This window comes from Bufo gargarizans, chromosome 7 (genome assembly GCF_014858855.1).
Source record: "Bufo gargarizans isolate SCDJY-AF-19 chromosome 7, ASM1485885v1, whole genome shotgun sequence".
NCBI lineage: Eukaryota > Metazoa > Chordata > Amphibia > Anura > Bufonidae > Bufo > Bufo gargarizans.
The window spans coordinates 84,546,336-84,834,693 of NC_058086.1; the positions used below are offsets into that span (position 1 = coordinate 84,546,336).

Sequence of the window (288,358 nt, forward strand, 5' to 3'; positions counted from 1 at the left end):
AGGCAGTTCCGAGAACAGCCTCCGGGAGCTGTTTGCGGAACTGCCTGCTCCCGGAGACCGCATATGATTTCAGACCGGCTCGCGTAAGGACTTACCTGTGCCTCGCCGGACTTGTCAGCTAAGATGGCAGATCGCATGTGTTTGCTGGCGAACACTGCGAACTGGCCATCACTGGACACAAACACGGTCACACCCATATAAACAATCGCACGATATCCTAAAATAAGGTAAATACTCCACTTAGCAGAAAGGAACGGTCTTACCAGTGGGTGGAAGTCGTCTTGTAGTTCCAGGAATGAATCTTACGTGCAAACCGGGTCCAGTTAAACCTCACTGCCTCTAGAAATCCCTGTTAGGCCTAGAATTCTTTATGGCCTGACCAGAACCTTAACCTACACTATTAGAGGCCCTGGGCGTCCCTGCCTAAGGGTACTAACCAAATGAGACCCCCTAAGGCAGAAAAGTTCCCAAATAAAATAGTGACAGAAATGCTGATTTCAGCGGTGTGTCACTCTCGAGCTAAAACTAAGCGGTTGCTGAGAACCAGCCTCATAATCATTGCAGCCCAGGCCTTGAAAACAGTCAAATCTACTTGAGAAGAGTCATGGCTATTCATAATCTCCTGCTCTCTCACCCGTCTGCTGACGATTGGCAGTTCTCTCCTAGAGAGAAAGGGAAAAAACTAGGTAGAAGCCTGTCAGTCATCAGCAGGTGGGCAGGGAGAGCAGGAATTCATGAATAACCATGACTCTTCTCAGGTGGCCGTGACTCTTTTCCAGGCCCAGTCTGCAATGATTGTGATGTTCGTTCTCGGCAACCACTTAGTTTTAACCTATAAATGACAGACCGCTGAAATCAACTCACGTTTCTCTACTTTATTCTGCCGTTAGTATGGGCAGCACAAAGTTGATGTCAGGTTCCCTTTAACCGCCTCCGGACCGCCTAACGCAGGATCGCGGTCCGGAGGCGGAAGCTGCAGGCAGAGTCACGCGCGGATGCGTAATCTCGCGAGACGCGAGATGACACGATTAGCCGGCCCGCACATGCGCATCGCGGGCCGGCATTTGTTCGAGGGGGGTCACGTCATCAGCTTGCCAGCCAATGATCGTAGCTGGCAAGCTGATGATTTTTTAAAAATCCAATCAGAAGCCATCTAACACATCATATTAGTAAATATGATGTGTTAAATGGCTTCCCAGGGGCGATCAAGGGGTGATCAAAGGGTTAATTGGGGTGCAGGGGGGTGATCTGGGGCTAAAGTGTAGTGTTTGGTGTACTCACTGTGAAGCCTGCTCCTCTGCTGGAACCAACCGACCAAAAGGACCAGCAGAGGAGCAGGCTTCACAGTGAGTACACCAAACACTACACTTTAGCCCCAGATCACCCCCCTGCACCCCAATTAACCCTTTGATCGCCCCTGTCAATCACTAGTGAAAGGAAAAAAGTGATCAGTGTAAACTGTCACTTTTTTTTTCCACTGGTATTGACTGTTAGGTTTTAGGATAGTTTAGGCCCCTTGGTTAGGTCGTTTAGCGATCGGTTAGCACCCAGCCCACCGCACCGCAGTCACTGATTCGCTGATTAGCGTATCGCTAATCAGCATTTGTACTTTTATAGTATCTGTAAGTGATCAGAACTGATCACAGTCAGATCTATAATAGTATTAGTGTCACCTTAGCTCGCCCTCCACCCAAAACGCAGTGTTTGCCCGATCAGGCCTGATCGGTCGCCCACACGTGCGTTCACCCACGCCCGCCCCGCCGCAGTGACAAAAAATATATATTTTTTGATCACTGCACATTCACTTTACACGTGCTGCGGCGATAAAAAAATCAGTTTTGATATTTTTTATCAACCGCAGCGGCCTCCGGTACTTCGCTAGCCTCCCATTTGTAAGACAGGCTTGCTTTTTTTCTCGGGTAGTCTCAGGGAATACCCTTAAATTTAGTTGCCCAAATGTCAAACAAGGGGTATTCTTCTGAAGAGGCCTACAGGCTTCTGACCCAGTCGGATGAGGAATGGGAAACCTCATCTGACAAATCCAGCGGGTCAGAATATGAACCTGTAGAAAGCAGTGGCAGTCTGACCCAAAGTTCGGACGAGGAGGTTGAGGTCCCTGATAGCACCAGGCGTACCCGGTCCCTTGTCGCTAGACCACAGGTTGCGCAGGATCCGCTTCAAGGGCAGCAGAGTGGGGCTGGCGCTTTCGGATTACGTGGTGAGGCATACACCAGCAGCGCAGCCCTCCCTGGACCTAGTACCAGCACTGCCATACAACATGGTGAAGTGGCGAGCACCAGAAGGGCAGTTGAAGCTGGTACGGTGGCACGTGCAGTAGTTACCCCGTCGCAGCCACCGCACAGACAGGCCCGTAGACCCCCTAGAATCCCTGAGGTGCTGGCAAATCCTGATTGGCAGTCCCCAACTTCAGCCGCACCATTAGTTCCCCCTTTCACCGCCCAGTCTGGAGTTCGGGTTGAGACAGCTCAGATCGGTTCAGCCCTGGGATTTTTTGAGCTGTTCTTGACTGCGGAGCTCTGGGACATAGTCGTGGCAGAAACAAACCGGTATGCCACACAATTTATAACCGCCAACCCGGGAAGCTATTATGCCCAGCCTTTCCGGTGGAAACCAGTCCAAGTTTCCGAAATTAAAACTTTTCTGGGCCTTCTCCTCAACATGGGTCTAACCAAAAAGCATGAATTGCAGTCATATTGGTCCACTAACCCAATTCATCACATGCCCATGTTCTCTGCTGCCATGTCCAGGGCACGATTTGAGGCCATCCTGCGTTTCCTGCACTTTAGCGACAACACTACCTCCCGTCCCAGAGGCCACCCAGCTTTTGACCGGCTCCACAAAATTCGGCCCCTCATAGACCACTTCAACCTGAAATTTGCAGATTTGTATACCCCAGAGCAAAACATCTGCGTAGACGAGTCCCTAATACATTTTACCGGGCGCCTTGGCTTCAAACAATACATCCCAAGCAAGCGCGCCCGGTATGGGGTCAAATTGTATAAGCTCTGTGAAAGGGCCACAGGCTATACTCACAAATTTCGGATCTATGAGGGAAAAGATCAGACCCTGGAGCCGGTCGGTTGCCCTGACTACCTGGGGAGCAGTGGGAAGACAGTCTGGGACTTGGTGTCACCCTTATTTGGCAAGGGGTACCATCTTTATGTGGACAATTTCTACACAAGTGTGGCCATCTTCAGGCATTTGTTTCTAGAACAGATTGGCTGCTGTGGCACCGCGCGAACTAGTCACGCGGGCTTCCCCCAACGGCTCGTTACCACCCGTCTTGCAAGGGGGGAGAGGGCTGCCTTGTGTAACCAAGAACTGCTCGCGGTGAAATGAAGATACAAGCGTGACGTTTACATGCTCTCCTCCATTCATGCAGACACGACAATACAAATTGAGCGAGCAACCCGTGTCATTGAAAAGCCCCTCTCAGTCCACGACTATAACCTTCACATGGGAGGGGTGGACTTCAATGACCAGATATTGTCTCCGTATTTAGTTTCCAGACGCACCAGACGCTGGTATAAGAAGGTGTCTGTATATTTAATTCAATTGGCTCTGTATAATAGTTTTGTTCTCTACAGTAAGGCTGGGAGAACACGATCCTTTCTCAAATTTCAGGAAGAGCTCAATGAGAACCAGGAGGTTCCGTGGCCCCATCCACCAGTGTAGTTAGCCTTCTACACGAGCGACATTTCCCCAATGTCGTTGCTGGTACCTCAACCCTACCGTCACCCCGAAAGATATGTTGTGTCTGTAGCAGGAGTGGAATAAGGCATGACACCCGCTATTTCTGTCCTGACTGCCCTGACCACCCTCCTTAGGGGAGTGTTTCCGGAAGTACCACACACAGGTACACCTAGCATAGGGATCACATCTCACCAGGACAGGCACACAGGGCTATTAGGGCCCATTCACACAGAGCTGCTGCAAACCTCTCCTTTCACCTGGGACAAAGTGCATAACGCACTTCACCACATCTTTAGGCGATTTGCGCTTTGCACATTGTCCCATGGGGAAGGAGAGGTTTGTCCTATAAAGGTAAAAAAAAAAAAAAAAAATCACCAGTAAGCAAAAAGGTTAACGTTCAGTTCAAAAAGTTAAAGTTTATATGTTCTGTTCAAAAGTTATTATAAAGTTAATAAAATTATTGCGTTGCAGCCTGTTTTTTTCTTTTTTTTTTTTTTTTTTACCTTCCAGGTGGACCAACCGATCGACTAGCTGCAGCACTGATGTGCATTCTGACAGAAGCATTGCGCTGCTGTCAGATTACACACAAGTCGGTGTATGCGGCGCTGCAAGACGAGATTTCTCCTCTGCAGTAAAAGATACGTTTGCCGAGGCATATAGATGAGGAGGTGGCGGTTTTCATATGCTTTGGCAAACACTTTGTATATAAAAATAAATAAAAAATCCCGGCAATGATTTATTCATCCACATCGATTGATGTGAATGGAGAAATCTGGTTTGCCAGGGCATACGAGCTAAGTGGGTATGGATGTTGGGCGGAGCCTTTTTTTTGGCAGAGATTTTTTCATCCACATTGATCGATGCGAATGAAGAAATCTGTGCCGTTCATTTTTTTCTTTCAGCCCGGAGGCTGAACGGAAAAAAAATATTTCATTACCTGTATGCTCAATATAAGGAGAATAGCAGAAACTCCTAATGCTTGCCATACATGTAATGATTGCGGAGAACCTCAAATGCCAGGGCAGTACAAACACCCCACAAATGACCCCATTTTGGAAAGAAGACTCCCCAAGGTATTCGCTGAGGGGCATATTGAGTCCATGAAAGATTGAAATTTGTGTCCCAAGTTAGCGGAAAGTGAGACTTATGCCAAAAAAAAATAATTTCTATGAACTCGCCAGGCCCCTCATTGAATACCTTGGGGTGTCTTCTTTCCAAAGTAGGGTCACATGTGGGGTATTTATACTACCCTGGCCTTTTAGGGGCCCTAAAGCGTGAGAAGAAGTCTGGGATACAAATGTCTAAAAATGCCCTCCTAAAAGGAATTTGGGCACCTTTGCGCATCTAGGCTGCAAAAAAAGTGTCACACATGTGGTATCGCTGTACTCAGGAGAAGTTGGGGAATGTGTTTTGGGGTGTCATTTTACATATACCCATGCTGGGTGAGATAAATATCTTGGTCAAGTGCCAACTTTGTATAAGAAAATGGGAAAAGTTGTCTTTTGCCGAGATATTTCTCTCACCCAGCATGGGTAGATGTAAAATGACACCCCAAAACACATTCCCCAACTTCTCCTGAGTACGGCGATACCAGATGTGTGACACTTTATTGCAGCCTAGGTGGGCAAATGGGCACACATTCCAAAGAGCACCTTTCGGATTTCACCGGTAATTTTTATAGATTTTGATTGCAAACTACTTCTCACGCATATGGGCCCCTAAAATGCCAGGGCAGTATAACTACCCCACAAGTGACCCCATTTTGGAAAGAAGACACCCCAAGGTATTCTGTGAGGGGCATGGCGAGTTCCTAGAATTTTGTATTTTTTGTCACAAGTTAGCGGAAAATGATGTTTTTTTTTTTTTCCTTACAAAGTCTCATATTCCACTAACTTGCGACAAAAATAAATACATTCTAGGAACTCACCATGCCCCTCACGGAATACCTTGGGGTGTCTTCTTTCCAAATTGGGGTCACTTGTGGGGTAGTTATACTGTCCTGGCATTTTAGGGGCCCATATGCGTGAGAAGTAGTTTGCAATCAAAATGTGTAAAAAATGGCCTGTGAAATCCGAAAGGTGCTCTTTGGAATGTGTGCCCCTTTGCCCACCTTGGCTGCGAAAAACTGCACCTTTCGGATTTCACTGGTCATTTTTTACAGATTTTGATTTCAAACTTCTTCTCACGCATCTGGGCCCCTAAAATGCCAGGGCAGTATAACTACCCCACAAGTGACCCCATTTTGGAAAGAAGACACCCCAAGGTATTTTGTGATGGGCATAGTGAGTTCATGGAAGTTTTTATTTTTTGTCACAAGTTAGTGGAATATGAGACTTTGTACGAAAAAAAAATCATCATTTTCCGCTAACTTGTGACAAAAAATAAAAAGTTCTATGAACTCACTATGCCCATCAGCGAATACCTTAGGGTGTCTACTTTCCGAAATGGGGTCATTTGTGGGGTGTTTGTACTGTCTGGGCATTGTAGAACCTCAGGAAACATGACAGGTGCTCAGAAAGTCAGAGCTGCTTCAAAAAGCGGAAATTCACATTTTTGTACCATAGTTTGTAAACGCTATAACTTTTACCCAAACCATTTTTTTTTTTGCCCAAACTTTTTTTTTTATAAAAAACATGTAGAACAATAAATTTAGCGAAAAATGTATATATGGATGTCGTTTTTTTGCACAATTTTTCTACTGAAAGTGAAAAATGTCATTTTTTTTAAAACAAATCGTTAAATTTCGATTAATAACAAAAAAAGTAAAAATGTCAGCAGCAATGAAATACCACCAAATGAAAGCTCTATTAGTGAGAAGAAAAGGAGGCAAAATTCATTTGGGTGGTAAGTTGCATGACCGAGCAATAAACAGTGAAAGTAGTGTAGTGCAGAAGTGTAAAAAGTGGCCTGGTCATTAAGGGGGTTTCAGCTAGGGGGGTTGAAGTGGTTAAAGGGGCTTTACGATCACATACAATGGGGGCATATCACTAGGATATGCCCCTATTGTCTTATAGAAGCGGGACCCACACCTACAACAAGAATGGAGCAGGGAAATGAGTGGAGGGCACACTGCGCAGCTGCCCTCCTTTAATTTAAATGGGATCGTCTATTTCCCTCTGCCCCATAGAAGTGAATGGGAGCAGGGGCCGCACATGCGCTCCCATTCACTTGTATGGGAGCAGCGCTTGGTGGTGGACGGACCCCGGGAAACCAGCGGTCCCACAGCCACAGCTCTCCCCGCTCCGTTTTCCTTGTAGGTGCAGGTCCCAGATGTGAGACCTACACCTATCAGACAATTCGGGCATATCCTAGCAATATGCCCCCATTGTACAGTCGTGGCCAAAAGTTTTGAGAATGACACAAATATTAGTTTTTAAAGAGTTTGCTGCTAAACTGCTTTTAGATCTTTGTTTCAGTTGTTTCTGTGATGTAGTGAAATATAATTACACGCACTTCATACGTTTCAAAGGCTTTTATCGACAATTACATGACATTTATGCAAAGAGGCAGTATTTGCAGTGTTGGCCCTTCTTTTTCAGGACCTCTGCAATTCGACTGGGCATGCTCTCAATCAACTTCCGGGCCAATTTCTGACTGATAGCAACCCATTCTTTCATAATCACTTCTTGGAGTTTGTCAGAATTAGTGGGCTTTTGTTTGTCGACCCGCCTCTTGGGGATTGACCATAAGGTCTCAATGGGATTAAGATCTGGGGAGTTTCCAGGCCATGGACCCAAAATGTCAACGTTTTGGTCCTCGAGCCACTAAGTTATTACTTTTGCCTTATGGCACGGTGCTCCATTGTGCTGGAAAATGCATTGTACTTCACCAAACTGTTGTTGGATTGTTGGAAGAAGTTGCTGTTGGAGGGTGTTTTGGTACCATTCTTTATTCATGGCTGTGTTTTTGGGCAAAATTGTGAGTGAGCCCACTCCCTTGGATGAGAAGCAACCCCACACATGAATGGTCTCAGGATGCTTTACTGTTGGCATGACACAGGACTGATGGTAGCGCTCACCTTTTCTTCTCCGGACAAGCCTTTTTCCTGATGCCCCAAACAATCGGAAAGAGGCTTCATCGGAGAATATGATTTTGCTCTAGTCCTCAGCAGTTAATTCACCATATTTTCTGCAGAAGATCAATCTGTCCCTGATGTTTTTTTTGGAGAGAAGTGGCTTCTTTGCTGCCCTTCTTGACACCAGGCCATCTTCCAAAAGTCTTCGCCTCACTATGCGTGCAGATGCGCTCACACCTGCCTGCTGCCATTCCTGAGCAAGCTCTGCACTGGTGGCACTCCGATCCCGCAGCTGAATCCTCTTTAGGAGACGATCCTGGTGCTTGCTGGACTTTCTTGGACGCCCTGAAGCCTTCTTGACAAGAATTGAACCTCTTTCCTTGAAGTTCTTGATGATCCTATAAATTGTTGATTGAGGTGCAATCTTAGTAGCCACAATATCCTTGCCTGTGAAGCCATTTTTATGCAACAAAATTATGGCTGCACGCGTTTCTTTGCAGGTCACTATGGTTAACAATGGAAGAATCGTTAATTTCTAACGATAATTTGTTTTCCCTTAGTCCTAACAGCAGCACAGATGGGGTTAACTGCCCCTGTGGACTGGTAGGACCGGCGGAATTTTAATGAGCCCAAGAACCAATAAACGATGTTCAGCTCCCTGAAAGGGAGGAGATCACCCCCCAGCCCACCGTGTTTTTAACAAGTATAATGTATTTAGGGTGGGATATTTGTGTGCTGCTGTTAGGACTAAGGGAAAACAAATTATCGTTAGAAATTAACGATTCCCTTACGTCCTACCAGCAGCACAGATGGGGAGATAGCAAGATGAAAACCCCTAGGGAGGGTCCTTATGCCTGGCAGAACTAAGAACTGTCTGCCCAAAAGCCGAAAACTCTGCCATCCTAGCATCTATCCTATAATGGGAGATGAAGGTTGACTCAGAGCTCCAGGAGGCCGCCTTACAGATCAACTCTAAGGGGAGAAGGCTTCTTTCCGCAACCGAGGTGGAGACCGCCCTAGTAGAATGGGCTCTCACAAACTCGGGAGGATCTAAGGATTGGGAGACAAAGGCTTCCCTAATGGCCTCCTTGATCCAGCGACTAATGGTGGCTTTAGACGCTTTACGGCCTTTAGACTTACCGGCAAACAGGATAAGGAGATTCTCATCTATCCTGAACTCTCTGGATCTATCCACATAGATCTGGAGGCATCTTGAAATATCCAGCGGGTCTCTAGCTGGAGTATCAGAGGAGGAGACTGTAAACAAAACTGGTAAAGAGATTACCTGGTTGATGTTTTGAAAGGTAGGCACCTTAGGCCTGAAGTATGGTAAAAACTTCAGGAGCACTCTATCCTGTAAGAAAATAATGTATGGATGAATTGCAGAGAAAGCCTGCAATTCAGAGATTCTTTTGGCTGAAGCTATAGCCAGAAGAAAGACCATCTTTAAAGTAAAACATTTGAAGTCTACCTCCTCCAAAGGCTCGAAGGGGGGAGATGCTAGCCCCCTGAGCACTACTGAAAGATCCCACTGGGGGATAGGTTTCAGTATAGTAGGCTTTAGTCTCTCAGCTCCCTTCAGGAAGCGTTTAATGAGTGGGTCCCGAGAATGTGGCCTGTTGAGACAGGCCGAGATGGCACAAATCTGTACCTTCAAGGTAGCTGGAGATAGGCCTCTGTCTAATCCATCTTGAAGGAATTGTAGTATCGCAGGAAGGGGCGGATCTGCGGACGCCACCTGTTTGGAATCACACCATGCCACGAAGATTCTCATGATCCTGGAGTAGGCCTTCTTTGTAGACTCTGCTCGGGAATGCGACAAAGTTCTCAGGACCGACTCGGAAAGCCCTTCTATGTTGGGAAGGGACTGATCAACCTCCAGGCTGTCAGGTTGAACCTGTGCAGATCTGGGCAGAGGTGAGTGTCCCACGACACCAGGGTCTGCTCCGGGGGAGTCTCCAATATTGTCCCCGACTCATCTGAATGAGCTGGGTAAACCAGGATCTCCTGGGCCAAAACGGTATGATGGCTATTACCGAGGCCTGATCCTGACGGATTTTCATCAATACCCTCGGTATCATGGAAAACGGAGGGAAGATGTAATACAGCCTGAACCTCCACGCTATCGACAGAGCATCTATCGCCAGGGGGTTGTCTTCCCTGTACAGGGAACAGAACGTCAGCACCTTGGCATTGAACCTGGTTGCCATGAGATCCACCTCTGGCATACCCCAACTGTGAACTAGCTGCCTGAAGATCTCCGGATGCAGAGACCACTCCATGGTCGGTAATCCTCGACTTAAGCGGTCCGCTATCATATTGAGGGAGCCTTGAATATGAATGGCAGATAAATGGGAAAGGTTCAACTCTGCCCACCGAAGGATCACCCCGATCTCTGATAGAAGGGGCAATGACCTTGTGCCTCCCTGCTTGTTTATATAGAGATCCGCAGTCATATTGTCTGACTGGACTTTCACCGCTTTGCCCCGAATCTGAGGGGCGAAGTGAAGGAAGGCTAGCCGGATAGCTCGCATCTCGCGAAGATTGGAAGAAAGACGCCGCTCCAGGGGGGACCAGGATCCCTGTACTGGGGATTCGTCCAGGTGAGCGCCCCAGCCTACAAGGGACGCGTCTGTAGTCAATATGACCCAAGCTGGTTGGGTCATAGACTTCCCTGCTGGCAGTCGAAACCACCATCTGAGGGAATTCCGGGTTTGACCGGACAGGGAGCACAGGGAATCTAGCCCCGCTGGGCTGCCGTTCCATAGGTGTAAAACCTCCGACTGAAGAGGACGGAGGTGCCATAGCGCCCAAGGGACTGCGTCCGCAGCCGCTGACATGAGCCCCAGCATCTTCATGAGAGTCCGGATAGAGACTCGATGAGGGACGTAAAGGACTTTTGCCACGTCCTGGATCCGTGCTCTCCTTTCTAAAGTCAACCAGAGGGACATCACCACAGAGTCGACCACATAGAAACATAGAAACATAGAATGTGTCGGCAGATAAGAACCATTTGGCCCATCTAGTCTGCCCAATATATCTGAATCCTATGAATAGTCCCTGGCCCTATCTTATATGAAGGATAGCCTTATGCCTATCCCATGCATGCTTAAACTCCTTCACTGTATTTGCCGCTACCACTTCTGTAGGACCACGAATCCTAAATAGTGGATTGAAGTCGATGGGCTCACATTCGACTTCTGCCAGTTGATAATCCAGCCCAGGCGGAGGAGAAAGGAGATTGTGATCTGAAGATGGTGGGTAAGGATCGGAACTGAAGAGGCTATGAAAAGCCAATCGTCCAGATAAGGAATAATAGTCAGTCCTTGCAGTCTCAAAGCTGCCACCACCGACACCACCACCTTGGTGAAGATAAGGGGGGCAGAAGAGATTCCGAAGGGAAGCGCGGTGAACTGAAAGTGCCTGCGAACCCCTGAAATCTGGACCGCGATCCTGAGGAGTTTCCGGGAAGCGGAATGGATCGGAATATGAAGATACGCGTCTTTGAGGTCCAGAGTAGCCATGACATCCCCGAGGTTGAGGATATGGGCGACTGACCTTATGGTTTCCATGTGAAACCTTGTTTTCCTTATAAATCGATTGAGATATCTCAAGTCGATGATCATCCGGAGATCTCCCGTCTTCTTGGGAACCAGAAACACTGGTGAATAAATGCCTAGGCCTCTCTCCCCTGCCGGCACCTCCTCTAGGGCTCCCTTGGAGATATAGTCCTGAATGTAAGATTCTAGGACCACTTGTTTGGCCGACCCAAAGTTTCGTGTGGCGATGAATCTCTCTGGGGGGAGAGAGATAAGGTCTACCCGGTACCCGACGGAGACTATGTCCAGAACCCAGGGGTCTGTAATCAACCGACTCCAAGAGTCTTTGAAATGGGAGAGATGGTCCCCCACGGGAATCTGGGGGAGGGGTACGGGAAAATCTAGAGGAGACACTGCAGGGGCAGCAGGGCTTATCAAAGAGCCTCGAAGAGGCCCATAGTCAGGAGGGTTTTGCCTCCCTGGTGGGTTTACGGGAGCGCCTCGAATATTTACAAGACGGGCCCCCCCCCAATCTCTGCGCCTAGACTGCTGCCCAGGACGACCTCCGTCTTTCTTCTCTTGTCTGGGGCGTCCCCGAAAGGGCTGCTGAGGGAGGCTCTTCCCCTTTTTATCGGAGAGCCCCTCCATTATCTTGTCCAATTCGGACCCGAATAGCCTGTCCGGTTTGAAGGGGAGCCCACAAAGATTAAACTTGGACGCGTTGTCCGCGATCCAAGGTTTCAGCCAAAGTGGTCTGCGGGCAGCCGAAACTAGGGCCATAGTTTTGGCGGCCAGCTTCAGCTGCATCTGGGTGGAATCAACTAGAAAGTCCATAGCCAGATTGGCTGATTTGAAGGCTGCCAGGATATCATCTCTGGACACGCTCTGGTCCACGTCCGTCTGGATCTGGTTGAGCTTAGAGCGTAAATAGGTGGCTACCTCAGTGGCCGCAATTGAAGATGATGCGGAGGCAGCGGCCGCCGCATAACTCCTTCTAAGGGTGCACTCTGCCCTCCGGTCTAGAGGGTCCTGCAGACTAGACCCATCGTCTGCAGGAACTAGAGTGCGCTGGGACAACTTGGCTATAGCCATGTCCACCTTGGGAACGGAACCCCATGATTCCACCAAGGGTTTAGCCATCGGGTACATGAGTTTGAATTTTCTGGTGAGAACTGGACCTTTCTCAGGCTTTCGCCACTCTGTGTGCATCACAGAGAGAAGGGTCTCATCCGCTCTAAAGACACACTGTGTCCGTCCGGCGGGATCGGAGGACTCCCCCATGTCAACATCCTGGTCCCCCGACCTGATGGACTTAAGTAACTTCTGCATCTTTTCTGGAGGGAAAAAGCAAGAAGTAATTTCTTCTTCCTCAGAAGAAGACCCCACCGAACAGGGGGTAGGTCTTTCGACTGGTGCGACTGGTGCGACCACATCCATGGGAGTCTGAGAGGGTCCTGGTAACCTCTCATTAAGTAGTCGCACCACTCCCTTAATGGAATCATCCACGTATGTCTTCGTCCACTGAAACATTTCTTGCATCGTGGGTTCCGTGGATGCCGTGCGACAACTCTCACATCTAGAGTAGGGACAGCCGTCGTCTAAGGGCGTGTTGCATTCAAAACACGCCAAATGCTTCCTCTTGGCCCCAGCCTTTCGCTGATCCAGATCCATAGGGGAAGCCATAGTCTGTAATTAGAAAGAAAACAGGTCATAACACCTACGATAATTGGAGGTGGTGAAACAAGACCTTAAGGGGGCCCACCAGCACTAGAAGAAATAGAGCTGCTGAAAAAGGAACAACAAACCCAAGCCAAGCAATACTACAAGAATATCTCAAGGCACAGGGAACTCTGGAGCTAGCTTGTCAAAGCGATGCAACCAGAGCACTGACTGACAGGCTCTGGGCGCTTAGAAGGAGAAAGCCCCGCCCCCTGGGCGGGTCCTCGATCGTAACTAGCCCAGAGATATAAGAGAGCCTATACAGGATCAGCTTGCTGTAAGTGGCTCCCCCAGTTAATCCTGGATCCCAGGATGTTTATAGGGGAACAGTTTAAATAAAGGAGGTGAGGTTAGAACCTTACACCGCGCTACGAAAAAACCGGAAGTGACATAGCGCACCCAGTGCGCGTCACTTCCGGAAGATGGCGGCGCCCATAACGCCGCACGCATGTGGCGATAGTTAGAAACGGGACACCGCACTGTACTGAAAGAAGAGGGGAGGGGGACACCCCACTCCCCGACGGTACCCCAGGTACAAAAATCGCCGCAATCAGCCTAAAATAAAGGCAATGAGAGCCAAAAAAACGGGGCGATCCTTTCTAAGGAAAAAAAGAGAGCCCCTAGCACTCTCAGCTCCCTGAGGGGGAGCGATACGCCAGTCCACCTGTCCAGAGGACAGAAAAAAACACGGTGGGCTGGGGGGTGATCTCCTCCCTTTCAGGGAGCTGAAGATCGTTTATTGGTTCTTGGGCTCATTAAAATTCCGCCGGTCCTACCAGTCCACCGGGGCAGTTAACCCCATCTGTGCTGCTGGTAGGACGTAAGGGAACAATGATTTCAAGCATCACCCTCCTTTTAACAGGTCAAGTCTGCCATTTTAACCCCAATCAGCCTGACTTAATGATCTCCAGCCTTGTGCTCGTCAACATTCTCACCTGAGTTAACAAGACGATTACTGAAATGATCTCAGCAGGTCCTTTAATGACAGCAATGAAATGCAGTGGAAAGGTTTTTGGGGGATTAAGTTAATTTTCATGGCAAAGAAGGACTATGCAATTCATCTGATCACTCTTCATAACATTCTGGAGTATATGCAAATTGCTATTATAAAAACTTTTCCAATATTTATGTAATTCTCAAAACTTTTGGCCACGACTGTATGTGATGGGAATACCCCTTTAATGCCTTAAGGACACAGCCTTATTTCACCTTAAGGACCAGGCCATTTTTTGCAAATCTGACCACTGTCACTTTAAGTGGTGATAACTTTAAAACGCTTTGACTTATCTAGGCCATTCTGAGACTGTTTTTTCGTCACATATTGTACTTTATGACACTGGTAAAATGGAGTTAAAAAAAAATAATTTTTATTTATAAAAAATACCAAATTTGCCCAAAACTTGGAAATATTAGCAAATTTCCAAGTTAAAATTTCTCTACTTCTATAATACATAGTAATACCTACAAAAATAGTTATTACTTTACATTCAAAAAACTGAAAATTGGTGTAATAGGTATGCGTCCTTTAACACAATCAAAAAAATGTATGTGAGGGTAGGACGCTAAAACAAAATAACAAATACTTTATTAAATTGTCTTGTTAAAATATAGGGGTATCTACCCAGCACTGCAAAAGCAGCAACTAAATCTTCACAAATTTATGGGACCACTCTCATAATGGCCACATAGATGGCAGTGGAGCCAACTCGGGATAAATGAAGGGTGGATCCCACAAACTGAAACCCACCAACACTTAGGGGGCTGAGACACCACAGGATCCTATGTGTGTGACCTGGGTATTACTTTACATTCCCCATATGTCTACTTCATGTTAGGATCATTTTGGGAATAACATTTTATTTTTGGGGGACGTTACAAGGCTTAGAGGTTTAGAAGTAAATCTTGAAATTTCTCTGCCGAAATCCCGCGCCTGCGCCGTTCACTTCTGTATTCCACGCAGGCGCAGTGAGTGAATGATGCGCACCTGGTGCCGGATTCCTCACTGCGCCTGCGCCTACTACTACTACGTCACAGTGAAGAAGCCGGCATCAGGAGAGCGGCCTTCACTCACTGCGCCTGCGCCGAATACAGAAGTAAACGGCGCAGGCGCGGGATTTCGGCAGCGATGCAGGGAACAGTGACATCAATCAAGAGGAGCAGGGCGGGCAGAACCAAGAGCTGGGCGGAATAAAGGGTGAGTGGACGGAGCCTCTAGGTGCTGATTTTACACCCACATAGCACCTAGAGGCTCATTAACATATTATAAAAGTGGTTATTTTACAAAAACGACTGCAGGGACAAATGTCAGAAACATACTGTTATGTAGTGCTGACATTAGCGCATCGCTATATCAGTCAGCTACGTAACAGTATTTCTGGTGGTGGAAACCCTTTAAAGGGCTTCTGTCACCCCATTAAACCGTTTTTTTTTTTTTTCTTTACTAATAATCCCTACACTGCGATCTCATCATACATAAGCTAATTAATGATTTTCGTTCAGTAGAATTTGTTAAAAATCGATTTTTGAAATATGTAAATTACCTTGCTACCAGCAAGTAGGGCGGCTACTTGCTGGTAGCAGCCGCGTCCTCCGATGGTAATGATGCCCCCTCTGCTTGTTGATTGACAGATCCTGTCCGCTGGCCCTTTCTCTGCTGGCCCTGCCTGTTTTGATTTAATATCTGGCGCCTGCGCTGCGGCCGTACCTCTCTTCAATCTGCGCAGGCGCACTGAGAGGCGGCCTCTCGCTCGGCCGCTCGCTCCTCAATGCGCCTGCGCCAGGTGTAGATGTGACGTCATCGGCGCAGGCGCATTGAGGATGGAGCGGCCGAGCGAGTGGCCGCCTCTCAGTGCGCCTGCGCAGATTAAAGAGAGGTACGGCCGCGGCGCAGGCGCCAGATATTGAATCAAAACAGGCAGGGCCAGCAGAGAAAGGGCCAGCGGATGGGATCTGTCAATCAACAAGCAGAGGGGGCGTCATTACCATCGGAGGACGCGGCTGCTACCAGCAAGTAGCCGCCCTACTTGCTGGTAGCAAGGTAATTTACATATTTCAAAAATCGATTTTTAACAAATTCTACTGAACGAAAATCATTAATTAGCTTATGTATGATGAGATCGCAGTGTAGGGATTATTAGTAAAGAAAAAAAAAAAACGGTTTAATGGGGTGACAGAAGCCCTTTAAGGATCAGTTCAGGACTGAAGTCAATTTGTGAGGCTTACATAATAGAAACTACCCGAAAATGACCTCATTCTAGAAACTACACCCCTCAAGGTATTCAAAACTGATTTTACAAACGAAGTTAACCCTTTAGGTGTTCCACAAGAATTAATGGAAAATAGAGATACAATTTCAAAATTTAACTTTTTGGGCAGATTTTCAATTTTAATAATTTTTTTCCAGTTACAAAGCAAGAGTTAACAGCCAAACAAAACTCAATATTTATGGCCCTGATTCTGTAGGTTACAGAAACACCCCATATGTGGTCGTAAACTGCTGCACGGGCACACGGCAGTGCGCAGAAGGAAAAGAATGCCATACGGTTTTTGGAAGGCAGATTTTGCTGGACTGTTTTTTTTACACCATTTCCCATTTGAAGCCCCCCTGATGCACCCCTAGAGTAGAAACTCCCAAAAAGTGACACCATTTTAGAAACTACGGGATAGGGTGGAAGTTTTGTTGGTACTAGTTTAGGGTACATATGATTTTTGGTTGCTCTATATTACACTTTTTGTGAGGCAAGGTAACAAGAAATAGCTGTTTTGGCACCATTTTTTTTTTTTGTTATTTACAACATTCATCTAATCAAGGTTTGTAACCGCGCTGCTTGTAATTTCGTCTTTCGGTACACAGGTGAATGAACCAGGGTATTCCCCTTCGTCCTCCTCCCTCAAAGGGTTTGATCTTCCTCAGACCGCCTCCTCTGTAAGGTTAAATGACCGGCATATAGTGAAGTACCCTCTTAGTTGTTATAAAAACAGTTTTATTCTACTCACAAACAAGGGTAGATAACAGGCATATCACAATGTTAAAATCAAATATTCTGCCCGACCTGGGTTTCGCTCTCTGGCTTCCTCAGGGGCGACAACTGCGCATGTCCACAGCATGGCCCTTTAAATAGCCCAACCTCCCATTTTCACGCTATGGGAGTCATAATCCAATCAGGTCACATTAAGACATATAATAAAGTACAATACTTATTTGAATATACTTATCTCACAACGGACAACATAAATTCAAGACAAGATACAAGAAAAATGTCTTCCATATATCACCCGTATTCCAAAAATACCTGACAGAAAAATCTATTGAATAGTAAAATTATGTTACTCAAAACTTGTGTTTTCCACTTTCATTCTACCGCAGCCTTACATATGGACTTCATTAGTGTGTTCTATTTCCCTTTTATCCCGATCATATTTGCATATTACCCCCATTCTTTATTTCTTTTTCCTTATACAGCCATTAATCCCTATATCACCAATTGTGATATTCTAATCCGTTCGTCATCCAGTCACCTCCTTCCCTCTCCACCCACTACTGGTCACGCTACTCAGCCCCTCCCCTTTATTCGAAACTTCCCTCCATTTTTATTGGATGTAATACAGTTCACTGTTTTCATTCTTTGAGTTACGATTTTTACACCCGGAGCAGAACCCACACCATGTAAATTTCCCACCCTCCTTACCCCGCTTTTCACCTGCCGGGGGGATGGCACTATGCACCAGCTTAGTTCTAACATTTGTAGCCTTCCTAAAAATAAATCAAGGATTCTCAGGTATAGCCTTCCCTAATATTAGGTCATTTTTGAGCGTTCCCCAGTTCTTTCTGACTGCTTTTTTAATGGTATCTGACATTGAGCAATATTTTGTGATGAAGGAGAACCTATAGTCTTTCTCATTCTTTTTTTCTTTTCCACTCCCCTTTTCTACCTTTTTCTCTTCTTCTACAGTCTGAATGCATGCATCCAGTCTGTCTTCTTCATACCCCCTTTCAAGAAAACGCTCTTTCAACACCTTACATTGTGTTCTATAGTCTTCCACCATAGTACAATTACGGGCCATTCTTTTAAATTGCCCCTTCGGTATGTTATCGAGCCATGGTTTATGACAGCTCTTCATGTCTATATACGAGTTAACGTCCGTCTCTTTAAAAAAAGAGCTGGTCTTAAAGCTACCCTCCTCTATCCTAATGCACAGGTCCAAAAAATTGATGGAGACATTGCTGATCTCTCCCACAAATCGCAGGTTCCATTTGTTATCATTAAGCTGGTGAATAAATGACTCAAGTCCCTCCTTCTCTCCTTCCCACACTAGGAGGCAGTCATCGATATATCTCCTCCAGAGGATTAACCTACCCCTGGAGGTGTCTGTCCCTAGTGTGGGAAGGATGGTGACCTCCTCCCATGCCCCCATAAAAATATTGGCCAATGCACTGCACATAATGGGAATCCTTAAACCAGAAGTAATTATGTTCGAGACAGTAGGCCAGGCACTTCAAGATAAAACCCCCCTGTAGCTCACCTATTTTGGGATCACTTTCAATTCTGCTTTTGACCGCTTCCATACCAAGTTCTTTGGGGATTACTGTATACAGGGATGCCACATCAACTGTGGCCATCCATGTATTCAGTGTGGGCGGACTCATTTTTTCATCAACTGTATTACTGCCTCTGTGTCCTTCAAATGTTTTGTGTTACATATCCCTGCAGGGGTTTTGTGTTACATATCCCTGCAGGTAGAAATCAATATACTCTGTGATTCTACACGTCAGGGAATTCAACCCCGAAATTATCGGCCTCCCTGGGGGATCGATGAGGCTTTTGTGCACCTTTGGCAGATGATATATCACTGGCACGATGGGGTGTGGGACAGTCAGATATTCAAACTCCTTTCTGTTTAATACTCCTTTTTTGAGGCCATCAGCTAATAGCCCATCCAGAATTTTTTTATATTCAAAAGTGGGGCTACTTTTTAACTTCTTATATGTGGCCTCATCGGATACCAGCCTTAACATTTCACACTCATATTTGTCTTTGTTCATCACGACCACCCCCCCCCCCTTATCAGCGGGCTTTATTATTAAATCAGGGTTCTGCTCTAGGTCTTTTAGTGCCTTCCTTTCGCCAAGGGTTAAATTGTATGAAATTTTGCTAATGTCCATTTCTTCGAGTTCTTTCAATAGACCTGTTTTGAATGCTTCCACACATTCATTATTGCGATTCTTTGGGAAAAATTTAGATTTCTCCTTCAGATTTGTGTGTACAATCCCCTCCCTTTCCTCTACCTTTTTATTTAATGGGGCCGGATTGCTCATCCAGTATTTTGCCATGTTGATTTTTCGAATATACTTATGTATATCCAGAAACATCTCAAATTTATTAGCTTTCTGACTAGGTGCATATTTCAAACCCTTATTGAGAACCCTCTTTTCATCATCCGTTAATGTGTGACTGCTCAGGTTAAAGATCCCTCTTATGTTTCCTTGCTCTTCTTTGTCTTTGGGCTTGTTCTTCCCCTTTCCCCGTCTTCCTCTGCCAGACCTCTTTTTTGTGGTGTTCTCACCGCTTGTTCTTTTATTTCCCCCTCCCTCTGTACCCCTTTTATACTCTGTGGGTAAAATTTGCTCACCTTGCTGTTTCGACCTTGGTCTCCCTCCTCCATTGTTTCCTCTTATACCACTCTCTATATCACTGTTCCCCTCATGGTTAACCCTTTCTATATTTCCTCTATTCTCATGTTGACTCAGGCCATACCTATCTTGCGGTCTCCATTTCGGTTTCCCATTATATCCTCCTCCTTGATATGGCTGTCTGTATTGTTGTCCTCTATAGCCACTATTTTGTCGATAACATACCGAAGGGGCAATTTAAAAGAATGGCCCATAATTGTACTATGGTGGAAGACTATAGAACACAATGTGGTGTTGAAAGAGCGTTTTCTTGAAAGGGGGTATGAAGAAGACAGACTGGATGCATGCATTCAGACTGTAGAAGAAGAGAAAAAGGAAGAAAAGGGGAGTGGAAAAGAAAAAAAGAATGAGACTATAGGTTCTCCTTCATCACAAAATATTGCTCAATGTCAGATACCATTAAAAAAGCAGTCAGAAAGAACTGGGGAACGCTCAAAAATGACCTAATATTAGGGAAGGCTATACCTGAGAATCCTTCATTTATTTTTAGGAAGGCTGCAAATGTTAGAACTAAGCTGGTGCATAGTGCCACCCCCCCCCCCCCCCGGCAGGTGAAAAGCGGGGTAAGGAGGGTGGGAAATTTACATGGTGTGGGTTCTGCTTCAGGTGTAAAAATCGAAACTCAAAGGAAAGAATGAGAACAGTGAACTGTATTACATCCAATAAAAATGGAGGGGGACTTCCGGTTCCGGCGCCGCCATGTGAAGCAGCTCCGTGCAGGAGCTCCCTGACTACCAGCCACAAACCGAGACACACTGCCCGTGTGACTGCCTTTCTGAAGTAGGGAGCAGGACCGCAGGGTGCTACCACGTTGTATGGATCGCTACCTTGTAAGCATGGGCAAGAAACTCAAGAGCAGAGTGCTACCATCGCCGCTGCAGGAGGACGAGATGTCAGCCAACATGGCGCCGAATCCAGACGCGGTAGACTTTCACGCGTCCCAGAGCCGATAACAGAGAGAAAAGAGGCACAGAATATCATGCCGGACTCCCTGATTAAATACATTGATTACAAGGTGCTTGCAGTGGAAGTCGCTGCCCACCTGGCTCCTGACCTGCGGGAAACCCTGGCCTCTTCCGTCACCCATGTAATGCAACAGCTGCAGGACACTGTGCAACAACACTATGCCCGATTAGATGTGGCTGAATCCCGAATACAGGTGATGGAAGACACGGCAGAATCGATCCTCCACAAACTGCATAAGGTGCTCACGGAAAACAAGAGATTGTGTGAGAAGGTGGAGGACTTAGAAAATCGCTCCAGATGCAATAACTTAAGACTGGTGGGGCTGAAGGAGGTGATACCGGCGGGGGAGCTACTGGCTATCTGTGAAAACGAGCTACCCGGAGCCCTGGGGATTTTGCGCCATTGTAAGATGGAGCGCGCACACAGAGTGGGCCCGAACAATCGCAGTGATGACCGGCAACCAGCCAGGCCTAGACAGGTCATAATGCGGTACTTAGATTACTCCGACAAGGAGGCCATCCTTAGAGCTTACAAAGCGCATAAAGGCCCTGTCATGCTAAGAGGGGCGAAATTTTTTTTTTTGGGGGACTATTCTGCGGAGGTCTCTAGAAGGAAGGCTTTCTCGCCGATTTGTACGCAATTATACAACAGGAAAGTCAGATTTGCACTGGTATACCCAGCCTCTCTTCGAATTTACCGTCTGGATGGCTCCTCTACGTTATACCACTCGCCGGATGAGGCTTCCAACTCCTTGGAAAGAAACACGTCACCCCGTCGGGAAATGTCGGGGACGCCGAGTCATCGTGATCGGGACTGGGGCTTGAATGGCCCTACGGAAGATCCGCTGATAGCGGGACCACACGAGCGACCCACTGTGGATCGAGTCGGCGCGAGTTCGAGCCAACGTCGGGAGACAAGATGAACTAACCACAGAGTCTGGCGAAGTACTTCATTGCCCAGGTCCAGGGGACAATATGGACTTCAGAGCGTTTAGGCGGTATGTGGTGGGTTTGGCCTGTTGGATGCGGGTGGCTGGGGGCAGTTTTGCTCCCGTAGGGATGTCAAGGTTTCACTCAATCCCTGGGGCCCAGGCTTTCCTGAGTCCGAGAGGCGGACCCAATGATTCAGTATGTCCTGCCATTATGTCATGTTATTTTTAATGTTATGTGCCAGAAAGGCTGAGTGTGGTAGGGGTTGGCCTTTTCCTTTCGGGTTGGGAAAATCGGGGGCACAAGTTTGCTCCTGCAGGGAAATCGTTCTACTCACCGATCCCTGGGGCCCCGGTTTTCTTGATCCGGAGGGGTGGGCTTATGGTCGGGACACACTACACCGCATTCTCACCGCTGATATGCTCTGCTCGGTTAAAGTTAAAGTTGGAAATGTGCTCTCACCAGGAGGGTAGTTGGGGAGCGTGGCGATCATAACATCTTGATTGTGCGCTTACACATGGGGAAAAAAGCGAAGTCGCTAAAAGACCAAAAATGGCCTTTAAGGTCATATTTAGGGCCAAATATATTCAGGCTGTGCATTTATTGTTGTTGTTTTTGTTACATTCTAGGGATTTTGGGAAACTATTGGATGTCTGCCTCTCCTCATCTCCGCATGCGAACCGACACGCAGCGGAAACCACCATGAAAATAGTATCCTGGAATGTTAAGGGGTTGCGCTCCCCTCAGAAGCGTAACAAAATACTCTGGCATCTTAAAAATCTTCATGCTGACGTAGCCCTATTACAGGAGACACACTAAACAGACGAGGATTATGTCAGGATGAGGAAGCTGTGGGTAGGTACCGTGGTGGGTTCCGCTGCGGTCAATCGCAAAGTGGGAGTGCTGATCTTGATACATAAGAATTTGTCCTCCACTGTTCAAGATCAGTCGTGCGATGACGAGGGGAGATGGTGTATGTCGGGGATCTCGTTGGGATCGGATGAATTCACGATATACAATGTTTATGCCCCCAATGGAGACAATAGGCCCTTTCTATCTAAATTAGCCAGGATTGTGGCCAAAGATGGGTCCCCCAACAAAGTGGTGGGGGGAGACTTTAATGCTGTGCGCTCCTCGAGGGAAGACAGGAAATCTACACGGAAGCATGAGGAGCGCCTAGCCGTAGTAGAGGGGGGACTGGTAAAATTTATGGATGACACAGCATTGATAGACTCCTGGTGGCTCTTAAACCCTGATAGTAGGGAGTTCACTTTCTATTCCAACCCCCATGACTCTTGGTCGCGAATCGACTACCTTCTTACCTCCAGCGGTCTAACAAACAGGATCTTAGGAACCAAGATTCATGATTTGATTATATCTGATCATGCCCCCATCTCCTTAAACGTAGCAGAACAACAGCCCAGGGGTTCAGACATCATATGGCGCTTCCCAACCTTCTTATACCACGATGAGAACTTTGCGGATCTACTTAGGGGTTGGTATTGGGAATATAAGGGGGATAATAGCTTGCACCAAGACTCACCATCTATTTACTGGGATGCTGCTAAAGCGGTGCTGAGAGGTCGCATAATGGCATATACACAGGGACTCAAGAGGAAAGTGGCTCAAGAATTGACGAAGCATAGTCAAATGCTTAGTTCGGCTTATACTGAGCATTTGACCAGGCCCTCAGAACAAACTAAGATACAATGGAGGGTAGCCAGGAAAAACTATGAACTATGGTACGAAAGAAGGGCGAAGATGGATATGTCAATTTCCACAGCCAAATTTTTTAGGGAAGGTAACAAGTCAGGTAGACTCTTAGCGTCACTACTGAAAAATGCTAGGCGACAGCATCACATCACGTCCATAGCGGACCCTCGAGGTGAGGTACACAAAAAAACTGAGAAAATTGTATCCGTTTTACGTGACTTCTATGCTAAGCTATATGAAGATCCGGGCCCGATTGACCCAATGTCCGAGTTTTTTCTGAAATGTACCACCCTCCCCTCACCGTCGCAGGCCCAGCTTCAGGCCTTAAACTCGCCAATCACGGATTCGGAAGTTCTGAGGGCAATCAAAAACTCAAAACTACACAAGGCACCGGGACCTGATGGGTACTCCATAGAATTTTATAAGATGTTGGCGGGGGAAATAGTGGAGCCACTTACTAAGGTTTTTAATGGTATCCTCATGGGCTCACCTTTATCCTCCTCAGATAATGTGGCTTATATTAAATTAATTCCCAAGCCAGGGAGGGAGGAGCTGCTTCCTTCGTCGTACCGTCCCATCTCACTTATCAATGTCGATCTAAAACTAGCAGCGAAAATAATGGCGGATAGACTTTCTTTGGTAATGCCTGATCTAGTATCCCCTTCCCAGTCGGGATTTATCAGGAATAGAGCAGCAGTTTCGAACATTCGCAAAGTCCTCACGGTATTAGATGCAGTGAAAGGGAATCTTGATAGATCTGTCATGCCCTCGTTAGTTGCATTTGACGTGGAAAAGGCATTTGATAACGTGAGATGGGACTGGTTAGACAGGGTTTTGGATGAAATGCAGATATCTGGTCCCTTCAGGGTATTTGTATCAGCACTTTATAGCGATCCCAGAGCCAGAATCTCGACACCCGGATTCCTGTGACTACCCTTTAAGCTAGCCAGAGGAACGCGCCAGGGCTGCCCCCTCTCGCCATTATTATTTAATATAGCCTTGGAGCCATTGATTAGGCTGCTGGAGGAGGGAGATTTTTTTCAGGGTATATAAATAGGGAAGGAAGAGGTGAGGACCTCGTTATTTTCTGACGACCTTCTCATTTTTCTTTCCGACCCGTTGTCTGACCTAGAGAAAGTTTTGCGACTGCTGGCCTCATTTGGCCCAGTCTCAGGCTTTAAAATAAACTTAGACAAATGTATGCTACTCACACTGAGAACTCCCTCGCCAAAACTCAAACTGCCAGAGTCATGCAATCAGATAGTAGTAGAAACCTACATCAAATATCTGGGCATCAAAATAGGGCGATCTCCAGAATCACTTTATGCTTTGAATTATATCCCCTTATTTAAAGCAATAAAGAAAGATCTTGATAGGTGGAAAAATCTCCCATTGTCCCTGACTGGTAGAGGACACCTTATCAAGATGATCTGCTTCCCGGAACTCCTATATCCTATGCAAACACTGCCATTGCTATTGAAACACTCTGATGTTAGGGGTCTCCAATCCATGTTTAAATCTTTCCTGTGGTCAGGGAAAAAACCTAGGGTGGCCCTATCTAAGCTAATGCTGCCCAGGTGTCAGGGAGGTTTGAACATCCCAAACATACGACTGTATAACCTGGCTTGTCTATTCAGACATTGCCTGGATTGGACGTACAGGACTCACTTCTACCCCAACCCTATTCTGGAACAGCAATTGGCGGGTGACTGGCCATTGGTAAACCTACTGCACACTAGGAGACAGGCGCTTCCACCCCATCTAAAACACTCTCTGATATTACGAGATACCATGGTCACCTGGAAGGAGGTGCATAAATTAGCCAAGAGACCATTTCTGGCTTCCAGAAATTTGGAACTATGGAGGCACCCCGAATTCCCCTTAGGTGCGCAAAACAAAATGTTTACATCCTGGAGATCTAGAGGAATACGCACATTTTTAGATGTGCTTCACATATCTGAGAAAAGATATTTGACGTTCTCAGAATTGTGTGACAAATATGGTCTTGATAGTTCCCAGTTTCTTGCCTACCAGCAACTTATATACTTCTGTAAACAGAGATTGTGTGATGTCTCTAGCGAATGTACAAACCAATCTTTGGCATTCTCATTGACACGTGGCGACGCTAGATACTCTATCTCTCATATATACCTTGTAATGAGAGAATCAGCGGACAAGAAGATAGAGGCTGGCCTTTTCAAAAAATGGGGGAGAAAACTGAAGGTGACACTGCCAGTAGAGGAAGTTTTGATGGGGTGGATGAGAGTTTGTAAGGCGGTGCCTTGTGAAGGATGGAGAGAGTCACATTTCCGCCTCATGCACTCAGCGATTTATGCATTCAACATATCAAGAAGGAGCCCAAAAGAAGGCTACTTAACAAAGTGCCCGAAATGCGGTGCAGAGCAGGCAGACCTACTACACTGTATATGGGAATGTACATCTGTTCAGACTTTCTGGAAGCTGGTGTCTGGTTGGATCAAGAGCACATGGGGGGAATCACTAGCTCACAGCCCTGGCACATTACTTTTCCACATCTTTGAAGGTACCGCAAAACCCAGGATGATTGTTGACGTAGCCCTGCTGATATCTCTCCGTGGCCTTTTAAATTGTTGGCTCAAACCTAACACCCCTCAAATTAGTGAACTGGTTTCCCAAATGTCTCACTTCATGTATATAGACAAACTTGATACGGAGCATCAGAAAGAGAAAAAAACTAATGGATTCTTCCGTAAATGGCAGACCTTCATTGAAAAACATCTCCCACGGAGAGATATCACGGCATTAATGGCATCCTTTAGGTATACAGAGTGGTACTCAAAGGCAGTGTTGACTGGGAGCATTGGGAGACTAGCAGGCGATACCCGGGAGCCGGGCCCGGTGTCACAACCCACGTAACTAAATCTCGGCTGTGTGAGGGGGAAGTAGGAACAGACATCCTCTAGGGTGGGGTGGGAGGGTTAGGGAGGGAGGGGGGTTATTGTTTAATTAGTGCTTACTTATATATTCCTTTTTGCATGTGCTCAGCATTGATCACCCTATCTCGATATATATGCAACATGTCTAGATTCTTGTAATATGTGATTTATTACTTTTTTTCTGCTTACCAATATGTGACGTGCAGTGAAATTGTCATGTAAGTGGATTTATGATAAATGAAATAAAAAAAATATGTTTAAAAAAAAAAAATTGAGGGGAGTTTCGAATAAAGGGAAACTGCTCTTGTGAAAATGAGGGTGTAGTATACGTATTGGAGTGCCCTTGTGGACTCCAATACGTTGGCAGGACAGTGAGGAAGTTGAAAGTGGGGATACAGGAGCATATAGGGAACATTAAGAGAGGGCTGATGAGCCATAGTGTGTCAGCTCACTTCCAGCTCATGCATAGTAAGAACCCACGGGGCTTGAAGTTTGCTGGGGTGGAAATTGTTAAACCGCACTGGTGAGGCGGCGATTCACTGCTACAAATAAATCGGAAAGAAGTACAATGGATTTACCAACTAGGGACCTTGCAACCAAGCGGCCTGAATATTGAGTTTGACCTTAAGCCGTGTCTAGTATAAAATATAAAATAAGAACTGTTCCAATTGGGGGATTAAACTAGGAAGACTCTTACCATGCGTTGAGGACCTTCTGAAGAGCGTCATAAGTAGTGACTGCTGATTGGGTGGTGGAGTCATGTGACACGAACTTCATGAATGGGAAAGAGGAGGGGCTGATTAGCGTGACCAGTAGTGGGTGGAGAGGGAAGGAGGTGACTGGATGACGAACGGATTAGAATATCACGATTGGTGTACAAATTGAGAGGTCCTCTGAGAATAGGGATTAATGGCTGTATAAGGAAAAAGAAATAAAGAATGGGGGTAATATCGGAATATGATCGGGATAAAAGGGAAATAGAACACAATAATGAAGTCCATATGTAAGGCTGCGGTAGAATGAAAGTGGAAAACACAAGTTTTGAGTAACATAATTTTACTATTCAATTGATTTTTCTGTCAGGTATTTTTGGAATACGGGTGATATATGGAAGACATTTTTCTTGTATCTTGTCTTGAATTTATGTTGTCCGTTGTGAGATAAGTATATTCAAATAAGTATTGTACTTTATTATATGTCTTAATGTGACCTGATTGGATTATGACTCCCATAGCGTGAAAATGGGAGTGTCACGGACGGTGTACAGGAAACAAGACAAAGCAACATGCATATATGACTCACTGGATCCAAAGCTAAGGAACCAAAAGGGAGACCCCTGCACAAGACCTAGCACTTTCCCTGGCTGCTCAGCCTATGCAAAGATCCCAAAGGTGGATGGTTGCATATCCACGTACCTCGACTATATAACCCTTGAACACCCTACAATAGTGAGGAGACACGACCACCGGCTCCCTACACCAGACACGGAGGGAGGCAGGGTCACCTGGGATCCAGCAAACAGAAAATAACAGATAAATGTACAGCACTTAACTTTGTAGCAGACTGGGAAACAGGATCAGCATGCACACACACTCCAGGAAAAAGTATAAGCCGTCCAGTAAAGCATTATGGGGAGGAATTTAAAGGGAAGCAATCAGTCCAACTACATGACAGCTGAGAGAGGCTAACGAGATGAGGAACTGAATACCACAACAAAGAAAACTCAAGGAGGAGGTTCTGAAAGGCCTCTGTCAGAGCTTCTCAGCTGTCTGGTTGTGACAGGGAGGTTGGGCTATTTAAAGGGCCATGCTGTGGACATGCGCAGTTGTCGCCCCTGAGGAAGCCAGAGAGCGAAACCCAGGTCGGGCAGAATATTTGATTTTAACATTGTGATATGCCTGTTATCTACCCTTGTTTGTGAGTAGAATAAAATTGTTTTTATAACAACTAAGAGGGTACTTCACTATATGCCGGTCATTTAACCTTACTGAGGAGGCGGTCTGAGGAGGATCGAACCCTTTGAGGGAGGAGGACGAAGGCGAATATCCTGGTTCATTCACCTGTGTACCGTACGACGAAATTACAAGCAGCGCGGTTCCAAACCTTGATTATATGACTTTTCCAGTGTGATATACCCACCACACTACATCGGAACCAGCAGCGCAAGTAACTGTCAGTGTCTTGGGATACAGGACTGACACTCTTTATTTTCATTTCATACAACATTCATCTGACAGGTTAGATCATGTGTATACAACAGGTTGTCACGGATGTGTAGATACCTAATATGTATGAAAAAAAAATATTTATGTAAGTTTTACATAATGATTTCATTTTTTAAACAAAAAAAATCATATTTTAGTGTCTCCATAGTCTGAGGCCCATAGTTTTTGGGCGATTATCTTGGGTAGGGTATGATTTTTGCGCCCTGGTGACTTCTTCCTGGCCAGTATAGTATACTTGCCAGGAAGAAATCACCATAGCGCATGCGCGAACTCGGCACGTGCGGCCACCGCGATTCATGAGAAGAGTGGTGGCCGTAACCAGGGGAGACGGAAGACAACAGTCAGGTAAGTATAGGTTTATTTTTTTCTAAGGTTGTGGGGATTTGTTAATAAAATAAATTTAGAAAATTGATCACTGTTAAATCATTAAGAGATTTAACAGTGATCATTAAGATGATAATACCCCTTTAAGGACCGGGAAATCAGGGCGTATCGGTACGCCCTATGTCCTAAACAGGTAAAACCATAATACAACCGGATCCGTTCATAACTAATGCAGATGGTTGTATTATCAGTAACTTCAGAGTTTTTGCTGAGCCCTGCAAGATCCAGCAAAAATGCTAGTGTGAAAGTAGCCTTAGTAAATGTGCCCCACTGAGTTTTTTGGTGGCGATTTTGGATTTTATACCAGATGTGTCACACTTTTTTGCAGCCAAGGTGGGCAAAGGGGCACATATTCCAAAGTGCACCTTTCGGGTTTCGCAGGCCATTTTTTACACATTTTGATTGCAAAGTACTTCTCACGCATATGGGCCCCTAAATTGCCAGGGCAGTATAACTACGCCACAAGTGACCCCATTTTGGAAAGAAGACACCCCAAGGTATTCCGTGAGGGGCATGGCGAGTTCCTATAATTTTTTGTCACAAGTTAGCGGAAAATGATGATTTATTTTATTTTATTTTTTTTCCTTACAAAGTCTCATATTCCACTAACTTGCGACAAAAAAAAAAAAAATCTAGGAACTCGCCATGCCCCTCACGGAATACCTTGGGGTGTCTTCTTTCCAAAATGGGGTCACTTGTGGCGTAGTTATACTGCCCTGACAAATTTTCTAATTTTTTTGTACAAAGTTGGCATTTGACCAAGATGTTTATCTCACCCAGCATGGGTATATCTAAAATGACACCCCAAAACACATTCCCCAACTTCTCCTGAGTACGGCGATACCAGATGTGTGACACTTTTTTGCAGCCTAGATGCGCAAAGTGGCCCAAATTCCTTTTAGGAGGGCATTTTTAGACATTTGGATCCCAGACTTCTTCTCACGCTTTCGGGCCCCTAACATGCCAGGGCAGTATAAATACCCCACATGTGACCCCATTTTGGAAAGAAGACACCCCAAGGTATTCCGTGAGGGGCATGGCGAGTTCCTAGAATTCTTTCCGCTAACTTGGGACAAAAATTTCAATCTTTCATGGACTCAATATGCCCTTCACGGAATACCTTGGGGTATCTTCTTTCCGAAATGGGGTCACATGTGGGGTATTTATACTGCCCTGGCATTTTAGGGGCCCTAAAGCGTGAGAAGTCTGGATCATAAATGTCTAAAAAATGTTACGCATTTGGATTCCGTGAGGGGTATGGTGAGTTCATGTGAGATTTTATTTTTTGACACAAGTTAGTGGAATATGAGACTTAGTAAGAAAAAACTAAAACAAAAACAAACAAAAAATTTCCGCTAACTTGTGCCCAAAAAAATGTCTGAATGGAGCCTTACAGGGGGTGATCAATGACAGGGGGGTGATCAGGGAGTCTATATGGGGTGATCACCCCCCTGTCATTGATCACCCCCCTGTAAGGCTCCAGTCAGACGTCCGTATGATTTTTTACGGATCCACGGATACATGGATCGGATCCGCAAAACACATGCGGACGTCTGAATGGAGCCTTACAGGGGGGTGATCAATGATGAAGGTGATCAGGGAGTCTATATGGGTGATCACCCCTCTGTCATTGATCACCCCCCTGTAAGGCTCCATTCAGACGGATCCATGTATCACTATGCTCGCCAGTTTTCTGAAAGTGGGCGTGTTTTCGTATGTAAATGAATCTCTAGACAGATTTACTATTGGGACTTTTTTAAAAAGTCGCAAAAAAGTCGCAACTTCACTCCAGTGAGGACCATGCTTATCTTATGAGACTTTTTAATAGAACATGCGACTTTTTCATAAAGATGTGCGACTTTTGTAAAGCTGCTTACTGACGGATAAACTGCTACTGTCAAACCACATTTATTACAGTCTTAAAGGGGCGATCATAAATCTGACTTGGCTAAAACTGACTTTAGCCATATGTGAAAGTGGAGTGAGCTGTCAGAGTCGTGATAAATCTGGCCCTATGTGTGGAGAAAAAGAGGCACAGCACACCAACATCAAAACCTCATCCCAACTGTGAAGTATGGTGGTGGGGGCATCATGGTTTGGGGCTGCTTTGCTGCGTCAGGGCCTGGACGGATTGCTATCATCGAAGGAAAAATGAATTCCCAAGTTTATCAAGACATTTTGCAGGAGAACTTAAGGCCATCTATCCACCAGCTGAAGCTCAACAGAAGATGGGTGTTTCAACAGGACAACGACCCAAAGCATAGAAGTAAATAAACATCAGAATGGCTTAAACAGAAGAAAATACGCCTTCTGGAGTGGCCCAGTCAGAGTCCTGACCTCAACCCGATTGAGATGCTATGGCATGACCTCAAGAAAGCGATTCACACCAGACATCCCAAGAATATTGCTGAACTGAAACAGTTCTGTAAAGAGGAATGGTCAAGAATTACTCCTGACCGTTGTGCATGTCTGATCTGCAACTACAGGAAACGTTTGGTTGAAGTTATTGCTGCCAAAGGAGGTTCAACCAGTTATTAAATCCAAGGGTTCACATACTTTTTCTACCTGCACTGTAAATGTTTACATGGTGTGTTCAATAAAAACACGGTAACATTTAATTATTTGTGTGTTATTAGTTTAACCTCCTCCCGTCTCGCTAACGCCGAAAGGCGTCAATGCTGCGGCGCTGCCAGGTCACACTAACGCCGATTGGCGTCATCTCGCGTGAGCCGAGATTTCCTGTGAACGCGCGCACACAGGCGCGCGCGCTCACAGGAACGGAAGGTAAGCGAGTGGCTCTCCAGCATGCCAGCGGCGATCGCTCGCTGGCAGGCTGGAGATCCGAATTTTTTAACCCCTAACAGGTATATTAGACGCTGTTTTCATAACAGCGTCTAATATACCTCCTACCTGGTCCTCTGGTGGTCCCTTTTGTTAGGATCGACCACCAGAGGACTCAGGTAGGTCAGTACAGTCGCACCAAACACTACACTACACCCCCCCCCCCCGTCACTTATTAACCCCTTATAAACCCCTGATCACCCCATATAAACTCCCTGATCACCCCCCTGTCATTGATCACCGCCCTGTCATTGATCACCCCCCCTGTCAGGCTCCGTTCAGACGTCCGTATGATTTTTACGGATCCACGGATACATGGATCGGATCCGCAAAAAGCATACGGACGTCTGAATGGAGCCTTACAGGGGGGTGATCAATGACAGGCGGGTGATCACCCATATACACTCCCTGATCACCCCCTGTCATTGATCACTTCCCTGTAAGGCTCCATTCAGACGTCCGCATGATTTTTACGGATCCATGGATACATGGATCGGATCCGCAAAACACATGCGGACGTCTGAATGGAGCCTTACAGGGGGTGATCAATGACAGGCGGGTGATCACCCATATACACTCCCTGATCACCCCCCTGTCATTGATAACCCCCCTGTAAGGCTCCATTCAGACGTCCGCATGCGTTTTGTGGATCCGATCCATGGATCCGTAAAAAATCATGCGGATGTCTGAATGGAGCCTTACAGGGGGGGTGATCAGTGACAGGGGGGTGATCACCCTGATTACCCTGATCACCCCCTGTCATTGATAACCCCCCTGTAAGGCTCCATTCAGACGTCAGCATGCGTTTTGTGGATCCGATCCATGTATCCATGGATCCGTAAAAAATCATGCGGATGTCTGAATGGAGCCTTACAGGGGGGGTGATCAGTGACAGGGGGGTGATCACCCTGATTACCCTGATCACCCCCTGTCATTGATAACCCCCCTGTAAGGCTCCATTCAGACGTCAGCATGCGTTTTGTGGATCCGATCCATGTATCCATGGATCCGTAAAAAATCATGCGGATGTCTGAATGGAGCCTTACAGGGGGGTGATCAATGACAGGGGGGTGATCAATGACAGGCGGGTGATCACCCATATACACTCCCTGATCACCCCCTGTCACTGATCACCCCCCCTGTAAGGCTCCATTCAGACATCCGCATGATTTTTTACGGATCCATGGATACATGGATCGGATCCACAAAACACATGCGGATGTCTGAATGGAGCCTTACAGGGGGGGTGATCAGTGACAGGGGGGTGATCACCCTGATTACCCTGATCACCCCCTGTCATTGATAACCCCCCTGTAAGGCTCCATTCAGACGTCCGCATGCGTTTTGTGGATCCGATACATGTATCCATGGATCCGTAAAAAATCATGCGGATGTCTGAATGGAGCCTTACAGGGGGGGTGATCAGTGACAGGGGGGTGATCACCCTGATTACCCTGATCACCCCCTGTCATTGATAACCCCCCTGTAAGGCTCCATTCAGACGTCCGCATGCGTTCTGTGGATCCGATACATGTATCCATGGATCCGTAAAAAATCATGCGGATGTCTGAATGGAGCTTTACAGGGGGGGTGATCAGTGACAGGGGGGTGATTACCCTGATCACCCCCTGTCATTGATAACCCCCCTGTAAGGCTCCATTCAGACGTCCGCATGCGTTTTGTGGATCCGATACATGTATCCATGGATCCGTAAAAAATCATGCGGATGTCTGAATGGAGCCTTACAGGGGGGGTGATCAGTGACAGGGGGGTGATCACCCTGATTACCCTGATCACCCCCTGTCATTGATAACCCCCCTGTAAGGCTCCATTCAGACGTCCGCATGCGTTCTGTGGATCCGATACATGTATCCATGGATCCGTAAAAAATCATGCGGATGTCTGAATGGAGCTTTACAGGGGGGGTGATCAGTGACAGGGGGGTGATCACCCTGATTACCCTGATCACCCCCTGTCATTGATAACCCCCCTGTAAGGCTCCATTCAGACGTCCGCATGCGTTCTGTGGATCCGATACATGTATCCATGGATCCGTAAAAAATCATGCGGATGTCTGAATGGAGCCTTACAGGGGGGGTGATCAGTGACAGGGGGGTGATCAGGGAGTCTATATGGGTGATCACCCCCCTGTCATTGATCACCCCCCTGTCATTGATCACCCCCCCCCCCCCCCCTGGTAAGGCTCCATTCAGACATTTTTTTTGGCACAAGTTAGCGGAAATTTTTTGTTTGTTTTTGTTTTTTCTTACAAAGTCTCATATTCCACTAACTTGTGTCAAAAAATAAAATCTCACATGGACGCACCATACCCCTCACGGAATCCAAATGAGTAAACATTTTTAGACATTTATATTCCAGACTTCTTCTCACGCTTTAGGGCCCCTAAAAAGCCAGAGCAGTATAAATACCCCACATGTGACCCCATTTCGGAAAGAAGACACCCCAAGGTATTCCGTGAGGGGCATATTGAGTCCATGAAAGATTGAAATTTTTGTCCTAAGTTAGCGGAAAGTGAGACTTTGTGAGGAAAAAAACAAAAAAAAATCAATATCCGCTAACTTATGCAAAAAAAAAAAAAATTCTAGGAACTCGCCAGGCCCCTCATTGAATACCTTGGGGTGTCTTCTTTCCAAAGTGGGGTCACATGTGGGGTATTTATACTGCCCTGGCTTTTTAGGGGCCCGAAAGTGTGAGAAGAAGTCTGGGATCCAAATGTCTAAAAATGCCCTCCTAAAAGGAATTTGGGCCCCTTTGCGCATCTAGGCTGCAAAAAAGTGTCACACATGTGGTATCGCCGTACTCAGGAGAAGTTGGGGAATGTGTTTTGGGGTGTCATTTTACATATACCCATGCTGGGTGAGAAAAATATCTTGGTCAAATGCCAACTTTGTATAAAAAAATGGGAAAAGTTGTCTTTTGCCAAGATATTTCTCTCACCCAGCATGGGTATATGTAAAATGACACCCCAAAACACATTCCCCAACTTCTCCTGAGTACGGCGATACCACATGTGTGACACTTTTTTGCTGCCAAGGTGGGCAAAGGGGCACATATTGCAAAGTGCACCTTTCGGATTTCACCGGCCATTTTTTACAGATTTTGATTGCAAGGTACTTCTTACACATTTGGGCCCCTAAATTGCCAGGGCAGTATAACTACGCCACAAGTGACCCCATTTTGGAAAGAAGACACCCCAAGGTATTCCGTGAGGGGCACGGCGAGTTCCTAGAATTTTTTATTTTTTGTCACAAGTTAGCGGAAAATGATGATTTTTCTTTTTTTTTTCTTTTTTCCTTACAAAGTCTCATATTCCACTAACTTGCGACAAAAAATAAAAAATTCTAGGAACTCGCCATGCCCCTCACGGAATACCTTGGGGTGTCTTCTTTCCAAAATGGGGTCACTTGTGGCGTAGTTATACTGCCCTGGCAATTTAGGGGCCCAAATGTGTGAGAAGAACTTTGCAATCAAAATGTGTAAAAAATGCCCTGCAAAATCCGAAAGGTGCACTTTGGAATATGTGCCCCTTTGCCCACCTTGGCAGCAAAAAAGTGTGACACATCTGGTATCGCCGTACTCAGGAGAAGTTGGGGAATGTGTTTTGGGGTGTCATTTTACATATACCCATGCTGGGTGACAAAAATATCTTGGTCAAATGCCAACTTTGTATAAAAAAATGGGAAAAGTTGTCTTTTGCCAAGATATTTCTCTCACCCAGCATGGGTATATGTAAAATGATACCCCAAAACACATTCCCCAACTTCTCCTGAGTACGGCGATACCAGATGTGTGACACTTTTTTGATGCCAAGGTGGGCAAAGGGGCACATATTCCAAAGTGCACCTTTCGGATTTCACCGGCCATTTTTTACACATTTTGATTGCAAAGTACTTCTCACACATTTGGGCCCCTAAATTGCCAGGGCAGTATAACTACGCCACAAGTGACCCCATTTTGGAAAGAAGACACCCCAAGGTATTCCGTGAGGGGCATGGCGAGTTCCTAGAATTTTTTATTTTTTGTCGCAAGTTAGTGGAATATGAGACTTTGTAAGGAAAAAAGATAAAAAATAAAAAATCATCATTTTCCGCTAACTTGTGACAAAAAATAAAAAATTCTAGGAACTCGCCATGCCCCTCACGGAATACCTTGGGGTGTCTTCTTTCCAAAATGGGGTCACTTGTGGCGTAGTTATACTGCCCTGGCAATTTAGGGGCCCAAATGTGTGAGAAGTACCTTGCAATCAAAATGTGTAAAAAATGGCCTGCAAAATCTGAAAGGTGCACTTTGGAATATGTGCCCCTTTGCCCACCTTGGCAGCAAAAAAGTGTCACACATGTGGTATCGCCGTACTCAGGAGAAGTTGGGGAATGTGTTTTGGGGTGTCATTTTACATATACCCATGCTGGGTGAGAGAAATATCTTGGCAAAAGACAACTTTTCCCATTTTTTTATACAAAGTTGGCATTTGACCAAGATATTTTTCTCACCCAGCATGGGTATATGTAAAATGACACCCCAAAACACATTCCCCAACTTCTCCTGAGTACGGCGATACCAGATGTGTGACACTTTTTTGCAGCCAAGGTGGGCAAAGGGGCACATATTCCAAAGTGCACCTTTTGGATTTCACCGGTCATTTTTTACACATTTTGATTGCAAAGTTCTTCTCACACATTTGGGCCCCTAAATTGCCAGGGCAGTATAACTACCCCACAAGTGACCCCATTTTGGAAAGAAGACACCCCAAGGTATTCCGTGAGGGGCATGGCAAGTTTTTAGAATTTTTTATTTTTTGTCGCAAGTTAGTGGAATATGAGACTTTGTAAGAAAAAAAAAAAAAAAAAAATCATCATCATTTTCCGCTAACTTGTGACAAAAAATAAAAAGTTCTATGAACTCACTATGCCCATCAGCGAATACCTTAGGGTGTCTACTTTCCGAAATGGGGTCATTTGTGGGGGTTTTCTACTGTTTGGGCATTGTAGAACCTCAGGAAACATGACAGGTGCTCAGAAAGTCAGAGCTGTTTCAAAAAGCGGAAATTCACATTTTTGTACCATAGTTTGCAAATGCTATAACTTTTACCCAAACCATTTTTTTTTTGCCCAAACATTTTTTTTTTATCAAAGACATGTAGAACAATAAATTTGGCGAAAAATGTATATATGGATGTCGTTTTTTTTGCAAAATTTTACAGCTGAAAGTGAAAAATGTCATTTTTTTGCAAAAAAATCGTTAAATTTCGATTAATAACAAAAAAAGTAAAAATGTCAGCGGCAATAAAATACCACCAAATGAAAGCTCCATTAGTGAGAAGAAAAGGAGGTAAAATTCATTTGGGTGGTAAGTTGCATGACCGAGCAATAAACCGCTAAAGTTGTGGAGTGCCGATTTGTAAAAAAGGGCCTGGTCACTAGGGGGGTATAAACCTGTGGTCCTTAAGTGGTTAAGCAGACTGTGATTGTCTATTGTTGTGACTTAGATGAAGATCAGATTACATTTTATGATCAATTTGTGCAGAAATCCATATCATTCCAAAGGGTTCACATACTTTTTCTTGCAACTGTATATGGGTGATCACCCCTCTGTCATTGATCACGCCCCTGTAAGGCTCCATTCAGACGTCCGCATGTGTTTTGCGGATCCGATCCATGTATCAGTGGATCCGTAAAAATCATACGGACGTCTGAATGGAGCCTTACAGGAGGGTGATCAATGACAGGGTGGTGATCAATGACAGGGAAGTGATCAGGAAGTCTATATGCGTGATCACCCCCTTGTCATTGATCACCCCCCTGTAAGGCTCCATTCAGACATCCGCATGTGTTTTGCGGATCCGATCCATGTATCAGTGGATCCGTAAAAATCATACGGACGTCTGAATGGAGCCTTACAGGGGGGTGATCAATGACGGAGGTGATCAGGGAGTCTATATGGGTGATCACCCCTCTGTCATTGATCACCCCCCTGTAAGGCTCTATTCAGACGTCCGCATGTGTTTTGCGGATCCGATCCATGTATCAGTGGATCCGTAAAAATCATACGGACCTCTGACTGGAGCCTTACAGGGGGGTGATCAATGACAGGGGGGTGATCAGGGAGTCTATATGGGGTGATCAGTGGTTCATAAGGGGTTAATAAGTGACAGGGGGGGGGGGTAGTGTAGTGTAGTGTTTTGTGGTACTTTACACAGCTACCTGTGTCCTCTGGTGGTCGATCCAAACAAGCATCTAATATACCTGTTAGGGGTTAAAAAAATCACATCTCCAGCCTGCCAGCGAGCGATCGCCGCTGGCAGGCTGGAGATCCACTCGCTTACCTCCCGTTCCTGTGAGCGCGCGCTCACAGGAAATCTCGGCCCTCGCGAGATGACACGTATATGCGTCACTTTGCGCAGGGCTGCCACCTCCGGACCGCACATCTGCGTTAGGCGGTCCGGAGGCGGTTAAATTGCAGTCTACAATAGACTTGCAACGACCAGAGGGCTGCTGTATGCAGATGCGGACCCATTCACTTAAATGGGGTCTGCGATCCGCATCCGATGGTGCAAACCGCAAAAAAGTAGTGCATGCGGTGTGGAGGCACGGACAAAAACCCCACAGAAGCGCTCCGTAGGGCTTCCATGCCTCTGTTCTGCACCGACCTTCCGGACTGCTCACCAATTCAAGTGAAAGAGTCCGTATCTGTGATGCGGGGTGCACACGGCCAGTACCCGTGTATTGCGGACCGGGCTACCGCTGTGTGCATAATTGTGTTTTTTGTTGGAAAAGGTGGCAACCCTAGGTTCTTCTGGGTCCCTATGAATTCAAGTTATGTTCCTGCCTAGTGAAATAAAGCCGTGCTGAACATGTTCATCCTCACAGATGTGTGCTGCAGCGCTACGGTTACCATCCACCCACGTAGACCATAGGCCTCATGTACACAAAACCATGTGCCAATCGCGCCCGTGCTGCGGACTGCAAATTGTGGTCCACAATGCATGGGCATCAACCTTGCGCCCGCCGTCTGCGGACCCATTAACTTGAATGGGCTCCATGATATGGAGGCAGGGACAGAAAACCCACAGAGGCTCTCCCTAGTACTTCTGATCCATGCCTCCGTTCTGCACTGTAGGGTATCTCCCGGGCACACAGCTGGTGCCCCTATACCGCGGACCCGCTGTTTGCACGCTCCTGTGGAGGCCATATAGTACTGGACATAACAAGATTTGGCAATGCAATGCCACCGCTTTGAATCACATAGCTGCCAGCAGGAGGCGCTCTCCTGTCGTCTCCGGTAATTTTTGAGATGATCGGTTTCTCTACCCTCTACTACAGGAATGTGAGAACGGGCGAAGTCTGCGAAGGAGCCGCTGCAGGAGTCGCGGCATTCCCGGCCAGTAAGTGCGGCGGTTCTGCTTGCGTCTTCTGGCGGAGTTTTGTCTGTTGTGAGGTGAGGTTAGTAAGTGGCGGGAGTCCTGCTCACCCCACAACTTCTTCCGTCAGCCGGGCAGCTGGTTCCTGATGTAGCTGAGTGGGTAAGTCCGTCCTCCGGGAGTGGGTAGAACTTTTCCAGTGTGGCCCGGATGAGTGGAGACCTGCCCGGACATTTTGCCGCACGGATATTACTAGCGCCTTTGTTCTAATGCTGTAGTGCCGGGTGGCAGTCCCTGTGATGGACAGGAGGGTCTCTCCACAGGTTTCTTACAAGAAGCACATTTCCTCTCCCCAACCTCTTGAATCCTATGTCCGTACTTATTAACACAAGACAAAATGTCTGGCAAAAACATAAGGAAAATATTTTTAAGACTTTTTCTACTTCCAAAATAATTCTATATATATGTTTTCCCCCAAAGACACCTTCCCCCGTTTGTCCGCTGTTGGCCCCGTTGATTTTGGCGCCTTATATTATAATGAGCAGACTCAGTTATACTAGGCGGAGACTCGCAGTTTCATTGGGGGCGGTTCTCTTCTCCCTGGCTAAGAGCGGTGCGCTCTGATTGGATGCGCTCACAGAGGTGCTCATTCTCCATGGCTAATGGCCCATTCACACATCCGCAAATGGATCCGCATCCTTTCCGCAATATCGGGAACGGGTGCGGACCCATTCATTCTCTATGGGGCCGGAAGAGATGTGCTCTCCACATCTCCAGAGCACGGCCCCGAACTTCCGGGCCGCGGCTCCATAAAAAAATTAAACATGTCCTATTCTTGTCCGCTATTGCGGACAAGAATAGGCAGTTCTATTGAGGGATGCCGACCGGGTGTATTGTGGATCCAGAATACACCACGGACGTGTGAATGGACCATTAGAGCGGTCTGATTAGATGTGCTCACAGCCAGGGAGAAGAGAACCGCCCCCAGCAAAACTGCGAGTCTCCGCCTAGTATAACCGAGTTGGCTCATTTTAATATAAGGCGCCGAAATCAACGGGGCCAACAGCGGACGAATGGGGGGGGGTCTTTGGAAAAAAAAAAGTGCCATGGCATCAGTGGGGGCCGCCCTATAAGGTAGGACCATAATTAGACTAGGGCTAAACTAATGAAAGGTCCTCTGTAAGACACACAGAGGCCGTGCCCCACAGACGGAGCTGGTGTTGATTTCTGGTGACGTTTTTCACCAGTTTCCTGGCCCAGCTAAGATTAAATTTGTTGGTACACGTAGTCCGTAATCCAGCAAATTTGTGTGCAGAAGAAAAAGGGCTTGTGCAAAATTATTTTGACTTTTTGGCACAATTTTGTAGTGCAAAGGGGACAAATTCCCCAATAATAGCTGGGGAGGAGGGACACTATTCATTTCACTGAACTTGTACTTTCACACTTGCGTTGTTGGATTCCGGCATGCAGTTCCATCACCGGAATTGCCTGCCGCATCTGGCAATCTGTATGCAAATGGACAGCATTTGTAGATGGATCCGGATGCAGATCCGTCTCACGAATGCATTGCAATACCAGATCCGTCTCTCCGGTTGTCACCAGGATAAACAGATCCGGTATTTTCACATTTTTAATGGTCTGCAAAACCGGATCCTCTTTTCCGGAACAAAGTTTAACTCAAATGTGAAAATACCTGTAAATTTATCTTACAAGTTGTTGTGGTTAGGGATTAGCGAAAGTCTGTTTTCAAGTTCAGCGAACAAGGTTCGGGTTATCCAAGAATTCTGTTATGGATTCCACTACCACGGACCATAGCGTTTGGTCCGTGGCAGCGGAATCCATAACAGAATTCTTAGATAACCCGAACCTTGTACGCTGAACTTGAAAACAGAAGTTTGCTCATCCCTAGTTGTAGTTAAAATGAATCCAAACCAGTGTGAATACGACCTGGTGCTCCTGGGCCAGGATACATTTCGGCCTTTGGGCCGGCAGCAGTGTGATTAGGACCTGGTGCTCCTGGGCCAGGATACATTTCGGCCTTTGGGCCGGCAGCAGTGTGAATACGACCTGGTGCTCCTGGGGCAGGATACATTTCGGCCTTTGGGCCGGCAGCAGTGTGATTACGACCTGGTGCTCCTGGGCCAGGATACATTTCGGCCTTTGGGCCGGCAGCAGTGTGATTAGGACCTGGTGCTCCTGGGGCAGGATACATTTCGGCCTTTGGGCCGGCAGCAGTGTGAATACGACCTGGTGCTCCTGGGGCAGGATACATTTCGGCCTTTGGGCCGGCAGCAGTGTGATTACGACCTGGTGCTCCTGGGCCAGGATACATTTCGGCCTTTGGGCCGGCAGCAGTATGAATATGACCTGGTGCTCCTGGGGCAGGATACTTTTCGGCCTTTGGGCCGGCAGCAGTGTGATTACGACCTGGTGCTCCTGGGCCAGGATACATTTCGGCCTTTGGGCCGGCAGCAGTTTGAATACGACCTTGTGCTCCTGGGCCAAGATACATTTCGGCCTTTGGGCCGGCAGCAGTGGGAATATGACTTGGTGCTCCTGGGGCGTGATACGTTTCGGCCATTGGGCCGGCAGCTGTGTGAATATGACTTGGTTCTCCTAGGCCGGGATACGTTTCGGCCTTTGGGCCCGGCAGCAGCTGCTGACAGCTGTTTGTGTGCATTTACAGTGGCATTATTTGCTGTGCCGTTTGCTTGGCTTTCTTTGTCGGCCCCATAGACATGTAATGGAGTAACATTGTATAAACTCAGTCGCTGCTTCGTTCATACTCCTCACCGCGGTTATGTGGCGGTAGTGATAATGGGGTTTGTGATTGTACGCTCATTATCTGTCCAGTGGACTGCAGTCATCTTCTTGGCCTTATTCATAGGTCCGTGTCACTTACGATGTCCGTGACGAGATAGAAAAGACCAGGTTGTGAAGAATGCAGGGGAGATCATTGGACCTGAATTTATTTTATCTGAGGTCTGATACAGGGGTCTTGCATAGAAGTTGGATGGAGGTCAGCTCTGAGGTCTGATGGGGGTCTAACATGAAGGTCTGATATGAGGTGTGATGGGGGTCTGGCATGGAGGTGTGATAGAGGTCTGACGGGGGTCTGATATGAGGTCCTGATCTGGGGATCTGATATGGGTGTCTTATCTGAGGATCTGATTTGGGGGTCTTATCTGAGGATCTGTCTGATTTGGGGGTCTTATCTGAGGTTCTGATATTGGAGTCTGATCTGAGGTTCTGATATTGGGGTCTGATCTGAGGTTCTGATATGGGGGTCTGATCTGAGGTTCTGATATGGGGGTCTGATCTGAGGTTCTGATCTGGGGATCTGATCTGGGGATCTGATCTGTGGGTCTGATCTGGGGATCTGATCTGAGGATCTGATATGTGGGTCTGATATGTGGGTCTGATATGTGGGTCTGATATGTGGGTCTGATATGTGGGTCTGATATGTGGGTCTGATATGTGGGTCTGATCTGGGGGTCTGATATAGGGGTCTTATCTGAGATTCTGATATGGGGGTCTGATATGAGGTTCTGATATGGGGGTCTGATATGAGGTTCTGATATGGGGGTCTGATCTGAGGTTCTGATATGAATGAATGCGATTTTCACGCAGCCCCATTCACTTCTATGGGGCCTGCGTTGCGTGAAAAATAGAGCTTGCTGCGATTTTCACGCAACGCACAAGTGATGCATGAAAATCACCGCTCATGTGCACAGCCCCATAGAAATGAATGGGTCCTGATTCAGTGCGGGTGCACCCGCGCGGAAAACTTGCCCGTGTGAAAGGGGCCATAGTCTGATTTCCCTATCAGTATGTGTTTGGAGTGTGGGAGAAAGCCCATGCAAACACGGGGAGAACCTACAAACCTCATGCCGATGTTGTCTTTGATCAGATTCGAACCTAGAACCCCAGGGCTGCAAGGCCATCATGCTGCCCATGTAGTATACTGGCATAATGATGATAAATATGCTGGGGGCGATTGCCCCACTACGCTCCCTTTCCAGTAAGTGCTGAGGGCCGTGTAGAAGTACCATTTATGCCTAAATTTAGGAGCAATGTTTTTGACAGGCACCTGGTTTCAACTCGCATTCCCTGAATGAAATTACTGACCAAACATTGCCGTGCCAGTCCTAAAATCCCCTCCATCGCTGGAGGGTGCGCTTAGTTTATGATCGGGCACAAGCCTCGTCATCCATTAAAGTGTAATTGTTGTTTCAGAGTTTTCTTAGCAAAGCTGTAACTGATCGTCGTTGCTGAGGAGAGTCTGTCTTCTGTCTTCACTTCTACTGAAGACGTCTGTGTGTAAGGCTACTTTCACACGGGCTTTTTGGTTTCCATTTGTAAAATCCGTCATGGGATCTCACAAGCAGTCCAAATCGGATCAGTTTTGCCCTATTGCATTCTGAATGGAAAAGGATCCGCTCAGAATGCATCCTTTTCCCTCCGATCAGTCTTCATTCCGCTCTGGAGGCTGCCTGCAGCGTTTTTTGCTGTCTGCTTGACGAAACTGAGCCAAACGGATCCGTCCTGGCACACAATGTGAGTCAATGGGAACGGATCCGTTTTCTCCGACACAATAGAAAACAGATCCGTCCCCCATTAACTTTCAATGGTTTTCATGACTGATCAGTCATGGTTATAGAAGACATAATACAACCAAATCCATTCATGACGGATGCATGCAGTTGTATTACTGTAACGGAAGCGTTTTTGAAGATCCATGACAGATCTGCAAAAAACGCTAATGTGAAAGTAGCCTCACACACAGACGTCTTCAGCACTCGGTTAGGCTAGGGCTACACGACTACATGTGTCGTGCATCATTTTGTCGCACCAATGTCACACGACAATTTTTATAATGATAGTCAATGGTGTCGCACTGCGACATGCAACTGCGACGCGACAGTAGCAAAAAATTCATCCAAGATAGACACCATAGACTATCATTATAAAAATTGTTATGCGACACATGTTGCAGTGTGGTTGTGCCCTATGTGTTGCGCGACGCGTGTCAACGTGTAGCCCTAGCCTAAGGCCTCATGCACACGACCGTGCCGTTATTTCAGACTGCAAACCGCGGATCCGCAAAAAACGTAAGGCGCCCGTGTTGCCTTCCGCAATTTACGGAACGGGCACCGGCAATATAAATGCCTATTCTTGTCTGCAAATCGCAGACAAGAATAGGACATGTTATATTTTTTTTGCGGGAACACGGAACGGAGCCACGGATGCGGACAGCACACGGAGTGCTGTCTGCATCTTTTGCGACTCCATTGAAATGAATGGGTCCGCATCCGAGCCGCCAAAACGGCGGCTTGGATGCGGACCCAAACATCGGTCGTGTGCATGAGGCCTAAGGCTGAAGACAGACTCTCCTTCGCAGTGCTCAGTTACATACTAAGACTTACACCCATCACTAACATGTTCACTATCCCTGTCCCTGCACTATATTAGGAATACACTGAAAACAGTTACACTTTATGTGCTCATGCACGCAACTGTATGTATTTTACAGTCCGCAAAACACGGCTCCTAACCTGAAAAATTTAGGAGCCAAATTAAATTTTTTGTCGCCAAATTTAAAATCCATATAATATAACTGGGATACTAAGGAACATGGGGTTTTTTAAGCTACAGCCAACTCAGTTTCCCACCTATCTCTAGAACAGGGCCCCCAAAATTAAGAAGAGAGCACCACGCATGTGCGGCAGGAGCTCTCGGGTATTTCCAGAACTCCCATAAAAGTGAATGGACAGTTAACTACGCAAGCATGATCACCTCTTCATTCACCTCTATGGAAGTTCCAGGAAGTTTCGGCACTCCCATAAAAGTCAATACAGGGTAGGCGTGCATACCTGGTGCTCCCTCGTTCACTATCCTATGCCACCAAAGTGCGAGATGGGCCAACCCCTTTAAAAGGGTAATCTGATAATCCACAGGCTAGTTTTATGTTTCTGACCACTGGGACTGCCCCATACCCCAAAATGAATGGAGAGGCTGGTGGAGCATGCGCCTTGATGCTACATTTATTCTCTATGTGACCGCCAGAAATAGCCAAGCACTGTCCTCAGCTATCCCCAGCAGTCCACTAGAGAATGAATGGGGCGGCTGCATTTATTTCAGGGAGCGCCATAGGGTATGGGGCCACTTTTTCATTATTGGAGGGGTTCCCAGACACCTAGCAGTCTATACATGAAGATATCTTCACCGGTTCTTCAATGACCTGGAGCATAACTACCGTGAAAGGAACGGCACAAGTGGGGTGGAGGGGGGTGGGACCAGGCAGTATGTGACTGGCAGGAGCCCCTCTACTAGGCACATTACCCCCATGGCTTCTCTGCAATAAGGTATACAGTAGTTAGTGACGGCAAATCTGTACAGACATGGAGGCTCTCCACACAAGCCCAGGGCAATGTGACTCACTCCCTGAGATAGTGCACATGATGGTACTGAGCTTTCCTCCCTACCTGCTTGTCCAGGACTCTTCCTCCACAAGTCACACTGAGGCAGAGGACTGGCCACTGCTGCAGCCTCAGAGCCTGGTCACACAGATACAAAGAATTAAAGATCCTTCCCCCAGCATGCCATGAAAGTGCCAGGTGAATGCCTTGATATTAGGGATCGACCGATATTGATTTTTTAGGGCCGATACCGATAATTTGTGAGCTTTCAGGCCGATAGCCGATAATTTCTACCGATATTCTGGGAATTTTCATTTTTGAAAAAAAAAAAAAAAATTCCCACAAATCTGCTGAAAATTAATGTTTATTGTTAATGTGTATTTTTAATTTTTTGTAAATCTTTCTTTTTCATTTATATTTAATATTTTGGTGTTTTTATTTTTGTAACTTTTTTTTTTTTTTAACTAACTTTTAGCCCCCCTTAGGGACTAGAACCCTTGTCCTATTCACCCTGATAGAGATCTATCAGGGTGAATAGGAGCTCACACTGTCCCTGCTGCTCTGTGCTTTGTGCACACAGCAGCATGGAGCTTACTATGACAGTCAGGGCTTCAATAGCGTCCTGGCTGCCATGGTAACCGATCGGAGCCCCAGCATTACACCGCTGGGGCTCCGATCGGAGGAGCAGGGGAGGAGGGGATCCTGTGGGGGGGCACACTGCGACTGGGGTGGGGGGGCCCTATGCACCACCACTGCTTAATACTGGGGGGGAGGGGGGGCGCACTGTGCCACCAATGCTTAATACTGGGGGGGCTTGGGGGGGGAGGCACACTGCGCCACCAATGCTTAATACTGGGGGGGGAGGGGGGGCGCACTGCGCCACCAATGTCTAATACTGGGGGGCTTGGGGGGGGAGCTTACTCTCTAATTTATTCATATACAGGAGACGGGAGCTGGCTGCAGGATCACATAGCCGGCTCCCGACCTCTATGACAAGTAGCTGCGATCCGCGGCACCTGAGGAGTTAACTACCGCAGATCGCAGCTACAGCTCATAGAGGCCGGGGGCCGGCTATGTGATACTGCGCAGCCAGCTCCCGCCTCCTGTATATGAATAAATGAGAGATTAAGCTTCATTGGTGGCGCAGTGGCCATAGCTCCTCCCCTCCTCTTGTCCCCTGTCCTTTCATTGGCGGCAGCGGCAGGAGCAGCACAGGGGGAGGAGACACTGCTCCTTCTCCCCTGTGCTGCTGCTGAGGGAACACTGAGAGCGCTGTCAGCAGCGCGATCTGTGTTCCCCATACGCTATCGGAATATCGGCAAAATAAATGCCGATACCGATAGCGTTTAAAATCCTGAATATCGGCCGATAATATCGGTAAATCCGATAATCGGTCGATCCCTACTTGATATACCCTTCAATGAGCCCTGCCATGGTGACTGGGCAGACATATGCTGCCACTACAGCCCTGCTCCCCACCCCCTGCACAGGGCACTGCCCAGGAGAACACTACCTGTACCTGCACCAGCCACCGGCTGCCTTAGGAAGTTTCAGCATGGGATCAGCACTGTGCTCCGTCTAAACCTGCCCACTCCAGGCACTGAGAGCCCAGGAACTGTGACCGCCCCGGTTCCCTCACCTTCACACAAGCACCCTGATAGTGACCGGATACTGCAGCCTATTTGTGCTGTCCATCAAAACACCCGCCAGACAGCCTATCACAATGCAGGAGTGCCAGATTAGCCAATCAGTGAGCAGAATCCAAAGTCTTTCACCTGCATGTGACTGGACACCTGATTGGAGGATGAGGTTTGTTGCTATTCGAGATGGGCTGGCGATGGAGATTCGATGTGTGAAGCTCAATCTTTGATGAAAGAGCAGCGGAAGGTCTAGGCGCAAATGGCGACAAGACTACAAGGTCTTGTCCCCATTTTGCAATTCTAAGTCGCATTGGTGACCATTTTGGTCGCCATCTGGAGCTTTGTATTGCCTCCATTTTTTGGCGGATCAATTGTAACAATGCCTGTCCTTGTCTGCAAAATGGAACGGACATATGGAAATGGAATGCACATAATTTTAGTTTTTTTTGCGGACCCATTGAAATGAATGGTTCCACATATGGATCTGTAAAACAACGGAACAGAAATGGCAAAAAAATAAGTTTGCGTGCATGAGCCCTAAGAGGGAGATTTATCAAAAGTGGAGTAAAGGAAAACTGTCTTAGTTGTCCATAGCAGCCAAGCAGATTTCACCTTTCATTTTTCAGGGCTCCTTTGGATATTAAAAGGTGGAATCTGATTGGTTGTAATGGACAACTAAGACCCCACTTTTGATAAATCTCCCCCTAAGTGCATCCTCTGCAGTTTGTGCGCCTAGAACGTTACGCTCCATTTCCAGAAAGTGGTGAGGGTGGTGAAGAAATAAAATTTGCTCTTTGCGTAAAAGAAAAAAAAAAAGGCAAACTTGTGATTTGTGACTTTTTTGTGCAAATGTTTGGCATGTGGTCATAGTAAATGAGGCCCTGTGTGAATTAGGCTTAGTGTACGTTGTTTAAGTTTGGACCTATTCACTGAGATATGTTTACCCAGAAGACAGGAAGAGAGAAGCTTGTGACTGAATTTCTAAGAAATCCTTTCTTGACTTTAACTGTTACTTCTCATTCCCCTTCACACTGAGAAATCTTATCATCAGAAAGTTACGGATTATTTTAACCCCTTCAGGACCAAGCCATTTTTCACCTTAACCCTTTCATGACCAAGGGTCATTGATGCCCCAGTGTCCAGGTCAAAATTTACAAATCTGACGTCACTTTATGTTGTAATTGCTTTGGAACACTTTTATTTATCCAAGCCATTCTGAGATTGTTTTCTCGTGACATATTGTACTTCATGATAGTAAAAAATTTGAGTCAATATATTTCACCTTTATTTATGAAAAAAATCCCAAATTTACCAAAAATTTTCTAAATTTCAATTTCTCTGCTTCTAAAACAGAAAGTCATACCTAGTAAAATATTTATTACTTAACATTTCCCATAGGTCTAACTTTATGTTGGCATCATTTTGGAAATGTAATTTAATTTTTTTAGGATGTTAGAAGGTTTAGAAGTTTAGAAGCAATTCTTAAAATTTTAAAGAAAATTTCCAGTAGTGATTGCGGCTGGGTCAATGAGGGGAGCAATCTCCATGGTGTATCAGGCCCTATTAGAGGATTTCCTTAAGGGATATCCGTTAATGAGTAGACGTCAGTGGGAAAGAAATCTGGGTGAACTCACGGATGAGCAGTGGACGGAAGTGGTGGAACTTACCCCTACTCTATCCCTTAGTGAGGCGGCTCGTTTATCACATCTGTATTTAATACATAGGGTGTACAAGACCCCAGTATTTTTGCATAAAATAGGCTATAGAGATAGCCCGGCCTGTCCGAAGTGTGGAAGTATGGAGGCTGATCTATTGCACATGCTGTGGACTTGCTCATCACTGACGTCTTATTGGAAAGCAGTACTACACCTGGTGAACAAGGTGTACAGTGCTAATCTTAAGTTGGATCCCAAACTGTGTGTATTAGGCTTGGTACCGGATAATAATTTACAATCTGTTATAACTACTGGTATAGGAAGAATGCTATATCAAGCTAGGAAAACATTGGCAGCAAAGTGGATCCAATCCATACCTCCTGACATATCAGAATATATTGCTAGATTAAATATAGTAATTCGCTTAGAAAGAGGAGTATATCAGAAAAGGAAATGTCTATCCAAATTTGAAGCAATCTGGGGCAGCTGGATCGATAATTCTGGGTGTTGCAGCTCCTGGTTGGCGCTTACAAGGAGTTTTTCTATATAAGGTTAATGCAGCGAGGATGGAGGATACATAGGATATTGGGTGGTAGCAGGTGTGTGGTGTATATACAGATGCTTGTTGGTGAATGGGTTACCTGACATTGAAGTGAGGCTGTATGGGAAGATGGCTGCTGGATTGTGATGTCTTGTGAAATATCGGGGATTGGAACTTGATGGTGGAAGATGGTTTACTGAGGGGTATTGTGGTGCCGACACCCCGGGAATGTTGGAATAACAGAGGTGACTATATATGTGTCCTGCCTTATTGGGAATGGGAGGGGGGTGGGTTATGGGTCTTTTTGTTCATGGAAAATATTAGTATTCGTGCTAGATATGTTTTGATACCTGTGTTTCTTTGACGATTTATGTCATGTCTTTCGTGGATATGCGTAATATAATGTGTATGGTATATATATTTTCTTCTTCGTCCTACAGCAGCACAGAAGGGATATTTCCCGTCCCAGTCACTCTATCATAGGACCGCCCACCTAGAAAAATCTAACAATCAAACAATTAACAATTAACACAATTGACAATACCCTAGGTACTCTATATAACACGCCAAGGCACTGCATCCATTGTGTTTTTTCTAGTCCTTACTCTAGCAGGTGATTGTCTCACCTTGCTGCCCACCTGGAAAGGACTCGAGCCTTGCGTTGTTCAGGCTCCGTCGGTCTGGCTAGTGGTTTCCTAGCCCAGACCTGTTATAGTGTATTGTGGCTGTTGCCTACCGGTGCGTTTGCCTGGTAATACCTGTAGCAGGTCGCCGGTCTGTGTCCAGTGCGTTTGCCTGGCTGACCTGATTCCCGGTGTACAGACGTTTGCAGCCGGGTAAGTATTAGGCTGTCTGCCGGCGATGCCTGGCTCTGGTCTGATGGTGTTACCCTGGGTAAGTTCAGGAAGGGTTAATTACCTTTCTCTATGCGCTGCGGTCTCTGTTTGTTTAGACACGCGCACTCAGTTCCCTTATCTCTAGCCACATTCCTCTCCTGTGCGGCGTCCAGGTCCTGTGACGTCATCACGTTGGGGGCGTGTTTTGGGCGGCAATTTCAAACTCTGGTGCCTATTTAGAGACTCAGAAGCTGTGTGCACATTCCTGCTGTGCGGGGCAGCCGAGTTCTGAGTCTCTGAAGGTATTACCATAGGGTACTGCTGCTCTGTCTGCCTCCCTTATGCTCTATATTTTTGCATCTAATACATTTATTTTTTTCTTAGATGTCGAGCCGGAAGAGCCACAAAAAGACAAAGCACCGTGTTTGTGCAGGTTGTAGATTGCCGCTTCCTGATGATTTACATGATGACATCTGTGATATCTGTGCAGAGAAGTTACGCACGCCTGATCCGCAGCCCGCAAGATCTAAGCTATGCATCACTTGTCTACAGCCTTTATCTCCAGAAGCGACATCCAATATCTGTTTGGATTGTACCCCACAGGACCCGTTAGCAGAAGAAGCAAAAAAATTTTTTTCCTGGTTCAGAGAAAATATGCAGAATTTGGCGTCTACTTCTGGCAGTAAGAAGGAAAGAAGCCATCATCATCATCATCATTCAGATGACATGTCTCAATCATCAGCTATTGTATCTCAATCTGACCTATCCTCGGATTCAGATTCAGGTAGTGAAGAATTTTTTCTTTATTGAAAAAGGATTCAGCAGAAAAACTCATCAGACGCGTAAAGCGTTGTCTGGAAACTAATGATGAAGAAGATTTAGTACAGGATAAGGGTAACCTGTATTACTTCCCTAAGAAGAAATCCAGAGTCCTCCCTGCTCATCCGGTTCTAAAGACCATCATGGAAAGGGAATGGAAAAGACCCGATAAACGCCTGGACTTAGGACCTCGCTTCAAGTCTTTATACAAGTTAGACCCGGCTGCATCAGAGGAATGGGAAGTACCGTCTAAAGTTGATCCAGCCATTGCACGTCTGTCCAAAAGATCTTTTTTTCCATCAGACGATTCTTCTCTATTAAAGGATCCTATGGATCGGAAAGCTGACACTTTCCTAAAGAGATCTCATTGCAACCTGGCTTCTCTACAGAAGGCAGCTATGTCCTCAGTGCCTGTGGCAAGAGCGAACTAACCAGAGACATCCAAGAGGGGGTACCAAGGCATGAACTGCTGGACCAAGTATCGACCCTTAAGACGGCTGCGGAATTCCTTTGTGATTTTCCGCTTGATGTCATAAAGATCTCAGCCAAGAACATGGCCTTAGCGAATTCCACAAGAAGATCGATTTGGTTAAAACCTTGGACGGGTGATGCTTCCTCTAAATCCAACTTTTGCGCTCTCCCATTTGAACCGGGAAAGTTAATAGGATCCCAGTTGGATAAGATCCTGGAAGAAAATAAAAAAGAGAAGGCTTTAGCCTTTCCGCAAACTTTCAGGCCCAAATCTACCAGATTTCGTACGCAGAGAGGAAGATTTTCTTTTCAGGGTCGTAATAGACAGGAGCAAGGGAAGAAGTTTCGCTCCCGCTACCAGGACAAGGGAAAGAAGAAACCCTCTGAAACCCCTGCCTCCAATTCAAAATTCTGACATCAAGCCTGCCCTCACTGTAGGCGCAAGGTTAAGAAACTTTTATATGAAATGGGAGAGTGTCACTTCAGACAGCTGGGTTCGGAATATCATCAAAGACGGTTATTCACTCGAATTCGTTCATCTTCCAAGGGAAAGGTTCCTGTTAAACAACACGGAGGATCCAAGAATCATGCCCCTTCTTCGGGAGTTCCTACAGATGAATGTTCTGGAGAGAGTTCCAGAAGAGGAGGTGTATTCGGGGGTCTATTCAAGAGTGTTTCCCGTTCCAAAACCAGACGGCAGGTGGCGCCTCATCATAGATTTAAGGTTTCTAAACAACCATTTAAAGAAGATAAAATTCAAGATGGACAACATAAGATCTGTCCTGAGCATCCTGCAACCTGGGGAGGTGATGGCATCTATAGATCTAAAAGATGCATACCTTCATATACCTATCCACAAAGAATCGAGGAGATTTCTCAGGGTGGCGGTCAAGACTCTAGGTCGGATTTGGCACTATCAATTCAGGGCTCTTCCCTTCGGGCTATCTCCGGCACCTCGTATCTTTACGAAGGTAGTGGTCGTCCTTATTGCAGCTCTGAGGGTTCAAGGTCTAAGGATAGTGCCATATCTGGACGACTGGTTGCTTATTGCAGCTTCCGAGGAGGTTCTGAGATCGGATCTTCACACTGCTATGAATCTACTTCAGCAAGTTGGGTTCATTGTCAACCAAAAGAAGTCGCAGCTGGTCCCCACTACGAGAATCCAGTTCCTGGGTCTTTTGTTAGACTCAGAAGTAATGAAGGTATTTCTTCCTCCTCTCAAAGTGGCTCAGATCATTCGCAGAATTCAGTCGCTGATCTCTACAACGAAGATATCCATCCGTTCGGCGATGAGTACCCTCGGGTTGTTGACAGCGGCTATAGAGGCGGTGCCATGGGCGAAGGCTCATATGAGAGACCTGCAAAGAGAAATTCTTCACTGTTGGGACAAGAATCCCAAATCACTGACTACTATGATGAAGATATCATATGCAACACGCAGGGGGCTGCTTTGGTGGACAAGAGAAGAAAATCTGGAAAAAGGAAAAGATTTCCGAGTCATTCAAAGAGTAGTGATAACCACAGATGCTTCCCGCAAGGGTTGGGGTGCGCACATGGGAGATCGGTGGATTCAAGGGGAATGGCCTTCAACCACAATGAGGCGATCCTCAAACTTCAGGGAATTGAAAGCCATTCAACTAGCCCTGCAGCATTTCGAACCTCATCTCTACCACAGATCAGTTCTCCTGCAGACGGACAACGCAACGGCGGCATATTATGTGAACAAACAAGGGGGAACGCGTTGTCTCTCTCTTCAGTCCATTTGCGACAAAATAATGTCTTGGGCAGAGCCAGTCCTACACAGCCTAGTGGCAGTTCACATCAAGGGCTCCGAGAATATCAGAGCAGATCGACTCAGTCGACAGAAGGTGTGCCCAGGAGAATGGGAATTGAACCCGAAATATTTCGCCCAGATAGTGGAGAAATGGGGTCGTCCAGAATGGGATCTGTTTTCAACGAGGAAGAACAAGAAAACCCTGAAGTTTTGTTCTCTCAGGAGAACGGACAGACCCGACTGTCTGGATGCCTTCTCTCTGAATTGGAGCCACAAGTTTGTCTACCTGTTTCCTCCCATACCAATGTTACCTCAGATCATACCGAAACTCCTCTCAGAAGCACCGGAAGCAATTCTAATAGCTCCATATTGGCCCCGCAGGGCTTGGTTTTCTGCCGTATCTCAACTTTCGAAAAACGATCACTGGACTTTGCCTCTGTACCCGGATCTTCTTCTACAGGAAGACCTTTACCATCCTCAACTGAACAAGTTGCATTTAACCGTGTGGCACCTGAAAGGGAAAGATTAAAAGAGAAGGGCCTTTCAGATGAGGTCATTTCTACTTTACTGTCCTCCAGAAAGCAGTCCACTATTGCAGTTTACAACAGATTATGGAGAAAGTTTTCTTCCTGGTTGCAGGAAAAAGAGTTACTAGTCTCCACCAACTCCATTTTGCAATTCCTGCAAGAAGGGCACGAAAAAGGCCTAAAGCCTAATACATTAAGAGTCCACATGACAGCCATTAATGCTTGGACAGATGGACAATATGCAGGTGACGCTTTAATAGCTAGATATTTCAGAGCATTGAAAAAGTTGAGGCCTTCTGTGAGACCGCCTATGCCCATCTGGGATTTATCACTGGTTCTAAATAGACTTACAGGTCCTCCCTTTGAACCTATTGCCGAAGTGGATCTTAGCTGGTTATCCTGCAAGATCCTTTTTCTCATTGCCATCACTTGCGCAAAGAGACTAGGGGAATTGCAGGCTTTGTCCTCCAGAGAGCCATATTTGAAAATTTTGCCAAATGGTGTCAGACTAAGAACCATGCCTTCATTTAGACCAAAAGTTGCGTCTTCAACTAACATCAATAGAGAATCTGTTCTTCCTGTATTCTACCCTGACCCTAAGTCAGATGAGGAAATAAGACTCCATACTCTGGACATTCGTAGAGCATTAATTTGCTATCTTGAAAGGCTGAGAGATTTCCGAAAGGAAGAAAATTTGTTCATTTTATTTTCTGGTCCGAGGAAGGGTATGAAAGCTTCAAAAGACACTCTGGGTCGTTGGATTAAAACAACCATCTCGGAGTCCTACATCTTAGATGGTAAAGAACCGCCTCGGCCGTTAAGAGCCCACTCCACGAGGGCAACCTCTACATCTTGGGCTGAAAGACAGCAAGTTGATCTCCTAGACATCTGCAATGCAGCTTCCTGGACTTCATCCTCTACGTTTGTGCATCACTACAGGCTCAGCAATGGACCCGAGAACTCAGCCTTCAGCACAGCAGTTTTGTCAGCAGTAAAACAGAGCTTTCCCCCCCTTTAATTTCTATGTTATATCCCTTCTGTGCTGCTGTAGGACGAAGAAGAAAGTTGGAATTTTACTTACGTAATTATACTTTCTTCGAGTCCGAAGGCAGCACACTAACCCTCCCAATAAATTTTACTTGCATGAGCTGGTCTACGTTATTACACAATGGATGCAGTGCCTTGGCGTGTTATATAGAGTACCTAGGGTATTGTCAATTGTGTTAATTGTTAATTGTTTGATTGTTAGATTTTTCTAGGTGGGCGGTCCTATGATAGAGTGACTGGGACGGGAAATATCCCTTCTGTGCTGCCTTCGGACTCGAAGAAAGTATAATTACGTAAGTAAAATTCCAACTATATGCGATAGATACGGTATAGGTCTGCGACCTGAAAGAACTGTCATGTTGATGTGATAGAACATGTCTAAAAAAAAAAATGTTAATAAAGAAACATCTGATTTAAAAAAAAAAGAAAATTTCCAAAACCCACTTTTTAAGGACCAGTTCAGGTCTAAAGTCACTTTGTGGGGCTTACAAAGTGGAAACCCCCCATAAATGACCCCATTGTAGAAACTACACCCCTCAAGTTAGTCAAAACTGATTTTTACAAACTTTGTTAACCCTTTAGGTGTTCCACAAGAATTAAAGGAAAATGGAGATGAAATTTCTAAATTTCACTTTTTTGGCAAATTTTCCATTTTATTAAAAATTTTTCTTTAACACATTGAGGGTTAACAGCCAAATAAAACTCAATATTTATTACCCTGATTTCCTACGGTTTACAGAAACACCCCACATGTGGTCGTAAACTAATGTAAGGGCGCACGGCAGGGCGCAGAAGGAAAAGAACGCTGTATGGTTTTTGGAAGGCAGATTTTGCTGGACTGGTTTCAGATGCCTTGTCCCATTTAAAGCCCCCCTAATGCACCCATACAGTAGAAACTCCCAAAAAGTGACACTATTTTGGAAACTAGGGGATAAGGTGCCAGTTTTATTGGTACTATTTTGGGGTACATATGATTTCTAATTGCTCTATATTAAGTTATTTTGTTAGGCCAGGTAACCGAAAAATGGCTGTTTTGGCAGCGTTTTTTTTTTTACAAGATTCATCTGACAGGGTAGATCATGTGCTATTTTTATAGAGCAGGTTGTTACGGACGCAATGATATCAAATATGTCTACTTTCTTTGTTTGTTTCAGTTTTACATTATGAAGCATTTTTGAAAAAGAAATTATGTTTTTGTGTGTCCATTTTCTAAACGCCATATGTTTTTTTATATTTCTGCCGATCGTCTTGTGCAGGGGCTCGTTTTTTGCAGAAAGAGTTGAGGTTGGTACCATTTTTGGGTACATAGGATTTTTTGATCATTCATTATTACACTTTATGGGGCAAGGTGACCAAACAATTGGCTGTTTTGGAACAGTTTTTATTTATTTATTTATTTTCACAGTGTTTATCTGAGGGGTTGGGTCATGTGACAGTTTTATAAAGCAGATTGTAACAGGCGTGGCAATACCTAATATGTATACTATTTTTTTATTTATTTGTTTTACACAATAATAGCATTTCTGAAACCCCAAAAATGATGTTTTAGTGTCTCCATAGTCTGAGAGCCATATCTTTTTTTATTTTTTGGGCGATTGTCTTAAATAGGGTATTCATTTTTTGCGGGATGAGGTGACGGTTTGATTGGTACTATTTTGGGGGTCATAAGCCTTTTTGATCGCTTGCTGTTGCACTTTTTGTGATGTAAGGTGACAAAAAAGGCTTTTTGTTTTACATTTTTTTTTTACTGTGTGATTAGTAAAGGTGATTAGGTCATGTGATATTTTTATTGAGCAGGTTAATGAGCAGGTTATTACGGATGCGGCGATACCTAATATGTACACTTTTTATTTATTTATTTATTTATTTATTTCACTTTAAAGGGCTTCTGTCACCCCACTAAAGTGATATTTTTTTTTTGGGCTGGTGAAATTAGTTATATATTGTGTCACTTGTGTCACTTACTTTGATCCAGCAGTTTCTTCAAAAAACGAAGTTTTATCATATGTAAATTCGGTCTCTAACAGCAAGTAGGGCGGCTACTTGCTGCTAGCTGCTGCAGAAATCCGCCCCCTCGTCGTGTTGATTGACAGGGCCAGCCGGGATCTCCTCCTCCGGCCAGCCCTGTCGGCATTTCAAAAATCGCGCGCCTCTGTGGATTCGGCGCAGGCGCTCTGAGATGAGGAGGCTCGTCTCCTCAGAACTCCCTCAGTGCGCCTGCGCCGATGACATCACCGAAATAGAAGACGTCATCGGCGCAGGCGCACTGAGGGAGTGCTGAGGAGACGAGCCTCCTCATCTCAGAGCGCCTGCGCCGAATCCACAGAGGCGCGCGATTTTTGAAATGCCGACAGGGCTGGCCGGAGGAGGAGATCCCGGCTGGCCCTGTCAATCAACACGACGAGAGGGCGGATTTCTGCAGCAGCTAGCAGCAAGTAGCCGCCCTACTTGCTGTTAGAGACCGAATTTACATATGATAAAACTTCGTTTTTTGAAGAAACTGCTGGATCAAAGTAAGTGACACAATTATATTGTGATATATCGCAATATAACTAATTTCACCAGCCCAAAAAAAAAATATCACTTTAGTGGGGTGACAGAAGCCCTTTAACACAATAATAGCATATTTGAAATAAAAAAATTATGTTTTAGTGTCTCAATGTTCTAAGAACTATAGTTTTTTTTTTTTTAGCGATTTTCTCATGTAGGGTCTCATTTTTTGCATGATGAGGTGACGGTTTTATTGGTAACATTTTGTTTGATATACACCTTTTTGATCGCTTGCTGTTGCACTTTTTGTGATGTAAGGTGACAAAAATGGCTTTTTTTACAGTTTTAATTTTTTTATTTTTTTATGGTGCTTATCGGACGGGGTCTATCATGTGACATATTTATAGGGACGGTCGTTATGGACGCGGTGATACCTAATATGTGTATTTTTATTTTAAATTTTTTTATAGGAAAAGGCAATTTATTTTTTTAATTTTACATTTTTATTTATTTTTACTTTTATTATTTTCACTTTTTTATTTAGCAAGTCCCTCTTGGATCTTGAAGATCCAGTGGGGCTGATGGCTGTACTATACGTTGCAATGCTCTTGCATTGCAAAGTATAATACTATAAGATGCCCTGTAGGTGGCAACAGTGGACGCTTTTGCAAAGCGTCCGGTTGCCATGGCAACCATTGGGCGCTGCCATCGCAGTGTGGCAGCCTCGATGGTGGAGTGAGGGAGCCCCCTCCCTCTATTAACCCTATGGATGCCGCGGCATCTATGGGGTTACAGCAGAGTGTCAGCATAGAGCTGACACTCTCTGCTGATGGCGGCTCAGGAATGGAGCCGCCGCCATCACACACAGCAGGGGGGCCAGGGGCAGCGCTGGAAAGGGGGGGGGGTACGGCCACCAACATTGAGGGAGGCTGGGGCAGGAGGAATGTATGGGGCGGGGAGGGGGCGGACCGCACCGCATCAGGGCAGGAGGCAGGAGATGAGCGCAGGAGGCAGGAAATGAGCATAAGCGGCAGGCGGACACAAGGGGGGCTTGGAGGGGCACAGATCGGGGGGCACAAGGAACACTACCTGATTTCAGGCTCTGATCTGCAGAGCGCAAATCAGAGCCAGAAACCAGCATTTTTTCACTGCCACGATCCGATTGGTTAGTCTGCATAGACTAACCAATCAGATCGATTGCCGGCAAGGGGCCACTCTGATTGGTCCCTTGCCGGCATTACTGCACTGTATGCTGTCCATGACAGCAGCAGGACAGGGGCAGAAGCTTTAATCCAAGCGCTTTGCAGCGCTTGGATTAAAGAACTGGCTTGACGTTTATAGATGTGATAGCTGCACGGGGCATGTGCAAATATCACGTATATAAACGGATTGCAGTTGGGAAGGGGTTAAGGACCAGGCCATTTTTGGCAAATCTGACATGTGTCCATTTATGTGGTGATAACTTTAAAACTCTTTTACTTATCCAGGTCATTCTGAGATTGTTTTCTCATCACATATTGTACTTCATGACAGTGGTAAATTTGAGTCAAAATATTTAATTTTTATCTTTAAAAAAATACCAAATTAAATGTTGAAAAATTAGCAAATTTCAATTTATCTACTTTTATAATAGATAGTGATACCTCCAAAAATAGTTATTACCGTATTTTTCGCCGTATAAGACGCACTTTTTCCCCCCCAAAAGTGGGGGGGAAATAGCAGTGCGTCTTATACGGCGAATGTAGCCGATTTTGCTTAGTTTTCAATGATACACCCGCCGCGATGCCGTGCGGCGGGTATATCAGCTGTGAGGGAGGAGGGGCTGGGGGCGGCATCTGCATTTATAATGACAGCAGGGCCCGTGCAGTGACTGTATTCTACTACACGGGCCCCGCTTACTGTACAATCATATCCCTAATACTGTAGTTAATTGTTGTGTGCACTGCATGTAAAAGCATAATGAGCGATGATGATGAGCGCTATTACTTACAATTAGAAGCGCTTGCCGTTCGGAGCAGAGAGGAGGGAGGAGGCAGGCCGGGAGGACGGGCGCTGGCAGTGTGAGTCATACGTCACGCGCCTGCGCCGCCTGCTTCATGAATGAAGCAGGCGGCGTGGGCGCATGACGAATGACTCACACTGCCAGCGCCCGTCCTCCCGGCCTGCCTCCTGCCTCCTCCCTCCTCCCTGCTCCGAACGGCAAGCGCTTCTAATTGTAAGTAATAGCGCTCATCATCATCGCTCATTATGCTTTTACATGCAGTGCACACAACAATTAACTACGGTATTAGGGATATGATTGTACAGTAAGCGGGGCCCGTGTAGTAGAATACAGTCACTGCACGGGCCCCGCTGTCATTATAAATGCAGATGCGACCCCCACCCCCATTATAAAAGCAAATGCGACCCCCACACTTATGGAGGGGATCTGTGGATGACACATAGCATAAGATGCTATATATGTGTCATCCACAGATCCCCCCCATAACTGTCATACACAGATCCTCATAACAGCGCCATCCAGAGAGGATCCCCTATAAGTGTCACCCACAGATCCCCCATAACAGTGCGTCATCCACAGATCCCCATAACAGTGCATCACCCACAGACCACAATTAGTTCAAAATATTTTTTTTCTTATTTTCCTCCCCAAAAACCTAGGTGCGTCTTATACGCCGGTGCGTCTTATACGGCGAAAAATACGGTACTTTACATCCCCCATATGTCTACTTCATGTTTGGATCATTTTGAAAATTACATTTTATTTTTTTGGGACGTTAGAAGGCTTAGAAGTTTCTACAAGAATCTTAAGATTTTTAAGAAAATTTCCAAAGCCCATTTATTTTTAGGACCAGTTCAGATATAAAGTCACTTTGCGAGGCTTACATAATAGAAACCACCCATAAATCACCTCATTTTATAAACTACACCCCTCAAGCTATTAAAAACTGATTTTACAAACTTTGTTAACCCTTTAGGTGCCCCACAAGAATTAAAGGAAAATTGGAATGAAATTTCAATTTATTTTTAGCAATAAAGTGTTAACAGTCAATCAAAAATCTATTACCCTGAATCTGGAGTTTATAAAAACACCCCATATGTGCTCCAAAAATGATGTATGGCTGCACAGCATGCTTCAGAGTGGAAGGAGCACCATATGGCTTTAGGAGAGAGGAATTAGCTGGAATGGTAATTGGGAGCTATGTCGCATGTGAAGACACCCTGAGGTGGCCCTACGGTAGAAACCCCCAAAAAGTGACTCCATTTTGGAAACTACATTCCTCAAGTAATCTATCAAGGTGTATAGTGAGCATTTTGACCTCAAAGGTGTTTCCCAGAATTAGGAAACACTTGGTGAAAATGAAAAATTTCATTTTTTTCACAAACAAGATGGTTTACACCCACATTTTTCACCCACATTTGAGGGAGGCTGGGGGCAGGAGGAATGTATGGGGCGGGGAGGGGGCGGGGGGGCGGACCGCACCGCATCAGGGCAGGAGGCAGGAGATGAGCGCAGGAGGCAGGAAATGAGGGCAGGACCGCATCAGGGCAGGAGGCAGGAGATGAGCGCAGGAGGCAGGAAATGAGCATAAGCGGCAGGCGGACACAAGGGGGGCTTGGAGGGGCACAGATCGGGGGGCACAAGGAACACTACCTGATTTCAGGCTGATCTGCAGAGCGCAAATCAGAGCCAGAAACCAGCATTTTTTCACTGCCACGATCCGATTGGTTAGTCTGCATAGACTAACCAATCAGATCGATTGCCGGCAAGGGGCCACTCTGATTGGTCCCTTGCCGGCATTACTGCACTGTATGCTGTCCGTGACAGCAGCAGGACAGGGGCAGAAGCTTTAATCCAAGCGCTTTGCAGCGCTTGGATTAAAGAACTGGCTTGACGTTTATAGATGTGATAGCTGCACGGGGCATGTGCAAATATCACGTATATAAACGGATTGCAGTTGGGAAGGGGTTAAGGACCAGGCCATTTTTGGCAAATCTGACATGTGTCCATTTACAGTGGCGGAAATAATTATTTGACCCCTCACTGATTTTGTAAGTTTGTCCAATGACAAAGAAATGAAAAGTCTCAGAACAGTATCATTTCAATGGTAGGTTTATTGTAACAGTGGCAGATAGCACATCAAAAGGAAAATCGAAAAAATAACTTTAAATAAAAGATAGCAACTGATTTGCATTTCATTGAGTGAAATAAGTATTTGAACCCCTACCAACCATTAAGAGTTCTGGCTCCCACAGAGTGGTTAGACACTTCTACTCAATTAGTCACCCTCATTAAGGACACCTGTCTTAACTAGTCACCTGTATAAAAGACACCTGTCCACAGAATCAATCAATCAAGCAGACTCCAAACTCTCCAACATGGGAAAGACCAAAGAGCTGTCCAAGGATGTCAGATCCAAAATTGTAGACCTGCACAAGGCTGGAATGGGCTACAAAACCATTAGCAAGAAGCTGGGAGAGAAGGTGACAACTGTTGGTGCGATTGTTCGAAAATGGAAGGAGCACAAAATGACCATCAATCGACCTCGCTCTGGGGCTCCACGCAAGATCTCACCTTGTGGGGTGTCAATGGTTCTGAGAAAGGTGAAAAAGCATCCTAGAACTACACGGGAGGAGTTAGTTAATGACCTCAAATTAGCAGGGACCACAGTCACCAAGAAAACCATTGGAAACACATTACACCGCAATGGATTAAAATCCTGCAGGGCTCGCAAGGTCCCCCTGCTCAGGAAGGCACATGTGCAGGCCCGTCTGAAGTTTGCCAATGAACACCTGAATGATTCAGAGAGTGACTGGGAGAAGGTGCTGTGGTCTGATGAGACCAAAATAGAGCTCTTTGGCATTAACTCAACTCGCTGTGTTTGGAGGAAGAAAAATGCTGCCTATGACCCCCAAAACACCGTCCCCACCGTCAAGCATGGGGGTGGAAACATTTTGCTTTGGGGGTGTTTTTCTGCTAAGGGCACAGGACAACTTATTCGCATAAACGGGAAAATGGACGGAGCCATGTATCGTGAAATCCTGAGCGACAACCTCCTTCCCTCTGCCAGGAAACTGAAAATGGGTCGTGGATGGGTGTTCCAGCACGACAATGACCCAAAACATACAGCAAAGGCAACAAAGGAGTGGCTCAAGAAGAAGCACATTAAGGTCATGGAGTGGCCTAGTCAGTCTCCGGACCTTAATCCAATCGAAAACCTATGGAGGGAGCTCAAGCTCAGAGTTGCACAGAGACAGCCTCGAAACCTTAGGGATTTAGAGATGATCTGCAAAGAGGAGTGGACCAACATTCCTCCTAAAATGTGCGCAAACTTGGTCATCAATTACAAGAAACGTTTGACCTCTGTGCTTGCAAACAAGGGTTTTTCCACCAAGTATTAAGTCTTTTTTTGTTAGAGGGTTCAAATACTTATTTCACTCAATGAAATGCAAATCAGTTGCTATCTTTTATTTAAAGTTATTTTTTCGATTTTCCTTTTGATGTGCTATCTGCCACTGTTACAATAAACCTACCATTGAAATGATACTGTTCTGAGACTTTTCATTTCTTTGTCATTGGACAAACTTACAAAATCAGTGAGGGGTCAAATAATTATTTCCTCCACTGTATGTGGTGATAACTTTAAAACTCTTTTACTTATCCAGGTCATTCTGAGATCGTTTTCTCATCACATATTGTACTTCATGACAGTGGTAAATTTGAGTCAAAATATTTAATTTTTATCTTTAAAAAAATACCAAATTAAATGTTGAAAAATTAGCAAATTTCAATTTATCTACTTTTATAATAGATAGTGATACCTCCAAAAATAGTTATTACTTTACATCCCCCATATGTCTACTTCATGTTTGGATCATTTTGAAAATTACATTTTATTTTTTTTGGGACGTTAGAAGGCTTAGAAGTTTCTACAAGAATCTTAAGATTTTTAAGAAAATTTCCAAAGCCCATTTATTTTTAGGACCAGTTCAGATATAAAGTCACTTTGTGGGGCTTACATAATAGAAACCACCCATAAATCACCTCATTTTATAAACTACACCCCTCAAGCTATTAAAAACTGATTTTACAAACTTTGTTAACCCTTTAGGTGCCCCACAAGAATTAAAGGAAAATTGGAATGAAATTTCAATTTATTTTTAGCAATAAAGTGTTAACAGTCAATCAAAAATCTATTACCCTGAATCTGGAGTTTATAAAAACACCCCATATGTGCTCCAAAAATGATGTATGGCTGCACAGCATGCTTCAGAGTGGAAGGAGCACCATATGGCTTTAGGAGAGAGGAATTAGCTGGAATGGTAATTGGGAGCTATGTCGCATGTGAAGACACCCTGAGGTGGCCCTACGGTAGAAACCCCCAAAAAGTGACTCCATTTTGGAAACTACATTCCTCAAGTAATCTATCAAGGTGTATAGTGAGCATTTTGACCTCAAAGGTGTTTCCTAGAATTAGGAAACACTTGGTGAAAATGAAAAATTTCATTTTTTTCACAAACAAGATGGTTTACACCCACATTTTTCACGTTCCAAAGGGGTAACAAGACAAAGTGCACCCCACATTTTGTACCCATTTCCCCCAAATACGGCAACACCCCATATGTGCTCAAAAAATGATGTATGGCTCACGGCAGGGAACTAGAGTCAAATAGCAAAATATGGATTTTGCTGACCTCAATTGGCAGACATTGATTTTAGGTGCCATGTCGCATTAAAAAAATTCCTGAGGTCCCGAGAAATTATGTGATCCCATTTTGGAAAGAGCACCCCCGTACAAACATTTTAAAGGGATTCTGTCACCAGGTTTCACCCCCTCCAGATAAATATATGGTTATGTTCAGGGAGCTTTAACCATTCCTAATGTGGTCTTATAAATGTAATCTGTAGGCTCATTTTGCTAAAAATACGCTATTACTAACCTGTCATTCATCAAAATATGGTGCCCAAGGGGATGTAAATGGCTCCAAGCTGCCGCCCGCACCCGCCGCCGTTCGTGCCCAGCGTCGCCTCATAATCTTCTGTGACGCCTCCTGCTCTCTCTCCCTCCCCCCGCCTCCTGCTGTAAGATTGCTGTGATGCCTCCCGCTCTCCCTCCCTCCCCCCTCCTCCTGCTGTAAGATTGCTGGGACGCCTCCCGCTCTCCCTCCCTCCCCCCTCCTCCTGCTGTAACATCGCAATGTTACAGCAGGAGGAGGGGGGAGGGAGGGAGAGCGGGAGGCGTCACAGCAATCTTACAGCAGGAGGAGGGGGGAGGGAGGGAGAGCAGGAGGCATCACAGCAATCTTACAGCAGGAGGAGGGGGGAGGGAGGGAGAGCGGGAGGCGTCACAGCAATCTTACAGCAGGAGGAGGGGAGAGGCGTCACAGCAATCTTACAGCAGGAGGAGGGGGGGGAGGGAGGGAGAGCAGGAGGCGCCACAGAAGATTATGAGGCGGCGCTGGGCACGAACGGCAGCGGGTGCGGGTGGCAGCTTGGAGCCATTTACTTCCCCTTGGGCACCTTATTTTTATGAATGACAGGTTAGTAATAGCGTATTTTTAGCAGAATGAGCCTACAGATTACATTTATAAGACCACATTAGGAATGGTTAAAGCTCCCTGAACATAACCATATTTTTATCTGGAGGGTAGGATAACTAGTGACAGAATCCTTTTAAGTGGTGGAAAGGGTCTCACAAAAGGCAGAAACAGTTGATTTGAAAGCACACATTTGTGAAAAAGAAAAATTACTAGCAGACCCCACTTTTTCACTTTCATAAGGGGTTAAAGGAGAAAATGCAACCCAGTATGTGTTTCCCATTTTCTTCCCATTCAGGAAACACCCCATATGTGCTTGTAGCCTGCTGTATGGGCGCACAACAGGGCTCTATATTCAAACTAGTCAAGCAGCAAAATATGGATTTTGCTGACTTGAATTGGCAGACATTGATTTTAGGTGCCATGTCGCATTAAAAAAATTCCTGAGGTCCCCAGAAATTAAAAACCTCAAGACCCCATTTTGGAAAAAGCACCCCCGTACGAACAATTTAAGGGGTAGAAAGGGCACTTTTGACCTAACGGGTGTTTCACAGAATGAATATGTAGTGGTTGGTGAAAAGTGGATATGTAAGCTCAGGGGTGTGGAAATTTAAAAAAAAACTACTTGTCGAAGGACTAAAGCGGGGTCTCAATCTACTTGTCCCTCATGACAATCTACTTGTCCTGATACAAAAAGTAATTTAAAATCAAAACCATATTTAAGTGAATCCCTTTAATGTACATGCCATACTGGGGCAGTGAATCCCTTTAATATACATGCCATACTGGGCCAGTGAATCCCTTTAATGTACATGCCATACTGGGCCAGTGAATCCCTTTAATGTACATGCCATACTGGGCCAGTGAATCCCTTTAATGTACATGCCATACTGGGCCAGTGAATCCCTTTAATGTACATGCCATACTGGGCCAGTGAATCCCTTTAATGTACATGCCATACTGGGCCAGTGAATCCCTTTAATGTACATGCCATACTGGGGCAGTGAATCCCTTTAATGTACATGCCATACTGGGGCAGTGAATCCCTTTAATGTACATGCCATACTGGGCAGTGAATCCCTTTAATGTACATGCCATACTGGGCCAGTGAATCCCTTTAATGTACATGCCATACTGGGCCAGTGAATCCCTTTAATGTACATGCCATACTGGGCCAGTGAATCCCTTTAATGTACATGCCATACTGGGCCAGTGAATCCCTTTAATGTACATGCCATACTGGGCCAGTGAATCCCTTTAATGTACATGCCATACTGGGCCAGTGAATCCCTTTAATGTACATGCCATACTGGGCCAGTGAATCCCTTTAATGTACATGCCATACTGGGCCAGTGAATCCCTTTAATGTACATGCCATACTGGGCCAGTGAATCCCTTTAATGTACATGCCATACTGGGCCAGTGAATCCCTTTAATGTACATGCCATACTGGGCCAGTGAATCCCTTTAATGTACATGCCATACTGGGCCAGTGAATCCCTTTAATGTACATGCCATACTGGGCCAGTGAATCCCTTTAATGTACATGCCATACTGGGCCAGTGAATCCCTTTAATGTACATGCCATACTGGGCCAGTGAATCCCTTTAATGTACATGCCATACTGGGCCAGTGAATCCCTTTAATGTACATGCCATACTGGGCCAGTGAATCCCTTTAATGTACATGCCATACTGGGCCAGTGAATCCCTTTAATGTACATGCCATACTGGGCCAGTGAATCCCTTTAATGTACATGCCATACTGGGGCAGTGAATCCCTTTAATGTACATGCCATACTGGGCCAGTGAATCCCTTTAATGTACATGCCATACTGGGCCAGTGAATCCCTTTAATGTACATGCCATACTGGGCCAGTGAATCCCTTTAATGTACATGCCATACTGGGCCAGTGAATCCCTTTAATGTACATGCCATACTGGGCCAGTGAATCCCTTTAATGTACATGCCATACTGGGCCAGTGAATCCCTTTAATGTACATGCCATACTGGGCCAGTGAATCCCTTTAATGTACATGCCATACTGGGCCAGTGAATCCCTTTAATGTACATGCCATACTGGGCCAGTGAATCCCTTTAATGTACATGCCATACTGGGCCAGTGAATCCCCTTGATGTACATGCCAGTATGGGGAAGTCCCAGTTCCCCCCCCCCCCCCCTATTCATGGAGGGTGAGTGGCTGGAAGTTGGAACCTGACAGCACTCCTATTGACACTTCAATGCCAGGGAGAAGAAGCAGAGCGGCAGCCTGACAGCAGAGCATAGCTGACCCAGAGCAGTCACCACACACACTACCTGCTGGGCTATCTATCACGGCACGGGCTGCCACCATGACAGGAGCTCCTACTACAGCCGCTGACTAACGTGTGCCTCCGCTGGGAGCTGACTTCCGGCCCGTGGCGCCCGACTTCCGGCCTGCACAGGAGCGCTGATAACTAGTGATGGGAAGTTCGGATCTTTTAGGTGAATCGGTTCATTTGAATCAGCTCATTCAAATGAACCGATTCATGAATCGGATCTTCGGTTCACTTGCTGAGTCACTGACTGCTGAGCTGACTCGCAAGTGAACCGAAGACTCCAGGTGCCGATGCGCATGCGCAGATGCTATGCAGTCGATTCACAATCACTTGCTGCTGCTGCTGACTCAGTGCAGTCGGCTCTTCAGCTCTCTAATTAGTAATGAGTGAGTCAGGATCAGGAAGAGTGATTTATTATAGGGATAGTGAAGGGAAGCTGAGGCTGACGCTGGACAGGAGGACTCAGGACAGGAGTCAGAAGCTGTCACTGTGGTGTGCAATGTGCATTGTTACCCACAGTGACAACAGTCTGACACTGAAATTTGTACAATGAACCAAGTGAAGTGATGTGAACCCACCCTTAGCTATATAGCTACTTAACTGAATGAGATGCCTTTAACATATATATCTCCTGACAAGCCAATTTGATCCTAAAGGGTTAATTTAATTCAACCTGTAATCTAAACTCTTGTGTCATCTGTCACTTCTCCTATCCCTTAACCTCCTCCCGTCACACTAACGCCGAAAGGCGTCAATGCTGCGGCGCTCCCAGGTCACACTAACGCCAATAGGCGTCATCTCGCGAGACGCGAGATTTCCTGTGAACGCGCGCACACAGGCGCGCGCGCTCACAGGAACGGAAGGTAAGCGAGTGGATCTCCAGCCTGCCAGCGGCGATCGCTCGCTGGCAGGCTGGAGATCCGAATTTTTTAACCCCTAACAGGTATATTAGACGCTGTTTTCATAACAGCGTCTAATATACCTCCTACCTGGTCCTCTGGTGGTCCTTTTTGTTAGGATCGACCACCAGAGGACTCAGGTAGGTCAGTACAGTCGCACCAAACACCACACTACACTACACTACACCCCCCCCCCCCGTCACTTATTAACCCCTTATAAACCCCTGATCACCCATGATCACCCCATATAAACTCCCTGATCACCCCCCTGTCATTGATCACCGCCCTGTCATTGATCACCCCCCTGTCAGGCTCCGTTCAGACGTCCGTATGATTTTTACGGATCCACGGATACATGGATCGGATCCGCAAAAAGCATACGGACGTCTGAATGGAGCCTTACAGGGGGGTGATCAATGACAGGCGGGTGATCACCCATATACACTCCCTGATCACCCCCTGTCATTGATCACTCCCCTGTAAGGCTCCATTCAGACGTCCGCATGATTTTTACGGATACATGGATCGGATCCGCAAAACACATGCGGACGTCTGAATGGAGCCTTACAGGGGGTGATCAATGACAGGCGGGTGATCACCCATATACACTCCCTGATCACCCCCTTGTCATTGATAACCCCCCTGCAAGGCTCCATTCAGACGTCCGCATGCGTTTTGTGGATCCGATCCATGTATCCATGGATCCGTAAAAAATCATGCGCATGTCTGATTGGAGCCTTACAGGGGGGGTGATCAGTGACAGGGGGGTGATCACCCTGATTACCCTGATCACCCCCTGTCATTGATAACCCCCCTGTAAGGATCCATTCAGACGTCCGCATGCGTTCTGTGGATCCGATCCATGTATCCATGGATCCGTAAAAAATCATGCGGATGTCTGAATGGAGCCTTACAGGGGGGGTGATCAGTGACAGGGGGGTGATCACCCTGATCACCCCTGTCATTGATAACCCCCCTGTAAGGCTCCATTCAGACGTCCGCATGCGTTTTGTGGATCCGATCCATGTATCCATGGATCCGTAAAAAATCATGCGGATGTCTGAATGGAGCCTTACAGGGGGGGTGATCAGTGACAGGGGGGTGATTACCCTGATCACCCCCTGTCATTGATAACCCCCCTGTAAGGCTCCATTCAGACGTCCGCATGCGTTTTGTGGATCCGATCCATGTATCCATGGATCCGTAAAAAATCATGCGGATGTCTGAATGGAGCCTTACAGGGGGGGTGATCAGTGACAGGGGGGTGATTACCCTGATCACCCCCTGTCATTGATAACCCCCCTGTAAGGCTCCATTCAGACGTCCGCATGCGTTTTGTGGATCCGATCCATGTATCCATGGATCCGTAAAAAATCATGCGGATGTCTCAATGAAGCCTTACAGGGGGGGTGATCAGTGACAGGGGGGTGATTACCCTGATCACCCCCTGTCATTGATAACCCCCCTGTAAGGCTCCATTCAGACGTCCGCATGCGTTTTGTGGATCCGATACATGTATCCATGGATCCGTAAAAAATCATGCGGATGTCTGAATGGAGCCTTACAGGGGGGGTGATCAGTGACAGGGGGGTGATCACCCTGATTACCCTGATCACCCCCTGTCATTGATAACCCCCCTGTAAGGCTCCATTCAGACGTCCGCATGCGTTCTGTGGATCCGATACATGTATCCATGGATCCGTAAAAAATCATGCGGATGTCTGAATGGAGCCTTACAGGGGGGGTGATCAGTGACAGGGGGGTGATCACCCTGATTACCCTGATCACCCCCTGTCATTGATAACCCCCCTGTAAGGCTCCATTCAGACGTCCGCATGCGTTCTGTGGATCCGATACATGGATCCGTAAAAAATCATGCGGATGTCTGAATGGAGCCTTACAGGGGGGGTGATCAGTGACAGGGGGTGATCACCCTGATTACCCTGATCACCCCCTGTCATTGATAACCCCCCTGTAAGGCTCCATTCAGACGTCCGCATGCGTTTTGTGGATCCGATACATGTATCCATGGATCCGTAAAATATCATGCGGATGTCTGAATGGAGCCTTACAGGGGGGGTGATCAGTGACAGGGGGGTGATCAGGGAGTCTATATGGGTGATCACCCCCCTGTCATTGATCACCAGGTAAGGCTCCATTCAGACATTTTTTTTGGCACAAGTTAGCGGAAATTTTTTGTTTTGTTTTTGTTTTTGTTTTTTCTTACTAAGTCTCATACTCCACTAACTTGTGTCAAAAAATAAAATCTCACATGGACGCACCATACCCCTCACGGAATCCAAATGCGTAAACATTTTTAGACATTTATATTCCAGACTTCTTCTCACGCTTTAGGGCCCCTAAAAAGCCAGGGCAGTATAAATACCCCACATGTGACCCCATTTCGGAAAGAAGACACCTCAAGGTATTCCGTGAGGGGCATATTGAGTCCATGAAAGATTGAAATTTTTGTCCTAAGTTAGAGGAAAGTGAGACTTTGTGAGAAAAAAACAAAAAAAAATCAATATCCGCTAACTTATGCAAAAAAAAAAAAAAATTCTAGGAACTCGCCATGCCCCTCATTGAATACCTTGGGGTGTCTTCTTTCCAAAGTGGGGTCACATGTGGGGTATTTATACTGCCCTGGCTTTTTAGGGGCCCGAAAGTGTGAGAAGAAGTCTGGGATCCAAATGTCTAAAAATGCCCTCCTAAAAGGAATTTGGGCCCCTTTGCGCATCTAGGCTGCAAAAAAGTGTCACACATGTGGTATCGCCGTACTCAGGAGAAGTTGGGCAATGTGTTTTGGGGTGTCATTTTACATATACCCATGCTGGGTGAGAAAAATATCTTGGTCAAATGCCAACTTTGTATAAAAAAATGGGAAAAGTTGTCTTTTGCCAAGATATTTCTCTCACCCAGCATGGGTATATGTAAAATGACACCCCAAAACACATTGCCCAACTTCTCCTGAGTACGGCGATACCAGATGTGTCACACTTTTTTGATGCCAAGGTGGGCAAAGGGGCGCATATTCCAAAGTGCACCTTTCGGATTTTACCGGCCATTTTTTACACATTTTGATTGCAAGGTACTTCTTACACATTTGGGCCCCTAAATTGCCAGGGCAGTATAACTACGCCACAAGTGACCCCATTTTGGAAAGAAGACACCCCAAGGTATTCCGTGAGGGGCATGGCGAGTTCCTAGAATTTTTTATTTTTTGTCGCAAGTTAGTGGAATATGAGACTTTGTAAGGAAAAAAGATAAAAATAAAAAAAATCATCATTTTCCGCTAACTTGTGACAAAAAATAAAAAATTCTAGGAACTCGCCATGCCCCTCACGGAATACCTTGGGGTGTCTTCTTTCCAAAATGGGGTCACTTGTGGGGTAGTTATACTGCCCTGGCAATTTAGGGGCCCAAATGTGTGAGAAGTACCTTGCAATCAAAATGTGTAAAAAATGGCCTGCAAAATCTGAAAGGTGCACTTTGGAATATGTGCCCCTTTGCCCACCTTGGCAGCAAAAAAGTGTGACACATCTGGTATCGCCGTACTCAGGAGAAGTTGGGGAATGTGTTTTGGGGTGTCATTTTACATATACCCATGCTGGGTGAGAGAAATATCTTGGCAAAAGACAACTTTTCCCATTTTTTTATACAAAGTTGGCATTTGACCAAGATATTTTTCTCACCCAGCATGGGTATATGTAAAATGACACCCCAAAACACATTCCCCAACTTCTCCTGAGTACGGCGATACCAGATGTGTCACACTTTTTTGCTGCCAAGGTGGGCAAAGGGGCACATATTCCAAAGTGCACCTTTTGGATTTCACCGGTCATTTTTTACACATTTTGATTGCAAAGTTCTTCTCACACATTTGGGCCCCTAAATTGCCAGGGCAGTATAACTACCGCACAAGTGACCCCATTTTGGAAAGAAGACACCCCAAGGTATTCCGTGAGGGGCATGGCAAGTTTTTAGAATTTTTTATTTTTTGTCGCAAGTTAGTGGAATATGAGACTTTGTAAGAAAAAATAAAAAAATAAAATCATCATCATTTTCCGCTAACTTGTGACAAAAAATAAAAAGTTCTATGAACTCACTATGCCCATCAGCGAATACCTTAGGGTGTCTACTTTCCGAAATGGGGTCATTTGTGGGGGTTTTCTACTGTTTGGGCATTGTAGAACCTCAGGAATCATGACAGGTGCTCAGAAAGTCAGAGCTGTTTCAAAAAGCGGAAATTCACATTTTTGTACCATAGTTTGCAAATGCTATAACTTTTACCCAAACCATTTTTTTTTTTGCCCAAACATTTTTTTTTTATCAAAGACATGTAGAACAATAAATTTGGCGAAAAATGTATATATGGATGTCGTTTTTTTTGCAAAATTTTACAGCTGAAAGTGAAAAATGTCATTTTTTTGCAAAAAAATCGTTAAATTTCGATTAATAACAAAAAAAGTAAAAATGTCAGCGGCAATGAAATACCACCAAATGAAAGCTCTATTAGTGAGAAGAAAAGGAGGTAAAATTCATTTGGGTGGTAAGTTGCATGACCGAGCAATAAACCGCTAAAGTTGTGGAGTGCCGATTTGTAAAAAAGGGCCTGGTCACTAGGGGGGTATAAACCTGTGGTCCTTAAGTGGTTAATCTTATCACTGCTGCAACAAAAGCAGCCAGACAGCCTCAGTGTAAACTGTTCTACACTCTGACTCATGGCTCTTGGCTCTTTTAACTCAATGAATCGAATGAGTCACAAACTAAGTCGGATCTTTAGATTCTTTTAACTAGTGACTCATTTCTATTCTTAGACTCCCTGTACTGTGTGACTCAGACGACTCAGAGCTGCTAGTGTGCTTGCCCTGCCCCCTCAGCTCTGGTCGGGGATTGGTTGGTGGGCGGGGAGGGGAGGGGCTGGCAGAAGCCAGCTTCCACTCTAAGATCATATTACGCTCCTCCCCGTCCCTCCCTCAGGCTCCCTGCTGCCAGCGTCTCTGCATTGTCTGTGTGACTGAGCTGAGCCGTTTCAGTCAGTCAGCCCTGCTACTTGCCGCTAAGCTGCCTGCACAAACTACCTGCCCGGCGCCCGGAACTGCATGTCCCGGGCGTCGGGCGATAGGAATTCCACACCCCTGAAGCTATGCCGACTAAATCAGAGATATAAGGTGGTAAAACTACAGGGTACATCAAGGGTAAAATTACATTAATACTCCATAGATGAGTGGTAGATTTTAAAACACTCCTGCATGCACAGGCCAGGTTTTTCAGGGCAGGTTTCGCAGTGGTAAATGGTGTCTTTCCTTATCCTCCTTTTGGAACACACCCTGCATCTTTTTTGGGTCCTTCCCTTCTTTGCTGTCTGGGGGCTTGACCTGGAAAATGTTGCTCTGGTACGACACGGGCAACATGACGTCCTGAAATACTCTGGCAACATGACGTCCTGAAATACTCTGACCCTCCCCGGCCTGGATTTGAAAAATTAGGACCTTGATAACCACTTCTTGGAACTGAAGGTAAGTTTCTGTGTGGCCTGCAGACTAAAATAGCACGTACGCATTGCACATTGCCATCTGTACAATGTGTACGGCCAGCTTTTTGCACCACACTTTCATTTTCCATGTAGCACTGTAGGGCTTCATAAATTGATCTGAAAGATCCACCCCTCCCATATGCCTGTTGTAGTCCAGGATACAAACTGGTTTGGGGGTAGTGGTTGTGGTACCTCTTACAGGAGCAGGGGAGCTAGTGTTAGTGTGAATGTTGGTCAGTACAAGGACGTCCCTCTTGTCCTTGTACTTAACCACCAGCGTGTTATCATGGAGGAGAGCCCTACTTTCACCCATTCTCTAGAGAGGCCTCTCAGATTTTTGTGCACTGTGCCGCAAGCCACAGTACCTCTTGCAGTTAGGGACCTGAATAGGGGTATGCTGGTATAATAGTTATCCACATAGAGGTGGTAACCCTTCTCCAGCAGTGGGTGCAGTACAATCCCACACAATCTTCCCACTAACTCCTAGGATGGGGGGGCATTCTGGGGGTTCTATCCTGGAATCTTTCCCTTCGTAAATGCGGAACTTGTGGGTGTACCCGGAGCTACTCTCACAAAGTTTGTATATTTTTATGCAATACCTTGCCCATTTGCTAGGCAGGTACTGGCGGAATATAATCCTCCTTTTGAAAAGTAATAGGGACTCATCTACACTGACATTTTTATCTGGGTTGTACACCTCAGCAAACTTGGTGTTAATGTGGTCAATGACAGGCCTAACATTGAACAGACGGTCAAATGTTGGGTCATTTTGGGGTGGGCACTGTGCATTTTAGTGTAGGAATTCCCTAATTGACTCAAATCGCTTTTGGGTCATGGTCTTACTGTAAATTGGAGTCTGGAAGAAAATGGCAGAACTCAGATATTGTCTAACGTTTGGCTTCTTTACAACGCCCATATGCAGCATTATCCCCAAAACGTTATCATCTCTGCTGCACTTACTTCGGTCCAACCTTGCGGCCTAGTGTATGGCGATGTAGGGTTCTGATCAATGAATTGGTCGGTGTATTAATCGGTTTGGGTCACCATTAAATTTACAAAATCTTCATAGATGAAGATTTTGAAAAAATCTAGTTCAGTGACGCCCGCACTATGTATCTGTATTCCGGACCTGCCCTCAAAATCTGGAATTTGGGGCTGATAATTGTCAGGGGGTGGGGTCCATGTGGGCTCACTCTGGGGGGCTGCCTCCATTGTTGTTCTGGGGCGCCTTCTAGGGATCTGGAACAGCTGCAAATAAAAATAAATCAGTGCAGCAATTCCAGATCTTCTTCTTGCAGTCACCAGCTAAAATGGCTGCATGCAGGGAGGTTCAGCCTAGGGTTGAGCAGTGTAACGGATCTCCTGGCACCCCGACTGGGTACCTCCGTTGATGGATGCACCTAGCACTTCCCGAGGACTCCAAGCACTCCGCTCTACACCAAATCCACCACAGGAACAGCTCTTGCAAGAGCTAGTAGTTATAGCCAGGGGAGTATAGCAAATCTTCAGCGTATAGCAATCCCCAGTGTCGATCAGTTACCCAAACACCAGCCTCAACATGATGAAGGGTAACAGGAACTCTTTATTGAACACACAAGCATTGACTTATATACACATTTTCCAACAAGGATACCACTCCCGTGGACCTGGTTGGGAACTGAGGACATAACATAGCAGCAAATCTTTTACAGTTTAAACACAAAAACGATACATTCAATAAACACAATGGCATTGTCTGTGACGCAATTAACAAACAATGGCATTGCCTGTGACGCACTCAATAACAGAATAGGCATTATCTTTGACGCAATAAACAAAATACAATTACCAAAACACACTGGGCTATGACTGTGATAGAATTACCAAACATAATGGGCTAACTTAATCACTCACAGGCATAAAACACATTTTTGCCCAACACACAGAAACCACCTCAAAACCCATAATGTATACATCCATGGATAGCTCTGATCTGGGTGAACAACATATCCAAAAATCGCCCAGATCCGAGCAAGGGTTCCCGAATTCCATGGAAGTCACATTTGGCCGACCGCAAGCATGGCTTTACTGCCCAAAACTTTTCCACAGATTTAGGCTGTGCGGCCGGTCGGTCTTCTCCTTCAAAGTTAGTATATGGGCCATAATACTGAGGCAAGAGGCTGGCAAACAGGCCCCTCCAAAACCCAGTGGCAAGGTTATTTTCACCACAAGCGGTTAACCGCTGTCAGCGATATACTGTGGTATTAAGAAACAGCGATATGGCTATATTGCTGTTTCCTAATAAACGCTGTATTTTGTGACGTCATAGAAGCAGTCACATGTGCGCTGACAGCTTCTAAATCTGTGTCCACCCGCCCCTGCATCCTGCATAACAGTACTCACAACCACATTACTGCCTGCAGCGGCTGCCCCCTGCTCCTCCTAGCTGCCCATATTCATGTCTCCACCCACCGATGTCGGAATCTAATAATAGCAGAGGCAAGCCCAATAGCCAGGCGGGAAAAGTCTCTCCAATTCCCACACACAGACTTTGGCCTGCGAAGAGTGAGCGGGACAAGAACCGGCCCGGATGTCATACATAAAGGTGCTTATTATACTGGGGGGGGGGGGTCCAAAACTTGTTCATACAGTATAATATCACCTTGTGGCTACCACCATACAGTATAATGTCTCCTTGTGGCTGCCCCATACAGTATAACATCTCCTTGTGGCTTCCCCATACAGTATAACGTCTCCTTGTGGCTGCCCCATACAGTATAACCTCCTTGTGGCTGCCCCCATACTGTATAACGTCCCCTTGTGGCTGCCCCCATACAGTATAACGTCTTCTCGTGGCTGCCCCCATACAGTATAACGTCTTCTTGTGGCTGCCCCCATACAGTATAACGTCTTCTTGTGGCTGCCCCCATGCAGTATAACGTCTCCTTGTGGCTGCCCCCATGCAGTATAACGTCTCCTTGTGGCTGCCCCCATACAGTATAACGTCTCCTTGTGTTTGCCCCAAACATTATAACCTCTCCTTGTGGCTGCTTCACACAGTATAATGTGTCCTTGTGGCTGCCTCTGTCCCCATACAGTATAACGTGTCCTTGTGTCTGCCCCCATACAGTATAACGTCTCCTTGTGTCTGCCCCATACAGTTTAACGTCTCATTGTGGCTGCCCCACACGGTATAACGTCTCCTTGTGGCTGCCCCACACGGTATAACGTCTCCTTGTGGCTGCCCCTGTTCCCTTACAGTATAACGACTCCTTGTGGCTTCCCCCATACAGTATAACGTCTCCTGTGGCTGCCCCATTCAGTATAACGTCTCCTTGTGGCTGCCTCCATACAGTATAATGTCTCATTGTGGCTGCCCATACAGTATAATGTCTCCTTGTGGCTTTCCCCATACAGTATAACGTCTCCTTGTGGCTTCCCCCATACAGTATAACGTTTCCTTGTGGCTGCCCCCACACAGTATAACGTTTCCTTGTGGCTGCACCCACACAGTATAACGGTTCCTTGTGGCTGCACCCACACAGTATAACGTTTCCTTGTGGCTGCCCCCACACAGTATAACGTTTCATTGTGCTGCCGCCCCCACACAGTATAACGTTTCCTTGTGGCTGCCCCCACACAGTATAATGTTTTCTTGTGGCTGCCCATACAGTATAACGTCTCCTTGTGGCTGCCCCTCTTCCCATACAGTATAACGTCTCCTTGTGGCTGCCCCCTACAGTATAATGTCTTCTTGTGGCTGCCTCATACAGTATAATGTCTCCTTGTGGCTGCCCCATACAGTATAACATCTCCTTGTGGCTGCCCCATACAGTATAACCTCTCCTTGTGACTGCCCCTGTTCCCATACATTATAACTTCTCCTTGTGGCTTCCCGCATACAGTATAACGTCTCCTTGTGGCTGCCCCATACAGTATAATGTCTCATTGTGGCTGCCCGATACAGTATAACCTCCTTATTACTGCCCCACACGGTATAACGTCTCCCTGTGGCTGTTCCTGTTCCCATACAGTATAACATCTCCTTCTGGCTTTCCCCATACAGTATAACGTCTCCTTGTGGCTGCCTCATACAGTATAACGTCTCATTGTGACTTCCCCATACAGTATAATGTCTCATTGTGGCTGCCCGATACAGTATAACCTCCTTATGGCTGCCCCACATGGTATAACGTCTCCTTTTGGCTGCCCCTGTCCCCATATACAGTATAACGTCTCCTTGTGACTTCCCCCATACAGTATAACGTCTCCTTGTGGCTGCCCCCATACAGTATATCTTCTCCTTGTGGCTGCCCCCTACAGTATAATGTCTCCTTGTGGCTGCCCCATACAGTATAACATCTCCTTGTGGCTGCCACATACAGTATAACCTCTCCTTGTGGCTGCCCCTGTTCTCATACATTATAACGTCTCCTTGTGGCTTCCCCCATACATTATAACATCTCCTTGTGGCTGCCCCATACAGTATAATGTCTCATTGTGGCTGCCCGATACAGTATAACCTCCTTATGGCTGCCCCACATGGTATAACGTCTCCCTGTGGCTGCCCCTGTTCCCATACAGTATAACGTCTCCTTGTGGCTCCCCTCACACAGTATAACGTTTCCTTGCGGCTGCCCCCACACAGTATAACGTTTCCTTGCGGCTGCCCCCACACAGTATAACGTTTCCTTGCGGCTGCCCCCACACAGTATAACGTTTCCTTGCGGCTGCCCCCACACAGTATAACGTTTCCTTGCGGCTGCCCCCACACAGTATAACGTTTCCTTGCGGCTGCCCCCACACAGTATAACGTTTCCTTGCGGCTGCCCCCACACAGTATAACGTTTCCTTGCGGCTGGCCCCACACAGTATAACGTTTCCTTGCGGCTGGCCCCACACAGTATAACGTTTCCTTGTGGCTGCCCCCACACAGTATAACGTTTCCTTGTGGCTGCCCCCACACAGTATAATGTTTCCTTGTGGCTGCCCCCACACAGTATAACGTTTCCTTGTGGCTGCCCCCACACAGTAGAACGTTTCCTTGTGGCTGCCCCCACACAGTATAACGTTTCCTTGTGGCTGCCCCTCTCCCCATACAGTATAACGTCTCCTTGTGGCTGCCTCCATACAGTATAATATCTCATTGTGGCTGCCCCATACAGTATAACCACCTTGTGGCTGCCCGATACAGTATAACCTCCTTATGGCTGCCCCACACGGTATAACGTCTCCCTGTGGCTTTCCCTGTTCCCATACAGTACAGGGAGTGCAGAATTATTAGGCAAGTTGTATTTTTGAAGATTAATTTTATTATTGAACAACAACCATGTTCTCAATGAACCCAAAAAACTCATTAATATCAAAGCTGAATATTTTTGGAAGTAGTTTTTAGTTTGTTTTTAGTTTTAGCTATTTTAGGGGGATATCTGTGTGTGCAGGTGACTATTACTGTACATAATTATTAGGCAACTTAACAAAAAACAAATATATACCCATTTCAATTATTTATTTTTACCAGTGAAACCAATATAACATCTCAACATTCACAAATATACATTTCTGACATTCAAAAACAAAACAAAAACAAATCAGTGACCAATATAGCCACCTTTCTTTGCAAGGACACTCAAAAGCCTGCCATCCATGGATTCTGTTAGTGTTTTGATCTGTTCACCATCAACATTGCGTGCAGCAGCAACCACAGCCTCCCAGACACTGTTCAGAGAGGTGTACTGTTTTCCCTCCTTGTAAATCTCACATTTGATGATGGACCACAGGTTCTCAATGGGGTTCAGATCAGGTGAACAAGGAGGCCATGTCATTAGATTTTCTTCTTTTATACCCTTTCTTGCCAGCCACGCTGTGGAGTACTTGGACGCGTGTGATGGAGCATTGTCCTGCATGAAAATCATGTTTTTCTTACCTTGCAGACTTCTTCCTGTACCACTGCTTGAAGAAGGTGTCTTCCAGAAACTGGCAGTAGGACTGGGAGTTGAGCTTGACTCCATCCTCAACCCAAAAAGGCCCCACAAGCTCATCTTTGATGATACCAGCCTAAACCAGTACTCCACCTCCACCTTGCTGGCGTCTGAGTCGGACTGGAGCTCTCTGCCCTTTACCAATCCAGCCATCTGGCCCATCAAGACTCACTCTCATTTCATCAGTCCATAAAACCTTAGAAAAATCAGTCTTGAGATATTTCTTGGCCCAGTATTGACGTTTCAGCTTGTGTGTCTTGTTCAGTGGTGGTCGTCTTTCAGCCTTTCTTACCTTGGCCATGTCTCTGAGTATTGCACACCTTGTGCTTTTGGGCACTCCAGTGATGTTGCAGCTCTGAAATATGGCCAAACTGGTGGCAAGTGGCATCTTGGCAGCTGCACGCTTGACTTTTCTCAGTTCATGGGCAGTTATTTTGCGCCTTGGTTTTTCCACACGCTTCTTGCGACCCTGTTGACTATTTTGAATGAAACGCTTGATTGTTTGATGATCACGCTTCAGAAGCTTTCCAATTTTAAGAGTGCTGCATCCCTCTGCAAGATATCTCACTATTTTTGACTTTTCTGAGCCTGTCAAGTCCTTCTTTTGACCCATTTTGTCAAAGGAAAGGAAGTTGCCTAATAATTATGCACACCTAATATAGGGTGTTGATGTCATTAGACCACACCCCTTCTCATTACAGAGATGCACATCACCTAATATGCTTAATTGGTAGTAGGCTTTCAAGCCTATACAGCTTGGAGTAAGACAACATGCATAAAGAGGATGATTTGCCTAATAATTCTGCACTCCCTGTATAGTATAACCTCTCCTTGTTGCTGCCCCACACGGTATAACCTCTCCTTGTGGCTGCCCTTGTCCCCATACAATATAACGTCCCCTTGTGGCTGCCCCATACAGTATAATGTCTCCTTGTGGCTGCCCCATACAGTATAATGTCTCCTTGTGGCTGCCCCATACAGTATAATGTCTCCTTGTGGCTGCCCCATACAGTATAATGTCTCCTTGTGGCTGCCCCATACAGTATATTGTCTCCTTGTGGCTGCCCCACACGGTATAACCTCTCCTTGTGGCTGCCCTTGTCCCCATACAATATAACGTCCCCTTGTGGCTGCCCCATACAGTATAATGTCTCCTTGTGGCTGCCCCATACAGTATAATGTCTCCTTGTGGCTGCCCCATACAGTATATTGTCTCCTTGTGGCTGCCCCATACAGTATAATGTCTCCTTGTGGCTGCCCCATACAGTATAATGTCTCCTTGTGGCTGCCCCATACAGTATAATGTCTCCTTGTGGCTGCCCCATACAGTATAATGTCTCCCTGTGGCTGCCCCATACAGTATAATGTCTCCTTGTGGCTGCCCCCATACATTATAACGTTTCCTTGTTGCTGCCCCCATACAGTATAACATCTCCTTGTGGCTGCCCCCATACAGTATATCTTCTCCTTGTGGCTGCCCCCACACAGTATAACGTTTCCTTGTGGCTGCCCCCACACAGTAAAATGTTTCTTGTGGCTGCCCCCACACAGTATAACGTTTCCTTGTGGCTGCCCCCACACAGTATAACGTTTCCTTGCGGCTGCCCCCACACAGTATAACGTTTCCTTGCGGCTGCCCCCACACAGTATAACGTTTCCTTGCGGCTGCCCCCACACAGTATAACGTTTCCTTGCGGCTGCCCCCACACAGTATAACGTTTCCTTGCGGCTGCCCCCATACAGTATAACCTCTACTTGTGGCTGCCCCATACAGTATAATCTCTCCTTGTGGCTGCCCCACACAGTATAACGTCTCCTTGTGGCTGCCTATGTCTCCATACAGTATAATTTCTCCTTGTGGCTGCCCCATACAGTATAACGTGTCCTTGTGGCTGCCCCATACAGTATTACAGCATCCACACAGAGAATTATTATAATCAATTAATTCCTTTATTAGACATCCATCAACGGTATATCATTAAAAACATACATGAAAACAGCAATCATGGGAACACGACGGTGTTACAAATAATTGTATAAAAACAGAGAAAGCTCCAGACCAAAAAGGAAGCGTGCCCCAAGAGGAAGCGTGAAGCGAAACGATCGTCGGGCGGCTGCTTCAGACCAGTGTCAGTAAGGAAGTTGAATTGTTGCACTTATGCACTTTAATTGTTTTTTCTCCCCCTGCAGTTTCTGGCTTGTGAGGGCTGCACTCAGGGTCACACTTCCTTAATTGGTTGTAGTGTTTTATTATGCATGCTCTAGGTGCATTTTGCTACATGTGCCCCACTAATCTGACACTGCCCCAAGTGTGTATGGGGGGATACTAGTCCCTTTTTTGGTCTGGAGCTTTCTCTGTTTTTATACAATTATTTGTAACACCGTCGTGTTCCCATGATTGCTGTTTTTGTATGTTGATGGATGTCTAATGAAGGAATTAATTGATTATAATAATTCTCTGTGTGGATCTTTTTTTGAGCATTGTAGGTGATATACAATTAACTCTATGCGAGCTATTCATGATAATTACTGTTTTGGTGTTTTCCCATACAATATTATGTCTCCTTGTGTTTTTTTACTTTTAAATGGGTATTTATCGCAATATACACTCACCTAAAGAATTATTAGGAATACCATACTAATACGGTGTTGGACCCCCTTTTGCCTTCAGAACTGCCTTAATTCTACGTGGCATTGATTCAACAAGGTGCTGATAGCATTCTTTAGAAATGTTGGCCCATATTCATAGGATAGCATCTTGCAGTTGATGGAGATTTGAGGGATGCACATCCAGGGCACGAAGCTCCCGTTCCACCACATCCCAAAAATGCTCTATTGGGTTGAGATCTGGTGACTGTGGGGGCCATTTTAGTACAGTGAACTCATTGTCATGTTCAAGAAACCAATTTGAAATGATTCGAGCTTTGTGACATGGTGCATTATCCTGCTGGAAGTAGCCATCAGAGGATGGGTACATGGTGGTCATGAAGGGATGGACATGGTCAGAAACAATGCTCAGGTAGCCTGTGGCATTTAAACGATGGCCAATTGGCACTAAGGGGCCTAAAGTGTGCCCAGAAAACATCCCCTACACCATTACACCACTACCACCAGCCTGCACAGTGGTAACAAGGCATGATGGATGCATGTTCTCATTCTGTTTACGTCAAATTCAGACTCTACCATTTGAATGTCTCAACAGAAATCGAGATTCATCAGACCAGGCAACATTTTTCCAGTCTTCAACAGTCCAATTTTGGTGAGCTCGTGTAAATTGTAGCCTCTTTTTCCTATTTGTAGTGGAGATGAGTGGTACCCGGTGGGGTCTTCTGCTGTTGTAACCTATCCGCCTCAAGGTTGTGCGTGTTGTGGCTTCACAAATGCTTTGCTGCATACCCCGGTTGTAACGAGTGGTTATTTCAGTCAACGTTGCTCTTCTATCAGCTTGAATCAGTCGTCCCATTCTCCTCTGATCTCTAGCATCAACAAGGTATTTTCGCCCACAGGACTGCCGCATACTGGATGTTTTTCCCTTTTCACACCATTCTTTGTAAACCCTAGAAATGATTGTGCGTGAAAATCCCAGTAACTGAGCAGATTGTGAAATACTCAGACCGGCCCGTCTGGCACCAACAACCATGCCCGCTCAAAATTGCTTAAATCGCCTTTCTTTCCCATTCTGACATTCAGTTTGGAGTTCAGGAGATTGTCTTGACCACGACCACAACCCTACATGCATTGAAGCAACTGCCATGTGATTGGTTGACTAGATAATCGCATTAATGAGAAATAGAACAGGTGTTCCTAATAATTCTTTAGGTGAGTGTATATTGTTATCGCAATACATTTCTTAATATCGGTATCGTCTGAATATTTTTGATATCGCCCAACCCTAGTTCAGCCCTTTCCTGTGCATCTATAGCGCTGCCATTGGCTGAAGCGCTGTTCCAGCCAATCGCAGCGCTGTTAGGGGACGCCAAACACTGGAGTCCCCTGCCTGACCTCGGAGGAGATCGGTGCTGACCAGTCAGTTCCCCATGACCCCAGCTCCCCCCCCCCCCCCCGCAGCTTCCTTTTGCTTCCGGTGCTGCAATGTGTTGGTCTTCATTGACAGATCAATCGCATCGCTTGGAGCTTCAGGGGGGCGGAAGACACCATGCTGCCCTTACCCGGCATGGATGCCTACCGGTAAGAGCAGCCATGGTGCCCCGATTCCCCCGCGATCCTGCCCCAGCACCCGGCGGACCTTGTGCCGTACGTGTACGGCGCTGTTCCTTAAGTCATGTCCAGCTGTGCTGTACATGTATGGCGTGGGTCCTTAAGGGGTTAATATTGTCAAGAAATGCTTTTTAAAGGGAACCTGTCAGCAGTTTCACACTGCCTGAACAATGCTGCAGCATTCAAAGATAGCGTAGACCCTCATTTACTGATGTGCACATAATGGCAGAATTTCAGAGGAATCCAGTGCATATTGCCCGCCAGGAGAGTGAGGCTAAAAGTTGTTGAAAAGTTTCTATCGGTGCACCATATTTATCATCCTGCATGAGACACCTTGATATATCCGGGGCATTTTTAGACATACCTGTCTGAGCACGTAAAGCACCAAATGTATCAAAGGAACAATTTTGCATGTTTTGTCTTTGCACCATCTTAAAGAGGTTGTCCGGGATTGGGGACATGGGTCTACATGTACAATGGTCCCCTAAATATTACATTCATGCCTGTCCTTCCCTTACCAGACATTTCTGATGGCCCTTTTTCACTTCACAAATTTTCAGCTGAAAGTGCAGTTTCTATCACAGTCAGTGACGTACCGGGTCCCTTTCTGCATACCGAAGCCTCTCCTTCCGCTTCACAAGGAGCCCGGTGACGTCACCGTCAGCCTCTAATTATTCCAAGCGCATGGAGGGGCAGTAACTATGCGGCAACAGAAGCGCTAAGCCACACCCCCTTGCGGTGCTAAGCCTCGCCGAGCAGGGCGCATTCTTAGTAAGGAAGGAGGCGTTTAGCTGCGCTGGGACCCAGAAAGCATTGAGGCAGGAAGTTACCGCACACATAAACAGAAAGGTAAACAATCAGTGGGGGACTGTAGGAGCCCTGCTGAAGTGTAAAAATACCTAAAAACATCTATTAATAGTGATTTAACTGGCTTTAAAAAAAAATCTTGATCCCGGACAACCCCTTTAAGGGTGGTTTGCAACATACCTGGTAGTTTGCATTTATTACTGGGTGGCTTGTTATTTTGTGGGCATGGCTACATTTTGAGCCAGATTTTTCATTGCAACTTTTTGCAAAAAGTCGCAAATGTACTTCAGTAAAACCAGACTTTTATGATGGTGGCCAGGGTCACTGTTGCCTACCTCCTCTGTAAGGGCACTGCCCTTCATCTCTTACCCTGTCCTGCCTTACTGGCGGTCTGAACCCATGTTGGCTGCTGCCCTGCTCCTGTGTTGCAGGCCACAGCCTGCATGCTTCTTTCTGGCTTCTCCTTTAGGGCGTGCACATGCCTATTCTCGTCTTCTTATAGGGCCTGCGTGCGCACATCTCCATCCAGTTTCTGATCCTCTGCTGCCTGTTAACCATGTTGACCCTCAGATGTCAGTATTGACTGTACCTTTAGTGCTTCACACTGGTGTCTCTGACCCAGTGGCTCAGCTGCCAACTACACCAGGACTCTTCCAGGAGGTAGCAGCCTGGTTGGTTCTCTGCAGCAAAGTCCAGATCCTTGTTTAGGGTTTAAAGGATGAACAACCAAGACAGATCCCATAGGGCATTTATGTCAAACTCATGGCCCTCCAGCTGTTGGGAAACTACTAGTTGCATCATGCTCAGACAACCTATAGCTATTGCGGCATGCTGGGAGTTGTAATTTGCAACAGCCGGAAGGCCATTAGTTTGACATCCCTACCTTAAGGATAGCACAAAGCAAAACCCGTTAGTGTAAATCTATATAGGTATTGTGACAAAGTTTTAAAAAATGGCATGAGACATTTAAATTTGTCCCTAAAAAAACTGGTTTCAAATCAGACATCTAAGGGTACTTTCACACTTTCGTTTTTCTTTTCCGGCATAGAGTTCCGTCAAAGGGGCTCTATACCGGAAAAGAACTGATCAGTTTTATCCCCATGTATTCTGAATGGTGAGTAATCCGTTCAGTTTGCATCAGGATGTCTTCAGTCGTTTTGACTGATCAGGCAAAAGAGAAAACCGCAGCATGCTACGGTTTTCTCTCCGGCGGAAAAAACTGAAGACTTGCCTGAACGCCGGATCCGGCATTTTTTCCCATAGGAATGTATTAGCGCCGGATCCGCATTCAGAATACCGGAATGCCGGATCCGTCAGTTCCGGCATGCGCAGATCGGTAAAAATGAGAAAAAATGGGCAAGTCGGTCCGCATCACAAGCGGAGAGACGGATCCGTCCTTGCAATGCATCTGGATCCGTCTCACAAATGCTTTCAGTCAGCGGCGGATCCGGCGGCCAGTCCGACGACGGAACTGCGCGCCGGATCACACTGCCGCAAGTGTGAAAGTAGCCTAAAAAAGGAGTAAAAAGTAGCATATTGAAACATTACCCCCTATGTTTACATCTATCAGAGCAGGACATCTGTCCCATAGTTTTAGAAATGAGCCCGGCATGGCGAGAAGTGTCCCCTGGACGCCAGTCCTAGGGCTTAGCTTGATTAATAGACTCTGTGTATTTATCGGGTGAGAAGAAGCCAGAGGGGAGCTGGACACTTTTCCCCATACCCTGCTTGTTTCTAAAACACTACAGTGTTTCTAAGGAAAAGATTGTGGGGACTCTATCAAACCCTGCACTTCAGAATTCTGGATTCAAAGGGTTATAAAATAGAGCTTTGTGACTTTTTGAGCTTCTTTGCATAACAAATTTTGTGACATTTCGAATTTTTTTTTACCACTTACTATAGTTTTGAAAAATGGGTGGTAAAGTGGGCATGGTTAGCCTGTTCATACAACAAGGGTTGTCTAGCCATGGAGCTAACAGCCCATGTGGTCCTAACCTTTGCCCTATCACCTGTCCGTGGCCTTGCTGCTTCTCTGTTCCTGGCCGCTTCATGTCCTCTCAGGACCAGAAATTGGCTCAGTCTTATGACTGCTGTGGCCAATCACAGGCCTCAGCAGTCACATCAGCTTGCACAATACATCACAGCTGTCACAGGACCAAGCTGCTTCCTGGCCTGTGATGTATTATTCAAGCCAATGTGACCACTAAAACCTGTGATTGGCTGCAGCGGTCGCAGGATCAACATGCTTCCTGGCCTTGCTGGGATCTGAAGCGGTGGAGTAGTCTTTTTTTATATTAAGGGCTGCAGTTAGTCATCTCCAAGACCGGACAACCCCTTTAAGCCAGATTTATACACTTTAAGTAAAGGGGTAGTGTAGAAAGTAGAATCACATATTTAGGCCTCATGCACACGACCGTTGTGTGCATCCGTGGCCGTTGTGACGTTTTCCGTTTTTTTCCGCGGACCCATTGACTTTCAATGGGTCCGTGGAAAAATCGGAAAATGCACTGTTTTGCAGCCGAGGCCGTGATCCGTGTATCCTGTCCGTCAAAAAAATATGACCTGTCCTATTTTTTTGACGGACAACAGTTCACGGACCCATTCAAGTCAATGGGTCCGTGAAAGAACACGGATGCACACAAGATTGGCATCCGTGTCCGTGATCCGTGGCCGTAGGTTGCTTTCATACAGACGGATCCGAAGATCCGTCTGCATAAAAGCTTTTTCAGATCTAAGTTTTGACTTCGTGAAAACTCATATCCGACAGTATATTCTAACACAGAGGCGTTCCCATGGTGATGGGGACGCTTCTAGTTAGAATACACTACAAACTTTGTACAAGACTGCCCCCTGCTGCCTGGCAGCACCCGATCTCTTACAGGGGGATATGATAGCACAATTAACCCCTTCAGGTGCGGCACCTGAAGGGGTTAATTGTACTATCATATCCCCCTGTAAGAGATCAGGGCTGCCAGGCAGCAGGGGGCACCCCCCCCCTCCCCAGTTTGAATATCGTTGGTGGCACAGTGTGCGCCCCCCATCGGGCCCCCCCTTCCTCCCTCTATGGTTATAAATCCTCTACTATTTTTTATGTAGTTTTGGGCAGCCTACGTCCCCTGTGACACTCAAGGTAAAGACGCCGTTAAGAGGACCCTGGAGCAGATAGACGTCGTCAATCGAATGTGTGAAGCGTATCCGGATGCCTTCCTGTGTGTGAACAGCGCAGCAGGTGAGGACAGATGGGTGGTGGGGTATAGCACATGGTGGGTGGTGGGGTATAGCACGCGGTGGGTGGTGGGGTATAGCACGTGGTGGTATAGCACGGCCCCCCTCCCTCTATAGCAGTAACAACATTGGTGGCCAGTGTGCGGCCTCCCATCTCCCCCCCCCCGATCATTGGTGGCAGCGGAGTTCCGATCGGAGTCCCAGTTTAATCACTGGGGCTTCAATCGGTAACCATGGCAACCAGGACGCTACTGCAGCCCTGGTTGCCATGGTTACTTAGCAATAGTACAATAGTAGAAGATTCATACTTACCTGCTTGCTGCTGCGATGTCTGTGACGGCCGGGAGCTCCTCCTACTGGTAAGTGACAGTTCTTTAGCAATGCGCCGCACAGACCTGTCACTTACCAGTAGGTGGAGCTCCCGGCCGGACACAGACATCGCAGCAGCAAGCAGGTAACTATGAATCTTCTACTATTGTACTATTGCTAAGTAACCATGGCAACCAGGACTGCAGTAGCGTCCTGGTTGCTATGGTTACCGATCGGAGCCCCAGCGATTAAACTGGGACTCTGATCGGAACTCCGCTGCCACCAATGATCGGGGGGGGGGGGGGGGGGAGAGATGGGAGGCCGCACACTGGCCACCAATGTTGTTACTGCTATAGAGGGAGGGGGGCCGTGCTATACCACCACGTGCTATACCCCACTACCCACCACGTGCTATACCCCACCACCCACCATGTGCTATAACCCACCACGTGCTATACCCCACCACCCATCTGTCCTCACCTGCTGCGCTGTTCACACACAGGAAGGCATCCGGATACGCTTCACACATTCGATTGACGACGTCTATCTGCTCCAGGGTCCTCTTAACGGCGTCTTTACCTTGAGTGTCACAGGGGACGTAGGCTGCCCAAAACTACATAAAAAATAGTAGAGGATGGGGGGCGCACACTGTGCCACCAATGATTTATAACAATAGAGGAAGGAAGGGGGGGCCCGATGGGGGGCGCACACTGTGCCACCAACGATATTCAAACTGGGGAGGGGGGGGTCTGCCCCCTGCTGCCTGGCAGCCCTGATCTCATACAGGGGGATATGATAGTACAATTAACCCCTTCAGGTGCCGCACCTGAAGGGGTTAATTGTGCTATCATATCCCCCTGTAAGAGATCGGGTGCTGCCAGGCAGCAGGGGGCAGTCTTGTACAAAGTTTGTAGTGTATTCTAACTAGAAGCGTCCCCATCACCATGGGAACGCCTCTGTGGTAGAATATACTGTCGGATCTGAGTTTCACGATGTAGCTCATATCCGACAGTATATTCTAACATAGAGGCGTTCCCATGGTGATGGGGACGCTTCAAGTTAAAATATACCATCGGATTGGAGAAAACTCCAATCCAATGGTATAAAAGAACTCCAGACTTTACATTGAAAGTCAATAGGGACGGATCCGTTTGAAATGGCACCATATTGTGTCAACGTCAAATGGATCCGTCCCCATTGACTTGCATTGTAAGGCCCCATGCACACGGCCGTGTTTCACAGCCGTGTGAGGGCCGTGGAACCGCGGCCTGGATCCCTCCTGAGAGCAGGAGCGCACGGCGTCACTGGTTGCTATGACGCCGTGCGCTCCCTGCTGCCGGCACAGTACAGTAATACACTGGTATAGATCTATACCAGTGTATAACTGTATTGCGGCGGCAGCAGGGAGTGCACGTCGTCATAGCAACCAGTGACGCCGTGCGCTCCTGCTCTCAGGAGGGATCCAGGCCGCGGTTCCACGGCCCGCACACGGCTGTGAAACACGGCCGTGTGCATGGGGCCTAATTCAGGACGGAGCCGTTTGGCTCCGCACGGCCAGGCGGACACCAAAATGACTTTTTTTTCATGTCCGTGGATCCTCCAAAAATCAAGGAAGACCCACGGACGAAAAAACGGTCACGGATCACGGACCTACGGACCCCGTTTTTGCGACCGTGAAAATAAACTGTCGTGTGCATGAGGCCTAAGACAGAAGTGTTAGACTTAAAAATGCACCAGATTTATCAAACACCTTGTGAGCAATGCACAAAACTGACTTTAAAAAAATCTCCCCCATAGTAAGAGCGAAGCCTGTTGGGATTTCACGCTGTACACTGTGGATACATTGGACCTTGTTGCCTATAGCAACCAATCTCTGCAATTTAAAATTTTCCCCAGCAGATTAAGAACTGAAAGCTCTGTTTGCTATGGGAACAAGGCCAGCTTTACTGTTAGACAGGTTTGATAAATGAGGCCCAATGTATGAAGAACAGTATCAGTAAAGGTCCATCCATAGTATTACAGCAAATCAATGTAATACATTACCGAAAATGATACATTTTCATGTGGAAACTATGTTGTAATATTGAAGGAGGTGAAGTAGTGGAAATGCTAAAGAAAGTCCTCATGATGTCTATAAAGAACCAAGGTCAAAACTCAAATCTGATGAGTCTAGAGTCACAAAGAAAGAACTGTCCATAGAGCCTGAATCACAACACATTGGCGGATGTACTAACACTTACTGAAAAGTCTGTTGGCATAAAATGTGCAAAATTGATAAGAGGCACAGGTGCATCTGTTTACAGCAGTTTCTGGCTTAATGCTAGTGCCACACGGTGACATTGGACCTAATGACATGTTGGCATACTGTGGCTCGCCTGTGATTTTTCTGTGACTTGCCAAATCCCAACTTTAGTCACATGACAGCAGGTCACACACACATTTATATATTTTGTGTTGCGCGTCACATGGCTCTGTAAATCTGTTGGGCCACAAGATGTAATTATCCAGCAATGAGAGGGAATCTGTCACCACATCTTAGTACTACAGATAAGGAGTTCAGATTGCTGGTGGTTTTCCTGCTGCCCTTTTTGCCCCTGCTATCAGTGCTCAAAGTTGTCCTGAAATAAATTGCCAGGATCACGGTGCAAAGATGGGGTCACTTACCCATGGGTCTGCATCCGTTTCACTAAAAATGTGTATCACATGCAGACCGAACATGTGGTTGTGTGCATGACGACTAATACTAACAGTTGCAATGTTTTACAATACCCCATCAGATGAATGATGCCAAAACAGCCATTGTTGTGGCCACCTCGTTTCCTAAAAATCATTTAATGCGATAAAAAAACGTCACCTCATAAAACAATACAATACAATGTATACATACAATTAAAAAGCTGCACACAAAAAATGGAAGGTTAAACAACAGGGACACCTGCTGGGCTAAATGTGTAACAGCGTCTTCAGTTTATAGCATCCATTTCTACACATGGCTACATTCACACAAACGTATTTTGTTTCCGTGTCCGTTGCGTTTTTGTTTTTTTTGCAGATTGGATGAGGACACCGTGCTGTCCTCATCCGTATGTCCGTTACGTAGCCCCGCTAAAAATATAGAGCATGTTGTATTCTTGTCTTGTCTGTTACAATTGATCCGCAAAATAAAACAAAAAATAATACGGATGCCAAAAGGACATCATCTGTATTTTTTGTGGATCAGGGTTTTGTGGACCGCAAAACACATATGGTCGTGTGAATGAAGCCTTATTAGAATAACTCCATCTACAATCTCTGGAAAACTGCACTCCATGTGTCCTAAGTGTACCTACAGCTCACCCCATAAATGCACCTCACAATGGTGGTCGCATATTTTTTATGTCAGGCACAAGCTTTTCTCAATTTGGAGTGGACCCCATGTGCCTCACATTAATAGTGACCCCCAAGTACCTCCTCAAATAATGGGCAACATGGGGTTAATGTGAGTTACAGAATACAGATTACAGATGGGGTCAACTTACTATTAATGTGATGCACATGGAGGTCCAAATTCATAAAACTATGTGCCGCTAACATTAATAGCAAGTGGCTTTTCATGTAGATCATGCATTAACCCCATGTTGCTCATTATGCAAAGAGATGGATACTTGATAAGGTTATTATGAGGCACATGGGGATTTTATCATAGTTGGACCTGTGCCTCATATTAACCCCATCATGTATCGCCTTGTGTACGTCAATTTAGTACCACTACACTTAGGGGTAATACACACGACTGTATTTTTTTCCGTATCTGATCCACTATTTATTACAGGTCGGATGCGGACCCCTTCACTTCAAGGTGGCCGCCAAAGATTTGGACAGCGCTCCATCCGTTTCGTTCTTGTGGTATCGAATAGTATCAAGTATCGCAATACTTTTTTATATTATCAAAGTCAAATCAAAATTTTGGTATTGTGACAACCCTATTAATTATGTATTACTGCAGTTAAGTCCTCCTGGACCCTACCCTATCCGATTTACAGTTCACAAGTCACGGATCCGCAAAATACGGATGCAATCCATGTACATTCAGCAATTTTCGTGGGGGCCCACTGTAAAAAATCCTATTCTTGTTCACAAAGCGGACAATAATAGGACAGGTTCTTTAATTTGCGGTTCGGCTGCATGGTTCCAGACATGGATGACAACCGAGTGCTGTCTCTCTTGTGTGTGGCTTAACATTTGCACCACACATGCAACAAGGAGCCTATTTGTTTATGGCATATCCTGCATACATTGGAAGCATTCAGTTAAAGGGATTCTGTCACCTCGTTTTCGGTTATAGAGCTGAGGACATGCACGGCTAGATCGCCGCTAGCATGTCCGCAATATACCTGTCCTATGGGGCTGTGTGCTTTTATCTTTTATTATGATTTTTAGACATATGTAAATGAGCCTTGTAAGGTGCCCAAAGGGCTGTACTAACCTTCCTGGTGCCCAGCCACGCCCCCTGTGAAGGAGCCCAGCGCCGCCTGCTTCCTCCGAATCTCCTCCTTTCTTCACAGTTAGATTGCCGTAATCTCGCGATGCGCGAGCTTGCGCATGCGCATTGCCGGTATAGTGGTACTTCCCTGTGCTGACATCAGCCTCAGGGAAGGAATTGTGCATCGCGGGATTGCGGAAATCTAACTGCGAAGAAAGGAGGAGATTCGGAGGACATAGGCAAGGCTGGGCTCCTTCACAGGGGAGCGTGGCTGGGCACCAGGAAGGTTAGTACAGCCCCTTGGGCTCCTTACAAAGCTCATTTACATATCTCTAAAATAATTTTTTAAACAAACAGCCCTATAGGACAGGTATATTGCGGACATGCTAGCGGCGATCTAGCCGTGCATGTCCGCATCTCAATAACCGAAAACGAGGTGACAGAATCCCTTTAAAGGGGTTTTCTGGGATTGATTCAAAATGGCCACCAGCAACCTGTCTTAGAATGTGAGAAGGACTGGTTGCCACCACTTCAGATCTGGGGGAGTTGAAGTGTCGTAGCCTCAGGATAGGGTCATCAGTATCTGGTTGGTGGCGATCCGACCCCCGCCAATTTGCTGATTGACAAGGCATCAGTTCTCCTGTGAGCGAGTGCAGCTGCCTTCTCCAACAGCTGATTGTCGAGGGTCCCGGGTGTTAGACCCCCACTGATTAGATATTGATGATCTATCCAGTGGATGTTGATAGTGTTTTTTTTTGTTTTGTTTTTTTAACTCCTGTAGAAATGATCTATATGTGTCCTCAAAATGGACCAGAATAGGACATATTCTATCTTTTTTGCGGGGCCGTGGAATGGACATACAGGTGCTTACAACATCTTTTGTGGCCCCATTGAAACGAATGGGTCTGCATCCGTTTCACTAAAAATGTGTATCGGATGCAGACCGAACATGCGGTTGTGTGCATGACAACTAATACTAACAGTTGCAATGTTTTACAATACCCCATCAGATAAATAATGCCAAAACAGCAATTTTCTGGTTACCTCGTTTCCTAAAAATCATATCATGCGATCAAAAATACTTCACCTCATCCTGCAACAAATTAGCCCTCACACAAGACCATAGTCTCTCAGAAAATGGCAACACAAAAAATTTTGATTTTTATTTTTTTCAAAAATGCTTTTAGCGTGTTGGAAAAAAAATACATATTTGGTAATGATTGGCTCTAAAAAACTATCATCTAGGCCTAAATCAATGCTTGGTTACATGTCTGAAACAAAATCCAAAAAGCCACATTAACCAATAAATTATAAAAATAAAAAATATACAATGTATACATACAATTAAAAAGCTGCACACAAAAAATGGAAGGTAAAACAACAGGGACACCTGCTGGGCTAAATGTGTAACAGCGTCCACCTCCTGTTTAACATGGCAAACAAATGACCAAGGCTGTGGACTCTGTAAGCCATGACTCTGACTCCTCTATTTTTCCTTCATAAATGGCCAATTAGTAACAACAAATTTACTGTAGTGAAATGTTAACATCTGGCTTTTTCTAACCATATGTAATCAGACCATTTGGAGCATAAACCATATTTATTACAATACAATTTCTGAACAAATAACTCTTCCTAGTTATTCTAAGTAAGTAAATATGCAATAAATACTGTTAGGGTCCATTCACACATCCACAAATTCATTTCTATGGGCCTGCACTTCCGGGTCCTCAATTCCGTTCCCTAAAAAAATAGAACATGTCCTATTCTTGTCCGCAATTGCGGACAAGAATAGTCATATTCTATTAGTGCCGGCAATGTGCGGTCCGCAAAATGCAGAACGCACATTGCCGCTGTCTGTGTTTCGTGGATCCGCAAAACACGTTGCGGATGTGTGAATGGACCCTTATGCAGTTAAGAAGCCTATGACTTTGTCCTCAGAAAAAGTATTGCCTCCGTCAGATCCTCCTTCGTGGATGCCCTCAAATCTGAGAGAACAACCTCTCTACACTTGGGTTGGTGACAAAGCAGTAACGAGTCGGGCAACATCTCTGACTATTTCAGGATACGTGGCAATCGCTTGCTGCACTCTTAGTTTTGACGAGTGGTAAAATTGCTCCAGTTCTTTTCCTGCATGTGAAAAATGGTGCTGAAATTTACAGGGTGTCTTCTCTGATGTGGATATGCGGGAGCGCTTTGCACGGTCCTTGTGAGCCAAATAGTTTTCAAAATCATTATCATGTGAAGGTGTGTTAGCAAGACCAAATTCTTCTTCTTCCCGACAGTTTTGCAACCCCTTAAATGGCTTCTGTCAGCCCACTAAACCGTTTTTTGTTTTTTTTTGGTTAATAATAATCCCTACACTGCGAGCTCCCTATACATAAGCTAAATATTCATTTTGGTTCTGTAGATTTTGTTAAAAAGCAAGTTTTATAATATGTAAATTACCTTGCTACCAGCAAGTAGGGCGGCTACTTGCTGGTAGCAGCCGCATCCTCCGCTGCTAATGACGCCCCCTCCGCTGTGTTATTGACAGGGACAGGGAAAGGGATCGTTCTCTGCTGGCCCTGTTTGAATTCAAAATATCGCGCCTGCGCCGTACCTGTCTTTAATCGGCGCAGGCGCACTAAGATTTGTTTGGCAGCTATTTATGTAGACCCAATGCATGAGCAACATCTGACTTAAAAGAAGCTCCTGCGCCGTACCTGTCTTTAATCGGCGCAGGCGCACTGAGAGGCGGCCGCTCTCTCGCTCGCTCCATCCTCAATGCGCCTGTGCCGGGTGTAGATGTGACGTCATCGGCGCAGGCGCATTGAGGATGGAGCGAGCGAGAGAGCGGCCGCCTCTCAGTGCGCCTGCGCCGATTAAAGACAGGTACGGCGCAGGAGCTTCTTTTAAGTCAGATGTTGCTCATGCATTGGGTCTACATAAATAGCTGCCAAACAAATCTTATTTTCAATGCCTCATGCACACGGCCTTTGTACGACCTTTCCGTGCATTTGGGCCCACAGTTGCGGTCCCCAATGCACGGGTAACATTCGTGCAGCAGGCCGCTCCCATTCAACTTGAATGGGTCCGTGGTCTGTCCGCACTGCAAAAAAATGACGTCATATTTATTTGCGTGCGGAACAATGGAAAGAAACACCACGGAAGCACTCTGTAGTGCTTCCGGTGTTCCGTTCCGTGACTCCGTTCCGCATCTCCAGAATTGCGGACCCATTCAAGTGATGCGGGGTGCACACGGCCGGCAGCCCAATACGGCCACGGCCACCCAATGGCCGTGTGCATGAGGCCTAACTCTCCTCTTTGGGACAGGCGAAACATCAGGTTTACCTCTGCTTGTCATTTTTTAGTCAATGTAAATGGGTGCTGCGGCAATTCTTCCAGTTTAGTCACCTGTTTCCCCTGACTTTCATTTATTGTTAATTGAGGATTAGCCATGTCTACAGGAAAGGGTTTCAGTTCAACCAAGGTCTGAATCATTAAGTAGGTACTGCACCTTTGTGTAGCTTGATTTTCCAGCACGTCTTTTCCAAATTGAGTCAACTTTAGGGGTTCTGGCAGCAGTGGCCAATTTTCTCATCTTGCCAACCAGTGCGGCAGCATGTCCCTCTTGCAGACTGTTTTTGATTGCTAGCTGCAGCGTATGAACAGCACAGCGCATGTAAAGAATGCAAGAACGTATTGACCCAAGCACAGTTTCAACAAGATCATCTAAGCTACCATGTTGCTCTGAAGTTACAATAGTTTGTTCTTCTAGTGAACCTCTAGTCTTTCCAGGAGGAGCTTAGTACTTACAATGTGCAGCACAGTTTCTGAGATTGTAAGGCTGAATTCCCACGTCTGTGGGATACCAGACTGGCATCCTGCTTAGTGCAGGAGCGTACAGCGTCATTCGTTGTTATGACGCTGTGCGCTTTGTCCCGCCGCCGCAGTACAGTAATACACTCGTATGATCTATACGAGTGTATTACTGTACAGCGGTGGCAACACGAAGCGCACGATGTCATAGTAACCAATGGACGTGTGAATTCAGCCTAAGTAGGGGCTTTGGGACAGCATGAAGTTAAAGGGTTTCTACCACCAAAAATACTGTTATGTAGCTGACTGACATTAGTGATGCGCTAATATCAGCACTACATAACAGTATGTTTCTGACATTTGTCCCTGCAGCCGTTTTTGTAAAATAAGCACTTTTATAATATGCTAATGAGCCTCTAGGTGCTATGTGGGCATAAAATCAACACCTAGATTCTCTGTCTACTCACGCTTTATCCCGCCCAGGTCCCCTGTTCTGCCCGCCCCGCTCCTCTTGATTGATGTCGCTGTTCCCTGCATCGCAGACGAGATCCCGCGCCTGCGCCGTTCACTTCTGTATTCGGCGCAGTGAGTGAATGATGCGCTCCTGGTGCCGGATTCCTCACTGCGCCGACTTCGTCAACGATGCGTTGGACCGTGGCATCAAGAGGAGCGGGGCGGGCAGAACAGGGGACCTGGGCGGGATAAAGGGTGAGTAGACGGAGTGTACTCATTAGCATATTATAAAAGTGCTTATTTTACAAAACCGGCTGCAGGGACAAATGTCAGAAACATACTGTTATGTAATGCTGACATTAGCGCATCGCTATATCAGTCAGCTACATAACAGTATTTCTGGTGGTGGAAACCCTTTAACTAGTATACAGGGGACAACACACGAGAGGTGAGAAATTAGTTTCTATCACACACTCTCTGCAGGCAGCCATTCTAGCTTGGTGACTGCTTGCAGAGAGGACCTGTGCCCCTCGGTGCTGCTCGTTGTCGGCTGGGACTTGTGGTACTACCACATAAATCAGTGCTTTTCAAAAGAAGAAGAAAAAGAAGAACATCTGGAACAGCTGTAGTGATCTTTGGCTCATCTGCAGCTGTTTCAGACCCCCAATCCCTGTCCCTGACCACTCTGTCCTCTTTTTTTTTTTTTTGGCTCTTCTAGCTCTGCACCACTTTTTCTGTGTGTGAGCTGTGACTGGCAAGTGCTGATCAGCACTTGTGTTTTTTTTTGTGCCAGCTAGATATATATATATATATATATATTTGTGGGAGGAGCTGCTAGAGGCATGCCTATGGACCGTCCCTACCCGACTGGCTGGAGTGTGCCCGATGCCAGTGACGAGGTAAGGCCTGAATAAGTGGGCCACCCAAGAGGAAGGTATTTAAGAATGGGATGAGAGGGAGGGCAAGAAGCCGGGCGCCCTTCTGCTTGTGGGAGGGGGTTTAAATGGGGTAAGCGCGCCCCTCCCACAAATACAGGCTGCAAGCAGCCTTCAATACTTGTGGGAGGAGCTGCTAGAGCCCGGATAGGCATGCCTATGGACCGTCCCTACCCGACTGGCTGGAGTGTGCCCGATGCCAGTGACGAGGTAAGGCCTGAATAAGTGGGCAAGAGAAATCGGCAAGTTGCAGGGTATGAAGTATTTATTGAAGTATTGTGCGGCCTATAATGCCAAGGAACAGAAGGCTCGGGATACTTCCGCCCGTGGATTTGGGATGTACCTTGAAAAGCAGGATGATCTCCACCGACCCATCTTACGGATGATGTGCGCTGGTACCTGGTGACTGGATGCTGCCGACGCCGCCCCTATTCGAAATGAGTGCCCGGATATTGCGCTAGGGTTGTAACCCAAACCTGCGGCCAGGGTGCGGATATTGGAGATGAACATGGTGGAAGACAGGGGCTTCCCGTTAACTGGGAGTAACAGGCCATCCAAAGCGGGAGATTGAAGGGAGGCCAGGAGCTCCTGGAGCACCTTGATAGGACACCAACAGTTAGACGTAGGGTAAAATTCCACCTCCGTGGGGGGACCGGTTTGACTGGTCTTGGAGAACGGAATGGACAAGACAAAGTGGTCAGAGTGCCATGCGAGATGCCGTCTTAGCAGGGTCGTTCGGGAGATGGTGTTGCAGGTGAATTCCCCGGGCCTGAGGAACCCATAGAACCCGAGATACATGGCTGCCTTCGTAACGATGCTTGCAAATTGGCCAAAAGGAAGCCCATCCAGGGCTATGGATAACCTGCGGAAAAGCTCACCTGAGACCGGCTGCCTGCGCACCTGGACTGCCGTGCTGACCTTCTGAACGCCCCTGAGGGTGGCTTTGATGGCCTGATTTGAAAAGATGGATCTGGCCGAGGGGTCGCTGAGCATCCGGTGGTGCTGGATGCCTGCCAAATACAGCCTGATGGTATTGTATGAGAGGTGGCGGTGGGAGTGGCAATGGGCTATGAACGCCATGATGAAAGTGACCTCGTCTACGTTCCCCTGCGGGTGAGTGTCAGCAAAGCGTCTAAACAAGCTGAACCCGGTATCATAATTCCTGGCTGTGCTGGTGGCTAGCGACCGCCGGATCAATGACTGCGCGGTTGCGACCAGGGGCTCTAGTCCAGCAGGAGGGCGCTGTAAGGTGGAGCTGGAACACCGACGGGATCCGCCTCTGGGAGTTCCTGGAAGAAAGTATTGAGATTAAAGCGGGACAGGGCGTCAGCTGCCACATTCTGCGCTCCCTGAATATGGACCGCGAAGATGTGGAAGTTACACTCCAAGGACAGCCAGACAAGCCTACGCAACATAGACATAATCCTGAGATTTTTAGCCCTCCCCTTGGAGATCACTTCCACCAGAACCTGCTGTCCGTCCTCAAGATGACCGATTTGTTTGCCCAGAGCGGACCCCAGACGTGGGCTGCCGCCACAATGGGGTATAGCTCCAATAGTGGCGAGGACCTCATGGTCCCCGCCTCGGACAGGAGCTCCACCGGCCAACTGCCGACCAACCAGTGCGGATAGAAGATCGCCGCGAACCCGCGGGAGCCCGCGGCGTCGGTGTAAACCGTGGGGGAAGCCGCATTCGGGGATGGTACGAACAAAGAAATGCCATTCCACCCGGTCAGGAAGGTTCGCCACATCTTAAGATCTGCCATGGCGGGACCGTCCAGCCGGACGGTGGAGTCCTGATCAGGAGCAGCCGGGAGGAGATTGAGAAGCCGCGAGATGAAGGACCTCCCCTGTGGCATGATCTTGAAGGTACATGTAAGGAATCCTAACAGGGACTGGAGCTCCTGCCTGGACAAAACTCCAGAAGAGGCCGCGGAGGAAACGGCGGACTTGATCTTGGCCAACTTGGCCGCGGGGAGGCTGGCCTCCATGCGGACCGAGTCCAGAGTAATGCCCAAGAAGGTAACCCCCGTGCCTGGACCCTCTGTCTTGGCGGCTGCCACCGGGACCTTGAGCCTGGCGAATAGCTGGAGCAAGCTCCCCAAACCTGATGGGGGGCTCTGGGGCCTCTCGATGATTAGGAAGTCATCTAAGTAATGAATGACCATTTCCATCCCCCCATGATGGACAAGGATCCAATGTAAGGCACAGGCAAACTTGTTGAACAACCACGGGCTGCTTTTAGACCCAAATGTAAGGCGGTTAGCAAAATAAAACCTGTCTGCCCACTGCAACCCGTAGTACTGCCATAACCGAGGAAGGATGGGGAGTAGCTTGAAGGCATCCGCGATGTCGGCCTTGGCCAACCAAGCCCCCTCCCCAGCCAGCAGGATGAACTGAATGGCCTCGTCAATGGACGAATAGGACATTGAGAATTCCCCCGATGGGATCAGGGAGTTGAGACTGGGGATCGGCGACATGTGTGGAGCAGACAGGTCGTATCTCAGACGCTTTTTATTTGATGCTTGTTTGGAGACTAGACCAATGGGGTTGATTCTCCACTCGGAAAAGGGAATGGTTTCAAACGGGCCTAGCAGGAACCCTTTGCGGACCTCGTCCCGCAACAGAGTGGCCACCGCCTCTGGATCCTGTATGGCTGACTGCAGGTTCCCTCCTTCCCAGGAACTTTGCGGGAGGGCAATGAATCCTGTGTTGAAACCCTTCTCGAAACCGGTGATGAGGAACTCCACTGACTGGCGATCCGGATGATCCCGTAACAGGATGCCCAAGAGCTCGACGTTGATGTCGGACAGTCATAGAGCCTTACGTTGCCTCTTCGGGCAGCTGGAGCGGGGGTGGGCCCTGAAGCAGAGGGAACACACATGCAAAGCTCTACAACTGTTGAAACCACAGCCCCCGGCATTAAAGTTGTTGCAGACCTGACTTTGGCCTAAGAAGGTGATGGGCCTGCCCAGCTTGTCGGAGGAACCCTGAGACCGTTGCGCGCCAGAGGGGCCTGGCTGGGAGCTTTCTCGGGCCGGGGTGGGAAGATTAGGGCACCAGTCGGCCGTGTGCTGGATGGATTGGCATGAAGCGCACGTGGGGGCCTGCAACCCAGCAAAATGACGGCAGAATAGCTCCATGTCCAAGCTCGCCCAGTCCGTCATGAACTGGAACTGAGCGAGGGCAGCTGCCGCTTTGGCTGAAAAAGACCTGTGATAGTCGTAGAAGTTCTTTCCCCCGTATTTGTACCCTAAGTCGGTGACTTGGTATAGGTAGGAGTCCAGCTCCTCACGTCTGTGTGGCTGGACGCTGCAGATGGTATCTCGGTAGAGGCTGAATGCCAGGACGAACTCGGGGACCGACAGTTTCCGGTTCAGGCGGGAATCCTTGGCCCGCATGACCACCGAGACCTCCCCGCAGTTGATGACTTTATTCTCCGATACGTCTTGTGACGCAATGAGAATGGACGCCAGGTTGACGTCCCTCCCCGCCAGGATGTCCTTTTTAAGGTTTTCCGGAATGTAATGCGAGGGGGCAATCTGGGGTCTGACACGGACCGTACCTGGCGTCAACTCTTGGGACGTAGACGGCAAGACCGGACGTGCTGGAGAAGGCAGGGCCGGAGGAGGCCGGGACTCCCACTCCCCCATCCTAGTCTGGATATCTGCCACCGAACCTGCCAGACTGGCGATGGTGGCCTGCAGCTGCAGGAGGGTCAGCTGGATCGATGAGGGACAAGGCTCCTCGCTTGACCCTGATGGAGCCGTCATCAGGAGCCGTTACAGCTCCGCTTTTCTTGCGGTGGCAGGATGGTGAATCCCTCTCCGTCTGAGCTCCGCTATCAGTTTCGGAATGGTCCAGCTCCTCAGGGAGGGGTTGCTGGCGCGGCCTGACACGGAGGTTCCGGCCAAGGACAGATTCTCCTCCGACTCAGGGACCTGCGACATCTTCAAGCTGCATGGAGGAGGTATGAAGGTGACATATGAGACTTCCTTTTTCTCCCCCCCGGGAGCCCGACCGAGAGCTACAGGGGAAATAGTTCTCCTGACCGAATGGCGTTGCCTGCTACTTACCTTGACTGAAAGGGACCACGCTACAGACTTCTGTATGAGGCAGAGACCTATGAACGGGAGCTTATGACAACGAATAGCTAAATGCGGTGATAGGTCGTAGCACAGCCTTGCGGCTGTATCTTACCTGAACCGGGAAAATAGGCGCAACGACCGTGGTTTGCTAGAAGCTCTGGTGGTTGCGGCCCTGCTTACGAAAAAAATAAGCTGTGTTTTACCGTTGCACGGCGAGGGCCGCGACCTGCTGGTCAGTGAACCAACCAAACACCTGAGCGATTCAGGGAACCGTTGCCCCTGAGCGATTCCGGGAACCATTGCACCTGAGCGATTCCGGGAACCATTGCACCTGAGCGATTCCGGGAACCATTGCACCTGAGCGATTCAGGGAACCATTGCACCCGAGCGATTCAGGGAACCATTGCACCCGAGCGATTCAGGGAACCATTGCACCTGAGCGATTCAGGGAACCATTGCACCTGAGCGATTCAGGGAACCATTGCACCTGAGCGATTCAGGGAACCATTGCACCTGAGCGATTCAGGGAACCATTGCACCTGAGCTATTCAGGGAACCATTGCACCTGAGCGATTCAGGGAACCATTGCACCTGAGCGATTCAGGGAACCATTGCACCTGAGCGATTCAGGGAACCATTGCACCTGAGCGTTTCAGGGAACCACTGCACTTGAGCGAATCAGGGAACCTTTGCACTTGAGCGGATCAGGGAACCATTGCACCTGAGCGATTCAGGGAACTATTGCACCTGAGTGAATCAGGGAACCATTGCACCTGAGCGATTCAGGGAACCATTGCTCCTGAGCGAATCAGGGAACCATCGCCCCTGAGCGACTCAGGGAACCATTGCCCCTGAGCAACCCAGGGAACCATTGCACCCGAGCGACTTCAGGGAACCATTGCACCCGAGCGACTCAGGCGACCATTGCGCCTGAGCGATTCAGGGGACCATTGCACCTGAGCGATTCAGGGAACCATTTGCGCCTGAGTGATTCAAGGAACCATTTGCATCTGAGTGCTTCAGGGCACCATAGCACCAGACCGACTTACGGAACATTTGCACCTGAGCGACTCCGAAAACATTGCACGTGAGAAACAAGAAAACATTGCATATCAGTAAATCAGGAACATTGCACATGGGTGAATGGAAGGGACATCCCTGGGTGATACCTGAAGGCATTGTCCCTGAGCGATTCAGGGCAGACATGGCGCCTGAGTTGTACAGGGAAGATATTGCGCCTGAGTGATGCAGGGAAGAACATTGTGCCTGAGCACTTCCGGTGAAGACCTTGCGCCTGAGCGATTCAGGGAAGACATTATCGCCTGCGTGATTCAGGGAAGACATCTGCGCCTGAGCGATTTTAGGGAAGACACGTCTGGGTGATTTAGGGAACAATTTGTGCCTGAGCGACTCAGGGACGATAGCGCCTGACTGATTGCGGAAGCCATTGTACTCAAGTGATTACAGGGGAATTTTCTTAAATTTTTTTTTTTTTTTTTTTTGATGACCCAGTGCTTGAACAAGATGGATAAAGTGCATTCCTGTCTCTACATGTTCTGCCATCCTAGTCTTTGGGGCTTTGAAACAGAGTTTATTACTGTAACTGTTCTTTGGAAGCAACCTGCACGTGTCACCATTAATTATCATTTCCTGGTTTACTCATGTGTTACATACTGCCCCTGCACCATTTCTCAGATTTTACATGCTTATACTTTGAAGCGGCACCTTGAACTTGCAGACCGAGGTGTATGACCCAGGGAGATCAGGCCTACTGGCTCAACCTCTGATCCCCCTGACACACACACCGCCAGCCAGAGGAGGACCGCAGCCGCTGCCGGCCCCCCTCCCCCGCAGCATGTCCCCATGGATACCGGGGACCGGGCCGCCGCTGCGTTGTAAGCCCCCCCCCCCCACACAACATGCTGCCCGCAGGCGCCTCTCACCTGGCGTGCCGCGTGGTGCTCAGGTGGCTCCCGCGAGCCTAGCGGCGCTGCCGCAGCCGCAAGGCGGGAACCGGCAGCCGCCGCGCTGTCAGTTCTCTCCCCCCCCCTCCCGGATGCGCCGGGTCCGACGGTGGCTGCTGGTGATACGAGGTGCCGGTGGCCAGGCGCGTCTGGCCGGGCCGCAGAGCGGTGATACTCACGAGGTGAGGATGGGGAAACTCACGAACAGGACGACGAACCGACGGAGCCGCGACCGGAAGTGACGTCAAGGCGCTGGATACTGCAGAAGCAAGAAGCCGGGCGCCCTTCTGCTTGTGGGAGGGGGTTTAAATGGGGTAAGCGCGCCCCTCCCACAAATACAGGCTGCAAGCAGCCTTCAATACATATATACACACACACACAGATACAGCCAGGTCCATAAATATTAGGACATCAACACGTTTTGGCTCTATACACCACCACAATGTATTTGAAATGAAACAAACAAGATGTGCTTTAACTGCAGGGTATTTTCATCCAAATCAGGTGAATGGTGTAGGAATTACAACAGTTTGCATATGTGCCTCCCACTTGTTAAGGGACCAAAAGTCATACAAATCATAAATCAAACTTTGGAATACTTGGTTGCAAATCCTTTGCAGTCAATTACAGCCTGAAGTCTGGAATGCATAGACCTCACCAGATGCTGGGATTCATCCCTGGTGATGCTCTGCCAGGTCTCTACTGCAACGGTCTTCAGTTCCTGCTTGTTCTTGGGGCATTTTCCCTTCAGTTTTGTCTTCAGCAAATGAAATACATGCTCAATCGGATTCAGGTCAGGTGATTGAACTGGCCATGGCATAACATTCCACTTCTTTCCCTTAAAAAACTCTTTGGTTGCTTTTGCAGTATGCTTTGGGTCATTGTCCATCTGCACTGTGAAGCGCCGTCCAATGAGTTCTGAAGCATTTGGCTTGCAGATAATATTGTGCCCGAAACACTTCAGAATTCATCCTGCTGCTTTTGTCAGCAGTCACATCATCAATAAATACAAGAGAACCAGTTCCATTGGCAGCTATACATGCCCACGCCATGACACTACCACCACCATGCGTCACTGATGAGGTGGTATGCTTAGGATCATGAGCAGTTCCTTTCCTTCTCCATACTCCTCTCTTCCCATCACTCTGGTACAAGTTGATCTTGGTCTCATCTGTCCATAGGATGTTGCTTCAGAACTGTGAAGGCTTTTTTAGATGTTGTTTGGCAAACTCTAATCTGGCCTTCCTGTTTTTGAGGCTCGCTAATGGTTTACATCTTGTGGTGAACCCTCAGTAGTCACTCTGGTGAAGTCTTCTTTTGATTGTTGACTTTGACACACATACACCTACCTTGTGAAGGGTGTTTTCTTCACCAGGGAAAGAATTCTTCAATCATCCACCACAGTTGTTTTCCACGGTCTTCCAGGTCTTTTGGTGTTGCTGAGCTCACCGGTGCGTTCCTTCTTTTTAAGAATGTTCCAAACAGTTGTTTTGGCCAGGCCTAATGTTTTTGCTATCTCTCTGATGGGTTTGTTTTGTTTTTTCAGCCTAATGATGGCTTGCTTCACTGATAGTGACAGCTCTTTGGATCTGATCTTGAGAGTTGACAGCAACCGATTACAAAAACAAATAACACACTTGAAATGAACTCTGGACCTTTTATCTGCTCATTGTAATTGGGATAATGAGGTAATAACACATACCTGGCCATGGAACAGCTGAGAAGCCAATTGCCTCATTACTTAACTTTTGGTCCCTTTAACAAGTGGGAGGCACATATGAAAACTGTTGTAATTCCTACACCGTTCACCTGATTTGGATGTAAATACCCTCAAAGCTGACAGTCTGCAGTTAAAGCAAATCTTGTTTGTTTCATTTCAAATTAATTGCGGTGGTGTGTAGAGCCAAAAATGATAGAATTATGTCGATGTCCCAATATTTATGGACCTGACTGTGTGTGTGTGTGTGTGTATATATATATATATATATATATATATATATAAGAAACTAGTATAAACCAGTGACTCAACCTATAGACCGAATAGATAAGGGTGCTGACCTCTCGGTCCACCCAGACCGCACGAATAGATCAGAAAAAATAGTAGGTAAATGAGGGGCACTCCGTATAAGGGAATACAAAAAAGTGAATAATGGCTAGATTTTATTAGTCCTATAAACAAGCCAATGCATCAAACAATCACAATGTTAAAAACATCCATAAAATGTAATAAAATGCATAAAATAAAATGAATACTCAATGGAAAAGGGCCCTGAGAAAAATTCGTCAGACAAGCATGAAAGTCCACAAATTCGTATTCGCGAATAATCAGCAGTCCCCACAATAGAAATAATCGCACCGGGTCTTTATATACTTGGAAAATTCGTAACTCAAGCCTGTATCAGGCTCCAAATGGATCGCATCCACAATCTGACTATGTCAGAAAAATCGTATTCTGTACTGTCCGATTTAAATCCTCCAGTAAATTCGAATAGTCAGATCTATCAATAATCGTGAAGGGAATCTCTAACCCTGTTCCGTCACTGGCTCGATATAATGGATCGCAAACACAGCCGATCTTACCCAAACGCGGCGTCCCACGTGGTATGGAGTTTCGAACGTCACGTCTGGCGTGACTCCTCGGCTGGAATAGTAGTAAGACAATCGATCCTTCTTAAAGATGCAGCCTCTAGTTCGAGACAGGGTAGTGCTCCAGATGCGAAAGTCACCCCGATTATGGTTATTTCCTCCTCGTAAATCTTGATTTCTTGGGGAATGGCTCACTGTCCCAACTGGCCCAGACGCGTTTCAGGGTATACACCCCTTTCTCAGTGCGGACAGTACAGAATACGATTTTTCTAACATAGTCAGATCGTGGATGTGATCCATTTGGAGCCTGATACAGGCTTAAGTTACGAATTTTCCAAGTGTATAAAGACCCGGTGCGATTATTTCTATTGTGGGGACTGCTGATTATTCGCAAATACGAATTTGTGGACTTTCATGCTTGTCTGACGAATTTTTCTCAGGGCCCTTTTCCATTGGGTATTCATTTTATTTTATGCATTTTATTACATTTTATGGATGTTTTTAACATTGTGATTGTTTGATGCATTGGCTTGTTTATAGGACTAATAAAATCGAGCCATTATTCACTTGCTGTTTGTATTCCCTTATATGGAGTGCCCCTCATTTACCTACTATTTTTTCTGATATATATAATGTCAATTTTAGTTAGTAGTACTTTAGATTTTTGAACCCACACACGTGCCTTCTGCGTGCGTGGTTCCCGCACTGGTCAGTACTGTTAATTACTGGCTGCATCTGCTCAGGTTCAGTGGCTTTTTTTTTTTTTTAAGAAATCAGTTAGTGCTAGCTAGTGTGTGTGTGTATATATATATATATATATATATATATATATATATACACAGTACAGACCAAAAGTTTGGACACACCTTCTCATTCAAAGAGTTTTCTTTATTTTCATGACTATGAAAATTGTAGATTCACACTGAAGGCATCAAAACTATGAATTAACACATGTGGAATTATATACATAACAAAAAAGTGTGAAACAACTGAAAATATGTCATATTCTAGGTTCTTCAAAGTAGCCACCTTTTGCTTTGATTACTGCTTTGCACACTCTTGGCATTCTCTTGGTGAGCTTCAAGAGGTAGTCACCTGAAATGGTTTTCACTTCACAGGTGTGCCCTGTCAGGTTTAATAAGTGGGATTTCTTGCCTTGTAAATGGGGTTGGGACCATCAGTTGCGTTGTGGAGAAGTCAGGTGGATACACAGCTGATAGTCCTACTGAATAGACTGTTAGAATTTGTATTATGGCAAGAAAAAAGCAGCTAAGTAAAAAAAAAAAAACGAGTGGCCATCATTACTTTAAGAAATGAAGGTCAGTCAGTCAAAAAAATTGGGAAAACTTTGAAAGTGTCCCCAAGTGCAGTCACAAAAACCATCAAGCGCTACAAAGAAACTGGCTCACATGTGGACCGCCCCAGGAAAGGAAGACCAAGAGTCATCTCTGCTGTGGAGGATAAGTTCATCCGAGTCACCAGCCTCAGAAATCACAGGTTAACAGCAGCTCAGATTAGAGACACATCTCTAGAACAACTGTTAAGAGGAGACTGTGTGAATCAGGCCTTCATGGTAGAATATCTGCTAGGAAATCACTGCTAAGGACAGGCAACAAGCAGAAGACACTTGTTTGGGCTAAAGAACACAAGGAATGGACATTAGACCAGTGGAAATCTGTGCTTTGGTCCGATGAGTCAAAATTTGAGATATTTGGTTCCAACCACCGTGTCTTTGTGCGACGCAGAAAAGGTGAACGGATGGACACTACATGCCTGGTTCCCACCGTGAAGCATGGAGGAGGAGGAGGATGTGTGATGGTGTGGGGGTGCTTTGCTGGTGACACTGTTGGGGATTTATTCAAAATTAAAGGCATACTGAACCAGCATGGCTACCACAGCATCTTGCAGCGGCATGCTATTCCATCCGGTTTGCGTTTAGTTGGACCATCATTTAATTTTCAACAGGACAATGACCCCAAACACACCTCCAGGCTGTGTAAGGGCTATTTGACCATGAAGGAGAGTGATGGGGTGCTGCGCCAGATGACCTGGCCTCCACAGTCACCGGACCTGAACCCAATCGAGCTGGTTTGGGGTGAGCTGGACCGCAGAGTGAAGGCAAAAGGGCCAACAAGTGCTAAGCATCTCTGGGAACTCCTTCAAGACTGTTAGACCATTTCAGGTGACTACCTCTTGAAGCTCATCAAGAGAATGCCAAGAGTGTGCAAAGCAGTAATCAAAGCAAAAGGTGGCTACTTTGAAGAACCTAGAATATGACATATTTTCAGTTGTTTCACACTTATGTATATAATTCCACATGTGTTAATTCATAGTTTTGATGCCTTCAGTGTGAATCTACAATTTTCCTAGTCATGAAAATAAAGAAAACTCTTTGAATGAGAAGGTGTGTCCAAACTTTTGGTCTGTACTGTATACACATACATATATATACACACACACATATATACACATACATATACACAGTGCTACTCATAATTATTCATACCCCTGGCAAATTTTGACTTAGGTTACTTTCACACTTGCGTTCGGGGTTCCGCTTGTGAGTTCCGTTTGAAGGCTCTCACAAGCGGCCCCGAACGGATCTGTACGGCCCCAATGCATTCTGAGTGGATGCGGATCCGATCAGAATGCCTCAGTCTGGCACCGTTTGACCTCCGTTCCGCTCAGCAGGCGGACACCCGAATGCAGCTTGCAGCGTTCGGGTGTCCGCCTGGCCGTGCGGAGCCAAACGGATCCGCCCAGACTTACAATGTAAGTCAATGGGGACGGATCCAATGCAAAGTCTGGACGGATCCGTCTGACTAACTTTCAGACTTAGAATTTTTTCTGAAAGATAATGCAGACGGATTCGTTCTGAACGGATCCCATCGTTTGCATTGTAGGAGCGGATCGGTCTGTGCAGACACCAGACGGATCCGCTCCGAACACAAGTGTGAAAGTAGCCTAAAAGTTACTTTTATTCAACCAGCAAGTAATTTTTTGACGGGAAATTACATAGGTGTCTCCCAAAAGATAATACAAGAGGCATTATTGTGGAAAAAAACAAAACATTTCTCATCTTTTATTTACATTTGAGCAAAAAGTGTCCAGTCATAAATTTTATTTTAATTAAATTTATTACAAGCCCCCTCACGTGTTAAATCACTACAGACACCCCCCTGACACTTTTCACTTTACATACACCAATAAAAATAAAAATGTCCAATTCATCCCAGAGAATGTACTCCGCTGAAGAGTCATACGCCATCCTTGCGTCTGAAACGGAGTCTGCAAGTGAGGGAGAAGAGGATGCCACATTCCTCTACTCCTTCATCATCATCATCCTTTGATGAGGGACCCTCAAGGAGACGCCCCAGGAGAGATGAAGTAGCCCCCCACCCCTCAGTGATCCCCTATGGACTACACCGCCTGAGGATTATGAGCCCCAAATTCCAGAGTTTGTGGGAAACTCTGGAATTCAGATTGACTGCATGGGCTTCACAGAAATAGATTTTTTCAAAATCTTTTTCTCTGACGATCTCATAAATTTGATGGTGACCCAAACAAATTTGTACGCGCAGCAGTTTATTGCTTAAAACCCGACATCCTCATATGCTAGACCCCTAGGTTGGACCCCTGTAAATGCAGCAGACATTATGAAGTTTTGGGGGCTGTTGCTGCATATGGGCCTGGTAAAAAAAAAATAAAGAAAAAGAAATGAGACAATATTGGAGGAGTTCAGATGTCTTGTACCACAGACCAATTTACAATACAGCCATGTCCGGTACAAGATTTGAATCCATTTTGAAATTTCTTTAGTATAATAACGCACAGTGCCCAATGACCCCCCCCCCCCCCCAAAGAAAGACCCACATTTTGACCATTTATTCAAAATAAGACCCCTCCTGGAGCATCTCAACTCCAAATTTACAGAGGTGTTCACCCCAGAAAAAGAAATTAGCATAGACGAGTCCCTTGTACATTTTAACCCCATAGGGACACAGCCTTATTTCACCTTAAGGACCGGGCCATTTTTTGCAAATCTCAGTGTCACTTTAAGTGCTGATAACTTTAAAACGCTTTGACTTATCCAGGCCATTCTGAGACTGTTTTTTCGGCACATATTGTACTTCATGACACTGGTAAAATGAACTCAAAATATATATTTTTTTGCACAAAATAATACCTAATTTACCAAAAAATTAGAAAAATTAGCGAATTTCAAAGTTTCAGTTTCTCTACTTCTATAATACATAGTAATACCCCCAAAAATTGTGCTGACTTTACATTCCCCATATGTCTACTTCGTGTTTGAATTATTTTGGGAATGATATATTATTTTTTGGGGATGTTACAAGGCTTAGAAGTTTAGAAGCAAATATTTTTAGGGACCAGTTCAGGTCTGAAGTCACTTTGCGAGGCTTACATAATAGAAACCACCCAAAAATGACCCCATCTAAGAAACTACACCCCTCAAGGTATTCAAAACTGATTTTACATACGTTGTTAACCCTTTAGGTCTTGCATAAGAGTTATTGGCAAATTGGGATGAAATTTGAGAATTTCATTTTTTTGTCTAATTTTCTATTTTAACCCATTTTTTCCACTAACAAAGCAAGGGTTAACAGCCAAACAAGACTGTATCTTTATTGCCCTGACTCTGCCGTTTACAGAAACACCCAATATGTGGCCGTAAACTACTGTACGGCCACACAGTGGGGCGTAGAGTGAAAGGTGCGCCGTTTGGTTTTTGGAGGGCTGATTTTTATGGACCATTTTATGATACAGCAGTTTACGACCACAAATGTGGCATTTCTGTAAACTGCAGTATCAGGGTAATAAATATTAACTTTTGTTTGGTTGTTAACCCTTGTTTTGTTACCGGAAAAAACGGATTGAAATGGAAAAGTGCCAAAAATAGCGTTTTTGACACCTTTTTTTTTTAAACCGTGTTAATCTGGGGGGTTAGGTCATGGGATATTTTTATAGAGGAGATTCTTACGGACGCGGCGATACCTTTTTTTTTAACAATTATTTAGGTTTTTGACTATATTATCCTTTTTGATACAAAATTATTTTTTTTGTATCTCTAAAGTCTAAGTGTCAGTTTTTTTGTTTTTTTTTTATCCGATTTTCTTATGCGGGACGAGCGGACGGTTTTATTGGCACTATTTTGGGGGCTATATGACTTTTTGATCGCTTGCTATTAAACTTTTTGTTATGTAAGGTGACCCAAAAAAATCTTTTTTTGCACTTTTTTTTTTCTTGACCGTGTTAATCTGGGGGGTTAGGTCATGGGGTATTTTTATAGAGGAGATTATTACCGACGCGGCAATACCTAATATGTCTACTTTTAATAAATTATTTTAGTTTTTTTGGGTGTCTCAAGTCTGAGAACTTTTGTACCATGCCCGGGTTTTGCGCATGGCATTATATGGCTTGAGGACTTGATCAGAGAGATCAACTCCTCCCATATACCGATTGTAGGCGACGATACAATCGGGCTTGAGGACCGTTGCCGCGGTACCTCGCACAGGGACAGGGGTGATGCCGTTACCATGAATTGTGGACAGCATAAGGACATCCCTCTTGTCCTTATACCTGACCAGCAACAGGTTTCCAGTGGTAAGGGCACAGGTCTCACCTCTGGGGATAGGTATCTGGAGGGGGAGGGCAGGGAGGCCGCATTGATTTTTCCACACGGTCCCACAAACGAATGTGGATCTGGCGGCAAGGGACTGGAACAAGGGGATACTGGTATAAAAGTTATCCACGTACAGGTGGTAACCCTTATCCAGCAGTGGGTACATAAGGTCCCACACAAGTTTCCCGGTAACACCCAGAGTGGGGGGACATTCTGGGGGTTGAATCCGGGAATCTCGCCCCTCGTATATACGAAATTTGTAAGTGTACCCTGAGGTACTCTCACAAATTTTGCATAGCTTCACGCCACACCTCGCCCGCTTGGAGGGCACATACTGGCGGAAAATGAGTCTCCCCTTGAACGCAATGAGAGACTCATCAATCGCGACCTCCCTTCCAGGTACATAGGCCTCCATGAATTTGGCCCCAAAGTGATCGATGACCGGCCGTATCTTATACAGACGGTCATGGGCAGGATCACCTCGGGGGGGACATGCTGCATTATCAGAATAATGCAGACATTTCCGGTTGGCCTCAAACCGGGAGAGTGTCATGGCCGTACTGTAAAGTGGGGTCTGGTATAGAGGTCCCCACTCCAGTACAGCCTGGCACTGGGTTTCTTGACCAGGTCCATATGCAGCACGAGTCCCCAAAATGTCCTCATTTCGGCTGCACTGACCGGCGTCCAGCCACCGGGCCTGGCCAAAAAGGAGCCCGGGTGTTGAGCAACGAACTGTTGGGCGTACAGATTCGTCTGCTCCACCATCAGATTTACCAGTGCGTCACTGAAAAAATGACAAAAAAAGTCATATTCAGTGTAGCCCACTGTGGAAATCTGGATTCCTGATTGGCCTACAAAATCAGGAATCACGGGCTCGTATCGCTCTGGGCTACACCAGACTAGTTCACCGGCAGGGTACTCCGGTGGATTTAACTGGTGGGCCGAGAAACCAGTAGCTGCTCGTACCAGCCTGGGCCACAGGGTCCCTAACATGGCGATCCCCTTGCTCCGCCTGGGGGCTCATCATCATCGCTGGATGATGAGGAGGACACGGATGATAACAGGAATGTGGGGTCATCTTCGTCCTCACTGGGACTCTCGGAGTCAGAGGCAAGCTGGGCGTATGCCTCCTCGGCCGAGAACGTCCGGCGGGCCATAGGGGAGTGTGTGTATGTGCGTGTGTGGAAATCTTTATTTTGTGTGCGTGTGTGTGGGGGCACGGGTGTTCGCGGACTTAACCCTAAAACTAACAGAAAAAAAAACTAACTAAAAAAAGCCTAAAAATGTGAAAAAAATAAATATCAAAATCGCTGATCAACCATCCGAAGTTGATCAGGGGTGGGGTGTGCGATGCGCTAACAGTGGTCGGACGCTAAGAGAGTCACAGGACCCCCCCGGCGTATTTAGCCTAGGTGCCTGCTCAATGATTTGAGCAGGCATCGGGTTCCGATCACCGCCCGCCCGGCAGCAGTGATCGGAACCATGCATGACGTACCGGTATGTCATGTGTCCTTAAGTACCAGGACATCATGACGTACCGGTACGTCATGTGTCCTTAAGAGGTTAAAGGAAGGGTTAAATTTTGCCAGTACCTGCCGAGCAAGCGGGCACGGTACGGAATAAAAATGTACAAGCTGTGGGAAAATTCCTCCAGGTACACCTACAGGTTCCGAGTTTATGAGGGGAAAGATTCCTGGTTACAACCCCCTGAATGCCCCCCCATCCTAGGAGTTACTGGCAAGATTGTGTGGGACTTACTGCACCCACTGCTGGATAATGGTTATCACCTCTATGTAGATAACTATTAAACCAGCATCCCCCTATTTATGTCCCTAAAAGCCCAAGGTACTGTGGCTTGTGGCACAGTGCGAAAAAAAACAGAGAGGGCTCCCTAGATCCCTGGTAGGGCAACTACTCCGAAAAGGTGACTGTAAGACTCTCCGCCATGAGAACATGCTGGCGGTTAAGTACAAGGATTGTCGTTGTACTAACCACCATTCACACCAACACCAGCTCCCCTACCCAATTGCAAGGTACCACTGCCCCTGTCAACAAGCCAGACTGCATCCTTGATTACAAAAGGCACATGGGAGGGGTTGATCTGTCCGACAGTGCCATGCGTAAAACTAAGGTGTGGTACAAAAAGCTTGCCGTATACATTGATACATTGTACAAATGGCAATGTACAATGCTTACATTTTACATCGAACAGCAGGCCACACAGGAACTTTCCTTCAGTTCCAAGAGGCGGTAATCAAGGCCCTAATTTTCCAAAGTCAGGAATGGGAGGCCCCGAGTACTTCAGGAGGTCATGGTGCCCGTGTTGTACCAGGACAACATTTCCCTGGTGAAGTGCCACAAACAGCAAAAAGGGGAAAGACCCAAAAAAGATGTTGTGTTTGTTACAAAAGGGGAATACGAAAGGACACCATTTATCAGTGCGGCACCTGCCCTGACAAACCAGGCATGAAAGAATGCTTCCGAACCTACCACTCATCCATGGATTTTTTTTTATTTCATCCTTTATGCGCCCGGTAATATTTCCATATCTCTGAGTTAGTCCACCTCACTTGCATACCCACTTTCCAACAACCACTACATAATCTTTGCTGTAAGAAAACGGTTAGGTCAAAAGTATCCTTTCCACCACTTAATATGTTTGTACGGGGGTGCTCTTTCCGAAATGGGGTCACTTCTTGGGGTTTTTTAATTTCTGGGGACCTCAGGAATTTATGTAATGCGACATGCCACCGAAAATAAATGTCCGTTTTTCAGGCCTGCAAAAAACTGTCTTTGCACGTTGCCCCTAGAGCCCTGCTGTGAGCCAATACAGCAGGCTATAAGCACATATGGGGCATTTGCAAAAAAGGGCAGAAAATAGGGAACATATACTGGGGTGCATTTTCTCCTTTAACCCCTTGTGAAAGGTCTGGTAGTAATTTGTCATTTTCACAAATTTATGCTTTGAAATGCTTTCATTTCTGGGGACCTTATTTAATGCGACATTGCACCTAAAATCCATGTATGCCAATTCAGGCCTGTCAGCTAAATTCATATTTTTCCATTTGCCTGCTGTGCACCCATACAGCAGGTTACAAGCACATATGGGGTGTTTCCTGAATGGGGATAAAATGGGGAACACGTACTGGGGTGCATTTTCTCCTTTAATCCCTTGTAAAAGTGAAAATTTGTGGTCTGCTAGTAATTTTTCAATTTCACAAATATGTGCTTTGAAATCTTTTAGTGTTTCTGTCTTCTTTGAGAAACCTGTTTGCTGAAAAGTACCCTTTCTACTACTTAAAATGTTCGTACGGGGGTGCTCTTTCCGAATTGGGGTTTTTCATTTCTAGGGACCTCAGGAATTAATTTAGTGTGACATGGCACCTAAAATCTATGTCTGCCAATTCAGGTCAGCAAAATCCATATATAGCTGTTTGACTCTAGAGCCCTGCCATGCGCCCATACATCATTTTTGAGCACATATGGAGTGTTGGCGTATTCAGGGGGAAATGGGTAACAAAATGTCGGGTGTATTTTGTCTTGGTACCTTGAAATATTCCTTGAGGGGTGTAGTTTCTGGAATGGGGTCACCTTTTGGGGGTTTCCACTGTAAGGCCACCTCAGGGTGTGTTCAGTTGGAAGATGGCGCCTGTCAGTTATTCCTGTGAAATCTGCCTTTTAGTAGCAATTTGGTGCTCGTTTCCTTCTGACCCCTGTGATACGCCCATATAGCAGTATACAATCACATATGGGGTATTGCTGTAATCAGGAGAAAATATAAGTGAGGGGGGTGCATTTTCTCCAGTTCCTCCTTGTGAAAGTGAAACATTTTGGCCTAAACTCAATTTTTGGGGAAAAAGTTTTAATTTTTCATTTTCACAGCCAATTCCATGAATAACTTTGAGGACAATGTTCTCACTACACATCTTGAAATATTCCTTGAGGGGTGTGGTTTCCAGAATGGGGTCACTATTTGGAGGTTTCCACTCTAGGGGTACCTCAGGGTATCTTCTTATGCGACATAGCTCCCAAAAGGCAATCCTGCAAAATCTGTCTTGCAAAAGCCCTATGGCACTACTTCCCTTTTGAACCCTACCAGCCACCCATACATAATTTTTGGAGCACATATGGGGTGTTGGCGTATTCGGGGGAAATGGGGAACAAAATGTGGGGTGCATTTTGTCCTGTTTCCCCTTGTGAAAGTGAATAATGTGGGTGTAAATAACTTTTTCTGGAAAAAATTGCAATTGTTCATTTTCATAGCCAAGTGTTTCCCAATTCTGTGAAACGCCTGATGGGTAAAAGTGCTCACTACACACCTTGAAATACTCCTTGAGGGGTGTAGTTTCCGGAATGGGGTCACTTTTTGGGGGTTTCTACTGTAAGACCACCTCAGGGTGTCTTCATATGCGACATAGCTTCCAATTCCAATTCCAACTAAATCTGCTCTCCAAAAGCCATAGGGTGCTCCTTCAACTCTGAAGCCTGCTGTGCGCCCATACATCAGTTTTTGAGCACACATGGGGTGTTTCTGTAAACTCCAGATTCAGGGTAATAGATTTTGAGTTCTGTTTGGCTGTTAACCCTTGATGTGTTGCATAAAAATTAGATTATCATTTAAAATCTGCTAAAAAATATATATTCCCAATTTGCATTAAGATCCCTTTTACACGGTGAAAATTCCATTCGGGTGCAAAGCATGAGGTGAACGCATTGCACCTGCACTGAATCCGGACCCATTCACTTCAATGGGGATGTGCACATGAGCGGTGATTTTCACGCATCACTTGTGTGTTGGTTGCTAGGTGACGATCAGGATGGGGACCCGATCTTTATAAGGGAAAATAATAGCATTCTTAATACAGAATGCTAAGTAATTTAGGGATGGAGGGGTTAAAAAAATAAAAAGTAAACTCACCTCATCCACTTGTTTGTGCAGCTCGGCTTGTCTTCTTTGAGGACCTTGAAGAAAAGGACCTTTGGAGACGTTACTGCGCTCATCACATGGTCCATCACCTTGTGTCCATCACCATGTGATGAGCGCAGTGACGTCACCAAAGGTCCTTTTCTTCGAGGTCCTTGAAGAAGAAGAAAGAAGTTTTTTAACCCTTCCATTCCTAATTTACTTAGCATTCTGTATTAAGAATGCTATTATTTTCCCTTATAACCATGTTATAAGGGAAAATATTAAAATCTACAGAATACCTAACTAGAGTTGTTGCGATACCAAATTTGATTCGGTTTCAATACCATTAAAAAAGTATTGCGATACTCGATACCATTTGATACCACGCGGAAACCCCCCCAAAAAAAGCCACGTGCATTCCGCATTTTAAAAAATGTCGAATCGCGCAGTTTTTATTAATTTTTTTCTGTTCCGGCATTCACCGCATAGATTTTTTTATATTTTAATAGTTTGGACTTTTCTTACGTGGCGATGTGATATGTTTTTTATTTATACATTTTATATGTGAAATTGGGAAAGGGGGTGATTCATACTTATTTTTTTTATTTTTTTTCACACTTTTTATTTAATTAACTATTTCCCCCCCTTAGGGGTCAGAACCTGGGATTCTTTCATCCCTTGTCCTATTCACCCTGATAGAGCTCTATCAGAGTGAATAGGACTTCACACTGTCCCTGCTGCTCTGTGCTTTGTGCATACAGCATCAGGGATGTTACCATGGCAGCTAGGACTTCAGTAGCGTCCTGTCTGCCATGGTAACCGATCGGAGCCCCAGAATTACACAGCTGGGGCTCCGATCAGAAGCTGCCACTGCACCACCAATGAGGGGAAGGGGACCCTGTGGCCACTGCCACCAATGATTTTAATACTGGGGAGGTTGAGAGGGGCCGGCGCACTGTGCTACCAATGATAATTACCCCTAATACAGGAGGCGGGTACTGGCAGATCAGCGGCAGTTAACCCCTCAGGTGCCGCACCTGAGGGGTTGACTGCCGCTGATCGCAGCTCCCTGTCAGGGACAGGGTGCCAGCAATGCGATTCTGCTGCCGGCACCCGCCTCCTGTATTATGTGTTAAAGTCTACTTTTCCTGGGTCCAGACTTTAAGTATTAGGCTACACAGAGCGGCGCCCAGCGATGTCCCAGCACTTACTATTATTCCTGGGCGCCGCTCCGTTCGCCCGCAGTGCCCCATTACGGTCTCCTCTTTTGCTCCATATACTAATTACTATCGGAGCAATGGGGAGGAGACATCAGCTTCTCTAGTGGGCGTTCCTTCTCCCTGGCAGCACAGCAGCGCGCTCATGTTCAGAGATACTAGACTGTGCAGAAGCGCAGCCTAGTATCGAAAAAATTGAAATCCCGGTATCGTATCGATACCGGGACAAAAGTATCGATTGGGTATTGAAATTTCGATACCCGCAACAACCCTATACCTAACCCAAACCCAAACTTCAGTGAAGAAGTCCGGGTTTGGGTCTGGGTACCACATTCGGTTTTTTCTAACGTGCGTGCAAAATGCATTGCACTCGCGCAGAAAAAACACAATCGCATACAAGACTTACCCCACTCGCACGATTTTCCCGCTACGCAGCTGCATCCTATCCGGCCCTCACACGCGATTCCCGTGTAAAAGAGACCTTATTCTTGTGGGGCACCTAAAGGGTTAAGAAAAAGTTTGTAAAATCAGTTTTGAATAGCTTGAGGGCTGTAGTTTCTAAAATTGGATGATTTATGGGTGGTTTCTAATATGTAAGCCCCAGAAAGTTACTTTATAACTGAACTGGTCCTGAAAAAAATGGGTTTTGTAAATTTTCTTAAACATTTTAAGATTTGCTTTTAAAATTCTAAGCCTTCTAACGTCCCCCAAAAATTTAATTCAATTTTCAAAATGATCCAAACATGAAGTAGACATATGTAAAGTAATAACTATTTTTGGAGGAATTACTATCTATTATAAAAGTTGAGAAAATGAAATTTGGAAATGTGCTAATTTAAAAAAAAAATTGTTAAATTTTGTATTTTTTATAAATAAAAATGAAATATATTGACTCACTACTGTCATGAAGTACCATATGTGATGAGAGTAAAAGCGGTTTAAGGTTATTACCACATAAAATGACACGTCAGATTTGCAAAAAATGGCCTTGGCAGGAAGGTGAAAACAGGTCCGGAGTTGAAGGGGTTAAATCAAACTAAGATGAAACCTCATATCGTGCAGCTAATAAGGCGTAATACTAGCATAAAGCACGCTGGCCACTTCCGATGCGTTTCGCTGTTGTATTGTCCATGGAGGAAGAATTCTGGCTTAAAAAAAGGTTGCAAAATGTTGTGCTTATTTGCACAAACATTTTTCGACACTTTGCATTTTTACTCCGTTCACTCTAGTTTTGAAAAGTGGTGTGGTTACCCTGTCGAACTGATTTAAGCCAGATTTATCATCTCCCCCCACCGGACAAAGCAACAATGCATGGGGAGTGGGCAGGGCCGGTTCTAGGTGAAATGGGGCCCTGGGGCGAAAAACAATAAGGGGGCCCCCCCCATGACACTTGATGACTTTTACAGAAGAAACTGTATATTTTGGGGCACAGTGTAGAGGTATACTGTATATTGTGTGGCACAGTGTAGCGGTATACTGTATATTGTGTGGCACAGTGTAGCGGTATACTGTATATTGTGTGGCACAGTGTAGCGGTATACTGTATATTGTGTGGCACAGTGTAGAGGTATACTGTATATTGTGTGCACAGTGTAGCGGTATACTGTATATTGTGTGCACAGTGTAGCGGTATACTGTATATTGTGTGCACAGTGTAGCGGTATACTGTATATTGTGTGGCACAGTGTAGAGGTATACTGTATATTGTGTGGCACAGTGTAGCGGTATACTGTATATTGTGTGCACAGTGTAGCGGTATACTGTAAATTGTGGGGCACAGTGTAGCGGTATACTTTATATTGTGTGGCACAGTGTAGAGGTATACTGTATATTGTGTGGCACAGTGTAGCGGTATACTGTATATTGTGTGGTATAGTGTATGTTATATGTGTATAACAAACATATTTCATATGAAAACTTACAGTTACTTGGCTTGGCCCTTGGGGATCTCAGTCGCCACTTCCACACTTTGGCCGGGGGCTCGGCGGAGCTGATGTTGCGTTTTATCCTAATGAGAAAGATTTCATAATAAGGATTTGGAGAAGGGGCAGAGGGATAGCAGAGCAGGGAGAGGCTGGTGCTGCTACTAGAGGGTCATACCATGGGGGAGTAATAAAGCCCACCATAATGTCCCCCCCAGTAGAAATAATTCTCCTTATAATGTGTCAGTGCAAAAAATACCCCCCTGTAATGCCCTCAGTTGAGCTAATGTCCCCATAATGTGCCAGTATAAAATACCCCTATATAGTGACCCCAGTAAATGCCCCCATAGTGCTCCTCTCCCCCCTAGTGCCCCCCAAAATGTACCAGTATAAAATGCCCGATATAGTGCGCCAGTAGATGCCCTCAGTGTCCCCCATAATTTGTAAGCATAAAATACCCCTTCTCAGTAGCCCCGTAGTAGTCCTCTCCCCCCTTCCCCATAGTACCCACCACAATGTGTCCCAGTATAAAATGCCCCTATACAGAGCCCCCATATAAAATAACCGTCCTTTGTGGCCTCAGTAGATGCGCCTATAGTGCCACCAATAATGTGCCAGTAAGAAGTGCCCCCATAGATGTCCCCCAATAATGTGCCAGTGAAATGTGCCCTCATAGATGCCCCTTAATCATGTGCCAGTAGCCTCAGCCCCCCATTAACATGTGCCAGTAGCCAAAAGCGCCCCCCCTATCATGTGCCAGTAGCCATAGGCGCCCCCCCTATCATGTGCCAGTAGCCATAGGCGCCCCCCTATCATGTGCCAGTAGCCATAGGGCCCCTCTATCATGTGCCAGTAGCCATAGGGCCCCCCTATCATGTGCCAGTAGCCATAGGGCCCCCCTATCATGTGCCAGTAGCCATAGGCGGCCGCCTATGAACATGTGCCAGTAGCCATAGGTGGCCCCCCCTATCATGTGCCACTAGCCATAGGCCCCCCCCTATCATTTGCCAGTAGCCATCAGTATTGTACAGAAAAAAAAAAAAAAAGGAAAAAACCCCTATACTTACCTCCTTGGCAGCGATGCGATGCAGGCCTCTTCCGGCCTGCGTCCCGCGCTGTGCACGGCTCAGGGCTCAGGCGGCGCGATGACGTCATTGCGCCGCCTGCGCCGGCCTCTGATAGCAGGGCTCCAGACAAAAATTTAGTCGCCAAATTAAATTTTTAGTCGCCAAATCGAAACCGAATGAAAATTTTGGTATCGTGACAACGCTACGCCGATCAGATCGGCATAGGGTTGTTTCAATACCAAAATTTTGATTCGCTTTCGTCACCATAAAAAAGTATTGCGATACTCAATACCGCGCAAAAAAGCCACGTGCATTTCGCATTTTATGAAATGTTCGGCCCATAATTGAACAGTCCAATCCTATTTTTTGGGGTGACAAGGTGACTAAAAAATGGCGAATGCTCACCGCATAGGAGATATTTTTTAATAATTTAATAGTTTGGACTTTTCGGACGCAGCGCTATGTAATATGTTTATTTATTGTATATATTTTTTATATGTAAAATTGGGAAAGGGGGGATTTAAACTTAATATTTTAGAGTACTTTCACACTAGCGGCTTTCTTTTTCGGCATAGAGTTCCGTCACAGGGGCTCTATACCGGAAAATAACTGATCAGGCATATCCCCATGCAATCTGAATGGAGAGTAATCCATCCAGGATGCATCAGGATGTCTTCAGTTCAGTCATTTTGACTGATCAGGCAAAAGATAAAACCGCAGCATGCTACGGTTTTATCTCCGGCGAAAAAAACTGAAGACTTGCCTGAATGCCGGATCCGGCATTTTTCCCATAGGAATGTATTAGTGCCAGATCCGGCATACCGGAATGCAGGATCCGTCCTTCCGGTCTGCGCATGCCGGTAAAAATGTGTAAAAAGATACAAGACGGATCCGTCTGTCCGCATGACAAGCGGAGACATGGATTCATTCTTGCAATGCATTTGTGAGACGGATCCGCATCCGGATGCATCTCATAAATGCTTTCAGTCACATCAAGATCGGCGGATCTGGCAGGCAGTTCCGACGACGGAACTGCTTGCCGGATCACACTACCGCAAGTGTGAAAGTAGCCTTAGTGTTTGTGTTTTATTTTTACTTACTATTAGCCCCCTTAGGGGCTGGAACCCTTGTCCTATTCACCGTTAGGCCCCTTTCACAGTGCACCCCCCCAGTATAATAAACATTGAGTGCGCCCCCCCAGTATAATAAACATTGAGTGCGCGCCCCCCCCAGTATAATAAACATTGAGTGCGCCCCCCCAGTATAATAAACATTGAGTGCGCCCCCCCAGTATAATAAACATTGAGTGCCCCCCCCAGTATAATAAACATTGAGTGCCCCCCAGTATAATAAACATTGAGTGCGCCCCCCCAGTATAATAAACATTGAGTGCGCCCCCCCCCCCAGTATAATAAACATTGAGTGCGCCCCCCCCCCCAGTATAATAAACATTGGTGGCACAGTGGGCAGTGCCAATGAGGGTTAAAAAAATAAATAAAAATTAACTCACCTCCTCCAATTGATCGCGCAGCTGCTGGTCTCCTGTTCTTTCTTTAGGACCTGTCAAAGGACCTGTGGTGACATCACTGTAGTCATCACATGGTACATTATATGATCCATCACCATGGTAATGGACCATGTGATTAGCTCAGTGACGTCACCACAGGTCATGAAGCAAGAACAGGAGACCGGCAGCTGCGTGATCAATTGGTGGAGGTGAGTTAATTTTTTTAATTTTTTTTAACCCTCATTGGCACTGCCTACTGCGCCACCAATGTTTATTATACTGGGGGGGGGGGGGCCCGCACTCAATGTTTATTATACTGGGGGGGGGGGGCCGCACTCAATGTATATTATACTGGGGGGGGCCTCACTCAATGTTTATTATACTGGGGGGGGCCGCACTCAATGTTTATTATACTGGGGGGGCCTCACTCAATGTTTATTATACTGGGGGGGGGGGCCCACACTCAATGTTTATTATACTGGGGGGGGGGGGTGCCTCCTGTATTTGTATTACAGGTCAGTTTTCATTATTGGTGGCACAGTGGCCACAGCCCCTCCCCTCCTCCTCCCATGTCTCTTCTTATTGGCGGAGGCGGCAGCAGCAGCACAGGGAGGGAGGGAGAGAGCCCCCCCGCCCCTGCCTCTATGGAAGCGCCGACGCCGTCCCTGCCTATAGTTAGTTGCGGGCCGGCGCGGGGGGGCCCCTAAGGACTTGGGGGCAATTGCCCCCCCCCTTGCCTCTATGGAAGCGTCGGCCCTGGGAGTGGGTCACTGCTGGCAGCCAGCGTCCTTTATCCTGGTATTATGCATTATTATCTGCACTTTGTATATGAAGCTTCCTCTAAGTATGATGTAACTAGCAGAATTCTTTGCTTTGGGTATGTGTTGTACTATTTATGAAGGGCTTGAGCAATTTGTGTGTATGGAATTTCCTTGCAAGGGGGGGGGGGGGAGGGGGAACTAACTAAGAGAGCACCTTAATCAGTGTGAGGAGACTTATAGGCCACGCATGCTCCTCTGGAATTCTGGGAAGAAAAGGGATGCAAATGATTTCTTAACAAGCTCTGCCTCTAATTCCACCAGATGTAAGGCAGCTATCCTATAAGTCAATGTTCAGCTCTTAAAATAAGCCTTGAGACATGACTTGGATATTAAATAAGCCAGCACCCTCATCAGTGCAGAGCAGAGAGTACTGGCTTAACTAGGTGAGAGGCCTATGTCCGAGCAAAGGAGGAACTAACTCTCCTTAGGGAGAGAGCACCTTAATCAGTGTGAGGACTGGAGACTTATATGTAATTTCCTTGGCATGTTAATCAGGAGGTGGGCGCAGTTACACGTTTAGTCCACCAGGTTTCCCTGTTTTAGTTTTCTATTTTTTGTGTGGCACTTGTATGTATTTTACCATAATTTATTTAATAAATGTATTTTTATGATTTATTGGTTTAGATGGCTTTTTGGAATTGTTTGTATATTGCTATGTGCAAGATGTGTGATATATGCAAGATATAGGTGTTGATCGCCTTACCTTCAATACAGTTAAAGAGGTTGTCCGAGTTATGAAAAAAAAATATATATCACTGAAAATCTGATATATAACTGAGCTAAGCAAGTTTTATGCAAAAAAATTAAAATATATATTTTGTCATTTCCCTGGTTCTTTTCTGTCCCTTTGTTTACATGCAATAAAAACAATCTCTGCCCCTCCCCCTGCACTGCTAAGGGAGTGAATACAAGTACTGCCCTGAGTGATATGTCTGCCTGCTGGGAGACTCTGCAGCATGTTGTAAGAGTAGGACTACAAGTCCCAGCTGTATAATGACACTGCTAAGAGAGTGGATACAAGAGCTGCCCTGAGTGCTGGGAGAATCAACAGCAACTTGTAAGTGTAGAACTACAAGTCCCACCTGTATAATAACACTGCTAATACACACAGGATATTCCCCCCTAACTTCTTGTGCAATGCTCTCTCTAGTATGTCAGCTCAGGGCCCAGAATTGTCTCCTCACTGCCTGCAGAGCTGTGCAGCTGAAGGGGTTAAGAATCCTAGCAGAGAGGCTTGTAAACCTTTATCAGAGCAGGGAGAGAAGCTGACATCACAGGTCATGTGACCCTCAGGTAAATCTGAGAAACCAGCCACTGGAGATAAAGTGAGTTAATTGGAAAGCTGTTACATTTGCCTAGTTAGGAACATAGAAAGAACAAAAAAAAAAAACACCTCGGATAACCCCTTTAACCACCTCAGCCCCCTAGCTTAACCACCTCCGGACCGCCTAACGCAGATGTGCGGTCCGGAGGTGGCGGCCCTGCGCAGAGTCACGCATATATGCGTCATCTCGCGAGGGCCGGGATTTCCTGTGAACGCGCGCACACAGGCGCGCGCGCTCACAGGAACGGAAGGTAAGCGAGTGGATCTCCAGCCTGCCAGCGGCGATCGCTCGCTGGCAGGCTGGAGATCCGAATTTTTTAACCCCTAACAGGTATATTAGACGCTGTTTTCATAACAGCGTCTAATATACCTCCTACCTGGTCCTCTGGTGGTCCCTTTTGTTAGGATCGACCACCAGAGGACTCAGGTAGGTCAGTACAGTCGCACCAAACACCACACTACACTACACCCCCCCCCCCGTCACTTATAAACCCCTGATCACCCATGATCACCCCATATAAACTCCCTGATCACCCCCCTGTCATTGATCACCGCCCTGTCATTGATCACCCCCCTGTCAGGCTCCGTTCAGACGTCCGTATGATTTTTACGGATCCACGGATACATGGATCGGATCCGCAAAACGCATACGGACGTCTAAATGGAGCCTTACAGGGGGGTGATCAATGACAGGCGGGTGATCACCCATATACACTCCCTGATCACCCCCTGTCATTGATCACCCCCCTGTCATTGATCACCCCCCTGTAAGGCTCCATTCAGACGTCCGCATGATTTTTACGGATCCATGGATACATGGATCGGATCCGCAAAACACATGCGGACGTCTGAATGGAGCCTTACAGGGGGTGATCAATGACAGGCGGATGATCACCCATATACACTCCCTGATTACCCCCCTGTCATTGATCACCCCCCTGTAAGGCTCCATTCAGACGTCCGCATGTGTTTTGTGGATCCGATCCATGTATCCATGGATCCGTAAAAAATCATGCGAATGTCTGAATGGAGCCTTACAGGGGGGGTGATCAGTGACAGGGGGGTGATCACCCTGATCACCCCCTGTCATTGATAACCCCCCTGTAAGGCTCCATTCAGACGTCCGCATGTGTTTTGTGGATCCGATCCAGGTATCCATGGATCCGTAAAAAATCATGCGGATGTCTGAATGGAGCCTTACAGGGGGGGTGATCAGTGACAGGGGGGTGATCACCCTGATCACCCCCTGTCATTGATAACCCCCCTGTAAGGCTCCATTCAGACGTCCGCATGTGATTTGCGGATCCGATCCATGGATCCGTAAAAATTATACGGACGTCTGAATGGAGCCTTACCAGGGGGGTGATCAATGACAGGGGGGTGATCCGGGAGTCTATATGGGTGATTACCCCCCTGTCATTGATCACCCCCCTGTCATTGATCACCCCCCTGTCATTGATCACCCCCCTCTGTAAGGCTCCATTCAGACATTTTTTTTGGCACAAGTTAGCGGAAATTTTTTGTTTGTTTTTGTTTTTGTTTTTTCTTACTAAGTCTCATATTCTACTAACTTGTGTCAAAAAATAAAATCTCACATGAACTCACCATACCCCTCACGGAATCCAAATGCGTAAACATTTTTAGACATTTATATTCCAGACTTCTTCTCACGCTTTAGGGCCCCTAAAAAGCCAGGGCAGTATAAATACCCCACATGTGACCCCATTTCGGAAAGAAGACACCCCAAGGTATTCGCTGAGGGGCATATTGAGTCCATGAAAGATTGAAATTTTTGTCCTAAGTTAGCGGAAAGTGAGACTTTGTGAGAAAAAAACCAAAAAAATCAATTTCCGCTAACTTATGCAAAAAATAAAAAATTTCTAGGAACTCGCCAGGCCCCTCATTGAATACCTTGGGGTGTCTTCTTTCCAAAGTGGGGTCACATGTGGGGTATTTATACTGCCCTGGCTTTTTAGGGGCCCGAAAGTGTGAGAAGAAGTCTGGGATCCAAATGTCTAAAAATGCCCTCCTAAAAGGAATTTGGGCCCCTTTGCGCATCTAGGCTGCAAAAAAGTGTCACACATCTGGTATCGCCGTACTCAGGAGAAGTTGGGGAATGTGTTTTGGGGTGTCATTTTACATATACCCATGCTGGGTGAGAAAAATATCTTGGTCAAATGCCAACTTTGTATAAAAAAAATGGGAAAAGTTGTCTTTTGCCAAGATATTTCTCTCATCCAGCATGGGAATATGTAAAATGACACCCCAAAACACATTCCCCAACTTCTCCTGAGTACGGCGATACCAGATGTGTCACACTTTTTTGATGCCAAGGTGGGCAAAGGGGCACATATTCCAAAGAGCACCTTTCGGATTTCACAGGCCATTTTTTACAGATTTTGATTGCAAGGTACTTCTTACACATTTGGGCCCCTAAATTGCCAGGGCAGTATAACTACGCCACAAGTGACCCCATTTTGGAAAGAAGACACCCCAAGGTATTCCGTGAGGGGCACGGCGAGTTCCTAGAATTTTTTATTTTTTGTCACAAGTTAGCGGAAAATTATGATTTTTCTTTTTTTTTCTTTTTTCCTTACAAAGTCTCATATTCCACTAACTTGCGACAAAAAATAAAAGATTCTAGGAACTCGCCATGCCCCTCACGGAATACCTTGGGGTGTCTTCTTTCCAAAATGGGGTCACTTGTGGCGTAGTTATACTGCCCTGGCAATTTAGGGGCCCAAATGTGTGAGAAGAACTTTGCAATCAAAATGTGTAAAAAATGACCGGTGAAATCCAAAGGTGCACTTTGGAATATGTGCCCCTTTGCCCACCTTGGCAGCAAAAAAGTGTCACACATCTGGTATCGCCGTACTCAGGAGAAGTTGGGGAATGTGTTTTGGGGTGTCATTTTACATATACCCATGCTGGGTGAGAAAAATATCTTGGTCAAATGCCAACTTTGTATAAAAAAATGGGAAAAGTTGTCTTTTGCCAAGATATCTCTCTCACCCAGCATGGGTATATGTAAAATGACACCCCAAAACACATTCCCCAACTTCTCCTGAGTACGGCGATACCAGATGTGTGACACTTTTTTGCTGCCAAGGTGGGCAAAGGGGCACATATTCCAAAGTGCACCTTTTGGATTTCACCGGTCATTTTTTACACATTTTGATTGCAAAGTTCTTCTCACACATTTGGGCCCCTAAATTGCCAGGGCAGTATAACTACGCCACAAGTGACCCCATTTTGGAAAGAAGACACCCCAAGGTATTCCGTGAGGGGCATGGCGAGTTCCTAGAATTTTTTATTTTTTGTCGCAAGTTAGTGGAATATGAGACTTTGTAAGAAAAAAAATAAAAAATAAAATCATCATCATTTTCCGCTAACTTGTGACAAAAAATAAAAAGTTCTATGAACTCACTATGCCCATCAGCGAATACCTTAGGGTGTCTACTTTCCGAAATGGGGTCATTTGTGGGGGTTTTCTACTGTTTGGGCATTGTAGAACCTCAGGAATCATGACAGGTGCTCAGAAAGTCAGAGCTGCTTCAAAAAGCGGAAATTCAAATTTTTGTACCATAGTTTGTAAATGCTATAACTTTTACCCAAACCATTTTTTTTTTTTTTGCCCAAACATTTTTTTTTTATCAAAGACATGTAGAACAATAAATTTGGCAAAAAATTTATATATGGATGTCGTTTTTTTTGCAAAATTTTACAGCTGAAAGTGAAAAATTTCATTTTTTTGCAAAAAAATCGTTACATTTTGATTAATAACAAAAAAAGTAAAAATGTCAGCAGCAATAAAATACCACCAAATGAAAGCTCCATTAGTGAGAAGAAAAGGAGGCAAAATTCATTTGGGTGGTAAGTTGCATGACCGAGCGATAAACGGTGAAAGGAGTGTAGTGCCGAAGTGTAAAAAGTGCTCTGGTCATGAAGGGGGTTTCACCTAGCGGGGCTGAAGTGGTTAAAGGGGTTGTCCGAGTTATGAAAAAAAAAATATATAGCATTGAAAATCTGATATATAACTGAGCTAAGCAAGTTTTATGCAAAAAAAAAATATATTTTTCCTAATTTCCCTGGTTCTTTTCTGGCTCTTTGTTTACATGCAATAACAATCTCTGCCCCTCCCCCCTGCTCTGCTAAGGGAGTGAATACAAGAGCTGCCCTGAGTGACATGTCTGCCTGCTGGGAGATTCTGCAGCATGTTGTATGTGTAGGACTACAAGTCCCAGCTGTATAATGACACTGCTAAGGGAGTGGATACAAGAGCTGCCCTGAGTGCTGGGAGACTCTGCAGCATGTTGTATGTGTAGGACTACAAGTCCCAGCTGTATAATGACACTGCTAAGGGAGTGAATACAAGAGCTGCCTTGAGTGACATGTCTGCCTGCTGGGAGACTCTGCAGCATGTTGTATGTGTAGGACTACAAGTCCCAGCTGTATAATGACACTGCTAAGGGAGTGGATACAAGAGCTGCCCTGAGTGCTGGGAGACTCTGCAGCATGTTGTATGTGTAGGACTACATGTCCCAGCTGTATAATGACACTGCTAATACACACAGGATCTTCCCCCTACCTTCTTATGTAATGCTGCATAGCTGTGCAGCTGAAGGGGTTAAGTATCCTTGCAAAGAGCAGAGGCAGTGAAGGGGGGGGGCGTGGCCAGCACAGTGACATCTCATTTACAGGCTTGTAAAGGAACATTATCAGCACAGGGAGAGAAGCTGACATCACAGGTCATGTGACCCTCAGTGAAATCTGAGAAACCAGCCACTGGAGATAAAGTGAGTGAATTGGAAAGCTGTTACATTTGCTTAGTTACGAACATAGAAAGAACAAAAAAATAACTCGGATAACCCCTTTAAACACCCTTAAAGGGACACTGACAGGGCCAATAAGCATATTGAGGTATATATGTGGCAGTACAGGTCTTATAATGGGTATTACAATCATCTAAGTATCCCCCCTGTCCACATTATACATACAGTAAACTTAAGTTTTATAACCTGCTCCAACGGTCTTCAATCTGCCCAAGGGGCGGCGTTTCACCTCTCTTGCGCCCAGCCAACCTCCCCCAACTGCCGCTTTGAAGCGCCGCCCAGCTCATGAATATTCAGTTTGCTGGGCGGCTTCTGCGGTATAATGTGGACAGGGGGGATACTTAGATGATTGTAATACCCATGATAAGACCTGTACTGCCATATATATACCTCAATATGCTTATCGGCCCTGTCAGTGTCCCTTTAATGACCAGACCACTTTTTACAATTCTGCACTACACTACTTTAACCGTTTATTGCTCAGTCATGCAACTTACCACCCAAATGAATTTTACCTCCTTTTCTTCTCACTAATAGAGCTTTCATTTGGTGGTATTTCATTGCTGCTGAGATTTTAACTTTTTTTTTGTTATTAATCAAAATTTAACGAAATTTTAGCAAAAAAAATGACATTTTTCACTTTCTGTTGTAATTTTTTTTTTTAAAACGACATCTATGTATACATTTTTCTCCAAATTTATTGTTCTACATGCCTTTGATAAAAAAAAAAATGGTTTGGGTAAAAGTTATAGCGTTTACAAACTATGGTACAAAAATGTGAATTTCCGCTTTTTGAAGCATCTCTGACTTTCTGAGCACCTGTCATGTTTCCTGAGGTTCTACAATGCCCAGACAGTAGAAAACCACAACAAATGACCCCATTTCGGAAAGTTGACACCCTAAGGTATTCACTGATGGGCATAGTGAGTTCATAGAACTTTTTATTTTTTTGTCACAAGTTAGCGGAAAATGATGATTTTTTTTTTCCTTACAAAGTCTCATATTCCACTAACTTGTGACAAAAAATAAAAACTTCCATGAACTCACTATGCCCATCACGAAATACCTTGGGGTGTCTTCTTTCCAAAATGGGGTCACTTGTGGGCCCTGGCATTTTAGGGGCCCTAATGCGTGAGAAGTAGTTTGAAATCAAAATGTGTAAAAAATGCCCTGTGAAATCCTAAAGGTGCTCTTTGGAACGTGGGCCCCTTTGCCCACCTTGGCTGCAAAAAAGTGTCACACATGTGGTATCTCCGTACTCAGGAGAAGTTGGGCAATGTGTTTTGGGATGTCATTTTACATATACCCATGCTGGGTGAGATAAATATCTCGGTCGAATGCCAACTTTGTATAAAAAAAATGGGAAAAGTTGTCTTTTGCCGAGATATTTCTCTCACCCAGCATGGGTATATGTAAAATGACACCCCAAAACACATTACCCGACTTCTCCTGAGTACGGCGACACCACATGTGTGACACTTTTTTGCAGCCTAGGTGGGCAAATGGGCCCACATTCCAAAGAGCACCTTTAGGATTTCACAGGGCTTTTTTTAAATAATTTTTTACACATTTTGATTTCAAACTACTTCTCACGCATTAGGGCCCCTAAAAAGCCAGGGCAGTATACAAATCCCACAAGTGACCCCATTTTGGAAAGAAGACACCCCAAGGTATTCCGTGAGGAGCATGGCGAGTTCCTAGAATTTTTTATTTTCTGTCAAAAGTTAGTGGAATATGAAACTTTGTAAGAAAAAAAAAAAATCATCATTTTCCACTAACTTGTGACCAAAAAATAAAAAATGTGCCCCTCACGGAATACGTTGGGGTGTCTTCTTTCCAAAATGGGGTCACTTGTGGGGTAGTTTTACTGCCCTGGCTTTTTAGGGGCCATAATGCGTGAGAAGTAGTTTGAAATCAAAATGTGTAAAAAATGCCCTGTGAAATCCTAAAGGTGCTCTTTGGAACGTGGGCCCCTTTGCCCACCTTGGCTGCAAAAAAGTGTCACACATGTGGTATCGCCGTACTCAGGAGAAGTTGGGCAATGTGTTTTGGGATGTCATTTTACATATACCCATGCTGGGTGAGATAAATATCTCGGCAAAAGACACCTTTTCCCATTTTTTATACAAAGTTGGCATTTGACCAAGATATTTATCTCACCCAGCATGGGTATATGTAAAAAGACACCCCAAAACACATTGCCTAACTTCTCCTGAGTACGGCGATACCACATGTGTGACACTTTTTTGCAGCCTACATGCGCAAAGGGGCCCAAATTCCTTTTAGGAGGGCATTTTTAGACATTTGAATTCCAGACTTCTTTTCACACTTTAGGGCCCCTCTAAAATGCCAGGGCAGTATAAATACCCCACATGTGACCCCATTTTGGAAAGAAGACACCCTAAGGTATTCAATGAGGGGCATGGCGAGTTCATAGAAGATTTTTTTTTTGGGCACAAGTTAGCGGAAATTGATTTTTCTTTTTTCTCACAAAGTCTCCCTTTCCGCTAAGGCTACTTTCACACTAGCGTTCGGGTGTCCGCTTGTGAGCTCCGTTTGAAGGGGCCCACAAGCGGTCCCGAACGCATCCGTCCAGCACTAATGCATTCTGAGTGGACGCGGATCCGCTCAGAATGCATCAGTCTGGCAGCGTTCAGCCTCCGCTCCGCTCAGCAGGCGGACACCTGAACGCTGCTTGCAGCGTTCGGGTGTCCGCCTGGCCGTGCGGAGGCAAGCGGATCCGTCCAGACTTACAATGTAAGTCAATGGGGAGTTTGGGACGGATCCGTTTGAAGATGACACAATATGGCTCAATCTTCAAACTGATCCGTCCCCCATTGACTTTCAATGTAAGTCTGGACGGATCCGTTCAGGCTACTTTCACACTTAGAATTTTTTTTACAATATAATGAAGACGGATCCGTTCTGAACGGATCCACCGTCTGCATTATATGAGCGGATCCGTCTCAGACGGATCCGCTCTGAACGCAAGTGTGAAAGTAGCCTAACTTGGGACAAAAAGTTAAATCTTTCATGGACTCAATATGCCCCTCTGCGAATACCTTGGGGTGTCTTCTTTCCGAAATGGGGTCACATGTGGGATATTTATACTGCCCTGGCATTTTAGGAGCCCTAAAGCGTGAGAAGAAGTCTGAAATATAAATGTCTAAAAAATGTTACGCATTTGGATTCCGTGAGGGGTATGGTGAGTTCATGTGAGATTTTATTTTTTGACACAAGTTAGTGGAATATGAGACTTTGTAAGAAAAAACAAAAAAACAAATCAATTTCCGCTAACTTGTGCCAAAAAAATGTCTAAATGGAGCCTTACAGGGGAGTGATCAATGACAGGGAGGTGATCAGGGAGTGTATATGGGGTGTTTACCCCCCTGTAAGGCTCCATTCTGACGTCCGTATGTGTTTTGCGGATCCGATCCATGGATCAGGGGTTATTAAGGGGTTAATAAGTGACAGGGGGGGGGGGTAGTGTAGTGTGGTGCTTGGTGCTACTTTACTGAGCTGCCCGTGTCCTCTGGTGGTCGATCCAAGCAAAAGGGACCACCAGAGGACCAGGTAGCAGGTATATTAGATGCTGTTATCAAAACAGCGTCTAATATACCTGTTAGTAGTTAAAAAAAAAATTGCATCTACAGCCTGCCAGCGAACGATCGCCGCTGGCAGGCTGTAGATCCCCTCTCTTACCTTCCGATCCTGTGTGCGCGCATTCACAGGAAATCTCGCGTCTCGCGAGATGACGCGTATATGCGTCACTGTGCCTGGGACAGCCGCCTCCGGACAGCGATCCTGCGTTAGGCGGTCCGGGGGCGGTTAATGGGAGGGGTGAGCATGCTCAGTACACACTCCAACAGTGGTGAATGGAGATTTCTGTCCCAGCTCTCTTATGCCTTGAAGCTATTTTGAGGTACACCTATAGATCTGTGATTTTACAGCTACAGCTCTAAAGATAAAAAGGCAAGATGGTTCCTTTAATACTGGAACACAGCCATATGAGGGCATGTTTTTTGCAAGATGAGTTGTCCATTTAATGTGGCATACAATGTAGTGGGAAGCAGGGAAAAAATTCCCAATGTAGTGGAATTTAATAAAAAAGAGCAATTTCGTTACAGTTTTGTTTTTTCGGCTTTTGATTTAAAACTGACTTGTACTCTTCATTCTCCTAGTCAGTTCTATTGTGGCAATGCCACATATGTATAGTTTTTCTTTCCTTTTAATACTGAAAAGAAAATCGTTTTTTTTATTTTCATCACCATATTCTGCCCCCCATAACTTTTTTGAAATTTTGGCTACGGAGATGTGTGAAGGCTTATTTTTTTTGCTGAATGATCCGTAGTTTTTGTTCATACCATTTTGGTGTATGACTTTTTGATCACTTTTTATTCAAATTTTTGAGTGATCGGCCACTTCTTCCTGTTATGCCATTCAATGTACGGGATACATTTTTTTAACCCCTTAGTGACTAGCCTGTTTTGGGCCTTACTGACCAAGTGTTTTTCTTCCTTTTTTCATCGTCGCGTTCCAAGAGCTATAACTTTTTTTTTCCTTCCGTTTATAAAGCTTTATGACGGCTAGTTTTTTTTCAGGACAAGTTGTAGTTTTTAATGGCAACATTTTGGGGTACACGTAACTTTCTGATTTAACTTTTATTAACTTTTTCTGGGAGGGAGATGGGGAAAAAAACAGCAATACTGCCACTGCGTTATAAATTTTACAGCGTTTATTTTTTGTATAAATAACATAATATCTTTATTCTCTGGGTCAGTATGATTACAGTGATACCAAATACATATCGTTTATTTTACTACTTTTTTGCAATAAAAAACCCTTTTTTTTTTAAAGAACTAAATGTTTTTGCATTGCCGCTTCCCAAGACGCATAACTTTTTTTTATTTTTTATTTCTATGGAGTTGTGCAAGGGCTTCATTTTTGCAGGACGAATTGCATTTTTCATTGGTATCATTCTGGAGTAAATGCCGCTTTTTGATCGCTGGTTATTACGTTTTTTTGGTGGCAACTAAGAATAAATTAGCAATTCTGTCTTTATTTTTTATTCTTTTACGGCATTCACCGTAGGGGATAATTTACATGATATTTATGTAGTCTTGGTCATTACTGATGCGGCAATACCAAACATATGGGGAAGTAATTTATTTATTTTTTGCAATTTTTTTCATTGAAAATCGTATTTTCTATGGAAAAAAAGATGGATTTTTTTTATTGAATACATTTTTTTGTTTTACTTTTTTTAACACTTAATAGTCCCACAAGGGGTTTATAACGGACAGCTTTTTGATAGCTTTTAAAATTCAATGCACTATCCTGATAGTGCTGGCACCCTCAAACTGAGGCCCTCCAGCTGTTATAGTTTTGTAACTCCCAGCATGCCCGAACAGCCTACAGGTATCAGCATACAGCAGGGCATTGTGGAAGTTGTGGTTTTAGAACAGCTGGATGGCTTCAGTTTGAGGATGCCTGCTATAGTGCATTGTATTTTAATGGCAATGCTATTCTGACATTGATCAGCAGGCTGTGCCAGAGAGGCGCAGCCCACTGGAAATTACTGAAGGCTGGTCTGGGGCCTACACAGGGGTGTGGAAAAAACAAACAAAAAAAACTACTTGTTGAAGGAGGACTTAAGCGGGGGCTCGATCTACTTGTCCTTATACAAAAAAATAATTTTAAATCAAAACCATATTTCAATGCACAGCTTCACACGCTTCCTTATGCAGGGAGGTGGCTGGCTTGCGTTCCAGCCTTTGTGGTGTGAAATGACTCTAAGTTTAGTCCTCATTCACACCAGATGATTCTGTCCAGAATGCACTACATCGCGGCCGGCTCACTATGTTGTGGGGCAGGAGGGGGCTTGACGTTCCATTGAAGTAAATGGCACCGTAGCCACAGCCGCACGCAATCGGATGCACGGGATCGCAAGGCACAATTATGCCTGAGGTCCGGTCAAAATGCTGCTTGCAGCATTTTGTTTGGACTGGGCTGCAGGCATAATGTGCCTTGCGATCCTGTGCAGCCAATCGCATTGCAGCCGTTGGGCATGGTTATGGTGCCAATCACTTCAACAGACCACTACGTCCCCTCCTGCCCCACAATATAGTTAGCCGGCCGCATTGCGGAGCAGTGCATTTTGGACAGAATCAGTCCGGAACGCACTCCCTGGTGTGAGTGAGGTCTTAATGTGATCCCTGTCAGAGGTCGGGGGCCGGGAATGTTTCTACAATGTTTGCATTGGGGGGGGGGGGGGTCCCCCCGTATTAAAATCATTGGTGGGCAGTGTGCCACCCCTTCCCCGTATTAAAATCATTGTTGGGAAGTGCGCCCCTCTCCCCGGTATTAATATCATTTGTGTGCGCCATTTCCCACAGCATGTAAAGTGTTGAACAGCCCGGATCGGCACTCTTGCCGATCCGGGCTGTTAGAGCAGGGCTGCGACTCTCATGTGTCTCCTGCTCTGCTTAGACTGGGCCGCTGTAAAAAAGCCGTGGCCCAGCCTAAGGCCCCTTAGTGACCGCCGTAAAAACACATATCGGTGGTCACTAAGGGGTTTACGGAGGCCTAAGGATAAGGTTAGACCTGTTTTATATTTTTAAAGACCCAACAGTATGAATTAATTACTTTCCAATTTTTTATTAACTGTTTTGAGGGAATGTCAAAGGAATTGAATGTACCTGTAGGTTATCTTGGACTGTTCCAATTTGACGCTCCTTTATGGGAGCTGGTAGAAGTACTGGCACTTCTGGGGAAAGGCTTTCTAAAATGTCCCTTTGGATTTTCACAGTCTCCCCACAGTCTTTTCATAGAATCAGATCTTCCCTTACATTCAGAACAAAAAGTCGGGACTAAAAATATTAGTGTTTTCATGTGATTTTGGTGACAACTCGCGAGTTTCTGCTGAAGTCAGGCATCTTGTCCTTCAAATATGATATTTGTTACTTAATTAAATGACTGTCCAATCATGAGTACTGCCCTGATGGCTGGTTTTAATAAGGCATTTTTAGCTTTACGGAAAGCTTCTGTGTTCATATTTTTTTTTACATATCTTCTTCTTGTTCAGCTTTGGAAAGCATAAAAAGAAGTGTGCCTGCAGCATCCGCTATTTTGGATTGAATATGTTTAGCCCCTTAACACCCAGCGCTGTACATCTACATCGCATCCGGACGTGACTTAACGCCCAGCGCCGTACATGTGCGGCGCAAGGTCCACGGGGCTCTGGGGAAGTATCGGGGGGGGGGGAGCCATGCCGGGTAAGGGCAGTATGGTGCTGCACCGCCCCCCTGCAGCTCCAATCGCTGCTATTGGCCTGATTCCGTACACGTGTGCTTTGTTGCTCCGGCTGCGATTCAGAGCTGCAGGGGGGCGGAGGGTGTCATATGGAGGTAATCGGTACCTGTCTCCTCCTAGGTCAGGTCACCAGTGCCAGCGCAGCTATTGGCTGGAACAAGGCTCCAGCCAATGGCAGCACTATAGCTGCACAGGAAGAGGCAGAACTTCCCTGCATGCAGCCATTCTAGCTGGTGACTGCATGCATAGAGGTTCTGTGCCTTTGTGCTGCTTGTGGCTTGCTGGGACTTGTTGTGCACACCACTGCGCTTTTAACCACTTTCCTGCTGAAAAGAAGAAGAAAGAAGAAGATCTGAAATAGCTGCACAGATATTTGTTTTTCATTTGCAGCTGTTCCAGATCCCTAAACCACCCTCTGTCCCTTCCAGACCCCCCGTCCTTTTTTTTTTTTTTACGGACGCCATTTGGTCCGTGCACTTTTTTTTTTTTTTTTTTTTACCATTTTCCAGCTCTGAACCATTTTTTCTGCATGCGAGCTGTGACCGCCAAGTGCTGTTAAGTGTGTACCTGCCTGATCAGCACCTGGGGATTATTTGTGCAGAATTTTTGGGCAAACTTATCATTTTTGGGTAAAAAAAAAAAAAAGATTACCATGACGGCTTACACATGAGATTGACCCCTTGACCTCTGTAGGGGCAGGAGCATACAGAGATAGAGTTTAAAAGTCACCACCCACTCTCTCCCTTCAGTGTTTCCTGTCCCTACGGGGGAGTCGCACAGAGAAGCCTCCCAGTGGGGAGGTGAAAAGTTACTTTTACTTCATTAGATTTTGTGCCTTAGTGGTAGGATTATTTTACCGATCTTCTCTTCTGCCCTCCCGCAGCTGTTGCTAAACCTCGGCAGAAGAAGTTGGGGTTGATTCTCGTCCCTGATGCAGGGGCCTTCTCTCACCCCTTGCTGCATAGTCTCCCTTCCCTCGGGTGAGGAAGCAGACCTGGGAAATCGGGACGCCGCACACTGAATGGCTCGGCGAGAGCTTCAGGTCATGTGTGAGGAAGTGTCATTGCTCCTTGGAAGCAGGCTGAGGATGTCAGATGCCGCTCCATGTGGAAACGAGCAGGCGATTCTGACAATAATGTCTCCACTGATTCCAGCAGCACATCAGCTCCAGTGGCCCCTGAAACCCACTTGGACATCGCAGACCCATCTTCGGCGGCTACTTCTGCGAGTTCCCCTGTGGGGATAATCTGCAAATGTCACTCATGTTTCTTTTGAATGTTGCTTTCTATTACCTGGTTGCTCTTCTTTAGAGGAAGTAAAAAGAAACTAAAATAAAAAACAAATCCCCCGCGGCAGAGGCTAAGGCTGGGCAGCGGGGGCAACATGGACGCTCGCTCCTTCCACGCCGAGTAGGAAGCAGACCTCCAATGGCTGCGGTCTCAGGGGCATTCGCCCTGGCTCATGCTGGAGCCTACGCTACACCCGTATCGCAACCGGACTTCCACAGACATTCAGGAAGCAGACCGCTGATGCCGGCAGTCACTTCATTGATGCTAGCAATAATGAATAGCGGTGGGGAGGTACGGCGCACAGGGATGACGTCAGATGCCGATAAGGTTAAATGTGGTGCTCGTGCAGCTCTGAAACAGCATCACCACCACCATGTCAACACAGGAAGCTCCAGCATTCCATCAGGAGGGACTGACCCCTCTCCGGCTGCACCTACCGTAAATTCCTCTATGGGGAGTATGTAAGTCTTTCATTTTATATTGTGTATCTATGATTCACCATATGATACTTGGTTGCTTTTCTCTGTTCCTTATGGAGCTAGAGAAACAAAGTCTAAGCCCAGACCTCTAAAGTGCGCTACTTGTGCCAAGAGACTTCCGGATAACAAAATAAATTGATATAAAAGCGGCAAAAGTTTTTAAGAGAACTCCCCTGCCTTATGAGGATTTGTCACAATTGCGAGATCCCATGGAACGAAAGGCAGATGCCTTTTTGAGGAAATGCTGGGAAGCCTCCATGCTTGGGATAAAGACAAACATAGCGGCAACTTCTGTGACTAGGGCTATTTATTTCTGGCTCAGTGAATTACAAAATCTGAAAAGAATACCTAGGGAAGAAATATTACCCTCTATTCCACTTTTTAGGTCCGCCACTGCTTCTGCAGAATCAGTCAGATTGATAGCTAAAGACGCGTCTCGTTGAGACTCTGCCAGACGAGCGCTCTGCATGAAATCCTGGAGGGGTGATAGGACCTTCAAGGAAAAAAATTGTACTCCATCACCTTTTCAGGGGAGAATGTCTTCAGCCCAGTCTAGATAAAAATGTTTTTTGAAAAAGTGGATGATAAAAAGAAGGGTTTTCTATAAGAGAATAAAAGGAAACCTTTCCGTCCCTTCAGTGTGCAGTCCAGACCCTATGGGGGAAAAGGGAGAACAGGCCGCTGGAGTTATCAAAATAGGGGTTTTCCTCCTTAATTCCCAAAATAAGCAAAACAAAAAGCAATGACACCAGAGTAGGAGGGTGACTGAGGAATTCTCTGACCCAGTGGAAATCTGTAACATCAAATTCCTGGGCTTTAGACATTGTGAAGAACATTTATAAAATATAAACGCAAAGAACATTTATAAAATATAATTTTTACTCAACTCCTCCATGAAGATTTCAGGCCCCACTGTTTTATCAAAAACGTGCTACCACCTTTAAAACTTAGCTTTTAATATTATCTAAAACATACACAAAAGACCCTCCAACATAGAACAAAATGATAAACAAACACAAAAAAAATTGAGCAATAGCGCTAGGTTAGTACTTGATGTTAGGGTTAGTACATGGAAGGGGTAGGGCATAATAGTAAGCAATGGGCTCTCCCCCTAAAGCTGACCCTCTCGCTATTTATGCCCTGCCTATAAACTGAATACCCTCAGATGGCCCTGATTAGGGATATCCCTGATAGCTAATGTGTGCTATCCCATTAACCACCTCAGCCCCCTAGCTTAAAGGGCTTCTGTCCCCCCACTAAACCTTTTTTTTTTTTGCTTACTTATAATCCCTACACTGCGATTTATGCCTACATAATTTAATTAATGATTTTGGTCCTGTAGATTTTGTTTAAAACATGCTTTTAAAATATGCAAATTACCTTGCTACCAGCAAGTAGGGCGGCTACTTGCTGGTAGCAGCCGCATCCTCCGATCCTAAAGACGCCCCCTCCGCATTGTGATTGACAGGGCCAGGGAACGGAATCTTTCTCTGCTGGCCCTGCCTGTTTGCATTCAATATCTGTCGCCTGCGCCGCGGCCGTACCTATATTCAATCAGCGCAGGCGCACTGAGAGGCGGCCGCTCGCTCAATCCTCAATGCGCCTGCGCCGGGTGTAGATGTGACGTCAAAAGGCAAGGTAATTTGCATATTTTAAAAGCATGTTTTAAACTAAATCTACAGGACCAAAATCATTAATTAGATTATGTAGGCATAAATCGCAGTGTAGGGATTATAAGTAAGCAACAAAAAAAAAAGGTTTAGTGGGGTGACAGAAGCCCTTTAAACCCCCTTAATGACCAGACCACTTTTTTACAATTCTGCACTACACTACTTTCACGGTTTATTGCTCGGTCATACAACTTACCACCCAAATGAATTTTGCCTCCTTTTCTTCTCACTAATAAAGCTTTCATTTGGTGGTATTTCATTGCTGCTGACAGTTTACCTTTTTTTGATATTAATCAAAAATGACCGAAATTTTTGCAAAAAAATGACATTTTTTACTTTCTGGTGTAAAATTTTTCAAATAAAACTACATTTCTATATACATTTTTCTATAAATGTATTGTTCTACATGTCTTTGATAAAAAAAAGCAATAAGTGTATATTTATTGGTTTGGGTAAAAGTTATAGCGTTTACAAAATATGGTGCAAAAAAATTAATTTACGCACTTTGACTTTTTGAGCACCTGTCATGTTTCCTGAGGTTCTACAATGCCCAGACAGTAGAAACACCCCACAAATGACCTCATTTTGGAAAGTAGACACCCTAAGGTATTCGCTGATGGGCATAGAGAGTTCATGGAACTTTTTATTTTTTGTCACAAGTTAGCGGAAATGGAATTTTATTATTTTCTCTTACAAAGTCTCATATTCCACTAACTTGTGACAAAAAATAAAATTTTACATGAATTAACCATACCCCTCACGGAATACCTTGGGGTGTCTTCTTTCTAAAATGGGGTCACTTGTGGGGAATTTTTTACTGCCCTTGCATTTTAGGGGCTCTAAAGCGTGAGAAGTAGTTTGGAATCCAAATGCATAAAAATGCCCTGTGAAATCCTAAAAGTACTCATTGGAATTTGGGCCCCTTTGCGCACCTAGGCTGCAAAAAAGTGTCACACGTGGTATCGCCGTACTCAGAAGAAGTAGGGCAATGTGTTTTAGGGTGTATTTTTACATATACCCATGCTGGGTGAGATAAATATCTCTGTAAGACAACTTTTCCCATTTTTTTTATACAAAGTTGTATAAAAGCAGCATGTGTATATGTAAAAATGGCCCTAATGTGTGCAAAGTAGTTTGAAATCAAAATGTGTAAAAAATGACCTGTGAAATCCTAAAGGTGCTCTTTGGAATGTGTGCCCCTTTGCCCACCTAGGCGGCAAAAAAGTGTCACACATCTGGTATCGCCGTACTCAGGAGAAGTTGGGGAATGTATTTTGGGGTGTCTTTTTACATATACCCATGCTGGGTGAGAGAAATATCTTGGCAAAAGACAACTTTCCCCATTTTTTTATACAAAGTTGACATTTGACCAAGATACTTCTCTCACCCAGCATGGGTATATGTAAAAATACACCCCAAAACACATTGCCCTACTTCTCCTGAGTACGGCAATACCACATGTGTGACACTTTTTTGCAGCCAAGATGTGCAAAGGGGCCCAAATTCCAATGAGTCCTTTAGGATTTCACAGGGCATTTTTACGCATCTACAGCCTGCCAGCAAATGATCGCTGCTGGCAGGCTGTAGATCAACTTCTCAGCTGCGCGGCGCTGTGACCGCACGCGCATGCGCGCGTTCACGCAAAATCTCGGCTCTCGTGAGATGACGCGTAGATGCGTGACGGAGGAATAACCCGGCCGCCCGCAGGACGCATCCCTACGTTAGGCAGTCGGGAGGTGGTTAAAAAACCATCATTGTGATACCTAGCGACTATAATTGCAAAAAACAGATATACCATGAAAAAAAATAGTTCTAAAACTGAGATTCAAAGATTGATTATCACATAACCTATCTATCTCCTAATTGTAATCATAGATACTCATTGTCAAAAAGCACAAAATCCCATTCTCTAGTTTAGCAGAGTATTTGGTGTCCCTTTAATTCAAGAACATTAGGATGCATCTAAATTGATGACCTCCTCGACCCAATGCGTTTCACCCTTATTGTCTTTGAGTTCATCCGGGGACAAATTACACACAGAATGATAGGTGTATTAATAGTGCCTTAATATTTAGATGATATTTAAATTGGTAGAATATGACATTGATAGAAAATTGTCTACTTGTTTATCACGGACGTGGGTGATATACCCCATATCTTCCTACAGTGACAGCCACCTGTAAAATGATATAGTGTGGATGAGCCACCAACTCACTTTAAAATAGCATAGATTAACAAATACTTTCATGGTTAAGTACCTGATTACAGCTGGCCTCAGATTGTCAAGGGGGGGGGCAACATCACTATTCTCACACGTGATCAATATAAAGAAATGTGTCTTTCTTTTGTTACAAGAAAAACAAAACTATGAACATCTTAGGATAGACCCTACTGATATGTACTCAGCCGAACTTACCTTAATCCTCCAAGTGTCCCTTGAACAAAAACTCATCGATAGGAATGAATTTGAATATCTTAAACCCTGTGTTCCAAAGGTAGCAATCTTTTACGCTGTCCCAAAAATACATAAGGGTATTTGTCCCCTTAAAGGTCGTCCAATAGTGTCTGGGATGGAATCCCTCAGACAGAATGTAGGGACATATATCGATCAGGTCCTTTGCCCTTTTGTTACAGCCTTGGCATTGTGCCATTTTCAGTTTTTTTTTCGCGGACCCATTGACTTTCAATGGGTCCGTGAAAAAAATAAAAATAAAAATTGGAAAATGCACCGTTTTGCAGCCGCATCCGTGATCCGTGTTTTCTGTCCGTCAAAAAAATATGACCTGTCCTATTTTTTTGACGGACAACAGTTCATGGACCTATTCAAGTCAATGGGTCCGTGAAAAAACACGGATGCACACAAGATTGGCATCCTGGTCCGTGGCCGTAGGCTACTTTTACACAGACGGATCCGCAGATCCGTCTTCATAAAAGCTTTTTCAGAGCTGAGTTTTCATTGGTGGCCAGTGGGCCCCCCACTCCCTCCCCCTCCTAATTAAAATCTCCCCCCCCCCCAATCATTGGTGGCAGCGGAGAGTACCGATCGGAGTCCCAGTTTAATCGCTGGGGCTCCGATCGGTAACCATGGCAACCAGGACGCTACTGCATTTAAGCATAATGCATATAAGCATTATACTTGCCTGCGAGCTGCGATGTCTGTGTCCGCCCGGGCGCTCCTCCTACTGGTAAGTGACAGATCTGTGCGGCGCATTGCTTAATGATCTGTCACTTACCAGTAGGAGGAGCTCCCGGCCGGTCACAGACATCGCAGCTCGCAGGTAAGTATAATGCTTCTACAAATTGCTAAGTAACCATGGCAATCGGGACTGCAGTAGCGTCCTGGTTGCCATGGTTACCGATCTGAGCCCCAGCGATTAAACTGGGACTCCGATAGGTACTCTCTGCTGCCACCAATGATAGGGGAGGAGATTTTAATTAGGAGGGGGGGCCCACTGGCCACCAATGAATCTACAGTACTACAGGGGAGGGAGGAAGGGACCCACTGGCCAACAATGAATCTACAGTACTACAGGGGAGGGAGGGGGGGGGCTGGCCGCACTGGCCACCAATGTGTTAACTACAGGGGAGGGGGGGTCTGCCCCCTGCTGCTTGGCAGCACCTGCGTGTTAGACTATACTGTCGGATCTGAATTTCACGATCTAACTCAAATCCGATGGTATAGTCTAACATAGAGGCGTTCCCATGGTGATGGGGACGCTTCAAGTTAAAATATACCATCGGATTGGAGAAAACTCCAATCCGATGGTATAAAAGGGACTCCTGACTTTACATTGAAAGTCAATGGGGGACAGATCTGTTTGCAATTGCACCATATTGTGTCAACGTCAAACGGATCCGTCCCCATTGACTTGCATTGTAATTCAGGACGTATCCGTTTGGCTCCGCACGGCCAGGCGAACACCAAAACGATTTTTTTTTTCATGTCCGTGGATCCTCCAAAAATCAAGGAAGACCCACGGACGAAAAAACGGTCACGGATCACGGACCTACGGACCCCGTTTTTGCAGACCTTAAAAAAAAAACGGTCGTGTGCATGAGGCCTAACAGTCATATTTGAGGAACACCACTGACCTTCTTCAATGTCTAGAGGGAATAACCCTTGAATCCTACATATGGCTAGCCTCCATTGACGTTGAGGCGTTATATACATCAATACCCCACAATAAAGGCTTGGCAGCTGCTAAATACTTTTTGGACACAAGATCAAAAGACCTGTCGGAGCATAATCAGTTTACTATCCAATTATTGGATTTTATACTGACACATAATTACTTTGTATTTGAGGGCCACTTCTACCACAAGCTCAGGGGCACCGCTATGGGGAGCCCATGTGTGCCAACCTATGCAAATTTGGTCCTGGGCTGGTGGGAGGACACTGTGGTATTCACCGAATCACTACAACACTGGACAAAGCATATTTTGCTTTGTTCCAGGTTCATTGATGACACTTTGTTACTATGGGCAGGCACTGAGGCGGAGTTCAGTTTATTTATGAGCGATCTCAACTGCAATCATATAGGCCTTTGTTTCACGTCGTAGCTCCAACATGATCGGATTGTCATGGAACCATGAACCAGACGTACAACAAGAGATAAGTGGAAATAAGAAGGCTTTATTGAAAATCAAGCTGTAAGGCAAAAGTCCAAACGGATGGCTAAACCGAAGCAGGGTCTTGCGAAGCCAGAGATCAGGAACCAGAAGGGTAGTCAGACGAAGCCTGGATCAGGAACCAGCAGGGTAGTCAGACGAAGCCTGGATCAGGAACCAGCAGGGTAGTCAGACGAAGCCAGGATCAGGAACCAGAAGCAGCAGCAGTCTTAGAAGCATGTGAACACAGGAGGACCAAGCAAGGAACTGAAGCCACAGACCTCCTATATATATGAGCTAGGCATCCAGCTCCTCCCAGTGGGAAGGAGAAGCCGCAGGGTGGGAGGCTACAAGAAACCCAGAAACCAAGATGGCCGCCAGCACATGTCAAACGAAGGAGAACAGCAAGAAGGTAAGACCATGACACGGATGACCTTTTTGGATATTTTAATTGAACGTGGGGTAGGTGATTCTTATTAAAACTACCCTATATAGAAAAAAAAAAAAAAAAAACAACACATCTACAAATAGCAGGGCTCCAGAATAAAAAAAATATCAAGGAACCATTGGCTCCTAACCTGAAAAATTTAGGAGCCAAATTTAAATTTTTTTGTCGCCAAATTTAAAATACATATAATTACGGTTTAATAAAAATAAAACACACATGTCTTACCTAGAGTTGTCACGATACTGCGCCACCAATGATTTTACTTTATAATACTGGGGTTGGGGGTGGGTGGGTGGTGCACTGCACCTCCAATAAATATAGTTTATGCTTAATACAAACACAGGCTGCTGGTGCCGGACACATCCCATACCTGGCACCCAGCCTCTTTGACTGCGCGCTGCGATCCGCCGCTATTAACCCCTCAGGTGACTCACTTGAGGGGTTAAAAGCGGCGGATCGCAGCACGCAGTCATAGAGGCTGGGTGCCGGGTATGGGATGTGTCCGGCACCAGCAGCCTGCATTTGTATTAAGCATAAACTATATTCATTGGTGGCGCAGTGGCCACAGCCCCTCACCTCCTCCTCCCTGCTATCAGCCCATTTGTGGCAGCGGTGCAGGGGGGGAGGGACTGCCTCCTTCTCCCCTGTGCTGTTCAGAAGAGCATGGCATGCGCCATGTCAGTTAGTGAAAGCGGCAGAGCAGCGAGGGTCTAGGCGCAAATGGCGACAAGACTACAAAGACTTGTCGCCATTTAGCAATTCTAGTTTGCATTTGCAACCATTTTGGTCGCCATCTGGAGCCCTGAATAGTCTCTTGAGGTTGGACAGTTTCCATCCAGTCCCACTAAAAAGAGGAATGCCCAATCACAATTCCTGAGAATCCGCAGGAATTGTTCTGAGTAAAGAAGACTTCTCTGCGGAGGCACATACATTGTTTAACCGTTTTAAGAATAGAGGATATCCGGACTCCTGCCTCTATGAGGCCTGGGCCCATGCACAGTAAATCGGTCGTCACTATTCCAACCTAAGACAAAGGACATGCCTAAAGAGTTAATTAGAGTTATTGGCACATACAATACTGAGGCCAAACAAGTACTGGATATAACAAACCGATACTGGTCACTATTAAAAACAGACCCGGACTTAGATAAATGTCTACCTGATAACCTAGCGATTACGTATAGGCGGGGGTCGAAGCATTGGGGACACATTGGTCCACAGCCATCTTGAACCTCAGCATAAGAACACATGGCTCCAGAATAGGAGCCTGGGCACTTTCAGATGTGGAAAGTGCAGGGCATGCCGCTTTTTTCATATAGGGAACGCTTTTATGGACAGCTCGGGAAATAAAATATATTGAGCACGGAGCTTCGCCAATTGTAACACGGCAGGAGTGGTCTATTTGGCACAATGTGAGTGCAATTTAAAATACATAGGAAAGACTTGTAAGCCTTTTAAAAAAAACGGATTTTAGAGCATATAGGGGATATACGAAACAGACAAGACAAACCTCTAGTTAGACATGTTCTACTGTATCTTGAGGGAAATATTAAATCAATACATTTCTCAGTGATTGAAACCATCAACCCCTCAATACGAGGGGGTAATATGGATAAGATCTTGAAACAAAAATAATCCAGGTGGATTTTTACCCTCAAAACCATGGTCCCGCAGGGGATAAACGATGGGATTGACTTTGCATGCTTTTTATAGTCCAGATCTATTATCATATTTAGGGGTTCCTATATCTTCTGACACATATATGGAGTATTTAATTGACAATAGGGTTTTATAGCTACCCCAATAGCTCTCCATAGTAAACCGGAAGCACCCTATGTAGACCCTTTTAAAAATTCTATATGACACATGATATACTATCGCAACATATTGGTAGATATGACTAATGCAATTAAATAATAGAATGTAGGGCTGCACGATAAATCGAAAAAATAATCGAATCGCGATAATCGGCAAATGCGATATGGCGATTTGGCCGACCCGAAAATGCCGCGATTATATATAAAGGCCCTAGGCACATAACTGCCTTTTGCGTGTAAAGTGTTTTACTAGTGTGTGTGTGGGTGAAACAATCTCCTAACAGGTCCGGCCTCTGTACTCACTATGAATGCAATGCACTGCAGCGAGCGGCAGCGAGGTGGCCGGCCGGCGCGTGACTGACGTCACTTAGTAACGCTCCTGCTTCCTGCTTCCTGAACACTTTACACGCAAAAGGCAGTTATGTGCCCAGTTTAGGACACATGAGGGGGACCAGCATAAGATGCTATATGTCTTAAGCTGGCCCCCCTCATGGCCCTATGTGTCCTCCACACATCCCCTATAACAGTGCCATCCACAGGTCCCCCATAAGTGTCCTCCACAGGTCCCCCATAACAGCGCCCTCCACAGATCCCCCATATAACAGCGCCCTCCACAGGTCCCCCATATAACAGCGTCCTCCACAGATCCCCCATATAACAGCGTCCTCCACAGATCCCCCATATAACAGCGTCCTCCACAGATCCCCCATATAACAGCGTCCTCCACAGATCCCCCATATACAGACGTGGACAAAATTGTTGGTACCCTTTGGTCAATGAAAGAAAAAGTCACAATGGTCACAGAAATAACTTTAATCTGACAAAAGTAATAATAAATTAAAATTCTATAAATGTTAACCAATGAAAGTCAGACATTGTTTTTCAACCATGCTTCAACAGAATTATGTAAAAAAATAAACTCATGAAACAGGCATGGACAAAAATGATGGTACCCCTAACTTAATATTTTGTTGCGCAACCTTTTGAGGCAATCACTGCAATCAAACGCTTCCTGTAACTGTCAATGAGACATCTGCACCTCTCAGCAGGTATTTTGGCCCACTCCTCATGAGCAAACTGCTCCAGTTGTGTCCGGTTTGAAGGGTGCCTTTTCCAGACTGCATGTTTCAGCTCCTTCCAAAGATGCTCAATAGGATTGAGGTCAGGGCTCATAGAAGGCCACTTTAGAATAGTCCAATTTTTTCCTCTTAGCCATTCTTGGGTGTTTTTAGCGGTGTGTTTTGGGTCATTGTCCTGTTGCAAGACCCATGACCTGCGACTGAGACCAAGCTTTCTGACACTGGCTAGTACATTTCTCTCTAGAATTCCTTGATAGTCTTGAGATTTCATTGTACCCTGCACAGATTCAAGACACCCTGTGCCAGACGCAGCAAAGCAGCCCCAGAACATAACAGAGCCTCCTCCATGTTTCACAGTAGGGACAGTGTTCTTTTCTTGATATGCTTCATTTTTTCGTCTGTGAACATACAGCTGATGTGCCTTGGCAAAAACTTCGATTTTTGTCTCATCTGTCCACAGGACATTCTCCCAGAAGCTTTGTGGCTTGTCAACATGTAGTTTGGCATATTCCAGTCTTGCTTTTTTATGATTCGTTTTCAACAATGGTGTCCTCCTTGGTCGTCTCCCATGTAGTCCACTTTGGCTCAAACAACGACGGATGGTGCGATCTGACACTGATGTTCCTTGAGCATGAAGTTCACCTTGAATCTCTTTAGAAGTCTTTCTAGGCTCTTTTGTTACCATTCGGATTATCCGTCTCTTAGATTTGTCATCAATTTTCCTCCTGCGGCCACGTCCAGGGAGGTTGGCTACAGTCCCATGGATCTTAAACTTATGAATAATATGTGCAACTGTACTCACAGGAACATCTAGTTGCTTGGAGATGGTCTTATAGCCTTTACCTTTAACATGCTTGTCTATAATTTTCTTTCTGATCTCTTGAGACAGCTCTTTCCTTTGCTTCCTCTGGTCCATGTCGAGTGTGGTACACACCATATCACCAAACAACACAGTGATTACCTGGAGCCATATATATAGGCCCAATGGCTGATTACAAGGTTGTAGACACCTGTGATGCTAATTAGTGGACACACCTTGAATTAACATGTCCCTTTGGTCACATTATGTTCTGTGTTTTCTAGGGGTACCATCATTTTTGTCCATGCCTGTTTCATGAGTTTATTTTTTTACATAATTCTGTTGAAGCATGGTTGAAAAACAATGTCTGACTTTCATTGGTTAACATTTATAGAATTTTAATTTATTATTACTTTTGTCAGATTAAAGTTATTTCTGTGACCATTGTGACTTTTTCTTTCATTGACCAAAGGGTACCAACAATTTTGTCCACGTCTGTAACAGCGTCCTCCACAGATCCCCCATATAACAGCGTCCTCCACAGATCCCCCATATAACAGCGTCCTCCACAGATCCCCCATATAACAGCGCCCTCCACAGGTCCCCCAAATAAAAGCACCCTCCACAGATCCCCCACAACACAGCGTCCTCCACAGATCCCCCATATAACAGCATCCTCCACAGATCCCCCATATAACAGCGTCCTCCACAGATCCCCCACATAACAGCGTCCTCCACAGATCCCCCACATAACAGCGTCCTCCACAGATCCCCCACAACACAGCATCATCCACAGATCCCCCACAACTCAGCGTCACCCACAGATCCCCCACAACTCAGCGTCATCCACAGATCCCCCACAACTCAGCGTCATCCACAGATCCCCCATAACTATGTCATACCCAGTCGCGTCAGCGGCTCATATGGGAAAATCCAAGCAAATAGACCCCTAGCACAATTCCTTTAAAATATTGCATCGCATATCGTTATCACAATTTTTAGAGCCCTAATCGCAATCGCACAAAATTCCCATATCGTGCAGCCCTAATAGAATGTCACTTGAAGAACAAATAATCTTATTTATCATCATTTTCCTTATTAGATTCTTATCCAACTATAGCTTAAACTGTCCATTTAGAAGTAAGGCCCCTTTCACACAGGCATTGCGGGAAAAGGTGCAGGTGTGTTGCGGGAACATGCACGATTTTTCAGCGCAAGTGCAAAACATTGTAATGCGTTTTGCACGCACGTGAGAAAAATTGGCATGTTTGGTAACCAAACCCGAACTTCTTCACAGAAGTTTGGGCTTGGGATCGGTGTTCTGTAGATTGTATTATTTTCTCTTATAACATGGTTATAAGAGAAAATAATAGCATTCTGAATACAGAATGCATAGTAAAAGAGCGCTGGAGGGGTTAAAAAATAATAATTTAACTCGCCTTAATCCACTTAATCGCGCAGCTTGGCATCTCTTCTGTCTTCTTTGCTGTGTGCAGGAAAAGGACCTGTGGTGACGTCACTCCGGTCATCACATGATCTTTTACCATGGTGATGGATCATGTGATGACCGGAGTCACGTCACCACAGGTCCTTTTTCTGCACACAGCGAAGAAGAAGACAGAAGAGATGCCAAGCTGCGCGATTGAGTGGATTAAGGTGAGTTAAATTATTATTTTTTAACCCCTCCAGCGCTCTTTTACTATGCATTCTGTATTCAGAATGCTATTATTTTCTCTTATAACCATGTGCACACAGCAAAAAAGAAGACAGAAGAGAAGCCGGGCTGTGCGAGCAAGTGGATTAAGGTGAGTTAAATTATTATTATTATTTTTTAACCCCTCCAGCCCTATTTCACTATGCATTCTGTATTCAGAATGCTATTATTTTACCTTATAACATGTTATAAGGGAAAATAATAATGATCGGGTCCCCATCCTGATTGTCACCTAGCAACCATGCGTGAAAATCGCACCACATCCGCACTTGCTTGCGATTTTCACGCAACGCACAAGTGATGCGTGAAAATCACCGCTTGTGTGCACAGCCCCATAGAAATGAATGGGTCCAATGCTTTCAACTCACGCATTGCACGCACCCGTGCGGAATACTCGCCCGTGTGAAAGGGGCCTAATAGATACATTTATCATACTGAATACATTGCTTAAGGACCTTTTGAAGCTCTGCGATAATGCGACTAGTCACATGACCAGGTCCCGATCATGTGACCTAGTGATGTAATCAGCCGGCGGCTATTTCAAAGCGCCGGACGCAGACTACGCTGTGTACTGCTGCAGACGCCGGGAGGCTATCGGATGCTGCATGCATATGAAAAGACTGCTCTACAGGAAACTCTGCTCTAATAAAACACCGGAGAAATAGTAATTAATGTCTTTGCCCTTGCTTCAGTCTCCATTTTGATTGAGCAGGGGTGACTTTGTAGGATACATATGAGACTTTATGTGATTCATTTTTACCATCTTGATCCTTTTGTAGATTGTATCGTAATATATATGCAGTCTACATATGCGTATTGGGCCCATAGAGATACATGTGAAGCACTATTAAGTCTCTCTGAGTACCGGACCCTGGCAACATAATCTGTATTGGATATACACTACAGTCTCCTTGCATGTCACAATCTGAGGCCAGCCGTAATCAGGTACTTAACAGTGAAAGTATTTAATGTGAATCTATGCTACTTTAAAGTGAGTTGGTGGCTCATCCACACTATATAATTTTACAGGTGGTTGTCACTGTAGGAAAATATTGAGTATATCACCCACGTCCGTGATAAACAAGTAGACAATTTTCTATCAATGTCATATTCTACCAATTTAAATATCAACTAAATATTAAGGCACTATTTATACCCCTATTATTCTGTGTGTAATTTGTCCCCTGAGGAACTCAAAGACAATAAGGGTGAAACGCGTTGGGTCGAGGTGGTCATCAATTTAGATGCATCCTAATGTTCTTGAATTAAAGGGATATTGATGTCACCAATTTTGGTTGATGCCAAACACTCTGCTAAACTAGAGGATGGGATTTTGTGCTTTTTGACAATTGACAATGAGTATCTATGATTACAATTAGGAGATTGATTATCACATAACCTATCTATCTTTGAATCTCAGTTTTAGAACTATTATTTTTTTTCATGGTATATCTGTTTTTTGCAATTATAGTCGCTAGGTATTACAATGATGGTTTATTAATAGGATAGCATACATTAGCTATCAGGGATATCCCTAATCAGGGCCATCCGAGGGTACCCAGGAGGTTCCTGATACGGGATCACTCCTATCGGGGCGGCTATTCCGTTTATAGAGGGTCAGCTATAGGGGAATAACCCATAGCTTAATATTAGGCCCTACCCCTGCCATGTACTAACCCTAACATCAAGTACAAACCTAGCGCTATTGCTCCATTTTTTTTTGTTTGTTTATCATTTTGTTCTATGTTGGAGGGTCTTTTTTAGATAATATTAAAAACTAAGTTTTAAAGGTGGTAGCCCGTGAAGTAGAGTACTAGAATTTGCCACTTTATATAAATCAATACCTATAGACGGGTTATAGTCTGAACTGTGATACTTTGTCAAAAATGTGGCAAGGTGTTAGACAAAAAAACAAAACAAAAAAAAACGGGGGTAGTAAAAATGTACCCGAATTAGACAGCGGAAGGGCTTCTATTCAAGGCTATTCTTAGTACAAAAACTAGACGGATCTTCCCGTACCATCATAATTTTAAAAGGACTAAACAGAGCGATAACTTTCAAAAAGTTCAAAATGGTTTTGTTTATCGCCCCTAGTCAAATAAGGAGGTTATATGACATCCGTCAATCTAAATGACGCTTGCTATCATGTTCCTATCTATCTCAATTCACAAAAATATCGACGAGAGAGACTACGAGGGCTCAATGCATCATTTCCAATTCGCTGCCCTTCCTTCCTCAGCACTGAGGATCTTCACAAAGCTAGTTGTAGAGACGATATCTACTCTAAGATAAGTACAACAAGTCTTTCCATACTTGGACGATTTCCTTATAATAGGAAACTCCGAATTAGAAGCAATCATTCAAAAAGACAAATTTTTGTAAAAAATTGCAGACCTGGGTTGGTTGGTAAACATGAAAAAGTTCTTCTTGATCCTGTCATCCAACAGGAAGTTTCTAGGAGTAACGTTAGATTCAATGTCCGAAACTTAATCTCTTCCACAGGAAAAAAATAGAGACTATCCGGGAAAGAATGAAAGAGTTCCAATCACAAAACAGATGCTCTATAGGGAGCTATGAGCATTCAGGGACTTATTACATCATGCATAACGACAGTAGCTTGGGGTCAGGCTCACACCCAAATTATGCAGACCTGGATCCTGGGGTGTTGGAATAGAAAGCAATCATCCCTAGACAAGAAGATAATCATTCCTTACAAAGTCAGTTTTAAATTGGTGACAGAAAGACAAATCTATCAAAGAGCGTCTTCTGGTGGAAAGAACCATAGATACAAATCAGACGCAAGCGGTACAGGGTGGGGAGCAAAAATAGGCTCCTCAACCTGGCAGTGAAAATGGTCAGAAGAAATAAAAACAAATCCTCAAACTACAGAGAACTGCAAGCGGTCTGGAAGACTCTAAAAGTATCTCAAAACCAGTTATGCTGAAGAGGTTCTACCCATTATAGCGGTTTATCTCAAAGTTTTTTTTAAAGCGGAAAAACCCTAGACCCGAAAGAATGGTCTATTAAATCAGGGAATCTTTCAGGAAATTTCCCAAAAATGGGGCAGGTCGCAAATAGATCTGTCCACCTCAAAGAAAAATACAAAAGTCAAATACTTCCCAGAGAAAGGCCTTGGGCAGTATATTCCTTTTTTCAATAAAATGGACATGGGACCTAGCATATGCTTTTCCTCCCTGGACTCTAATTCCTAGAGTCCTACAGGAAATTCTAAACAGATTCAGTAATGGTGATATTGATAACCCCCCTACTGGCCAAAAAGAAGCTGGTTCGCCATTCTAAACACAATAGCTGACCGCTCGCCGTCAGGCGGTAAGTTGGAAGCCTCACAGTCCCTCGGCTGAACCAGGGGGAGGGCCGGGACACCAGGGCCTGAGTGACTGAGAGGGCGCAACCGTACCAAGAAGAGCCTTGAGCATACTGTTTAAAAAAATAAATAAAAAAAATAAAAGCCAGCAGGGAAAAAGTTACCTTTGCTATTCACCTAAAAATCTGGAAGATGTACTGTAGATAGTTGGGAGATGATTCTCCAAATATGTCCTCCCGATGTATTCAGAAAATTTTGGATTTTCTTTAGAAAGGTCGAGACCTTGAACTTGGGCCAAGTACCCTAAAAGTCCACATCTCCGCCCTGGGGCATTCTATAGATAGGTGTAATGTTTCATGTGAGCAACATCCAGACTTAGACCATCATTAACTCCTAAAGTTCCTCAGGGGGTTTTAAATTTAGTCCTAAAGGGGTTGACAAGATCACCTTTTGCTCCTATACTGGACATCTCCATTTAAACATCTCTCCTTTAAAATGTCCTTCTTAATAGCCATAACATCGGCTAGACGTCTAGGGGAAATACAGGCCCTCTCATGCTGAGAACCTTTTCTTGTAATATATCCTGACAGGATAGTGCTAAAATTTAGACCCGGGGTTCCTTCTAAAGTTAGTCTCTGACTTCTATTGGGATCTAGAAATTGTCTTACCGTCATTTTATAGTGACCCACAAAACCCTACTGAAGAACAATGCCATCTCTTAGACGTAAGGGAATCTATCATCCAGTACCTGGAAGCCACTAAGATCTTTAGGAAAGAGGAAAATCTGTTGATTCAGTTCACAGGTCACAATAAAGGGAAGACGCTTTCCAAAGCATCCATAGGTTGCTGGATTTAAACTGCTATATCCTGCTACTACGCTCTAATGGGTCTTACATAGTCCCATTCCACCAGAGCGAGGGCTTTTTCTTAAGCAGAAAAGGCTGGTGTATGTCTAGATAAAATGTGAAGGACACCTGCGGCGTCTAGTATAAATATGTTCATTAACCATTATCAAATAAATATCTCTGCTTCTACAGATCTTGCCTTAGCCAAGAAAATTCTGCAAGCAGTAGCCCCACCCTACTGTATAATCTGTTAGTTCCTATATGTAAGGCTACTTTCACACTAGCGTTCGGGGGTCCGCTTGTGAGTTCCGTTCAAAGGCTTTCACAAGCGGCCCCGAACGCTTCCGTCCATCCCTAATGCATTCTGAGTGGACGCGGATCCGCTCAGAATGCATCAGTCTGGCACCGTTTGGCCTCCGCTCAGCAGGCGGACACCTGAACGCTGCTTGCAGCGTTCGGGTGTCCGCCTGGCCATGCGGAGGCAAACGGGTCCGTCAAGACTTACAATGTAAGTCAATGGGGACGGATCCGTTTGAATATGACACACTATGGCTCAATTTTCAAACGGATCCGTCCCCCATTGACTTACAATGTAAAGTCTGGACGGATCCGTCTGAGGCTACTTTGACACTTAGAATTTTTTTTACAATATAATGCAGACGGATCCGTTCTGAACGGATCCACCGTCTGCATTATATGAGCGGATCCGCTCTGAACGCAAGTGTGAAAGTAGCCTTAAGCCGTCATGGTGGATGACTTACCGGTAATTCTGTTTCCTTGAATCCATCATGACGGCTCATATATTCCCTCCCTTAACTATACCGATAATAAGTATGAAGTAATACAAAAAAATAAAATAAAATAGAGAATTCTTCTTTTGAGTTTATATACCTTTGTTATAAGGTTAAAGATTTGAATGCACCCACTAATTTATTTGTAAACACTGAAGGGAGAGAGTGGGTGGTGGCTTTTATACTCTATCCCTGTATGTTCCTGCCCCTACAGATGTCAAGGGGTCAATCTCATGTGTAAGCCGTCATGGTGGATTCAAGGAAACAGAATTAGGCCTCATTCACACGGCCGTGGAAACCCGGCCGGGATTCTTGCTGACAGCAGGAGCGCACGGCGTCATTGGTTGCTATGACGCCATGCGCTTCATGCAGCCACTGCTGTACAGTAATACACTATACTAGTGTATTACTAGTGTATTACTGTACAGCAGCGGCTGCATGAAGCGCACGGCGCCATAGCAACCAATGACGCCGTGCGCTCATGCTGTCAGTAAGAATCCCGGCCGGGTTTCCACGGCCGTGTGCATGAGGCCTAATTCTGTTTCCTTGAATCCACCATGACGGCTTACACATGAGATTGACCCCTTGACGTACAGAAAATGTACAGATGCTACTGAGCACACTAATGATCAGTGCTCTCCAGCACACACACAGATCGTGTGCGTGCAAAAACCGTAGTATAAAAATATACTAGTGTATTACTGTACAGCAGCGGCTGCATGAAGTGCACGCGTCATCGCAACCAATGACGCCGTGCGCTCATGCTGTCAGGAGGAATAGCGGCCGTGTTTCCACGGTCCGCTCTCGGCCGCAGAACACGGCCGTGTGCATGAGGCTGTACCGGTAGGTCTATTTCAGATTTTTTTTAGGCAGTGTTCACTGTAGTGAATTTTTATACTACGGTTTTTGCACGCACACGATCTGTGTGCGTGCTGGAGAGCACTGATCATTAGTGTGCTCAGTAGCATCTGCAAATTTGAGGTTTTAAATAAAAAATTTTTTTTATTATTTGCGGCCAAGAGATATCTGAAGAACCCTAGGGAGAGAAACCACGGGAACAGCCTAACCCAGCTTGGCTAGTCTTAGCTAACTTGACTAAATGGCTTGTTGTGTGCCCTAAGCCATGATCGTGGGTAGGCCTATAAGTGGGCAAAAACCAAGCCAAGTAGGGTAACATAGTAACATAGTAGTAACATAGTACATAAGGCCGAAAAAAGACATTTGTCCATCCAGTTCGGCCTGTTATCCCGCAAGTTGATCCAGAGGAAGGCAAAAAAAAAAAAAACCCTGTGAGGTAGAAGCCAATTTTCTCCACTTTAGGGGACTATAAACTTCCTTCCCGACTCCAATCAGGCCATCAGAATAACTCCCTGGATCAACGACCCCTCTCTAGTAGCTATAGCCTGTAATATTATTAAGCTCCAGAAATACGTCCAGGGCCCTCTTGAATTCCTTTATTGTACTCACCATCACCACCTCCTCAGGCAGAGAGTTCCATATTCTCACTGCTCTTACCGTAAAGAATCCTTTTCTATGTTTGTGTATATTCTGAATCGGCTGCAAAGGCTATGAATGTGGTTTTCAGTAGCACATGGAGCTCATTGCCCTGAAGAGATTATTCATCCCAAATCACCTTTCCAGATAGCTTACTCAGTCCCAACTCACATGAAAGAAGATCTGGCGATGTTTATTCGTCGTATGATCCGTAGAATGCAAGTTACAACAGGTAAAAGAACGATTCTTCCATGCAGGTATAGAGAATAGACACAGGTCAGATGAATTACAGCATTAAAATGGCTGATACAGCAAAGAGGGGGAGGAGACTGAGCAGCATGCAAACTAAGGAATGCCACAAGAGACAAACTAGATAGGCATTAAAGAGACAGTACATAATAAAAAATAATATCATGTAACATGACACTCCCCGCCTGAAATCTTTAGATTTCAAAGTCTATTACATATATAAAGATAAGTCCAACTTGAACCTGTAGGGGAAGAAACGTTAAAGGTAAAACTGGTGTGTAAACCATAGATACGAGATACCCGCAAACACAAGAAGGTATGCAGTAAATGAACAATGAAACATGACGTCCAAAAAACAGATGGCTTGAGTCCTGCGGTCTATCGTTTGTAATGGTGGGACTTCAACAGTAGCACAGTCAATAGTGATAGTGATATTCTCCCCGCCATAACAGGTATAGCCGGTACTCCTGCCTAAGTCACTCACTTGGGAGAAGAAGCACCAATTCAGTGATTGGTCGTGAGAAAGTCCGAGCAGAACCTCCTTTAGTTATCTTAACTTCAACCTTTCGAACCTTTCCGTCATCGCTGGGCATTACGCCTGTTACAAGACCCATAGGCCACTCATTGCGACAGACTTCTTTATCTTTCAGAAGAACAAGGTCTCCTACTTTGAGGTTAGGCTTGGGTGTTTGCCATTTGGAACGGCTTTGAAGGGTATGCAGGTACTCCATTCTCCAGCGGTGCCAAAACACATTGGCTAGGTGTTGCACCCGTTTCCATTGACGCCTATAGATATCCTTTGGGTCAATCTCGGCAGAAGATATCACGGTAGTTCCAACCTTCTGAGTAAGGAGTGTGGCTGGGGTAAGGATCATTGGAGCATCAGGATCGGAAGATACTGGTACTAGAGGCCTTGCATTAATGATGGCGGATACTTCTGAGAGAAAGGTACTCAAAGTCTCGTGAGTCAATAGTGAAGACTTGTGGTCCTGCAACATGGAATCGAGAATTCTTCGAGCGATTCCAATCATTCGCTCCCAGGATCCTCCCATATGCGAAGAATGTGGTGAATTAAACAGCCAAGTACATCCATTGTTTGCTAAGAAATTGTCTAGTTGAAGTTCTTTACAGGCTCCAACGAAGTTGGTACCACAGTCGGATCTTAGTTGTTTGACAGGTCCTCGGATGGAGAAGAATCTTCGTAAAGCGTTGATGAAACAAGACGAATCCATTGACTCGATCACCTCGATATGTACAGCTCGTACGCTGAGACAGGTAAACAACACGGCCCACCTCTTGCTATTGGCTGCTCCACCGCGAGTCCTACGAGTTACCACAGTCCATGGACCAAATACATCAACTCCAACGTAGGTGAAAGGTGGGTCTGTACTCAGGCGATCAAATGGCAGGCTTGCCATTTGTTGTAGTTGGTGTCTACCTCTTAACTTGCGACACTTGACGCATTTAAAAAGCAGGGAAGAAACACATCTCTTCATTCCAACAATCCACAAGCCAGCTGACCTGATAGCACCTTCTGTAAATTGTCGGCCTTGGTGCTGTATTAGTTCGTGATGGTGCCGTATTAGAAGAGTGGCAATGTGGTGCTGACCTGGTATGATGACGGGGTTTTGTTCCTTGCTGCACAGGTCAGATTTCTCTATTCGGCCTCCAACTCGTAGCAACTGATTGTCATCGACTACAGGGTTCAGATTAAATAGTGAACTACCCTTTGATAGAGGTATTCCACCTTTGAATCTGTGCAACTCTTCCCTGTACACTTCTTGTTGTACACAGCGAATGATTACCCTTTCCGCCTTTTCAATTTCCGTTGCAGTAGGGAGGTTGGTACAGATATGCCAGCCATGACATTCTGAAGTTGAGCTCCATTTAAAACAATGGGCAATGTGTATCAAATAAGCAATGGTCCTAACAGCTGATGACCAGGTTGAGAAACGTTCAAAACGATGCGACTTTAGTTTTTGTTCTGAACTCGCAGAGGTACACAGTGTGGTGTACATAGACCTGATTTCTTTATCATCGTCAGGATGTACCAGTTCATAGGTAGTGTCCGTGGGAATTGAGTAGGAGTTTTCAGAAAGAAATCTTGGAGGCGACAGCCACAAGCAGTCGAGGAGAGCTACTGGAGATATAGCTCTTGTCCCACAATCGGCAGGATTAAGGTCAGTGGGAATATGATGCCATTGCTTTGGCAAGGAGAACCTTCTGATACGTTCTACTCTATTGCTGACGTACACGTAAAATTGTTTAGTTTGGTTGTAAATGTAACCAAGCACTATCTTGCTGTCTGTGTAAAATGTGAAGGAATCAATGTTAATGTCCATTTCACTCTTTATGACTTCAGCTATTTCCACTGCTAGCACAGCTGCACAAAGTTCAAGTCTGGGTATGGTATGTGCGGGTTTTGGTGTTAGCTTTGTCTTGCCTAGAACAAAGTTGCAGTGTATGTCTCCATTAACTCCTGAGGTCTTCAAATAGGCCACTGCAGCTATAGCTTCAACTGATGCATCAGAGAAAATATGGATTTCCCTCTGGACAGCGGCTGAGATGGAGACTGGGGCATAGCAACGTGGAATTTGGAGCTGTTCTAATGTCTTCAGAGAACCTCTCCATTTCTCCCATCTTCGTTGTTTCTCAATAGGTAACGGAGTGTCCCAATCTATGTTATCAGTAGTAAGCTGTCTTAATAACATCTTACCTTGGATGGTGACTGGGGCTATAAATCCCAGTGGGTCGTAGATGCTGTTCACTACGGACAAGACTCCTCTCTTGGTGAAGGGTTTGTCACAGGTTGACACCTGGAAGGCGAATGTGTCTACTTTGATGTTCCACAGCAGACCTAGACTTCTCTGCATAGGGGGTGCGTCTGACCCAAGGTCAAGGTCTTTCACACTGGCAGCATAGTCCTCAGGGTGAAATGCATTCATTAGCTCTTGGCTGTTAGATATAATTTTGTGAAGTCTCAAGTTTGCTACAGCTAGCATCTCTTTTGTTCTGGTAAGAAGATTAATTGCTTCTTTAGCAGTAGGAAAGGATTTGAGCCCGTCATCTACGTAAAAGTTCCTTTCAACAAATTGACGAGCATCGGATCCATACTCAGCTTCTCCAAGCTGAGCTGTCTTTTTTAGTCCATAGATTGCTACAGCTGGGGAAGGGCTGTTCCCAAAGACATGTACCCTCATTCGGTAATCAATTACCTCTTTGTTGATGTCGTTGTCCTTGTGCCATAGAAACCTGAGGTAATTCCTGTTATCTTCCTTGACGATGAAGCAGTGGAACATTTGTTGAATGTCGGCCATCACCGCTACAGGTTCTTGACGAAAGCGAATTAGGACTCCAATGAGGTTGTTGTTCAAGTTAGGCCCTGTGAGGAGCATGTCGTTAAGTGAGAAGCCTTCATGTTGGGCACTGGAGTCAAAGACAACTCTGATTTGGTCTGGCTTTCGTGGGTGATACACACCGAAGGAAGGGAGGTACCAGCATTCTTCTCCTTCTTTCAATGGGGGTGCGGGTTCGGCATGACCCCTGTCAAAGATATTCTGTATGAAGTCCACAAAATGTCTTTCCATCTCTGGCTTCCTGCTTAAGGTACGCTTTAAGGAGGAGAATCTTTTGACTGCTTGATGTAGATTGTTTGGTAGCTTCTCTCTCGGGAGGCGAAAGGGTAGGGGTGCTACCCAGCTATTGGAATCTTCCTGAAAGAACTCATTGTCCATTACTTTAAGGAATTCTTTGTCTTCTGCCGAAGGAGCCAACTTGTCGTCTTCACTGCTTACATTGAAAACTGTAGAACCAAAGCTGTCATCGTAGGTGGGGGAAAGGTTTGTGTTGCGATGTTGCAACTTGCAGCTAGTTACCTTCTCCTTCACCCAGTAGTGATGTGGGCATGGCTCAAAGTGAGTATTACGACCATTTGGCAATACATTTGTCTTGAATGAAGAAATGTTAGTAGGCCTTTTCATTTTGCCTATACAGACGTTGCCTATGATGACCCAGCCTAAGTCCAGGTACTGGGCGAATGGGGCCTCTGGAGGTCCGCTGACCTGCCTGTGTACCTTGTGGATCCTTAGAATATCTCTTCCCAGCAGAAGAAGGATTTTAGCATCTTTGTCAAGTGGTGGGATTTCACTGGCTATTGACCTTAGATGAGGGTGGTAGAAGGCAACTTCTGGTGTAGGTATTTCTTCTTTGTTGGCTGGTATCTGGTTACACTCTACAAGTGTAGGTAAGGGTAATTGTAGGTTATTTTCTAGGGAGGACACAATAAATCCATGAGCCCTTCTTCCAAAAACCTCTGTAGTTCCACTACAAGTGCCTAAGGTGTAAGGGTGAACCTCTCCTTTTGTGCAAAATAGATCGAACAGTTCGGATCGTGCAAGCGATCGATTGCTTTGATCGTCTAAGATAGCATACACCCTTAAAGTCTTTTCTGGCTGATCCTTGTGATGAATATTCACTAGGCATATTTTAGCGCAAGATTTGTCACAGTGGTCTTCCCCACAGACTTCAGTGCACGAAGAAAATACCATGGTGGAATTAGGTACGTGATCTGTACTCTTCCCGCTGTGGTTCTGCCCAGGAGGAAGGTCTGCATGTTGTGAAGGATTGGACTCAAGGGGATGGAGTGCTTGCACATGGTCCTCGGAACCGCACTCTATGCACTTGATAGGAGTTTTACATTCCTTGGCAAAGTGATCGGTGGAAGCACAGCATCTATAACATACCCCAAAAGTCTTTAGGAGTTCCTTTCGTTCTTGTAGGGGCTTCTTTCTGAAACCGATACATTTTTTGAGGGGATGAGGCTTCTTGTGGATGGGACATAATCGGTTTGGGTTTTCGATCTTGCCGCTCTTGTTTGGGGCGGGAGTGGGAATAATGTCTGTCTTCCTAACGGACACGGGACCTCTGCGGTTCCTGTAGCTAGTATGTAGGTTGTCACCTTTAGGTGAGGGAGTATTGAACTCGTTGAATGCAAAACTAGGATCGTTCTTGGTGTCAGCAATGTTCCTGACGAAATTGCAGAAGTAGGAGAACGGGGGAAAGGAAACCTTGTTTTCCCGTTTGTATGATGACCCAACTTGGATCCACTTTTCTTGTAGGCCATGCGGAAGCTTGCAAATGATAGGGTTAACTCCTCGAGCAGTGTCCAGGTAACTGAGGCCAGGTAGCTTAGGGTCAGTTTTGGCAAGCTGGACTTCGAGAAGAAGGTCGCTGAGTCTCTGGAACTCTATATTGTCCTTACCAGATATCCTTGGGAAATTTTCCAATCGTTTGAGCAATGCATTCTCTATGGCTTCAGGACTACCGTAAGTCTGTTCTAGACGCTCCCATGCTGCGGTGAGACCTGCAGTTGGATTGTCGATGTAAACTGACCTGAGGCTCTTGACACGTTCTGTTGACTGTGGGCCAAGCAACCCGATCAGCAGATCCAGCTCACGATCGGCAGTAAAACCGATACCGCCTAATGTAGTTTTGAAAGCGGCTTTCCAGCTTCTATAATTTTCAGGATGGTCGTCGAAGTTTACTAGGCCTGACTTGGCGAGCTCATGTCGAAGTAAGTACTTTACTACCTCTGTTGTATCGGTTGCCTCTGACTTTACATAGGAGGTTGCTGGTTGATTGTTGTGGATCGCATTGTTTATGGTATCGTTGCAAAGAGACGTGGGAAGATATGGTGCAGCAAGGGCATTCAGCTGAATTGTTGGGTGAAGGTCTGGAACAGTACTGTTAGCAGGAGGCTGGCGACTTGCTTGCGGCTTAGTGTGCCGTTTTGTGACATATGCGGGATCAGCATGACAGTCGGGAGCTGCACTGGGGTGGGTTTGCATGTAGGAAGTGGCTGGAACGGCTTTTACCTGATGATGTGGTGAAGTCCTTGCGTTGCCGTGAAACGTGGAGGTAATTGAGTGTTCACTGCTGTGGTTTAGAACATAGTTCTTAGTGCGTTCAAAAGGATCTGCTACATCTGCCTTGACGCTGACCCTTTCGCTAGCATTTTCATCTGCACCGATAGCTTGTTCCAAAACCTTTAGTTTTGCTGCAGCTGCCTCGTAGTTGCTCTGTTCCTTTAAAGCTTCAATTGCTGCCCTTTGACGTGCCGTTTGAGCTTCTATTGCTGCCTTTTGATGCGCTGCCTCGGCTTCCATTACTGCAACCTCGGTCTCCATATCTGCTCTTTTTTTTGCATATGCGGCCCGTACCTTGATAGCCTCTGCTTCGGCGCGGGCATTCATTAGCTGTTCACTAAGCGTTGAGTGCTTTGAACTTCGGGATCTAGAGGAACCTTTAGAACGTCTGGTGGATACAGATTTGTGAGATACAGTGTCCCGTGGCAGCATTAATTTTGCTTCTGCCTTTGCTTTAGTTCGCTGGATAAAGCTTTCTCTTTCCTCATTAAGAAGCTGGGCATTGTTAAGTTGCTCTAAGGACTCCTCAGTGTTGATGCTTTGCAGAATAGTTTTATATTTGTTGCTTGTAGTCTGGTACAGTTCGTATGAAGCAGAGAGATGCTTTATGGCGCCCTCTAGTTGCAGTACCTCATGGCTGGGACATGAAATCACATCAATGTGGGTGAGGATTTTATCCCAAATCTGCTTCAAACTGGTTGCTAGTTCAGTTCTCATGGATTCATAGTTCTCTTTAACCTTCCAAGTGGGTTTCACAGAGCGTTTGGTCGATGCAGTGAACTCTGGGTCCTCATCCTGACTTTCTCTGTGTGAAGCATGCTGTGGTGTTTTATCACACACTGAGCCCTTTCCACTCATGATGGCCTGCAGTACACAGGCTTGACTGTAGCAGTGAAGAGGGTCTGTATACTGTGAGGAGCTGTAACAAGCTGTGCTGGGGTTGTATGCAGAATTCTCGTGCAATACACACAGTTACACTTCACTATGATCTGTCCTGTGACGCAGTTATCTCTGTGCAGGCTGCTGGATACGTTCTTTTACTATTCTGAATCGGCTGCAAAGGCTATGAATGTGGTTTTCAGTAGCACATGGAGCTCATTGCCCTGAAGAGATTATTCATCCCAAATCACCTTTCCAGATAGCTTACTCAGTCCCAACTCACATGAAAGAAGATCTGGCGATGTTTATTCGTCGTATGATCCGTAGAATGCAAGTTACAACAGGTAAAAGAACGATTCTTCCATGCAGGTATAGAGAATAGACACAGGTCAGATGAATTACAGCATTAAAATGGCTGATACAGCAAAGAGGGGGAGGAGACTGAGCAGCATGCAAACTAAGGAATGCCACAAGAGACAAACTAGATAGGCATTAAAGAGACAGTACATAATAAAAAATAATATCATGTAACATGACAGTGTACAAACCTTCTTTCCTCCAGACTCAGAGGATGTCCCCTCGTCACAGACACAGTCCTGGGGATAAATAGCTGATAGGATAGATCTCTGTACTGACCCCTGATATATTTATACATATTAATTAGATCTCCCCTCAGTCGTCTTTTTTCTAAAGTGAATAACCCTAATTTTGATAATCTTTCAGGGTACTGTAGTTGCCCCATTCCAGTTATTACTTTAGATGCCCTCCTCTGGACCTTCTCCAGCTCTGCTATGTCTGCCTTGTTTACAGGAGCCCAGAACTGTACACAGTACTCCATGTGTGGTCTGACTAGCGATTTGTAAAGTGGTAGGACTATGTTCTTATCACGGGAATTTATGCCCCTTCTGATGCAACCCATTATCTTGTTGGCCTTGACAGTAGCTGCCTGACACTGGTTTTTGCAGCTTAGTTTGCTGTTTATTAAAATTCCTAGATCCTTTTCCATGTCAGTGTTACCGAGTGTTTTACCATTTAGTATGTACGGGTGACTTGCATTTTTCCTTCCCATGTGCATAACTTTACATTTATCAGTGTTAAACCCCATCTGCCACTTATCTGCCCAAGCCTCCAATCTATCCAGATTCCTCTGTAGTAGTATACTGTCCTCATCAGTGTAAATTACTTTACACAGTTTAGTGTCATCTGCGAAAATTGATACTTTAGTATGCAAGCCTTCTACAAGATCATTAATAAATATATTGAAGAGAATAGGGCCCAATACTGACCCCTGAGGTACCCCACTAGTGACAGTGACCCAATCTGAGTGTGTACCGTTAATAACCACCCTCTGTTTTCTATTACTGAGCCAGTTACTTACCCACATACAGATATTTTCTCCCAGTCCGAGCATTCTCATTTTATATACTAACCTTTTATGTGGTACAGTGTCAAATGCTTTGGAGAAGTCCAGATATACAACATCCATTGATTCGCCGCTGTCAAGTCTAGAACTTACCTCCTCATAGAAACTGATTAAATTAGTCTGACATGACCGATCCCTCACGAAGCCATGCTGATATGGCGTTATTTGCTTATTTCTGTTGAGATGCTCTAATATAGCATCTCTCAGAAAACCTTCAAACAGTTTACCCACAACAGATGTTAAACTTACCGGCCTATAGTTTCCAGGGTCTGTTTTTGGCCCCTTTTTGAATATTGGCACCACATATGCCATGCGCCAATCCTGTGGGACATTCCCTGTCAGTATAGAGTCTGCAAATATCAGAAATAAGGGTCTGGCTATGACATTACTTAATTCCTTTAGGATACGGGGGTGTTTGTCATCCGGTCCTGGAGATTTGTCTATTTTAATCTTTTTAAGTCGCTGATGTACTTCTTCCTGGGTCAGACAGGACACTTTTAATGGGGAATTTATTTTTGCATTCTGCATGTCATCTGACAATTTATTTTCCTCAGTGAATACATTGGAGAAAAAAATATTTAACAGCTTTGCTTTCTCCTCATCGCTCTCTGCGACTTCCCCCTCATTACTCTTTAAAGGGCCGACACCTTCAGATTTATACTTTTTAACATTTATATAATTGAAGAACATTTTAGGGTTAGTTTTACTCTCTTTGGCAATTAATCTCTCGGTCTCTAGTTTGGCCGCTTTTATTTGTTTTTTACATGTTCTATTTTTTTCCTTATAGTTTTTCAGTGCTTCCGTGCTCCCCTCCTGTTTCAGTGAATGATATGCTTTCTTTTTGTCATTTATTGCTTTCGTTACAGTTCTATTTATCCACATTGGTTTCTTTTTGTTCCTTAACCTTTTATTACCATACGGTATGTACCTCTCACAATGAGATTTTAGGATGTTTTTAAAGATATCCCATTTTGTGGCTGTATTTAAAAAAAGAACTCAAAAAGGAACTCGAATGGCATGTGCAAACTAATCCCCAAGCCAACTGCAAGGCGTCAGGGATCTAGAGCGAAAATTCGGGGTATATAAGGCAAGACCAGAAGGAGACCTACAACCCATCTTGTGGATCACAAGGCCAGAGACATAATGCTCAATATTGCGGATACTGCCCCGAAGCGGGAATGGAGGACTGGGAATAAGTTGTGAAATGGATCATGAAAACCAACTGAACCTTGTAAAGTTTTGGTTCTAGTGCAAGTACTGGTAATGCCCTAGCCTCAGGAGATCGTGGGACCGAAACCTAACTGCCTAGACTAGGCAGGAATGAGGGCCAAAAAGAACTATGTAGATAGGAAGAGAATCCTTGAATAATTCCCCAGACAACAGCTATCTGCGAGCCGTGGTCCGCGCGTTGTTCTACTGTGTGCCCCTGAGAATTGTTTTAACACTTGAGACGTGAAGACCGACCTACTATCTGAATCTTCTACCTTGAGGAAATGCTGGACCTTGTCCAAAACCCTATTCAACGTGGTTGTAGGGAGTCTGAGGTTAGTGCGGTAAGAAGCTACGAAGCCATAATATACAAGATTCTGTCTATGCCCTCCCATGAGTGAGGGAATGCAATTGCAATAAAGCTACCTGCGAAAATGAATTCCTTGTCGTGTTAAAAAGGCAATGACTTTGTGCGGGGACCTGGTTGACAAGATATGATAGACTACGGTCAGAGACTGAAATGCTAGAGGGAATTGACCTACTTTTTCCTCCTCTGGCAGGACCTGTACGAAGCATGAACAATTAAAGCAAGACGAAATATCTGCGTAAGACATGACAATAATGCTGTAGGGCGAGTTTGTTTTTAAAAAAAAGAAATTATAACTATAATAAGTCACCTGAATAAGGTGCAGGTGAAATTAAACCATGAGCCTGACCGATGTGGCAGGAGATACCTAAGATAAACTACGTGGCCTGAATAACATGCAAGGCGAAATATCGTTAGAAACTAGACCTGACCGACGTGGAAGGGACCTCCAACATGAATTCAACTGCATGTCCACCTGTGCAGCTATGCTTTTGAATGGCTCACATCTTTACCTGCTTGACAGCTTATGTTATTTAGGTTTCATTTTACTTAATGTCCGTTATTATCTCCATTTTCCCTTCGTCTTTTCAGGTAATGCAGTTGAATTCATGTTGGAGGTAACTTTCCATGTCGTTCAGGTCTCGTTTCTAACGATATTTCGCCTTGCATGTTATTCAACCATTGGTTGGACCCCTGAAGCCATGGGCCTGAAGCAACCACCAGGGGCCCATGGGGCCGGGCAGCGAACCTTAAGAATTAAGGACAGCTGGGGAAAAGATTTGGGCTTAACCCGACGGGTTTAGTAATCAACCGGGACTCGATAACCTAGAAAGACAAAGACATGGGGTAAGCTTCTTAATGAAATGAGGCTGAAATGAACCGCAAGTACTAATCTGTAAAATATAAATGACAAAAAAAAAAAAACTTCTGAAAGGTGTGCCATGAAAAATTGTATCAGATGACCGTATGACCTACCAATGTCGATGACAATTGTGAAATCCTCTAAGCCAAGAGCCACTCCAGCGAGTCTCTTATGGTGGAAAAAAAAAGTATCAGATGGCCGGGCGAACTACAAGTGTCAGTGCCAATCGTGAGGTCCTATAAGCGAAGAGCCACTCGTGCGAGCCTCTTATGATTATTTTTTTTTTTTTTTAAATAAACCACTTATGCAGCACCAGAATGCCTTGGGGACTCGCATAACCATGACCCCCTCAAACAGAAAACCTGGGACACTAACCAGCCTACAACCATGTCGTACCCCTAACAAACAAAACATGAAAAACGGTCATGGGGCCCCTGGAGCCATGAGGCCGGATCAGTCATAGGGGCCCCCGAAGGCAGAGGGATGACGTTGCGGTGACGATAAGTAATTAAAACGTAAGCTGGACCTGATGGGATATGCAGCAACTTGAATGATTGGATTGGCCAGAAGGTGGCCTAAGGAACATGACTGCCAACAGGCGTTGAAAATATAGACATTAGTAATCTGAAGCACGTGCATACATAACACTAACCACCGCGAACCATGAAATTGAAACAGACATGGAAGAAAAACAAGAGCCTGAGGGATTGCAAGTTCGCCATGAGAAGTCTCTTATTGTGACAAACAAATGAACAGCTTGTGAAAACATAGCAGGAAACTTACTCCTATTGGCCCAGTGACCTCCGCTGAGGAACTGTTTGGTGAACTGGGGCAGGAGACCAATCTGAGTGAATATGAACCAGAAGTAAAAGGAGACCAGTCTGAGTGATTATGAACCAGGATTAAACAGAAAAGTAGGCCTATGGAATGTAACAGACCACCGAGGAAAGGAACGTAAGCCTGAAAATTACGCAGTTATGTTTGTCGGGAGAGAGGTACCAGAGCGGTGGGTGCAGCTGCCCCGGTTAGATTATTGAGTAAAACCATGACGTAGCAATGAACAGGAGAATGCAGCTTTGAGTGGGAGCAGAGTACAACACATGATGTAACAACAAATGGGTGACTGGAGCTATGGATGTGAGTTGTACCTAGAAAAACATGGTATGGGCGCAGGTCCGAGTATGGGTAGCACATGAAAAGCATGGTATAAAGCAGACGTATAAATGCAATCTGAAAGTGAGCAGAGTATTGACGTGATGCGAAGGCAGACTTGTGAACGCAGCTCTAGTAGTGAATGGTGTATAGGACAAGATGTAAAAGCAGACATGCGGACGCAGCTTTGGATGTGAACGAAATATTAACTTGATGTGACAGCAGACATGGAAAGCAGCTTTGGTGAGTGGGGTATATGACCTGGTGTAGCAGTAGAAGTAAGTGTGAACACAACTCTGGGTATAAGCAGAGCATGAAATTTGGTATAACAGCAGCTCTGGTTGTGAACGGAGCATAACATAGATGTAATAGCGACGTGAATGCAGTTCTTAAAATGGGCCTGGAAAGAACCTGTAGTAGCATAGGACGTGTGAACGCAGCTCTGGGTGCGAGTAGAGCAAACATGATATACCGATAGACGTATGAATGCAACTCTGGTTGTGGGTGAAGTGCAAAAAATGATTTGACAGCGTAGTGTGAATGCACCTCTAGGTGTGGCCGAGAATGAAATTGGTAGAATAGCAGCTCTAAATGTGAGTGGAGCATAAACATGATGTAACAGTGAACGTGAATGCAGCTCTGAAACAAGCCTAGTATGAACATGTTGTGACCGCGAACGTGTAACACAGCTCTCACAGTGTGCAGAGCAATATACCAGTCGACGCATGAACGCAGCTCTGGTTGTGAGTGGAGCAAGGTGTGAACACCAGGGTGGTGCGTCCAGAGCATGAAAATGGAGTAACAGTAGCAGCTATGGCTGTAAGCCGAGTATACAACATGTAATAACAGGCGTGTAATACGGATCCGGCTGTCGGCTGGGTACGGAATGAGATGTAACAGCCAATAGGTGACCGCAGCTCGAATGTTACACCAATCTGAGTGAATTCGAAACCAAGAGTAGGAAAGTGCTGGACAGCAAGGACGTGCGGATGCAGCATAAGACATTAAATAAAAGCCGAAAGTGTAAATGCTGCTCAGGATAACAGCAGAGCATAAAAGTGTGGCAGGGTTTTTAAGTACATGGAGCAGTGAAATACGTGAAGTCTAAAGATGGTGGTAGCGGGGGGACGGGGAGACATGTGGCAAGGAACAGCTATGGCAAGAGGCCTAAGCAATAACAGCTGGGTCTGATTTCCAAACATGATGCCACGTGCAGCCCGGGTAACTCTTCCTTTACAGCAAACCGGATGAAGTAACTTTTCATACGAGATGAACAAAGTAAAACTTGTAAGATTTATAGGAACTAACTCCTATTACCAACAAACAAAGTTGAAAAGAATTAGAAGTATTTAGACTCTGAGGCGAAGCCTCCCATTCGCTAGCAAAGTCTGTTCCGACCGGTCAGGAGAGACGGCCCCAGCCCAACCTACTTACGTAGTATGGTGCGTGCATGCTACGGTAGCAGAGAGAAAAATAACAAGCTAGGGAATGTGTCCGTGCCTGCGTGCACGAGTAATATCTGTGCTTTATTGCTTGTACATTGCCTATCTATCCAAAATAAAAATTGTTTAAAATAAATATCAAGCTCCATGCTGCAAAGAAAGAATCCTACCACCAGAGAAGCTAGTTTGCTAATGACACCTGAGAACACACGCCTGTGAGTGAGGCTGTGGTTCGTATATGAAGAGCCTCCACCCCTCCCACAAATGCAGGCTGACTAATCAGCCTTACCAACATATATATATATATATATATATATATATATTTCAATTAGTGTGAGTTTAGGTTTTTTGCACGAACGCAAATCTGGAACCCCATCTGTGTGCGTGCAATTTGCAACCACTGAGAAACAATCAGTAGTGTCCATTACTGATCGCGCTTGCTCAGTTTGCACTGCAAGTTTTTTATTTATTTTTTTGTGCAGAAAATACTTTTTTTTTTTTACTATTTTTACTACTTTTGTTTTAAATTTAATTTAAAATTTATTACAAGCCCCTTCACGTTTGAAAACACTACATACATACTCCTCACACTAAATAAAGGTTTACACATTTCAAAGGTCACACCCCAATAAAATAAAAATGGCCCGTCCATCCCAACGAGTGTACTCAGCTGAACAGGCATACGCCATGCTTGCCTCCGATACTGAGTCTGCCAGTGAGGGAGAAGAGGATGCTACTTTCCTCTATTCCTCTACCCCTCATCATCATCCGCTGATGAGGGCCCTCTAGAAGGCGCCCCAGGGTAGCAGAGGAGGCAGCCCACCAGAGTGAGCCCACATGGACCCCACCCCCTGACGAATATTGGCACCAAATTCCCAAATGGGCAACTCAGACATTCAGATTATGCGTGCTTCACTGAGCTATATGTTTTCAAAATCTTATTCTTTGAAGATTTTGTAAATTTGATGGTGGCCCAAACCAATTTATACGCCCAACAATTTATTGATCAGAACCCTGCATTGCCATATGCTAGACCCCAAGGTTGGACCCCAGCAGAGATTATGACATTTTGGGGACTTGTGCTGTATTTGGGCATTGTAAAAAAAAAAAAACATTAGGCAATATTGGAGTTCGGACATTTTCTACCAGACTCCAATTTATAGTCAGACCATGATCCGGAATTGATTTGATTCAATTCGTAAATTCCTACATTACAACGACAATGCACACTGCCCACCCCAAAACGACCCAACATTTGACCATCTGTTCAAGGTTATGCCTGTCATTGACCACTTCAGCACCAAGTTTGGTGAGGTGTACAACCTAGATAAAAATGTATGTGTAGATGAGTCTCTATTACTGTTTAAAGGGAGGATTAGATTCCGCCAGTATCAGCCTAGCAAATGGGCAAGGTATGGCATAAAGTTATACAAACTTTGTGAGAGTAGCTCCGGGTACACCCAGAAGTTCTGCATTTACGAAGGGAAAGATTCCCGGATAGAACCCCCAGAATGCCCCGCATCCTAGGAGTTAGTGAGAAGATTGTGTGGGACTTACTGCACCCACTACTGGATAAAGGTTACCACCTCTATGTGGATAACTATTACACCAGCATATCCCTATTCAGGTCCCTAGCTGCCAAAGGTAGAGGCCTCCCTAGATCCCTGGTAGGGCAACCACTGAGAATGGGTGAAAGTAGGGCTCTCCTCCATGATAACATGCTGGTGGTTAAGCACAAGGACAAGAGGGACGTCCTTGTACTGACCAACATTCACACTAACGCCAGCTCCCCTGCTCCTGTACAAGGTACCACTACCCCCAAACCAGTTTGTATCCTGGACTACAACAGGCACATGGGAGGGGTGGATCTTTCAGATCAACTTCTGAAGCCCTACAGTGCTATACAAAAAGCGAAAGTGTGGTACAAATAGCTGTTCGTACACATTGTACAGATGGCAATGTGTATGTCTGTTTGTTTATTCAGGCCTGCAAAAAACATAGCTTGCACTTTGCCTATAGAGCCCTGCTGTGCGCCCATACAGCAGTCTACAAGCACATATGGGGTGTTTGCAAAAAGGGGAGAAAATGGGGAACATATACTGGGGTGCATTTTCTCCTTTAACCCCTTGTGAAAGTGAAAAATTTATATAGAGTAATGTAATTTTCTTGTCACGAACCAGCAGGTGTGAACCCACTGTGCCACGTGTCCTACCTCCTCTAAGGGTGTTGTTTAAGTGAACCCCTCGATCTTCACAGTACCCCTGATGGTGGGCATAGACTTTCCCAAGGGGAACACCAGGTCGCTGCCTCTTGAGGAGGATTGGCATATTAGGCAGCTGGTCCAGGTGGACCAGGAGGTACCTGAGAAAGGTACCAGATGTACAGGCGTTGTCAGCAGACTGAGTCATAACCAGGAGCAACAGTGCAGGACCGAAGGATAAGGCATAGGCAAAGTAAACAGGCAATAGGTCAGGGCAGGCTGCACAGGTACAGGTCAGGCAATCCGGATCAGCAACAGGAGGGTCAAGACGAGCAGGCAGGGATCTAACGGGTAGCAGAGTCCAGGAATATAAGTACGAGTCGGGAACACAAGTAGATATCAGGAACCTTAGCAGGACACAAGGACCTTGACACTGAGGCATCTGGGAAGGGAGCTGAGCCACTTATATATGTGCAGGAGGGCTGCAAGGTCACATGACCTAACCCACAAAGCACAGAAAGTGACACACGCCGGCCCTTAGAAGTAGCAAGCATGCCGTGGCCAGGGCTGAGAGGAAACTGTGGAGCGGATTCCAGAACAACAGTACCTACACAGACAGAGCCCAGGACTGCAGCAGTGAATGGGAAGCACTGGCAGCAGATCACCGTTGAACACGGTGCCCGGAACTGCAGCGGTAAGCAGGGGAACAGCGATGTATGGCAGCCAATGTTACAGTACTCCCCCCTTCCTTATGCCCCCTCTTTTCGAGTCCACGACGAGACAGAAACCTTTTTATTAAGTTTGGAGCATGAATGTTCTCTTCTGGTTCCCAAGACCTCTCCTCAGGACCAAAGCCCTTCCAGTCCACGCTTCTTGATGTCCAGGATGTCTTTTACCTTAAATATCTCGTCAGATACAGGATTTGGAGTAGAAGGAGCTGTCGAGAAGCGATTAAGAACTACTGGTTTTAGTAAGGACACATGGAAGGCATTAGGAATACGCAGAGAGAGAGAGAGAGGCAGATGTAACTTATATGTCACTTCGTTGATCCTCCTCAATACTTCAAATGGTCCAAAGAACCTAGGAGCAAACTTGAAACTGGGAACCCTTAAGCGGATGTTTTTAGAGATGAGCCATACCTTATCTCTAGACAAGAACTGAGGCGGTTTTCTTCTCTTGTCTGCATTTGTTTTCATGTGGGTCACCGCTTTGTTGATGCAGTCCTTGGTGTCACGCCAAATTTTCAGAAAATCCCTAAAAGAGGAATCGGCAGCTGAGTACGAGGGTGTTGTCCATAAACAACAAAGAATGAGGAGGATCCAGTAGACTCACTAGAGTGGTTGTTATAGGAGAATTCAGCCCAAGGTAGCAATTGTACCCAGTTATCATGTTGGGCTGAAACAAAATGCCAGAGATAGTTCTTTAATATTTGATTGACCCGCTCTACTTGCCTATTGGTCTGGGGATAATAACCGGAAGAGAAGTCCAGCTCAATTTCGAGCAGCCGACAAAGAGTTCTCCAGAGCTTAGAGGTAAACTGGACTCCGTGACCTGAAACAATATGCCAAGGTAGACCATGCAAGCGGAGTATGTGTCTCACGAACAGCTTAGCAAGAGAAAAAGCCTGAGAGAAAGCCTGAGTTCATAGCCTGAGAGAAAAAAGCCTCTCAGGCTATGAACTGAGCGCTGTGATTGGCCAGCGCTGCAGCATGGGAGAAGGAGGCGCCGGCAGGTTCCCCTGGGTGGAGCCTAACTGTGAAGATACCGGAGGCAATAACGGGAGAACGGAGCGGCACCCAGGTATAACAGTAAGTGCAGGGGGGTCCCTGTGCACCGCTCTACATGCCTGTAAAGTTACTTTAGAAGTTTTATTCTGGTGAAAGGTCCTCTTTAAGGGGCATAGTAACAGAAAGATATGTAGTGTAAGGGATCGCTGTACTTGGGGGGTCATTCTCACAAGAATCGTCTTCAGGACATCAGGTTTCATGTCCAAACAGTGCATTTATTGTGCCTCAGCAAACCAAACATAAATAATACAAAATAAACACCTGCCCGGCTGGGCTCTAACTAAACATGAAGTTCCTGACTCACCTAAGTCACAGTTCACACCCTTTGTCAGCCAATGTCCCACGGCCTCCTGGCTGTACAGAGTCCAATACGCCCACTGTCTCCAGTTCAGTGTTTATTGTGGGGGATTGGGGCTTAGTAGTCCGCCTGACTAAAGCCCTGCCTCTCCCAGGCGTTGTTTCGTCACCCAACTCCAGGCTATCTCCCAGCCTTGTGGTCCCTCAGCCTTGCCCAGCTGAGACCACACAGACAGAGCCATCAGGCCTCTGTCCACAGGTAACACACTCCCCCCTTGCTGACAGGCCTTGAGCTGGTCTCACCTGTGGTGGAATAGGGGCGTGGACCGCACTATCCACCCCTTCCTTGCCTCTAACCTGTGTGAGACCTATCACTATCTTACATAACCCCTTCCTTTGTTAAGCCTGTGAGGGTGAACACCTGCATAACCACGGGAGGCTGGTGAGAGGGCATCCACCTGGCCTGGACGTGGGGAACAGCCACCCACCCTGCTCTTTGGCTGCTCCCAATAAGAACCGGCCCGGATTGGCTTTACAGCCACACTAAGTAACACAGTGTCAGCGAGCACTAGCTGCCGCTGAAACACAAAATTACCGGTTCTTATTTCACCGAAGCCAGGAACCTCGGTGACACGTACTTTACCTTTCTTCTGCCAGACCCACGCCAGCAGAGCTTGGTTTATCATCAAAACTGACGTTTTGCCCAATATAAACTGCCTAAAGGCCTCATGTGCCCATCTCATGGCCAGATACTCTTTCTACTCTTTTCCGGGTGATAATGAGGCGCTCTCTTACATTTTGATCTCTCTCTCTCTTTTTTGATCCTCTGGCTCCCGCACATGCGCCTCATGTCCTTTCTTGGACTGCTGCAGCTCTTGACTGAACTGTTTCCAGTCATGGTCATGTCCAGACACTTTCTCCTTTGCTTTGCGGGGCTCCTTCAGCAGAGCATGCTTGCCCCTGCTTGCTTCTTTTACATGCATCTGGGTCACTTCTTCCTTCTTTCCGGCAGTAGTTACCCCAGCTATGGTGGCAGTTTCAGAGACCTCTGCTTTTTTTTGTGGCTTTTTCTACTTTGGCTGCCGCTCCCTTTGTCTTAACTTAGGTCTTTGCAGCACCTGGGGACTTCATGTCAACCAACACATCGGCCTTAACTTCTTCAGCCTTTGTCTTCTCTGAGTCTCCAGTCACTTTGAGAGCCTTCTCAGACTTCTCGGACATGGCACCATACACTTGCCCTCTTAACTCCTCCCCCTCTTTCTCATCGAGGCAGGAGGCACCGGGGTCTTCAGCAGACTCCTCATCTGGCACTTTCTCCAGAGGCTCACCCAAGACACTGTTATCCTTTTGGAGAGGAGTCAGGGGAGACAGCCCATCATAATAGCCTGGATCCAAAAACTGATCGTTCACCTCCTCATACTTCTTCCCCAGCAGGCTGCTGGCTATTTGGAAGGCCTTGTAGGCAGAGGGGACGTCTTCCAGGCCTGGGCTACACTCTACCATGGGTCTGTGGTCTACGGCATCCACATCAGCCCCATAAACAGATTCAGCAGAAGCATCTTCCATCTTCTCTGCCACAGCCAGCACCCTGGCACCACCATCTCCAGACCCACTCTTACCAGGCTCTGACTTCTTAGCACCTTCCAGAGGATCTTCCTCTTCCGGTGGAGGAGCACGCTTAGGCTACTCCAACTCATAGATGTCATCTTTTGAGCTCATGAGAGCTTCCATCTCTGCTCTGAGTTGCTTGTTCAGCCTTTCTAATTCATTTCTCTCCTCAAGCACTTCTTCAAGGGCTCTAGCCAAGGAGAGGGCCTTGGACTCTTTCTCCCGAGCATCAGCCTCCGCTCGGTCACGTTTTTCGGCATATAGAGCCGATATGTATTTCTCTTCAACTTAGCCTGCAGTAGAGACTCTTCCTGGACGGTCATTCCAGCCGCACCCTTTAGAATCTTGTCGCAGAGAAGATATGTACTCATGAGAACTGCACCGCTCTCCACCTCTTTGTCTTCCCGAAGGTTGCCCTTGGCAACGGCATATCTTTGCTTTTTATCAGGAGCTCCGCTCCACAACTGCCCAAACAATAGAAAGTCCTTGCCCAGCACAAATTTCACTTCTAGGGTCTCACATTTTAACAGCTCCCATTGCACAGAGCCATACTTTGTCACAAAGGTCAGAGGCACGGTGGCATCAGTCTCTGGCCCTCTCTCCAGAAAGTCCAGCACTTCAGGCCTGACCCGAGACACCTGCTGGTGGGCATCTAGAGTGACCCCCAGTGTGAATCCCCCAATCACTAACTCGCAGTCCTTTGTTTTTTTATATTTGGCCAACTGGCCCTTTAAATAGCCACACAGCAAAATGGTAAAAAGAGTCCAGAACAGCACAAGCCACAGCTCCACAGGACGAAAGAGGCTTCCGGCTGTTTAAGCATCACACAGCAACAAAGCAGCACTCAGTAGCACCTGCTCTTTGTCTTGATGTTGCACCTAGCAACCAACTGTTGCCCTTCTTTCACGGACAACTTGCCCGCATCCTCCACCAAATGTAAGGGATTGCTGTACTTGGGGGGTCATTCTCACAGGAATCGTCTTCAGGACACCAGGTTTCAGGTCCAAACAGTGCATTTATTGTGCCTCAGCAAACCAAACATAAATAATACAAAATAAACACCTGCCCTGGCTGGACTCTAACTAAACATGAAGTTCCTGACTCACCTAAGTCACAGTTCACACCCTGTTAACCCATGCAGCTTTGTCGGCCAATGTCCCACGGCCTCCTGGCTGTACAGAGTCCAATATGCCCACTGTCTCCAGTTCAGTGTTTATTGTGGGGGATTGGGGCTTAGTAGTCCGCCTGACTATAGCCCTGCGACCCTCCCAGGCGTCGCTTCGTCACCCAACTCCAGGCTATCTCCCAGCCTTGTGGTCCCTCAGCCTTGCCCAGCTGAGACCACACAGACAGAGCCTCCAGGCCTCTGTCCACAGGTAACACACTCCCCCCTTGCTGACACTCTGGGAGGTGCTTTCTGCCAGGCTGAGTACCTCCAGCTGGTCTCACCTGTGGTGGAATAGGGGTGTGGACCGCACTATCCACCCCTTCCTTGCCTCTAACCTGCGTGAGACCTGTCACTATCTCACAGTAGAAAAAGAAAGAAAAGCGAGGGTTAATCCGATCTAGTGGAAGTGGATCTCTGTCACCGCCAGTTCTGTGAGAAGGTCTGATAGACCTTCTCTACCTCTTGCATGATGTTCTTTGTTTTGGTTTCACTTTCTCATCTCATTTCCTTCTCCCAGGTGTCACCTATTTAGACTAATCCTCTTTCCTTTATATTCCCTCACATACTGCCTCACTTTGCGGTTTATACTACTTCCTGGATTGAAGTTTTCAATGCTGGAGGCTTCTGCTGCTGCTTGTTCAGATAAGTCCTTTCATGTATTGTGTTTCCTTGCTGGCTTGATTCTCGGTGACCCTGACTCCCTCCGTATGAAGTGCAGGAAGCCGGTGGTCGTGTCCCCTCACTATTATAGGGTTTTCAGGTGTCACACAGTCTTAGGTACGTAGGCATACAATCGTCTACCTTTGAGACCCTTGTATGTGCTTAGCAGTCAGGGTGAGCTCTTAGGGTTTCATAGGGGTCACCTATATGCTTCTTAGTTTGGGATCAAGCCAGTCGGATGTTTATTCATAACTTCCAGCTATCTGCAACATCATCCGTGACGATCTCCAAGAGATAGGACAAAACTGGAGGCGCCAGCAGATGGAGTGTAAAAAAAGGAAATTTGAAGGAAATTGTGAGGTGCAAATCGGGAAGGCAGCTAGAGGGGTAGCAACGCTGAAAAGGGATCAGCATGTGGAGTAAACAGTGGGTAGTGATGACTCAAAAAGTCTAGAAGGGTTCACTGAGAACCAGTGGACCGAAAAAGACTGGTCAATAGGTAACCCTCATTAGAAGCGCAAAATCCCAAATGGTTAAGGAGAGAAAATAAATTGGCCAGCAGGGTGCTATAAAGAGCGTGGTCATAAATCTACTGGCAGTTTGGTGCTGTGAGATACAAAAGGAAGAAGATAACCAAAGGGCAATATAGGTGATTCAATTTAAACTTAATTACTCACTTCACAGGGGGGTGGCCGGCTGGATAAACTCAAGACACCAGCAGGGTCTAATACCCCCTAGCCAGAATCGCCTTTAGGATCTCAGATGCTGATGGTTGCCCAGTATAGAAGGAAAGGCTTCACTTCAGTATTATTAATGAAGACTTTGGCTCATTTATTGTGGACAATGAGCTCAACGCATTTCAGGGTGTGCAAACCCCTTTATAAGAAGCAGGTACATAAAATCAGTGAACATATATTAAAACAACATTTACCTGGTGGACCTTTAAATATGACTCTAAAACCGCCAAAAGTCTATAGGAGGCGTCTTCTGGGGCCGAGGCTGCACATGTGCTAAAAGATATACACCCCCTTGTGAGCGCACACCAGGCATGGAGAGATTAGGAGTGGAACGCAGGCTGAACATCCCGCCCGATGTGTGGTCCACCGAAGAACGCATCGAGGAAATTCCGGTTCCTGGTGTGCGCTCCACACTGGGACTCATAGAGGGACTTTTGGTCCAACGCTGAAATGAAAGGTTGCCGCTAGCCCCGAAGGTAGAGTGCGGATCGTTTACCATCCACAGATATAATGCTAGCGGGCATAACAGGATAAAAACTGGACTCTTGATAGAATTATATGTCCCCAAAATAAAACATAAAAAGCTAGCAAACACAATTAACATCCTGAAAGGGGATGTGTATACATATATATATATATATATATATATATATATATATATACACACATGGGGATAACATTAAACATATGTGTATATAAAAAACACCTATGTAAAAAATACCATTATAGATAAAAATTAAACTAAAAGTAACAGCTTGCTGCATAAAAATTAGATAAAATAAATACCAGATAAGTAAAATACATGATATATAGTAATGGTGAATTAAAGGGGTATTCCCATCTTATTAATCATCTTTCATAAAATTATTTATCCCCATTTAATTTTTTTCTAAATATATATTATAAAAAAAATACTATTTTCTTTAAAATCGAATTATCATAATTCATTATTTATCTTTGCTGCCCATGGATACGGCCACCGCTCGCCAGCCGCATCCATGGGCAGCGCTTGGGCAGTAGATTTCCTTTAGATGCTGCATGCGCAGATCCATATTCTTTTGAGCCGCATCTAAAAGAGAGTCGCGCATGCGCGGATCCAACGCAGCACGAAAGAATATAGTTCTGCGCATGCGCGGCCACCTGAGACGAGTCCGGACAGCGTCGGAGACGAGGACCAGGAGGCGGTGGGTGAGTATTATTTTTACATGCACCAACGATTAGGGGCTGATGGAGGCCCTTGGGGGGCTGATGGAGGCACTTGGGAGGCTGATGGAGGCACTTGGGGGGCTGTTTGAGGCATATGGGGGCTGATGGAGGCATTTGGGGGCTGATGGAGGCATATGGGGGCTATTTGAGGCACTTGGGGGGCTATTTGATGCATTTGGGGGGCTGTTTGAGTCATATGGGGGGTTTGAGGCATATGGGGGATGATTGAGGCATATGGGAGCTGATGGAGGCATATGGGGCTGATGGAGGCATATGGGGGGCTGTTTGAGGCATATGGGGGGCTTATAGAGGCATATGGGGGCTTATAGAGGCATATGGGGGCTGTTTGAGGCATATGGGGGCTGATGGAGGCACATGGGGGCTTATGGAGGCACTTGGTGGGCTTATGGAGGCACTTGGGGGGCTGTTTGAGGCATATGGGGGCTGATGGAGGCATATTGGGGCTATTTGAGGCACTCGGGCTATTTGAGGCACTTGGGGGGCTATTTAATGCACTTGGGGGGGCTGTTTGAGGCATATGGGGGCTAATGGAGGCATATTGGGGCTATTTGAGGCACTCAGGCTATTTGAGGCACTTGGGGGGCTATTTAATGAACTTGGGGGGCTGATTGAGGCATCTGGGGGCTGATTGAGGCATATGGGGACTGATTGAGCCATATGGGGGCTGATGGAGGCATATGGGGGCTGTTTGAGGCATATGCGGAGCTGTTTAAGGCATATGGGGGGCTGTTTGAGGCGCATATGGGGGCTCATGGAGGCTGAGTCATATGGGGGCTGTTTGAGGCACTTGGGGCTGTTTGAGGCACTTGGGGGCTTATGGAGGCATATGAGGGCTGTTTGAGGCATATGGGGCTGTTTGAGGCACTTGGGGGCTGATGGAGGCACTTGGGGGCTGATGGAGGCACTTGGGGGCTGATGGAGGCACGTGTGGGCTGTTTTAGGCACGTGGGGGCTGTTTTAGGCACGTGGGGGCTGTTTGAGACACGTGGGGGCTGTTTGAGGCACGTGGGGGCTGTTTGAGGCATATGGGTGCTGTTTGAGGCATATCATATGGGGGCTGTTGAAGGCACTTGGGGGCTGATGCAAGCATATGGGGGGCTGATGGATGTAGCAGAGTTGAATATGCTGCTGTTCAGCCATAGTTCTAGTGGAGAAGGGAATAGACAGATGTAGTAGGGCTGTATATGTGGCGGGTCAGCATCAATGCTGGTGGAACAGAGAAACTGATGTGGCAGAGCTGAATACGCTGCTGTTCAGACACATTTCTAATGGGGAAGGGAATAGACAGATGTAGCAGAGCTGTATATGTGGCGGGTCTGTATCAATGCTGGTGGAAGAGAGAAACTGATGTAGCAGTGCTGAATACGCTGCTGTTGAGACACAGTTCTAATCGGGAAGGGAATAGACAGCTGTAGCAGAGCTGTATATGTGGTGGGTCAGTATCGATGCTGGTGGAAGAGAGAAACTGATGTAGCAGAGCTGAATACGCTGCTGTTCAGACACGGTTCTAATCGGTAAGGGAAGTTTTTGATGCACAGAATGGATTTGTGCAGAACAGCCAGGTGTTACTGTACACTGAGCTCACTTCACATGGCTCTCTGATGATTCCCCAGCAGGGGGAGGGGCCTCACAGACACTGCAGGCTGCCAGACTCATACTCTTCACATGAACGAGCATGCAAGGACTGAGTTCTCAGTGTGATGTCATAAGGAGGCGTGGCCGGCCTTCACTCAAACTGCCTAAGCCCTCCCAGCCTTAGCAGCAGAAAATTAGAAAGTGAACAGATAGCTGGCAGCAATTGAGGATGAAGTAGCAAGATGGGAATACCCCTTTAATCATAAAATAGTAGAAGGATGCAAAGAAGAAAATAAAATAGTAAAAACTTAATAGTGATAATAATAAGATACAAACACTACATGTAATCTCTACTTGCCCTATTGTTTTTACTCCCCTGTCCTTTATTATATATAAAAGTCTCTGTGTCCAAGCCGAAACGTTGCCTCACTGTGCCACTTGGGCTGAATAAATCACGGTTTTCTATTGGAAGTGCTTTCCGTATATATATATATATATATATATATATATATATACATGTAGTGTTTGTATCTTATTATCACTATTACGTTTTTTTCTATTTTATTTTTCTTTGCATCCTTCTACTATTTTATGATTAATTCACCACTACTATATATCGTGTATTTTACTTATCTGGTATTTATTTTATAGAATTTTTATGCAGCAAGCTGTTACTTTTATTTTCATTTTTATCTATTAATGGTATTTTTTGCATAGGTGTTTTTTTTATACACATATGTATAATATTATCCCCATGTGTGTGTATATATATGTATACACATCCCCCTTTCTGGATGTTAATTGTGTTTGTTAGCTTTTTATGTTTTATTTTGGGGACATATAATTCTATCAAGAGTCCAGTTTTTATCCTGTTATGCCCCCTAGCATTATATCTGTGGATGGTACTCGATCCACACTCTACCTTCAATGCTAGCGCCGACCTTTCACTTTAGCGCTGGACCAGAAGCCTCTCTGTGCGTCCCAGTGTGGAGCGCACACCAGGAACTGGAATGCATATCGGGCCCGATGTTCAGCTTGCATTCCACCCCTAATCTCTCCATGCCTGGTGTGCGCTCACATATCTCTTTTAGCGTCCCACATATGCAGCCTTGGCCCCAGAAGACCCCTCCCATAGACTTTTGGCGGTTTTACAGTCATATTTATAGGCCCGCCAGGTGAATGTTGTTTTAATATATCAACGGTAGAAGAAAAAAGAGAAAAAATGGCGGCACTCACTGAATCTTTGTTAAATCGTAGCTTTATTCGGTCTGAAACATAGCGGGTGCGGGTCACATATAGCACAAAGAAAGGCAGCAGCCGTTTCGCACTACAACAGCGCTTTGTCGAGCCTACTGTGACTTGAAAGGGGAGCGCCCAATATACCTGTCTCCTCCCTTCACGTCACTGCTAAACAGGTGCATCAATCAATCAAATATTCAGATCACCTTCATATACATAGAAAATTTTTAAATCATACAAAAATAGCAAGATCATTTTTGTCATTGAAGCCTAGACCTCCCATGGCATTACTTTTAATAATCCATTGTGCTTCTCGTTGCAATAAAATACGCTTTCTGTCCCCACCTCTGGCTGGTGGATTAACTCTCTCAATCCCTGCACATTTTAACACTTCTTTATTACCCTGATGTTTATCTTTAATATGTTCTATAAGGCGTGTAGCTCCAATACCTGTAACAATCGATCTTTTATGCTCTCTAAATCGCACATATAGGGGTCTATGGGTTTTACAGATATAAAATCTTTTGCATGGGCAAAAAAATCGCATACACTACATAAGCTGACTTGCAATTAATAAATTGCTTAATAGTGTGTGTGTTATATGTCCTATCTGGACTTGTTTCCCGGTTCGCATTACGTTGCACATTGCGCAGTGTCCACATTTGAAGTTTCCCATGGGACTCCATCTATCCAACCAAGTATGGCTTGTATCTGGAAGGTTACTGCTGGTCACAATATCTCATATAGTTTTCGCTCTTTTAAAGCTAACAATGGGTTTGTTTATCACTTTATCGATTAATTGTTCATCTCGCTGGAGCATATGCCAATTATTTAAAATGGCATTTTTGATGGTTTGGGAAATGGGGGAATATTCAAATGTGAACACTGCTTTAGTGTCTTGCGGTATTTCACTATGATGTGTTTTTTTCATTTACTTCTTTTTCCATATATCTTTACTTAGCCTGTGTGCATATGCTTTATCATAAGCTTTATCAATCAAAAGAGGCGGATATCCACGTTGCATGAATCTATTTCTGAGATCTTTATTCTGATTCTCAAACTCTATATCATTTTTAATGATCCTTGCAAGTCTGACAAATTGACCATACGGGACAGCTGCAGCTACATGTGGCGGGTGAAAGCTATCATAGTGCAAAAGAGAGTTTGTCGAACTGGGTTTTCTATATATGGTAGTGTCAATTTCCTCATTGATAATCCTAACTTGGACATCTAGAAATTCAATAGCTTGTTCTTCTATCTTACTAGTGAAACTCATGTTCATATTATTGTAATTTAAATACTGAACAAACTAAATTGATCTCAATCCCCTCCCCAAATAATAAATACATCGCCGATGTATCTAAAAAAGCTTTTGATGTATTGTACAAAGGGGTTATTGACAGTAAATATGTATCTCTCTTCGAATTGAGCTAGGAATAAATTTGCAAAGGTACAGGATACTGGTGTCCCCATAGCAGTTCCGGATGTTTGACTATACCATTGTTTATTAAACATAAACGTGTTGTTTTTTATCACAAAGGACAATGCCTCAGTGATGAACTCGGTGTAAAGTTTATCCCTTCCTGTTTTGGTTAATAAGTCTCCAACGATTGCTACACCTAGATCTTGGGGAATTTTAGTGTATAAACTCTCAACGTCAATTGTTGCAAGTAAATAACCCTTCTACCATGTGGTCTCTCTAAGTGCTTCCAAAAAATCATTGGTATCCTCTAAAAAGGAAAATACAAAAGCGATCATTTAGAAAAAAACTAACATATAAGAAGAAGAATCAAGAAGGCTGGACAATAGACTGAAACGAGTGCTCCTGAATATTCTATCAATAAATCGCATAATGGCGATAATTTTACATCGACCGAACGTAATCCAGATTCCAGCACTGCCCCTTTAGGAGGCGTATTAGAAGAGGCCGGACAGCAAAGAATGCCTCTAAGAAGCAGCTACAAGAAGAAGCAAGTGGGATGGCGGCATTGAAGCCGGAGGGAGGGTCCCATTTGGGCCTCCCCTTAGGCTTCAACGTCGTGAATCTCAGCGACCGAAAAAAAATGGTTTGCTCACCTATTGCGTTAGCACCAATTGGGCGCAACCACAATGAAGGCCAAAAGAAGAGAATTACAATGGTTGGTACAGCCTAGATTTGTCCAATCGCCTTGAGCAGGAGCCACCCTGCCGCTCGGGTAATGGTAGAAGATAAGGAAACGCTGAACTTTTCGTTGCGAGTATGGACCTTCGAGGGCGCACTAACACAACCGGTCGTAAGCAATATTTAAGTTTCAGTAATTTTCCGTTTTATTCATAGACAACACATTTCGGGGTACTGGAGACCCCTTTATCAAGTCTGAGCTGGGTCAGCAGAGTGGGTACTGCGGCTGGTTCCAAGTTACACGGGTCAGCGTCTTCCTCGTGCAACTTGGAATCAGCCACGGTACCCGCTTTGCTGACCCGGCTCAGACTTGATAAAGGGGTCTCCAGTACCCTGAAACGCATTGTCTATGAATAAAATGGAAATTAGGTCCATACGCTCGACGTAAAGTTCAGTGTTTCTTCTCTTCTACCATAGTAACAAAAAGCACAGGTTCAGGGAGTGGCAGTCCATTTACAGACGCCACTGACAGAGGCCTTTCTAGACAGATGTAGGAAGCCGGTACTGATGGACCAGAGCTTGCTGAATGAAGTTACTGGCTGACCCAGAGTCCAAGAATGCAGGCACAGACAGTGTGACTCCATTGTGAGAGAGAGTCACCGGAACTGAAAGTTTCAGAGTGGATTTCTCCTTGTCTAGGACCACCTCTCCAACTGATCCTAGACATTGGCGTTTCCTGGCTTCTGTGGACAATTACGCACAAAGTGGGCCTTGCCTCCACAGTACAGACACAGGTTCTCTGCTTTGCTGCGTAAACTTTCCTGGTCAGACAATCGAAGGCTCTCTATTTGCATGGGCTCTTCAGATGGGATGGACACTAGAGGAAGAACTGGCCTCTGGAAGAATGGAGCCAAACAAGGTGGTCTTCTGGTGCCTGCGACTTCCTTAGAACGTTCCCTGAAATGCATATCTATCCTTGTGGCTCAGGTCATTCAGAGTGGACGGACTGTTGCAACCAGTTAATTCATCTTTAATCTGGTCAGAAAGGCCCTCCCAGAACACCACCAGTTGAGCCTCATTGTTCCATGCAATTTCGGCAGCCAGGGTGAGAAACTGGATGCCCTACTGACCCACAGACGAGGAACCCTGTCGTAGACGCAGCAGAGCTGATGCAGCGGTGGATGTGTGGCCGGGCTCTTCAAAAACCAGCCGGAAGGTAGCCAGGAAAGACTGAAGATTAGTGGTCTCTGGACCTCCATTTTCCCAAATAGGATTTGCCCAAGCAAGGGCCTCATCAGACAGCAGAGACACAATACAGGCAACCTTGGACCGCTCAGTGGGAAACTTCTGCCCATGCAACTCAAATTGGATCAGACACTGGTTCAGGAATTCAAAACAGGTCTTTGTATCTACACCATAGCGTGATGCAGAGGGAGTTGCACACCAGCTGCACACAAATCCGGATTCACCGGTATGGGTATTGCAGAAGTATCAGCGGCTGGTGACCCTGCAGTAGCTGGAGAGATGGCATTCAGAGGAGCAGCAGCATTTTGCATGAACTGCATTATAACATCCTTATATTCGCTCTGACTTCTTACTTCATGTAACAATTCCTGAACTACAGGCTTGAAATCACCAGCGGGGTCCATGGCCTCAGTGTACTGTCACAAACTAGCGGGTGTAAACCCACTGGCCACGTGTCCTACCTTCTTTAAGGGCATTCTCTAAGTGAACCCCTCGATCTTTACAGTAGCCCTGATGCTGGAGATAGACCACCAGGTCGCTACCTCTTGAGGATTATTGGCACACGAGGCAACTGGTCCAGGCGGACCTGAGCAAGGTACCAGAGGTACAGGCATTGTCAGCAGGCCGAGTCGTAACCAGGAGCAGCAGTGCAGGACCGAAGGATGAGGCAGAGACTAAGTCAAACAGGCAGTAGGTGAGGGCAGGCAGCACAGGTTATCCGGGTCGGCAACAGGAGAGTCAAGGCAAGCAGGCAGGGATCAAACAGGTAGCAGAGTCCAGGAATACAAGTATGAGTCAGGAACACAAGCAGATATCAGGAACCTTAGCAGGACATAAGGACCTTGACACTGAGGCATCTGGAAAGGGGGCTGAGCCACTTATATATGTTCAGGAGGGCTAGGATTGGTCAGAGAGGTCACATGACCTAACCCATAAAGAACAGGAAGTGAAACGCGCCGTCCCTTAAGGAAGTGCTGCAGGCAACAAGCAGCAAGCATGCTGTGTCCAGAGCTGAGAGAAAACTGTAGAGCGGATCCCAGAACAACAGCACCCACACAGACAGAGCCCAGAACTGCAGCGGTAAATGGGAGACACTGGCAGCAGATCACCGCTGAACACGGCACCCAGGACAGCGGCGGTAAGCATTTCTCCATTATCCTATACATAAATTGCTATATTTCAACTCAGTGCAGCCACTGTTGGCCTGAAATGTAATATACAAGTAATGAGCCTAGAAGCCTGGTACAGGCTCTGGATCATTACTTACTTGGAACACTATTCCCGAACTCAGCCTGAAAGCATGCACTCTTCTGGGTTTTAGGCCCCTCAGATGCCGTGGTCACGATCGCGGACATTAGCCACGGGTGTCTGTTGTGTGAAACAGTAGTCACCCAGTTGCTATTGTGCTCACTTCGCGCCATATTTAAAGACCTGATATCCGCCGTTCTATTACAGCAGATAATAGGAAGGGGTTAAACAGACTAGAATGTGTTTTCTATTCAATTCGATGACAGCTTTGGACACTATTGCCATTCTCTCAATCAGCTTTATCAGGTAGTAACCTGGAATGGTTTTCAGTTAACAGGCACACCTTGTTAAGAGTTAATTTGTTGAATATTTTGCCTTCATAATGTGAGACATCCGTATGGATAAGGTGCTCACCTTGAGGTCCCACCCTCAGGACCACAATAAACGAATGGACACTATGCAGTGAAGAAGGGGCACACTCAAACGGGGCGCACTTGAGATCAATAGTACACAATTTATTTTACTAAAAATACACCTCTAAAATTTATGCAACACACATAAATGACCTCAATATTAAAGGAATCGAGTCTGTCCCAAGGTAATTCAGCAGGCTGCCGTATACACAAGACCCCTATAGCGAGGTGACTGTAGCACCATATATGCCGGTAAATCGCTGGTCCATATGTGTCAATGGTGCTGGAAATATGGCTCAGACGTCAATGTGCCGCAGAGAAATTCATGCAGGTATGTATCGACAAAGCAATTGATCAATAGACAGCAGTGATGTGATTATAGGGGTACAGCACTATTCACAATGTGCCGCAACCAGATTCACTGAATGAAGGCTGTCAAAGACAATGTCACTGGTAATTATCCTTAGTGAAGATTCAACTGAGATATGCAGCACTGTTCCACAATCAGTAATGCTACACAGTCTCTTAATACATCTGTATATGCCCCTTAAGAGCTGGGTCTTACCCCTCTTCACTGCCTTAGTGCAGCGTTGATCCCAGGAGGCCGTACACCAGCGGCGTCCCACGTGGTGTGTTCGACCTCGGCGTGGTGTCCCACGTGACATGGTTGCTTAGGGGACCGGATAGAAGCTGTGATGATGTCACTGGTAGGCGACTGCTCCTTCAGACTCCAGATCAGAGTGGTTCCCTTTACTTTTCTTTTTTTCTAAGTAGCATAGGGAATTGTTCTTCCTTTTATCTTATTGCAGATTCAATGCTCACTCTATACGCCAGACGCGTTTCGAGGTCCTCTGCCTCTTCCTCAGTGGCCAACTGAGTGAGTGAATCCTCACTCCTTATAAATAAGACTCCTGTTCCCATAATGCTTCACACCATTGTGCGTTCACTAATTTCTGGAGTGGACTCACATTACTTTCTCTTATATCCTGTTATCTTACACTTTGACTCACAATTTCACTATACATACAGATGTATTAAAAATATAAATAATCCCACATATAAAAATCGTATGCAACCTAGCATATGTGAACGTACCATGCTAATTTCATTGTTAAAAATGATAAAATATAGGATATGGAGAAAATCGCAAGGTCTTATGGTCACCAGGCATAAAACCGCACCAAAAACGCATTGAAAACTCATAGGTGTAAATTGCGTTTCCCGTGCGATTCATGCCTATCTTTCTCAAAATGCCATATGCGGAAGGGTATATACTTCCCCCTCAACGCATTGGCACTTTATGTGGTTTATCAGTCGCCCTCTAACCATGGAGATGTAATACAGGGGGTGGATGTAGTGTAGGGGGAGCCGTCCGACAAGGAGGAGAGATCGCAGTGTTGATAGACGACCAGACTACGATGTCCCATCCCCACCGGGTGACCCCCCCCCCCCCCCCCCCCCCCACTCACAGGAACCCAAAAACCTCAATTTCGGCATTTAAGCCCCTCGGGATAATTGTGTCATATTCAAAAATCCTTCGTGATTCCTGTCTCGACATGTGTGCTATATAGTTCCCCCCTCTCCACAACTTTTTTACCTTCTCGATGGCCATGAATCTTAGGCCTGTCGGATCACAGTTGTGTTTGATCTTAAAATGTTTTGATAATGAATGTGTGTCAAGACCTTTCTTGATGTTTGCGACGTGTTCCGCTACCCTCTTTTTGAGGGTTCTTTTTGTTCTACCTATATACTGCTTCCTGCAGCTGCATTCCAGCAAGTATATAACATCTGTGGAATCACACGTCAAACATTCTTGTATCTCCAAGCTAAAAGAATTGACTCTCGATTCCACATGTTTTTAGCAATTTTTAGTAAAATAAATTGTGTACTATTGATCTCCTGCCTGTGGCTTGCCTCCTCCCTCCCGCACCCCAGCCACTTTTAGAAAAAGGGGCGCGAGGGTGTTGGAAAAATCTAAAAAGTCACATATTTTGTCACAAAATGGCATAAATGGAATTTGCATCTTTTCTATGCCTAAAAAATGACATAGAACGTTAGCACATGACCCCTATCATGTTAACAAACATGTATGTGCATGTGAGGATCCAGTCTGCAGATTACAACTGCTGTGGCTGTGAATCAGTGCAAGGTTACTCCATATTCTAACCAGTGATTCTGCCATGTGCAGTGACCCAGTGGTTCACTACTTAATAGGGTGGTGAAACTTTGCTTTGTGTATTTTGGGCCACAGGCTATATATGCAAAGAAATATATAATTTTCTTCCAAATTGGGAAGTTGGATTAACTTGTAAGAGACTCAGAGAGGTAATCGTTATATGGCCTAGACCAGGGATGCCCAACCTGCGGTAAAACTACAAATCCCACTATGCCCTTCTGTAGGCTTTATAGCCTTAGTAAAACAGTGCATGCCATCTGAAGAGACTGAGCTTATTCTGCAAGTGCCTAAATTGCTTCCGTAAATTACACTGAACTGATTACCTCCAATTGCGGCACCACCACTGTGCACTGTGGCTTCATCACTGAGGGAGCTCCGCATTGCACCCCAGAGCCCACCTACCACCAGGCAGGAGACCCCAAAGCAGGGTGTACCCAGAGGGGAAGGCTGCGCGCCACCCTTCACTGCATGCGCCAGAGTGAGGACTGCTACCATGATTAATACTACTACTATCTTCCACCACTCCTATCCTCACCTTCTCCCCTTCCAGATAGCTGCACTAGTGGGAGAATGGAAGATGCTGGCTTTCCTCCATTGCACTGTCTGTCTTACTTGTTCCAGGTGTAGGTATGGCAATAACAAAGGGACAAAATACTGGCCCTAAAGTTAGCCACTAGATGGAGTATCTGTGTATGCATACAAAAATAACCTAGAGATTTTATTGAGTGATGGCCTATCTTTAAGATGGGCCATAACTAGGTTATTGGAGGGTGTGCGACACCCTGCACTCCCGTTGATCAGCTATTTAACAATAGTACCAGCTCTGACGGCAGACCGCTTTTTCTACATTGAAGAGGACTGAGCTCATCACTGCAGCGCTATCCCCTTTGGTAAGCTGAGACCAGGGGAAGTGACTGACCCGCTCCCAAAGAAAAACTCACACAGAGCTGTCTCTATCCTTGCTGCAGTAGACCGAATCGATAAAAAAAATATGAGTCCGTCTCCTGCTGCGAGTTATAACAGTGCTCTACATGCACACTTCTTTGTGCTCTAGCAATTGGTGAGGGTCTCAGGCACTGAGACTCCCACCAATCATAACATTTGATATGCCACTAGAACATATCAAAAGTTTTTTAAAGTACAGTCACACTTTTAAAGATGCTGGAGGCATGACACCATCTATTTTCGCTGCAGACTAGCTGTCAATCACTGTCTCACTGTCACTCTCCTTGAGGTTGGTTGCAAGCACAGCTCCGGTTCCCACAAGCCCACTATTGTGTATGTGTATATATACATATGTATATGCAGTGCATTCGAAAAGTCTTCAGACCCTTTCACTTTTTTCACATTTGTGCTAAAATTAAAAAAAGTTAAAAATTTTCCCCATCAGTTTGCACTCAATATTCCATAACAAGAAAGTGAAACCAAACGTTTAAAATCTAATTTATTGAAAATGGAAAACACATTGCATTGACCTAAGTATTCAGACCTTTTACTCAGTACTTGTTTGAAGCACCTTTATCAGTGATTACAGCCTCCCTCCTTTGGATGTTCTACAATGCTGGTCTACAGATCCTCTCAAGCTCTGTCAGGTTGGAAGGGGACTGTCAGTGGACACCAATTTCCAGGTCTCTGCAGAGATGTTGGATAGGGTTCAAGTTAGGACTCTTGGTGGACCACTCAGACTTTCACAGATTTAAGAATAAAAATAAAACAGGCACTCACCAACTGGTATGTCTATAGTAGAATGTTTATAATAGAATAAAATATCATATAAAAGTTATAATAACAAAATATAACATAAAATGCTGATATTAGTGTACATACACTGAGCTGTGGTTGACAAAATACTGTTGGGGTTCAGAAAAAGATTGCTTACATCAATATAGATGAATTGATTTGAATATATTGTGGTAGTAATTTGTGAACAAATATATTAATTAGTGAAAAAAGTATTAATAATAATAATAATAATAATAAAAAGAGTGAAGTGAAATTTGTGTCTTCACCCTGCTACAGCAGTGTTACGAAATACTGCTACAACAACTTTATATGGACACAGTCATATGTTTCACTTCACTCTTTTTATTATTATTATTAATACTTTTTTCACTAATTAATATATTTGTTCACAAATTACTACCACAATATATTCAAATCAATTCATCTATATTGATGTAAGCAATCTTTTTCTGAACCCCAACAGTATTTTGTCAACGACAGCTCAGTGTATGTACACTAATATCAGCATTTTATGTTATATTTTGTTATTATAACTTTTATATGATATTTTATTCTATTATAAACATTCTACTATAGACATACCAGTTGGTAAGTGCCTGTTTTATTTTTATTCTTATATCACACAATTGCAATATATTGTTTTATTGGATGATCAGGTGAAACATCCTAAAAACAGAGCACCTTGACCACACTAACAGACACGGGTGAGCCACGTTATACTTGTGTTTTACTTTCACAGATTTGTCCCTAAGCCACTTCTGTGTTATCTTGACTATGTGCTTAGGGTCATTGTCTTGTTAGAAGGTAAAGCTTCGGACCATTCTGAGGTCCAGTGCACTCTGGATCAGATTTAATTAAGAATATGTACTTTGCTTCATTCAACTTTCCCTCAACCCTGACCAATCTCCCTATCCCAGCTGCTGAAAACACCCCCACAGCATGATACTGCCATCACCATACTTCACTGTAGGCAGGGGTCAAGTCCTGGGAAAAAAAGTGTGGGAACTCACCCAAGATTCAGTGCCTCCGCGTGAAGTCACGGCACGCTGCGTATGCAAAGGGCAGGGAAGGTCGGGAGGAGGAGCAAGCAAGTGCCTTATTTTTCGCCCTATAAGATGCACCTAGGTTTTAGAGGAGGACAATAAGAAAAAAATATTTTTTATTACACCTCAGGTCAGACCTCCAATGTTAATCATACCTCAGCTAACAGCCCCAATAAGATCCCCAATGTTAATAAGAACCCAATAAGACCTCAGATCAGACCTCAGTGCCTCTCCACCAGCCCCCAGTGCCTCTCCATCAGCCCCCAGTAGCCTCATAGCAGCTCCCAGTGCCTCTCCAGCAGCCCCCAGTGCCTCTCCACCAGCCCCCAGTGCCTCTCCATCAGCCCCCAGTAGCCTCATAGCAGCCCCCAGTGCCTCTCCAGCAGCCCCAGTGCCTCTCCATCAGCCCCCAGTGCCTCTCCATCAGCCCTCCCTTGTCACTCTCTTTCTCCTCAATCCCTCCCTCCCTTGTCACTCTCTTTCTCCCCCCTACCTTGTCACTCTCTTTCTCCCCCTCCCCCCTTGTCACTCTCTTTCTCCCTCCTCCCTTGTCACTCTCTTTCTCCCCGCTCCCCCATTGTCACTCTCTTTTTCTCCCCCTCCCTCCATTGTCACTCTCTCTTTCTCCCCCTCCCTCCCTTGTCACTCTCTTTCTCCCCCTCCCTCCTTTGTCACTCTCTCTTTCTCCCCCTCCCTCCCTTGTCACTCTCTTTCTCCCCCTCCCTCCCTTGTCACTCTCTTTCTCCCTCCTCCCTTGTCACTCTCTTTCTCCCCGCTCCCCCATTGTCACTCTTTCTCCCCCTCCCTCCCCTGTCACTCTCTTTTTCTCCCCCTCCCTCCCTTGTCACTCTCTTTCTCCCCCTCCCTCCTTTGTCACTCTCTCTTTCTCCCCCCTCCCTCCCTTGTCACTCTCTCTTTCTCCCCCCTTGTCACTCTTTCTCCCTCCTCCCTTCTCCCTTGTCACTCTCTTTCTCCCCGCTCCCCCATTGTCACTCTCTTTCTCCCCCTCCCTCCCTTGTCACTCTCTCTTTCTCCCCCCTCCCTCCCTTGTCACTCTCTCTTTCTTCCCCCACCCTCCCTTCTCACTCTCTCTTTCTCCCCCCTCCCTCCCTTGTCACTCTCTTTCTCCCCCTCCCTCCTTTGTCACTCTCTCTTTCTCCCCCTTCCCTCCCTCCCTTGTCACTTTCTCTTTCTCCCCACCCACCTCTAGTGTAGCGTGGCTGAGCTCTGTCCGGTCCTTGGTACAGGAGCATTTGTTTTCTGTACCCGGCCGGACTGAAAGGAAGTGCACACTAAATGAGCACTTCCTGTCAGTCCGGCCGGGTACAGGAAACAAAAGCTCCTGTACCAAGGACCGGACAGAGCTCAGCCACGCTACACTAGAGGTGGGTGGGGAGAAAGAGAAAGTGACAAGGGAGGGAGGGAAGGGGGAGAAAGAGAGAGTGACAAAGGAGGGAGGGGGAGAAAGAGAGTGACAAGGGAGGGAGGGGGGAGAAATTTTTTGTAGCCTTCTACAGATCGGTATCTTCACGCAATCCTGTCTCTGAGCTTCACAGGCAGTTCTCTCCTCCTCATGCCTTAGTTTTTGCTCTGATATGCATTGTCAGCTGTGAGACTTTATATAGACAATGCTGTGAATTTACCACAGGTGGACTACAATCAAGATGTAGAAACATCTCAATGATGATCAATAGAAATGGAAGGCACCTGAGCTTAATTTCAAGTAGTAAAAAATACTCCTCTTAGGGCTCTTTCACACTTGCGTTCTTTTCTTCCGGCATAGAGTTCCGTCGTCGGGGCTCTATGCCGGAAAAATCCTGATCAGTTTTATCCTAATGCATTCTGAATGGAGAGAAATCCGTTCAAGATGCATCAGGATGTCTTCAGTTCCAGACCGGAACGTTTTTTGGCCGGAGAAAATACCACAGCATGCTGCACTTTTTGCTCCGGCCAAAAATCCTGAAGACTTGCCGCAAGGCCGGATCCGGAATTAATGCCCATTGAAAGGCATTAATCCGGATCCGGCCTTAAGCTAAATGTCGTTTCAGGCGCATTGCCGGATCCGACGTTTAGCTTTTTCTGAATGGTTACCATGGCTGCCGGGACGCTAAAGTCCTGGCAGCCATGGTAAAGTGTAGTGGGGAGTGGGGGAGCAGTATATTTACCGTCCGTGAAGCTCCCGGGGCGCTCCAGAGTGATGTCAGGGCGCACCATGCGCATGGATGACGTGATCACATGGCACGTCATCCATGCGCATGGGGCGCTCTGACGTCATTCTGGAGCGCCCCGGGAGCCGCACGGACTGTAAGTATGCTGCTCCCCCGCTCCCCACTACTACTATGGCAACCAGGACTTTAATAGCGTCCTGGCTGCCATAGTAACACTGAACGCATTTTGAAGACGGATCCGTCTTCAAATGCTTTCAGTTCATGTGCGTTTTTCCGGATCCGGCGTGTAATTCCGGCAAGTGGAGTACACGCCGGATCCGGACAACGCAAGTGTGAAAGAGGCCTTAACAATTTTGATGAGTATTTTTAGCTGAGGAGGAGTACAAATTATGCAGTAATTCATATACAGTTGAAAGAAAAAGTATGTGAACCTTTGGAATGATATGGATTTCTGCACAAATTGATCATAAAATGTGATCTGATCTTCATCTAAGTCACAACAATAGACAATCACAGTCTGCTTAAACTAATAACACACAAAGAATTAAATGTTACCATGTTTTTATTGAACACACCATGGAAGCATTCACAGTGCAGGTGTAAAAAGTATGTGAACCCTTGGATTTAATAACTGGTTGAACCTCCTTTGGCAGCAATAACTTCAACCAAACGTTTCCTGTAGTTGCAGATCAGACATGCACAACGGTCAGGAGTAATTCTTGACCATTCATCTTTTACAGAACTGTTTCAGTTCAGCAAAATTCTTGGGATGTCTGGTGTGAATTGCTTTCTTGAGGTCATGCCACAGCATCTCAATCGGGTTGAGGTCAGGACTCTAACTGGGCCACTCTAGAAGGCGTATTTTCTTCTGTTTAAGCCAGTCTGTTGTTGATTTGCTTCTATGCTTTAGGTCGTTGTCCTGTTGCAACACCCATCTTCTGTTGAGCTTCAGCTGGTGGACAGATGGCCTTAAGATCTCCTGCAAAATGTCTTGATAAACTTGGGAATTCATTTTTCCTTCGATGATAGCAATCCGTCCAGGCCCTGACGCAACAAAGCAGCCCCAAACCATGATGCTCCCACCACTATACTTCACAGTTGGTATGAGGTTTTGATGTTGGTGTGCTGTGCCTCTTTTTCTCCACACATAGTGTTGTGTGTTTCTTCCAAACAACTTAACTTTGGTTTCATCTGTCCACAGAATATTTTGCCAGTACTGCTGTGGAAAATCCAGGTGCTCTTGTGCAAACTGTGAACGTGCAGTGCTGTTTGTTTTTTTTTTTTAGACAGCAGTATCTTCTTCTGTGGTATCCTCCCATGAAATCCATTCTTGTTTAGTGTTTTGCGTATCGTAGATTCGCTAACAGGGATGTTAGAATATACCAGAGACTTTTTTTAGTCTTTAGCTGACACTGTAGGATTCTTCTTCACCTTATTGAGCAGTCTGCGCTGTACTCTTGCCGTTATCTTTACAGGATGGCCACTCCTAGGGAGAGTAGCAGAAGTGCTGAACTTTCTCCATTTATAGACAATTTGTCTTTCCATGCATTGATGAACAGCAAGGCTTTTTTGGAGATACTTTTATAACCCTTTTTAGCTTTATGCAAGTCAAAAATTCTTAATCGTAGGTCTTCTGAGAGCTCTTTTGTGCAAGACATCATTCACATCAGGCAATGCTTCTTGTGAAAAGCAAACCCAGAACTGGTGTGTGTTTTTTATAGGGCAGCTGTAACCAACACCTCCAATCTCATCTCATTGATTGGACTCCAGTTGGCTGACACCTCACTCCAATTAGCTCTTGGAGATGTCATTAGTCTAGGGGTTCACATACCTTTTCCACCTGCACTGTGAATGTTTACATGGTGTGTTCAATAAAAACATGGTAACATTTAATTCTGTGTGTTATTAGTTTAATTAGACTGTGTTTTATTAGACTGTGATCGTCTATTGTTGTGACTTAGATGAAGATCAGATCACATTTTATGACCAATTTGTGCAGAAATCCATATCATTCCAAAGGGTTCACATACTTTTTCTTGAAACTTTATATAATACATAGTCCTACATAACTATTAGGCTGCTATTTCTGCAAGGAAACCATTACTAGTCTCCTCTATAATGTCTTCTGTGCAGAAATAGCAATAAGAAAAAAAACATAAGACCACTCCAGCCATAACACAGTGAGATACAGTGTCCACCAGATGCTGCCATACACGGCGCCCGCCTGACGCTGCCATACACAGTGTCCACCTGACGCTGCCATGCACAGTACCCACCTGACGCTGCCATACACAATACTCACCTGACACTGCCATACAAAGTGCCCACCTGACGCTGCCATACACAGTACCCACCTGACACTGCCATACATAGTGCCCACCTGACACTGCCATATACATATTACATGCACAGCTCTGCTATATGATCATTACAGTTAGCTTAACTATATACACAATCTATACACAGATCTCTGCTAAATGTCCATTAAACAGATAGAACTACTGTGTGCATATTACACACACAAAACTGTACAATAGACTGGTTACACTGACATAGCCCTGCTTTATACACACTTTCCATACATAAAGTATCTCTGCATTCTCCACCAGCACAGTCCTACATGGAGCCTGTGTTCCCCTAAGTCCTCCCACAAACATGGCTGATCACATGACTGTGACATCACCACAAGTCCTGTAACCACAATGTAGTCTGGAGCTGCTCCTGGTGAGAGAGATTTCAGTGAGGGGCGGGGCTTCCTGTGTTCCGGACCTGGCAGCTTCTGATACAGCGCTCCTGACCAGAAATAAGACCATACATAAACATCAGCATGAGTCTTTTTTCAGAGAGTAAAATGACCCGAACAGGCGTTTATGGCGCTTGTATAGGCGTTATTGCGACCTCTGCTTATGTCCTTGCATAATTCTAGTTTTTACTTTTTAATAAATTTGCAAACATTTCTAAAATTCTGTTATCCCTTTCTCATTATGAGGTATTATGTGCAGATTGATGGGGGAAAACTTGTTTTATTATTTTAATACAAGGCCACAGCTTAGCAAAATGTGAAAAAAGCCTGAAGACTCTCCAAATGCTCTCTCTCTATAGTTTTTTCGTTTCCCCACGTGTTGCAGGATATTAAGATCATCCTAGATTTTGCATACTGACCAAGCCCTATAATTCCAATCTGACATGTCAATATATGTGTTAATAACTTTGGAATGCTTTTACTTATCTAAGGCTCCTTTCACATCACCGTTTCTCCTTTCCGTTCTCCGGCTCCGTTGAGGAACAGGAGGACGGATTCTGCAGATAACTGAGACCTAACTGTGTAACGGAGCCTAAAGACCCCAGGACTTTCGTCTCCGCTCAAAAATCATGTTCTGAGCGGACACCGAACGGACACTATTATAGTCTATGGGGTCTTTAGGCTCCGTTACACTCAGTTAGGTCTCAGTTATTCTTATTTCTGATATTTACAGACTCTATACTGACAGGGAGTGTTCCACAGGATTTACCCCCTGATGAAGCATTAGCGAAATGCGCATCGGGTTGCAGGAGTGACGGCTCTTTGGTATGGTTACTATGCATATTATTTGAGTGAGTGAGTCCTGGCACTTTGCACTTTATGGTGGCCTCAACATTATACTATGTGATGTTATGTATATTTTGATGTATTGTCCAGCTATTTGCCTGTACTTAGCCATAGTCCTGACACTTTCCAAATCACTAGTCAGACCACACATGGAGTACCATATACAGTTCTGGGCTCCTGTGAGCAAGGCAGACATGGCAGAGCTGGAGAGGGTTCAGAGGAGGGCAACTAAAGTAATAACTGGAATGGGTAGACTACAGTACCCTGAAAGATTATCAAAATTAGGGTTATTCACTTTAGAAAAAAGACGACTGAGGGGAGATCTAATAACTATGTATAAATTAAGGTTGTCACAATACATCGATTTTGATACCATAAAAAAGTATTGCAATACTCTATACCATTCGATACCACGCAAAAAAAAAAAAAAAAAAAAAAAGCTGTGGGCATTCCGCATTTTATGGAACATCCGGCCCATAATCAAACAGTCGTATCCTATTTTTTTGAGGTATGTTACAGGAAATATGGTTTTCAGCCAGAACCTCATCCTAATGACCACACAAATATGCCTAATAATTGGACCCAGTGGTATTCACCCATTCAGTATGGCCAGTAGCAGTGTGTCCCTTGTTAGCTTATGTAAGGCAGGAAGGGCACATTGTAAAAGCAGTTGAACAACATTTTCTTGTCCAAGAGATGGGGAAGATATTTGGGTGATCACAGGGTGGAGTCTATGGTGGGAGGCTGGGACACAGGAACATAGGTGAAACTTGGGAGTCGGGCTCTCTCTTCTCTTCCTGGACCCCCTTGGATGAACAGCACTTCAGGAGCAAGCTAAGTTATATGTGTGCTTATGTGAGTATGTATATAAGTATAATATCCCAGTAGACTTTAAATGTGTACATATAGATATTTGTAGTCTGCAATTGTATTATTAGTAGATTATATATGCTGTTTATACATCAGTCTCTATATGTACATGTACTAATGGTCAGGTACTGGATGTGAGTTGGTTAGAAGAGTAGATCTAGTAGACTGTATATTGATGGAATCTGGATATACTGTATATACATACACATTATTGGCCACGTTTGCTTAGCATCCAGGGTGGACAGGAACTGAGGTGGCTGTGTGTGGTGGTGTCCTCTATGTATTGTGTTATCTGTATCTTTATGTATAATGTCCATTGCTTTGTCATCTCTGTTATCGGTAAACTATTTTTATATATCTGCGAGGGTTGTGTGTTGCTCCTGGGGTATATGAAGGACTGGAAGAGGTGTAATATTACACAGAATAATCGGGTTGTATGGGAAACAAGAGCAACAGTCTAGGACTAGAAATCTCCAATTTCCAATAAGCAAAATTCCCTTCATCAGGGTACAAGGTGACAAAAAAAAGGCGAATCGCGCAGTTTTTATTTATCTTTTTTTTCTGTTACTGCATTGACCACATAGGAGATATTTTAATAGTTTGGACTTTTCGGAAGTGGCGATATCTAATATGTTTATTTATTGTTTATATATTTTATATGTAAAATTGGGAAAGGGGGTGATTTTTACTTAATATTTTGGTGTTTTCTTTTGAAGTGACATCACTACTAGTATCAACTAGCCTGGGCGGGGCTAAGCTCCGTTCGCTTGAATGGAGCTTAGCCCCGCCCAGGCCAGTTGATACTAGTCGTGTAGCACCGCTGCCTTCTCAAACAGCTGATCGGCTGGGGGTCCCGGGTGTCGGACCCCTGCCAGTTTAGATGCTGATGATCTATCCAGAGGATAAACAAAGTGCAGAACCCCTTTAATAACAATTTCCCCTTGGGGGCTAGAACCTGGGATCTTTTAACCTTGTCCTATTTGCCCTAATAGAGTTCTATTAGAGTGAATAGGATCTCACACTCCCTATTGCCCTGGACTTTGTGCATACAGCAGCAGGGAGCTTACCATGACAGCCAAGGCTTTAGTAGGATTCTTTACGGTAAGAGCAGTGAGACTATGGAACTCTCTGCCTGAGGAGGCGGTGATGGTGAGTTCACCAAGAGAGTTCAAGAGGGGCCTGGATGTATTTCTGGAGTGTAATAAATTATATTATTACAGGCTATAGCTACTAGAGAGGGGTCATTGATCCAGGGAGTTATTCTGATTGCCTGATTGGAGTCGGGAAGGAATTTTAAAAAATTGGCTTCTACTTCACTTTTTTTTTTTTTTTTTGCCTTCCTCTAGATCAACGTGCAGGATAACAGGCTGAAATAGATGGACAGATGTATTTTTTTCGGCCTTATAAATTGTTACTATGAGTTATGTGAGGGCTTGTTTTTTGCAGGACAATATGTAATTTTTATTGATACCATTTTGGGTACATCTGACTTTTTTATCACTTTTTATACAATTTTTATAAAAAAATTTATGGGGTTCTCCATGCTGTACATAACATATGATAACTTTGATGTTACAGTAGTATAATCCTATCTAACCTTTAGGTATTGTTAAACTATTCAAATCATCTAAAATCCAGTGCTTGTAGTACTGTAGTACTTACTACTAACTTCATAGCAGTCAGGAGGCCGGGCGGGCAGCAGTGTAACTCACTACTTCACGCGCCTGCTCAGCCCACTTTATGAATGAAGCAGGCAGCGCAGGTGCATGATGTAGTGAGCCACGCTGCCAGCGCCCGCCTGGCCTCCTGACTGCTACGAAGTTAGTAGTAAGTTGTACATACGCTGGATTTCAGATAATTTGAATAGTTTAACAATACCTAGAAGTTAGATCTGATTATACTACTGTGAGCGGGGCCCGGTGTAGTAGAATACAGTGACTGCACCGGGTCCCACTGCCATTACATAACCAGATGCCAGCCCCCATTCACTACACTTGGAGACTGTTATGGGGGATCTGTGGATGACACATTAGATAAGATGCTATATATGTGTCACCCACAGATCCCCCCCATAGCAGTGTCATGCCATCCACAGATGCCCCCATAACAGTGCCATCCACAGATCCCCCATAATAGTGCAATGCACAGATGCCCCCATAATGATCCCCCATAACAGTGCCATCCACAGATGCCCCATAACAGTGCCATCCACATATGCCCCCATAACAGTGCCATCCACAAATGCCCCAATAACAGTGCCATCCACAAATGCCCCAATAACATAGCCATCCACAAATGCCCCCATAACAGTGCCATCCACAGATCCCCCATAATATTGTCATCCACAGACCACTATTAGTTCAAAACCCACCAAAAGCAGACCTTTTGGTTAAAAATATATTTTTTCTTACTTTCCTCCTCAAAAACCTAGGTGCTTCTTGTGGCCCGGTGCGTCTTATAGTGCGAAAAATGCGGTAATTGTGTGTGGGCTCGTTTTTTTGCGGGATGGGCTGTAGTTTTTATTGGTATCATTTTGGGATACATATGACTTTGATCACTTTTTATTACGCTTTTTGGGAGGTGAGGTAACAAAAACAGCAATTCCATCATTGTTTTCTTGTTTTACCTTTTTTTATGCCATTCACCACACAGGATTGGTGACATGATCCTTTTATAGATCAGGTTGTTACAGATGCGGCAATACCAATTATGTGTAGTTTATCTTATTTTATTTTTTACATTTTTTTTATCAATTATAAATGGGAGGATATGGGAAAATATAGTTTATTTTGTTTCTTTTTGTACTTTATACTTTTTTAAAAATATTTTTTATATGAAGTCCTACTTTGATCTTGAAGATCCAGTGGGGCTGATGGCTGTACTATACAGGTGAAACTCGAAAAATTTAGAATATCGTGCAAAGTTAATTTATTTCAGTAATTCAAATTAAAAGGTGAAACTAATATATGAGATAGACTCATTACATGCAAAGCGAGATATTTCAAGCCTTTGTTATAATTGATGATTATCGCTTAGGCTACTTTCACACTCGCATTTTGGGCAGATCCGTCATGAATCTGTAAAAACGGATCTGTTACAATAATACAACCGCATGCATCCCTCATGAACGGATCAATTTGTGTTATCTGTAACATAGCCAAGACGGATCCGTCATGAACTTCACTGAAAGTCAATGGGAGACGGATCCATTTTCTATTGTGCCAGATTCTGTCAGAGAAAATGGATCTGTCCCAATTAACTTACATTGTGTGCCAGGACGTATGCATTTGGCTCAGTTTTGTCGAGCGGACAGCAAAACGCTGCGTTTTGGTGTCCGCCTCCAAAGCTGAATGGAAACTGATCTGAGGCAAACTGATGCATTCTGAGCAGATCCTTTTCAATTCAGAATGCATTAGGGCAAAACTGATCCATTTTGGACCACTTGCGAGAGCCCATGACAGATCTCCCAAACGGAAAGCCAAAATGCAAGTGGGAAAGTAGCCTTACAGCTTATAAAAACCCAAAGTCTCAGGTACCCTTTGCTCAGGGGGTATGGATTAATTAGCTGACTAGAGTGCGACACTTTGAGCCTAGAATATTGAACTTTTGCATGATATTCTAATTTTTTGAGTTTCACCTGTACTCTGCAATGCTCTTCTATTGCATTCTAGTACTGTCAGTTTTAGACTAACACTAAGGGCTCATGCTCACGACCGTATGTGTTTTACAGTCCACTAAAAATACGGATGACGTCCGTGTGCATTCGTATTTTGCTGAACGGAATAGCTGGTCTCTAATAGAACAGTACTATCCTTGTACTATCCTTGTCTGTAATGCAGACAATAATAGGACATGCTCTATTTTTTGCAGGAACCGACATAAGGAAACAGAATGCACACGGAGTAACTTCCTTTTTTTTTTTTTTTTTTGCAGACGGAAAGAAAATACGTTCATGTGTATGAGCCCTAAGCCTGACCCTCAGGGTTCAGGCTTAGGTACATGGCAAGCCTGGATACCTTTGTAAGGTATCCAGTTGCCATGGCAACCATCAGCCTGCTGCAGCGTGTAGGCCCGATAGGGGAGAGAGGGATCCTCCCTCCGTTAACCCCATGGATGCTGCAGGTGGCTACTCATCACGGCATCTAAGGGGTTAAACGACCGTGATCTGTGCCAGCACTGATCTTGATCCTTGCATTAGAGTGTCAGCTGTATGTTACAGATGACACTCACTGCTGATGGTGGCGGCTCCGTTTCTTAGTCGTCACTATCACATGCAATACCAGGGAACCGCACAGAAGGCTCCAAGAAGCATGTGGGGTACAGGGGGCATCAGTGCTGGATGGCATCAGGGGTCATGCGGGCTCTGATCTCCATAGTGGAGATCAGATCCTGAAACTGACATTTTTAGACTGACTAATCAATCAAAGCGATCGCCAGCAAGGGACCGCTCTGATTGGTTCCTTGACGGCTTCTCCTATGTTTCTGCTCTTAGAGACTCTGGGGCTGTGACACCTAGTTAGGAGTTAACCCCTTAAGGACCGGGCTCATTTTCACCTTAAGGACCGGGCCATTTTTTGCAAATCTGACCAGTGTCACTTTAAGTGCTCATAACTTTCAAACGCTTTGACTTACCCAGGCCGTTCTGAGATTGTTTTTTCGTCACATATTGTACTTCATGACACTGCTAAAATTGGGTCAAAAAAGTTATTTTTTTTGCATAAAAAAATACATTTTTTACCAAAAATTTTGAAAAATTAGCAAATTTCAAAGTTTCAGTTTCTCTACTTCTGTAATACATAGTAATACCCCCAAAAATTGTGATGACTTTACATTCCCCATATGTCTACTTCATGTTTGTAGCATTTTGGGAATGATATTTTATTTTTTGGGGATGTTACAAGGCTTAGAAGTTTAGAAGCAAATTTTGAAATTTTTGAGAAATCTTCAAAATCCCACTTTTTATGGACCAGTTCAGGTTTGAAGTCATATTGTGAGGCTTAGATAATAGAAACCTCCCAAAAATGACCCCATTCTAGAAACTACACCCCTCAAGGTATTCAAAACTGTTTTTTCAAACTTTATTAACCCTTTAGGTGTTCCACAAGAGTTAATGGCAGATGGAGAAACAATTTTGAAATTTCTATTTTTTGGAAAATTTTCCAATATAATAAATTTTTTCCAGGAGTAAAATAAGGGTTAACTGCCAAACAACACTCAAAATGGGTTGCCCTGATTCTGTAGTTTGCAAAAACACCCCATATGTGGTCGTAAACTACTGTTTGGCCGAACGGTAGCACATAGAAGGAGGGGAACACCATATGGGTTTTGGAAGGCAGATTTTGCAGGACTGGTTTTGTTTATACCATGTCCCATTTGAAGCCCCCTGTTGCACCCCTAGAATAGAAATTTCAAAAAAGTGACTCCATCTAAGAAAGTACACCCCTCAAGGTATTCAAAACTGGGTTTACAAACTTTGTTAACCCTTTAGGTGTTCCACAAGAGTTAATGGCAGATGGAGAAACAATTATGAAATTTCAATTTTTTGGAAAATTTTCCAATATAATCAATTTTTTCTAGGAGTAAAACAAGGGTTAACTTCCAAACAACACTCAAAATGGGTTGCCCTGATTCTGTAGTTTGCAAAAACACCCCATATGTGGTCGTAAACTACTGTTTGGCCGAACGGTAGCACATAGAAGGAGGGGAACACCATATGGGTTTTGGAAGGCAGATTTTGCAGGACTGGTTTTGTTTATACCATGTCCCATTTGAAGCCCCCTGTTGCACCCCTAGAATAGAAATTTCAAAAAAGTGACTCCATCTAAGAAAGTACACCCCTCAAGGTATTCAAAACTGGGTTTACAAACTTTGTTAACCCTTTAGGTGTTCCACAAGAGTTAATGGCAGATGGAGAAACAATTATGAAATTTCAATTTTTTGGAAAATTTTCCAATATAATCAATTTTTTCTAGGAGTAAAACAAGGGTTAACTGCCAAACAACACTCAAAATGGGTTGCCCTGATTCTGTAGTTTGCAAAAACACCCCATATGTGGTCGTAAACTACTGTTTGGCCGAACGGTAGCACATAGAAGGAGGGGAACACCATATGGGTTTTGGAAGGCAGATTTTGCAGGACTGGTTTTGTTTATACCATGTCCCATTTGAAGCCCCCTGTTGCACCCCTAGAATAGAAATTTCAAAAAAGTGACTCCATCTAAGAAAGTACACCCCTCAAGGTATTCAAAACTGGGTTTACAAACTTTGTTAACCCTTTAGGTGTTCCACAAGAGTTAATGGCAGATGGAGAAACAATTATGAAATTTCAATTTTTTGGAAAATTTTCCATTATAATCAATTTTTTCTAGGAGTAAAACAAGGGTTAACTGCCAAACAACACTCAAAATGGGTTGCCCTGATTCTGTAGTTTGCAAAAACACCCCATATGTGGTCGTAAACTACTGTTTGGCCGAACGGTAGCACATAGAAGGAGGGGAACACCATATGGGTTTTGGAAGGCAGATTTTGCAGGACTGGTTTTGTTTATACCATGTCCCATTTGAAGCCCCCTGTTGCACCCCTAGAATAGAAATTTCAAAAAAGTGACTCCATCTAAGAAAGTACACCCCTCAAGGTATTCAAAACTGGGTTTACAAACTTTGTTAACCCTTTAGGTGTTCCACAAGAGTTAATGGCAGATGGAGAAACAATTATGAAATTTCAATTTTTTGGAAAATTTTCCAATATAATCAATTTTTTCTAGGAGTAAAACAAGGGTTAACTGCCGAACAACACTCAAAATGGGTTGCCCTGATTCTGTAGTTTGCAGAAACACCCCATATGTGGTGGTAAACTACTATTTGGCTAAACGGCAGGACATAGAAGAAGGGGAACGCCATATGGTTTTTGGAAGGCAGATTTTGCTGGACTGGTTTATTTACACCATGTACCCTTTCAAGCCCCCTGATGCACCCCTAGAGTAGAAACTCCATAAAAGTGACCCCATCTAGGAAACTACGGGATAAGGTGGTTGTTGTTTTGGGACTATTTTTGGGGTAAATTTGATATTTGGTTGCTCTATATTACTCTTTTTTGAGGCAATGTAACAAAAAAATTAAAATCTAAAATTGTTTCTACATTCGCTATTTAGTTTTGTGGAACACCTAAAGGGTTAACATAGTTTGTAAAGTAACTTTTGAATACCTTGAGGGGTGTAGTTTCTTAGATGGGGTCACTTTTTTGGAGTTTCTAGTCTGGGCTACATCAGGGGGGGCTTCTAATGGGACATGGTGTCAAAAAAAAAACTGTCCATCAAAATCTGCCTTCCAGAAACCGTATGGCGTTCCCTTCGTTCTATGCCCTGCCGTGCGGCTATATAGCCATTTACGACCACATATGGGGTGTTTCTGCAAACGACAGAATCGGGGCAATAAATATTTAGTTTTGTTTGGCTGTTAACCCTTGCTTTATTACCGGCAAAATGGATTTAAATTGAAATTTTGCCCAAAAATAGGTGTTTTGGCACCGTTTTTATTTTATATTTTTAACACCGTTCATCCGAGGCGTTTGGTCAAAAGTTATTTTTATAGCGACGACTTTTACGCACGCGACGATGCCCAATATGTATGGCTCTCAGACTTTGGAGACACTAAGCAGGCATCCTAAAACTGCGGCCCTCCAGATGTTGTAAAACTACAATTCCCACCATGCCCTGCTGATGGCTGTAGGTTGTCTGGGCATGCTGGGAGTTATAGTTTTACAACATCTGGAGGGCCGCAGTTTGAGGATGCCTGCACTAAAACTAATATTTTTGGGGGAAAGAAAAATAGTTTTCGTGTCTCCAAAGTCTGAGAGCCATAGTGTTTTATGTTCTCTAGTGAACTGTTGGGGATTATAAAAATTTAGTACTCCATGGAAGTGTGATACTCCCTGAAGCAATCGATAACGCAGAGGCCCGGATGATCGGGGCACGTGTCGCACTGAGTGGTGGTGTCCTTCCGTATCCCCCTCCTGCGACACACTCTGCACTTTTTTTGGGTTCGTCCCTTCTTTCCAGTATGGGGGACCACACCTGGAAAGTGTTGGCCAGGGACGATCCGGGCGCCTCCAGTTCCCGAGGTACTCCGGCCTGCTCTTTCCCGGTCCGAAAAGATCAGGTCCTTGAGGACTGCCTCATAGAATTGGAGGAATGTCCCTGTGCTGCCAGCGCTTCGGGATAGTACAAAAGAGTTGTACATGGCAACCTGCACCAAGTAGACCGCAACTTTTTTGTACCATGCCCGGGTTTTGCGCATGGCGTTATATGGCGTGAGGACTTGATCCGAGAGATCAACTCCTCCCATATACCGATTGTAGTCGACGATACAATCGGGCTTGAGGACCGTTGCCGCGGTACCTCGCACAGGGACTGGGGTGGTGCCGTTACCGTGGATTGTGGACAGCATAAGGACATCCCTCTTGTCCTTATACCTGACCAGCAACAGGTTTCCACTGGTAAGTGCACGGGTCTCACCCCTGGGGATAGGTACCTGGAGGGGGTAGGCAGGGAGGCCGCGCTGATTTTTCCGCACGGTCCCACAAGCGAACGTAGATCTGGCGGCAAGGGACCTGAACAAGGGAATGCTGGTATAAAAGTTATCCACGTACAAGTGGTAACCATTATCCAGCAGTGGGTACATAAGGTCCCACACGAGTTTCCCGCTAACACCCAGAGTGGGGGGACATTCTGGGGGTTGAATACGGGAATCTCGCCCCTCGTACACACGAAATTTGTAAGTGTACCCTGAGGTACTCTCACAAATTTTGTATAGCTTCACGCCATACCTCGCTCGCTTTGTGGGAATATATTGGCGGAAACTGAGTCTCCCCTTGAACGCAATGAGCGACTCATCAACCGCGACCTCCCTTCCAGGTACGTAGGCCTGCTGAAATGTGGCCCCAAAGTGATCGATGACAGGCCGTATCTTATACAGCCGGTCATAGGCAGGATCACCTCGGGGTGGACATGCTGCATTATCGGAATAATGCAGACATTTCCGGATGGCCTCAAACCGGGAGCGTGTCATGACCATACTGTACAGTGGGGTCTGGTACAGGACGTCCCCACTCCAGTATTGCCTGACACTGGGTTTTTGGACTAGACCCATATGCAGCACGAGGCCCCAAAATGTCCTCATTTCGGCTGCACTGACCGGCGTCCAGCCACCGGGTCTAGCCAAAACTGAGCCTGGGTTTTGAGCGACGAACTGTTGGGCGTACAGATTCGTCTGCTCCACCATCAAATTCACCAGTGGGTTACTGAAAAAAAAACTAAAATAGTCAATTTCAGTAAACCCCACTGTGGGAATCTGGATTCCAGGATTGCCAGCGAAATCCGGAATCTCAGGCTCAAAGTCCACTGGGGGACACCAGCTAAGTTCATCGGCAGGGGTCTCCGGTGAACTTATTTGGTGGGCCGGGAAACCAGTACGAACCCCAGGGCGGCTCGTACTAGGGTGGGCCACAGGATCCCTAGCATGTGCGGCCCCTGGCTCCGCCTGGCGGCGTCTCCGCCGCCTTGGTGGCTCATCGTCATCCGATGATGATGAGGAGGATGCTGATGATAAGAGGAATGTGGGGTCATCCTCATCCTCACTGGGGCTCTCGGAGTCGGAGGCAATCTGGGCATATGCCTCCTCGGCCGAGAACACCCGGCGGGCCATGGGTGTGTGTGCGTGTAGGTGTGCGTGTGTGTAAAACTTTATTATATGTGCGTGTGTGTGGGGGCAACGGGTGTTCGCGTACTAAAAAAAGGAAAAAAGGGCAAGTGTTAGGAAAAAAAAAAAGTTGCTGATTAGCGGTACAACGCTGATCAGCGGTGGGGCAGGCGATGCGCTAACAGTGGACGGACGCTAAAAAGTGCCGACCAGTCAGCGAACGCAGAAAAAAAAGTGGTGGTGAGGGGGCTAGTGGTGGTGGTGGGGGGGGGGGGGGGGTTGGGGGGAGTGGTGGGGGGATGGGTGGAGGGGGTGGGGGGGCTGGTGGTGGTGGGGGGCTGGTAGGGGGGGGCAAGTGGCAGGGGGGGGTCTGGGGTCTGATAGATGGATCAAAAAAAGTTTTGTGTAAAAGTTAAAAGTTTTTTCTTTTTTTTTTTTTTTCCTAACTAACTTTTCCCTTCTTTCCCTGCCTAACGATGCCTCTCCCTCACTGACCCTAACCTACCTGGGTGGCGATGGGTGCAGGAGGGTGATGGATGGCGATTAGGGGGACACAGGAGCTGGTGCTGGACGATGCTGCCGGGTGCTCGTGCAGAACAGGAAGAGGAGGGGAGAGAGGAGCGCAGGAAGTTTGAATCTCGCGCCTCTCTCCCCTGCACCAATCAGCACCCTGGACAGCAGTGTTCAGCACCAGGGCCAGCACCGCCTCCTCAAATCCTCGGACTGCGATTGGTGGTGTATAATTACGCCACCGATCGCAGTCTTTTTCCGGTTCATCGGGTCACCGGACACCCGAATGGACCGGAAACGCAGAAAACCGCAGGTCTGAATTGACCTGCGGTTTTCTGCGATCGCCGATACGGGGGGGTCAAATGACCCCCCCCTGCGTTGTTACGGGATGCCGGCTGAATGATTTCAGCCGAAATCCCGTTCCGATTAACCCCCGCGGCGCCGGAATGCCGATTTTAAGTCAGGACGTACCGGTACGCCCTTGGTCCTTAAGGACTCGGGAAATAGGGCGTACCGGTACGCCCTGTGTCCTTAAGGGGTTAAGACATAGCTGTACATCTGATTGCAGCAAGTTTGCAATCTGAACATACAGCTACGTCCATTTGCAGAAAGGGGTTAAACAGACCGTTTGTTTTTTTTTAGCTGCTTGAGGTCTTTTATTCCCAATTGGTTTTTTTATGCCAGAGTTATATGGTGTTCTTATAGATGCAATTTCTTTGTCTTTTGGTGTTTTTCTTTTATGCTATTCACTGCAAATATGTATAGTTTTACACTAATCTTACAGTATTTTTTATTTTTTTGCAAAAGTAGTAACACTTGTGCTTGTCTTAATAGGATGGATACACACTGTTTTTGGAAGATGAAGATGTTATTTGACGCATGGAGTCTTTGAAATGGTTGGAGGGGGGGCCTGCCCCCAGGAAGAATCAAGACAAGTTATTTATCCTGTCCCTGGTCCTCCCATTGTTGTGCCCCAGTCTCATTACCGTCTTTTCCGGAACAGTGAAAGAAAACTTGTTGAGCTATCTGTGCTCACTCTCCAGGCCAGTGGCTTCTACTGGGGTCCTCTTCCTACAGCTGAGGCCCATTCCATGCTGGCAAAAGAGTCAGTTGGCACATTTCTTGTACGTGACAGCTCTCAGGGAAATCACCTATTTAGTGTCAGTGTCAAAATGGAATCAGGTCCAGTTAGTGTACGGGTCCTATTTTTTAAAGGAAGGTTTTGGTTAAGAGAGCTCTTTTCAGATTGTCCAGTGAAACTTCTAGAGCAAGCTGTTGAGAGGAGCAAGAAAAGTCCCCTGATTTGCCAAAATGGGATTAAATTGGTACTGTCAAAGCCACTGCGCAGAACTCGAATCCTCAGTTTGCAGCAGCTATGCCGTCTATGCATTGTGACACAATACGGAAGAGAGGGATTACCCAGCTTGCCTATTCAACCTGCACTCCGTAACTATATTGAAGAATTTCCTTTCAAAATATGAAGAACCTTAAAGGTGCGGCACAGCTGTTTTCACTACAAGATAATGTATATCTAATTAATGCAATACTGTGTAGAACTATATATTTTTGTGTTTGAAAAAAGTTTGAACCTCAAAATCTAGATAATTTCTATCCCATACAATATTTAGTAGTTTGCTAAAGTATCTGGTCACACCTGGTGGGATGGTACTTTGGTATTTCTTAAAGGCGTTCTCTAACCTCATCATGTCATATTTATAATGTGTATAATCGTATATTTTTTTTTTTTACTCGTTTTATTGGAGTATAAAGGTGCAATAGTAACATACGTGGTACATTAATCCGAAAATAATTTTCCCTGGACGCAGCAGGGTAACTGGCAGACACCATTACCAATCCGAAAACAGTTTCACACTAGACATTTCAGGGACATCATCATAGATGGATATTGAATACATTTAAAAAAAAATCTATATTTCCCATCAAAACCTGCATAGATAAATAGATATGAGAGCTCATCGAGAATTCAGCGTACTAGTGGACGCACACCACTCCCTCCACACTTTCTCAAATTTCTGGGGGCACCCCCTGTGAATGTAAACTACCTTTTCTAGGGGAATAATCTGATTCACTACCCGTTTCCAGTGATTTACATTAGTCACCCTATCGGCCATCCACCTAAGGGCTATCGCCTTCCTAGCCAGAAATAAAGTTTCCTCCAGGAATATCCTGTGGTGATGAGACCACTGCTCTCCTCGTCTATAATACCCAGCAGGCACATCTTAGGACAGAGGGGAACAGTACCTGGCACTAAATCTGACAATAAGGATGTCACATCCCTCCAAAAACTATGTATAATTCTACACTCCCACATCATATGCCAGAAATTGGCATTGGCCTGATGACATCTTAAGCAATTGTTGTTCTCCATCTTACCCATTCTAAACAACCTGCTAGGTGTAAGATAACTCCTATGAAGTATGTGTAGCTGTATCATCTTATTGTTGACCGAGGGGGAAACTCTTGTAGGAGCTGCTAACGCCTCGGCCCATTCTGTCTCAGAAAGGGATGGAATGCAATTCCTCCACTTGTCTTCTACGTTCAGAGGGGACGTAATCATCTTCGTGCTTAAGAGGTGTGTATAGATAGCCGATATGAGCCCTCTAGGACCTTGTGTGGACAGTACTCCAATCAATGGATAGTTGGAGATCTTTCTACAGCCTCTACCAAACTGCGCAGAGAGGGCATGTCTAATCTGTAAATACCTGAAGAACATGTGTCTCGGGATGCCAGATTTATCCTGTATTTGAGAAAAGGATCTCAGGGATCCTCCCTCATATAGGTCCCCCAGGGTCAGTATCCCATGATCCTTCCACATCGCAGCGCCTTCATGACTACTCAAATGTGGAAACATAGGGTTTCCCCAAAGGGGTATTGCGTCCGGCAGGTCAGAGTACGCCTTTAGTTTAGCTGCCTCCCAAACCTGATGAGCCAGTCTATGTAGTAAGAGGGCTCTACCTTGGAACAGACTAATATCTTCTGGTACCGGCCATAGGGAATGTAACTGAAGGAAGTCCTGCAAATAGAACTCCGCATTGGGGAGGGGCTGCGAGGAGACCCAGGAGGCTAGATAACGTAGTTGACCCGCTAGGAAGTACAGGAACAGGTCTGGAAGTGCCGCCCCCCTGCAACTTGGGCCTCTGAAGAGTACGGAGCGCCAACTTCCTTCTAGCCTTACCCCAGATGAAAGCAGACATCATAGAATGGAGGCGATCAAAGAACCTTCTCGGGATGGTCGTACTAGCATGTTCCAATACATATAAAGCTTTGGGAAGAAGGACCATCTTTATGAGGTTCAGACGTCCCATCAGAGATATAGGAAGAGATTGCCATGCTGCAAATTTCTTCGTGAAAATCGAGGTTAGAGGCTCTATGTTCAAAGTATATGCTGAGGGGGGATCTCTAGTTATTATGATACCCAGGTATTTAAACCGATCTACAACTGGTAGATTGCAATATATCGCAGGCCATCCCTCCGGCCTAAGAGGCATCAGAGCCGACTTGTTCCAATTAATATGCAAACCAGAGAAACGGCCAAAAGTTTCAGTTAACTCAATTGCCCTAGGTAGCGACTGCTCCGCCCTATCCATAAAAAGGATCAGGTCGTCAGTGTATAGCCCGACTCTGTCCTCTCTATCTCCTAAGGATATTCCACTGTAGACCCCATCCTGCCTCAGTCTAAGTGCTAGGTGCTCTATTTCGACTGCAAATAGGAGGGGTGACAGGGGGCACCCTTGTCTTGTTCCTCTACCCAATTCAAAATGACCTGAGTGTGAACCGTTCACCAGAATATTCGCTTTAGGCTGCCTATATAACATTTGTACCCACTGGGCAAATACTGGACCAAAACCAAAACATTTCAGTGCTTCCAGTAGATACGGCCTTTCCAACGAATCAAAGGCCTTGGCCGTGTCCAAAGAAGCTAGGACCCATGGCCTATCTAAAGCTCTCCCAATTTGCATGATAACTTGCGCCCTACTGATGTTATTGGATGTAGACCTCCCCGGTATGAATCCAGATTGATCCTGGTGCACAACAGAGGCGTATAATCGGATTTTAAGTCATTTGAGAATATAATTCTATTTTCAATAATGCGCCTGTTAACCTTTACCTTTAATTTTCCAACCTGTTAAACCATGCTAATCTCTAGGGGTTACTGCCACCGCTGCAGTGGTGGCCGTGCTTGCATAGTAGGAGTGATACAGCTGGCCTTTCTAGTGGCTGGGAATCGGAAGATTCACAGAGATTGGCACATGTATATTAGCTCCTGCCCACTCAATGCTTGTTTTAGGTCCAGCACCCGGCCACCTCATTCCCCCGTATAACAGCTCCAGAGCATGCGCTACAGCCTTGGAGCTGCTATGCCCCCAGAGAATAAAGTGTAACAGGTTCGGAGCTTGCATAAATAGCCCCAGACCTGTAATACAGATCAGAACTGCCTGCTGTCATCTTGTGAAAGATGACAGTAGGAAAGCTTCATGTCTGACCTGAAAGTTTCCTACAGCGCCTGGCAGAGCGATCGTATCTGTCTCCTGGTAACCCTATCAGGAGACGGACAGTGTGCTTACTTGGAGCCACTGTTGTCTCTGTATGCAAATCTACAGAGATCAGTTGCAGTCTGGAGCTCACACTTTATGGAGACAGTTGCTAACAATTCTCAGAGACCTGCAGCCTTAGACCTCATGCACACGACCGTTGTGTGTTTTTCGGTCCGCAAATCACAGATCCACAAATTACGGATGGCGTCCGTGTGCGTTCCGCATTTTGCGGAACGGTACGGACAGCCATTGATATAACTGCCTATTCTTGTCTGCAAAACGTGGACGCGTACACCACTGACAAGTGTTTAACCACTTCAACCCCCCTAGCTGAAACACCCTTAATGACCAGGCCACTTTTTACACTTCTGCACTACACTACTTTCACCGTTAATTGCTCGGTCATGCAACTTACCACCCAAATGAATTTTACCTCCTTTTCTTCTCACTAATAGAGCTTTCATTTGGTGGTATTTAATTGCTGCTGACATTTTTACTTTTTTTGTTATTAATCGAAATTTAACGATTTTTTTGCAAAAAAAAGAAATTTTTCACTTTCAGTTGTAAAATTTTGCAAAAAAAAATGACATCCATATATTAATTTTTCACAAAATTTATTGTTCTACATGTCTTTGATAAAAAAAATGGCTTGGGTAAAAAAAAAAAAAATGGTTTGGGTAAAAGTTATAGCATTTACAAACTATGGTACAAAAATGTGAATTTCCGCTTTTTGAAGCAGCTCTGACTTTCTGAGCACCTGTCATGTTTCCTGAGGTTCTACAATGCCCAGACAGTACAAACACCCCACAAATGACCCCATTTCGGAAAGTAGACACCCTAAGGTATTCACTGATGGACATAGTGAGTTCATAGAACTTTTTATTTTTTGTCACAAGTTAGCGGAAAATTATGATTTTTTTTTTTTCTTACAAAGTCTCATTCCACTAACTTGTGACAAAAAATTAAAAATTCTAGGAACTCGCCATGCCCCTCACGGAATACCTTGGGGTGTCTTCTTTCCAAAATGGGGTTACTTGTGGGGTAGTTATACTGCCTGGCAATTTAGGGGCCCTAATGTGTGCGAAGTAGTTTGAAATCAAATTCTGTAAAAAATAACCGGTGAAATCCGAAAGGTGCTCTTTGGAATGGTGCTCTTTATTTTTTTAGAAAAAAAAATAAAGAAATCATCATTTTCCGCTAACTTGTGACAAAAAAAAAAATTCTAGGAACTTGCCATGCCCCTCACGGAATACCTTGTTTCCAAAATGGGGTCACTTGTGGGGTAGTTATACTGCCCTGGCATTCTAGGGGCCCTAATGTGTGCAAAGTAGTTTGAAATCAAAATGTGTAAAAAATGACCTGTGAAATCCTAAAGGTGCTCTTTGGAATGTGTGCCCCTTTGCCCACCTAGGCGGCAAAAAAGTGTCACACATGTGGTATCGCCGTACTCAGAAGAAGTTGGGGAATGTATTTTGGGGTGTCTTTTTACATATACCCATGCTGGGTGAGAGAAATATCTTGGCAAAAGACAACTTTCCCCATTTTTTTTATACAAAGTTGACATTTGACCAAGATATTTATCTCACCCAGTATGGGTATATGTAAAATGACACCCCAAAACACATTCCCCACCACATGTGTGACACTTTTTTGCAGCCTAGATGCGCAAAGCGGCCTAAATTCCTTTTGGGAGGGCATTTTTAGACATTTGGATCCCAGACTTCTTCTCACGCTTTCAGGCCCCTAAAAGGCAGTATAAATACCCCACATGTGACCCCATTTTGGAAAGAAGACACCCCAACGTATTCCGTGAGGGGCATGGCGAGTTCCTAGAATTTTTTATTTTTTGGCACAAGTTAGCGGAAATTGATTTTTTTTGTATTTTCTCACAAAGTCTCCCTTTCCGCTAACTTGGGACAAAAATTTAAATCTTTCATGGACTCAATATGCCCCTCACGGAATACCTTGGGGTGTCTTCTTTCCGAAATGGGGTCACATGTGGGGTATTTATACTGCCCTGGCATTTTAGGGGCCCTAAAGCGTGAGAAGAAGTCTGGAATATAAATGTCTAAAAAAATTTACGCATTTGGATTCCGTGAGGGGTATGGTGGGTTCATGTGAGATTTTATTTTTTGACACAAGTTAGTGGAATATGAGACTTAGTAAGAAAAAACAAAAACAAAAAAAACAAAACAATTTCCGCTAACTTGGGCCAAAAAAAATGTCTGAATGGAGCCTTACAGGGGGTGATCAATGATAGGGGGGTGATCAGGGAGTCTATATGGGGTGATTACCCCCCTGTCATTGATCACCCCCCTGTAAGGCTCCATTCAGACGTCTGTATGATTTTTACGGATCCAAGGATACATGGATCGGATCCGCAAAACGCATACGGACGTCTGAATGGAGCCTTACAGGGGGGGGATCAATGACAGGGGGGTGATCAGGGAGTCTATATGGGTGATCACCCCCCTGTCATTGATCACCCCCCTGTAAGGCTCCATTCAGACATCCGTATGTGTTTTGCGGATCTGATCCATGTATCCGTGGATCCGTTAAAATCATACGGACGTCTGAATGGAGCCTTACAGGGGGGTGATCAATGACAGGGGGGTGATCAGGAAGTCTATATGGGTGATCACCCCCTTGTCATTGATCACCAACCTGTAAGGCTCCATTCAGACGTCCGTATGTGTTTTGCGGATCCGATCCATGTATCCGTGGATCCGTAAAAATCATACGGACGTCTGAATGGAGCCTTACAGGGGGGTGATCAATGACAGGGGGCTGATCAATGACAGGGGGGTGATCAGGGAATCTATATGGGTGATCACCCCCCTGTCATTGATCACCCCCCTGTAAGGCTCCATTCAGACGTCCGTATGTGTTTTGCGGATCCGATCCATGTATCCGTGGATCCGTAAAAATCATACCGACGTCTGAATGGAGCCTTACAGGGGAGTGATCAATGACAGGGGGGTGATCAATGACAGGGGGGTGATCAGGGAGTCTATATGGGGTGATCAGGGGTTCATAAGGGGTTAATAAGTGACGGGGTGGGGGGGGGTGTAGTGTAGTGGTGTTTTCTGGTACTTTACACAGCTACCTGTGTCCTCTGGTGGTCGATCCAAACAAAAGGGACCACCAGAGGACCAGGTAGCAGGTATATTAGACGCTGTTATCAAAACAGCGTCTAATATACCTGTTAGGGGTTAAAAAAATCACATCTCCAGCCTGCCAGCGAGCGATCGCTGCTGGCAGGCTGGAGATCCACTCGCTTACCTTCTGTTCCTGTGAACGCGCGCGCCTGTGTGCGCGCGTTCACAGGAAATCACGGCTCTCGCAAGATGACGCATATATGCGTGACTCTTCGCAGAGCTGCCACCTCCGGACCGCAGATCTGCGTTAGGCGGTCCGGAGGTGGTTAAGTGGAAATTTCTTTAGGTCAAAAAGGTCAAAATTGATTAACAAAGTAGATTAGAAAAATTATTTTTAGTGCATTTGGGACATTAAAAAAGTTAAATAAGTATCAAACAATGATTCTGTTTGTATACCACTGTATTTGAAATCAGCCCTCTGTTTTCTTCACATGCTTTTTTTGTGACAGTTGAATTTCATCTTTTTTGTAACAATGTTTTTATTGAGGTTTTTTTATTATTATTATTATTATTACAATACCAGTGATACAGAAAAAAAAAACAATAACCTATAACCCATTACAAACAGGTAGGCATGAAGTACAACAATCATAAAATTGTCTTTTAGTAGAAGGTATAATAGGCCGTACAAAATGTGACAACTCTAGGCCTAAGAACAGATATAAAAAAAAGCACTCCTAGTAGAGGAAGGGAGACATTAGAGGGACCAGTGGCGTAACTACCGGGGAAGCAGCTGCTTCGGGGCCCGGGCTGCCAAGGGGGCCCGGCGCCCCGGCTTAAAATATTGTGTTCATTTTCAAGTTAGTTAAATATCGTGTTCAGGGCCCCTTCACAGCAGCCGCTAGTGTGATCTAATTTTACTGTCTGCTAAAGTCTCCTGGTCTGGGATTCGAACCCACAAGCTCCAATCTATTAGTGAATCAGTGGCAAAGCATTTACCCTCACAGCCATAAAGGCTGCATTACAACTGACTGTAAAAAAAAAAAAAATACATCTATACACATGACAGCTGCCAAAACACACCTAGCACTGCTATATCTGTATATGACAGCTGTCCCTGCACACTCAGCTCTGCTATATCTCTATATATGACAGCTGCCCCAGCAAACCCAGCTCTACTACATCTATACACATGACAGCTGCCAAAACACAGCCAGCTCTGCTACATCTATACACATGACAGCTGCCCCCAACATACCAGGCACTGCTATATCTCTATATGACAGCTGTCCCAGCACACTCAGCTCTGCTATATCTCTATATATGACAGCTGCCCCAGCAAACCCAGCTCTACTACATCTATACACATGACAGCTGCCGAAACACAGCCAGCTCTGCTACATCTATACACATGACAGCTGCCCCCAACACACCAGCACTGCTATATATCTATATGACAGCTGTCCCTGCACACTCAGCTCTGCTATATCTCTATATATGACAGCTGCCCCAGCAAACCCAGCTCTACTACATCTATACACATGACAGCTGCCAAAACACAGCCAGCTCTGCTACATCTATACACATGACAGCTGCACCAGCACACTCAGCTCTGCTATATCTCTATATATGACAGCTGCCCCAGCAAACCCAGCTCTACTACATCTATACATGACAGATGCCCAAACACACCCAGCTCTACTACATCTATACACATGACAGCTGCCGAAACACAGCCAGCTCTGCTACATCTATACACATGACAGCTGCCCCCAACACACCAGCACTGCTATATATCTATATGACAGCTGTCCCAGCACGCTCAGCTCTGCTATATCTCTATATATGACAGTTGCCCCAGCAAACCCAGCTCTACTACATCTATACACATGACAGATGCCTAAACACACCCAGCTCTGCTACATCTATACACATGACAGCTATCATATATAGAGATATAGCAGAGCTGAGTGTGCTGGAACAGCTGTCATATAGAGATATAGCTGAGATACTGCTATATCTGTATATGACAGCTGTCTGAGCACATTCAGCTCTGCTACATCTCTATATATGAGCAGCTGCCATGTGTATAGATGTACACTTAGCCAGCTATAACAGTAGAAGTCTCATATTTTTTCAGTCAGCATCAAGGCAGCTCCTATGGTCTAGTGGTTAGCTGTTCTGCCTCTGAAGCAGAAGGTCGTGGGTTCGAATCCCAGCAGACTCTTTTCTGAAATACAAGCACTGAGTCCATATAAGGACATACTGGGCGGGACACAGGAAGAGGCTGCATCGCATCGCTGACATGGAGGTAAGTAGAAGTGTTTATTTTTTATTTTTTAATACCCGACTGTTACTGCCATGGGGGGAGCGGAAGGCACCTGATACTGGCACGTGGGGGGGGGGGGGGGGGGAGTGGGGTTGGCACCTGATACTGGCATGGGGGGGGGAGAGAGGCACCTGATACTGGCATGGGGGGGGGGGGGGGAGGGAGAGAGGCACTTGATACTGGGACATGGGGGGGAGGAGAGAGGCACTTGATACTGGCATGTGGGGGGGGGGGGGTTGGCACTATGATACTTAATACTGGCACTTTTTTGTGGGGGAGATGGCACTATGATACTGGCACATGGGGGGAAGAGAGAGGCACTTGATACTGGCACATGGGGGGTGGGAAGGAGAGAGGCACTTGATACTGGCACATGGGGGGAGATGGCACTATGATACTGGGGGGGCATTATTGGGGGGCATTATGGGGGACACTAGGCTGGCAGCCTATCAGAGGCCGGACACTGAGGGGCATCTACTGGGGCACTATATATGGGGCATTTTATACTGGTACATTTTGGGGGCACTAGCAGGAAGGGGGGAGAGGAGCACTATGGGGGAATTTACTGGGGGCACTATATAGGGGTATTTTATACTGGCACATTATGGGGGCACTATGGGGACATTAGCTCAACTGGGGGCATTACAAGGGTGTATTTTTTGCACTGTCACATTATAAGGAGAATTATTACTACTGGGGGGGGGGGGCATTATGGTGGGTTTTATTACTGCCCCATGGTATGACCCCCTAGTAGCAGCACCGGCCTCTCCCTGCTTTGCTATCCCACTGCCCCTTCTCCAAATCCTTATTATAAAATCTTTCTCATTAGGATAAAACACAACATCAGCTCCGCCGAGCCCCCGGCCAAAGTGTGGAAGTGGCGTCCGAGATCCCCAAGGCCCAAGCCAAGTAACTGTAAGTGTTCATGTGGAGTATGTTTATGTTATGCACATATAGCCTACACTGTGCCCCACAATATACAGTATACCGCTACACTGTGCCCTACAATGTACAGTATACCTCTATACTGTGCCCCACAATGTACAGTATACCTCTATACTGTGCCCCACAATGTACAGTATACTGCTACACTGTGCCCCACAATATACAGTATACCGCTACACTGTGCCCCACAATGTACAGTATACCTCTATACTGTGCCCCACAATATACAGTATACCTCTACACTGTGCCTCACAATATACAGTATACTGCTACTGTGCCACACAATATACAGTATACCTCTACACTGTGCCACACAATATACAGTATACCGCTACACTGTGCCACACAATATACAGTATACCTCTACACTGTGCCTCACAATATACCGCTACACTGTGCCACACAATATACAGTATACCACTACACTGTGCCTCACAATATACCTCAACACTGTGCCACACAATATACAGTATACCGCTACACTGTGCCTCACAATATACCTCTACACTGTGCCACACAATATACAGTATACCGCTACACTGTGCCACACAATATACAGTATACCTCTATACTGTGCCACACAATATACAGTATACCGCTACACTGTGCCCCACAATATACAGTATACCTCTACACTGTGCCACACAATATACAGTATACCGCTACACTGTGCCACACAATATACAGTATACCTCTATACTGTGCCACACAATATACAGTATACCGCTACACTGTGCCCCACAATATACAGTATACCTCTATACTGTGCCACACAATATACAGTATACCGCTACACTGTGCCAAAGGAGTGGGGTTTACACAGGAGGAGGGAGGTGCGAAGCGCGCTGAGGGGGGCCCTTACAAATATTTGCTGTGGGGCCCAGTCACTTCTAGTTACGCCCCTGAGAGGGACGGCATTAGAACTTGAAAGCCATGGCAGCCAATGATTATGGGACTTAATCCTGGATTGCTAGTTAGGTGCATAGATCATCTCATATTGCATGTGTTGGTTAACCAGCTGTATGACTTCAGATATCAGAGAAGTGATAGTTTATTTCCAGTGCCGGGCAATAACCTTGTGAGTAGCAGTGAGGATATGTGCTACCACCCATGTAACATACGACACCCACCAATTATAAACACCGAGTAGTAATAAAGTAGAGAGAGCCTATGCTTTACAAACATTGATACCCAAACAATTGAACTAAGGCTCCAGCTCATAATAAGAAAAAAATCTTTATTAACCCCTTAAGGACACAGGGCGTACAGGTACACCCTTGTGCCCTGGTACTTAAGGACACAGGGCATACATGTATGCCCTGTGTATTTTTGATCACTGCCGCCCCCGGCTGGCAGTGGTCGGAACCCGGTGCCTGCTAAAATCATTGAGCAGGCACCTAGGCTAAATGCGCGGGGGGGTCCCATGACCCCCCCCCCCCATGTCGACGATCGCGGCAAACCGCAGGTCAATTCAGACCTGCGGTTTGCTGCGATTTCTGCAGTTTCTGATCCCTGCGGTCCCTGACCTCGGGGATCAGAAACTTTAGTATTCGCAAAATATAAATTTATCCCCTGCACCCCTGAGTGATTTTATCCGGGTGGGAGGTGCAGGGGGAGGGGTGCGGGAGGCGGGCGGTGCGGCAGGCGGGATCGCGATCCCCCGCCCGGCTCCCATTGAATAATCGTTGGTGTACAGTGTGTATACCAGGGTGCCAGCACATTGCTGGCACCCTGGTATAAACGGCTGACATCGGTGATGCGATGTCAGCCATTTAACCCTTTCCATACAGCGATCCGTACGGACCGCTGTATGGAAAAGGTTAACAGCTCAGGGAGCACCCTCCCTCTCCCATCGGGGGGCTGCTGTGCATTTGCAGCCCCCCGATGGGAGAGGGAGAGAGCCCCCAGACAGCCCCCCGAGAGCCCCGTCCTTACTCTTCCCCGTCTGCGAAGTTATGGCCGCAACTGAGCAGACGGGGAAGGTTCCCATGGCAATAGGACGCCTTCTCAGGCGTCCTGCTGTCCATGGTGCTGAACAGATCTATGCTAAAGGCATATATAGTGTTCTGTACTGTATTATACAGACATCAGACCCACTGGATCTTCAAGAACCAAGTGGGTCTGGGTCAAATTTTTTTTTTTTAAAGTTAAAAAAGTTAAGATAAAAAAACACATTTATCACTGAATAAAAAAAAACCACTATACATATTAGGTATCGCCGCGTCTGTAACGACCTAATCTATAAAACGGTCATGTTACTTTCCCCGCACGATGAACGCCATAAAAATAAAAAATAAAAACGATGAGAAAATTGAAATTTTGCCCACCTTACTTCCCAAAAAAGGTAATAAAAGTGATCAAAAAAGTCGCAAGTACGCTAAAATTGTAACAATCAAATCGTCATCTCATCCCGCAAAAAATGAGACCCTACTTAAGATAATCGCCCAAAAACTGAAAAAACTATGGCTCTTAGACTATGGAGACACTAAAACTTTTTTTTGTTTTTAAAATGAATTCATTGTGTAAAATTTCTTGTTACCTTGCCGCACAAAAAGTATAATATAGAGCAACCAAAAATCATATGTACCCTAAACTAGTACCAACAAAACTGCCACCCTATCCCGTAGTTTATAAAATGGGGTCACTTTTTTGCAGTTTCTACTCTAGGGGTGCATCAGGGGGGCTTCAAATGGGACATGGTGTAAATAAACCAGTCCAGCAAAATCTGCCTTCCAAAAACTGTATGGCATTCCTTTGCTTCTGCGCCCTGCCGTGTGCCCGTACAGCAGTTTACGACCACATATGTGGTGTTTCTGTAAACTACAGAATCAGGGCCATAAATAATGAGTTTTGTTTGGCTGTTAACCCTTGCTTTGTAACTGGAAAAAAAAATATTAAAATGGAAAATCTGCCAAAAAAGTGAAATTTTGAAATTGTATCTCTATTTTCCATTAAATATTGTGCAACACCTAAAGGGTTAACAAAGTTGATAAAATCAGTTTTGAATACCTTGAGGGGTGTAGTTTCTTAGATGGGGTCACTTTTATGGAGTTTCTACTCTAGTGTTGCATCAGGGGGGCTTCAAATGGGACATGGTGTCAAAAAACCAGTCCAGCAAAACATGCCTTCCAAAAACCAAACGACGCACCTTTCACTCTACGCCCCGCTGTGTGGCCGTACAGCAGTTTACGGCCACATATGGGCTTTTTCTGTAAACGGCAGAGTCAGGGCAATAAAGATACAGTGTTGTTTGGCTGTTAACCCTTGCTTTATTAGTGGAAAAAATGGGTTAAAATGGAAAATTAGGCAAAAAAATGAAATTCTCAAATTTCATCCCCATTTGCCAATAACTCTTATGCAACACCTAAAGGGCTAACGAAGTTTGTAAAATCAGTTTTGAATACCTTGAGGGGTGTAGTTTATAGAAAGGGGTTCATTTTTGGGTGGTTTCTATTATGTAAGCCTCGCAAAGTGACTTCAGAGCTGTAGTGGTCCCTAAAAATTGGGTTTTTGTAAATTTCTGAAAAATTTCAAGATTTGCTTCTAAACTTCTAAGCCTTGTAACATCCCCAAAAAATAAAATATCAGTCCCAAAATAATTCAAACACGAAGTAGACATATGGGGAATGTAAAGTCTTCCCAATTTTTGGGGGTATTACTATGTATTACAGAAGTAGAGAAACTGAAACTTTGAAATTTGCAAATTTTTTCCCAATTTTTGGTAAATTAGGTATTTTTTTATGCAAAAAAAATAATTTTTTTGACTTCATTTTACCAGTGTCATGAAGTACAATATGTGACGAAAAAACATTCTCAGAATGGCCTGGATAAGTCAAAGCGTTTTAAAGTTATGAGCACTTAAAGTGACACTGGTCAGATTTGCAAAAAATGGCCTGGTCCTAAGGTGTAATAAGGCTGTGTCCTTAAGGGGTTAAATAAACACAATCACATAATCATATAAAAACAGCAGTAAACAGGCATGTTTAAGTGAGGAAAGACCCGAGGGGGACTGGGGGATCGACACACATGGGCATACATAAAATGATGGAGAGCACCACAACAAGGCCAGAAAAAAGGAAAAGTAACCCTGGACAGTTGGATCCAATAGGGGTATGGATGTAGCATGCAGAGGGGCCTTAGATAACCCTAAACATATGATTGCCAACTCTAGGGATAAGTTCATCGATAATGCAGATATCTTTCATATGACCAGTAAGAGATTTCTCCCAAAGAGGCAGGATTAGTGGGCAGAATCACCACATAAGAGCTAGGGTGATCCAATGTCTACACTATTGACAGCAGGATACTGGGTAGTCCCCAGTCATATGTGCTAGTCTATTTGGTGTCAAGTACTATCTAAGTTTGATTTTCCTATTCTGTTCTGCATGATTTATGCAGTTTAAGGATTTAACTGCTCAATATAAGGCTGAATGCCAATATTTCAGAGGAAATATGTTTCTCAATTCTGCTTCCCATTTAATCATAAAAGGAACTTTGGTAGAAGTTATAGGCAAGATCATTATCCATATATATATAGTGGACATTACCTTCCAAAGGCTAGGAGTACTCTAAAATCTATTGATGGAAGAGGGTTGTACAAGGCACACAATACCTGTGATGGTGGATAGGAAATGTCATATATGATGATATTAATAAAAGAAAGTATTTGGAGGAAAAAAAACATAGGGTCATTAATTAAACAGAAATACGCCCAAATTAGGCGTATTCCTGGCACAGATTTCGCCGCACTCTGCGACTTCTCCCAGGTCTAAAAAAGTGGTGTGGTGGGGAAGGAGACAGGCTGGTTTAGGCGTACAGGCTGTCTTACATTTAGAAGTAGCGGTGCATCCGCCAAAGTTATGAAGAGGTCAGCGCCTCTGGTTTGCTCAGGAGTAAAAAGCATAAGGATTTGGGACTTGGTGACATGCAACTTGTAGTAGGAGACAGAAGAAAACTGCTGCAAGATATCCCAAGCAGCAGCAAGGGAAGTCTCTGGATAAGTGATAGATAGGATCACGTCATCCGTATATAATGTAATAACATTGGATGTAAACCTGTCTGTACCTCAGTAATGCTTGAAGTAATGCGTAGAGATTCGGCTAGGGGTTCCATAATCAGTGCGAAGGCCAATGGGGATAGTGGGCACCCATGTCTTGTACCATTGGAAATGTGGAATGTCATAAAAAGGAAACCCGAGTCTAGCACCCTTGCAGTCAGGTTATAATAAAATAACATTGTGCCTTTAACAATAGGCCCAGTGAACCTAAATTTGCAGAGAACACTCTACAGGTACCCCCAATGAACTCTGTCAAAAGCGTTTTCAGCATCTAAGGACCGGAAGAGTGTGGTGGTCCTAGAGATCAAGCATATGTCAGGTCCCATCCCTACACTGCCTGCCTGCTGCAAACACAACCACAAGTCAACCCACAATGCTGGAGAAGACTTTATGTAACCTAGATGCTAAAATCTTGGAAAATACAGGTCCTTCTCAAAAAATTTGCATATTGTGATAAAGTTCATTATTTTCTGTAATGTACTGATAAACATTAGACTTTCATATATTTTAGATTCATTACACACAAATGAAGTAGTTCAAGCCTTTTATTGTTTTAATATTGATGATTTTGGCATACAGCTCATGAAAACCCCAAATTCCTATCTAAAAAAATTAGCATATCATGAAAAGGTTCTCTAAATGAGCTATTAACCTAATCATCTGAATCAACTAATAACTCTAAACACCTGCAAAATATTCCTGAGGCTTTTAAAAACTCCCAGCCTGGTTCATTACTCAAAACCGCAATCATGGGTAAGACTGCCGACCTGACTGCTGTCCAGAAGGCCATCATTGACACCCTCAAGCAAGAGGGTAAGACACAGAAAGAAATTTCTGAATAAATAGGCTGTTCCCAGAGTGCTGTATCAAGGCACCTCTGTGGGAAGGAAAAAGTGTGGCAGAAAACGCTGCACAACGAGAAGAGGTGACCGGACCCTGAGGAAGATTGTGAAGAAGGACCTATTCCAGACCTTGGGGGACCTGCGGAAGCAGTGGACTGAGTCTGGAGTAGAAACATCCAGAGCCACCGTGTACAGGCGTGTGCAGGAAATGGGCTACAGGTGCCGCATTCCCCAGGTCAAGCCACTTTTGAACCAGAAACAGAGGCAGAAGCGCCTGAGCTGGGCTACAGAGAAGCAGCACTGGACTGTTGCTCAGTGGTCCAAAGTACTTTTTTCGGATGAAAGCAAATTTTGCATGTCATTCGGAAATCAAGGTGCCAGAGTCTGGAGGAAGACTGGGGAGAGGGAAATGCCAAAATGCCTGAAGTCCACTGTCAAGTACCCACAGTCAGTGATGGTCTGGGGTGCCATGTCAGCTGCTGGTGTTGGTCCACTGTGTTTTATCAAGGGCAGGGTCAATGCAGCTAGCTATCAGGAGATTTTGGAGCACTTAATGCTTCCATCTGCTGAAAAGCTTTATGGAGATGAAGATTTCATTTTTCAGCATGACCTGGCACCCGCTCACAGTGCCAAAACCACTGGTAAATGGTTTACTGACCATGGTATTACTGTGCTCAATTGGCCTGCCAACTCTCCTGACCTGAACCCCATAGAGAATCTGTGGGATATTGGGAAGAGAAAGTTGAGAGACGCAAGACCCAACACTCTGGATGAGCTTAAGGCCGCTATCGAAGCATCCTGGGCCTCCATAACACCTCAGCAGTGCCACAGTCTGATTGCCTCCATGCCACGCCGCATTGAAGCAGTCATTTCTGCAAAAGGATTCCCGACCAAGTATTGAGTGCATAACTGAACATCATTATTTGAAGGTTGACTTTTTTTGTATTAAAAACACTTTTTTCTTTTATTGGTCGGATTAAATATGCTACTTTTTTTAGATAGGAATTTTGGGTTTTCATGAGCTGTATGCCAAAATCATCAATATTAAAACAATAAAAGGCTTGAACTACTTCAGTTGTGTGTAATGAATCTAAAATATATGAAAGTCTAATGTTTATCAGTACATTACAGAAAATAATGAACTTTATCACAATATTCTAATTTTTTTAAAAGGACCTGTAGTTTGATGTCCATATTTAACAGAGATATGGGTTTGAAACTGGCTGGTCTATCTCATGGTCCGAGAGAGGGTCATTCAAACTCTCAAGGTCAGAGAGTTTAGCAAGGAAACTGATTAGAGCGTAGAGAGTCCAGCATAGATCTCATAGAACCTTTGGTGAGAGGTTAAATGAGCGTTCCCACCAGGAGAAGAGGCAGGTGAGGCAGAACTTCCTGGTGATCGCGCCTGCTTGGGACTTCTACTCGGCGGATCAGACTTGTGGAAAAACTCGGTCTTGTCGGAGCCCATTGTATAATCGGCAGTTAGGATCAATGTCTCCCAATGTCTCCCAAATAAGAGCCAAAGTTAGCTGTTTCAGTGGTGCTGCAGATTGAATTCTCGAATGAAATATCTAGTACTTTCAGCCCAAAAACGCACATCTTTATAGTGCATTTCATCATTTACAAATTCCCTGTTGACAGCAAACATCTGGCTCAGGATACGTCATCAGGTTAAGTAAATCTGATCGGTGGGAGTTTGACTCCCGTCACCCCCCGCCGATCAGCTGTTTGAAGAGGAGGTGAATGGAACAAGCACTTGTAATACCACTGAACCTCTGAGACGACTTGCAGTGTAATCTTGAAGAGGTAGTGGTGCTAGTTTTCTGTTCATCTCATTCTTAGCATAGAAAAATTACAGAAAATAATACATAACCAAAGCATGCTGTGTTTTGAAGAAAAAAAAGCAGCTGACACAAAAAAATGCACCAAAGGGCAGAATAAAATAACAGTAAAAAAAACTGCATTACTGTGCAAAAAACATGAAAATAATTCCATTAAAATGTGGCATTTCCCACAAAACTCTATGCAGGGGGAGCTTTATCAAAACTGATGAAAAGGAAAACAACCGGTTTAGTAGCCCATAGCAACCAATCAGATTCCAGCTTTTATATATCAGAGCTCCTTTGGTTGCTATGGGCCAGTTTTCCTTTACACTTGTTTTTATAAATCTCCCCTCATGTCTGTGAGTGAAGCCACCTTTAGGCTTTCTTCACATGTAGTTTTTTTCTGGTGATATTGACCTGTAAAAGACAGCTTGACATTTAATGTGTGTTTCACACGGGTTCTTTTCTTGGTGGCATATATTTGTCACATTTTTTACTTGTTTTGATCTGCATATCACGATTTGAACAAAGAGATGTAAAAGCATAAATATGAAAATGTAAATTTCTGTTTAGCTGTGTACCAAGACTATTCTTTATCTTTTTAACTTTTATTGTTGTATGCACATTTACTTACAATGAAAGACCTATGTCTAAAATAGCTGACATGAAGTTTATGTTCACAATGTAAACTTTGTATATCTTCCTTTTTCACTTCTTACAGAGACTAAGAAGAACAGTTTTGGACAAAGTGTGACAGCTGGTCCCAGAACATAAATCATCATGTAGCCCCAGAATAATCTGTATACACACATGCTATAAATGTACCGTGAACCTGCTTGTTTGCCATGGTGTAAAGAATTGAACAAGGATGCACACTAGCATGTGCAAGCTCTTATTCATATTCCCATTTCCCTGCTTATAGCCTGATTATAGGCCGTGTCAGGTGTACAGTCCTTTTGGCCAACTGTCCATAGATTAGTACTTTCAAGCAATGCAAAATTGCACGTGGTAAGGAGTGGAAACACGAGATTGCCATATTGGAGAAAACACACTCTCTTAACACTAAATGCAGCGTTGGTTTTTAGTTGCCTTAGTTGTTACCTCAAAGCCCAGTTCTCAATTATTTCATCAGGTTGAGGCTGATTGACTGTTATTGCCATACCTACTATTCTGATATTTAGCTCCTAGATGTAAATAATGATGGGCAGCAGAAACATGCTAGTCTGTTACGAATGAAATTATATAAGCTGCCTTCATAGTACAATAAAATAATACTTGCTTTTTTAACCTTGTAGTTTAGATTTCCTCAAGGGGAAAAAAAGGTCTTTAAGATGTTTTCCGAGCTTATAGAAATACAGAAATGTATCTGTATGTATCTGAATAATCATCTGTTTATACTACCATAGCTCAGAAGTACTTATCACTTTCATTATCTTGTACAGCTCTGTGCAGCACTGTTGTTTTAATGCAGCCAGAGTGTACTGTGGGTAAGATCATCAATGTGAAGGACTACAGTTCCTGTGATTATTTTCCCCTGACATTACCTCTAATAACAGATGCTTGCATACTCTTAGCAAGTGCTGTAATTTCTCCCTGTCTGCTCTGCTGTTCTGTCGTTCACTGGCTCTGCATTATCTGCTACCCAGCCTGTGAAACACTATCCACTCAGAGACGGGGAAGGAGGTGAACCAGGATACAGTGGAGGTAAGAAACATGTGATGTGTGACCTCTCCTACTGCAGGGAGGGGGAGAGGGGAGATAACCCGCTGTTCTGAGTATGGGACATCACACAAGCAGGAGATAAACCCCAGGAGCATGGTCATTTGACTGCATGGGAGACTTGCTTACAGAGGCATCTCAACTACAGACAGTACCTTAGGAAGTGATGAATCTCAACTGCAGTTAACCCATTTGCACCCGATTTTTTTTTTTTTTAAAGATTGAAAAACCCATTTGAAATGTATGTTTCCTATTATTTTAGTTATCTACCTGTTACACCTCAGGATCTTTTCACATCTATGTGGGAGGTTCCATTGCTTTTTCCTCATTCTAGGTGGGAGAAATAGGGGTTCAGTGCTATTTGTCTTGTCAAAATGACACCTCAGTTTCCATTATAAGTCAGTGTGGTCCATTAGATGCCGCCAGTGTCCATCGTATAACAGATCTGGCAACTTTTCATGCATAATGGAAACCACAAGGCAGATGGCAACAGAGTCTTATTTTTGCTAGTCTTGCAACAGACTGATGAGTGAATTAATTGCATGTTTTTGCAGTAGTATTTTATTAAGTTACTGATTCAGTGCAGACTATAGACTAGACTGATATGGAATATGTAGTCTTACCTTAAGTACATGCTATATCACACACTGCACTTAACATTTGTAATATAATTATCTGTAATTTTACTGGTATGTATTTTCATTATATTTGATCATCTTGTTCTGAAAATTTGATATTGCTGTTTTAAGCAAAATGTTTACAAAGAAACATTCCTCGGATAAAAATCTGCAGTATATTTTGAACTGCATTTTTTCTAAGGGATTCACACAGATCTTAAAAGGGTTGTCTCATCTTGAAGCCGACATTTCCAGGGATCTAACTAGTTCCCCTTAACATAAAAAAACACACTCACTTGACCTCAGTTTCATTGCTGCTCCATTCCCAGGAGCTTCCAGTCCTCGCAGGACCAGGAAACACCTTGATCCTGCATTTTGGTTGGGACCACAGACACCTGAGTGGGGTTGTTTATGTTAAGGGTCAAAGGATAGGACCCCAGGGGTTGTCGGCTCCAAGGCCAGATAACCCCTTTCATTTAGGTTGCAAAGTAGGAGCACAAGTGTTATTCTAATCTTAGAGATTTTTGTCATCCACAGAATAAGCTATATATATGTCTGATACATGTGGTTCCCACCTCTGAAATGTGCATTTATCTCCAGAATTGGGGTTACCTGAACCACATCCCATCTGGTCAGGGGCCCACAAGCAACCAAAACTGCCCTGTCAAATGAGGGGAAAAATACAGTCTGTATTTGAAAATCAGGCCACTTTGAGTTTGGTTTTACAACAATGACAATGTGAATGTCCACCTAGAAATGAAAACTTAGTAGGTCATCAGTTTCTGATTGGTGGGAGTCTGACATCAGCTAATTGAGAAGGCACCAATGCTCACAGCAGCACCACAGCCTTCTTGCTGCTTTCCCTAGGCCGAGTGACAACCCTTTCATTGGTCATATGGTCTAGCAGTAATGGCAAACCTCTGGCACTCCAGCTGTGGTGAAACTACGACTCTCAGCATGCTCCATTCATTTCTATAGAGTTCTGAGAACAGCCAAGCATGGGGGCATCTTGGGAGTCATAGTTTTACCATAGCTGGAGTTCTGGAGGTTAGCCTTCATATGCCTAGGCGCAGCTGATCCCCATAGAAGTGAATGGGGCTGAGCTGCGATACCAAGCACAGCTGCTATACAATGTACGCCGCAGTGCTCACAGGAGCGCTAGTGCCTTCTCAAACAGCTGATCATCGGGGATCTGGGGTGTCGGACCCCTGCCAATCAGGTCTGACACCTTTATAAGTAGGTCTACTTCCATTTGTGAGATCCATTCAGGGCTCTTGCAATCGGTCCAATACGGATCAGCTTTGCCCTAATGCATTCTGAATGGAAGAGGATCCGCTAAGAATGCATCAGTTTGCCTCCGTTCCGTCTCCATTCCGGTTTGGAGGCGGACACCAAAACTCTGCTTGCAGCGTTTTGATGTTGACACACAATGTAAGTGAATGGGGACGGATCCATTTTCATGACACAATCTGGCACAATAGAAAACGGATCCGTTCTCCATTGACTTTCAATGGTGTACAAGACGGATCTGTCTTGGCAATGTTAAAGATAATACAAACGAATCCCTTCTGAATGGATGCAGACAGTTGTATTATCTGAACGGATCCGTCTGTGCAGATCTATGACAGATCCGCACCAAACACTAGTGTGAAAGTAGCCTTACATAAAGCAACACTCCAGTTCCACATAAAAAATGATGAATGTATTGTTAGTATATATGTTGTTTTATGTGTGCATTGTTACTCATTCATCTAAAATGTCCACCTGATTCTCAGACTATGGGATGCATACTGTGATTCGGTAGTCTTGCACGCTCCTAGTGCACAAGGATGGACCAGCGCTGATGTGATGTGTCTATCCTGTGTCTTCACCTATGAGTCCCTTGTACCAGGTTTTGGCAGAACCTGCAAGACAGATGCATCCTCTCAGTGTCTAGATGCGGCTTCTATGATGTATTGCTTGGCTTCATCGCAAAAGGTGGCCTCATAGCAATTCTCAGAACTGTCTCCCAAGTTTCACTGTTCCAAAAGCACTGTCGCCAGTGCCCGCACCACAACTCAGGGACAGATGTTCCCAGGAAAGCAGAAGTTAAAGAGACTGAGGTATTTGTTGCCAGAGGACTGGGAGATCACCTGGCAGAAGGAAAAGGGTACCCCTCATTAAGCTCAAAGGACAGTATAGATATGTTCTGCCGGGACTCTGGGAAGATATGGAGTGCTGTAGTCATTGCCACTGGTCCATTCCAGTACAGGGAGAGAATATTTAAGACTAAATATAGTGGGTCACATTTACTAATCCTATACATCCTATACATGGTGCACCAGATTAAAGACAGTGGCTCAGGCTAGATAATAAATGTGGTGCATGGCTAGACACTTTTGCCTAACTCTATAACATTTATTGGTTGGCTTAGTTTGAGACAGAATTTTATGCCAGAATTGTAATGCCACACGCCATCTCATGAAATCACACCCGTGTCTGGTAAGCCAAGTCCTTTTCACTAAGCAAAGAAACTTTCTCTAAACCTAGATGCACCAAATCGTTTTATTTTTTAGAGCAATTTATTGCGTTTCAGGGCTCTCACAAACGGTTCAAAACGGATCAGTTCAGCCCCAATGCATTCTGAATGTATAAGGATCCGTTCAGAATGCATCAGTTTGGCTCCGTTCCACCGCCTTTCCGCTCTGGATGCGGACACCAAAACGCTGCTTGCAGCGTTTTGGTGTCCGCCTGGTGATGTAGAGCCAAACGGATCCGTCCTGACTTACAATATAAGTCAATGGGGACGGATCCGTTTTCACTGACACAATATGGTCCAGTTGAAAATGTATCCGTCCCCCATTGACTTTCAATGTAAGTCAGGACGGATCCGTTTTGACTTAGACTTTTTTTTAAAGAATAATGCAAACGGATCCGTTCTGAACGGATACAAGTGTTTGCATTATAGGTGCGGATCCGTCTGTGCAGATACCAGACGGATCTGCACCTGACGCAGGTGTGAAAGTAGCCTTAACTATACATTTAAAGGACTACTCTAGTCAAAATGAAAAATCTGCCAACATTTATATATGTTTCCTCTTTTTACATTGCTCAGGCCTTCTTATTCTAACTCCGAAGTGGCTCAGGACAGTACTACTTGTCTGTTATGGCAGCACAGGCTTCAGCTGTGGCCTAGCAGGGGCTTTCTGTAATGGCATCATTCATTCATGTGAATTCAACTTTGGGAGCACGTATAGCTCCATGACTTCGGCCAAAGTTTTTTTTTTCATTGCCTACAATTATCTTTTAATGTCAGATTTTTATTGACAACAGGGGGTCCACTTTTATTTTTTCATACATCCTGCATCTTTTTAGTTTGTTCAACCATTTCAGTGTTTTCACTTGCCTTTGCCTCCTAATGACAACCAGAAATGTCCTGCTTTCTCAGGTTCTCATGGCTTCTGTTGTTATTTGTATTGTACTGTATCTCGGTTACTTCTTGAAGGCCTGTCAGGTTTCCATCATATTTTTAATTACAGTATAGAATAGTACAACAGACTGTGTTATTCTGGCAATTAGAGAGCAACTGGAATCTGACTAAACAGACCTTGATGCGGTATGAGCATAGGCTTAAAGCATACCTAACCTTTCAAGAAACTTTGCGTTAATCAGTAGTACAGTGTGTGTTCATGATGGATAAGGCTACTGTTGTGGCAGACCAAGGGTCAGTCATGTGAGGATCGATACCACTTGTTTAGGTGAATGACGTTGACGGAGGAAAATGACAGAGATCAGCACATAGTTCAAAACTCTGCCAGGATCCCGAAAAGGGAGTGTCCTTGGCCCTTTATTCATACCCCATTCCAAGGGTGTAACCCCTTTAAAGTATTGACATCATTGGTTTACAAATATTCCGACAATAACTTCTGATTGGTACACAAAGAATACTTTTAATTGGTTAAAACTATCTATTGATTGGTTAGTATTCTATAGTCTACTAATGGGTTAATAGCCAAGACTATTTTTTTCTCTAGCAAGAAATGCATATTGGCTACTTAGCATGTACAAACCTTATCTTATCTCAACACACATATGCTAACATCTATACAGGTGAAACAAAAAAAATTTGAATATCGTGCAAAAGTCCATTTATTTCAGTAATGTAAAGGAAAACGAATTGCATTAATGCAGCTTAAAATTAGAATTTTGTGAAAAGGTTCAATATTCTAGTCTCAAAGTGTCACACTCTAGCCAGTTAATTAACCCATATCCCCTGAGCAAAGGGTACCTCAAAATTGTGACTTTGGGGTTTCATAAGCTGTAAGCCATAATCATCCAAATTATAACAAATAAGGCCTAATGCACATGGCCGTGTTCCGCGGCCGTGAGCGCTCTGTGGTATGCCGGCCTGGATTCCTGCTGACAGCAGGAGCGCAGGGCGTCATTGGTTGCTATGATGCCGTGCTCTTTATGCTGCCACTGCACTACAGTAATACACTCGTATAGATCATTCGAGTGTATTACTGTAGTGCAGCGGCGGCATGAAGCGCACGGCGTCATAGCAACCAATGAGGCCGTGCACTCCTGCTGTCAGCAGGAATCCAGGCTGGCATACCACGGCCGTGGAATTTGGCCGTGTGCATTTGGCCTTAAGGCTTGAAATATCTCGATTTGCATGTAATGAGTCTATCTCATATGTTAGTTTCACCTTTTAAGTTGCATTACTGAAATAAATGAACTTTGCACGATATTCTAATTTTTCGAGTTTCACCTGTAGTTTAGCTTATGTCATTGTCATCTTCTGAGGTGAGGTAAATAAAATCCAGAAGGTTAAAATGGTCTCAGCAATGTGTAGGTTGCTGAGACAGTTTTGTTAAGTTTATGGGCTGGATTTTATTGGACTTGGAGAAGGTAGGATTGGTAGAAGGACCTACCCAGTCCACCCCATTCCGGGACATGTTTTCCCATAGCCTGAGGGATCCCAGCTGAAGCCAGCTGGGATCATCAAGGGGAAATAAAGCATAGTCCAGGCTGTCGGTCTAGGAGAGTGAGGCCTGGAGAAAGTCTGGGAAGCTGGCTGCCCTGCTGGCTAGAGAAGCCGAGTTCTCTGTGTGAACTGTGTTCAATAGGTGAGTTAGGAACTTCAATGTATTAGCCAGAGCCGAGACGGGCAGGTGTTTATTTTGGTTTATGTTTTGTGGTGCTGGACCTTCAGCTTACCCAATGAATTATAACTGGGGTGCCTGTATTGCCAGAGTGTGATAAATAAAGCAACATTTGGACTTTAACCCTGTGGTCTGCAAGAGAATCTGTCATCGCCGCCCTACCTAAGAGGTGTAACCCCTTACAATTGGTGTCGGATGCGGGCAAGCGTTCCTGCTGAAAAGGCAATAGCAGATTGCTAAGGGCAACAGCGTGACAGTTGATGATTTAATGTCCTGGGTGAAAGCTGCTGCAGCTTTGCAAAGTTCACCAAATACCATGGAGGAAATTATGAAGATGTTTTTACAGGCCAATCTGGAGGAAAGAAAAAGACATGCTGAGGATAAAAAGAGACACACGGAGGCCCAGGCCCGGCAGCAGGAAACCAATTGTATACTGGTGGAGCAGATTGCTGTATTGAGAGAGACTGTTGTAGCTCCAACCCCGCGTGTGGAGGTAAGCCCCCAGAGACTTTAAATGTGAGGAGGGCTGTGCAGCGGGCTTTACAAAAATGGACACTTGATGATATCGAGGCCTACCTGACCGTATTTGAGAGGGTGGCGGAAAGAGAAAGGCTGCCAGTAGCAGAGTGGGCAGAGGTCCTTGCACCCTTTTTGTCCGGTGAACCACAAAAGGCCTACTATGACCTCAGGGAGCAGGATGTCCGGGACTATGTCAAATAAAAAATGGAGATCCTGGCTCGTTTGGGCGTTACATCAGCGGTTCGTGCCCGGAGGTTCCACATGTGGAGCTACACCATGGACAAGCCTGCCCGATCTCAGATGTTTGACGTCCTCCATCTTGTACAGAAGAGGCTGGAACTTCAGACTTCTACACCAGACCAGATTGTGGAGAAAGTAATGGTGGATCACTACTTCAGAGCCCTCCCAGCAGAGCAGCAACAGTGGGTCGGACATGGAGACCCCAAAACTGCGGATCAGCTCGTAAACCTGGTGGAAAGGTTCCTGTCGACTGAGGACTACCTCCATGATGTCCCTACCGCACCAACACCTCCCTGGAGTGCCTGACCCATGTCCTCTGTGGGTAAGAGAGTTCCGACTGCTGGGGGTGTGTGGAAGGGTGCAAGAGGGAATAAGGCTCTAGATGTTGGGCGTGGGCATAAGGCTGAGTCTCCCGGGCAGTTCGGACCCGGAGAGGTCTTCTCACCTAGGAGACCCGGGGTGCCCCAGTGCTGGAGGTGCCGTGAGTGGGGACATGTTGGTGCCTATTGCCCTTTGACGTCAGAGCCCATGGAGTGTGCCGGGGGCCGGTGCCAGTGTGTGCGGCCTCCGCAGGACTAGAGACTGAGCCGCAGATGTGTACCCTGGTGATAAATGACTGCTCCGTCAGGGCTCTGTTGGACTCCGGTAGTCTGGTCACCTTAGTACATGCCAGCTTCGTGGCTGGGAATTATGTGCCGGACAAAAGAGTTAATGTGTTGTGCATCCATGGGGATGCAAAATCCTACCCGGTGGCTTGCGTTAAGGTGGAGACTCCAGCTGGGACTGTATCCTATGAAGTCGGGGTTGTCAAAAGACTTAAGCATGATATGATATTGGGCCGGGACTTCCCCTTGTTTTGAAAGTTGTGGGAGAGGAGAAACACTCCTGCAGAATCTGTGCCTTCTCTTTTAAATAATCATTGCTATGAGTGGCCCATTGAATCCAATGGTTTAATGGAAGAGACCATTGAAGACAATGGTGCCAATAAGGTGCAAAATGAAGATGTCTTGTTAACTGAAATGTCTGAAAATGTGGGGTTATGTGACGTACCTGATGATGACAATTTTCGATTGCAGGTGTTGGCTGGCGAAGATGAAGCTTCCCCAACTGGGGAAAATGTGTTGGATATAGGGGTGTCTCAGGGTAACTTTGGTACAGAGCAATTGAGAGACCCCACTCTCATGAGTGCTCACGGAAATGTTACTGTGATAGATGGTGTACCACAGGTACCAGAAGCTGACCAGAAATTTCCGCATTTTGCCATGAATGGAAACCTCCTGCATCGAGTTAATCAATGCAACAATGAAATTGTGGTGCAGCTTCTGGTGCCAAAACCTTATAGACGTATGGTACTAGATCTCGCACATAACCACGTACTTGGGGGTCATTTGGGTGTTAGCAAAACACAGGAGAGGGTACTACAAAGATTTTTCTGGCCTGGAGTATACAAGGACGTGGAAATATACTGCGAGTCCTGCCCCACCTGCCAGATAAGTGCCCCGACCTAACATTACCGAAGTCCCTTGGTGCCTCTTCCCATCATTGAGGTACCTTTTGAAAGCATTGCCATGGACTTGGTGGGTTCCATTGTTAAGTCAGCTAGGGGACACCAGTATATCTTGGTTGTGTTGGACTATGCCACACGATACCCAGAAGCTTTACCCTTGCAAAACATGGCGTCCAAAAATATTGCCCGGGAATTATTTTTCATGTCCTCCCGCACGGGATCCCTAAAGAAATTCTCACGGACCAGGGTACCCCCTTTATGTCGAAGGTCATGAAAGAGTTGTGCAAGTTGTTAAAAATCAGCCGGATACGTACCTCGGTGTACCACCCACAGACAGATGGGTTGGTCGAGAGGTTTAACAAGACGCTGAAACAGATGTTAAAAAAAGTGGTCGAAAAGGATGGTCGGGACTGGGACTGCCTCCTACCCTACCGTATGTTCTCTATTAGGGAGGTGCCTCAGGCTTCTACAGGGTTCTCACCATTTGAGTTACTATATGGCCATCACCCAAGGGGTTTACTCAATGTAGCTAAAGAAACCTGGGAGGCTGAGGCTACTCCCTATAAGAGCGTCATTGAACATGTGACTGATATGCAAGACAGGATTGCAACAGTGATGCCCATTGTCAAAGAACATCTACAAAGAGCTCAGGAGTCTCAAAGCAGAATTTATAATAGGTCTGCCAAGGTAAGGGACTTAAATCCCGGAGACAGGGATTCTAGTTCCCACTGTAGAAAGTAAGTTTCTGGCAAAGTGGCAGGGTCCCTACGAGGTTGTGGAAAAAGTGGGGGAGGTGAACTATAAGGTGCACCAACCAGGAAGGAGAAGACCCTACCAGATTTACCATGTAAATCTGATCAAGCCATGGAAAGATCAGAAGTCATTGGTGGCCGTACAGACCATGAGTAAGGAGGTGTCACCACCAATTTCTCCGGTAAAAATTAGTGAGGCACTGTCAGTACCTCAGAAACAAGAAGTAGGAGGAGTTTCTGCAGAAAAATAGAGATTTTCTGACTTACCAGGCCGTACCCACCTGATAAAACATTCCATGAGAACTGAGCCCCACAGTAAGGTGAATCTAAAGCCCTACAGGATACCAGAAGCATGCAGAAAAGCGGTATCCTCTGAGGTCAGGTGCATGCTTGAGTTAGGGGTCATTGAGGAATCAACCAGTGAGTGGTCAAGCCCTATTGTCCTAATCCCGAAGCCTAATAGGACTTGGAGATTTTGTAGTGATTTCCGGAAGCTAAATGAGGTGTCGAAATTCTTGAGAGGCTTGGGAAAGCAAGGTACATCACGACCCTTGACCTTACAAAAGGGTATTGGCAGATACCATTATCAGATGATGCAAAATAAAAGACTGCATTCTCTACTCCAGAGGGGCTGTTCCAATACACAGTGATGCCGTTCGGGTTACATGGAGCCCCTGCTACATTTCAGAGGTTGATGGACCTGATCTTGAAGCCACATCATGACTATGCGGCCGCTTACCTTGATGATGTGGTCATTTTTTCATCTGATTGGAGAAGTCACTTCTGGAAGGTACAGGCTGTTATAGACTCCATTAGTGATGCTGGCCTAACCATAAACCCTGAGAAGTGTGCAGTGGGTCTGGAGGAAGCTAAATATCTGGGCTACATTATTGGCAAAGGGCTAGTTAAACAACAAATCAATAAAGTAGAGGCGATACAAGACTGGCCTAGGCCCTTAACAAAGAAACAAGTCTGGGCCTTCCTTGGCATAACAGGGTACTACCGCCGGTTCGTACTGAATTTTGCCTCGATGGCAGCACCATTGACTGACTTAACGAAAGGCCCTAAGTCAGTAATGGTGAAGTGGACCCCAGAGGCAGAAAAGACCTTTCAAAGCCTAAAGTCCGCTCTCTGTCAACATCCAGTGCTCATTTCCCCAGATTTCAGAAAAGAGTTTCTGGTCCAGACTGATGTATCTGAGACAGACTTGGGAGCAGTCCTGTCACAAGTGATAAATGGGGAGGAGCACCCAGTGATGTACCTAAGTAGGAAGTTGACCCCAGCAGAGAAAAATTATGCCATAGTGGAACGAGAGTGTCTGGCCGTTAAATGGGCTCTGGAGTCGCTTAAATATTACCTACTGGGTAGGAAATTTCAGTTGGTAACAGATCACGCTCCTTTAACTTGGATGAAACAAAACAGGGAGAAAAACGCAGGTGACCAGGTGGTTTCTCTCCCTGCAAAATTTTAATTTCAAGGTTAAACATAGGAATTTACAGGGGAACGCAGATGCTTTGTCCAGGATACACTGCTTGTTTGCTAAAAATATCCAAAGGGGGGGGGGGGGGGGGAGATATGTGGTAAGGTGAACAGAAAAGTGTATGGTAGAGTCCTGGAAGGGGTGTATATCCCACCCAGCTTCCTCAACTGGGTGAGGTAAATAAAATCCAGAAGGTTAAAATAGTCTCAGCAGTGTGTAGGTTGCTGAGACAGTTTTGTTAAGTTTATGGGCTTTATTTTATTGGACTTGGAGAAAGTAGGATTGGTAGAGGGACCTCCCCAGTCCACCCCATTCCGGGACAGGTTTTCCCCTAGCCTGAGGGATCCCAGCTGAAGCCAGCTGGGATCATCAAGGGGAAATAAAGCATAGTCCAGGCTGTCGGTCTAGGAGAGTGAGGCCTGGAGAAAGTCTGGGAAGCTGGCTGCCCTGCTGGCTAGAGAAGCCGAGTTCTCTGTGTGAACTGTGTTCAATAGGTGAGTTGGGAACTTCAATGTATTAGCCAGAGCCCAGACGGGCAGGTGTTTATTTTGGTTTATGTTTTGTGGTGCTGGACCTTCAGCTTACCCAGTGAATTATAATTGGGGTGCCTGTATTAGCGGAGTGTGATAAATAAAGCAACATTTGGACTATAACCCTGTGGTCTGCAAGAGATTCTGTCATCGCCGCCCTACCTGAGAGTGTAACCCCTTACACTACTAACCTACCTAAGCAAACAAATGACACCTTAGACAGCCTGTATATCACAGAGTATTCAGATAAGCTGCAAAGACCATGCGATGCAAGCATTGATTCCGGTCTGTCTAGTAGTCATTTTTCCTAAACATTCATACTTTTTATTAAAACCATGCAAGGAACACAATCAAACACTATCTAAGTGGATGTTGGTGCAGTATTGTTGTCCTATGCATGATTGTTCATAGTTCTGGATACACCTTCTTCTGCTCCTGTGTTGGAATCTCTAGGAGCTGGTAGGTCAGCTATACCACTAGGAGCATCAGCAGTAAGCCTAAAAGTTTCTGTGTAACAGTAGTCCTCTGTTGTAGAATCAGGAAGGTGAGCATCATCTTGGGCATTGCTGTCCCTTCGTTGGACAGTGTTGTCAATCAAGGCATACCCCTTGACCAATATGGTGCGGTCTGGAAGTGTAGCTACTTGGATTAGGCCTGGAATCGCCCTAAAGGTCCACCTCTGCCCTCCTCTGGTCACCACTGCAAACACTTCGGTGATGGGAGGCCTGGGACGGACACTTCCTTCCTGCCAAAGATGCGCCTCCAAACGAACTTCCACTTAGGTCCCGGATCTACTTAATACAGAACAGAAAGTGATAAACGCAGTAACAGTACCACCTGGGTGATTCCATCTGGGACCACCACTATAGTGTCTCCATACTGTTGAGAGTGTGTAGGGCTTGTGTGATCCCTAGGGTCTTCAGTATGTGTCTCATTAATCTCCCCAGTGAAGTGAGTACCTCTGTCTGACTCTATCGCCTCTGGAATCCGATATCTGCAGACTACTTCTGACAATATTTTCTTAGCAGTGTTTTTGGCTGTAAACATAGTTACTGGTCAGGCTTCTGGCCAGCCTGAGGATACATCAATGGCTACAAGGGCATACTCATACGTGCTCACCTTGGTTAGCTGTATGTAATCCACCTGCACTCTTTGAAATGGGTACAAAGATTTGGGAGTGTTTCTTGGGGGTCTTTACAAACTTCCCAGAGTTATGTCTGGCACATGTAAGACAACCCTGAACAAACTTTTCAAAGAGGGTCTGGATTCCAGGCGCAAACCAATGTTCTAACGCTAATGCGCTCATAGCTCCTTTTGACAAATGAGTAGGGCCATGTGCAAAATTGGCCATCCTCGGATGCAAACTCCGAGGCAAACATGTTCTACCATTTACGCGCCAGAGCTCTCTTGCCTCCATCCATCCCTTTTTGTCTTGAGGCCTTATCTGAGCCTGTAGTTCTTGCAAGAGCAATAGGTCTGGCGTAGTTGGCAGACAATGTCAGGAGTGGCAGACCAACTGCTTGTTTGGCTGCTTGGTCTGCTTGAGCGTTTCCCACGGTTAGCGGATCACCTTTCTTCATGTGGGCTGGTACTTTAACAATGGCTACCTCTGTTGGCAGCTCCAGGGCCTCTATGAGACTCTGTACTGCTTCTGAATTCTTAATTGGTTTGCCCGATGAAGTCAGAAATCCCCTAGTTTTCCAGATAACACCAAAGTTATGTGCTACCCCGAAAGCATACCTGGAATCTGTGTAACAATTAGTAAAGTCCCTTACCCAATGTACATGCATCAGTGAGTGCCTTCAACTCTGCAGAAGCACAAGATGGGAGTGGTTTTTGTATAAGTACCTTACCATCTTGGATTACCGCATACCCGGTGACAAAGTGTCCTTCATTATTCCACTATCTGGAGCCATCTACAAAATACTCAGCATCAGGGTTAATTAATGGTGTTTCAGTAACATTTGGTAACCCTTTTGTGTCTGCAATCATCAATTCATGACAGTCATGATTAGCAATTGGATCAGACATTTCTACTACTTCCACTTCCCCCTCCTCTTCCAAATCTACTGGCTACCAAGTAGCTGAATTTAGAACTGTACATCGCTGTAAGGTAATGTGGGGACTGAGTAGCGTCATCTCATTTTTTTGTAATTCTGGCTTGAGACAAATGTTTCAATTTGGTGGTGGTAGTAGTTCAGCCGCTGAATGTGGTACTTGTAATGTAAGAGGGTGTTGTAGTACCAAGTCTTCTGTTTTTAGCACTAATTCAGATTCTGCGGCGACAGCTCTGAAACAAGTGGGTAGTGCTCTGACAATACTATCTAGCCTGGTAGAATTGCCTCAGGTGTCAGTACACCTGAGGCAAATCCCCCTTGTTCATGACAATACAATGTGAGATTTTGTTTGTAGTTAAGGATGCCCAATGCTGGTGTTGTAGTGAGACTACGTTTTAATGCATGAAATGCACCCACAGCTTCTGGTGTTAGTTCAAAAATCTCTACTTAGTGCCTGGAGAAAGACAGTGACCTAGGAAGGTCACAGTAGATTCACAAGTTGCAACTGCTCTTTGGAGGCTTTGCAATCATTTTCAGCAAGGAAAAAAAGCAAAGATAAAGTTTCATCTTTACACTATTCAGGACTGTGACAACAAAGTAACAGATCATTAATATATTGCAGAAAAACTGTGTCCGGGTAGGCCGGCTGCCAGGATTGCAACACAGAAAGTAGAGCAGTAGAGAAAATATCAGGAGAATTGGCAGCCCCTTGTGGTAAAACGACCCATGCATACTGCTTGTGATGGAAAGTGAAAGCAAAATAGGGCCAGCATTCTTCATGGACAGGGACAGAGGAGAAAGCATTTGCAAGATTAATGACAGTAAAACATGTGGCATCTATAGGTACTTGGTTTAACAGAGTGTGTGGATTGGGCACTTGTGGTATATTTTATGACAGTTACAGCATTCACTGCCCTTAAAGGAGTTGTCCGGGTTCAGAGCTGAACCCGGACATCCCTCCATTTTCACCCCAGAAGCCCCCCTGACATAAGCATCGGAGCAGTTCATGCTCCGATGCTCTTCTTTGCCCTGCGCTAAATTGCGCAGGGCAAACGCATTTTTAGGAGTTCCGGTGATGTACCGGGGCTGACAGGAACCCCGGTGACGTCACCGGCACTGATGGGCGGGATTTAGCTCTGCCCTAGCCAGTAAAATGGCTAGAGCAGAGCTAAAGCCTGCCCCTCAGAGCCGAGGACGTCACCGAACACACTGCCGGGCGTAAGTTACCGCTCGGCAGTGTGTTATTGAAAACAAAAGAGCCCGTTCCCTGCACGATTTCATGAGATGCTCCGATGCTAGGCTCAGAGGGGCTGCCGGGGTGAAAATAAGGGTATGTACGGGTTCAGCTCTGAACCCAGACAATCCCTTTAAATCATGTATCATACGATAGACTGGAGGCTGACCCTTCACAGTCTGTCTCTTCTTCATAGGAAATAGGGGCTTATTGAAGGGGTTTTTATAGGGATTATTAACCCTTTCCCCAACAGATCTTTTAGATATATTGCAATAGCATCTTCCTGTGAAGAATTTAGTGGGTACTGACGTACACATGGCGGCTTAGTGCCAGATTTCAGCTGCACAACTACCGGAGTTACCGGTAGTCTACCCACGTCTGTCTTGGAAGTCGCCCACAAATGTGATGGGACTTCAGACAGCCAATCTGGGGGTGTAAATTTAGAGGTAGAGGAGGCACTAAATGTCATTAAGGACATAAGTGCACACAGAGTCTCTTCAGGCACAGGGTTTGTGATTTGGGGTTTTCCTGAAGAGAAATCCACAGATGCTTTCATGGCACTAAGCACGTCAGTCCCCAGAAAACTGTAAGGACTATCTGAGCTTACCAACACACGTGTGACAATAGATAAGAATGTTAAGTTTAACAGGCTTTGTTAGTGGGAGTTTAACAGACGTTCCCTCAACCCCTTGACAATAAATGTAATCTTAAGAGATAAGTTCCTCAGGCACATATTTATCTTGTATTAGGGTATGGGCTGCTCCTGTGTCTACCCAAAAAATCCATTGAATTCCCTGTGTCCTCAATATGTGGATGTGATGATTAGTTGTGGACCTGGGCATGTGTCAATGGGGTAGTTAACGTTGAGGGTACTCAGAGGCTTGCCGTCACTTCATTGAGAGGTCCGGGCAGTAACCTGACCTCTCCGGGGACATTTGACTGAGTAATGCCCCCTTTTCCCACAATTCCAACATGTTACTTGGTCCCAGTTATGTACCCTTTTCTGGAGCCCACCCTATGGTTTGAAGGGTTGGTTAGCCATTATTGGCTTCTTCTTTTTTTTTGTAAGTCTAGCTCATTGCTATGGCCACTAGGTCAGGGAACTGGCAGATCCGCCAATCAGGGTGAGCAATTTTTACAGCATCCTGTATGGGTGCTTTTAATCCAGACATGAATGAATGTTTTAGTAGTCTAATGTCCTTACTGTCTCCTGTCTCATACCCATGGTCAAGCCAGAGCTGTTCTAAAGCTGTGTGCTTTAGTCAGCTACAGTCTGCTTAGTGTCTTGTGTTTGCGTCATAAAGATATCAGTCTCATTGTCCTGTTGCTCTTTCACCCAGTGTTTAAGGGCCATGATAAATTTCTGGCCTGACTGGTCTTTGGCCTTGTCTATAGGGACAGCACCAGGAGCCTTTTCCAACATTTGATTCCTAATTACCTCCCCTCCTTTTGTCTCTAGAAGACTCTCCAGATCTGCCCAGGTGGCTTTATATGCAGTCTGGATACTTTCCAATTTACAAAGGAAAGTACTGGGGACAGTACGGGGGTCTGGAAAAGTTTTACACATAGCCAGAAACTCATTAGGCGTCCATGGCCGATAAACATTATAATCATCTGTTTCCACTTGCCCAGCTCTGACTTTAGGGAGGATCTTATTGACCAGTGGGTATAAGCCCACACAGGGGGTGGCTTGGGCCCCCCACAGGCTAAGCATCTCTCTCCTTGGGTCTGGGTTTTGTTGTCCACACTTAGGACAAGTCCACCCCTCCGGGACATTATATGGAGGTGGTGCTGTTGGAGAAATATATTTTTGTGGGTTATGGGGGCTAATAGACTGTAATTCATGCCGGATAATAAAACATTTTTTGAAATTTAATCACATCCCATATTTTATACACGGTCCCTTTGTCAGTGTCTTTTACTTTATGGGCAGTCATAGTCATTCCCTGGGCTACATCATACCACATTGTGACCTGGCCATATTTGTTATGGTCCTCCAACCATTCCTTAAAATTAGAAATTTCTGCCATACTGATTCATCCAATGTTCCATTCACACCTGCTCCCAGTTTTTTAAACATTTGTCTACAGTCTTTAGTTGCTTCAGTGCCCTTTGCGCATTCTACAATATCAATTGCAAAGACCCATTTCTCTGCTCCCTTCTCAGCTTAACGCTTACTCTGTGTAGCCCCCATCCCGTGGGTGGCTCCTTGGAATCCACTATCCAGGTACTCACACACCTGGTGAATTACAACAGTGCTGTTGGACACACTTCCGAGGCAGCACTATCAGTGGTGCCGTGGGCACACTTCCAAAGCGGCACCACTTTTCTCTACTACCAGTGGTGCTGTGGGCACCCTTCCAAGGCAGCACTCTCCACTGGTTGGCAAAACTACAATATAGTCTTGCCCACACACAGAGTAACTCACACGTCCTTTCTGGGGTTACGCGCTGGAAACCCCTTTAACCCCTCTACGTTCTTTCTATGGCACAGGAAGCAAAAAAAGGCTGCTATACAAATTGTTATAACTGCAACCGTCCAATCCAAACTGGTATCATAATACCCATGCATGTATACACTATACAGCACAGGAGTTGGCAACAACACAGTGATTCTTCCTCACACAATATCAGCAGACACTCAGTACATGTGAAATCACACAGCATGATATAACATTGGAACAACGCCTGACCTCCGGCGCCTTTTTCAGGTACCAAAAACTGCAGGGCCCCTATCCAGTCTTTCTGGACAGTTTTATACACTGCCACTTCTCACAGCCTACTCTAAGATAAGTCGGTCAACCTGTTTCTCCACCAGAACCAGAGACACTGATCGGACAAGCCAGTCAGTGGGCTCTGGACTTTTAGCTTGGCTCAGATGAGTTAGGGTCAGATTCTTCGTAGATTCAGCTTATTTCAGCCACTCACACATTCGTGCATTTATACGCCTAGAGACAGTTTGCACATATAGGGGAAATTAAGCAAAACATTCACCAGAATACGGTGCAGGCACCACGTTCACACACCACACTGCAGAACAACGAGCAGAGCTCAGGAGACAGGCAGTACCACGATGAGTTACTTACCGCGGTCTTCCTGGGTCCTGGTCTCCATATCAGGGTCTGCAGCTAGGAGCATTGTTGTGGTGCCCGCATTCTCCACCAGAGAATTTTTGTGGCAGACCAAAGGTCAGTCATGTGAGGTTCGATACCACGTGTTTAGGTGAATGACGTCGATGGAGGAAAATGACAGAGGTCAGCGCATAGTTCAAAACTCTGCCAGGATCCCAAAAAGGGAGTGTCCTTGGCCCTTTATTTATACCCCATTCCAAGGGTATAACCCATTAAACTATTGACACGATTGGTTAACAAATACTCCAACAATAACTTCTGATTAGTACACAAATAATACTTCTAATTGGTTAGATCTGAATCCATCTGATTGGTTAGTATTCTATATTCTACTAATGGGTTAATAGCTAAGACTTTTTTTCTTTAGCAAGAAATGCCTATTGGCTACTTATCACATACAAACCTTACCTTATCTCAACACACATATGCTAACTTCTATAGTTTAGCTTATGTCATTGTCATCTTCTTATGGTGCACACAGAAATTAAACACACAATCTCTTTATAATATCCAGTTTTCAGGAAAGCTGGGATTTCCTTAACACTACTTTCACACTAGCGGTAGCCTTTTCCAGCGGGGGAACAGCCTGCCGGATCCGTGCTACTGCAAGTCCACCGTGCTGGCAGAAGTCCACTTCGGCCCATTCACTACAATGGGGGCGGGCCGGATGTCCGGCCGCAGCGCGGCAAACATGCTGTGGTTTTTGTCCAGCCGCCTCTCGGCATGTTTGCCGTGCTGCGGCCGGACCTCTTGCCCGGCCCCATTATAGTGAATGTGGTTGGGGTGGACTTCCATCAGCACCGTGGACTTGCGGTAGCATGGATCCGGCAGGCTGTTTCCCTGCTGGAAAAGGCTACGCTAGTGTGAAAGTAGCCTAACATAATTTTTGGCTATTCTATTACCTGCATCTGACATTTTTAGTAGTTTTTTTATTTGTATGTTGTACCTCTAGTTTGCAGTTCTCCCATAGCTGGTGGTTGTCGACTAGCTCCCATCTACAGTGCACACAAAGTAAAGTAGAATCAGCATCATGGAGGATGTTACAGAGAAGTACTGACCTATACAGATGTGAATAAAGCACTTGGGCTGAGACACTTGGTGCACAATGCAGGCTTCGGCAGGTCAGTACACTAAAAGTACTGACAGTCAATACAGCAGTGTCAGACGAAATCAGCAGGCCTATCGCTACACTATGCTTCGCTCGGTGACTGTAGCTGTGTCTACTGCTATGTTTCATTCCTAGGTGGATATCTGCATTTAAACTTTTGCGGAACCTGGTAAAAGAGCAATAGATATTACATGTTTTTTTTACATTGATTATAAGTGTTAAATGGTTTAGCCCAGTTCTACTGTCAAAGTTTCTTTATACTTCATGTACAATATATAAGCTATTGCAAAGTGTTTGCACTTACCGTATATTGAGTGATGCGTTTGACCAGCGCTCCAGATTGTCTTCGTGGCAATTTGATAAACTGACATATTCATTGAAGAATAAAGCATTGCATTACTTTGTCTTGAGTTTTATTTCCCTTTTTCTTTTTGTGTTCTACTTCTTCCTCGAAAAAAGTGCAATTCCAGTTGTGAAGCAATTTTCCCTTAAAGGGAACCTGTCGCCTCTACTATGCTACCCTCACTGAGCGTTTCTAAATGTTCATTGTGTTACCCTAAACATATCAATTGCACTTTTAATTAAATTTGCAGACGTATTCAATAAGTAGTATGCATTTTTAGACTTCCTGCCTTTCATGCAAATAACATAAGAGTCATATCTTGTGTGACCAGAGAAGAGTCATATTTTCAAGCTCTGACTCATCTCAGGTTAATTTGCATATGTATCAAATCGTTTTTTTTACACAATAAAAGCACACAGAGCTATGGGGACTGGGTATTGCGGATGTGCTAGCGACCATCTAGCAGCCCATGTCCTCAGCTCTATACCCAAAATCCAGGTGATAGGTTCCCTTTAAGTCTCATTCCAACATAACTTAATATATTTTGTTTTATATCTGTTGTACTGTTCAATAAGAAAAAAACTGAACATTGCTGTTTGCTATTAGAGATGAGCGAATTTCAGGTTATGAAATTCGTTGACGCTTCGTTTACTGGTAAAAGGTGAATGGCGTTATAGATTCCCTTACCGCGGACTATAACGCGATGACTGAATGCATAACGGATTACCTTTAGAGGCATTGAGTTATTCATTCCGTCATAATAGAAGTATATGGGCTGCAAAACGGATCCGTCCCGTTTCCGGACTTCCCTGCATAACGGAAACAGAACGGATCTGTTTTTTAGCCCATAGACTTCTATTATGATGGATGGTCCGTGGTAATGGAATCCATAACGCAATTCACCTTTTTATCAGTAAACGAAGCGTGAACGAATTTCTAAATATGAAGTTTACACATCTCTATTTGCTAGGCCGCATTAATAAAATAACTGCAGTTTTTGTTTATTAAGGCTACATTCACACTGCCGTTTCACGGATTCGTTTGAAACAGATCCGTCAATAAAATGACTAAACGGAGACGAACTGAAGCCATTCAGATGGATCCGTACAAACGGATCCGTCTGTAATGCAGACCCGTTTGTCACGTTCGTTTCCATTTTTGCATCCATTTAGCAGATCCAATTTGTATTGAGTAGCATCTCAAAGTGTTTCCCCACTTCATATACTCAGATCCCCTGAGTTGTCATTAGCTTTGAAGCATTTAAATGCTCTGTTGCTAATCTCTTGGAGGCCGTCTTATTGAAATTTCAAGTTGGTCCGGTTTCAGCTCTGATCACGGACCACACCTTTTGGACTCTTGTACACGACTATATGCACTAAAAGATGTATAGCGTTTGTTAGCAGGCCATATGTCCTGGACCGCCATTGATCGTACGTACGGGAGTACATAGCATCAGGATGCTGACAATGTTGCGCCGCACTGGGCTATTGTCCCGCACTCATATGATCTATTAGTGCTAGACAATAGCCCTGTGGGCAGCTCGACTTGCACAGCATCATTGTACACTATGATGCTGTTTACTCCCGTGCGCACGATCAATGCCACTACGGGACATATGGTGCAAATCCGAATACAAAATGCAAATTACAACTACTCAAACTTACAAGTCTACGACCGCCACGCACATTCCCGCTAACTCTGGAGGCTACTGGGGGATTCTGGCTGGCGGCTCTAGGTGCAGGTTACTAAAACAAAAAATGTTTGAACCATAATGTATTTTAAAAATATATATATACACACACACACAAAGAAAAAAAATATACAGCAGCACTCCTATGATGCTGGGTGCAATTCCCAATTGTTCCTAGGGCCTGGAATGATGACTGTAAGGTAAAAGGATAAGGCAGCACTCCGGTCTTCCAGTGAAAAAAATGAATACTTTATTACACCCAGCAGCAATGCAGCATTTCAGCTCTCTCAATGGAGCCTTTGTCAAGCTAGGGATAGTAGTGCCCAAACACGTATAAATACAGCTGAATACATACATAAGTGTTACATGATTGCCAATAGACATATTAACTGAATAACAAAGTGAATACATGATTGTGAATCAAATTTCATATAGTTAAAAATAGATAAAAACATCAGGTGCTTCCAATGGTAACCCTCACAATTAGATACATAATCTTAATATCGTGATATAAGACATAAACCATGATTACATACAATCAATTTATTAGTAATCAATAAAGTGCTCCTGTGCTCAATGAATAATTAAAAAGGAACAGACCCCAACATGATCGGCTCCATGCGTCACCCTGTTGGCGTCTCACTATGTGCACTGAGCATGCATTCACAGGTTCCTATTCCTCGCCTGCGCACAACACTTGTATCTCCGTGACTCCCAAACAGGTATTGCGCATGCGCCAGCACGGATCCTGTAAACATTGTATCCCTGTACCGTGCGTCTGCGCCCTGCAACCAGGATCTCTGTCCACAGGATGCATCGCGCACCGTGTGAGGAGAGCCACCAAAAAACTAATGCAGGACCGGCTGTCTTGTTTCTACATAGAACATACAGTATACAAATCATAGAGTGATGACATTCTAAATAAAGAGGCACAGCTTAATTACACTATGGGGAATATTAGGTCAATGCTCCCAGTATCAAGTGGATCGCATTAGCCATTATGATAAAGGGAGGAGGAACAATTCAATGTCTACTCCTCCCCATCATTATATCCCCATTACATGTATATTGGGTAGGGGCAGAGTTCATGCATGCTTAAAATAGGGCCACCAGCCCCGCTTCCAGGACTGGTGTCCCCATGTGGTAAAAGGGGGGGAAAAAACCTTAGTGTCGCCCCCCCTGATCCCCTCATGCACCAAAGGACTCTACTGGGACAATAAATCTTCCTTTAAAGGGCTTCTGTCAGCCCACTAAACCGTTTTTTTTTTTTTTGTTTACTAATAATCCCTATACTGCGAGCTCTGCATACATAAGTTAAATAATCTTTTTGGTTCAGTAGAATTTGATAGAAAGCTATTTTTAAAATATGCAAATTACCTTGCTACCAGCAAGTAGGGCGGCTACTTGCTGGTAGCAGCCGCATCCTCCGATCTTAATGACGCCCCCTCCGCATTGTGATTGACAGGGCCAGGGAACGGAATCGTTCTCTGCTGGCCCTGCCTGTTTGCATTCAAAATCCAGCACCTGCGCCGCGGCCGTACCTATCTTCAATCTGCGCAGGCGCACTGAGAGGCGGCCGCTCCATCCTCAATGCGCCGATGACGTCACATCTACACCCGGCGCAGGCGCATTGAGGATGGAGCGGCCGCCTCAGTGCGCCTGCGCAGATTGAAGATAGGTACGGCCGCGGCGCAGGTGCCGGATTTTGATTGCAAACAGGCAGGGCCAGCATAGAACGATTCCGTTCCCTGGCCCTGTCAATCAAGATGCGGAGGGGGCGTCATTAGGTTCGGAGGATGCGGCTGCTACCAGCAAGTAGCCGCCCTACTTGCTGGTAGCAAGGTAATTTACATATTTTTAAAATAGCTTTTTATCAAATTCTACTGAACCAAAATGATTATATAACTTATGTATGCAGAGCTCAGCAGTATAGGGATTATTAGTAAACAAAACAAAAAAACGGTTTAGTGGGCTGTCAAGTCATGGCTACCCGGAATACAGGCCTCAGCCTCCCGGACCACGAGCCAAGGGACATAGAGCCCAGTTGAAAGCAGCGTATCCTGCCACCCACTGAGGGATTCACCCCCACTCAGCTTTTTACACCCTGCGGCCACAATCCGGTTACACTGAAGAAGGCTATTCAGCCGAAAACGTTTTTTTTTTACTGGAACCGCACCAAATAAAGCTTTGTACTGAAAACTCAAAGTGGAGTACAGGAGTCTTTCTATACTATATATCTGGTTTGGGAACCATCTCCTAATACCCATGCTATCCGATTGGAGAACCATCCAACCTTATAACGTCTCGGCATAGCAACCTGGTTGATGATCCTGAAGCGTAAATCCTTGTCCTTATGCTTAGCTTCGTTGAAATGTTTAGATACCAGTAAGTCATGTTTCTTTTCCCTAATTGTGTACCTATGTTGATTTGATCTAGTTTTAATATCCCATGACGTCTCCCCCATATAGAGGAGACGGCATGGGCATTCCAACATATATACAACATACGCTGAATCACAGGTTAGGTATTGTTTGATCCTATACTCCTCAGTCGTCAATGGATGTGTGAATATGGCCCCCTTGAGCATCAGGGAACAATTCACACATCCATCACAGGGATAACACCCTGTTCTACAGTCATGTGAAAAAATTAGGACACCCTTTGAAAGCATGTGGTTTTTTGTAACATTTTTAATAAAAGGTTATTTCATCTCCGTTTCAACAATACAGAGAGATTAAAGTAATCCAACTAAACAAAGAAAACTGAAGAAAAGTCTTTTCAAGATCTTCTGTAAATGTCATTCTACAAAAATGCCTATTCTAACTGAGGAAAAAGATAGGACACCCTCACATGTATTCCCTCTTAAATTGGCTCAGATCTCACACAGGTATATCACACCAGGTGCACATAATTAGTAGATCGTTACTCTGCATGTTGAATGAGGCTTGCCCTATTTAAACCTCAGACATTTAGTTTGGTGTGCTCCTGACTGTTGAAGTGAGAGTGAGCACCATGGTGAGAGCAAAAGAGCTGTCAGAGGACTTCAGAAAAAAGATTGTAGCAGCCTATGAGTCTGGGAAGGGATTTAAAAAGATCTCAAAAGATTTTGAAATCAGCCATTCCACTGTCCGGAAGATAGTCTACAAGTGGAGGGCTTTCAAAACAACTGCCAACATGCCCAGGACTGGTCGCCCCAGCAAGTTCACCCCAAGAGCAGACCGCAAGATGCTAAAAGAGGTCTCCAAAAACCCTAAAGTGTCATCTCGAGAACTACAGCAGGCTCTGGCTACTGTTGATGTAGAAGTACATGCCTCTACAATCAGAAAGAGACTGTACAAGTTTAACTTGCATGGGAGGTGTGCAAGGAGGAAACCTTTGCTTTCCAAGAGAAACATCGAGGCCAGACTGACATTTGCCAGAGATAAAGTTGACAAAGACCAGGACTTCTGGAATAATGTTCTTTGGACAGATGAGTCCAAAATTGAATTATTTGGACACAACAGCAGAGGACATGTTTGGCGTAAACCAAACACAGCATTCCAAGAAAAGAACCTCATACCAACTGTGAAGCATGGAGGTGGAAGTGTCATGGTTTGGGGCTGCTTTGCTGCAGCAGGACCTGGTCAGCTCACCATCATAGAATCCACGATGAATTCTACTGTGTATCAGAAGGTGCTTGAAGAACATGTGAGACCATCAGTTAGAAAATTAAAGCTGAAGCGGAACTGGACCATGCAACATGACAATGACCCAAAACATACTAGTAAATCAACCAAAGATTGGCTGAAAAAGAAGAAATGGAGAGTCCTGGAATGGCCAAGTCAAAGTCCAGATTTGAATCCCATTGAGATGCTGTGGGGTGACTTGAAAAGGGCTGTACGTGCAAGAAACCCCTCAAACATCTCACAGCTGAAAAAGTTCTGCATTGAGGAGTGGGGTAAAATTTCCTCAGACCGATGTCGAAGACTGGTAGATGGCTACAAGAACCGTCTCACTGCAGTTATTTCAGCCAAAGGAGGTAACACTCGCTATTAGGGGCAAGGGTGTCCTATCTTTTTCCTCAGTTAGAATAGGCATTTTTGTAGAATGACATTTACAGAAGATCTTGAAAAGACTTTTCTTCAGTTTTCTTTGTTTAGTCGGATTACTTTAATCTCTCTGTATTGTTGAAACGGAGATGAAATAACCTTTTATTAAAAATGTTACAAAAAACCACATGCTTTCAAAGGGTGTCCTAATTTTTTCACATGACTGTATGTGCCCCAAAGTATGTACAAAATGAGATTTTCTTTGTGCCCACATCTGCATGCACCAATTGGTCTTTGATGTTGTGTGTGCGATGGTACGACATGAGGGGATGGTTAGTCAACTCAGGAATATGTTTGAAATTGCTACCCAGTGTGGGCCAATGTCTCCGTAGAATGTTACTAATTTCTGTAATTAACAGTGAAAATTGTGTAACAAATGGGATACGCCCCATATCTCTTGTATGTCTTCTCCTTATTTAGAAGGGAAGTTCTAGAAATGGTCTGTACCTTCGAAATATGTGATTGTACAAGTTTCTTGGGGTAACCCCTCTTAAGGAACTTGTTCCCTATGTCCTTCATTCTACTGGTCACCTCCTGCTCTTGCTGTACCACCCTTTTAACTCTAAGCAACTGGCTGAAGGGTAATGATTTAATCATACTTAGGGTGACGACTATCGAAGCGCAATAATGTGCTCTTATCTGACCTCTTAACAAAGAGGTCAGTGCACAGTTGTTCTCATGAACGTAACATCTAAAAACGGAATCTCCGTCTCTTATGAGACAGGTGTGAACTTCACCTCAGGATCAATCTCATTAAGGAAATCCCTAAATGAATCTAACTCAGAGTGTGTACCTGTCCATAGAAGGAAGACATCATCCATGTATCGCCACCACCCCAGAACTTGTCTGAAGTGGTGGTTAACATAGATGTGTCTCTCCTCCATGTGCGCCATAAAAATATTTGCAACCCTTCACCGCATCTAATTTTCTGTCATGAGAAATTGATGTGTACAGACTGACTACATCAAAAGAAGCCAAAATAACATGTTCTGGATGCTTTATCGTACTTATAACATTGAGAAAATGGGTGGTATCTAAAAAGATCGCAATCCGGGAGAAAAGGGAGGATACACCGAAAACTATGGGCTGACCAGGTGGAGATGCAAGTGTTTCTTTTTTCTTTTTTTTGTTGTAAAATAATTTTTATTGTTTTATGTTATAGACAAAAAGTTAGGTCACAAAACGCATGTACATTATGTTTTTTTTTACATTAAAATGATAATATAGCTTTTGGAAATAATACTGTGAAGTATCAAGTTGCATCAGCAAGGTAACTTTTCACATGACTAAAAATGTATGCATTAGACCAATACAATTACACAAGACATTAACGAACAAAATAGTGGGTTTTTAAGGGAACAGGGGGTTGGGGGTGGGGAAGGGAGGGGTGGGATTGAGAAACAGGTCTTCTGGAAGTCTGGATGGTCATAAGGTAAATTTCAATTATAGGCAGAATATTGTGACAGCGTATTGTGGCAGGTACGACACTATATGAAACCATTCTCATTTGTTAGGGGCCTTGTATAAATTTATTTTAGTTGTATTTTAGTAGGTCTCGTGTACCTCGTATGATATTGTAGTTAAGTGCCAAGGGGGATCTATTTCGTAAATATATCAGACCACAAACCTGACACCAACATCCCTAGAAAAATCCCTGCCTCCTTAGGCGACAGAGAATTTCCTGTATTTACTCCAAGGTCCCCAGATTTCTTCAAATCTACGACTGGTTCTAGAGTCCCAGTGGGCTATCTGTTCAAGTCGGTATAACTGATCACACTTCTGTATCCAATGTGATTTTGCAGGGGGATCAATAGATTTCCAATTTACCGCAATCAATAATCTAGCAGCCGCAATCAGAGTATTACAGAGGGAGCGAGTGTGTCTTGAGCACTGGATATCACAGAAAATCCTGAAGAGGCACAGTTTCGGGGATGCTGCAATCGAAGACCCATTAAGGTCTGAAATAGTTTTACATACAAGTTCCCAGTAGGGTTTTATTTTGGAGCAGGACCACCATATATGATCATGCCCACTTCCAAACTACACCTCCAACACTCTGGGGTACAATCTGGGAACATGCGACTGAGACGATATGGTGTGTAGTACCACTGCGATAGTACCTTGTAGCTGTTTTCCTGTAGTTTGGCACACCAAGACACCCTGGTCTTTTTCCCATCGCTTAATACAAGGTAGGTTGTCAAACCCAGTCAGAGATAGTAGAAGGTTGTATAACTTTGATATTTTACCTTTTGGTTCCTTGACTTATAAAGCTAGTTTTTCAAAGGGAGAGTGCTCTGGGGAGTCGGGTATTCCTACCAGTAGTTGTTTCATAAACTGAGTAAAATGCTTCAGGTGAAAGGTTGACAGGCTAGACAGTAAAGGGTGTTCTTTTAGTGTCTCAAGAGACGGGACATCATTGTCCGGGCATAGGTCAAGAGCTGGGGAAGAGATAGTTTTGACTCTTTCCGGGAGAGTTTCCTGAAAGTGTATAGTGGAATTAAATAACACATCTTTTATTTGCAGTAGTGTTTGATAGTTCGGAGTCAGTTGTGTCACCCAGTCAGAATCCCTCCAGACACGTAATATGTAGCCTGTGATGGGGCTTTGAGAGCGTAATGCTTTATTCATATGGTGACGGTCTGGAAAAAGCAGGGATCGGATTGGCAGAGGAGATATGCTGTTCTCAACTACTATGCCCAGTCTTTTACCGACTGGTCTCAGCCATTCCAAACATCTAGAGCACATTATTGCCTTGTGGTACATATAGAGATCTGGGACTCCCAGACCACCTGATGCAGGGTGCTGAATTATTTGTTTGTACAGCAGTCTAGTTTCCCCCCCCCCCCCCCAATGGAATCTCAAGATAATTTTTTGCAGTTTTGTAAAATACTTTTTAGGTATTGGTATAGGTAGAGCTTGGAGATAATAAAGGATAGTGGGCATAAGGATGGACTTAACACTCTACGGCCAAACCAAGAGATAAAGGGAATATCCCATGAGCTTATCATGTCCTCAAGTCTTTTGGGGAGTGGAGGGAAGTTCTCTGTAAATAGTTGGGAGAATTCAGGTGTGAGTTTAATTCCTAAGAAAGTTACTGAGTGTATTGTCCACTGAAAGGATGAGAGATTTTTTATCTTGTTTAAATTCGTTGCTGGTATAGATACATTTAAAACTTAAGATTGAGATATTTACCGAGAAATTAGAGAGTGTATGGAATGTCTGAAGGTTTGACACAATGGCTGGGAACGCAGTCTTGGGGTTGGTTATCAGCTGCAAAACATCATCAGCAAACACAGCTGTTTATGAGTTGTGTCACTGACCGACATAACCACAATGTCTAAGTTTTGTCTAAATGACTGCAAGAGAGTCTCAATCACCAGTATAAACAACAATGGAGAGAGAGGGCATCCTTGTCTTGTTCTGTTTGTTATGGGGAATCTTGGGGAAAGGGTACCATTTACTAGGATGCGCGCTGTGGGTTCTTGATACATAGCTATAACTCCTGTGATGAAAGTGTCCGGAATGCCGAATTTGGTCATAGCCTGAGCCATAAATAACCAGTCTACTCTATCGAAAGGCTTTTTCAGCGTCCATACTAAGTATGGCCAGCGGTATTCTATTTTTGTTTGCATACTGCATAAGTTGTATAATTCTGATTGTATTATTTTTCCCCTCTCTACCAGGTATGAATCCCACTTGCTTTGGCGAAATCAGGTTTGGTAAATACACTTTTAACCTATTAGCTAATAGTTTGGCATATAATTTTAGGTCATTGTTTAAGAGTGAGATTGGTCTATAGTTCGAGCAAAGTGTATGGTCTTTATTAGGTTTAGGGATAACTGTAATCTGTGCCAAGAGCATATAGTTGGAGAAGGCTGCTCCATGTCTTGCTTTATTACAGACTAGCAATAGTCTAGGTAGTAATACTTCTTTAAAGGTGGAATAATAAATGATTGGTAGACCGTCAGGGCCTGGGTGTAACGGTCATGTACACACACACGGGAGGATAGTGACCACTGCGCTCTACCCTCACCCCTGGCCCTACCTACTTGCCTCACGAGTCCTGATGACAGGGGACAACTAGACAGCAGTCCCTAACTTAGGATACGTGCGGGAAGGACAGACAAGACAAATAACGGATAGTGAACGGACCGGGTCAAAACCAAGAGGACAACGCAGTACAGAGGGATAAGTAAAGAAAGGTCAGGAGAAGCCGGGGTCATAAATACCAGGAGAGTCGAGAAGTACCAAAGGAGTCCGCAAAGAATAGTCAGGTGGAAGCCGAGGTCAATATACCAGGAAGGATGCGCAGTACAGGAGGAGCAGGCAAAGGATCGTCAGGGAAAGGATCAGCTAAGTACACAGGTATCCAACAACTGCCAGGAACCTAAATTAACAGGCAACCTGTGGCCAGCAGGCTGCCTGTATTTATAGTGGGGAGTGAGGGTCATGTGACGTGACCAGCGTCACATGACCGACCAGTCGAGCACCGAGTGATCAGCTCGGCGCTCAAGGCAGACCTAGGAGCAGGGAGCCTCCCAGCTAGCAAAGCCGCCCTGGGAACGAGGTCAAACACAGATCCTCGCTCCCGAAGCTAAGCAGCAGGTCTGTGGCTGATGGGAGACCGAGTGCGCCTTCGGCACCCCGTTACAGTACCCCCCCTTTTACGAGGGGCCACCGGACCCAAGACTTCAGGCGATGGCCTTTCAGGGTGTTCTAAATGGAAATTTCAAACAAGTCTAGGAGCATGAACCTCCCTGGCAGGTACCCAAGATCTCTCTTCAGGTCCATACCCCTTCCAGTGAATCGGGTACTGCAAGGAATTACGCACCTGCCTGACAGCCACTATTTTAGACACCACATACTCGACAGCATCATTAACAAGAACCGGCAGAGGCGAGGCTTTCGATAGTACTACCGGTTCAAAATATTTTTTAGGTAGAGATTTATAGAACACATTATTAATGTGGAATGACTCGGGCAGCTCCAACCTAAATGATACCGGGTTAATCAGCTCCGTGATCTTATATGGTCCAATAAAACGAGGAGCAAACTTTTTAGAATCTACCTTAAGAGAGAGATTCTTGGAGGACAACCATACCTTATCCCCAACCTGAAAATTCTGCCCCCTTGAACGTCTCCTATCGTCCTTGAGTTTCTGATAACTTTGAGCCTTTTCTAAGTTCGATTGAACCCGGGCCCAAACTGTGCACAGTTCAGAGGAGAGCCTATCCGCCTCAGGGTTAGAGGAGGAGACGGATGACCCAGAATGAAAATGGGGATGGAAACCATAGTTACAAAAGAAAGGTGAAACCCCAGCAGAAGAATTGACACGGTTATTTAAAGCAAATTCAGCCAATGGAAGAAATTTCACCCATAATTGCTGGTCATCAGCAACATACAACCTCAAGAATTGTTCCACAGACTGATTAAGGCATTCAGTCTGCCCATTACTCTTAGGGTGGTAGGCAGAGGAAAAAGACAATGAAATTTGACATTTTTGACAGAAGGCCCTCCAGAATTTGGACACAAACTGCACACCCCTGTCAGAAACAATATTTTCCGGGATACCATGCAATCGAACAATTTCTTTCACAAAAATAGATGCCAGGGTTTTGGCATTCGGGAGTTTAGACAGGGAAATGAAATGGACCATCTTGCTAAACCCATCGACCACAACCCAAACTACAGTCTTACCCTCAGCCGGCGGTAGGTCAATTATAAAGTCCACTGAGAAATGGGACCAGGGTCTACTGGGAATGGGTAGGGGTCGTAGGTTACCAGCAGGGCGAGTCCTAGGTGTCTTGGACCTAGCACAAACCTCACACGTAGGACTTGACATCCCTAGTTATAGTGGGCCACCAATACGATCTAGAAACCAGATCCTTAGTGCCCTCAACACCCGGATGTCCACAAAAGGCAGAATCGTGACATTCACCCAACAGCTGGAGACAAAATTGTACGGGAACAAACAACTTATCTGTTGGGGTGGATACCGGTGCCAGATGTTGTTCAGACCTAATGCGAGCCGAGATATCCTGGGTTAGAGCTGCTATGAAGATTTTTGCTTGTAGGATGGATTCAGGTGGTACCTCAGTAGGTTGAAAAGCATGGAAGCTCCGAGATAATGCATCTGCCTTCACATTTTTACTTTCCGGCCTGAACGTAATGGAAAAATCAAAACGAGTAAAAAAACAGAGCCCATCTGGCTTGATGGGGATTCAACCTCTTAGCAGACTCGAGAAACATAAGGTTTTTATGGTCAGTGACAACAGTTACACAATGCCTTGCCCCCTCCAGAAAATGCCTCAACTCCTCAAATGCCCATTTAATGGCCAGCAGCTCCCTATTCTCTATGTCATAGTTTCTCTCCATGGAAGAGAATTTCCTGGAGAAGAAGGCACACAGTCTCAGGTTAGTGAGGCTAGCAGGACCTTGTGAAAGGACTGCTCCTGCGCCGTCCTCGGACGCATCCACCTCCACAATAAAAGGTCTCTCCTGATCAGGCTGGATCAGAATGGGAGCGCTACTGAATGCCTTTTTTAATTTTTCAAATGAAGAAATGGCCTCAGTAGACCAATTCTCCAAATCCGCCCCTTTCTTAGTAAGGTCGGTCAACGGTTTAGCAATTACGGAAAAATTCATAATAAATTTGCGATAGTAATTGGTGAAACGTAAGAACCGTTGTAAGGCCTTTAAGGATGAAGGTCTTACCCATTCCTTAATTGCTAGTACCTTACCAGGATCCATCTTGAAGGCGTGATGAGTCAGAACATGCCCCAGAAACAGATTCTCCTGTACACTAAAAACACATTTCTCTTGCTTAGCGGATAGCTGATTCTCCCTCAACACCTCTAATACTTGTTGAACATGAGACACACGGGATTCGAAGTCAGGAGAGAATATCAAAATGTCGTCAAGATAGACAATAACAAATTTACCTAAGAACTCCCTAAAAATGTAATTCATGAAGTTTTTGAACACAGCTGGGGCATTGCTGAGTCCAAAAGGCATCACCTGATATTCAAAGTGTCCTGCCGGAGTATTGAACGCTGTCTTCCATTTGTCTCCCTCCTTAATTCGGATTAGATTGTATGCCCCTTTCAGGTCAATCTTGGAAAACCAGGTTGCCCCGAGAACCTGGTTAAATAAATCCGGAATCAATGGGAGGGAGTATCTATTCTGGACAGTGATTTTATTTAATCTCCGGTAATCGATACATGGCCTAAGACCACCATCTTTTTTCTTAACGAAGAAAAACCCCGCCCCCATAGGAGAGACAGAAGGTCTAATATGCCCTTTACCAAGGCTCTCCTTAATATAATCTTCCATGGCCTTGCGCTCGGGCTTAGAAAGATTATAAATTTGCCCCTTAGGAAACTTGGCCCCCTCTACTAGCTCTATAGTACAATCATAAGGTCTATGGGGGGGTAGAACCTCTGGGGTTGGTGATGAGAATACATCAGAATATTCCCTAACAACAGTGGGTAAAGAATCAGACTTTACTGAGACCCCAGCCTGTACTACGGACAAGCACGAGTCACACTTAGGCCCCCATCTCACCAACTCCCCCTTGGACCAATCTATAGTGGGGTTATGTAGTCGGAGCCAAGGCAACCCTAGTACCACCTCAGCCGGTAGGTTCTCCAGGACTAAAAGGGAACATCTCTCTGAGTGGCACACACCCACGGTTAGAGGAATCTCTGAGGTACATGAGCTCACCGTACCACCAATAAGAGGAGTAGCATCAATAACCATGACATGGATAGGAGTTGGTAAAGCAAACATTGGAATACCCAATCTTACAGCATACTCAGAGTCAATAAAGCTGGCTGCTGAGCCAGAATCAATAAAAGCCTTACCCAGCCCTTTATCTACCCCCAGAGAAATCATAATGGGTACCAAAAGCTTACAAGGTCTTTAGGTTGCCTTGCCTTAGGAGACTTGACAGAGAGGACCTTCTTGGGACACTGGTTGATCCAATGGTCAGGATCTCCACAGTAAAAGCATTCTCCACGTCTGTGGCGAAGATTCCCTCGGGTCATGCCAACCTGCATGGGTTCCTCGGTGGAGACCTCAGCATTGTCTCTGGGATAGGCCTCTGGCTGGACCACCATCTGGGAAGAGAACTGTTGTTCCTGTCGTCTCTCTCTAACCCGTCGGTCAAGTCGGACAACAAGGGTCATCATCTCCTCTAAGGTCTCTGGAAGTTGATAACTGACCAGAAGATCCTTTAAATTATCAGACAGACCTGACCTGAACTGACTCTTCAGGGCTGGTTCGTTCCATCCTGAGGGGACACACCACCTTCTGAATTGGGTGCAATAATCTTCCGCAGGTAGATTGCCCTGAACCAGTGCCTTTAGAGCCGTCTCGGCTACTAGAGCCCTGTCTGGTTCATCATAGAGGGTACCCAGGCCCTGAAAGAACCCCTCCACAGAAGTTAAACAACTGGCACCAGCAGGTAAAGAGAACTGCCCAGTCCTGGGGATTAACCTGTAGTCGGGAAATGATAATGCCCACGCGTTGACTCTCGGGGCCAGAGGACACAGGGCGCAAACGGAAGTAAAGTCTGCAACTCTCCTTAAAAGAGAGAAACTTCTTCCGGTCTCCAGAAAAGGGTTCTGGGAGCTTAATCTGGGGTTTAAAATACGGACTAGAGGCCCGAGGAGTGGAAGAACCTTGCCCTAACTCCAAAGAACTGAGTTTTTCCCCTAGCTCCTGCACCATCTGCGTCAGTTTAGAGACATGGTCAGTCAGGGTCACCAGAGGATTCATTATACAGTGGTTTTTGGGCCTGTTAATCTGTAACGGTCACGTACACACACACAGGGCGAGGATAGTGACCACTGCGCTCTACCCTCACCCCTGGCCCTGCCTACTTGCCTCACGAGTTCTGATGACAGGGGACAACTGGACGGCAGTCCCTAACTTAGGATACGTGCGGGAAGGACAGACAAGACAAATAACGGATAGTGAATGGACTGGGTCAAAACCAAGAGGACAACGCAGTACAGAGGGATAAGTAAAGAAAGGTCAGGAGAAGCCAGGGTCATAAATACCAGGAGAGTCGAGAAGTACCAAAGGAGTCCGCAAAGAATAGTCAGGTGGGAGCCGAGGTCAATATACCAGGAAGGATGCGCAGTACAGGAGGAGCAGGCAAAAGATCGTCAGGGAAAGGATCAGGTAAGTACACAGGTATCCAACAACTGCCAGGAACCTAAATAAACAGGCAACCTGTGGCCAGCAGGCAACCTATATTTATAGTGGGGAGTGAGGGTCATGTGACGTGGCCAGCGTCACATGACCGACCAGTCGAGCACCGAGTGATCAGCTCAGCACTCAAGGCAGACCTAGGAGCAGGGAGCTTACCAGCTAGCAAAGCCGCCCTGGGAACGAGGTCAAACACAGATCCTCGCTCCCGAAGCTAAGCAGCAGGTCTGTGGCTGATGGGAGACCGAGTGCGCCTTCAGCACCCCGTTACACTGGGCTCTTATTTAAAGGGGAATTTTTTAAAGCTGTTTGCAGTTCTACTAACGTGAATGGGGATTTTAGCTTAGTAACTTGTGGTGTGGTCAGGGAAGGCATAGCCAGCGTACTCAGCCATGATTGTATGTGTTGCTTTCTCACGGCTATCTGGTCGGGAGTTGCATCATTTCTAAGATTATATAGCTGTGTAAAGTATTTGCAGAATTGTTCTGCTATAAGCTCGGTTTTGTGGACTAGCTTCGATTCCTGTGACTTAATACAGGATATCCTGCGCTCCCTGAACCTTGTGTGGCTGTCATGGCCCATAACAGGTAGGAACTAGTGTTAGGGACCACTCAGAGGCGACCTTGACGTGGTGAGTGGCTTATTACGCTTTGGCCAAAATGTACACTAATGCCTCATTCAACATCCAGCATAGAGGCAGGGCAGAGTGCTGGTTGCAGAGTGCCATTGCATTTGTGTTTTTGCGTTTGTATGTGTATTTCGCCATAGCAATGTGCACCTGCATACAGGGTTGTGCTGACTGAACCCCCTACATTTTTTTCTTAATACAGGATATGTAGGATGCATCTTTCCTTTTTTTAAGTTGAGAGAACATTAGCTTTGAGGCTTTATTGCCATGTGCGTAGTATTTATATTAAGTTGAGAGGAAGAGTTTGGCTGTATTGGCATTCAGTATGTTTTTTAATTCTGACCTCAGGGTGTCCAAATGCGCCAAATCCCCAGTGTTCAGTGATCTCTTATGTTGCTTTTCCATCCTGGCAATTTCTAAGGTAAGTTCTGTAATTTTTTTCTGTTTTTGTTTTCTAACATAAGCACCTAGAGCTATCAAATGTCCTCTAATTACTGTTTTATGGGCATCCCAAAGCGTCATTGAGGATATGTCTGCAGATTCGTTCAGTCGGAAGTACTCTTCTATCAGGTCAGTTAACTTTGCAATGTGAGGGTTACTCAAGAGAGTCTCATTGAGTCTCCATCTAAATTCTGCTTTGGACATATTCGGTATAGTGAAGGAGATAATTACTGGAGCATGGTCCGAGAGGAGAATACTTTTGATTTTTGAAGAGACACAATTGTTAAGATATAGTAATGGGAGAAATACATAATCCAATCTGTGATATGACTGGTGGGCTGCTGAGTAAAATTTATATTTCTTTTCAGTAGAATGTATAGCCCTCCAGGTATATACTAATCCAAATTGAGACAGGGCGATTTTTATTTTGTTTAAAGCTACCCTTGACAATGCCTATGTACCTGATGATGAGTCTAGCTGGGGCACCAAAGTAATATTAAAGTCGTCGCCAAGGAAGACTAGGCCTTCTGCAAACTCACCAAATTTATTGATGACATCCAATAGCCATGTAGTTTGCCCAGTGTTGGGTGCATAGACATTGCCAAAAGTGGACAGTTGTGGGCCTACTGTCCCTTTCACAAAAAAGAATCTGCCAGTGTCATCCCTTAACGTATCATGATGTGAAAATAAGGTATTCTTGTGAAAGGCAATACTAACTCCTTTAGAGGCCGTCGTGGGTGAAGGGTTGTGGAACCATTGGTTATAAAGTGAGACAACCTAGGAATGTAGTTAGTGCGAAAATGAGTCTCCTGCAAAAGAGCTACCTGAACTTTTGACTTGTGTAGGTGTTGACATATTTGACTTCTTCTTTATCCCCTTAACATTGAATGTACATACATTTAGGTTAGCCATAGTTGGTCATATATTTGGATGGTGCCAATTGCCATACCTGTTCTATCAGTCTCCAGAGTAGACCAACCTGAGATTGTGGGGGGGGAGGAAGTAGGGAAGGCAAGGACCCTACAACAAAAGGTGGAGGGAATAGAAAAACAATCATAACGAATAAACATATCACAATTCTTAACAGTGAAGAATGTACCCTTAATAGGCACACGTGGTTGGGGGAGGTGTCCATCTTGGGTGACCATATGCTCCCGTGAGCTCCCTAACGTGGGAAAATAAGCATTTATATAAGGAATCCTGTAATGAGAAGTATCTAAAGGACTTCTAAAATATGCTAGAGTCAGATAGGAAGAGGAATAGACAGGAGAGAATATAGTCACAGGAGCTTAAGATAGAGGAGCAAATCACAACTCTCTGGTATAGACACTAGATGGGGCTCTTTGACCACTGTCAACACTAATTGAGCAATACCTATGCGTGTATGCTACCATCTTGATCTTTGGTGACCCAATAGTTGCAGTGGCAGAGAAAATAAATGTATTAAGAAAAAGGCACATGCCGAGGAAAGGTAATATATAGCTAGTAGCAATGAAGAAACAATATATATCTATAAATATATAGATAGAAAAAGAGAGGAGGGAAAAAGGAGCAAGACAGAGTACAAGGTCTCAAATGCTTATCTCACATGGTTAACGGAGCATCATAGTAAGGTATCAAAAAGGCACAGTAGCCTTGTACATCAGATGAGGGATAGAACCCATGAGTTCTCTTTTTCATGTGGCAGCTTGGCGTGGGATCCTCCTGGATCTATGTTGTTTGGTAGTAACGACCTGCCAGGTGTCTTTATCAGGTAATGGTGTTAAGTCGGACACATTTTGCACCGGGCACCATTCCGGAATGTCCAGTTCTTGTATATCCAGGACTTCACATACTCTCAATAAGTCTGCATGGCTTCTGACCACTTGTTTGCGGAGTGGCGTATTAATTAGAAGGCCAAACGGGTGCAGCCAACGGTATGTTAGCTTCTTCTGGTGTAGTATATCCAGTAGCGGTTTAAGGTGTCTTCTTTTCTTCAGGGTCATAGGTGACAAGTCCTGAAACAGCGCTACCGTAGACCCCTCAATCTCTGCTGTCTTGTTCGTCCTTGCGGCGGACATGATCTTTTCCTTCACCGCAAAGTTGGACATGCGGCAAATGACGTCCCTGGGGGGATCTTGTGGTCTTGGTGGTGGACGGAGGGCTCTATGGAGCCTGTCCATTTCAAAGAGGTCTGATTGGCTCTCCGGTAATAGGTGAATGAATAGCTGGACGACCTCATGCTGCAGGGATTCCTGAGGTACCGATTCTGGTATACCTTTCAGCTGTATATTTTTGCGGCGTCCCCTATTATCTTGGTCTTCCACCAGAGAGTACAAGTAATTAATGTGGGCTTGCGCATTGTCCAGGTTGTGGGAGACCTGGTTGCTGAACTATGTGATGGTGTTCTGCGCGGCCTCTATATCATCCACTCTAGAGTTTAGTTGGTGCATGTGTTTCTTTATTTCAGACAGATCCTGCCGTAACGGACTTAGCGCATCGCTTTCATAAATGCCCTGGAGAGAGGTAAGTTGTCAGCCAGGCTATGTTGTTCCTGCTCGCTGTCTCTCTCACCTTCTGATTCGGCGTCTTTATCCTCCGCTGGGATCGCGAGGCGCCCGGGGCCATCTTTGATTCAGACCTCATGTCAGTTCTCCAAACAAATCCATCTAAATCGCTCTGGTTTGTGCCGTTTTTTGCTCTCCCCGTAGTTTTTTTAGTCCTCTCCTTGTTGAACTATCCCATTATGAAGCTGTGATAGTAGCTAATATCACTCAGGAGGACTCTTGTCAGCGACGGAGCTCTTCACCCAGCCTGCATCCGGCTCGGCCACTAGACTCCGCCCCGAGATGTAAGTGTTTTATGTATTTTTGGCAACACGTACAATACCGGAGTTCTAGGTCGATCCACATGGAGAAATGAGTACGACTTCTCATCTATTACACCCCTATCCTTGGCTGAATCCAGTGCCATCCGTATCTTTCTCAAAAATTCAAACTTAGGGTCACCCTGTAGTTTCTGGTATACACTCCCATCACTCAACTGGCGGTTTATTTCATCCATGTAGTCACTAGTATCCATGACGACCACTGCCCCTCCATTATCCGCAGGTTTAATTGTCAGATCAGGGTTATCAGATAACTCCTTCAGGGCTTTGGTCTCCATGGATGATAAATTCCTCTTAACAATCATTCTATCCTGTTCTGTTGTTTTCAATGTCTCATGTCTCCGCATTCATGAAAGCATCTTGCGCAACATGGTTAATGGAATGCAAAAATTCACTATTCACATATAACTTCACTTTATCTAAGGTGAATTCAGAATCAAACATGGGTACAGCAGAAGAGACAGCAGTGGTCTGTTTATCGAACCATAATTTCAATTTTATGGCTCTATAAAACTTGCGCAAATCAAGTTCCAACTGGAACCAGTCTACGTTCCTAGAAGGACAAAAAGAGAGTCCCTTTTCAAGGACTGACAATTGGATAGGAGTTAATACAATACAGGTACAGACCATTTCTAGAACTTCCCTTCTAAATAAGGAGAAGACACATACAAGAGATATGGAGCGTATCCCATTTGTTACACAATTTTCACCGTTAAGTACAAAAATGAGTAACAGTCTACAGAGACATTGGCCCACATTGGGTAGCAATTTCAAACATATTCCTGAGTTAACTAACCCTCCCCTCATGTCGTACCGTTGCACACGCAACATCAAAGACCAATTGGTGCATGCTGATGTGGGCACAAAGAAAATCTCATTTTGTACATATTTTGGGGCACATAGGAACAGGGTGTTATCCCTGTCAGTGAGGAGTGTAGGATCAAACAATACCTAACCTGTGATTCAGCGTATGTTGGAATGCTTATGCTGTCTCCTCTATGTGGGGGAGACGACATGGGATGTTAAAACTAGATTAAATCAATATAGGTACACAATTAGGGAAAATAAACTTGACTTACCGGTATCTAAACATTTCACCGAAGCTAAGCATATGGAGAAGGATTTATGCTTCAGGGTCATCGACCAGGTTGCTATGCCGAGACGTGGTGGCGACAGGTCGATTTTACTGAAGCAACATGAATTATTTTGGATTTATCAGTTGAATACATTAAAACCTAACAGATTGAATGTTGAATTTAGGGTTGTCTCTTCCCAGTGGGAGTGCTCTTTTTTTATATAGTGTCTCTCTATATTTCAGGATATCTGTATGGAAATAATTTTTGGAGGACCTAACTCAGCATGAAGACTCCATGTGCGCCCATACGGGCAGGATGTACTTGTTTTTTCATTCTTTTTTGTTTTCTTCCTTCTTAAATTACTTTTATGTGGGATTGTGGCTGTCTTGATTCCTTAAAGGAAGATTTATTGTCCCAGTAGAATGCTGGGTTATTATTATGGATTGGTGTAACACATTATCTCATGATATGGGTGGTGTTGCAGTCTTTTGGTGCATGAGGGGATGAGGAGGGGCGACACTGAGGTTTTTTCCCCCCTTTTCCCGCATGGGGACACCAGTCCTGGAAACAGGTCTGGTGACCCTATGTTAAACATGCATGAACTGTAATAGGGATATAATGATGGGGAGGAGTAGACATTGAATTGTTCCTCCTCTCTTTATCATAATGGCTAATGCAATCCGGTCGATACTGGGAGCATTGACCTAATATTCCCCATAGTGTAATTAAGCTGTGCCTCTTTATTTAGAATGTCACCACTCTATGATTTATATACTGTATGTTCTATGTAGACTCAAGACAGCCGGTCCTGCATTAGTTTTGAGTGGATCTCTTCACACGGTGCACAATGCATCCTGTGGACAGAGATCTTGGTTGCAGGGCGCACGCGCCCGGTACAGGGATCCGATGTTTACAGGAACCGTGCTGGCGCATGCGCAATACCTGTTCGGTAGTCACAGAGATACAAGTGTTGCGCAGGCGCGGAACAGGTGGAAGTCTCGCAAGAGCGAGACACCTGTGAAAGCATGCGCAGTGCACATCGTGAGACGCCAACAGGGTGACGCATGGAGCCGATCATGTTGGGGTCTGTTCCTTTTTAATTATTTATTGAGCACAGGAGCACTTTATTGATTACTAATGAATTGATTGTATGTAATCATGGTTTATGTCTTATATAACGATATTAAGATTATGTATCTAATTGTCACGGTCACCATTGGAAGCACCTGATATTTTTATCTATTTTTAACTATATGAAATTTGATTGACAATCATGTATTCGCTTTGTTATTAAGTTAATATGTCTATTGGCAATCATGTAACACTTATGTATTCAGCTGTATTTATATCTGTTTGGGCACTACTATCACTAGCTTGACAAAAGCTCCATTGAGAGAGCTGAAATGCTGCATTGCTGTTGGGTGTAATAAAGTATCCACTTTTTCACTGAAAGACCGGAGTGCTGCCTTATCCTTTTAATATATATATATATATATATATATATATATAATGAAAAAGTAGGCAGCACCGACAAAAAAAAATATAATATAAAATAATGAAAAATTTATTCACCAATGTGGAACAATACAGCAGCAGCGACGTTTTACTCATCCATAGAGCCTTTCTCAAGTTCTATGGATGAGCCAAAACGTTGCTGCTGCTGTACTGTTCCTCATGGGTGAATACATTTTTCATTATTTTATAGCTCTTGGAGTGCTGTCCATATATATATATATATATATATTTGTGGTCATGGCTACGGCCAAGAGGTATCCGAAGAACGCTAGGGAGAAAACAACGGGAACAACCTAACCCAGCTAGGCGTGTCTTAGCTGACCTGACTAAATGACTTGTTGTGTGCCCTAAGCCATGATCGTGGGTAGGCCTATAAGTGGGCATACCCTGTGGAAATGAGAAGATAAGGGAGGGAGGGTGGGGCACCTGAAAACACACACCTGTGAGTGAGGGTGTGGCTCGTATATGAAGAGCCTCCGCCCCTCCCACAAATGCAGTCTGACTAATCAGCCTTACCAACTTGTGGTCATGGCTACGGCCAAGAGGTATCCGAAGAACCCTAGGGAGAAAACAACGGGAACAACCTAACCCAGCTAGGCGTGTCTTAGCTGACCTGACTAAATGACTTGTTGTGTGCCCTAAGCCATGATCGTGGGTAGGCCTATAAGTGGGCAAAAACCAAGCCAAGTAGGGTAGAAAAGGAATTTGAATGGCATGTACAAACTAATCCCCAAGCCAACTGCAAGGCATCCTGGATCTAGAGCGAAAATTCGGGGTATGTGAGGCAAGACCAGTAGGAAACCTACAACCCGTCTTGTGGATGACAAGGCCAGAGACATGATGCTCAATATTGAGGATACTGCACCAAAGCGGAATGGAGGACCAAGAATACGTTGTGAAATGGATCATAAAAACCAACTGAAACTTGTAAAGTTTGGTTCTAGTGCAAGTACTGGCAATGCCCTAGCGTCAGGAGATCGTGGGACCAAAGCCTAACTGCCTAGACTATGCAGGAATGAGGGCCAAAAAGAACCTTGTAGATAGAAGGAGAAGCCTTGAATAGTTACCCAGACAACAGCTATCCGCGCTTTGTTCTACTGTGCGCCCCTGAGAATTGAAGACGTGAAGACCGACCTACTATCTGAATCTTCTACCGTGAGAAAATGCTGGACCTTGTCCAAAATCCGATTCAACGTGGTTGTAGGGAGTCGGAGGTTAGTGGGGCAAGAAGCTAGAAGCCATAATATACAATATTCTGTCTATGCCCTCCCATGAGTGAGGGAATGCAATGCAATGAAGCTACTGGCGAAAATGAATTCCTGGTCGTGGTAAAAAGGCAAAGACTTTGCGCGGGGACCTGGTTGACAAGATATGATCGACTACGATCAGAGACTGAAATGCTAGAGCGAATTGCCCTACTTGTTCTTCCTCTGGCAGGACCTGAACGAAAGCATGAACAATTAAAGAAAGACTAAATATCTGCGTAAGACATGACAATAATGCTGTAGGGCGAACCGGACCAGGTTGCGGTAAAAAAATTAGGGAAGCAGGTATGTATGCGATACATAGGGGCCAAATACAGCCTAGATGCACAGATGGACAACCAACCAGGCAATCAGCCCAGCAGGTTTGAAAGCAGTCGTCGGGCCCCCGAAGCCATGGGGCCGAAGCAGTCATCGGGCCCCCGAAGCCATGGGGCCGAAGCAGTCGTCGGGCCCCCGAAGCCATGGGGCCGAAGCAGTCATCGGGCCCCCGAAGCCATGGGGCCGAAGCAGTCGTCGGGCCCCCGAAGCCATGGGGCCGAAGCAGTCGTCGGGCCCCCGAAGCCATGGATCAACATGGAGCGATCAACATGGATTATTAGGAAATTAGGGAAGCAGGTATGTATAGGGAAGCAGGTATGCGATACATAGGGGCCAGCCTAGATGCACAGATGGACAACCAACCAGGCAATCAGCCCAGCAGGACTGAAAACAGTCGTCGGGCCCCCGAAGCCAAGGGGCCGAAGCAGACGTCGGCCCCCGAAGCCATGGGGCCGAAGCAGGTCGTCGGGCCCCCGAAGCCATGGGGCCGAAGCAGGTCGTTGGGCCCCCGAAGCCATGAGGCCGAAGCAGGTCGTCGGGCCCCCGAAGCCATGAGGCCGAAGCAGGTCGTCGGGCCCCCGAAGCCATGGGGCCGAAGCAGGTCGTCGAGCCCCCGAAGCCATGGGGCCGAAGCAGGTCGTCGGGCCCCCGAAGCCATGGGGCCGAAGCAGTCGTCGGGCCCCCTCAGCCATGGATCAACATGGAGCGATCAACATGGATTATTAGGAAATTAGGGAAGCAGGTATGTGTGCGATACATAAGGGCCAAATCAGCCTAGATGCACAGATGGACAACCAACCAGGCAATCAGCCCAGCAGGTTTGAAAACGGTCGTCGGGCCCCCGAAGCCATGGGGCCGAAGCAGTCGTCGGGCCCCCGAAGCCATGGGGACGATTTTTTTTTTTTTTTAAGAATTATAACTATGAAAAGTGACATGAATAAGGTGCACGTGAATTAAACCATGAGCCTGACCGATGTGGCAGGCGATACCCAAGATAAATTACGTGGCCTGAATAACATGCAAGGCGAAATATCGTTGGGAACGAGACCTGACCGACGTGGAAGGTGACCCCAATAGTTCAACTGCATGACCTGAAAAGACGAAGGGAAACGTGACAGAAAATGGAGATAACGGACATCAACTAAAATTAATAACATAAGCTGGCAAGCAGGTAAAGATATGAGTCATTCAAAAGCATAGCTGCACAGGTGGACAGACAACCATTGGTCAGACCCCTGAAGCCATGGGGCTGAAGCAACCACCAGGGGCCCATGGGGCCGGGCAGCCGCCGGGATGCGAACCTTAGAATTAAGGACGGCTGGGGAAAAGATTGGGCCTTAACCCAACGGGTTTAGTAAGCAACCGGGACTCGATAACCTAGAAAGACAAAGACATGGACTCGCATAACCTCCTACAGAAACCTGGGACACTAACCAGCCTACAACCATGTCGTACCCTTAACAAACAAAACATGAAAAGCAGTCAAGGGGCCCCCGGAGCCATGAGGCCGGATCGGTCATGGGGCCCCCGAAGCCAGAGGGATGACGTTGCGGTGACGATAAGTAATTAAAACGTAAGCCGGACCTGATGGCATATGAAGCGACTTGAATGATTGGATTGGCTAGAAGGTGGCCTAAGAAACATGACTGCCAACAGGCGTTAAAAATATAGACATTAGTAATCCGAAGCACGTGCGTACATAAAACACTAACCACCGCGAACCATAAAAGTAAACATGAAATGCCTGGGGCATTGCAAGTTCGCTAAGAGAAGTCTCTTATCGTGACAAACAAATGAACAGCTTGTGAAAACATAGCAGGAAACTTACTCCTATCGGCCCACTGACCTCCGCTGAGGAGCTGTTTGGAAAACTGGGGCAGGAGACCAGTCTGAGTGAATACGAACCAGGATTAAACAGAAACTAGGCCTATGGAAAGTAACAGACCACCGAGGAAGGGAACGTAAGCCTGAAAAGAACGCAGTTATGTTTGTCAGGAGAGAGGTACCAGAGCGGTGGGTGCAGACTGCCCCGGTGAGATTGAGCAAAACCATGATGTAGCAATAAACAGGAGAATGCAGCTTTTTGTGGGAGCAGAGTACAACACATGATGTAACAACAAATGGGTGAATGCAGCTTTGGATGTGAGTGGTACCTAAAAACATGGTGTGGGCGCAGCTCTGAGTATGGGTAGCGCATGAAAAGCATGGTATAAAGCAGACGTATAAATGCAAACTGAAAGTGAGCAGAGTATTGACGTGATGCGAAAGCAGACATGTGGACGCAGCTCTAGTAGTGAAAGGAGTATAGGACAAGATGTGAAAAGCAGACATGCGGACGCAGCTTTGGATGTAAACGGAATATTAACTTGATGTGACCGCAGACATGGAAAGCGGCTTTGGTGAGTGGGGTATACAACCTGGTGTAGCAGTAGAAGTGTGAACACAACTTTGGGTATAAGCAGAGCATAAAAATTGGTATAAACGCAGTTCTGGTTGTGAGTGGAGCAAGGTGGGAACACCAGGGTGGTGCGTCCAGAGCATGAAAACGGAGTAACAGTAGCAGCTATGGCTGTAAGCCGAGTATACAACATGTAATAACAGGCATGTAATACGGATCCGGCTGTCGGCTGGGGACGGAATGAGATGTAACAGCCAACAGGTGAGCGCAGCTTGAATGTGAGACCAATCTGAGTGAATACGTACCAAGAGTAGAAAAGTGCAGTACAGTGAAGACGTGCGGATGCAGCATGAGACATTAAATAAAAGCCAAAAGTGTAAAAGCCGCTCAGGATAACAGCGGAGCATGAAAGTGTGAGATTGTGGATAAGCTCTGCCTGTATATTTATGTTTAAATTGTACTGGAGCTGTCATTTGGCTTTCCGGGCACTAGAGGCCGCTGTTTTGCAGCACAGTCAGCATGCTTCTGGGTGAACCAGTAAGTGTTGATCTGACATGGTGGAAGGATTGTGCTGTGAGGGGCTGAATCCGATTCCATCCTGGCTTGCAGATGTCCGGCAGTGAATAGATACCCAAAGGAAGGAGAGTATCTGCTGTCCCCTGTCTGGATCCAGCACTTTGAAAGAGAGGTTGTCCCAGGAAGACCAGTTCCAGTGTATGGACAGAAAACCTTAGCATCAAGCAAGGCCGCACGGTTGCTGAGAGCTTGGTGGCCATCCCGGGTAAGCGGCATCCTAGGGCCCAGAACGGACGCAGGTCAGTACACCCGATTACCAATTGTACTTTAATGTTTGGCGCCTAAAGTAACAGAGACTAGCCTAGGCCTTGTACGCGCTAGTTAGATAGGGTTGTAGCTTTGTTAGGCCTTACTGTACTGGACTGCGGCACAGTAATTGACTTGCAGGCTCTGCTGCTTCTGCCACCGGTTAGTTGTGTCTTCTATGGCGGCACAGTACGACTTGTAGGCTCTGCTGTGTACGCCAGCAGGCTAGGCCTGTCCCTCGGACAGGGACGGTGACTGTGGGCCTGGGGTATTACTTATACTGTTTGTACTTGTGTTAATACTGTTTCCAAAGTAAAGTTTATATTCTTGCATATAAAGCTGGTGTCAGTGTTGCTTCCATGTCTGTGACTTTGCTGTATCCTGGGGAGCCCACCCCGGTACACGGCTTACGAAAGTGAAATACATGAAGTTTAAAGATGGTGGTAGCGGGGGGAAAAGGGGGGGGGGGGAGACACATGGCAAGGAACAGCTACAGCAAAAGGCCTAAACAATAAACGCTGCGTCCGATCTCCAAACATGACGTCAGGTGCAGCCCGGGTAACTCTTACTTCAGCCGGTTTGCTGTAAAGAAACTTTTCATACGAGACGAACGAAGCAAAGTGAAACTTGTAAGATTTATAGGAACCAACTCTTATTACCAACAAACAAAAATGAAAAGCAAATGGAAGTATTTAGGCCCAAACGAGCAAACCTGAGGTTGCAGATTCTGAGGCGAAGCCTCCCGTTCGCTAGCAAAGTCAGATCCGACCGGCCTGGAGAGACGGCCCCGGCCCAACCTACTTACGTAGTATGGCGCGTGCATGCTATGGTAGCAGAGAGCAAAATAACAAGCCCCATGCTGCAAAGAAAGAATCCTACCACCAGAGAAGCTAGTGTGCTAATGGCACCTGAAAACACACACCTGTGAGTGAGGGTGTGGCTCGTATATGAAGAGCCTCCGCCCCTCCCACAAATGCAGGCTGACTAATCAGCCTTACCAACATATATATATATATATATATATATTTATTTATTTATTTATTTACTTCTTGACAGCCCTGGTCCAGGCTTGGTCCACCTCCCCTGGACGATGGCAAGGCCACCACTGGTGAGCGGGCCCCGGCAGGCCACAGCTGGAGAGCCAGCCGATGATGATGAAGAAGCCTATAATAAGAGCACATACTGATTAATGCAATGAATCAAACAGCACAAACTCCAATCAATAGTTTGCGGGGAAGACATCTGTACGCAACATAATACCAGACAAAATGCAGATACCGTTAAAATAACTTGTTTAGAGCACGGTTTCCAGAGATATCACCCCCAAAAAAATGTAATACTTACTTTATACAAGAAAAATTGGTGCTTTCCCACCACAGAACTTTCTCTTAAAAATTTAATTTTTTTCACAAACCTAATAAAAAAAAATACAAAAATATGAATCCCACAAAGTGGGATTCTGATTGCCTTACTGGAGTCGGGGAGGAATTTTTTTCCCCTTAAGTGGGGAAAATTGGCTTGTACCTCACAGTTTTTTTTTTTTGCCTTCCTCTGGATCAACTTGCAGGATAACAGGCCGAACTGGATGGACAAATGTCTTTTTTCGGCCTTATACAAGTGCAAGAAAAAGTATGTGAACCCTTTGGAATGATATGGATTTCTGCACAAATTTATTATAAAATGTGATCTGATCTTCACCTAAGTCACAACAATAGACAATCACAGTCTGCTTAAACTAATAACACACAAATAATTAAATGTAAACATTCACAGTGCAGGTGTAAAAAATATGTGAACCCTTGGATTTAATAACTGGTTGAACCGCCTTTGGCAGCAATAACTTCAACCAAACGTTTCCTATAGTTGCAGATCAGAAGTGCACAGCGGTCAGGAGTAATTCTTGACCATTCCTCTTTACAGAACTGTTTCTGTCACGGCCATGGCCGTGACCGTGACTCCTGAACTGCTTGCTGTTGCCTGCGGTTTTGGTTGCTCGTTCAATCACAGGTGAGGGCCGCTAGTTTGTTGCCTCACTTGTGGTTGCCGCTGGCAACATTTGGTATGTGGCAGTAGAGCAGCTGGAGCTGGGTGCTAGGCTGGTCGCTGTCATAGCAGGCGGTTGTCTCTGGCAACTTGTGTGATTGGTGTGCACTTCCCATGTTTGGTGTGCACGGGGTTGTTTGTGTGTTCACTTCCCCTTTAAGTTGCGGTCTTCCCTTGTCTGGTGTGTGAAGGGTTAATTCCCTTCCTAGGCTGTGAGCACTGGGCGTGTCTGTGTGGGTGTGACTAGTTGGGCCTATAAAGCCTCATGGTTATCTCCAGTCTGAGGGGTACTTCAGCCATGACTAGTTGGAGTAGCCTCCTGTGTTATTTATAGAACCGAAAAAAGAAAGAAGGCCTCACTTTAATACCGTAAATAGGGGCAACCAGAGAACCAATCATATAAACCTATAAATGCTGCTATAAAAACAACCATAGAATGCCCAGTAGAAATATAAATACTTTATTAGATCATCAATGGATCACAAAAATTCATAAAATATTTTTTACACAGATTTGCTATGGAGAATAATCAGCAAAACAGACTGGATGCAATAGTCCCCCCCGTCGGTGCCTCAAACACCCACCAAGCAGATGAAAAACATGTCAGTGTAATATGCAGTGAGGTGATTCACCAGTAGAAAATGTCAGTGAACATCCACTACAAGTGTCTGTGATATTCAACTCACTGCACAACCCAGGGGAAGATTATTGTATGAAAAAATGCAGCCCAAAAATAATGATACAATGGAGCACAAAGTCACATGACATCCATCAAATACATCCAGATGCAATCTGCCCATATACAATAAATCAAGGATACCAGGCTGTAAGATCAAACTCCCACACAAAAAATATCCACTGGGGACGTGAACATACCCACAGACATGATGAAGGGTGGAGGCACCGGACACAGGGCTGGAAGGAACCCCGACGCGCGTTTCGCCTCAGCTTCGTCAGGAGGTTAATGTGAGTGTGGCCATGGCTCCCCCTTTATACCCCTCATGCAGCTACACCTTTAATTAGTATAATTCAGCTGATACCTATTTATCGAGCGCTTGTGCCCGATGATGCACGCCGAGGACATCATGGAGACGCCGCATTCATCAGGAGGAGGGGTGGAACGCAAACGTGCGTTCCAGCCCGCCTCCCAAGGAAACGTAGCTGCGTCTCCACGTGACCCGGTGCGCAGCGCATCCTGGCCAAGCACTATATCAGCCTATACAACAAACCTGCCAAATGGCTCAGAAAGTACCAGAGCCCATCCGAATATATGGCGAATAGTCTTAACCCTTAATGGGATTTGCATGAGGTGTATAAAGTCCGGAAAAATTACACTGACATGTTTTTCATCTGCTTGGCGGGTGTTTGAGGCACCGACGGGGGGGACTATTGCATCCAGTCTGTTTTGCTGATTATTCTCCATAGCAAATCTGTGTAAAAAATATTTTATGAATTTTTGTGATCCTGTGTTATTTAACCTGCCAGTGGGGGCCACCCTTGTGGTCATAAGTTTAAGTTTAGGTTTTATACTGATGTTCAACTGATGTTTTCCTTTCTTATCTGTTTATTGCAACTATGGATGTCCTGGTTACCTGTGTGATATGTGTTCTGTGTCCCTGAGTGTTTTGTGGACATTAGTTGTCATGCATGGGTTCCAGTCAGCGTGGCTGTGACAGGTATGTTTGGAACTACTGTAGTTCGCCAGTCATATCTGTATGTTTTATTTGTTCCCCATTCCTTGCAGATTGGCCAGTGAGACTCCTGTTCCTCCGCGTCCAGAAGGAACAGGTCGTCTTACCCTCACTCTTAGTTCAGGGACCGGTCGGAGGGTGAGTAGGGATCCGAGGTTCCTGAGCATGGGCCCTCCTACCTTCAAGGTCGGCCCATGCAGCTAGGAGTTAGGGATGGATTAGGGATGTTCTAGGAGGTGACCTGCTCCCTAATTCTCTCGTTCTGGCCGAGCAGCGGTTTACATCTTTGCGCATCGCACGGCTGAGGGTTTTCCCCATCCTCAGCCGTGACAGTTTCAGTTCAGCAATATTCTTGGGATGTCTGATGTGAATCGCTTTCTTGAGGTCATGCCACAGCATCTTAATCGGGTTGAGGTCAGGACTCATACTGGGCCACTCCAGAAGGCGTATTTTCTTCTGTTTAAGCCATTCTGTTGTTGATTTACTTCTATGCTCTAGGTCGTTGTTCGGTTGCAACACCCATCTTCTGTTGAGCTTCAGCTGGTGGACAGATGGCCTTAAGTTCTCCTGCAAAATGTCTTGATAAACTTGGGAATTCATTTTCCTTTGATGATAGAAATCCGTCCAGGCCCTGACGCAGCAAAGCAGCCCCAAACCATGATGCCCCCACCACCATACTTCACAGTTGGGATGAGGTTTTGATGTTGGTGTGCTGTGCCTCTTTTTCTTCACACATAGTGTTGTGTGTTTCTTCCAAACAACTCAACTTTGGTTTCATCTGTACACAGAATATTTTGCCAGTACTGCTATAAAAACATCCAGGTGCTCTTGGGCAAACTGTAAACGTGCAGCAATTCTTTTTTGGACTGCAGTGGCTTCCTCTGTGGTATCCTCCCATGAAATCCATTCTTGTTTAGTGTTTTGCGTATCGTAGATTCGCTAACAGGGATGTTAGCATATGCTAGAGACTTTTGTAAGTCTTTAGCTGACACTGTAGGATTCTTCTAAACCTCATTGAGCAGTCTGTGCTGTGCTCTTGCAGTCATCTTTACAGGACGGCCACTCCTAGGGAGAGTAGCAGCAGTGCTGAACTTTCTCCATTTATAGACAATTTGTCTTACCGTGGACTGATGAACAGCAAGGCTTTGAAGATACTTTTATAACCCTTTCCAGCTTTATGCAAGTCAACAATTCTTAATCGTAGGTCTTCTGAGAGATCTTTTGTGCAAGGCATCATTCACATCAGGCAATTCTTCTTGTGAAAAGCAAACCCAGAACTGGTGTCTGTTTTTTATAGGGCAGGGCAGCTGTAACCAACACCTCCACTCTCATGTCATTGATTGGACTCCAGTTGGCTGACACCTCACTCCAATTAGCTCTTGGAGATGTCATTAGTCTAGGGGTTTACATACTTTTTCCACCTGCACTGTGAATGTTTACATGGTGTGTTCAATAAAAACATGGTAACATTAAATTTTTTGTGTGTTATTAGTTTAAGCAGACTGTGATTGTCTATTGTTGTGACTTAAGCCTCATGCACACGACAGTATTTTTTCACTGTCCGCAAAACGGGGTTCCGTTGGTCCGTGATCCGTGACCGTTTTTTCGTCCGTGGGTCTTCCTTGATTTTTGGAGGATCCACGGACATGAAAAAAAGTCGTTTTGGTGTCCGCCTGGCCATGCGGAGCCAAACGGATCCATCCTGAATTACAATGCAAGTCAATGGGGACGGATCCGTTTGACGTTGACACAATATGGTGCAATTGCAAACGGATCCGTCCCCATTGACTTTCAATTTAAAGTCAGGAGTCCCTTTTATACCATCAGATCGGAGTTTTCTCCAATCCGATGGTATATTTTAACTTGAAGCGTCCCCATCACCATGGGAATGCCCCTGTGGCGAAAGCCACTTCGCCACGGTGTTTTGGAGGGGGCTGTTTGCCCGCCTCCTGCCCCTGGATTATGGCCCTTTAAGAACCATCTGGGGACATACTGTGGAGTTACTGGATGGCCACTATTTCATGTATCAGAGGCACATGGTGAGAACAATGGATGAAGCACATGGTGAGAACAATGGATGAAGCACATGGTGAGAACAATGGATGGCGGCCATTTTTAACTCACAGACACTGTTTGGACTTTTCTACACTGTGCCATCTCACCGGTATTTGGTGCACAAAGACATCGGGCAGTAGTTTTAAACTATACAACAGGGGACACATTATACAGTAATTATTTTTGATATAGCCTGTATATGTTCTGGGGAATCTGCATTAAACTGTATCTTCCATGCTACTAAACGAATCTGGGTGAATTTTGGATATGTGGTTCACCCAGACCCCCCCGGTTCCGAGGATATAATTGTTATGGGGTTATTGCATGTTTTGGAGTTCCTGTTTTAACCCTCAAAGTGAAATGTCGTCTCATTCTTGGGGGGAGGATTTATGGTATGCTGTTCCAGTTTGACTGCTAGGAGCGTAAACCTATTTGTATGGTTTCCTATTCCACTGTCTACAGCATTCATATGTTTGAAGAGGATTTATCTGCTTCTTCGGTTCGGTGATGGTGGTGTCTGCCAGAGTGCTTGGAGACCTCAGGAAACGCTAGGAGCATCCAGCAACGGAGGTACTCAGTCGGGGTGCCAGGTGATCCGTTACATTGGTGGCAAGCGGTGGGATGGCGTCCTGGTGTCAGAGGAACAACACTCTGGAGACACAGGAATTATTATGGAGCGGCATAGAACCAGCGAGTCCCTGGACAACGCTCGAGGTAGGAAATTAATTTAACCGGAGGTTACAGAACCTCTTGGCACCACTGGGCAAGCCAATAGGAGAGGCAACCAGGTTGGACTGCAGAGAGAGCGCCCGACAAGAGATGTGGGAAGAAACCCTAGAAGGTGTCCAGCGTTGGTGAGGTGAGCGTCTTCCCAATAAGGAGCAGCGGTTACAGGCCAGAGTGGCCCTACGGATACTTATGCTGGGAGAACAGGCCCAGGAGGAATTGGTGATGCAACTTAATTCACTGGCATGGAGGGAACTGGGTCTCGATGATGCATACCAAGCGCTACGTTGGTACGCGGTTCAGCGGGTTCCCGGAATGGCCAAATTTGACAAACCCGAGGGCAAGGATTATAATGGCCCTTGCTTATTATGGGGGACCTTTGCAGAACCGGAATATGGGAGTGCGGCAGAGTCGCGGCTCTGGGACATATTTGACTACAGAGAGGCCGTGCTGGATCTCCCTATGGCCGAAGACCTAAGGCCAGACCTGATTGAACTAGCTGTCCTGGAATGGGAACTGGACCAGGATTACCAGCACCTGTTCAGCTCCAGTCAGTCACCCTATACCCTGCAAGTACCACCAGAGCAGTTGGAGATCGAACAGAATTATGCGGACTTATATAATCAAGTGACACCGCCTGTCTCTAACCTGATAGGGCTTATGGACTGTACACCATTAGGAGCGGTGAGTTTCATTCCCCCTCCCCAACAACTTAGCCCGTCATCAGGAGACTTGCATTCGGTACCTCCTACTCCCCAACCAGCTCCAGAAATGAGGGACCTTATCGACTGGTCCTGGGAAGACCCACAGATGGCAAGTGGGGATGGGACTGCGGTCTCTCTACCGGCCCTACAGGGATGCTGGGCAGTTGGCCCAGATCCCCAGCGGCAGAATATTCCACCGGGAGGGGAGAGTCTCGTTCCCCCTCCCCAGCGGCAGCCTAGCCCACCCTTAGGAGAGGAGACAGTTGGTCCCTCTTCACAGCAGCCAAGTGAGTCCCAGGGAGCCGAAGGTACCGTCCTTGCTCCCCAGCGGCAGTGTGAGTTACAGGGAGCGGAAGGTGCCGTCCTTTCTCCCCAGCGCCAGTGTGTATTCATGGGAGAAGAGACAGTCGGTCCTCTCCCCCAACAGGAACCAGAAGTACCGGAGGTTGCGCACCTCATAGACTGGTACTGGGAGGACTCCCAGCAGGCAGGGGGAGATGGGACCGAAGTCTCTCTACCGGCCCTACAGGGATGCTGGGCAGTCGGCCCAGATCTCCAGCGGCAGTGTGAGTACCAGGAGGAGGAGGTAAGCGATCCCTACCCTCCACAGCTAACCCCTACCGAGGTACTGAGGTCAGTAGAGGAGCCGTTAGCTTCCTCTGACCCCTTCCCAGCAAAAGAGCTGGCATCTGGGCAGAGCGCCGCTGGCCTCTGCCCTAACTTTCCCTTTGTCACCGGGCAGGACTACACTACGTGCAGAATTATTAGGCAAATGAGTATTTTGACCACATCATCCTCTTTATGCATGTTGTCTTACTCCAAGCTGTATAGGCTCGAAAGCCTACTACCAATTAAGCATATTAGGTGATGTGCATCTCTGTAATGAGAAGGGGTGTGGTCTAATGACATCAACACCCTATATCAGGTGTGCATAATTATTAGGCAACTTCCTTTCCTTTGGCAAAATGGGTCAAAAGAAGGACTTGACAGGCTCAGAAAAGTCAAAAATAGTGAGATATCTTGCAGAGGGATGCAGCACTCTTAAAATTGCAAAGCTTCTGAAGCGTGATCATCGAACAATCAAGCGTTTCATTTAAAATAGTCAACAGGGTCGCAAGAAGGTGGGTGAGGTGCGGCACCTGAGGGGCTAATTGTGCAGATCACAGCCCCCTGTAAGAGATCGGGTGCTGCCAGGCAGCAGGGGGCAGTCATGTACACAGTTCGTTGTATATTCTAACTAGAAGCATCCCCATCACTATGGGAACGCCTCTGTGTTAGAATATACTGTCGGATCTGAGTTTTCACGAAGTGAAAACTCAGCTCTGAAAAAGATTTTATGCAGACGGATCTTCGGATCCGTCTGTATGAAAGTAACCTACGGCAACGGATCACGGACACGGATGCCAATCTTGTGTGCATCCGTGTTCTTTCACGGACCCATTGACTTGAATGGGTCCGTGAACCGTTGTCCGTCAAAAAATGAGGACAGGTCATATTTTTTTGACGGACAGGATACACGGATCACAGAGGCGGATAACAAACGGTGCATTTTCCGAGTTTTCAACTGACCCATTGAAAGTCAATGGGTCCGCAGAAAATCACGGAAAACGGAACAACAGCCACAGGTGCACACAAAGGTCGTGTGCATGAGGCCTTAGATGAAGATCAGATCACATTTTATGACCAATTTGTGCAGAAATCCATATCACTCCAAAGGGTTCAAATACTTTTTCTTGCAACTGTATACTATGTTACTATGTAAGTGCCATAATCCCCCCAAGTGCCATCAGCCAGCAGCCACCCCCAGATACAGCAGCCCCCACAGAGATAACAGCCCCCCACAGTGCCAGCAGCCACCGCCAGAACCAATACCCCCCCATTGCCAGCAGCCACCCATAGTGCCAGCAGCCACCGCCAGAGCCAGCAACCCCCTCTACAACCAGCAACCCCCACAGAGCCAACAGCCCCCCACAGTGCCAGCAGCCAGAGCCAACAGCCACCCCAGTGACAGCAGTTCCCTCAATGCCAGCAGCCCCCCTAGTGCCATCAGCCCAAAATAAAGTGCCAGCAGCCCCCCCCCAGTGCCAGCAGCCAGAGCCAGAAACCCCCAAAGTGCTAGCAGCCCCCCTTAGTGCCAGCAGCCACCAGATCCAGCAACCCCCCTAGTGCCAGCAGCCCCAACAGTTCCAGAAGCCCCTTCAAAGCCAACAGCCCCCCCCCAGTACAAGCAGCCCCCCTAGTTCCAGTAGCCCGCCACAGTGCCATCATCCCCCCACAGTGCCATCATCCCCCCACAGTGCCATCAGCCCAAAATAAAGTGCCAGCAGCCCCCCATAGTGCCAGCAGCCCAAAATAAAGTGCCAGCAGCCCCCACAGTGCCAGCAGCCAGAGCCAGCAACCTCTCCAGTACAAGCAGCCCCCCCAGTGCCAGCAGCCCCCTAGTGCCATCAGCCCAAAATAAAGTGCCAGCAGTCCCCCAGTGCCATCAGCCCCCACAAAGCCAACAGCCCCCCCCCCCCAGTAGAAGCAGCCCCCCTAGTGCCAGAAGCCCCTTAGTGCCGGCAGCCCCCTACAGTTCCAACAGCCCAAAATAAAGTGCCAGCAGCCCCCACAAAGCCAGCCCCCCCAGTGCCAGCAGCCCCCCACAGTGCCATAAGCCCCCCCACCCCAGAGCCAGCAGCCCCCACAAAGCCAGCCCCCCCCCCCCAGTTACAGCCACCCCCCTCCCCCCAGTGCATGCAGCCCCCCCCCCCCAATGATAGATAGAAATAAAGACAGACAACAGACAAAACTTCCAATATTTACCATTGTCCAGCAAGTCGATGACCCAAGATGGCCGACGATGATGGGATGGAAAGAAAATTACTGGGCATGCCCAGAGATGTGAACATTTTGAAACTGATCCATCTCAAAACGGAGCAAGTACAAACAGATCCATCCCCATTGACTTCAATTGTGAGTATTGCTATTAAAAGAGGGGTACCCTTCTCCTGCTTTCACACCAGATCTGACTCAGAAGGCAGATTTATCTTTGTGAAGGGAAAATTTGATATACCCGTCACATTGGCGAATGTTTATGCCCCCAACACAGGGCAAGTGGATTGGCTACTTGCCACCCTTCAGCAACTGCAATTGATTGCAGAAGGTATAGTTTTGGTCGGTGGGGACTTTAATTTGACTTTAAACCCCTTGCTTGACTCATCCTCTTCCCGCTCTGCTATTTCCTTTGCAAACCTTAGCAGGTTGAAGTCCTCTCTGGAGAAACACGGCTTGGTGGATGCATGGAGAACTTTGCACCCTATAACAAAAGATTTTTCTTTCTTCTCACATGCACACCATTCTTAATAATGCATAGATTATCTTTTTATTTCTCAGGCTTCACTGTGCAGTGTGAGATCAGTGAGCATAGAGTCGATATTGGTCTCAGACCATGCGCTGATAAGTTTTGCATTAGAACCTCCGACACCCTGCCATAAAGCTTGGTCTTGGAGGCTCAATGCAAACCTTTTATAGGATGATTCCATCATCTGAGCGCTGGGTGAGAAACTGTCACATTACTTCACATCTAATATTACTCCGGACGTCCCATTTCCTATGGTATGGGAAGCCCATAAAGCTTACATAAGAGGGGAAAGGGGAATTGATAGCCCAGGGCATGGCAGTTAAAAAGAAAACTACTCAAGAAATTGACGCTTTGCTGACCAGTATTTCCACTATTCATTAAGCGCATAAATGTTCTCTCGCAGCTTCACAACTCTCTGAATTAACTACTCTGAGAAATCAGCTTAAGGAACTTCTGGGCGCCAGGTATGCAAAGAGTTTACTTTATTCTAAACAATGCATATATGCACATGGTGATAGAGGTGGGAAAATGATGTCTGCTCTCCCAAGTAGTCCTTTTGTCCGTACGCACATATCATCCATCTGTTCCTCCCAAAATGTTTTGCTCCACCACACAGAGAAAAAGCTTCTCAATTTGCTAAGTTTTATGATCAACTTTACAATATACTCAGGAATCCTTGTCGGAGAGGGAATCGCGAATAATATCGGTCGTTTTTGGAATTCTTACATGTCTCCTTCGCTTTGACCAACTAATTCTTCATCGCTATTAGAGCCAATCCCCATGGAGGAAATAAGTAAAGCACTATCCTCTACCCCAGTAAGTAAAAGTCCAAGTAAAAGTGAAACAACTGAAAATATGTCATATTCTAGGTTCTTCAAAGTAGCCACCTTTTGCTTTGATTACTGCTTTGCACACTCTTGGCATTCTCTTGATGAGCTTCAAGAGGTAGTCACCTGAAATGGTTTTCACTTCACAGGTGTGCCCTGTCAGGTTTAATAAGTGGGATTTCTTGCCTTATTAATTGGGTTGGGACCATCAGTTGCGTTGTGGAGAAGTCAGGTGGATACACAGCTGATTGTCCTACTGAATAGACTGTTAGAATTTGTATTATAGCAAGAAAAAAGCAGCTAAGTAAAGAAAAACGAGTGGCCATCATTATTTTAAGAAATTAAGGTCAGTCAGTCCGAAAAATTGGGAAAACTTTGAAAGTGTCCCCAAGTGCAGTCACAAAAACCATCAAGCGCTACAAAGAAACTGGCTCATATGCGGACCGCCCCAGGAAAGGAAGACCAAGAGTCACCTCTGCTGCGGAGGATAAGTTCATCCGAGTCACCAGCCTTTTAGAAATCGGAGGTTAACAGCAGCTCAGATTAGAGACCAGGTCAATGCCATACAGAGTTCTAGCAGCAGACACATCTCTAGAACAACTGTTAAGAGGAGACTGTGTGAATCAGGCCTTCATGGTAGAATTTCTGCTAGGACACCACTGCTAAGGACAGGCAACAAGCAGAAGAGACTTGTTTGGGCTAAAGAACACAAGGAATGGACATTGGACCAGTGGAAATCTGTGCTTTGGTCTGATGAGTCCAAATTTGAGATCTTTGGTTCCAACCACCGTGTCTTTGTGCGACGCAGAAAAGGTGAACGGATGAACTCTACATGCCTGGTTCCCACCGTGAAGCATGGAGGAGGAGGTGTGATGGTGTAAGGGTGCTTTGCTGGTGACACTGTTAGGGATTTATTCAAAATTGAAGGCATACTGAACCAGTATGGCTACCACAGCATCTTGCAGCGGCATGCTATTCCATCCGGTTTGCGTTTAGTTGGACCATCATTTATTTTTCAACAGGACAATGACCCCAAAAACATCTCCAGGCTGTGTAAGGGCTATTTGACCATGAAAGAGAGTGATGGGGTGCTGCACCAGATGACCTGGCCTCCACAGTCACCGGACCTGAACCCAATCGAGATGGTCTGGGGTGAGCTGGACCGCCGAGTGAAGGCAAAAGGGCCAACAAGTGCTAAGCATCTCTGGGAACTCCTTCAAGACTGTTGGAAGACCATTTCAGGTGACTACCTCTTGAAGCTCATCAAGAGAATGCCAAGAGTGTGCAAAGCAGTAATCAAAGCAAAAGGTGGCTTCTTTGAAGAACCTAGAATATGACATATTTTCTGTTGTTTCACACTTTTTTGTTATGTATATAATTCCACATGTGTTAATTCATAGTTTTGATGCCTTCAGTGTGAATCTACAATTTTCATAGTCATGAAAATAAAGAAAACTCTTGGAATGAGAAGGTGTGTCCAAACTTTTGGTCTGTACTGTAGATATATATATATATATATAGAGAGAGAGAGAGAGAGAGAGAGAGAGAGGAGGGCTGC

General features: G+C 45.4%; 1 protein-coding gene, 1 long non-coding RNA gene and 1 other non-coding gene across 7 annotated transcripts; 1 reads left to right on the forward strand and 2 right to left on the reverse strand.

The window, feature by feature from the left end:
• The first annotated feature begins 38,933 nt into the window (after positions 1-38,933).
• Positions 38,934-231,200, forward strand: LOC122943635 (suppressor of cytokine signaling 1-like). Of its 5 annotated transcripts, none has more exons than XM_044301529.1 (4): positions 39,000-39,053; positions 82,704-82,760; positions 210,897-211,555; positions 229,433-231,200. In XM_044301529.1, exon 3 carries the CDS (start codon positions 210,956-210,958, stop codon positions 211,541-211,543), a length of 588 nt encoding a protein of 195 aa, XP_044157464.1. In that variant the 5' UTR covers positions 39,000-39,053; positions 82,704-82,760; positions 210,897-210,955; the 3' UTR covers positions 211,544-211,555; positions 229,433-231,200. The 5 variants fall into 5 exon arrangements, 4 of the variants coding, with proteins under 4 accessions (XP_044157461.1, XP_044157464.1, XP_044157460.1 ...); XR_006390882.1 differs by lacking the exon at positions 82,704-82,760 and adding an exon at positions 220,875-220,960 and having other exon boundaries at positions 39,007-39,191; XM_044301526.1 differs by lacking the exon at positions 82,704-82,760 and having other exon boundaries at positions 38,934-39,053.
• Positions 58,031-58,113, reverse strand: LOC122944296. The gene has a single exon (XR_006390973.1). It is a non-coding gene; the product is annotated as a small nucleolar RNA SNORD71 (small nucleolar RNA).
• LOC122943636 lies at positions 191,873-194,486 on the reverse strand. The gene is made up of 3 exons (XR_006390883.1): positions 194,436-194,486; positions 193,199-193,309; positions 191,873-192,077 (listed from the first exon to the last, which is right to left on the reverse strand). It is a non-coding gene; the product is annotated as an uncharacterized LOC122943636 (long non-coding RNA).
• Positions 231,201-288,358: the final 57,158 nt, after the last annotated feature.

Excerpts from the sequence above, each read along its gene's own strand:
- LOC122943635 (XM_044301526.1), top strand. The coding sequence starts at position 210,956 with ATGGTTGGAGGGGGGGCCTGCCCCCAGGAAGAATCAAGACAAGTTATT.